Raw genomic sequence first — 288,358 nt, 5'->3', positions numbered from 1 at the left:
TCTCTGGAGTTTTCTGTTTCGTTCCCCCGTTCGGGTGGCAGGGCTGCGGTACTTTCCTCCTGTGCCCCTCTCTGCTCTCATTTGCCTCCCTCTGTTTACCCCTCCTCAACCAAAACGAACAAGCCTTCACCGCCCTCTGTCATCCCACCAGCCTGTTCAGTCTCCGCCCCGAGACAGACTTGTCCTTGTTCCCTCCTCTCCTTCTCCACTTATAACGCGGTCCCGAACTTCTTTCGAAACCTCGTTTTACTGACCACCGACCTGGAACGTTTCTCTCTCTGCTGACGCTGCCTGACCACTGAGTGTTTCCAGCAACTGCTGACTTTAGTTCCGATGTCTGGCATCTGCGCTTCTTTGCATTTTGATCTCTTTATGTACCAATCTCAGCTCAGTAGCATTGCTGCACTAAAGGCACTGCTCAGAGGGGACAACAGAGCCAGACAGCATGGAAACAGGCCCTTCAGCCCATCGATGCATGCTGACCATCAAGCACCTATCTATTCTCCCCACATTCCCATCAACCCCATTCCTCTCACCTCAAGATTCGGCCGCGCAGCTACACTTATGGGGCAATTTACAGCGGCCATTCACGTCCCCGGGAGACCGGAGCCCCCGGGGGAAACGCACGCGGTCTCGGGGCTGCGATCAGGTGAGTGATCCCGTCAGTCCTGGTCTCTCCCTGCACCCCTTTTGACTCCCCTTTGGTTCCTTTTTGCCATTAACCTACACCAAGGGGTAACTTACAGCGGACAATCCACCTCCCAGCACGTCTTTGGAAGGCGGGAGGAAACCCTCATAGTCACGGGGAGAACGTGCAAACTCCACACAGACAGTGGCCGAGGTCAGGATCGAACCCGGGTCTCTGGCGCCGAGAGGCAGCAGCTCTACCCGCTACGCCACCACTGCTGTCAGTGGGAAACCTGAGCTGGCAGGACGGATCAGTGGAGGCTTTGTCCGTGGTAACCGGGGCTTCACTGTAGATCAGGAACTGAACTCACAGCGGCCCTGATGCCAGTAATTAAGGACTGAGGTTTACGCGATATCCACAGGTTCACACTCTCCTCCTGACGGCTGCAAGGGGGGGGGCACAGAGGGCACAGTGTGCTCAATCTTTATTGTTCAAATTGATATACAGCAATCTACAGCAATCATCATAGTCCATGCAATGATCAAAGTCCATCAGTATCAACGGCAATGTTCGGTCTTCGGGACTGCCGTGAGACTCTCGGTTCTGAGCCTTCAGGGTGAACCTCATCTGTCCTTCGTTGACGTCTTCGCCCCCAACGGAGTCTTCGGATCCCCACCCGTCATCAATGTCTTGGTCGGTCGGACGCGTCTCATCTTCCTTCAGGTTGCCACTTCAACCTGAAATACTAAGAACACATCCGTTAGTATACATCATATCCACCTCGTAGATCTTGGGGAGGTGGACTTATTCATCAGTGCTGGCTGGGCACCGGAACAGGTGCAACTATGCTTTTTCTCGAAGGCCGCCGCTGCAAACGACCGACGAGGCAGTTCTTTCCCCAGTTACCTGCCCATCCAGGAGCAGACAAAATATACAACAAGCCGGATTTACCGATAACGAACCAGTGTTACGTATACCAAATGTCTACTTCAAGCCGAAGCTCTTTGATTATGTTTTTTTTTGTAAGAAGGGTGTGGCCAACACTGCCTTCGTCGGGGTTCATTAAAAGTCGCTTCGGCCACCAGTCAGGTGTTAGCAGCGGGACCAGCAGGGACGCGCCACTCACCGTGATGCAGAGACCCAGAAGAACACCACAGCTACCGTGTAATCAGACTAAACCTCAACGGGTCCTGAAGATGTTATATCAGGTCCTGGCGGTGGGAACCAGGTCTTAAACCCAAGAGAGTCATAGTTACTCATTAAACGCCATTAATTGTGTCCTATATTGACAGTGTTTGTCCATTTTATAGAACGTGTCTGTACTAGAGGGCATGCATTTGAGGTGAGGGGGGAAAGTTCAATGGAGATGTGCGGGGCAAGTTTTTTACACAGAGAGCAGTGGGTGCCTGGAATGTGCTGCCTGGAGTAGGGGTTGAGGCAGATACGATACAGGGGTTTAAGAGGCTGTCAGATAGTCACATAAATACGCAGAGAACGGAGGGATGTAGAGGCAGAGGAGATTTAGTTTAATTCCACATGTACGGCACAGACATTATGGGCCGAAGGGCCTGTTCGTGTGCTGTTCTATGTTCTAACGCGAATAATGCCTCACGTTAACCTGACAAGGCAGAACGTGGCTTCAGAGACGAAGCGTAATGATCCTCGTGGCATTACCAGTGAGTGGTCATTGGAGACACACCCCAATCCCAATCAGGGTGAGGGTCGTCGATATGGACCTCCCTCCCTCCCTCCGTCTCCCTGCTCCAGCCTCCTAGCTTGGCTGAAGTCTTCAGATGCCAGCTCACCCTTCAGGATCTGTAGCAGAGTGTCCCAGTTGTCAGCTCAGCCTGACTCCTGACGTGTCACGAGTTTGACCAACAACTGGACCCACCACTGAACCCAAACACCAGGTACCTCACTCCCTGCTCTGTCTCCCAATGCAGGGCCCATAATGAATAAGGCAGACAGCTTGAGGTCACTGATGGACACATAGCAAAATTATATTAGATCGAGTATGGAATTGGGGCTTATGGAGAGGCAGCCGAACATTCCTGGTTATAGGGCTTCCAACAAGATGGAGAAGGGGGCTTGAAAGGTCACCACACAACAGGAAAGATGTGACTGCACTGAAGATGGAGCAGAGGAGATTCACAAAATATTGCCTGGGATGGAGGGTGTGAGGAGAGACGAGGGAGGGTCTGTTCTCCCTGGAGGTTAGGACTGGATGTGATTGAGGTGGACAAAATTATGAGGGGTAGAGATAAGATATCTTTATTAGTCACATGTACATCGAAACACACAGTGAAATGAATCTTTTGCGTAGAGTGTTCTGGGGTCAGCCCGCAAGTGTCGCCACGCTTCCGGCGCCAACACAGCGTGCCCACAACTTCCTAACCCGTACGTCTTTGGAATGTGGGAGGAAACCAGAGCACCCAGAGGAAACCCACGCAGACACGGGGAGAACGTACAAACTCCTTACAGACAGCGGCCGGAATTGAACCCGGGTCGCTGGCGCTGTAATAGCGTTACGCTAACTGCTCTGCAGGAACCTTTTCCCCAAATCAGAGGTAGATAAAACTAGAGGACACAGATTTAGGGTAAAGGAGGAAAAATTTAGAGGGGACATGAGGGAAACCTTCTTCACCCAGAGAGTGCCGAGTACCTGGACCCCACTGCCTGAGAGAGCTCTTGAAGCTGGGTCACTGACAGCATTTAAGAAGTGTCCAGATGAACTCTTGAATCACTGAAGCATGGACGGCAATGGCTAGGAGCTGGGAGATGGGGAACAGCATGGAAGGGTGCCCACTGGTCAGTGTGTTGGGCCGAATGGCCTGTTTTCATGCTATAAATTCGAGGATTTCTATAAAATCGTTGTCAGAAGGGACAATGAAACAGAAGTATCATCAGTGGAGAATGAATTGAACCAATAATTATGGGACAGTCCCACAGCTGGGAGTGTACGCACACCTCGAAACAGTCCAAGGGAGATTGAAGGTCAAATCTGCAAGCAAATTTCTGACATGCCAAAGTACCAGAGCAATAAGATTGGGAGATTTCAATTACCCACCTCTGTAGTGGGACACAGTGTAAACAGTGCAGAGGGCACAGAATTCCAAAGTTCCCTTCAGAGGGAAGTTTTCAGCCGGGATGTATCTTCGGCCAACGATAGCAACAGTGGAATTCTTGTTTTAGTTTCAGTGAATGATGCCGAGCGGCAGGGAACAGTGTCCGTGGGAGAGCAGTTTGTGCAAGAACACGGCTGAGTCGGATCTAGTGTGGTCATGGAAACGAACAAAGATAAAAAAGGAGGAAAGATTCTAAATTGGGGTAAGGCCAATTTGACCACACTCGGCAGTGATTCAGCGAAAATGGGGGGGCAAACAGCGAACTGATGGTGAATCAGCACAGAAGCAGGTGGGAGGAGCTGCAGAGAGAAGTTCAAGGGTGGGAGGCGAAACGTGTTCCCAAAGAGAATGGGACTGCCCGATCCAGACACCCCGGAGTGACCGGGAGATCCCAGGGTCGGAGATGGCAAAAATAGAGAAGTTTACATGGATCAGCAAGAAGCTGCCACGGCAGAAATCCTGGGAGAGCAGAGGCCGGAGTGAAGTTGAGTGTGGAATCAGGAAAGGAAAGGGAGGTCGTGGGCGACCATCGTCAGGCAAAGTCAAAGGGAAGCCACAGGGGCATGCTGAGCAAGGGAATAGTGGGGAGGAGGCAGAGGGGAATGCGGGGGGCACAGTGCACTGGGGGACGGGAAATGTGGGAGACACAGCACTGGGTGACAGAGGGGAATGTGGGGGGGGGACAGTGCACTGGGGGGGACAGAGGGGAATGTGGGGGGGGGGACAGTGCACTGGGGGGGACAGAGGGGAATGTGGGGGGCACAGTGCACTGGGCGGGATGAGGGGGGGCAGAGGGGAATGTGGGAACAACAAAACAATGTTAGCCGTTCATGGGGTTCTGTGGGCTCACTGTAACGAGAAGCCATCAGGCCACATTGCAGGACGTAGGGCAGGGTGACTGAGCTCAGCACCACGCACGGCTGCACAGGACAATGTGAGGGGCACAGGGAGACATCAGAGAACTGCACCGAGAGGGAGCACAGGTCGGGCGGCAGGAGAGGCCACAGGACGACGTGAAGGCCCGCAGTGCGAGAGGGCACGGGGCAATGTGGTAGAGCAGTTGGCAGAGGGTAGTGTGAGGGTCATGGTTCGGTGTGAGGGTCATGGGGTAGTGTGGGGCCATGGGTCAGTGTGAGGGTCAGCGCGCAGCGTGGGGTCATGGGTCAGTGTGAGGGTCATCGGACGGTGTGGGATCATGGGTCATTGTGTGGTTCATGGGGCAGTGTGGGGTCATACGTCAAGGTGGATTTCAGGGTAGGGGAGTCTAAAACAAGAGGCCATAGGTTTAAGGTGAGAGGGGAAAGATTTAAAGGGGATGAGGGGCAAATTTTTCACACATAGGGTGTATGGAATGAGCCACAAAACATTTGGCAGAGGCAGATGCATTTACAATGTTTAAAAGACATTTGGACAGGTACGCGGATAGGATATGGGCCAAACGTCGGCAAATGGCGCTAGCTCACAAAGGCACCTTGGCTGGCATGGATGAGTTGGGCCGAAGGGCCTGTGTCCATGCTTAATATCTCTTGAGTCTATGACTTCAGATAAAATTTGGATGATTGAGTCCAATCTGAATTCAGGATCTTAAATCTGAATAAGACAAACAACGGAAGTCTGAGGCGTGAGGTGACTAGATTGGGAAACTACATTAAAAGATCAGACAGTAAACTGCAGAGGATAATCTTTAAAGAATTAATTCATACTTACAAGTAAAATATTTCCTATTAGGGGAAAAATAACCTAATGGGAAATGTGGTGAAGTTGTGGCTTTCAAAGGGTTAAAGATAACGTTAGATCAAAGGAAATGTGAACAAGAACACCATGAGCCTGGGGGTTGGAAAATGTTCGGAATTCTGCTAATGAGGACCAAGGCATTGATCAGGACAGGGAAACAGAATGCAAGAGGAGACTGGCAGGGAATGTGGAAACAGACTGCAAGAGCTTCTATTGATCTGCAAAATGGAAAAGATTAGCAGCCCTTACTGAGGGTCTCTCCCAGCCCGAGACAGGAGAAATGAGATTCAAAATAGCAGAGAAATTAGACAAATATCTGGGGTGTTATGGAAGAACACACACGTGCCCTCTCAGAAATAGCAGAGAAGAATGAAAAGCTCCAAGGAATTAGCATCAGTAAAAAGTTTGCTTTCAAGAAATGAATAGGCCTGAAAGGTAACGAATCCTGGGATGTGATGACTTCCATTCTAGGGTTTTGAAGGAGGTGGGTTCGGAGATTGTGGATACTCTGGCAATCACTTTCTGAAGTCCCTTGGATTCCAGAATGGTTCCCACAGACTGGAAGCGAAAACAGGGGACTAACGGGAAACGGGATAGTCCGACATTAAGACTAGGGAAAATGCTGCAATCTAATCTTTGGGAAGTAGTAAGAAGGTGCTGACAATATAACAACAGGATTGAGCAAAGTCAACATAGACTAAAAAAGGGAAGGAATGTTTGAAAAACTGATTGTACCGTTTTGAGGTTGTAACTAACAGAATAGATCAGGGGAAACAGTTGAAGTGATGTATTCGGACTTTCAGACCTTCATTAAGATACCACAGAGAAGATTATTAAGCAACATAACTACACGTGGTAGGGATATCTCAGTCTGAGGATTGGCTAATGAGATGAGAGGTATCTTTATTAGTCACATGTACATTGAAAAACACAGCGAAATGCATCTTTTTGCGTCATGTTCTGCGGGCAGCCTACAAAATGAGTGAGAACAAATGAATTGTTTTTGGGTTCGGAGGCTGTGACCAATGGGGATCCAGAGGGATCGGTGCTGGGCCCCAGTTGTTGACACCTACACCAATGATTGGAATGTGAACCTCCGTACCACAGTGAAGGTTGCCGAAGATACAAAGCTAGGTGGCAGTGTGGGCTGTGTGCTGAGAGGCTGCAGAGGAAGTGGCAACGGTATGGCAGGGGGAATATAATGTGGAAATGTGTCAGATCATCCAAGTTAGGCAGAGGATCTGAATGGTGGGAGATGGAGAAACGTTGGTTATATGAGAAACCCGGATCTCCATGTGCACAACTTTACGAAAACATTGATTAGTCCTCACTTGGAGCACTGCGTGCAGTTCTGGTCGCCACACTACAGGAAGGAGGTGGTTGCTCTGGAGAGGGGATTCACTAGGAATGGAGCGTTTCACTTGTAAGGAGAGAGTGGACAAGCTGGGCTTGTTTTGCCTGAAGTGAAGGAGGTTGAAGGGTCACCTGACAGAGGCATGTAACATTATGAGAGGCATAGATAGGGTAGTCATTCTCCCCACGGTAGGGTATTGAGAACAAGAGGGCGAAGGTTTAAGGTGAGAAGTAGAACATTTGACGGGGATCTGAGGGGTAAGTATTTTACACAGAGAGTGGTTGACATCTAGCACTCACTGCCAGAGGAGGTGATGAAAATAGATATGTTCAAGAGGCATTTAGACAGACACTTCAAATAGTCAAGGCATAGAAGGATACAGCCCTAACGCGAGCCAATGCGATTAGTGTAGGTGTGCAGAGTTGGGCTGAAGGGCCTGTAAGTATGCTGTACAACTCGATAACTCTTTGACAAGTCGCTGAAGGTTAACATGAAGGTACGTCAAGCTACTTGGAAGGCAAATGTCAACTTGGCACTGTTGCAAGACGATTTGGGTGCAAAAGAGACATCTTGCTCCAATTATATAAAACTCCAGTGAGACCACACCTTGGAATACTGTGAACAGATCTGGCCTCCCTGCTGAAGGAAAGATATAAAACTAGAGAATGCTGGAAACACTCAGCATCTGTGGAGAGAGGAACGGTTAACGTTTCAGATTCAGGACCCTTCAACAGAACTGGGAAAGAGGAAAAAACAAGTTAGCTTTAAGTTGCAGAGAGGGTGTGTAGAAGGAGGGGAAATGGGACGTGGATGTCTCTGACAGGGATGATATCCCCTTCGTCCTATCTGCTCCCCCCTTCTCTGCAACTTAAAATAACTTTTATCTCTCTGTCCCAATTCCAACAAAGGGACTTCAGCCTGAAACATTAACTGTGTGTGTGCCCGACCTGCTGAGTGTTTCCAGCATTTTCTAGTTTTATTTCAGATTTCCAACATCTGGGTAAAGATACACTTGCGATGGAGGGAGGTGCAGCGAAGGTTTGCACCGTTGATTCCTCGGATGGTAGATTTGCTCAAGAGGCAAGATTTAGCAGACCAGCCCTATTCTCTCTAGAGTTTAGAAGAATAGGAGGTAATCTTATTGATACGTACAAAATTCGTACAGGCCTCAACAGGGTGGATGTGGGGAGTGTTTCGCCCGGCTGGGGTGATTGGAGACATGGGTCACAGTCCCAGTATAAGGATTCGGACATTCAAGGCCAGGGAGAAATTCCTTCAGCCAGAGGGTGCTAAATCTTTGGAATTCTTTCCCCAGGGGCTGCGGAGGCTCAGCTGATGATCACGTTCAGGACAAATCAATCGTCTATTGTTAGGGATATGGGGTGATTGCAGGAAAGTATCTCAAATAGCGATGAGTCGGAGTACAGGAAGGAAATAGAGAGCTTAATGACAGCAAAACAAAAGAGCTGGTCATCGACTTCAGGAAAGGGGGCGGTGTACATGCACCTGTCTACATCAATGGTGCTGAGGTCGAGAGGGTTGAGAGCTTCAAGTTCCTAGGAGTGAACATCACCAATAGCCTGTCCTGGTCCAACCACGTAGACGCCACAGCCAAGAAAGCTCACCAGCACCTCTACTTCCTCAGGAGGCTAAAGAAATTTGGCATGTCCCCTTTGACACTCACCAACTTTTACCAATGCACCATAGAAAGCATCCTATCTGGATGTATCACGGCTTGGTACGGCAACTGCTCTGTCCAGGACCGCAAGAAGCTGCAGTGAGTTGTGGATACAGCCCAGCGCATCACGGAAACCAGCCTCCCCTCCTTGGACTCTGTCTTTACCTCTCGCTGCCTTGGCGAAGCAGCCAGCATAATCAAAGACCCCACCCACCCGGGTCATTCTGTCTCCTCCGCTCTCCCATCAGGCAGAAGATACAGGAGCCTGAGGACACATACCATCAGGCTCAAGGACAGCTCCTACCCCACTGTGTTAAGACTATTGAACGGTTCCCTTATACAATAAGATGCATTCTTGACCTCACAATCTACCTTGTGGTGACCTTGCACCTTATTGTCTACCTGCACTGCACTTTCTCTGTAACTGTAGCACTTTACTCTGCATTGTTTTACCCTGTACTACCTCAGTGGAGTGTGTAATGAATTGATCTGTACGAACGGTATGCAAGACCTCGGTACAAATGACAATAATAAAACCAATTCCAATTCCAAAGCGTTGCTGGTGTAAAAGAGCAGCCGTGCTATCATTGATGGGCTGAATGGCCTGCTCCTGCTTCTGTTTCACTGGCTCCAATGTTTTTCGAGGGAACAAAGTTGCAGCAAGTTTAAAGTGAGTGTGGGAGACAAAGCCTTGTTGAGTAAGGAGAGTTCAAAAGTGTGGAGAAAGGAGTACCAGAGGGTCCAAAAGGAAGAGGGGAAGCCGAACCCTTGGGATTGAAAGGGGAGTGGGAAGCCGATTCCTGCTGACGACTCCTAACTTCATTAGTCGTTCAGGGAGATTTGGTATGTCACCAAATTTCTACAGATGTGCGGTGGAGAGCATTCTGACTGGTTGTATCGCCGCCTGGTATGGAGGCTCCAACGCACAGGATCGCAAGAGGCTGCAGAGGGTTGTAGACTCAGCCAGCTCCATCATGGGCAGTGCCTCAAGAAGGCGACCCTCACCACCCGGGATGTGCCCTCTTCTCGTTACTACCATCGGGGAGGAGGTACAGGAGCCTGAAGACCCACACTCAACGATTCAGGAAAAGCTTCTTCCCCTCCGCCGTCAGATTTCTGAATGGTCCATGAACCCATGACCACCACCTCGTTATTCCTTCCTTTGCACTATTTATTTATTTGGTAATTTACAGTAATTTTATGTCTTTGCACTGTACTGCTGCCGCAAAACAACACATTTCACGTCATTTAAAACAGAGACTACAAACTTTGCTCTGATTCTCATTCTGAAAATGGCAGAGGTTGTGGTCATGATCTTCCAAACGTCAGTAGGCTCAATGGTGGCGTCTGAGCACCAGTGAATATCAAAATTCACACCCTTAGCAACGCCCAAGAATTTGACCTTGTAGTGGGAAAAGAACAATAAGGGACAGAATTATTGGGCAATTAGACCCAAAGCACAGGAGTTACTGATTCAGCACCTATGGCAGAATAAGGGAGAGGGTTAGCGCCCCAGGGAGAGGTTAGGAGAGTGTCAGCATGCAAGGGTAACGGGAGGGAGTTAGCACCCAGGGGAGGGGAGCTGAGCATGTCACCCCCCCCGCCCCTTCCCAAGAGAGATGAAGGGTGTCAGATTATAGAGAGAGGAGACCCGGGAATGGGCACCTGAGGGAGAGAAGTAAGGGGGGTTAAGTAGAAAAGAAACTAGGAGGGCGAAGGTGAAGGAAGTGTCACTGGCGGACAAGATGAAGTAAAATCCCAAAGCATTTTATAAGTGTTTCAGAGGGTCACAGGGTTTGTCTTCCTTGGAGCAGAGGGGACGGAGGGGGACCTGATATGTGTACAAAACGATGATAGGGTAGATAGTGGGAAAGGTTTGCCCATAACAGAGGTATCTATAACTCATCCACAGGGAAAGAGTGGGCTCCAGTCGGGGCCAATCTGTACGTCGGGCCAGAGCACGTGGTTGAGGTTGGAGTCATAGAGTCGTAGAGAGATACAGAAGGGAACAGGCCCTTCGGCGCATCGAGTCCACACTGACCGTCAACCACCCATTTACACCAACCCTACACCAATTCCATTTTCTATTCCCTAAGGTTCTACCCCTCACCCACACCCTGGGGCCAATTTACAGTGTCCAATAAACGCACGCGCTTCTGGAATGCGGGACGGAACCAGAGCATCTGAGGGAAACCCACGCGGTCACAGGGAGAACGTGCAAACTCCACACACACAGCACCGGAGGTCAGGATTGAACCGGGGTCACTGGAGCTGTGAGGCAGCGGCTCTGCCGGCTGCGTCTCTGCGCCACCTCAGTCGTATACAAATACTGTATTCACTAAGGAGAAGGGCGTTGTGGTTGGAGAATTCAGGGAAGAGGATGGTGAAATTCTAGAACAAACTGTCATCGGAAAGGAAGAGGCATTAGAGGACCCACGGGGATCAAAGGCAGGTAAATGCCCAGGCCTGATGTGTGTGCCAGGATGCTGCGGGAAGCAAGGCAGGAGATAGCTGGGGCTCTGACAGAGATTTAAATCCTTGCTGGCCACAGACGGGGTACCAGATGACTGGAGGACGGCAAATGTGCTTCCTTTATTCAAGAAACGCAGCAGGGATAAGCTGAGTATTTACAGGCCAGTAGGTCTAACATCAGTGTCAGGGAAATTATTGGAAAAAGTTCTGAGGGAGATGATTAAGCTGAATTTAGAAAGGCAGGGATTAATCAAAGATAGTCAGTATGGATTTGTTCAGGGACATCCTGTCTGACCTATTTGACTGAATTTTCAAAGAGATAACAAGGTATATTGATAAGGGCAGTGGGGTTGATGTTGTCTACACGGACTTTAGTGATGCCTTTGACAAGGTCCCACATGGAAGGTTGGTCTAAAAATATAGAGCCCACGGGATCCAAGGCAAGTTGGTAAATTGGATCCAAAATTGGCTTGGTAATAGGAGATACAGGGCGATGGTAGAGTTTGTTTTTGTGAATGGAGCCCTGTGACCGGTGGTGTAACCACAGGGAATGATGCTGTGACCCCCGCTGTTTCTTACATGAGGTATGATTAGCAAGTTCACAGATTACACCGACATTTGTGGAGTTGTTGGTAGCAAGGATAGTCTCAAGCTACGGAATGATATCGATCAGCTGGTAGGTTGGGCAGATCGACGACAGATGGAATTTAATCCTGGTTAAGTGTCAGTAAGCTGGAAGGAGCACAAGGAAGCTTTAAAAGAAGATTTCTGGGACTCGAGGGCCTGACTTATAGGGAGAGGTTGGGCAGGCTAGGACTTTACTCCTTGGAGCGTAGGAGACTGAGGGGTGATCTTGTCGGGTTGTATACAACCATGAGGTGCGTGGATAGGGTAAACGCACACAGTCTTTTCCTCAGGGAAAGAGAACTAAAAACTGGAAGGCAGAGGTTTAAGGTGAGAGGGGAAAGGTTGAAGAGGGACCTGAGGGGCAACTTCTTCACTCAGAGGGCGGTGAGTGTATGGAATGAGCTGCCGGAAAGATTAGTAGAGGCAGGTACAATAACAACATTTAGATGGGAGATGAGATAGGATATCTTTATTAGTCACATGTACATCGAATCACACAATGAAATGCATCTTTTGCGTAGAGTGTTCTGGGGGCAGCCCGCAAGTGTCGCCACGCTTCCGGCGCCAACATAGCACGCCCACAACTTCCTAACCCGTACGTCTTTGGAATGTGGGAGGAAACCGGAGCACCCGGAGGAAACCTACGTGGACACGAGGAGAATGTACAAACTCCTTACAGACAGCGGCTGGAATTGAACCCGGGTCGCTGGCGCTGTAAAGTGTTAGGTTAACCGCTACACTACTGAGCCTGATGAGTATAACAGACGGGGAAGGTTTAGAGGGACACGAGACAAATGGGACGAGCATAGGCAGGCACATTGGTGGCACGGACCTGTGCGGATGAAGGACTCTGTGACTCTGTGACTCTCGGTGAGAAGTGATGTATCTCGGGAGGACTGCGAAGGTGAGAACGTACACGATGAACAGCAGGGCCGTTGAGGAACAGAGGGACTGTGGTGTAAGTCCAAACGTCCCTGAAGTTGGCAGCACAGATAGATAAGGTGGTAAAGAAGCCGGAGCGGTCCCTTGCCTTCATTGCTGAGGCAGATGAAAGCGGGGTGGTCTCAGCACAACTTTATAGAACACTGGTTAGACCACACTTGGAGTATTGTGTATAGAAGGATGTGACTGCACTGGAGAGGGTGCGGAGGGTGTTTTCTGGGATGGTGTGTTTCAGTTATGTGGAGAGACTGAAGAGGCTGGGTTTGTTTTCCTTGGGGCAGAAAAGGCTGAGAGAAGACCTGTACAAAATGACGACAGCCATATTGGGCTTCCCCTTTTCCTATCTTCAGTCCTGAAGAAGGGTCCCGACCAGAAACGTTGACCGTCTGCTTTTCTCCACGGATGCTGCCTGGCCTGCTGAGTTCCTCCAGCATCATAGTGTTTTTCATCTAGATAAGGTAGATAGTGGGAAATGTTTGCCCAGAACTGAGATATCTGTAACTAGAGGGCATCGGTTTAAGGTAAGGAGCAGCAGTCAAGGGATTTAAGGGCAACAGAGGAAGAATTTTTTCATCCAGAGGGAACGCACTGGTGGAAATAGGGACTCACAACAGTTAAGTACCATCTACATGAGCAGTTGAATCGCCAAGGCAGGGAAAACTATGGACCAAGTTCTGGTCAATGGGATTTGTATAGCAAGGATGCAATGGGCCAAAGGGTCTGTTTCTGTGCTCCACGACTCTATGGTTCCGTGAGAGGAGAGATTTAGCACCCAAAGGAGATGAGGGGACGGTGAGCACCCAAGGGCGACCAGAGAGAGTTGGCACCCAAGGGAGATGAAAGAGAGAGGGTGAACACCCAAAAGAGGGCAGTCAGCATCTCGGGGTGCTGAGGGCAAAGAGCCAGCAGCTGAGGCAGGGGGAGGGAGGGAGTGGGCAGCATTTGCCCTCCCACACCCACACTGACGGCGCCACGCAGGCACCGGAGGATGGTCCTGGTTCTCCAGAGCTCGCACCAGATGACCGGGGAGAGAAGTGCTGCGGGCGGAGAGATCCCCCCGTGGGAAGGGGTTAACTCCTCTGCAGACAGTGACCCTGCCTGTGGGAAGGGGTTAACCCCTCTGCAGACAGTGACCCTGCCCGTGGGAAGGGGTTAACCCCTCTGCAGACAGTGACCCTGCCCGTGGGAAGGGGTTAACCCCTCTGCAGACAGTGACCCTGCCCGTGGGAAGGGGTTAACTCCTCTGCAGACAGTGACCCTGCCCGTGGGAAGGGGTTAACCCCTCTGCAGACAGTGACCCTGCCCGTGGGAAGGGGTTAACTCCTCTGCAGACAGTGACCCTGCCCGTGAGAAGGGGTTAACCCCTCTGCAGACAGTGACCCTGCCCGTGGGAAGGGGTTAACCCCTCTGTAGACAGTGACCCTGCCCGTGGGAAGAGGTTAACCCCTCTGTAGACAGACCCTGCCCATGGGAAGGGGTTAACCCCTCTGTAGACAGTGACCCTGCCCATGGGAAGGGGTTAACGCCTCTGTAGACAGACCCTGCCCATGGGAAGGAGTTAACCCCACTGGAGAAGAAGCTCCATCTGGTGTGTGCTGAGCCCCAGTCACCCCGAACTCATTGTTAATCCCATGGGTGCATTTACTTCAGCATTCCACAGCCTCACCCATCACAGGAGGGAATCCCAGCTGGAGGGAACGCCACTGTGGAGAGAGGTTGGACGTACAGAGTTACTGTCAACGAGAAACGCCTTTGAAAGTCGATAGGAAAGGACATCCAGCCATACGTGTGGTTGCAGTGATGGGGACTACATATATCTCACCACATGTACTTGCCAAGAGACCCCTACACAAAGGAAACGTTCATGCATTGTAACATCTCACAGCCTGCACCAGGCATCGAGTAGGACACATTTATGTGCCTAATGTGTATTCATCACTGCTCATCAGCAGACCAAGCTCCACGTCATTGCTAGCAGTTCCACTGAAGCATACGACAAAATTCGCCTGACTCTCAACATTCATAAAGCTTACATTTAGCGTAACACTATTACAGCACCAGCGACCCAGGTTCAATTCCGGCCGCTGTCTGTAAGGAGTCTGTACCTTCTCCCCGTGTCTGCGTGGGTTTCCTCTGGGTGCTCCGGTTTCCTCCCACATTCCAAAGACGTACGGGTTAGGAAGTTGTGGGCGTGCTATGTTGGCACCGGAAGCGTGGCGACACTTGCGGGCTGCCCCCAGAACACTCTACACAAAAGATACATTTCACTGTGTGTTTCGATGTACACGTGACTAATAAAGATAACTTATCATATCCTCTGTACAACAATGCCTTTCACAAGCAAGGTTCCACGACAAGGCTCTGTAAAAAGGGGAACCACGACCCATCTTCCTCTCAGTTAAGGCAGACATGATGATGAGATTCACTCTCTTATTTAATAGGTCAGCATGGCCTTTGGACACCTGAGGAAACCCTCATATCTGACAGATAGCCCGTAGTCCACAGGGCAGCAGTGACCTGTGCACTCCGGTCTGCTTTGGTATCGTGGGACCACATGCAAACGGGTACCTTAAAGTACTGGGAAAGCTACCACCAACCCTGTCTCTGCCAAATCCTCTAAATCCACCAGAGAAACGAAGGACTACGGATGCTGGAAACTGTATAGAAAACACAATGATGCTGGAGGAACTCAGCAGGCCAGGCAGCATCCGTGGAGAAAAGCAGGTGGTTATCATGGGAGACTTCAACTTCCCAAATATTGATTGGCACCTGCTTAGTGGCAAAGGTTTAAACGGGGCAGAGTTTGTTAAGTGTGTCCAGGACGGATTCCTGTCACAGTATGTTGACAGGCCGACTAGAGGAAATGCAATATTAGATCTAGTTTTAGGTAATGAACCGGGTCAGGTGACAGATCTATCGGTGGGTGAGCATCTGGGGGACAGTGACCACTGCTCATAACCTTTAGCATTGTCATGGACAGGGATAGGAGCAGAGAGGACAAGAAGATATTTAATTGGGGAAAGGCGAATTATGAGGCTATAAGGCGAGAACATGAGAGTGTAAATTGGGATGACATTTTTGAAGGGAAATGTACTGTGGAGATGTGGTCGATGTTCAGGGATCTTTTGCAGGATGTTAGGGATAAATTTGTCCCGGTGAGGCTGAGAAGGAGTGGCAGGGTGAAGGAACCGTGGGTGACAAGAGAGGTGGAACAACTAGTTAGGAAGAAGAAGGCAGCAGACATAAGGTGCAGGCAGCAAGGATCAGATAGGGCTCATGAGGAATATAGAGTAGCAAGGAAGGAATTTAAGAAGGGGCTGAGGAGAGCGAGAAGGGGACATGAAAAGGCTTTGGCAAGTAGGGTTAAGGAGAATCCCAAGGCTTTTTTCTCGTACGTAAAGAGCAGAAGGATGGCTAGAGTAAAGGCAGGTCCAATTAAAGCCAAAGGTGGGAAGATGTGCCTGGAAGCTGTGGAAGTGGGCGAGGTTCTCAATGAATACTCCTCTTCAGTATTCACCAAGGAGAGGGGTCTTGACGGCGCTGAGGACAGTGTTGGTGAAGGTAATGTTCCAGAGTATGTAGATATCAAGAGAGAGGATGTGTTGGAGCTGTTAGAAAATATTAGGACAGATAAGTTCCCAGGGCCTAATGTAATATTCCGCAGGCTGCTTCGCAAGGCGAGGGAGGAGATTGCTGAACCGTTGGCTAGGATCTTTGAGTCCTCGTTGTCCACGGGAATGGTACTGGAGGATTGGAGGGTGTCGAATGTTGTCCCCTTATTCGAAAAAGGTAGTAGGGATAGTCCAGGGAATTACAGACCAGTGAGCCTTACATCTGTGGTGGGTAAGCTGTTAGAAAGGATTTTGAGAGATAGGATCGATGAGCATTTTGGAGAATCGTGGACTGATTAGGGACAGCCAGCATGGATTTGTGAAGGGAAGATCTTGCCTCACAAGCCTGATAGAGTTCTTTGAGGAGGTGACCAGGAAGATTGATGAGGGTAGTGCAGTAGACGTGGTCTACATGGATTTTAGTAAGGCGTTTGACAAGGTTCCGCATGGTAGGCTTCTTCAGAAGGTCAGAGGCCAAGGGATCCGGGGAGGCTCAGCCGTGTGAATTCAGAATTGGCTAGCCCGTAGAAAGCAGAGGGTTGTGGTGGAGGGAGTGCATTCGGATTGGAGGGTTGTGACTAGTGGTGTCCCACAGGGATCAGTTCTGGGACCTCTGCTTTTTGTGATATTTATTAATGACTTAGATGAGGGGGTGGAAGGGTGGGTTAGCAAGTTTGCAGATGACACAAAGGTCAGTGGTGTTGTGGATAGTGTGGAGGGCTGTCGAAGCTTGCAGAGAGATATTGATAGGATGCAGAGCTGGGCTGAGAAGTGGCAGATGGAGTTCAATCCAGAGAAGTGTGAGGTGGTACACTTTGGAAGGACAAACTCCAAGGCAGAGTACAAGGTAAATGGCAGGATTCTGGGCAGTGTGGAGGAGCAGAGGGATCTGGGGGTTCATATCCACAGATCACTGAAAGTTGCCTCATAAATTAAGAAAGCTTATGGGATGTTGGCTTTCATAAGACGTGGGATCGAGTTTAAGAGCCGCGAGGTAATGATGCAGCTCTACAAAACTCTGGTTAGACCACACTTAGAGTACTGTGTCCAGTTCTGGTCGCCTCATTATAGGAAGGATGTGGAGGTGTTGGAGAGGGTGCAGAGGAGATTTACCAGGATGCTGCCCGGATTGGAGATTATGAGGAGAGACTGAAGGAGCTAGGGCTTTACTCACTGGGGAGAAGGAGGATGAGGGGAGACATGATAGAGGTATACAAAATATTAAGAGGAATAGGTAGAGTGGACGGCCAGCGCCTCTTTCCCAGGGCACCAATGCTCAATACAAGAGGGCATGGCTTTAAGGTGATGGGTGGGAAGTTCAAGGGAGATATCAGAGGGAGGTTTTTTTACCCAGAGAGTGGTTGGGGCATGGAATGTGCTGCCTGGGGTGGTGGTGGAGGCAGGTACATTGGTCAAGTTCAAGAGATTGCTAGATAAGCACATGGAGGAATTTAAAATAGAGGGATATGTGGGAGGAAGGGGTTAGATAGTCTTAGGCATGGTTTAAAGGTCAGTACAACATGGTGGACCGAAGGGCCTGTATTGTGCTGTATTGTTCCATGGTTTTATGGTTTCTCCACGGATGCTGCCTGGCCTGCTGAGTTCCTCCAGCGTCATTGTGTTTTTCCTCGAAGTCCACTGGAAGGGTAAAAGAACAGGGTCAGTGTCCTCAGCCCAGCACTGAGGGTCCAATCACACCCAGCCGGCAGGTCACGTCGCTGACAAGCGTGATATGAGACTCACAAAGTGCACCGGAGCTCTGTCACAAGAAGGCATGACCAGGTAGAGAAAGGAAAAGTTTCAAGGATGTTCCCCCGGCCTCGTGTAACAGCCCCACTTACCTGTGGGAATCTCAGGGAAGAAACATTCAGAATGGCCCAGAGAACTTTGGATGCACACAGAAGTCTTCCAATCAGCAGTGGAAGGAGTGCACCACCTCGTAATCTGTTCCCTCCACCACCAACAACCCCCTCCCTTGCCCCCCAGCCCATCCCATCACATACCCCTGCCCTGTCTGTGGTTTCAACATTTCTCATCAGGCTCCTCAGAAACCACAGAACTGGAGTGGAAGAAAATCACCCTCGGTCCCGGGGAGCTGCCTAAGAAGTGAAGAAAGCTTTTAGATACATTAAATGGAATAATTTCATATTTAACACTGACAGCAGCACTTGGGTACCTTTCCAATCCAGCGACCGTTAGGGAGCTATCAGAAAGGATGCTTGTTCCAGGAGAGAGCAAGTCAAAGCTCCTTCCTTTGGACAAGTATTGCCACAATGTGACCTGCAAACGTGAGAGCCTGACATATATGATTTCAGCCTCCATTGCAACCTGCAACCCAGGGGGAAGGTACCAGGGAGTCGGGCACCATTCAAGACAACTATCTTCCACTGTTCCAAATCAAGACTAATTCTTAAGGGAGACGTCTAGGATGACATGGGCTTGGTACTCCTTAGGGTTCAGTCTGTGAATCCACGAAGGAACCGTGCATCAACTGGATGGGTTGCGGCTCCCTGCACAGCGACCTGCCTGGATGGGTCAGGAAACACTGGCAGATTTCTCATGCCTCTTATGGGGCTTTCAGCATTGACGTCACAGTGGGAGTTAAAGCAGGCATACGGGTGGAGCAGTGTTATTCCTTGGATGGGCCCGTACTTCCACTATGTGCTTACCCCCTCCCTCACATTAAACCATATTTCTTTCGGCAGTATTTCCCCCCACGGATGCTGCCTGACCTGCTGAGTTCCTCCAGAACTCATTGCGCATTGCTCCAGATTCCAGCATGTGCAGAATTTCTTGTATCTGTTTTTCTTGCAGAGATAGTTTTCAAGTGGGCAGCCGTGACCGATTGGTGTGGACACAGGGAGCCACACCTCTGGCTCTTGGTTTCAGGGCGTGTCAGTCGACAGACTGCCCGCGGTGGTTCAGGATCGTTGACGGCAGAGGTTTAACATTCAGGTCAGGACTGAGTGTGCGTTCTCCACGTTCGGCAGCAGCCCCCTCCTCTCTGCGTCAGACAGAGGTTCGCGTCACCTTTCACTGAAAGTAATTTCTCGCACCAGCGGGGTAGCTGTACCTGAAACCACTGTAGGGCGGCCATCTCTAAGGCCGTGTTATCCACGCACCAGTCATAGATAACAGGCGATGTTTCACGAGCGACTGAAGGAAGCCGTGCTTAGAGCTTCTCCGACCTTGTGTGCGAGGCACTGCAGTTTGGGGAATTACATGAGATTTTCAGATATCTTTGGGTTAAATGTGCTCACCTTGCAGCTTCTGTCAAACTCCGCTGCAGGTGGAGAGAGAGTGTGGGTGTTAGAGTGGATCCAAGGCAGAATCGTGGCGACGTCCGTGGCGGATCGATGGCTTGAACCCGGATACGGAGGTGACACGACTTGGTGACAAGCTGGAGGGAGGCCCTCGTTGTTGCTGGTCTCCCTGTCCCATGATTACAAACGGATAACAGGGGTGCTGGAGGAAGCAGGTGCCCTCTAGGGCACACAAGCAGAACGACCCCTGGCCGAGCGATCATGAGGGAGCTTAAATGCACCCAGAACTCGACCCTCAGAAATACGCTGGGCATTGACAAACCGACTTCTAGCATGCACCGTCTTCAACTCATTTCCAAATAATTCGTAATTGATTCATTACTGTTGTATGTATCGAGATACAGTGAAAAGCTTCTGTTTGTGTGCCATCCAGACAGATCATTCCGTACATAACTACACCGGGGTAATACAAAAGGGGAAAAAACAATAACAGAATGCAGAATAAAGTGTTACAGTTACAGAGAAAGTGCAGTGCAGGCAGAAAATAAGGTGCAAGGTAGGTTGAGAGATTAAGGGTTCACCTTTATTGTACAAGAGGTCCATTCAAGAGTCTTATAACAGTGTGTTAGAAGCTGTCCTTGAGCCTGGTGGTACGTTTACAAGCTTTTGTATTTTCCGCCGGTGGAACGGGGAAGAAGAGAGAATGTCTGGGGCGGGTGGGGTCTTTGATTATGCCGGCTGCTTTACCGAGGCAGCGAGAGGTGTAGACAGAGTCCATGGAGGGGAGGCTGGTTTCCGCAATGCGCTGGGCTGTGTCCACAACTCTCTGCAGTTTCTTGCGGTCCCGGGCAGAGCAGTTGCCGTACCAAGCTGTGATGCATCCAGATAGGATGCTTTCTATGGTGCATCGATAAAAATTGGTGAGGATCAAAGGGGACATGCCAAATTTCCTTAGCCTCCTGAGGAAGTCGAGGTGCTGGTGAGCTTTCTTGCTAATGACGTTTTAGAATCAGAGACAGGTTTATTATCACTGACGTATGTCATAAAATGTGTTGTTTTGCGGCAGCAGTACAGTGCAAGACATAAAGACATAAAAATTACTATGTTATAAAAATCTATAAATAGTGCAAACGAGGAATAACGAGGTCCTGTTCATGGGTTCATGGACCGTTCAGAACTCTAATGACAGAGGGGAAGAAGCTGTTCCTGAAACATTGAGTGCGGGTCTTCAGGCTCCTGTACCTCCTCCCCGATAGTAGTAACGAGAAGAGGGCATGTCCCGGATGGTGAGGGTCCTTAATGATGGATGCCGCCTTCTTGAGGCACCGCCTCTTGAAGATGTCCTCGATGGTGGGGAGGGTTGTGCCCGTGGTGGAGCTGGCTGAGTCTACAACCCTCCGCAACCTCTTTCAATCCTGCATGTTGGAGCATCCAGACCAGGTGGTGATGCAACCATCCAGAATTCTCTCCACCGTACATCTGTAGAAATTTGGAAGAGTCTTTAGTGAAGTCCCGAATTTCCTCAAACTTCTAAGGAAGTAGAACCGCTGGCATGCCGTCTTCATGATTGCATCAATGTGTTGGGCCCAGGACAGATCCCCTGAGATGCTGATGCTCAGGAACTTGAAGCTGCTCACCCTTTCCACCGCTGAGACCTCAACGAGGACTGGCGTGTGTTCTCCCGACTTCACCTTCCTGAAGTCCACAATCAGTTCCTTGGTCTTGCTGACGTTGAGTGCGAGGTTGTTGTGACACTACTCAACCAGCCGATCTATCTCACTCCTGTACGCCTCCTCATCACCGACTGAGATTCTGCCAACAGCAGTGGCATCATCGGCAAATTTATAGATGGTGTTTGAGCTGTGCCTAGTCAGACAGTCATGAGTGTAGAGAGAGTAGATCAGTGGGCTAAGCACGCATCCTTGAGGTGTGCCTGTGTTGACTGTCAGCGAGGAGGAAATGTTATCCTCAATGGAAGTCGAGGATCCAGTTGCAGAGGGAGGTCCAGAGGCCCAGGTTTTGAAGCTTGTTGATTAGTATTGAGGGGACGATGGTGTTGAACGCTGAGCTGTAATCGATGAACAGCAGCCTGACATATGTTTTGCTGTTGTCTAGGTGCTCCATAGCAGAGTGGAGAGCCAGTGAGATTGTGTCCGCTGTAGACCTGTTGTGGTGGTAGGCAAACTGCAGCGGGTCCAGGTCCTTGCTCAGGCAGGAGTTAACTCTAGTCATGACCAACCTCACAAAGCACTTCATCACAGTAGATGTGAGTACTACCAGGCGATAGTCGCTGAGGCAGCTCACCCTGCTCTCTTTGGGCACCAGTATGATTGACGCCCTTTTGAAGCAGGTGGGAGCCTCAGACTGGTTGAAAATGTCCTCGAACACTTCAGTCAGTTGGTCGGCACAGGCTTTTAGTACCCGGCCAGGTACACCATCGGGGCCTGACGCCTTCACTGGCTCCCCACTGTCTTGAAGAATTTTCTGACGTCGGTCTCCGAGAGAGAGATCACAGGGTCGCCAGATGCTGTGGGGATTTGCACAGGTGTAGTGTTATTCTCCCTTTCAAAGTGTGCATAAAAGGCGTTGAGCTCATCAGGGAGTGAAGCATCACTGCCATTTATGCTGTTAGGTTTCGCCTTAGAGGAAGCAATGGCATGCAAGCTGTCGTGCATCTGATTGTGTCTCTAACTTCACACGGAATTGCCTTTTCCCTCTCACGATGTGATCATCAGCAGATTATTTACCTATCTTTTTTGAATTGCTTGCATACCTGATGCACAGAATCCTCCACTTCTTTAAGGCAGGTCGAGACAGGAGTATCTGAATTAACTGTGTGTTGTGCAGAACTGGAACTATGCAGCTGAAAGGTGCAGAGGGGTGTAGTCCAAATATTGAAAGGCCTGGATAGAGTGGACGTGGAGAGGATGTTTCCAGTAGTGGGAGAGCCTAGGACCAGAGGGCACAGCCTCAGAATAGAAGGACGTCCCTTTAGAACAGAGATGAGGAGGAATTTCTTTAGCCAGAGGGTGGTGAATCTGTGGAATTCGTTGCCACAGACGGCTGTGGAGGCCAAGTCATTGGGTGAATTTAAAGCGGAGGTTGATAGGTTCTTGATTAGTAAGGGTGTCGAAGGTTACGGGGAGAAGGCCGGAGAATGGGGTTGAGAGGGAAAAATAAATCAGCCATGATAGAATGGTGGAGCGGACTCGATGGGCTGAATGGCCTAATTCTGCTCCTATGTCTTACGGTCTTATGGACCTGCGCTCCAGAACTAGCTGCTCCTCTGGACAGCCGGTTACAAGACTGGCATCTACCCAGCAATCCGGACAGTTGGCCCGGTACATCCCACTCACAATCATCGGAGAACGAATGGAAGATGTCATCAGGACTTCCTCTTCATCGTCACTGGATCTGAATCCTGGAACTCCCTCCCCAACAGCACGACGGGAACACCAGGAGGACTGCAGTGGTCCAAGAAGGCATCTCACCATCACCTACCCAAGGGATGGGCAATAAATGCTGCCATTGCCAGTGATGCCCAGATCCTTAATGATGAATTAAGACAAACAAGAGTTAGGCCTTATCTTTACAGACCTCCCCATAGAGGGAGATGGTCTATTCGAACCACAGCCCAGGAGCAGAGGAGCTTCGGCCTCCGAGATCAGGAATTCCTGTCAGTAAAGCATCAACAAGAGTGGACAGAGCAGTGTTACACAAGAGTACAAGAGCACAACATCCACAGATCCCTCAAGGTTGCCGCGCAGGTCAATAGGGTTGCTAAGATGGTGTATGGTGTGTTGGCCTTCATTAGTCGGCGTACTGAGTTCAGGAGCCGTGAAGTGAGGTTACAGCTCTATAGAACTCTGGTCAGACCACACTTGGAGTATTGTGTTCAGTTCTGTTCACCTCATTATAGGAAGGATGTGGAAGCTTTAGAGAGGGTGCAGAGGAGATTTACGAGGATGCTGCCTGGATTGGAGAGCATGTCTTATGAGGATAGGTTGAGGGAGCTCGGGCTTTTCTCTTTGGAGAGAAGGAGGATAAGAGGAGACTTGACAGAGGTGTACAAGATGATAAGAGGCATAGATCGAGTGGACAGTCAGAGACTTTTTCCCAGGGCGAAAATGGCTCACACGAGGGGGCATAATTTTAAGGTGACTGGAGGAAGGTATAAGGGGGATGACAGGGGTAAGTTTTTTACACAGAGAGTGGTGGGTGCGTGGAACGCACTGCCGGCAGAGGTTGTGGGGGCAGATACATTAGGGAGATTTAAGAGACTCTTAGATAAACACATGAATGATAGAGAAATGATAGGGGCTATGTGGGAGGGAAGGGTTAGATAGATCTTAGAGCAGGATAAAATGTCAGCACAACATCGTGGGCCAAAGGGCCTGTACTGTGCTGAAAAAAAGAATTGAAGCATGAGCAAGCCATTCGGCCCTTATTCCTGCTCTCCCATTCAATAATATCTTGGCCCATCTTTCACCTCAGCGGCATTCTCCTGTACTAATCCCATATCCCTGTTACTGGCACCACCAGAACTGCCCCAGAGATTTACAAAAATGGTTCCTGGGGCGAGGGACCACAGTTATAGGTCAGATGAGAGAGGCTGTGACTGTTTTCTGTGGAGAAGGCTGAGGGGAGATGTGAGAGAAGTATGAGGGGTGTGGTCAGTGGAGAGTATAGGAGGCTGTTTCCTTAGGTAGAGGGATCAAGGACTGGAGGTCTCAGTATGAAGTACAGGGGGGGAGAGAATTAATGGTGACATGGTTGGAATCTGGAATACCGGGCCTGCAGATGTGGTGGAGGCAGCTTCCACTATGGCCTTCAAGAGAGCAAAGAACATAGATCAGTACAGGACAGGCCCTTCAGTGCACGATGTTGCGCCAAACTAGTTACACTAGATATTAAACACCTAACTAAACTAATCCCTTCTGCCTACACAATGTCCATCTCCCTCCATTCTCTGCACATTCATGTGCCTATCTAAGAGCCTCTTAAATGCCCCTATCGTATCTGCCTCCACCACCCCCCCCCACCCCGGCAGCGCATTCCAGGCACCCACCACTCTCTGTGTGAAAAAATTTGCCCCGCACATCTCCTTCAAACTTACTCCCTCTCACTTTAAATACATGCCCTCTGGTATTAGACGTTTCGACCCTGGGGAAAAAGATACCGGCTGTCTACTTTATCTATGCCTCTCATAATCTTATAAAGTCCCATCAGGTCTCCCCTCAACCTCTGCCGCTCCAGAGAAAACAACCCAAGTTTGTCAACTTCTCCTTACAGCACATGTCCTCTAACCCAGGCAGCACCCTGGTGAACCTCTTCTGCACCCTCTCCAAAACCTCCACATCCTCCCTGTAATGAGGCGACCGGAAATGAATGCAGTACTCCAGGTGTGGCCTAAACAGAGTTTTATAAAGCTGCAACATAATTTCCTGACTCTTGAACTCAAGTGCCTCGACTAATGAAGGCAAGCACGTCATATGCCTTGTTTACCTTCCTATCAACCTGTGCAGCCACTTTCAGGGAGCTATGGACTTGGACCCCCTGATTCCTCTGTACATCAACACTGTTAAGGGTCTTGTCGTTAACTGTGTACCCTCCCTTTACATTTGATCTCCCAAAGTGCAACACCTCATACTTGGCTGGATTAAACTCCATCTGTCCATTTCTGCAACTGATCTATATTCTGCTGTAGCCTCTGGCAACTTTCTACACTATCCACAGGGCTACCAATCTTTGATTGCACTTTCCTCTTCCTTTACTGGCTTTCTGTGAGGGGGAAAGTTTCAGGGAGATGCGTGGGGCAAGTTTTCTTTTACACCGAGAGAGTTGGCGGCCTGCACTGAGCTGGAGGAAACTGGATAAATATTTGGAGGGGAAAGGTTTGTGGAAGGGGTTGGAACTAGCTCTGGTGGAGAGCTGGCATGAAGGCAATGGGCTGAATGGCCTCCTTCTGCGCTGTAATCATTCTCTGGTCAGTGTAAGGGTTGTAGCTCGGATGAGGAGATGCTGGCAGGCTCCCTTCCCCCGGATCACACACCGAACTGTTACAGTGCTGTCTCTTGGCCCGGGCTTCTTGCAGCCTCCCGAAATGGATCCGTTCTCACATTCACCCACCTGCTCCCGGTGCCCGGCAAACCTTTTGTCCTTAGACACTAATTCAATCCGACCTTGAGCGTCGGCCCTGGAGACGGATTCCACAGGATCCAAAATCACGCAGAGCAGAATAGCCTCTTCTGCTCAGCGTGTTTCTGCCCCACTCCCCTGCTCTCTCCCTCTCAGTGGATGAATTGCCGACATTTCGCCTCAAAGCCCTGCGTCAGGACTGAGAGGGACATCCCTCTCCAACCGCCCCCCCCCCCCCCCCCCACAGATGCTGCCCGACCTGTTGAGCAGGCCGTGTGTTGCTCCAGATTCCAGTCTGTTGTGTCCCTCTTTCAATGTTTCCTTTTTGTTCAATTCCCTGTTGGAAGTTAACAATAAACTTGCTCACCCCACCATTTAAGATAAGATCTCTTTATTGGTCACATGTACATTGAAACACACAGTGAAATGCAGCTTTTGTGTAGAGTGTTCTGGGGGCAGCCCGCAAGTGTCGCCACGCTTCCGGCACCAACACAGCATGCCCACAACTTCCTAACCCGTACGTCTTTGGAATGTGGGAGGAAACCGGAGCACCCGGAGGAAACCCATGCAGACACGGGGAGAACATACAAACTCCTTACAGGCAGCGGCCGGAATTGAACCCGGGTCGCTGGCGCTGTAAAGTGTTACACTAGCCGCTACACTACCGTGCCGCGTATTCCAACTGTCGAACGTAACAATCCCATGTGCTGCGATGGGACAAGCTCCCAGTTCGGTGGGTCACACCTCCACCATCCAATGGGACTTGGATCTCCGCAGACCCAGACACTGCCCAGCCAGATGCTCAGAGACTATTTGTTTGCGTTTGTAGCAGAGCTTACATCTGGGCTAATACACCGAAGGTGCTGGAGGAACTCAGCAGGTCAGGCAGCATCCATGGAGGGGAATAATGCCTGACCTGATGAGTTCCTCCAGCACATTTTGTGTATTGCTCCAGATTCCAGCATATGTAGAATCTCTTGCATCTCTGCTTACATCTGGGCTGTGTGGAAACGTTAATCACCCACAAGCTCAGCCCCACCTTCAACCTGACTCACTGCATCTTGCTGCGCACGTTCCTATTGCAGCTGCCAGCTCTGACCTGCACTTTCCTCTCCATTTGCTGACTTTCTGAGAGGGGGAATGTTGTAGGGAGATGTGCGGGGGCGCAAGTTTTTTTTTACACAGGGTGTAAAAACCTGGAACGTGCTGCCAGGGGTGGTGGAGGAGGCAGATAGGATAGCGACATTCCAGAGGCTTTTAGACAGACACATGAATGTGCAGGGAACAGAGGGATATGGACCACGTGCAGGCAGAAGGGATTTAGTTCAGTTTGGCATCATGTTGGGCACAGACATTGTGGGCCGAGGGGTCTGTGCTGAACTGTTCTATGTTCTATATTCGATTCTCTCTCTCACTGTGTACGATTGGTTTGCAAGACAAGTTTTTCACTGTACCTTGGTACAAGTGACAATAATAAACCAATTCCAATTCCAGTTCTCTTTCTCACCCTCCCACATTTGCTTCCCGGTATCTATCTATCTATCTATCTATCTATCTATCTATCTATCTATCTATCTATCTCTCTCTCTCTCTCTCTCTCTCTCTCCTCTCTCTCTCTCTCTCTCTCTCTCTCTCTCTCTCTCTCTCTCTCTCTCTCTCTCTCTCTCTCTCTCTCTCTCTCTCATTTAAATGCTTTATTCTTCTGCTGCATCGGAGCAGATTTGTCGGACTGCTGCCTTGCGTCTTGAAATGTGCCAAGAGTCCGTGGATTTGATCCACCAGCCAATGTATTTTCACTCTGCTTTTTAAGGACAAGGAGAAATTCAGCACCTGTTTGGATCAGTAATTCGGAACAATGGGTTTGGGAGGGGGCTGGCCGTGCTGGAGTCGAGAGCTGGGGTGAGGTGCCTGTGTGGAGAGGTGCAGTGTGGTGCAGATCCTGCCCCGTTCAGCGGCGTGCAGAGCAGGGAGAGTGATTGGTCAGTTACACCTCTCATTTTGCAGCGCTGGGACGGAGCCAGATCGTGCTGCGGAGCTTTTGTGGCTGTTTCAGCAGATCGGTGAGATCAGCAGAGGCTTCCACCCCTCCTGTCTCCGATCATCAAAGGTGGGGGAGGGTCGCCTGTACCTAGGCCAACCACAGCCGGCTGACAGTGCTGGAGAGCCTCTGTGAAGTGGAACTCTCTTTCTGCAGCTCCTCAGTCAGACATCAGGACAAACCAGCTGCCTGATCGTCAAACACGCTGACGTTTGATCAAGTGAACCTGACAAAATAGCGCCTGGGGAGGAAAAAAAGACATTTAAAAAAAAAATCCTCTTCTGTGCTGTTAGGTTTTTAATCTATTTTCATCAGCTGCAGGAGATTGAGATCCGGAGCTAACGTGGCTGGCAGGATTCCCCAGTTGGTGGCACTGATACAAACCGGATTGATTCTAATTAGAAAGCAAGGTCTGTTCTTAGCAGCAGAAAGGTAGCACCTTCGCAGGCATTCTGAAGGTGGATCTATAAATGAAAATTGACCCAGCCAACATACTGGGGCAGATGGTCGAGAGATTTTTAAGGTTTTTGAGGCAGGAGAGAGATTGAAAGGCTTGAAGAGGGCACACAGGAGCTGTCAGGATTAGAGGCGTGCAGGGCTGCTAGAGGATGTAAAAGGGACAGGGAACAAGGAAGTTTACTTCGAAATTATGTGACGCATACTAGGCACTGTGAAAATCCCTTTATGTAAGAGAGTAATATGATGCTTTTTAAAATATTGAGATTGTACTGCAACAGTTCATGCAGAAGTATGTGAATTCCACTTTCATAAATTTATGAAGGTCCCTGCATCGTGAACCTTTACTCCTGGCACTAGGCCACGTTTGTCCCTCTGCGTGAACAGGGAAATTGTTACAGTGGAGAGACAGTGTTAAAGGAAGAATTCACAACAGAGACCAAATAGAGAAGTGAATGGAGACGTTAATCCAAGAACACATCATTTCAGTGGGCACTTGCATTGTCCGCGACCAGCCGGGCAGTTACGAGGTGCAACAGAACAAGTGCACAGCTGAACGTTTTGCCCCTGCCTGGATTCTCATGTTTCTGTTTGAGAGGCAGTGGCCCTCCCCTCAGTTCTCCTCCCAAGTTCTGGGCTGGTGGGTCTTCAACAGCAGCAGTGAATCCTGGGCACGAGCAAAACCAGCCCCCTCCCTCCTGGTGACCCATAGGCTGGACACTAGGTGTGTGGCCCTGCAGGTCACAGCCAAGCAGTGTCTGAAAGCTTCGACCTTCCCCACCCCCCCCCCCCAGACTGGGAGTCCCAGACTCCGATCATCTCTCCCCATTTCTACACCAGTTACCTAGAACCCATGCCCTGCTTTTTTGACCCCCCAGCTAAGCCAAGAGCAAAAGCTTTACAATTTAACAAACCAGGTGATGTAACTTGAGGTGTGGAATGATGTGCAGCGATTAATCATTCTACAGGAAGAGAGACCAATCTGGTTATCAGATTGAACAGAATTCTTGACTTTGAACTGTGTACATCAAGTAAGGAGAGGCTTATTTCGAACCTATAGCTTATCAGTGTGCTGAGACACTGCATTAATACAGAATGACTCAGCACCACACAGTCTCCGTGAAGTCAGGTCCTGACCAACTGCAAACCCTTTCAGAAGGAAGAGGTTACGTTTATAGAAAGCTGCTCTCTGGCCGATAATGTCTCAAAGTGCTTCACCGACAAGTGTAGTCATGGCTACAATGTAGGAAATGCGCCAGCCGATTTGCATATAGCAAGTTCCAACTGTCAACATTATGATAATGACCAGGTAGTTCTACTTCAGTGAGATTAAAGGCAAAAAAGATATGGGGAAACTTTCTCAGAAGCAGAGAGAGGAGCAGGCCGATCAGCCCATCGAGTCTGTGCTGGTCACAAAGCAACAATCTGGTTCTGATGTAGTATCATGAACTCTGTTTCTCTCTCCACAGATGCTGCCTGACCTGCTGAGTGTTTTGGGCACTTGCTGTTCTCACCCAGCCTAATCCCACCAGCCGGGTCTGTAGCCAGTTACTCTTTAAATGTGCTAAGGGTTCAAAACCCCCACCACCCTCTGGGTGAAAACATCTTCTTCACCTCCAAACCAATTACTTTAAATCCTGGTCTCCTTGGTTTTGACCCCACTGCTAAGGAGAAAAGGTCCTTCCTATTCACACTACTTTATTGCACCGTGTAATGAACTGACCTGTACGATCGGTATGCAAGACAAGTTTTTCACTGTACCTCGGTACAAGTGACAATAATAAACCAATTCCAATACCAATATAATTTTAAGACTCTCCTCAGCTTCATCTTCATAAATGGTAACATCTTCGTATACCTCCTCTGCACCCTCTTCTGCATAGTCACATCTTCCTAGTAATGTGGTGACCAGAACTGTACGCTGTGGTCTAACAGACGATGTGTATAGTTCTAGTCTAACCTCCTGGCTCTTATGTTCAATTCCTCAACTAAGATAAGAGATAAGGTTTCTTTATTAGTCACATGTACATCGAAACACACAGTGAAATGCACCTTTTGCGTAGAGTGTTCTGGGGGCAGCCCGCAAGTGTCGCCACGCTTCCGGTGCCAACGTAGCATGCCCACAACTTCCTAACCCGTACGTCTTTGGAATGTGGGAGGAAACCGGAGCACCCGGAGGAAACCCACGCAGACACGGGGAGAACGTACAAACTCCTTACAGACAGTGGCCGGAGTTGAACCCAGGTCGCTGGTGCTGTAATAGCGTTACGTTAACTGCTACACTACCGTGCCTGCAAAAGAAAAACATCCCTTTTGTCTTTATAACCACCTTATTGAGCTGTCCTGCCATCATTATGGATCTGTGCACAATGTCCCCCTTTCAAGGTTGAAGTCAAAGTCGAGTTTATTGTCATATTCACAAGTGCATGTGTGCAATGAAAAACTTACTTGCAGTAGCTCCACAGGCACATAGTATTAGATACACAACATTCAGAAGAAAAACATAAATTATACAGAATTATACAAGAAAGAACACAATTAGAACTAAATAAAAGAAAACCAAGTCCATTGTAGTGCAAAGGGGTCATAGTGTTGCTGTACTGAGGTAGTGATTAGGGTTGTGCAGGTTGGTTCAAGAACCGAATGGTTGAAGGGAAGTAGCTGTTCCTGAACCTGGCGGTGTGGGGACTTCAGGCTTCTGTACCTCCTGCCCGATGGGAGCTGCAAGAAGACAGCATGGCCCGGATGGTGGGGGGATCTTTGATGATGGATGTTGCCTCCTTGAGGCAGCACCTCCTGTAGACACTACCGATGGTGGGGAGGGATGTGCCCGTGATGTATTGGGCAGAGTCCACTACACTCTGCACTACTCTCTGTACTTTCCCTCCACATCTCTCAACATCCACCTATTAATTATACATTCTCTTACCTCATTACATCTCCACCAACACATCAGCTCACACTGTTCCCAGTTAAATTCCATTTCCAACTTCCCTGCCCCACTGACCAGACCATGTATCTCCTCCCGCTGTCTCAACATTTCCTCCTTCTCTGTCAACTCCCTGACCAACTGTCGTAACACATACAAACGTCTTTATTGTGATCCCCTACATTTAAGTCTAAAGCTTTTATAAAGGTATTACACAAAGCAAGGGAGTGGGTACCGAGCCCTGGGCAATCCCATTGGGTACAAACTTCCAGTCATCCTGTTACCTCTGCCTCCTGCTGCTGAGCAAATTTGGATCCAGTTTTCTGCTCTTCTTGGATCCCATGCGCTCTGACTTTTTTTTGACTGCCTTGCTGTGTGTGGGACTTGCTCAAAAGCCGCCCAAAATCCATTAATCATATCAAGCACTTCAATCCTTCTTGCTTCCTCCTCAAAAAATCCAATTGTCAGACACAACGTTCCCGTAACAAAATCCATGCTGACTGTCCCTGATTAATCTGTGCCTTTCTAAATGTACTGTCCCTTCTAATGGATTCTACTAATTTGCCCAGGTTGGAAGTTGAATTATTTGCCCTGTAATTACTCAGTTTATCCATTCCTCTCTTTGTCTCATGTTTCTTTACAACATAGAAGGAGGCCATTAGGCCCATCAGGGTTATGCTGGTTCTAAGACCATTCCTATCTGTCGCATTCCGCACGTTCCCTGTAACCTGTTCCCTTTCCCATGTCCGTCAACTCCTCCATGATTCCCTTACCACTCACCTAAATTAAACACGTCTTTGGGGTGTGGGAGGAAACTGGAGCACCCGAGGGTGGGGGGGGGGAGCCCACACAGTCACAGGGAGAGCATGCAAACTCCACACAGACAGCACCGGAGGTCGGGGTTGAACCGGGGTCGCTGGAGCTGTGAGGCAGCAGCACTACCTGCAGCGTCACCATGCCATACTGTTTTTAGACAAGGGCACAACATCGACAGTCCCTCAATCCTCCGTCAGCAATCCCGCAGTCAGGAGGAACCACCCTGCTGCTTTTGACAACTCGGGACGTATCCCATCGGGGTTGGCAGTTCATCCACTTTCAAGGCAGCTAAACCTTTTTACCATGTTTACCTCATTCAATACTTCACACCCGTCTGCTTTAACTACAACGGCAGCATCACCCCCTCCCTTCTAACTGGTGAAGACAGCTGCCTGGTCTTGCACACACTCTCCACTCCATGTCTGGGTTACCTATGGTCTCTTCTGGGCCATTCTCTTCGCTTCGTTATCCTCTTGCTCTTTAGGTACTGATAAAACATCTTTCAGTCTGCTTTGATTTTACGTGCGAGTGAATTTTTTATTTCCTCTCGTTCTTTTCCTAATTTTCCTTTCAACTTTCCTTTCATTGTCAGCAAAACAGAAGAGCTGGTCGTTGACTTCGGGAAGCAGGACAGAGCACATGCCCCCTGTATGTATCAATGGTGTTGACGTCGAGAGGGTTGAGAGCTTCAAGTTCCTGGGAGTGAACATCACCGATAGCCTGTCCTGGTCCAACCACGTAGACGCCACGGCCAAGAAAGCTCACCAGCGCCTCTACATCCTCAGGAGGCTAAGGAAATTTGGTACATCCCCTTTGACCCTCACCAGTTTCCATACATCATAGAAAGCATCCTATCCGGATGCATCACGGCTTGGTATGGCAACTGCTCTGCCCAGGACCGCAAGAAACTGCAGAGAGTTATGGACACAGCCCAGCGCATCACGGAAACCAGCCTCCCCTCCATGGACTCTGTGTCTACACTTGTCGCTGCCTCGGGAAAGCCACCAACATAATCAAAGACCCCAGACATTCTCTCTCCTCCCCTCTCCCATCGGGCAGAAGATACAAAAGCTTGAAAACATGTACCACCAGGCTCAAGGACGGCTTCTACTCTGCTGTTATAAGACTCCTGAGCAGATCTCTTGTACAATAAAGATGACCTCTTCACCTCCCGATCTACCTCGTCATGGCCCTTGCACCTTATTTGTCTATCTGCTCTGAACCTTCTCTGTAACTGTAACACTATATTCTGTATCCTTTGTACTACCACAATATACTTATGTTTGGAATGATCTGTACGGACAGCATGCAAAACAAAGCTTTTCACTGTATCTCGGTACATGTGACAATAATAAACCAATTTACCAATTACCATTTACTAATTTACTCCTTTAGTTTCACATAAGCTTCCCTTTTTTTGCCAATATCCTACCCTCTGTGCACCTTGTCATCTAGCTGGGTCTGAGATTTGGCAGCCCCATGTGGGAGCATGTTTATCCTGAATCCCTTGAACTTCCTTCCCCAATACCTCCTGTAGCCTCGCCACTGATTCGCCCTCGAGCAGTTGTTTCCAATCCTCTTCCCAGCCTAGTAAACAAAAAGCAAAAAACTGCAGATGCTGCAAATCTGAAATAAATATAGAAAATGCTGAAAAAACTCAGCAGGTCAGGCAGCATCCGTGGAGAGAGAAGAGTCAATGTTTCAGGCCAATGACTTACATTAAAATGTGGAAAACAGGGATGTTTTAAGTGGCAGAGAAGAAGTAGTAGAAAAGATGAAGGAATGTCGGTGGCAGGGAGGAGACCCAGAGAGACTGACCTTGGCGTCAATGAGAGACGGTGCTAAAGGCTTGTTACTGGCAGCTAGTCTGCCTGGAGGAGGTGTAACTAGACAGAGAACAAAGGATGCAGAGACAAATAAAAAGTAAATCGATACCGGCACTGTGGGATACAGGAGGCTGCAGTCACTAGAATCCTGAAATACAGGAGAATGCTCAGAAAGGCCGGCAGGTCAGGCAGCATCTGTGGAGCAAGAGACAGACTTACGTAAGAACTTGCCGGGGATTGAAAATCAAAATACTGCAGATCCTGGAAATCCGAGACAAAAGCAGAAAGTGCCGAAAACACTCAGCAGGTTAGACGGCGTTCACAGAGAAGCAGAGCCAATGTCCTCGGTCAACAAGGACGTTGCCTGGATTGGAGAGCATGTCTTATGAGGATAGGTTGAGTGAGCTTGGGCTTTTCTCTTTGGAGAGAAGGAGGATGAGAGGTGACTTGATAGAGGTGTACAAGATGATAAGAGGCATCGATCGAGTGGACCGTCAGAGACTTTTTCCCAATGGCTCACACGAGGGGACGTAATTTTAAGGTGATTGGAGGAAGGTATAAGGGGGATGTCAGGGGTAAGTTTTTTACACAGAGAGTGGTGGGTGTGTGGAACGCACTGCCGGTAGAGGTTGTGGGGGCAGATACATTAGGGACATTTAAGAGACTCTTAGATAGCCACATGAATGATAGAGAAATGAAGGGAAGGGTTAGATAGATCTTAGAGCAGGATAAAATGTCGGCACTACATGGTGGGCCAAAGGGCCTGTTCTGTGCTGTAGTATTCTGTGTTCTATGTTCTAACAACCTCCCACTAAGAGAGGTGATGGATCCAAATGTCAACGCTGCCCCCTTCCCTACATTTTCCTGGCCCAATGAGTATTTCCAGCATTTTTTGGTTTTGTTTGAGTCTATAAAGTGGCACTCACTCATCAAGGACCTGCGCAAGAAACCTTGAGGACATATGGGTAGAATTTAGGAATAAGAAAGGGGTTGTTTGATGGGGTCATATTACTGGCCTCCCAATTGGGGCAGCATGGTAGTGCAGTGGTTAGCATAACGCTATTACAATGCCAGCAATTGGGGTTCAATTCCCTCCGCTGTCCGTAAGGAGTTTTTACGTTCTCCCCGTGTCTGCGTGGGTTTCCTCCAGGTGCTCCGGTTTCCTCCCACATTCCAAAGACGTACAGGTTAGTAGGTTAACATGGGTGTAATTGGGCAGTGCGGGCTCGTTGGGCCGGAAGGGCCTGTTACCGTGCTGTATAAATAAAGTTTTAAAGTTTTAGTCAGTGAGAATTAGAAGAACAGATATGTAGACTGGTCGAAGAAGGGTGTAGGTGTAGGGGATTTTATCTTCCCCAATATTGACGGGGATTGTGTTAGTTCAGGAGGCTTAGATGGGGAGGAATTTGTAGAGTGTATTCAAGAGGGTTTTCTGAAGCAGTGGAAAGAGAGTGCCACTGGGGAGGGGCCTTATCTTGGGGAATGAGGACGAGCAAGTGACTGAAGTGTCTCTGGAGGAACCCCTTTGGGAACAGTGACCATAGATCGGTCAGCTTCAAGGTCGTCATGGAAAAAGATAAGGTTGGTCCTCAAGTTAAGGCTCTAAACTGGGGGAAGATAGATCTTGATGGCGTAAGACAGGAGCTGGGAGAAGTAGATTGGGAGAGAGTTCAGAGTCAGCGTGTCCCTCTAAGGGTAAGAGGCAAAGGTGGTAAGTTTAGGAAACCCTGGTTAACGAAGGATATTGAAAGTTTGATCAGGGAAAAGAAAGAAGCATATCTCAGGTATTGGAAATTGGTATCGAACGAGTCACTTGAGATTCCTAGGGGATAAAGGAGAAACTTTAAGAAAGAAATTAGGATGGCAAAAAAGGGGCCATGAAATGACCTTGGCCTAAAACCTTTGATAAGTATATCAGAAGCAAGAGGGTATCTAGGAAGGAACAGTTCCCCTCAGGGTCCAGAGGTGTACTCTATGTGTGGAGCCATGGATGTGAGCAAGATCTGAAATGAACACTTCTCATTGGTATTCACCAGAGAGAAGGATGTGGAGTTGGAGGGTTAAGGGAGGGGTGCACTGATATTCTGGAGCACAGCTGTATCAGGAAGGAGAAATATTGGAACACATTAGGGTGGATAAATCCAGATGGGATCTTTGTCAGGAGGCTAAGAGAAGCAAGGGAAGAGATCGCTGGGGCTCTGACAGAGATTCCTGCATCTTCGTTAGCCGCAGATGAGGTACCAGAATACTGGAGAATGAACAACGTTGTTCCAGTGTTTCAAAAGGGCTGTAAGGATAAACCTGGAAACTACAGGCTGATGAGCCTTACTTCAGTGGTGGGGGAGTTGTTGGAGGAGATTCCGAGGGACAGGATTTATGTTCACTTGGAAAGGCGAGGACTGATTAGGAGGAGTCAGCGTGGTTTTGCATAGGGGAGATCATGTCTCACAAGTCTGAGTGATTTTTTTTGAGGAGGTACCCAAGGAGATTGATGATGGCAGGGTGGTAGACGTTGTGTATCTGGACTTTGAATAGCATGTTAGTGAACCTACAAGGGAAAATGGTACCTTAGATCTGGTCCTGTGAAATGAGACAGGTAAAATCTTGTAGTTAGGGATCCTCTTGGAAAGAGTGATCATAGTAGGATTGAATTTCTCATACAAATGGAGGGTGGTATAGTCGATCTAAAACCAGTGTATTATGCCTAAACAAGAAAGACTACTACAGGATGAGGGAAGAGTTGGCTAGCATAGACCGGGAACACAGGCTATATGGTGGGACCACTGAGGACCAATGGAAGACTTTCAAAGAGATTTTTCACGGTGCTCAACAGAAGTATATTCCAGTTAAAAGCAAGGACAGTAAGAGTGGGGAGAGCCAGCCTTGAATAACAAAGGAAATAAAAGAAGGCATCAAACTAAAGGCTCATGCCTACAAAGTCGCCAAGAGTAGTGGGAAACTGGAAGATTGGGAAACCTTTAAAAAGCAACAAAGAACCACTAAGCAAGCAATAAGGAAAGGGAAGATAGATTATGGAAGTAAAATGGCACAAAATATAAGAACAGATAGTAAAAGATTTTATAATTATATAAAGAGGGAGCGGATGGCTAAAGTGAACGTAGGTCCCTTGGAAGATGAGAAGGGGGATTTAATATTGGGTAACGTGGAAATGGCCGAGGCCTTGAACTCTCTTGTGTTGGTCTTCACAGTGGAGGACACGCCAAAGAGAGATGTTATGGATGTGATGGGAGGTGAAGACCTCGATACAATCACTGTCACTAAAGAGGTAGTGATGAGCAAACTAGAGGCCCTAAAGGTAGACAAGTCCCCTGGTCCTGATGGGATGCATCCCAGGGTACAGAAAGAAGTGGTGGAAGTTATAGTAGAGGCGTTTGTTATAATTTACCAAAATTCTCTGGACTCTGGGCAGGTCCTGGTGGATTAGAAGACAGCGAATGTCACGCCACTGGTTAAAAGAGGATGTAGGCAAAAGGCAGGTAACTATAGCTTAGCTTAACTATACGTCACTTAGCTTAGTCTGTAGTCAGGAAAATGCTTGAAGCTATCATTAAGGAAGAGATGGCGAGACATCTGGATAGAAGGGGTTCCATCAGGCAGACACAGCATGGATTCAGGAAGGGCAGGTCCTGTCTGACAAACTTACTGGAGTTTTTTGAGGATATAATGAGCACAGTGGATAGAGGGGAACAGGTGGATGTTGTATACTTGGATTTCCAGAAGGTGTTCGACAAGGTGCTGCATGAAAGACTTGTTCCATAAGATAAGGATGCATGGAGTTGGGGGTAATGTATTAGCATGGATAGAGGATTGGTTAACCAATAGAAGGCAGAGAGTTGGGATAAGTGGGCGTTTCTCTGGTTGACAATCAGTGGTGGGTGGGGTGCCGCAGGGGTCGGTGCTGGGCTCGCGACTGTTCATGATATACATCAATGATTTGGAAGATGGGACTGAGTGTAGATTATCTAAGTTTGCTGATGACACTAAATTGAGCGGAAAAGCAAATTGTGCAGAGGATGCGGAGAGTCTGCAGAGAGATATAGATCGGTTAAGTGAGTGGGCAAGGGTCTGGCAGATGGAGCACAACGTTGGTAAATGCGAGGTCATCCACTTTGGAATAAAAAATAGAAGATCAGATTATTATTTAAATGGTGAAAGGTTGCAGCATGCTGTCGTGCAGAGGGACTTGGGAGGGCTTGTGCATGAATCGCAAAAGGTCGGTTTGCAGGTACAACAGGTTACCAAGGCAAATGGAATGTTGGCCTTCATTGTTCGAGGGATTGAATTTAAGAGCAGGGAGGTTATGCTGCAGCTGTACAGGGTACTGGTGAGGCCGCACCTGGAGTACTGCGTGCAGTTCTGGTCTCCTTACTTGAGGAAGGATATACCGGCTTTGGAGGCGGTGCAGAGGAGGTTCACCAGGTTGACTCCGGAGATGAGGGGGTTAGCCTATGAGGAGAGATTGAGTCACCTGGGACTAAACTCGCTGGAATTCAGAAGAATGAGAGGGGATCTTATAGAAACATATAAAATTATGAAAGGGACAGACAAGATAGAGGCAGGAAGGTTGTTTCCACTGGAAGGTGAGGTGAGAACAAGAGGACTTAGCCTCAAGATTCGGGGGAATAGATTTAGGATGGAGATGAGGAGAAACCGCTTTTCCCAGAGACTGGTGAATCTGTGGAATTCTCTGCCCAGGGAAGCAGTAGAGGCTGCCTCATTAAATATATTTAAGACACAGTTAGATAGATTTTTGCATAGTAGAGAAATTAAGGGTTATGGGGAAAAGGCAGGTAGGTGGACCTGAGTCCACAGCCAGATCAGCCACGATCTTATTGAATGGCGGAGCAGGCTCGACGGGCCAGATGGCCTCCTCCTGCTCCTATTTCTTATATTCTTTAGTAAGGATTTTGGCAAGGTCCTGCATGGTAGGCTGGTCCACGAGGTTAAGACACAAGGGATCTGAGGTGTGTTGGCAAACTGGATCCAAAATTGGCTTGGTGATAGGAGGCAGAGGGGGGTAGATTCATAAGAGTTGCCGCTCAGCTCCCTTTAAATCTCTCCCTTCTCACCTTAAACCTATGCCCTCTAGCTCTTGATTCCCTTTCTCTGGGAAAAGGGCAGTGCGCATTCACCTTATTTTTGCATTTGGTGATTGTCAACCAACCATTGCAGGCCAGAGGAATAACTCCTCATATTCTGCTTCGGGAGTCTCCAACCTGACGGCCTCACTGTCGATTTCTCTAACTTCGGGTAACCCGTCCCCTCTTCCCCCCCCCTCACCTTTTTTTCCCCTCCTTCTCCCCCTCGCTTTGTCTATTCCCCACCTCCTTCCCTTTATTCCGTGGTCCACTGCCCTCTCCGACCGGATTCCTCCTCCTTCAGCCCCTCGCCTCATCTTCCCATCACCTCTCAGCTTCTTACATCTCAGCCCTCCCCCACCCTCCTACCTTCCCCCCCTCTCACCTGGACTCACGTCTCACCTGAACTCACCTATCACCTGATCTTGCCTATCACCTACCTGTGTGTGCTCCTCCCCCTCTCCCCACCTTCTTATTCTGGCTTCTGCCCTCTTCCTTTCTGGTCCTGATGAAGAGTCTCAGCCCGAAACGTTGACTGTTTATATTTCCCTCCACTGATGCTGCCTGACCTGCTGAGTTGTGTGTGTTGCTCCAAACAACAGGCTATCGTCTCCCAGATAGTCAAAGACCTCATTTCCTCAAAGGAGATCTTCCCTCCGTTCCTTCCAGCCTCATAGTTCCCCCACCTGCCTCCATATTCAACAGATCGTCCACTGGACCCATCTTCCCTCCCCCCTACTCCCCTTCTGCATTCTGAAAGGACCACTCCCTGGTCCCTTTCTCCATTTTCTCTTCCCCTATTTTCACCAGCCAATCCCCCTCCTACCCCTCAAAATTCTCACTCTCCTCATTATAAGGGGTAATTTACCTGAAACATTAACTCTGCTTCTCCCTCCACAGCTGCTGCCTGTCCAGCTGAGTATCCCCCAGCATCACCTACCCTCAAAACGCCATCGCCAAGCCCCCGTCATCGACACCCCGGGGGTCGCCTTTGACCAGAAACTCATCTGGACCGGACACATAAATCCCGAGGCTACGAGAGCAGGTCAGAGGTTGGGAATCCTGTTGCAAGTGACTCACTAAGGCCTCTCCAACATCTCTCACTCTACGCGGCGCAAGTCTCAACGAGACACAAGCCAGGAGCATGACGAGACACTCTCCACTTGCCTGGGTGAGTGCAGGTCCAACAGCGCTCAAGAAGCTCGACACCGTGCAGGACAAACCAGCCCATCTACCACCTGAAACGTTCACTTCCTCTGGCAGCTGAAACCACTGGAGGTACAACACCTGACCTCTCACCTCTTCCTTTCCCGTCATCCAAGGATCCTAACAGTCTTTCCGGGTGAAGCAGCAGTTCACTTCTAGTCTAGTGTCCTGCATTCAGTGCTCACAATGGGGCAGCACGGTAGCGTAGCGGTTAGCGTAACGCTATTACAGCGCCAATGACCCGGGTTCAATTCCTGCCGCTGTCTGTAAGGAGTTTGTATGTTCTCCCCGTGTCTGCGTGGGTTTCCTCCGGGTGCTCCGGTCTCCTCCCACGTTCCAAAGACGTACGGGTTAGGAAGTTGTGGACATGCTATGCTGGCGCCGGAAGCGTGACGACACTTGCGGGCTGCCCCCAGCACATTCTCAGTAATGCAAAAAGACACATTTCACTGTGTGTTTTGATGTACATGTGACTAATAAATAAATATCTTATATCTTATCTTACAATGCGGTCTGCTCAGCAATGGAGAAACCAAATGTACATTGGGTGATCGGTTCAGTCCACAAGGACCCTGAACATGCAGTCACCCGTCACTTTAATTGTCTGCCACATTCCTTCTCTGAGGTCTCTGTCTCTGTTCTCCTGCACTGTTACAAAGCAGCTCTGTGTGAACTCGAGAAACAGCACCTCACCTGCTATCCAGCTACCATCCAGGCCTCAGACTCAATACTGAATAACCAGCTTGTCTTCCTTGTATCAGAAATGACGCAAGGTCATCGACCTGTAAAGTTAACTCAATCTGACAATGACACAAACTGACCTGCCGTGTATTTTCAGCATTCTCTTTAATTTCAGATTTCTAGCACTTGTGTGTTCTGCATCTCACAGAGTCAGCACTGTATTTTGTACCTGCTCCGCCCCAATCATTTCCTTAAATTTATACCTACTCCATTTAAGTCAGCTTTGATTAACAAACTTTCACCATGCTTCCCAAAGTGCCCCAACAGCATTCATATCACCTGAGTAACTTTGGTCTACACCCTATCACAGACATCTCCTCTGTTCTCTCCAACCCTCTCCCTTCTCTGCAACTTAAATCATGTGTGTTTTCTCACTCTCCTCATTATAAGGGGTAATTTACCTGAAACATTAACTCTGCTTCTCCCTCCACAGCTGCTGCCTGTCCAGCTGAGTATCCCCCAGCATCATCTACCCTCAAAATGCCATCGCCAAGCCCCCGTCATCGACACCCCGGGGGTCGCCTTTGACCAGAGACTCATCTGGACCGGCCACGTAAATCCCGGGGCTTCGAGAGCAGGTCAGAGGTTGGGAATCCTGTTGCAAGTGACTCACCAAGGCCTCTCCAACATCTCCCATTCTACGTGACGCAAGTCCCAACGAGACACAAGCCAGGAGCATGACGAGGCACTCTCCACTTGCCTGGGTGAGTGCAGGTCCCATGAGAAGCTCGACACCGTGCAGGACGAAGCAGCCCATCCACCCGAAATATTCACTTCCTCTGGCACCTGAGCACAGTGGCTGCAGTGTGTACCGTCTACAGTTACACACCCAGGCTACTAATGACAGCATCTCCATCCCTAACCATCAGGAAGGACAAGGGCTGCAGGTCCCCCCCCACCACCCCACCCCAAGTCACACACCATCCTGATTTGGAAATATATCGCCGTGTCCTTCGCCGCTGGATCTGAACCCTGGAACTCCCTCCTCAGCAGCACCGTGGGAGCACCTCCGCCAGAAGGTCCGCAGTGGTTCAGGAAGATAGGTCACCGCCACCTTCTTGAGGACAACTTGGGATGGGCGATAAGTGCTGGCCTTATTAATTAAAATTGAATTCAATAAAAATATACACTAATATTAGAGTGATGTGACGGTGCAGCTGGTCGAGCCATAGCCTCACCGCTTCGCTGACCCGGGGTTGGTCCCGACCACGGGTGCCGTCCTTGTGGAGCTCCCACGTTCTTCCTGTGACCACATGGGTTTCCTCCGGGTGCTCCCGTTTCCTCCCACGGTCCAAAGTAGTGGGTTAGTAGATTAATTGGTCGCTCCTAGTGTGTGGGTGAGTGGTAGAGTCTGGGGGGGGGGGGGGAGTTGATGGGGATGTGGGGAGAATAAGATGGGATTAATGTTACTGGGTCAGCACAGACCTGGTGGACTGAAGAGTCTGCTCCCATGTTGTATGATTCTGTATAGATACACAAACGCACACAGAGATTTAGATACACACTGACAGGTATGGATGAGCACACACACAGACATAGATACACATCCACATAGATACACACTTATAGATATGGATGCACACACAGATATGGATCTACACTCAAAGATATAGATATACACACATAGGTACACACAAACACAGATAGCAACACAAGAGACCGCAGACGCAGGAATCTGGAGCAACAAACAATCTGCTGGAGGAACTCAGCGGGTCGAGCAGCATCTGTGGAGAGGGAAGGAACTGTCGGTGTTTCGCGTCGAAACCCTCCATCAAGACCTGGATACAGATACAGGTACATATACGGGTATGGGTATACACACAGACAGATATGGATTCTCTCTCTCTCTCTCTCTCACACACTCACACACATAGGTTTACATACGGATGTACTCACGCACGTACCTAGATACACACACGCACACAGATATGGGACAGTGAGCCAGACCCTACCAGGCCATCCTTTGTCTTATTTAGCCTGAGCCTGAAGATTATGAAGATAATTGGCTTAAAACCAACACTTGGATCTTTATTTATCAGAGATTAAACACAGGTTGCTTGTACAAAGACAGTATTATTCACAAGAAATGCCCCAACATGTCAATGAAAAGTATTGATAATATTTTCTATTGTGACCAAGATAGGAAAGATTCTGCAGAAGATTTTAATGAATAAAGCAATGACCGTGCCCTTGGAGTCATAGATTCATAGAATTATACAGCATGGAAACAGGCCCTTCGGCCCAACTCATCCATGCCGACTAAGGTGCCTTCCTGAGCTAGTTCCATATGCCTGCATTTGGCCCGTATCCCTCTAATCCTTTCCTATCCGTGAACCTGTCCAAGTGTTTCTTAAACGTTGCAATTATACCCACGGCGACCATTTCCTTTGGCAGCTCATTCCATATACCCACCACCCTCTGTGAAAAACTTGCCCCTCAGGTTCCCTTTAAATCTTTCCCCTCTCACCTTAAACCGATCCCTCCAGTTTTAAGACTCCCCTACACTGAAATCCGCCTTATCCGTACCCCTCATGATTTTATAAACCTCTATAAGGTCACCCCTCATCCTCCTCCGCTCCAGGGAAATCAGTCCCAGCCTATTCCATCTCTAAGAAGCCCTCCAGTCCAGGCAACATCCTTGTGAATCCTTCCAGCACCTTCTCTAGCTTAATCACTTCCTTCCTATAGTACGGCGATCAGAACTGCACACATATTCCAGGTGCAATCTCACCAACATCTTATGCAGCTATAATATGACATCCCAGCCCTTGTACTCAAAGCCCCATCTGATGAAGGCCAGCGTGCCAAACGCCTTCTTCACCACCCTGTCTACCTGTGTGACCACTTTCAGGGAACCATGTACTTGTACCCTTGGTCTCTCTGTTCTGCAACACTCCACAGGATCCTGCATTTGCCGTGTAAGTCCTGCCCTGGTTTAACTTTCTGTACATACAACCTCCATCACTGGTTGGTCTGGCTCAGTTGGGTCTCTGGTCGCAGAAATTTGCTAGCAAGTGGTCAGGTTGCCCTGATCAAGGAGTCCCTGCTGTGAAAGGTTGGTGAAGGCTTCTTCATCGCGATGGCTTGTCTGGAGAGGATGGAGAGGGAAGGCTTAAAACCAACACTTGGATCTTTATCTGTCAGAGAATTAACACAGGTTGCTTGTATAAAGACAGTAATAGCAACGAGAAATGCCCCAACATGTCAATGAAAAGTATTGATAATATTTTCTATTTTGACCAAGATAGGAAAGATTCTGCAGAAGATTTTAATGAATAAAGCAATGACCATGCCCTTGGAGTCATAGATTCATAGAGTTATACAGCACAGAAACAGGCCCTTCGGCCCAACTCATCCATGCTGACCAAGGTACTTTCCTGAGCTAGTCCCATTTGCCTGCATTTGGCCCGTATCCCTCTAATCCTTTCCTATCCGTGTACCTGTCCAAGGGTCTGTTAACCATTGTAATTGTATCCACCGCGACCATTTCCTCTGGCAGCTCATTCCCTATACCCACCACCCTCTGTGTGAAAAACTTGCCCCTTTAAATCTTTCCCTTCTCACCTTAAACCTATGCCCTCCAGTTTTAGACTCCCCTACCATGAAATCCACCTTATCTATGCCCCTCATGATTTTATATACCTCTCTAAGGTCACCCCTCAGCCTCCTACGCTCCAGGGAAAACAGCCCCAGCCTGTCCAGTCTCTCCTCATAAGTCAAGCCCTCCAGTCCCAGCAACGTCCTTGTGAACATGAGCACCACCTCGTTATTCGTCCTTTGCACTATCTATTTTTGTGACCTATAGTAATTTTTATGTCTTTATGTCTTGCACTGTACTGTTACCGCAAAACAACAAATTTCACGACATACGTCAGTGATAATTAACCTGATTCTGAATCTGAATCTCAGGAGTCCCTGCTGTAAAAGGTTGGTGAAGGCTTCTTCATTGTGGATGGCCTGTCTGGAGAGGAAACAAAGTGGATACAAACTGCAACAGCCTTTGCTCTGATTCAACATCCTCAGACATTGCCATGTAAAATTCGGTTGCTGTACCTAGGACCAAAAGTTTCCATGTATTTGATGGTGGGGTAAGTTAAGAGGTCCCAGGGACCATCTCCTTGTGGACTGTGCATTTGCAAAGAAGCTCTGGGAAAGGATGCAAAGGTCCTTGTCGAGGTTGGTCCCGAGCAGCTGCCTAACAGAGGACCCTCTGATCTGCGGGCTACACACGTACAGTCCTGCTGGAGGGTCATCAACTCAGTGAAAGACTCGCTTTGGTCTACCCGAAACTTGTTGGTCTGCCTTCACGGCGAGATGTCCGTAAGGGAATGCTGCTGACTGGCACATTTCAGGCTGCAGGAGTACGTGCGGAGGGACGCAGTGAAGCTGGGTGCAGCCAATGCAAGGATTTGGTGGGAAAGGATTGTAGTCTAAGGACCTGCCGCCACTGGACACTGAGGAGCCGGGTCCTGTGTAACAGCCCTGCAAACACTTGAAGGGGGTATTGCCCAAAGAGGCCACATGAGAGGCATTGGTGCTTTGTACATGGAATGTATTAGCTTGATGATACTACCAACGTATAGACATCACTATGAAAGATAAAAAGAAGGTTTTAGGAATAAAGTTTATTTTTGAAATAAAAAGGTTTGCATGTTGTATAGAACTCTTTGCCAAATCCATGGTCATCAGGTGTGAGGTGCTTATGGTGTCGCTGAACGAGGTGTAGGTGTGGCCCATACCCTGCCTCTCCACCACGGCAGTCACCTTCCACTTTGTCTGGGGATCCGAGACAGAGCTGGTCCCACAGGTCTCCAGACAACGGGGGAAAGTGTACCCAGCATTGCCCTCATCCCGATGGCCAACTTCGTGTGTGGCTGCGTCAAGCTGTGCACAGAACTGAAGAACACCACGTGCTGAGGGTCTCCCCGTCCCTGGTGTTGCGAAGGATGGGCCTGGCCTCGTTGCCACGCAAGGTTCCATTCAGTTGGACTTTGCTGCACTACCTGCCCTTCATGGAAAAGTTTCTGCAGTAAAACACCTTCGTCCGCAAGTCCATCAGGCAGTGGTCAGCGCGGAGCTTGCTGCAGGCCCTGGGGGAGAGGAACATGACAGATCCTGTGGGATGGTGCCCTGAGCAGCCTGTCAAAGCCATTTGGCAGAAGGCCTCATTGCCAGAGCTCACCAACGAGCACCAAGACCTCGCGTGGCAGGCAGCGAGAGAGGCCTCAGCATGAAATTCCCGCAAGGTTGGAGTACAATGAGAAGTCCTTAAGGGAATGTGGCTGAGTGGCACATTCCAGGCTGCAGGAGTAAGTGCTGAGGGATGCACTAAAGCTCGGTACAGCCAACGCAAAGGTTTTGTGGGGGAAGGAATGCAATTCAAAGTCCTGCCACCGCTGAGGGGCTGGGTCTTGTGCAAAAGCCCCGCAAACACTTGAAGGGTGTATTTTTCATGGAGGCCACGTGAATTATGAAAAACAAGATGATGCTGGAGGAACTCAGCAGGCCAGGCAGCAGCCGTGGAGAAAAGCAGGCGGTCAACGTTTCGGGTCGGGACCCTTCTTCAGGACTGAAGATAGGAAAAGGGGGAAGCCCAATATATAGGAGGGAAAAACAGAGCAGTGATAGGTGGACAAAAGAGGGAAGGCGGGGTGGGCGCAGGGTGGTGATAGGTAGATGCAGGTAAGAGATGGTGATGGGCAGGTGCGGGGGAGGAGGGGAGAGCAGATCCACCGGGGGATGGGTCAAAGGGAAGGAGAGGGGAAAAAGGGCTAGGAAAGGGAAGAGAAGCATGTTGGGGGGGGTGGTGTTGTGGGGAAGGGGGGTGGGGATCACCTAAAGTGGGGGAATTCAATGTTCATGCCATTAGGCTGCAAGGTTCCAAGATGGAAAATGAGGCGCTGTTCCTCCAGTTTGCGCTTGGAATTCTCCCGGCAGTGGAGGAGGCCGAGGACAGACGTATCAGTGATAGTGTGGGAGGGGGAGTTGAAGTGACCGGCCACGGGAGATGCAGATCACGGTTCCGGACGGAGCGTAGGTTTTCTGCGGAACGGTCACCTAGTCTGCGTTTGGTCTCACCGATGTAGAGGAGGCCACACTTGGAGCGCCGAATACAGTTGATGATATTAAGGGAGGTGCAGGTGAATGTCTGTCTCACCTGAAAGGACAGTTTGGGTCCCTGGATGGAGGTGGTGTAGGGGCAGGTGTTGCACCTATGGCGGGGGCAGTAGTATGTTCCTGGGGTAGGAGCGGGCTGGGTGCAACACCTGTATATATAGAATAGATAGGTGGGTGGGTGGATAATAAGAAAGGTTCAGAGGGATCTTGGCCAAATGCAGGCAAATGGGACTAGCTCCAGTCGGCAGCTTGGTGGGCATGGATGAGTTGGGCTGAAGGGCCTGTTCTGTGCTGTAGAACTCTATGAAAGCTGACAAGGAATTCAGAAGTAACTTCTTCACAGAGTAGTGAGGGTGTGGAACTTGCAGGAAGTAGTCGGAGTGGATAAGATAAGATCTCTTTGTTAGTCAAATGTACATCGAAACACACAGTGAAGTTCATCGTTTGCGTAGAGTGCTCTGGGGGCAGCCCGCAAGTGTCGCCACGCTTCCGGCGCCAACATAGCACGCCCACAACTTCCGAACCCGTACGTCTTTGGAATGTGGGAGGAAACCGGAGCACCCGGAGGAAACCCACGCAGACACGGGGAGAACGTACAAACTTTTTACAGACAGCGGCCGGAATTGAACCCGGGTCGCTGGCTCTGTAAAGCGTTACACTAACCGCTACACTACCGTGCCTGCAATAGTATGGATAATTAAGGGGAAACACACCAACGCTGGAGGAACTCAGCAGGTCAGGCAGCATCTATGGAGGGAAATAGCTGACATTTCGGGGTCAAGAGCCTTCACCTGGACTGGAAAGAGGGGAGATGCTAGGTCACCACCAAATGCAAATGAGAGGAACAGCACCTCATATTCCGCCTGGGCAGTCTCCAACCTGACGGCATCAACATCGAATTCTCAAACTTCTGGTGACCGGTCCCTGTGTCCTTTTGTCCCGATTTTTCTTTTTTCTCTCTCCTCCTGATCCAACTGGCCCCAATCGCTCTACGGTCCCCCTCCCCTACACCTGCCCATCACCCACACCCTCCTCCCACTGGTTCCCCTCCCCACCTCCCTCCCTTTATTCCAGGCCCCACCATCCTCTCCTATCAGATTCCATCGTCTTCAGCCCTTTGTCACTTCCACCTATCACCTCCCAGCTTCTGACATTATTCCCACTCTCCTCCCCCCCCCCAACCCCCTCCTGGATCCACCCATCACCTGCCGGCTCTTGCTCCACCCCGTCCCCCCACCGTTTTATACCGGCTGTCTCCCTTCTTTCTTTCAGTCCCGAAGGGTCTCGACCCGAAACGTCGATTGTCCATTTCCCTCCACAGATGCTGCCTGACCCACTGAGTTCCTCCGGCATTTTGTGTGTAGCTCCAGATTCCAGTGTCTGCAGTCTCTTGTGTCTCGAGAAGCTGGATGAGCCCGATAGGGAGACGGGAATGGATTGGATTAGGAGAGACAAGAAAGAGCTTAAATCCTGGCATGGACTGACTGGTCTGAGTCCCCATCTCTTCCATGTTCCTGTAGGTAAAAGTATCTGGAGTTCTTCTTCCCATTCATTCTTAGTTTTCTCAAGTATCTCTGGACGTATTTTCATAATTAGCTCATAAATTATTGCTATCAAGCCCTTCTGATAGGGATTAAAACCTAAAATTTTTTCCGTAATTTCAATTTTATATGGAGTCGGAAAAGAAGGTATAGCAACTTTTAAAAAAATTTCTAATCTGTAAATATCAAAAAAAGTGTGATCTAGGCAAATTGTATTTATTAGACAACTGTTCAAAAGATAAAAAACAGTTATCAATGAATAAATCGCGGAAGCATGTTATTCCCTTCATTTTCCATAAGAAAAACTAAGTCGATTCTGGATGGTGGAAAGAAAAAATTAGATTGAATGGGACTTGACAAGTTAAATTTATTCAATCCAAAAAATTTACAAAATTGAAACCATATTCGTATTGTATGTTTAACTATTGGGTTAGTCATATGTTTACTCAATTTAGTAAGTGCAAAAGGGAGTGAGGCTCCTAAAATAGAAACTAATGAAAATTCTTGCACTGATTCATGCTCAAGGTGTACCCATTTGGGACATTGAATTACATCTAAATCTTGTGCCCAGAAAATTAAATATCTGATATTAATTGCCCAGTAGTATAATCTAAAGTTAGGCAAAGCCATACCACCATCCTTTTTTAGTTTTTGTAAATATTTCTTACTTAACCTTGGGTTTTTATTCTGCCATATATATGAAAGAATTTTAGAATCAATAGTGTCAAAAAAAAATTTCAGGATGAAAGTTGGAATCACCTGAAATAGATATACAAATTTTGGTAAAATATTCATCTTAACCGCATTAATTTGGCCTACCAATGGTAGAGATAATGGGGACCATTTAGTAAATAATAGTTTAAAGTGATCGATTAAAGGTAACAGGTTAACTTTAAACAGGTCCTTGTGCTTCTCGGTAATTTTAACACCCAAATACATAAAATAGTCAGTTACTAATCTAAATGGTAATTGCTTATAAATTGGGGTTTGCACATTTAATAGAAAAAAGTTCACTCTTATTAAGATTTAATCTATAACCAGAAAAAACACTAAACTCAGCAAGCAGTGATAATACTGCGGGGATAGATTCCTCCGGGTTAGAAATATAAAGTAAGAGGTCATCTGCATATAGAGATATCTTATGAATCCCCTGTCCACAAGTGATACCAAATATGTTAGAAGAATCCCGAAGGGCAATTGCCAAGGGTTCCAAAGCAATGTCAAATAATAAAGGACTTAGGGGGCAGCCCTGTCTAGTACCTCGAAAAAGCCTGAACAAAGGGGATCTCTGATTATTAGTAAGTATGGAAGCCATAGGTGTGTGAGGAATCAATTTGATTGCAGATATAAAATTGGGACTAAAATTAAATTTCTCAAGTGTATTAAATAAATATTCCCATTCAACTCTGTCAAATGCCTTTTCAGCATCTAATGAAATAACACATTCTGGAATTTTAGATGAGGGGGTATATATAATATTCATTAACCTCCTAATATTAAAATGCAAATAACAATTCTGAATGAATCCTGTCTGGTCATCAGAAATAATTTGTGGAAGAACCTTTTCCAATTTAAAGGCCAATATTTTGGAAAATATTTTGGAATCCACATTTAATAAAGAAATGGGTCTATAAGATGCACATTCAGTGGGAGCTTTATCCTTTTTAAGAATTAAAGAGATAGTTGCTTCATAAAATGATTGTGGTAATTAACCCACTGATAGGGCATCTTTAAAAATGTTTCCTAACCAGGCAGAAAGAAGATCAGAAAAGAATTTTTTAAAAATTCAACTGTATACCCATCAGGACCAGGTGTTTTACCCGAATTCATTGAAAAAATTGCTTTTTTTATTTCTTCCTCCGAAATGAGTGCATCTGATATTGAACATTCATTCAAAGATAATTTCGGAGTCTTCAACTCCCTTAAAAATTCATGCATTAAATGTAGGATCTTCAAGGGATTCTGATTGGTATAAAGAAGTATAAAGTTCTTGAAAAGATTTATTAATTTGATCATGGTCCACTGTGTAATTACCATCTCGTTTACGAATTTTAATAATCTGAATTTTAGTTGAAACAGCTTTCAGTTGGTTGGCCAGCAATTTACCAGATTTGTCACCATGTATATAAAACTGACTTCTGGTTTTAAGTAATTGATCTTCAATTGGAGATGTTAATAATAAACTGTGTTGTAATTGAAGTTCTGTTCTTTTTTTATAGAGCTCCAAATTAGGAGCATCAGAGTATTTTTATCGATTTACCAGCTAATATACGTATTTCATTATTAGTTCGTTTTTTCAATCCAGCAGAATATGAAATAATTTGACCATGGATATATGCTTTAAAAGTATATCCCATATTATCCCACTGGAAGTTTCTTCAGTAAAATTAGTTAAAAAGAAAAATGAAATCCGTTCTTTAATAAAATGGACAAAGTCTAAATCTTGCTATAGAGAAGGATTGAATCGCCATTGTCTAATGCCAGAGGGTACATCTGCTAATATAATTGATAACTTCAATGGCGCATGATCAGAAATGGCAATTGCATCATATTTACAGTCAATAATAAATGGAGCTCATCTAGCATCGGTAAAAAAATAATCAATCCTCGGGTAATTATGATAAACATGAGAAAAAAATGAAGATTCACCATTCACCAAGACACCACTTTGCTCTGCTTGCACCTTCTTCAGTTGAAGCAGAGAAATACTCAGGTCAGAAATTCTTTCACACAGCACAATGTTCCTGTGTGCCACAGAAGGAATGTAACCTAAAACCTAATCACCGGACACTGTTGGCTCCTTTGTGCCTGGGCTACATACCTTCCAAACATTGTTCTGGACCATCCATGCAGATGGCACAAATACACAGGGCTGCCAGCCACACAGTGACCTGAGTGTCATGCTGCCCAGCCATTCACCTTCTTCACACCTGAGGCTTGCAAATGGCTGGAGCTGGACATAGCCCTGCATTGGAAAGTTTAGTTACAAGGGACCAGACTTCTCTGGCTCTCTGCCTATCAGATTGTGGTGTCTGACTCCCAGCAGTTCCGCCCTCAGTATGTGGTTTTTACAATGTCCGTGCCTGTCTTCTTGTTGACAATGTCAAGAAGATCTCCGATCCCATCTGGAACAGCCCACCCACTACCACCATTTTGCGTGTCCCAAACATCAGTGTTGCCCCTTCTCTTCCGCAATAGCTGATGTAACGGAGGAAAGGCGGGTGTTTTCCCAGGTAAAGCCGATTCCATCATGGGTGACACCTCGGACGTGACATGCAATGGATTTAGCTACCATCTGGGGACGTTGCACTGTGCAGCCTCAGTCTGCCTTTTCAGGCCATGAAGAATTTATCGACCTCAAGTTCATTCAGAAACAAGAATCCTGACAAATTACAACATACCAGGGAAACTACACAGCAGTTTAACAAAACAGGTGGCATTGTGCTTGGGTTATAACTGAGTCACACATTATCTGCTGTGCCATTAGAATAAGCCTGACATCATTCTCTCCACTTGGGCAGATCTTCAAGTCCCAACATCAACTACTGACCTATTTGGAGTTTCCGTCCAAGAATTCCACTGGTGCAACCGGATTTTCAGAATGCCTTGCCAAATTCCTCGAGTTAGATCTGTAGCTTTGTTTACACAGACTGGCGTATGTGGTAGTCGGGAGTGGGACACTTCCCATGTGATACCCTCACCAGTTTGAATGTCAATTGCACCCGGGTCAAGTTTAGCGTTTGTGTGGGTCTTTTTGTTACGTACCAGCAACAAAAGAAACACACCAAGTTACGTATGAATGTTAGAAACTATTTTATTAATAACTACTTGTAATAAGAAGAAAAGCAAAAATGTTAGATGTTAAACATTAACCCCGAAACTAAACTCGAAGTGTGTGTGTGGCAAATTCCCAAACCCCAAGTCTAGGAATAGTTCTCAAAGTTCAGTTCAGCAAGTCATAAGGTGAAACGTGAGCAAAGGCTTTTGCAAAACCACCGTTGACTGAAGAGAAAATGTAGAGAGAGAATGTAGAGAGAAATTACGAAATCCACATGTTCCACATTGGAAGCCATACCACACCTCAATCTGCAAAGATCTCCACTGCTTTGTTCTGAAGTGTCTGCCACCCCCAAGGCATTCGGTACGTGGCCGCCCACAGAAATACCTGTTTTCCAGTACAGGTTAACGACAAAGTGGACTCCACTTGTTTGCTCCAAAAATCCATACATGGATTGTAGTGACAGACACAGATATTGTTCTTCATCCATTGATACGGAGACCAGCAGTGTCTCTCTCTCTCTCTTCTCGACTCACTGAGCAAAACCACCAGCACGTTGTTATAGTCTTGCTGTCTTGATAACACCACACACACACACACACTACTACTCTACTGTCCAGGTGTCTTAAAGGGACATTTGCCAAATAGCAACCTGGCCCGTAACATTTTCCAATACGTATATAACAGCACTGCCTCAGAGAGAGTGTTAATGTGCAACTTAGTGCTAGTTTATCACAACCCCAAGACTGCAGCAGACATTCTTGCAAAGTGCAGTTCCTCTTTGAAGGTCGGAGGCATGCTGAGTCAATGCGTCGGAGCACGTTTCCATAAACGATATTGTGACAATGACCAAATTGTTCCCTTTGCTTGTTGAGGGATATATGTTGAAAATGGTGAATTTCCTCAGCTGCTTCCAAAGGGCACCCAGGGTCCGATGGCAAGAAGGTCTAAGATGATGGGAGACCAGACTCAGCACGGACACACAAGCATGGATACTAACAGACCTTTTCGCCCACATCCTTTCCCTTGACTTCCCCATACTTGCGTCACCTCCGCACGTTGATCGCCGCCCTCCTTCAATCTCACCCTCTTTGGTCTCTTTCCTTCTGACACCCTCCCTTAACCATCTCTGCCTAAGAAGAATGAGAAGAAGAAGAAGATATGTGGCATCTTTTAAGTCGTTTGCCAAGAGGAGTTGAGTAGACTGGGCTTATATTCTGTAGGGTTTAGAAAAACGGGAAGTGATCTCCTTGAAACATAAAATTCTTTTAGGGCTTGATCGGTGGACAATGAGAGGCTGTTACATAGAACATAGACCAGTACAGCCCAGAACAGGCCCTTCGGCCCACAATGTTGTGCCGACATAGCTATTCCCTCCCATCTACAGAATGCCCACGTCCCTCCATTTTCCTCTCGTTCGTGTGCCCATCCAAGCCCCTATTAAAAGCCCCCAATGAATTTGCCTCCACCACCCCATCCAGGCAACGCATTCCAGGCATCCACCACTCCCTCAGGGAAAAAAAAACTTACCCCTCACGTCTCTTCTGAACCTACCCCCCTCACCTTAAATGCATGCCCTCCGGTATTGGGTCGCTCAATAATGGGGGAGAAAGATATTGCTTGTCCACCCTATCTATGCCCCTCACAATTTTATACACTTCCAACAGATCACCCCTCGGCTTCCGCCACTCCAGAGCCCTGTTGTCCCTGGCCTGGGAAGTCCAGAACCTCAGATCACAGGGACTAAGATGAGGAAGGATTTCTTCCCTCAAAGTGTTTTCTCAACCCCAAATGATTATGAGTGTTGACAGAGTCAAATGTGAAAGGAATCAAGGGATATGGGGACATTGCAGATGGGGGATCGGTAGTAATCTTGTCAAACCCAAAGGGCTGTCATCAATCTCTATCGCTGCTCCTTGCGTTCTGGGTCTGTAGGACGTGGTTTATCATCTCACAAGAAGGTACTGTTACAAACCTGACTTCTGCGTGACTCTTCGGAATGTGTCTTGAACCCACAGCCTTCTGACTCTGGGCAAAGAGCACCACCGGTGCCTAGCTGCTGACACCTGGCGTGTCGACGGCCTCATGTTTAAATTCAACTCAGACATTGCCAAACCCAACGAATAGCCACAGAGTGAGCGACTGACCAGGCTCACCAGGAGAACTCCCAATTTGCCCCAAACAAGTCAAATGAATTGACAAAGAGTCTACAATTGACGTCATATCCAAAACACAAAACCCACAACCATGTTCCCACTATTGTTGAGTTTAAAAGTCATAGAGTCACACAACACAGAAACAGGCCATTCGGCCCATTATTAAGTACCCATCTATATTAAGCTCATTTACCAGCACTTGGCGTATTCCTTGGCCAATGATTCATTTAGATACCTTTTAAATGTTGGGAGAGGCTCTGCCTCTACCATCCCCTCAGGCAGTGTGCTCCAGATTCCAAACGCCCTCTGGGGGTAAAAATTATTCCGTAGATCTCCTCCGACCATAACCCGGATTACCGGTCCAACCGACCCTGCAGCTTTAACACCGCACAGGAACGGCCATCGCATTTTTGTGTCAGTGAGATTTCCAGATCGCACATTGCACTGCCCAGTCCCAGGAATGCAAAGCCGGTACATAAACTCTTGCATAGTGTGTAACATTTTAATCCAGCAGCAACAGGATTTTCAAGATCTACAATTTTGGCACAAGCAAGCAGTCACCAGAGCAACCAGCAGGTGGGTAGGTGATCAAACTGAAGACACTGGCAAAAAGGTACAATCGCCAGATCAGGCATCCCAATGTGTGTGATGTGAGGGCTGGTGAGTGGGAGTTCAGCTGAGGATATTTGATCTGATGGACCTGACTTCCATTGAGGCTCTGGTCAGGAAAAAGGAGGCGTGGGTCAGGTACAGGCAGCTGGGATCAAGTGAATCACTGGAAGAGTATAAGGGATACAGGAGTGTACTTAAGAAGGAAATCAGAATAATAAAAAGGGTGCATGAGATAGCTTTGGCAGAGAATCCAAAAGAGATTTTATAAGTATAGAGTCATAGAGCATGGATACAGGCCCTTCGGCCCAACCAGTCTATGCTAACCATGGTGACCACCCATCGTCCCAATTTCCTGTGTTAAGCCCATTTCCCTCCAAGCCCCACCCCTCCATGCACCTATCCAAGTGCTTCTTAAATGATACTGTCGTACCTGCCTCACCCACTTCCTCTGGCAGCTCGTTCCACATGCTCACCACCCTCTGTGTGAAAAAGTTGCCCCTCAGGTCCCTTCTAAATCTTTCCCCTCTCATACCTTAAACCTATGCCCCCTAGTCCTGGACTCCCCTACCCTGGGGAAAAAGACTGTTACTGCCCACCTTATCTATGCCTCTCATAATTTTAAACATTTCTGTAAGGTTGCCCCTCATTCTCCTACATTCCAAGGAATAAGGGGAAAAAAAAGAGTATCTAGGGAGAGAATAGGGCCCCTCGAAGACCAAAGTGGACATCTATGTGTTGAGCTGCAGGAAATTGGAGAGGCCCTCAATTAACAGTTCTCCTCTGTTTTTACTGTGGAGAAAGAAATGAAGATTTCGGAACTTGGGAAAGTTAATAGGATGTCTTGAGGACAGTCCATCTTACAGTAGAGGTGCTGGACATCTTGAAACTTATAAAGGCCCTGATTAGGTTTAGGCTAGAACACGGTGGGAAGCTAGAGAAGGAATTGCAGGAGTCCTGGCTGAGATATATGTATCATCGTTAGCAAAGGAAGACTGGAGAGTGGCTATTGTTGTGCTTTTATTTAAGGGCTGCAAAGAAAAACCTGGGAACTATTGACCTGTAAGCCTAATATCTGTTGTAGGCAACTTATTGGAGGGGATTCTAAGGAATAATATATACACATATTTGGAAGACAGGTTGATTAGGGATAGAGAGCATGGCTTTGTGTGTGGGGGATCGTCTCACGAATTTGATTATTTTGAAGTAACCAAGGTGGTTAATGAGGGCAACGTGATAGACAGTCTAGGTGGACTTCAGTAAGGCCTTTGATAAGGGTAATAACAATATTCAAAAGACAATTGGACAGGTGCATGGATAGGAAAGGTTTAGAGGCATGTGTGTCAAATGCAGGCAAATAGGACTAGATTAGATGGGCAACTTGGTTGGTACAAATGAGTTGGGCCAGAGGGCCTGTCTCTGTGCTGTCTGACTTTATAACAGCTGCTGGTCTGGTTTAACAACATGAAGCAGTTTTACTCAGGGCTCAATCCCAAGGTGTGAGCAGGGAACAGACCACAGAGATGGGAATGGCAACCCAGTCCACCTCATGGCCAGAACAAGGTGGGTGTGGTGGGAACTGGAAGATTATGTGATGCAAGCAGCAAGAGGTCTCATCATGGTTGCTACAGGAACCTTAACCACCTGCCCTCAGGATGCACATCCAACGTGGTGCTGTACTACATCAGTGGCAGGGTACACCACTCTGCAAGTTCCTGAAGAAAGCAGCTGCCAATGAAGATGATTCCCAATGGTCTTGACAACAAGTGGGCAAGTTTATGGAAGAGTCCCACAGGGCTCCTAGACAGAGTCCAGATAATGAGGGGAAGGAAACAGCAACACTGACCAACATCTTTTCGGCATCCAAGGAGGGTGTTAAGGCCCGTCATTTAAGGCCAATGATGGCTGAAAAAGCAACAATAAAGGCTGGAACCGTAGGAAGGTGAAAGGCCAGTATACAAAAGCCCTGTACTGCCCAGGCATGGGGATGAAAGGTCAACATAGAAAGCTCTACATAGAAAGCTCTGTACTGGCCAAGCCAAGACTGAAAGGTCAACTTCCAAAGTCCTGTACTACAGTTCCAGAGGTGAAAGATTAGTGTATAAAGCTCTGTACTGCCCAAACCCAAGTATGGAAGGTCAGTGTATAGAGACCTGTTCTGCACGACTCCTGTGCCTTGAGTCAGAGAGAGTCAATGGAAATGTCCAAAAGGTGAAAGGTCAATGTGTAAAGCCCTGTACTGGGCAGCATATAAAGCTCTACACTGCCCAGTCCTGAGGTATGGTCTCCTTTCCATGGGTGATCACTTTGCCACACACCTATGCTCAATCTGCAGAGGTGACCCTGAGCTTCTGGTTGCCTGTCACTTTAAATCACCATCTCACTCCCTCAGTCAGTGGCCTCCTGCACTGTTACAATGAGGCCCAATATAAGCTCAAGGAACAGCACCTTATCTTGCATCTGGGCGGATTGCAGTCTGTGGGACTTCATCCCGAGTTCTCCACCTGTAGATATCTGGCTCCCTGTTTTTTTTTTTTAAAATCAGGGCTGGTTATTTTTACCTGACATCTCCCATTTCCTTCATTTGTATATCCCAGCCTTCTGGACATGTCCCAATAGACCAGACTGTACATCACCCAGACTTTACAACATTGGTAACACATTACACAAAGGATCCTAACCGCTCAACAGTCACATTATTTCAATGTGTCAGAGAAATTCCACCTCCCTGCCTCACCTTCTCAGCTAACTTGCTTTCTCAGTTCTGAAGGATCTTCAGCCTGAAACATTAATTCCTTCACCTTCAGTGGATGCAGCTTGACCTGCTGAGTTATTCCAGCATTTCCTGCTTTTATACAGGGGTCAGTGTACAGAGCCTTATACTGCCCAGTCCTGGGGTGAAGGGTCAGTGTACAGAGCTCCTGTACTGCCCAGGTCCAGACCCAGGGATGAAGGCTAGTTTCATTTCTAATATACCTGATCTAAAAGCTTCTTACACATGTTCTGATATTAAAACAGTTGCCAGGGAAACAGGAGGCAGGCAGCAGATGGTGACCTGCAGCTCCCACACTGGTTCAGTGCCAGGGTGACAGATCTCTCAGGATGAATGGTGTCACACTTGTGTTTCTTTCCCAGCTGATCATTGGATCATGGTTTCAGCCTGCAGTGTGTACTGCAAGGGTGATAACCAGTCTGTAGGAGAGAGGATTATGATTTAAGTTCGCAGTCAATCCATGGCTGAGTGTGATGTCAAGGTGTTTTGTACAAAGTGGGCAAGTGACAGAAAGGAAGTAAACTGGGCAAATATCAGAGACCACCTTTAGCAGGTCAGAGTACTACTGCCTCAGGGGTGGGGGTGAAGTTTAGCCTTCTCACCCTAACCAGTTAACACATTCACAGGAGGAGAGAGAGCAGGGAAACAGACTCCGGCCCCAGTCCACACCAACCATTTACAATTCTACATCAAACTCATTTCTACCCCCCCCCCCCCCCCCCCCCACCCAAGCTGTTGCAGTCCTGCCCTTGGTGCTGATGCCCATGTATATAGTCTACCTTCCCTGATTAGCTGTCCTTTCCTCTCCTTAACCCACCACAATAACCTGCATTTATGTAGTGCCTTTAACATTAAGCAGTTAGGAAAATCCTGACAAAGCTTTAAGGGGCAAAACAACTAAAGGTTTGACTGGTGAGAAGTGCCTGAAGAGGTGGACATGTTTACCGAATCAGATCTTGGAGCCTAGACAATGATGGTGCAAAAGATATCAGAATTGGACGCAAGCAAAGAGGCAGAGTGATCCAACATACCATGAGCAATTCTCCAACAGATAAGTACAGTATTAGCATTACCTGCATTCACAGCAAGTGTAGGGTTCTATAGAGAAAAATCCTTACATTCCTTCAGTTTTGCAATGTTTTACTGCACCTAGCTGCCTACATCAGGTCACCCAATAAAAGTGCCTTACTACCTCACCATAGCAATTATGCAGCTTCAAAATTTATTACACAAACCCAATTGGTTGCATACTTCACCCAAGACACATCTATAGGTTCAAGTCACCAGTCAGCACTGTAGCGTAGCAGTTAGTGTGACACTATTACAGCACCAGTGACCCAGGTTCAATTCCTGCCGCTGTCTGTAAGGAATTTGTACATTCTCCATGTCTGCGTGGGTTTCCTCCGGGTGCTCTGGTTTCCTCCCACATTCCAAAGACATACAGGTTAGGAGCTGTGGGCGTGCTATGTTGGTGCTGGAAGAGTGATGACACTTGGGAGCTGCCCCCAGCACATTCTCAGTAACACAATAAGATATTTCAGTGTTTTGATGTAAATGTGACTAATAAATATCTTAGCCTTAAGACACTAAGAACTCAAACCTAGCCAAATGGTCTAACAGGCCACAAGGCCCAAGTCTGTGCTGGTTGAAAGAGCTACCCCACCCGAGTTCAAACCTCCTGCAATAATAGGCCCTGCAGGTAGTGCTCTTCAACTACACACTCAAAGATGGTGATGGTTTCTGCCTCCAACGCCCTGGCAACAAGTCCCAGAATCCCATCACTCTGGGTGAAATTTCACTTTAAACTTTTGCAATTCTTAGCCCATCTGCCAAACAAAGTCAATTCTTGTCTAGGCACCTGTTAAGTTTTAACACCCAAGTCTCCTCTCAACCAGTTTCAGTGACCACTCAAGTATGTCCAGTTTTTATGGCTACAATTTTCCAGGCCTGATAGCTTCAAACCACCTCTGTACCTTCTCCAGCGAAGTCAGATTCTCCCTCTAAGAGGATGACCAGACCTGTAGGCGGTGCTCATGCTGTGGTCTAACTAGGGTTGTATGCAGTTCTAGCAAAACCTCACCTCAAGTAATAAAAGGAAAGCATCTTGTGCTATTTTAACCATATTATCTATCTGCCCTAATACCTATAAGGATTTTTGGACATGTCCTCCAAGATCACTTTCTCCAGCCTTCCATTTATTGCATTTTCTCTTGCACACAGGATACAAAAGGAATGACCAAATGGGTGATCATTTCCCAGTGTTGATCAAGGAATGCATTGACCAAGACTCCTACAGAACTACCCTGCTCCCCTTTCCACATAATTTTAAAAATCTGTTCAAAAGATTAAATTTGTTTTCCAATGTAATATTGCACTGGTATTCAAGGCATCAAGTGAAAATGGAAAGAGGGTCAGGACTCAAAGTAACTGTAGTGAAAAGTGTTCTGCATAGCATGTCCTAGTAACCTTGCATGCACTGCCTAAAATGGCAAGAGCAGCAACAGGTTTCTTTCAAGGGAATTAGATACAAGCTATGGAAAGACATTTGCAGAGCTGTGGGACTAATTAGACTGCTGTCAAAGAGCTGGCAAATAAAAGTGGGACAAATAACTGTTCCATACTGCAAATCAGACAGGAAGTTCAGTGTTAAGTGCACTGTATCGATCAGTTTGGAATACCAATATCATACTTCCTGCCCAGGCACTTCCATTAATTCATTAGAGCCCAGATCGAGTTTAATACCCTTCTGGGTTACAACTGCTGCACCAAAGGTTTAATCACCAGGCTTGGAGTCTAGGAAACAAACACCAACGAATCACACCAGTATGTGAAAGGGAAACATCAACACAAGTTATATTTTGCATTTGGAATCGGTGAATATTTACTACAAGTGATAGATTCACCTTTAATCCACATCTTGTCTGGTTATTAAGGGAACATTTGCAAAATTGGCTTCCCCAGTTTATTCACCCTTTTAAAAGCAGAAATAGCACGATATCAGAAGGGACTGAGGACTCAAGCAGATCAGTCAGAAGCTTAAGACATGGCTCCCTACCCACCTACTCTACACAAATGTACTAATACTCAATAAAATAACAGGGGAGGGAAGACCATAAAACAGCATTGTGCACCTGGCAGCTTTTAGCCTGGGATTTTCTTCGAGGTCCCTGAAATCAAACATTTACAAATTGAATTCACACCAGCAATCACTCAATGACTTTCCTTTGACCAGAGGTCAAACACAGCTAACCAACAGAAGACAATGAGGCCAAATCCATGTTATAGCTGAGGCAGCATTTATTGTCATCCATTTAACTCAACATTGAATTAAAGTTTGGCATTCCATCAGATATCATTTATTTTCCCCAATGCTTTCTCTGACAATCCTCCAAGCTTAATGAAACCAGCTTGAGAACTGATTGGTAAAGCTGATGTTTTACAGAAGAATTTAATTAGGTACAAACAGACATCTGACAAAAGTATCAAAAAATATTTAAGCAGATGCAATGCATTACCCAAGATCCGTGTTCATCATAGGGCACCATAAATTAAAATAGCCAAATATGAATATTCAGCAACAGAAAAGCCAATCCTCCTAGCTTTATACAAATTTAGCACAAGGATGAAATATTTATTGGCTAAAATGAGCAACCTATAATGTAAACAGTACAATACAGTCAATTCCAGGAAAGGTCAAATTGACAAGGTGCTGGAGTTAAAATGACCAACAGGGATACTGTAATTTCCACATGCAAGGGATGATTGGTCATGAGGAGAGACGTCATGATGTCTGGGTCATCACTGATGTAAATTAGTGATTAAACCACTAAGCATTGTTTTTTTGGAACTAGCAGTGGGGGCTGCTAGTTCCAAAAACCACCCAGACTTGTTAAAAAACCAAAAACTTTAATGATTTGTGGGAAAATAGATCCAAGAACTTTTTGCATGATTCTGAAGTGCAAACTACAGCAAATGGGCTTAAATACCAATACAGCCAGAGACTTCATGTAGTCTTTCCTTCTCTGATGAGCATACAGCAGACTTAGGGGAGTGTGTACAGTAGATATATCAGCACTAGGGTATATAGCGCATATGGTGGGTGGGCAAGGCAGGGAAGGAGGAGATGGAAGGGCAGGTGAGGGGTGGGTGGGGAAGAACATCAGTTGTTGCCTTCTCCCGCTTCATCATCCTGCTGGTCAGTTGTCCAGAGGGTGAGGTTGTCCCGTAGTAACTGCATGATGAGTGTCGAGTCCTGGTAGGAACCCTCATTTAGAGTGTCCAGTTCAGCGATGGCATCATCAAAAGCTGCCTTGGCCAGCTGACAAGCCTGCTCAGGGGCATTCTGGATTTCATAATAGAAGACAGAGAAGTTGAGGGCCAAGCCCAGGCGGATGGGATGGGTAGGCTGCATCTGATCCTTGCTGACCTCAAAGGCCTCTTTGTAAGCAGCCTCAGACAATTCCACCACACTGGCCCTCTTCTCGCCAGTGGCCACCTCAGCCAGATAGCGGTAGTAGTCGCCCTTCATTTTCAAGTAAAAGACTTTGCTCTCTACCTGGGACTCGTTGCAGTTCTTAATGAGGAATTTGTCAAGCAGGGCCAGCACATCGCTACACACCACCTCCAGCTCCTTCTCCACCTTCTCCCGGTAGGCACGCACCATCTCCAGCTTCTTCTCATTGCTGTCAGCAGACGTCTTCTGCTCGATGCTGCTGATCACCCGCCAGGAAGACCTGCGGGCCCCCACCACATTCTTATAGGCCACAGAAAGCAGGTTGCGATCTTCATTGGACAGTGCCTCATTCAGCTCTGTTACCTGCAAGTGAGATAAACAGGAGAGACCAACAGGTGTAAGCCAACAAGTGCCTCCTGGGTTTGAGAAAAGGAATCACATCCCCTTTCAAACAACTCAATGAACAGCCACTTTCCACAATAAATGGTAGGCAAATATCCAAGCCACACATACCACAAAAAGGTCTTCAATTCCAATGTAGCTGCAGGTGAAGCAGTTCAGAAAATTTATTACACAGGAGGCCATTTGAACCACTACCCATGCTGTTTGAGAAGTCCCCAGCTTAAACCCACCTATCACCACCTTGTCTTTAACACTACAAGTCACAACTCTTCAGGTCCACAATGCACTGAGGGTTTATGCCCCATCACCTTTTCAGGCAGCAAGTCCCAGACCACCAAGACTGTCTTGGGATATTCCCCCCCCCCCCCTCATCTTTCTAATGCTACCAGTTATTTGAAATCTGCACTTCCTGGTCATTGAGCATCCCCATGGGAAATGGAGTAAATGGGAAGTATTTACCTCAATTTTACACACTGCAATCAAGTCTCCTCTCAGCTTCCTGCTCCAAAGAAGTTTAGGTCACCCAAACCTTCCTCTGCTTTGAGCTGTCAAACTATCCAAGGGAGGTCAGCTTCAGTATGAGTGCTAAAGAACAGCACACTATGCAGTACAGCAGGGACAAATACTGCTTCAAAGCATTTTCTGGTCAAAAAAGCCACCATCTGGGCTTGTACACTGAATGGATACTTGCATAACTGGTAGTCACCCAGCTACCCTAGAATGTACTCTCCAATAGAGAGAACACCATTAGAATAAATTGTTAAATAGCCAAAATATTCAGACCTTATTTGCAGATTAGGCTCAATACAGCCTGTCCCAGAGCACAATCATGTACGAGGACACACTGGCACTTTGTACTAAGCTCCTAGACAATAGGTTGATAATAGTCACAGTAACAAAGCAGGAGGACAATCATGTGTGATCCCCATCTCTAGACCATGCTCAAAACAGCTTTACAAATCCATTTGGTTGCTTGCTTGCTGATAAACTTCAAACTTATGAAAATGAATTACTACATCGATAGATTCATTGACCAAAAGCACTCTGCCTTATTTATAACTGCACCAGATCTCCAGCATCATCTAGGAGCGGGTAGACTACACAGAACCTCGCATGGTTTCAGTAATACTGTTGAAAGCAACCAACTACCCTCATGTTCATAAGTGATCTTGCTGAAGACCTCACTGGAGAGAAGCCACAATGCTCAAGCTACCTTTCCAAGAGGCTTCCAGCTCTAGCTTTCTTCCTTTAAGCCAGAAAACAGATCAGCTAAGCACATTAGCTAAAGTGCCACTGAGGCCAGACACCACTCAGCCAAGAGGAGCAGGAACTCTCTGCAGCTAAAGGCAATGTGGGAAAATGTGGTAAACCTAGCCTTACATCATGTGATGTAGACCTCTGTACAATCAGGTCAAATTACCTCATTATTCCTGGATAAGGTCTTTTTCTTAAAATATACAGCAAACAAAAAGAGGGAGGTAGTGGGGAGAATGTTTTATCTTCCACAGGCTAGCTGTGAACTCCAGTTAAAGTGTAAAACAGTGCTGCTTTCCATGGAATGAGGATTAAAGTGGAACTCAGGCAGGGACAATCAGCTTTCTCACTGCAGACCTGTACAAACCATCCAAAACAGTTTCCCCTCCCTCCTCGGACTGTCTTTACCTCTCGTTGTCTTGGTGAAGCAGCCAGCATAATCAAAGACCCCACCCACCCAAGACATTCTCTCCTCTCCCATCGGGCAGAAGATACAGGAGCCTGAGGGCACGTACCACTAGACTTAAGAACAACTTCTACCCCACTGTGACAAGACTATTGAACAGTTCCCTTATACAATGAGATGGACTATGACCTCACGATCTACCTTGTTGTGACCTTGCACCTTATTGCACTGCATTGTCTCTGTAGCTGTGACACTTTGTACTGTTACTGTTTTTACCTGTACTATATCAATGCACTTTGTACTAACTCAATGTAACTACACTAATGAATTGACCTGTACGATCAGTTTGTAAGACAAGTTTTTCCACTGTACCTCAGTGCAAGTGACAATAAACCAATACCAGTTTAAACCAAATGGTGGGAAGAATTAAATAACTCTCCCCTCATGATCAGTTTTGCAGATAAAACAGGAAAATGACCCAGGTATACTTGTACAGATATATCTGAAGTCACAGATGGGTGGAATCTCAGCACCAAGGAGGAATTATGTCCAATCCCCAATGGGGGCACAGATGATGTGTGGCCTCATCTTAGAAGGGTGGAGGGGGGTGCAGTTTGGGGGGTGGAGAACACGACTCATCACCATTCACCAACCCATGCCACAAGTACTGTCATGGATATCAGGCAAGGACAGGGCAACTCCATGGCAAAAGAGCCCAAAGCATCAAACTCCAAATGACAAAATAGGAGTCACCCAATGCCAATGAAACTGTGGCCAACAGGGTTGTGGTTTCAAAGGGAGATAACATACAGAAAAGCAGCATCTAAAGATAGGTCTATGCAGCGTGTCAGGAAAGACATGGTCCATTCTGCAGTGAATAGACACTGCAGGCAAGTGGCTCCAAAAGCTGTAGATTAAGTGTGTAGGGAAGGGCAGCAGGCAAGGCCAGGACATTTGAGTAGCTGCTAAAGAATTGGCTGAGGTGGGGAGGGGAGGGAAAGAAGGGGTCTCATCATCCAGATCAATGCACAATTTAAAATATGTTGACATAATTTTCTTCTACTAGCCCAATCTACAAATAGCTGCAACACCCTTGCAACTGGAACAGTCGGAGTGGGGATGAGAGGGAGTGTTAGCTAATGAGACACAAGTAACTTGCTGTTTAACTGCCAAGCAAATTCAACTCCCGAGCTGGAAGATGGAGGTCTCACTACTCTATGCAAGCTGTTGAGGTGCTGCAGCACTGTCATTACAACACAGATACTGCAGCCCTATCAACCACAAAAGCTTATGGCCCCAAGTACAAGAATTGTTTCCAGAGCATCCCACCATCTAATTACTCTTGTACTAAACACCATCCTACTGCAGTCCCCACCCTCCCCAAACCACCTCCCAGCTCACAACATTAAGCACCATGTTAATCCAGTAAAATGTCAATAACTTTCAGCAGTCTCAAGGCAGCCCAAAGTGACTGATTCTAACTACTCTGCAGCCCAGTAACAGTCTAATTTTGAGGCATCCCATTCATGGATGAAGCCAAGAAACTCTCCTGCACAATGGGGATGCAGTGATTTCTGCAAATGCTAAATGAATTATTTTTAATTGAAATTGCTGAACAAAGATTTATTAGCTGTCTGAGAAAGGCAAGTAGGTGGCATTGGCTCACAGATTAGTCATGATCTATTGCATGGTGGAACAGGGTCAAAGCACAAATGGCCCCCTCCTACATGATCATATTTGACCTTTCTAGTTGCCGGAGTTTTTAAGTTCTACTTTAGACTGGAAATTTCCAAATGCAAAAGGTGATAAAAGATGGCTGTCAGCAGAAGCTTTCCAGCATTGAGATTTACAAGGTACAGGCATTCGGTTCCATTAACCCACTCAAATCTTCCTTTCACCTTTAGATCAGACTGCACATTTTCTATTTCCATGAAGACACAGCTGTGAAGATTGTGCCTAGTGATCAATATTAGAAGCATGCAGCACAGTGGAGACCATTCACCTCATTGTCCCTGCTCTTTGAAAGGAGTTATCCAATTAGCCCTGCTCTGCTGCAACTCCCATTTGTTTCAAGTACATAATGCAATCGGAGAACAAAGACTTTTACATCATCCAGCCCACCAACCAATTTACACAACCGGAACAGGCCGGTCACTCGTGCCTGCTCCATTTAACAAGATCATGGCCGATCTTTTACATCAGCACAGCTTTCTGACATTAACCCATTTGTCTCGATTCCCTCAACACCCAAAAATTCAGTCAACAACCGAACCTGAGTATTCCAAAGGTTCTCTAGCCTCTGGATGAAGAAATTTCTCCCGTCCCTAGAGACTGCAACACCTGAATCTAGACAAAACCAACCCAGGGAAACATACCTGCCTCTACCTTGTCAAGTCTCTTAAGAATTTTGTACATTTCAATCAGATCACCTCATACTACTAAACTTGAGTAACTGGTCTAGGCTCAGTATCTCTTCATTGGGATATCCCCTCATCCCAGAAAACAATCTGGCAAACTTTTGTTGTTTAAGGATATCAGACCCATTTACAATATTGCAGTTAGTCTCACTAGAGCTCGAAACAATAGCAGTCAGACATCTTTTTTCTTGCACTGTTGCAGTAACGGGAGAAAACAAGCAGGATCTAGACTACTGATGCGATGAAATAAAAAACGCTTCTAGATTTCCCGAGCAAGGAATCCCAGCTAGTTCAGACGGGGTGTAAACCATTTAAGCACACGCCTCTGTCCAATTCTCAAATACTGGATCCTGCTTAAACAACTGCATGAAATCTATTGCCAGCTTTGACTCGAACGCACAATTCTGCCGTACAATCCCTAGTTACTGCATATTCCTAGTGGAAGCTGTTTAAAAAAATACTGCCGGACATCGCTGAATGCCACCTACACGGACCTGCCCTGCCACAGAAGCCTGCAGTGAACAGCGGTCTGCGTCATGCATCCTCCTGTTGGCAGGATGCCGAGCGTTGGAAGAGGCTGGTTAAACTGGATCCACCTATAGTGGTCACACAAGGCGCCAACAACGCCCACAACTGCATTCACGGGAAGCAACGAGATGTAATTAAGAATAAACGGCCAGGAGCAAGTTGGCAAGACGCTGTCTGCTGGCTCCACTCTCGGCTTCTTCTGCCTCTCCCCACACAACAGCTTCAACCCACTGGCCACCGGCACGGTCGATGTTTCGGAATCCCGCCCCGCCCAACCTCGCAGGGCAGCCACCCTGGGCTGGGAAGTGTGCACGCAGTGCCAGGGGCGTACACCTCTCGGGAGGGTACACCCCTGGACCCACAGGGATGCGCCAGCAGATTGCACTGTCCACTACAGTGATGGGAGCCCATCCCATTCCCGTGTACAGGATTCAATCCCTCACTGCGGGCGGGTTATTCAGCCACTGAGGAATTATTTAACCCAGACGGCTGGGTCGAGAGGGGAGGGTCCCTGTGGTCAACACCCAGCCCCGGGTTCACTCAGCATCACCTCCTCCTCTCCCCGCGGGCACCGCCCTCCCACTCACACACCCCACCCATCGCCGTGTCCCGCCCCAGGGGCCGGGGGAAGAGGAGCGGCCAGTTGCCCGGGCCGGAGGGTAGGGCAGGGTGGGGACACCCCCCCTACCCCGACGCGCACACACACACACACACACACGGTGAGGGGTGGGGAATGCCCCGCTCACCCACCCCCGGGGAGCTGGGGCCCGGCTACCGCGGCGGGGAAGGGATGGAGCGGGCCCGGGAGGTGAGGGGGAGGGAGCCCGCTCGGTCCCACACCCGCCGCGGGCCGAGGCACCGCCGCCCCCGGGACCACTCACCGACTTCATAGCCGCCGCCATGTCATCGTAGCGCTCGGCCTGCTCGGCCAGCCGGGCCCGCTGCACCAGCTGCTCTCGGTCTGCCATCGCCGGAGCCGCCGCCCGCCCGCCCTGCCGCCGGCCGCCGCTGCACTCGGTCCGGGCCCCGCCCCCGCCGCCGCTCTCATACACACCGCGCCTACCCACAAGGCCCCGCACTGCCGCAGTCGGGCATGCGCAGTGCGGCCCGCGCCCCGGCCGCGCTATTTAACGGTGACGTCACCTGCTAATTTTAGAACCCTGCGGAATTTTTTTCCGAGGGCGGGAGCGCGCGCGCCCCCCCCCCCACCGCGTGCCCGAGCGCGCGCTCCCGCGGCGCCCGCGCGCGCACCGCCTGCTACGGGACCACAAGGGCGAGGACCTACTTGGTTACCATGGCAGCGGTGTAAGGGCGGGGCTTGCGGGGGGGGGGACTGCGCGTGCGTCAATGAGCGGGACCAACGCGCGCCCCCGGGGCAGGCAGTGAGTGCGCAGGCGTGTTGCTGCCGGCCGGCCGCCCAGATGGCGGGCTGGACATGGGACGAATCTGATTGGTGTAGCTCTACGCGGCGGCGGGGAGAGCCGCGACTCTGATTGGTGTGGAGTAGCGCCGCTGAGACGGCAATGATTGTGATTGGCGCGGCTGTGAGAGTAGTGATTGGCGCGGAGCGGCCGTTTGTGGGAAAAGAGATTGTGATTGGCGCGGCGTGGCGGCTGGGTGAAGAGCGTAATTGGCGGAGAGTGGCGCTACGGCCGGGAACGGGTGGAAGAGTGATTATGATTGGCGCGTCGTCAGGCGGAGAGAAGATTGTGATTGGCGCGTTGTCAGGCGGAGAGGCGATTGTGATTGGTGTGCTGTCAGAGAGGCGATTGTGATTGGCGCGTTGTCAGGCGGAGAGGCGATTGTGATTGGTGTGCTGTCAGGCGGAGAGACGATTGTGATTGGCGCGTTGTCAGGCGGCGAGATGATTGTGATTGGCGCGTTGTCAGGCGGAGAGGCGATTGTGATTGGTGTGCTGTCAGAAAGGCGATTGTGATTGGCGCGTTGTCAGGCGGAGAGGCGATTGTGATTGGCGCGTTGTCAGGCGGAGAGGCGTGGGGGAGGGCGATTGTGATTGGCGAGGCGATTGGTGCGGCGGCGGAGGGAGGCGATTGTGATTGGCGCGGAGCGGCGGCCGCCGCCTGAGACCGCTCATGAGCCGTGCTGGCGGCAGCGGCCCTGTCGCCCGGCTGTGGAGGCTTCCGAGCCTCCCGGGACCGAGCCGGACCGGCAGCCGGGAGCCCCGCACTGGGCGAGGGGCCGCCGGCAGTGCGAGAGGCTGCGGCTGCATGTGGAGGATCCCGCGGCGGGGTACGTACCTCCCCCTGCGTTACCCGCTGGGGTGTGAAGCTGGCTGCCTTTCCATCGGTGGCTGCCACGCATCACTGGTTTTCAAGGTGGCAATATTGTATTTATGCTGCAAATGTAACACCTTCATGGATATATTCCTCTTTAAAGGTGTGCTGTCAACCGTAATAGTTCCCAGTGAACTCTGTTCCAAGCTGCTCCTATGTCTTTAGAGCTTATGCAATGCACACATTATATCTTCCACTGCTGGGGACGGCGTTGTGATTATGTGGTTTTCCATATAGTTAGCAAGATAAGCGAAACAGCAATATCACACGCGTCTGGTGCATTGGTGCAGTTTAAAAAGAATAAGCATCAAATCCAAGGTGGTCAAAGACAGCCAATTTCTCATGCAGCATTACAGCTTGCGTCTCTTTACAATTATCACTCTGTGAGTGACATAATTGGGTTTATTTTGTCAAATAGGCAACCACCGTGGTCGGATGTAACTCTGGCTTATTTGCCACTGCCATGCTGGCTGTAAAACCACCACTCCGTGACGTGTGGGTTCAGGTTAAAATTGGTCCAATGAATTCACATATCAAAGTGGACTGATTTAACAACATCAGTTTTATTGCAGGTGGGTGTGCGGTGACAGTAATTGGTGCAGTAAATTATCAAAATAAAATGTTAACTTGCAGCTTTATTCTGAATGTCCATTCTTAATCACCGCACATTTTTCTCACAGCAAGAACTGGACTGGTGCAGTTTCACAGTGAGAAACTTCTAAAGGGTGGGGCTATGGCCCCTGTCCAACTGTCATCTTAAAGGATTGTGCAGTTATGAGCACACATGCACATCTAGAGTTAAGAATGCCCCTCCAAAAGCAGCAAATATAGCAGCCAGGAACCCGCGAGGGAAGCAACCAGCCCGTTGTTCCCCAGCTCTGGGAAGCTGGCGGCAGTGCAGCATGTGATGCACCCCAGCTCCAGGAGACTGGGTGCAGTGTCTATTGAACCTCAGCTGCAGGAAACTGAGTGTAGCGCCCAATGCACCAGGGGCAGCACTGCATCTGATGCACCCAGCTCCAGGAGACCCGGGTATAGTGCGGCGTCTGTCGCACCCCAGCTCCAGGAGACTGGGAGCAGTACGGTGCCCGTTGCACCCCAGCACTGGGAGATCAAGAGTACAGCCTCTGACCAGATACAGCTGAAGACAAAAATAACAGGAAAACAGGCTGATTTTCCCCTCAGCAACACCACCAACTTCACCACAGATGAACCCACCCTCAGGGGAGATCTGAGCCTGAAACCAGTGCAGCAGCTTTGCAGGCACGGGACAATTGACTCTAACCATGAATTTTAAAACACTGAACTATTTGTCAATTGCATCATCCAATGCATGCAGTGTGAAAAGCACTGTGATATGTTGCCTCTTTGGAATATCTGGCCAAGTTAAAGGCTGGTGTGATGTTTCTGCAGGAGTGTGGCCTACCACACTCAACAACTGTTGGAGGTGGTTGTGATGGAGTTAGAACATAAAACATAGAACAGTACAGCACAGGAACAGGCCCTAATTAAGCTAATGACGTCTAATCTCTCCTGCCTGCACGTGCTCCATATCCCTCCATTCTCTGCATATTCATGTATCTGTCTAAGAGCCTCTTAAATGCCTCTGTGGTATCTGCCTCTACCACCACCCCTGGCAGCGCATTCCAGGCACCCAATACTCTCTGTGTAAAAAAAACTTGCCCCCTCTCACTTTAAATGCATGTTCTCTAGTATTAGGTATTTCGACCCTGGGAAAAAAAGAGAATGGCTGTCTATTTACACCTCTCATAATTTTATAAACTTCTATCAGGTCTCCCCTCAGCCTCTGCCGCTCCAGAGAAAGCAACCCAAGTCAGTCCAACCTCTACTTATAGAATATGCCCTCTAATCCAGACAGCATCCCGGTAAACCTCTTCTGCACCCTCTCCAAAGCCTCCGCGTCCTTCCAATAATGGGGCGACCAGAACCGAATGCAATACTCCAGATGCGGCCTAACCAGATTTTTATCAAGCAGCAAAGTGATTTCCTGACTCTCGAACTCAGGGCCTCGACGAGTGAAGGCAAGTATGCCGTGCGCCTTCTTTACCGCCCTATCGACTCGTGTGGCCTCTTTCAGGGAGCTGTGGATTTAGACCCCGAGATCCCTCTGTACATTAAGGGTCCTGCCATTAACTGTGTACTGCCTCTTTACATTTGATCTCCCAAAGTGCAACAGCTCACACTTGCCTGGATTAAACTCCATCTGCCATTTCCCTGCCCATATCTGATCTATATTCCGCTGTATCCTTTATCAACCTTCTACACTATCCACAACGCCACCAATCTTTGTGTCATCTGCAAACTTGCGAACCCGCCCATTCACGTTTTCATCCAAGCCATTTACATACATCGCAAACAGCAGAGATCCCAGTACAGATCTCTGTAGAACACCACAAATCGGGGACCTCCAGCCAGAATAAGTCCCATCGACCACTACCCTCTGTCTTCTATGGGCAAACCAATTCTGAATCCAAACGGCCAAGTTGCCATGAATCTTCTGGATGAGCTTCCCATTGTCAATATAATGAAGGACAACCGTGGTCGTGCTTGCGGCCTGGGCCCCCCTGCTACAAGGAGGCAACTTCTCGATCACTGAAGTCGGAGAGGTGGTTGGTGGGCGCCTCCATCAGGATCAGGTTCATTATCACTGACGTATGACGTGAAATGTGTTTTGCTGCAGCAGTACAGTGCAAGACATAGAAGTTACAAAATAAATAGTGCAAAAGAGGAATAACGAGGGAGTGTTCATAGACCATTCAGAAACCTGATGGCAGAGGGGAAAAAGCTGCTCCTAAATCATTGAGTGAGGGTCTTCAGGTTCCTGTACCTCCTCCCCGATGGTAGTAACAAGAAGTAGCCATGTCCCGGGTGGTGAGGGTCCTTAACGATGGATGCCGCCTTCTTGAGGCACTGCCTCTTGAAGATCGCCTTGATGGGGGGGAGGGTTGTGCCCATGATGGAGCTGGCCGAGTCTACAACCCTCTGCAGCCTCTTTCGATCCTGTACATTGGAGCCTCCATACCAGGCGGTGATGCAACCAGTCAGAATGCTCTCCGCCGTACATCTGTAGAAACTTGTAAGTATCTTTGGTGACATACCAAATCTCCTCAAACTTAACAAAGTAGAACCGCTGGTGTGCTTTCTTCGTGATTGCATCAATGTGTTGGGCCCGGGATAGATCCTCTGAGATTGTGATGATATTGAGCATACCCGTTCGAGAGCACTAAGCTTAAGTCAAGACTTTAAACCCTATCTGGTGTAAGTATCTACACGTACCCTCACCTTTGGGAGATTATACTGTATCAACCTATACTTCAAGGACTAATTTACTTCACTGCTTTAGTCTCTTCCTGAAGGGGTCTAGCTGTCAATAATCATTATTTCAAGCGGTGGGTCCTCCCAACCAACAAGGAAGAGATACTTCCAGTTTAAGCACAGTTTATTTTTAAGTGAAGCATGTTTAATTGTGAGTAATTCTTGACAGAGGTTTATAACTTACAAAGGGTTTCCAAAACACAAGTACAATTCCTACGAATGAGAAAAACATCCCAATAGGTTGCAGATGAACAAATTGTCCGTCGCAGAAACTGAGGCTGAGGAATGGATTCTGTGTCTTCCTTCTGTCACTCCTTCCAACCCTGACTGCCTTCTAACATTTATACTGTTTTTCTACTAGTTGGCATCATCGGTATGTGATGTTTCCCAACCATGTTCATCAGGCCAGGTGGATGGAGTGTTTAATTAGGCCAACGTGGACTCTCTTGCTTCTCTTGATTAAGTCAAGAGGGTGAGCAAAGTGTACCGGTTAACTTACTGAACAACTAACATCCTGAACCTGGGACAATTTCTGCTGATGTGTGAATAAGCTGAGGTTAGCAATAAACCTTTTGAGCCTGGAAAGTGAATATCCATCACAAAATGCGGACGCCCAGGAACTTGAAGCTGCTCACCCCTTCCACCGCTGACCCCTCAGTGAGGACTTGTGTGTGTTCTCCCGACTTCCCCTTCCTGAAGTCCACAATCAATTCCTTGGTCTTGCTGACGTTGAGTGCGAGGTTGTTGTGACACTACTCAACCGGCCGATCTATCTCACTCCTGTACGCCTCCTCGTCGCCATCTGAGATTTTACCAACAACAGTGGTGTCATTGGCAAATTTATAGATGGCGTTTGAGCTCTGCCTAGCCACACAGTCATGAGTGTAGAGAGAGTACAGCAGTGGGCTAAGCACGCATCCCTGAGGTGTGCCTGTGTTGATTGTCAGCGAGGAAGAGGTGTTACTACCGATCCACACAGACTGTGGTTGCCCCATAAGGAAGTCGAGGATCTACTTGCAGAGGGAGGTACAGAGGCCCTGGTTTTGAAGCTTGTTAATTAGTACTGAGGGGATGATGGTGTTGAACGCCGAGCTGTAATCGATAAGCAGCAGCCTGACGTATGTCTTGCGGTTATCTAGGTGCTCCAAAGCCGAGTGATGAGCCAGTGAGATTGCATCCGCTGTAGACCTGTTGTGGCAGTAGGCAAATTGCAGCAGGTCCAGGTCCTTGCTCGGGCTGGAGCTAATTCCAGCCATGACCAACCTTCGGGCAGATGTAACGTACAGTAATTCCCTGCTCCCGCTGATCAATGTGTATGCCTGACCCCTGCAGAACAAGCAGCTGGCCGTCCTCCAGCAGCTCCCACCGCTGCTGGTGACACCCCAGTTGGTCGGTCTGGCCAGCGTCGCTGCAGCTGGACGATCCGACAGCACCTCCAGACTCCTGACGGAAGCGGCTAAAGATGCAGAGTTGCGCGACACCTTCAGCACCCCTGCGGCTGGAGCACAGCCGCAGCCCACCTGGTCGAGACCGGATGGCTCAGCTCAGTCCTCGACAGACTTCCTCTTTGTGTCCAAGGCAGCCATGGACAGATTCACCAACGTCATGCCAGTGTTATTCTCTGACCACTGTCCCCTACAGGCTTCCTGTCACCTACGGGAGGACCAGAAGGCAGGCAGGGGGACGTGGTGGTTGAATGTCAAGCTGCTGACATCAGAGACTATTAAGGAACTAAAGAGAGACTACACAGGTAGGAGAACCGTGAAGCCTTTCCTTTCTTTCCCGTTGAAACAGTGGGAAGCATCTAATGAGAACATCATGAGATATATCGGCTTCAAAGGTGTTGAGAAAGCAGGACGAGAGTCAGAGGGAATTGCGCCAACTCCAGATGAACTTGCAGAACTTTCTCCTGCAGTCGAGGGGTGAATGTGAGGGAGGGACTCTGAGAGGTAAAGAGCTGGCAAACTGTGTTCCTGGCCTTAGAATCCTCCAAGATTATCTTCCAATCCAGAGTCTGTTCTGTGGAGCAGGATGAGACGTGCTCACACTTCTTCTTCCAGAAAGTTCATGGGGGGGTGGGGGGGAGGGCTCTGTGATTCACAGCCTTTAAGGGAGAGGACAGTGAGAGGCAGAGAGAAGGAGAGTCAGTGGATGTCGTTTACTTGGGGATTTTCCCAAGGCCTTTGACAAGGTGCCACACATGAGGCTGCTAAAAGTAGCCCTGCTAAAAAGGTACTAGCGTGCCTCTCACACCATGGCTTTACCAACACCCAAGATTGCCTGACAGATTTTGGAGTTGAAGGGGTCCTTTTCAGGATGGCTGCCAATGACCAGTGGAGTTCCGCAGGGGTCAGTGTTGGGACCACAACTTTTCGCTTTATACATTAATGATTTGGATAAAGGAACTGACGGCCAAGTGTGCAGACGATACCAAGACAGGTGGAGGAATGGATAGTGTTAGAGCCAGGGAGTCTGCAGAAGGATTTAGACAGGTTGGGAGAGTGGGCCAAGAAGTGTCAGATGGAATACAGTGTAGGGAAGTGTGGGGCTGTGCACTTTGGAAGAATAAAGGTGTAGACTTTTCCAAATGAGGAGAAAATTCAGAAATCAGAGGTGCAAAGGGACTTGGAAGTCCTAGTTCAGGATTCCCTGAAGGTTAACTTGCAGGTTGAGTCGGTAGTAAGGAAGGCAAATGCAATGTGAGCATTCATTTCAAGAGGACTAGAAAATAAAATTACGTACCAGCAACAATAGAAACACACCGAGTCATGTATAAGTGTTAGGAACTATTTTAGTAATAACTACTTGTGATAATAAGAAAAGCAAGAATGTTAGATGTTAAACATTAACCCCAAATCTAATAAACTCAAAGTATGTGTGTGGCAAACTCCCAAACCCCAAGTCCACGAATAGTTCTCAAAGTTCAGTTCAGCAAGTCATAAGGTGAAACATGAGCAAAGGCTTTTGCAAAACCACCGTTGACTGAAGAGAGAATGTAGAGAGAAATTATGAGATCCACATGTTCCACGATAGAACCCATACAACACCTCAAGCTCCGATGATCTCCACTGCTTTGTTCCGAAGTCAGACCACATTTGGAATATTGTGAGCAATTTTGGGCCCCATATCTAAGGAAGGATGTGCGGGCCTGGAGAGGATCCAGAGGTGGTTCACAAAAATGATCCCAGGGAATGCTTAACATATGAGGAGCATTTGATGTCTCTGGGCCTGTACTCGAGGGAGTTCAGAAGGATGAGGGGGGATCTCATTGAAACCTACCAGATACTGAAAGGCCTGGATAGAGTGGATGTGGAGAGGATGTTTCCAGTAGTGGGAGAGTCTTGGATCCAGGGGCTCAGCCTCAGAATAAAGGAACGTCCCTTTAGAGCTGAGATGAGAAGGAAGAGGGTGGTGAATCTGTGGAATTCGTTGCCACAGAGGGCTGTGAAGGCCAAGTCACTGGGTGTATTTAAAGCAGAGATTGGTAGGTTGTTGATCAGTAAGGGGGTTAAGGGTTACAGGGAGAAAGCGGGAGAATGGGGTTGAATGGCGGAGTGAACTCTTTGGCCTAATTCTACTCCTGTATCTTACGGTAACATCCTCACAGATGGACATATTGAGGATCTGTAGATTCTTCTATGTCAGTCTGTATAGCAGAAAAACCACAGACAGCACAGCCTCCCAGAACTTCCTGTCCTTTATTTCGGAGGGTCTCAGACAACAACAAGTGGGAGACCCTGGACCAGCCACTGACCCTGGAGGAGCTGACAAGCTCTATCGGTGCCCTGGAGATGAATTAAACTCCCGGAGGTGATGGCTCCCATCAGATCCCTCCCTCACAGTCTCACCCCCAACACCTACCGCCCACGGGACGGCTGCGATGAGGATGAGACGAGCACCCACCTCCTTGTGGACTGTGCATTTGCAAAGATGGTCTGAGAAAAGATGCAAGGGTCCTTGTCAAGGTTCATAGAACCATAGAACAATACAGCACAATACAGGCCCTTCGGCCCACCATGTTGTGCTGACCTTCAAACCACACCTAAGACTAACCCCTTCCTCCCACATATCCCTCTATCTTAAATTCCATATGCTTATCTAACAATCTTTCGAACTCGTCCAACGTATCAGCCTCCTCCACCAGCCCAGGCAGCGCATTCCATGCACAACCACTCTCTGGGTGAAAAACCTCCCTCTGACGTCTCCCTTGAACTTCCCACCCATTACCTTAAAGCCTTTCCCTCTTGTGTTGAGCACTGGTGCCCGGGAAAGAGGCGCTGGCTGTCCACTCTACATATTCCTCTCAATATTTTGTACACCTCTATCATGTCTCCCCTCATCCTCCTCCTCTCCAATGAGTAAAGCCCTAGCTCCTTTAGTCTCTCCTCATAATCCATACCCTCCAATCCAGGCAACATCCTGGTAAATCTCCTCTGCACCCTCTCCAACGCCTCCACATCCTTCCTATAGTGAGGCGCCCAGAACTGGACACAGTACTCTAAGTGTGGCCTAACCAGAGTTTTGTGCAACACAGGACCCTCTGATCTACGGCCTGTTCCCAGGGACACACACCAAGACAAACATCAAGTTCTGCTGGAAGATCATAATCCCGTGAATGTAAATAAAGCCGTGCACTGGTTTGTATTTCATTTATGTATTTTTTAAGGTTATTATTGAAATTAAAAAATAGTGGCATCCTGTGCACACGGCTACTTTCCCGATCAACCGTCCTAATTTTCTCCCTACATTTAAGATCTCTTTATTAGTCACATGTACGTCGAAACACACAGTGAAACGCACCTTTTGCGTAGAGTGTTCTGGGGGCAGCCCGCAAGTGTCGCCACGCTTCCGGCGCCAACATAGCACGTCCAACCGGCGCCAACATACGTCTGCCTCTCCTTTGACTTTCCCTGCCTTATCGTTCTATCCACTTCTCCAAGTCTTCACACCAAAGGCTGCATGTGGTCCCCTTAGGGTCAAGTGGTGCAGAAGATCAATAAGCAGAATATTCAATATCTCATGTCTGCACTAACTCTTTCCACCATAATCTCTATGGTAAAATGTCATGCTGTGACTGAGACTCCTGCCAGGCACTGCAGTGCTACCAAGGACACATGGATATAATTGTAGCAGGATAATTAGCAGAACCAGTATCTACTGGGGCAGATCTTGCAGGCAAATGCTGGCACTTTGTGCAGAACTGCTAGGATGTCTCCGTGTGGTGTGTCAGCACATTCAGGAATCCAGTTCAACATTACTAGAATGTTGCCGGGTCTTCAGGAGTTGAGTTACAGGGAAAGATTGAACAGGTTAGGACTTTACTCCTTAGAGCGTAGAAGAATGAGGGGAGATTTGATAGAGGTTTACAAAATTATGAGGGGTATCGACAGAGTTAATTCCAGTAGGCTCTTTCCACCTAGATTAGGAGAGATAAGTACGAGAGGACATGGCTTTAGGGTGAAAGGGAAAAGGTTTAGGGGGAACTTCTTCACTCAGAGAGTGGGGGGAGTGTGGAACGGGCTGCCATCTGACGTGGTAAATGTGGGCTCACTCTTAGGTTTTAAGAATAAATTGTATAGCTACATGGATGGGAGAGGTCTGGAGGGTTATGGACTGGGTGCAGGTCAATGGGACTAGCGGAATAAAGTTTCGGCACAGACTAGAAGAGCTGAATGGCCTGTTTTCTGTGCTGTAGTGTTCTATGGTTCTATGCAGTCCCAAAACTGCCAGCCATTATTCCCCAGCGATCTCCTGACTCTTCAGTGACAGTGTGCAACGTTTCAGCGATTCGTCAGCTGTCATTCAGAAACGTTCAAAAATGTTTAGCAGATTGGCCAGCCGGCTAAGCCCTGCTGTGCCAGCTGTCGATGTTCTTCGTTCCCAGCTGCCTGTGGGCCGGGCCTGTCCTGGCTGCCATTTCAACGTGAGGGGGGCTCTCACGAAGCCATGCATCTACACGAAGCCCCACGTTCAGGATCTGCCAGCGCTGAGAAGCAAGTCGTCAGTGGGAAAGGTGGACATTTTACATCAATCAACGCAAGAGCAGGGGGATAGTTGATGGCAAGAAATTCTTACCTGTTATCAATTGGGACATGAGCACAAGTGATAGCAATATATTAACAAAGATAGAAAATAGACTTCCAAAGTAGCAGCAGAATCAGATTTACAACACTAGGCCATTCAGCCCATCAATTATATGCAGGCTGAACATGAGCTCTCCGGACTAATTCTACATTACAGCTCTTGGTCTCAGCCCTGCTAGTCACAGCTCTTCAAGCACACATCCAACAACTGCTTCAATGAGGTGAGGATTCCTACATCCACTACCGTTTAAGGCAGTGAGTTCCAGACCCCCACCCCCTGGGTGAAAATTATCTCTGCTCCAATCCTTCCACCAATCACTTTAAATCTCTACTCCTTGGTTTTTCACCCCCCTGAAATAAGTCCTTACTATTTATGCTGTCTAAGCACCTCAACATGTTATACCCCTCAATTAAGTCTCCCCTCAGCCTCCTCAGTTCCAATAAGCCGCTCCTTATCCAATCTTTCCAAAGCAGTCCTGGCTTCATCTTCATAAAGCTCCTCTGCACCATCACCAGTGCACCCTTCCCAGTAGTACCTGCAATACTCAGGCTGCGGCTGAACTAATGTTGCATATAGTTCTAGCATAACTTCCTGTTCTTATGTTCTTAAAGATCCTTGACTTGAAATATTAACTCCTTTGCTCTCTCCACAGATGTTGCCCGAACTGCTGAGCGTTTCCAGCATTTTCAGTTGCTTTTACATCCTGTGTCTTGACTAATGAAGGAAAGAGTCCCATGTGCCTTTTTGACCACCCATTAACTCGTCCTGCCTTTAGGGATCTGTGGTCATACACATCAGCATCCCTCTGTTCCTCCATACCTCCCAATGTCCTCACATTGCATTAACTCTTCCTTCTCGTCAATGACTTCATCACATTAAATTCTATTTACCACTTTTCTGCCCAACTTATATCTATATCACCCTGTAGTCTAAAACTTTCCTCCTTACTGTCTGTCAACCACATGCTACTCTCTGTATCACCTGCAAACTTCTTTATCACGCTCCCGAATGCAGTTCTAAATCTTTAATACATATTACACAACGCAAGGGGTCAAATACTGAGCTCTGCAGAACCCCACTGGAAACAGCTTTCCAGTCACAGAAACACCATTACCTGTTGTTTCCTGTCACGGGGCCAATGTTGCCTCCAATTTGCAGTTCTCCTTTCAATTTCGATTGGCCTTTACTTGTTTGACCCGCCTGTTGTGTAAGAGACACAAGAAACTGCAGATGCTGGAATCTGAAGCAAAAATCAAACTGCTGGAGGAGCTCAGTGGGTCAGGCAGCATCTGTAGAGGCAGACGGATGGTCAATATTTCAGTTTGAGACCCTGCTTCAGGACTGATGTCAGACCTTGTTACAAAGCCTCACTGGTAGCTATGTAGAATACATCAAATGCACTGCGCTCACCAACTCCCCTTGTTACCTTCGAAAACTTCAATTGCATTAGTTAGACATGACATTCCCTTAACAAATCCATGCTGACTGTTCCCGATTAAACTGTGTCTTTCTAAATGAAGACTTATACTGGGCCTCAGAACTGACTCCAATAATTTGCCTCCCATTGAAGTTAAAATGACTGTCCTGTAATGACTTGGTTATCCCTACTCTCTTCCTAAACAGTCGTTAGTAAAAAGCAAGTTACCTTACGTTGTAGAAATCTCTGGGAGCAGAGGACATGCCCACCCTGACCCGCCGGACATGTCCTCCTGCTCTGCGTTCCATGACTGCTACATTCTGTTGTCTATGTTCTCACTCTCTAACTGCTCCCATTCACTTATGGAACAGGTAACCTTGTTTACAACTTCCCCCCATGGTCCCCCCAGTTTTACCCTATCAGAGACTTCCCCCCCTCCCCCTCCCTGCAGCTCAACCAGCTTCTCTTCTCAACCTCCCAGTTCTGACAAAGGGTCTTTGACTTAACTCTGTTTCTCTTCCGACGGATGCGGCCTGACCTGCTGAGTATTCCCAGCGTCTTCTGTTTTTATTTCATCATGGCCTGGTGGTTTATCCACTTTCAAAGATACTGAAGACCTTCCCCTTTCACCATGTTCAATCCCTGCAATAGTTGGAATTGGATTATTATTGTCACTTCTACTGAGGTACAGTGAAAAACTCATCTTGCATACTATTCATACAGATCAATTCATTACACAGTGCATTGAGGTAGTACAAGGGAAAACAATAAGAATGCAGAATAAAGTGTCACAGTTACAGAGAAAGTGCAGTGCAGGCAGACAATAAGGAGCAAGGTCATAACGAGGTAGATTGTGAGGTCAAGAGTCCATCTCATCGTACTAGGGAACCGTTCAATAGTCTTATAACAGCGGGATAGAAGCTGTCCTTGAGCCTGGTGATAGTGCTTTCAGGCTTTTGTATCTTCTGCCCGAGGGGGGGAGAAGAGAGAATGTGCGGGGTGATTGGGTTCTTTGATTATGCTGGCTGCTTTACTGAGGCAACGAAAAGTATAGACAGAGTCCATGGAGGGGAGGCTGGTTTCTGTGATGTGCTGGGCTGTGTCCACAATGCTCTGCAGTTTCTTGCCGTCCTGGGCAGAGCAGTTGCCGTACCAAGCCATGATGCATCCAGATAGGATGCCTTCCATGGTGCATCGATAAAAGTTGGTGAGTGTCCAAGGGGACATGCCAAATTTCTTTAGCCTCCTAAAAAACTAGAGGCACTTGTGAGCTTTCTTGGCCGTGGCGTCTACGTGGTTGGACCAGGACAGGCTGTTGGTGATGTTCACTCCTAGGAACTTGAAGCTTTCAACCCTCTTGACCTCAGCACCATTGAGGCAGACAGGAGCATGTACACCGCCCCCTTTCCTGAAGTCAATGACCAGCTCTTTTGTTTTGCTGACATTGAGGGAAAGGTTGTTGTCATGACACCATGTCACTAAGCTCTCTATCTCCTTCCTGTACTCCAACTCATCGTTATTTGAGATACGGCCTACAACGGTGGTATCATCTGCAGACTTGTAGATGGAGTTAGAGCAGAATCTGGTCACACAGTCTTGAGTGTATAGGGAGTAGAGCAGAGGGCTGAGAACACAGCCTTGTGGGGCACCAGTGTTGAGAATAATCGTGCTGGAAGTGTTACTGCCTGTCCTCACTGATTGCGGTCTGTTGGTCAGGAAGTCAAGGGTCCAGTTGCAGAGGGAGGTGTTGAGTCCCAGGTCTCAGAGTTTGGTGATGAGTTTGCTTGGAATCACAGTATTGAAAGCAGAGCTGTGGTCTTTACTGTCCAGATGCTTCAGAGCTGAGTGTAGGGCTAGGGAGATGGCATCTGCTGTAGATCTATGGTATTGGTATTGGTTTATTATTGTCACTTGTACCGAGGTACAGTGAAAACCTTGTCTTGCTTACCGTGCATACAGGTCAATTCATTACACAGTGCAGTTACATAGAGTTAGTACAGGATGCATTGATGTAGTACAGGTAAAAACAAAACAGTACAGAGTAAAGTGTCGCAGCTACAGAGAAAGTGCAGTGCAATAAGGTGCAAGGTCACAACAAGGTAGATCATGAGGTCAGAGTCCATCTCATCGTATTTCGGACTCACTTCAGACTCATCCTTCTTAGCTACAATATCAGCAGTGCCTGTGACCTTACCACTCTTCAGTAACTTGTTTGTTCATTGTTTATTCTTTACTTGTCATTGCACTGTTGCAACAACAACACAACGAGATTACGATGGCACTCCCTTTTGCCTAATAAAAACCAAAACAGTAAATTGATAAGAGCAATAATAACTATAAAATAAAACAAACATACTGACACAAATATAAAGTATATATAAAAAATATAAAACGGTACTGTGCAAATGAACCGTGATAGTAATAACAATGATATCAGTAGCATATTAATATATTAAATAACACCGTGATGAGTCCAGCCGGTAAAGAGGGGAAGACATAGTATGTGTGTGTATGTATGTATAGGAGGTGTCAGTCCATGTTCAACAATTTAACAGCTTTGGGGAAAAAAGCTGTGTTTCAGTCTTGTAGTGTGTGCATGTATTGTCCTGTATCGCCTACCAGAGGGGAGTAGTTTAAAAAGGTAGTGAGCAGGGTGAGCTGGTTCGCGAATGATGTTTAAAGCCCTGCTCCGACATCGAGCCTGATAGATGTCCTCCCTCGCTGGTAACTGAGTCCCAATGATGTTTTGGGCCGTCTTGATGACCCTCTGCAGAGCCTTCTGCTCCTTCCTAGTGCAGCTGGCATACCAAGCAGTAATGCTGTATGTCAGGATGCTCTCCACTGCACACTGGTAGAATGTTCTGAGACGTTCTGGCTCTCCTCAATTTCCTCAAAAAATAGAGGCATTGCTGTGCCTTCCTAATGACAGCTGAGGTGTGTATTGCCCAGGAAAAGTCCTCGGTGATGTATGCCCTCAGGAATTTAAAACTGGAGACTCTCTCCACAGCCTCACCACCAATGAACACTGGACCAACATCTATCTTCCTTGACTTCCTGAAATCCACCACAATCTCTTTAGTCTTTTGGGTGTTGAGAATGAGATTGTTGTTGGAACACCAGGCTGTCAGGTTTTGTACCTCATCCCTGTATGCTGTTCTTCATGTAGATAAAACATATTTTGATTTTGTTTGATTTCACTTGCCAGTAGTTTTCATATTTTATTGACTTTTCCAATATTGGTATTGGAAAACTAATACATATTCCAATGTTCCTTTCAATTTCACTTCCACACTTCCTATACTCTCCTGAGTTTTGTACTGTGTTAAGCTCTTGGTGTCTGACATAAGCTTCCCTCAATAATCCTACCCTCTATGCACCTTGTTGTACAGGGGACTCCAGATCTGACAGTGCCACTCTTTATCTTTGTAACTGTGCTTACCCTGAATACCACTTGAATTTTCTTTGTCAATGCGCTGGAGTGTTGTAGAACAGAGAGACCAAGGACATAGTTCCCTGAAAGTGGCGACACAGGTAGTCAGGGTGGTGCAGAAGGCGTATTGGCACACTTGCCTTCATTGGTCAGGGCATTGAGTACAGGAGTTGGGACATCATGTTACAACTGTACAAGACCTTAGTAGACAGCACTTGTATTTTGTACAGTTCTAGTCTCCCAGCTATAGGAGGGATGTTGTAGGATGCTGAGGGATGACCTTACAGAGATAAATAAAATCATGAGGGACATAGTAAGGTGGATGGTCGCAGTTGTTCCCCAGGGTAGGGGAGTCTATAACTACAGGGCACAGGTTTAAGGTGAGAGGGGAAAGCTTTAAAACAGACCTGAAGGGCAGCTTTTTCACACAGAGGGTGGTGGGTAGAGGGAACGAGCTGCCAGAGGAAGTGGTAGAGGTAGGTACTTTAAAACATTTAAAGGACATTTAGGCAGGTACGTGGATGGGAAAGGTTTGGAAGGATATGGACCAAACGCAGGCAAATGGGACTGACTGATGAAGGCACCTTGGTCAGCATGGACATGTTGGGCCGAAGGGCCTGTTTCCGTGCTGTATATACTCTATGACTCTAATGCCTCCCGTTGCTCAGAGGCTGATTTGCCTTCAGGCTGCTTTTCCCAGTATATTTTTGCTAAATCAATATCCAGCATAATAAAATTGCAGTTTAGAACTCGCACTCCTGTTATCTCTGTCATTTTTCATAACTACACCAAATCTCAACCTTGTCACCACCCTGTGCTCCCCACCCCCCCCCCCGCCTCCCCTCTCCTGTCCACCTATCACTGCTCTGCTTTTCCCCTCCTATATATCGGGCTTCCCCCTTTTCCTATCTTCAGTCCCGAAGAAGGGTCCCGACCCGAAACATTGACCGCCTGCTTTTCCCCACGGATGCTGCCCGGCCTGCTGAGTTCCTCCAGCATCGTCGTGTTTTTCATCTCGATTCCAGCATCTGCGGTCCTTTGTTTCTCCTAAATCCCAATTACAATCGCTATGACAAAGCTGCCGTTCCACTGATGTGCCACCCACCTGCCTAGCTTCATTGCCTAAAACTAAATCTAGAACTGCACCTGCTCTTGTTGCACTGGCTACACGTTGGTTAAAGAGGTTCTCCCGAACATAACTTAGGGATTCTTAACTTAGTTAAGAGGAGGGTAAGTGAAGTCTCTCACTATTACTGCCAACAGCTTTTGCAGTGGACAGAAACACGCTGACGGACAGACTGTTTTGTCCGGAGTACTCTCCCAAGAATGCCACGTTCTTCCTTGTTCAACTGTGCAGTCTCGTTTAAACAACAGTTCATCCCCTCTCTCCGCTGTCACTGCTTCTTAAAACTCTCCTTGCCTCCCGCTTCTTTTTATCCCCCTCTGTATCTCAGCTGAAAAAAAACGCACCCACACTGTCCTCATCAGAAATATTAGCCCTGGTTTTAATCCCTTTTTCCCAGCGAATTTGGAGCAAGTCTGTGGAGTCATTCAGCACCGAAACAGGCCCTTTAGCCCACTGAGTCCGTGCCGATCGCCAACCGCCCCCCTGCACTAATCCCAATTTATTCCCCCACATTCCTAGATTTGGGAATGAGGGGTGGGGGTGTTATATCCTTGCATGCCTATTCAGTGGCTTTGTGAGATTTTAATATCGGATAGACAGTGAGGGTCGTATCAGGCAGGTGGGAGCCTTACTGAACTTCAGGAGTTTGAGTGTGAGGGCTGCTGTGTCATTTTGGCCCAGTGTCTGTGTTTGTGCCCAATACTCTCCTGGTCAGGAATGCCAGGATCAGGGGCCCAGCAGACGAGAAAGGGAAATACCCTATGTTTTGGAGTGTCCCATTTGGCTCCATAGTCTTCCCCCCTCCGACACCTTTCTATCCCGGCCATTTCGGTACCCTCTGACCACACCGAAGGAGTTATGGAGCCAAGTGTGGTGGGTTCCAACTAGCTTTGATGCTGCATTCAGGCAGAAGTCGGACCTGATACTTAAAATAACCCGGACTCGGAGAAAGTCTGACCCTTGCCCACAGGCACCAAGCGCGCCAGTCGCTGCCAGTCAGTTGGGGACATTGCATTGTGATGAGTGTTCCTTTAAAACGTTCCTCCACCAGCAGTTCCCCCTCGCTCTGCCCTTAGCCCTCCTGAAGCAGCACTGTTCCTAGTTCCAGTTCCTGGTTTCTGCTGGTTACTTGGGGCCCACTGTGACATTGTCACATTGGACAGAAGTGACATGACTCCCACAACAAAAATGCATTTATGTTGTTACTGATAGGATTAGACGTGACAATCTCTCAAGCATGCCGAGTTTTAATTGCCGCACCATTGCCCAGGTTAGTGATTCTCTCCCTAAACCTTTCCATCTCCCTGTTCTCCTTAAAGCCTCTTTTGTTTAGTCCCCTAGAATCATAGGATCAATAACACAGGAAGGGTCCTCTCTACCGGCCATGGACCCGGCCTAATATGTCCTTCAAAAGAGTCAGATGGCAGAAGGGTGTAAGAGCAATGGGGTAGTAGGAGTAGGGGATTTTAACTTCCCCAGCATCAACTGGGATTCCCTCAGTGTGTGGGGCTTAGTTGGGAGGAATTTGTAAAATGCATTCAAGGTTTTCTGAAGCAGTGTGCAGAGTCCCACTAGGGAGAGGGCTTTATATTAGGGAATGAGGGCGGTTGAGTGACTGAAGTGTCTGTGGAGGATCCTTTGGGAACAGTGACCGTAGTTCAGTAAGCTTCAAGGTAGTCACGGACACATATGGTTCTCGGATTAGGGCCCTAAACCAGGGAAGGCAGATTTCAATTCTGTAAGACAGGACCCGGGAGAGGTAAGTTGGGAGCAGCGCTGGAGGTGAAAACAACACCCAATGAGTAGGAGACTTTTAAAAGTGAGACACTAAGAGTTCAGAGTCAACATGTCCCTGTAAGGGTAAGAGGCAAAGATGGTAAGTTCAGGAAACCCTAGTTAGTGAAGTACAGTGACACGGTGGTGTAGCGGTTAGCGTAATGCTATTACAGCGCCAGCGACCCGGGTTCAATTCCCGCCGCTGTCTGTAAGGAGTTTGTATGTTCTCCCCATGTCTGTGTGGGTTTCCTCCGGGTGCTCTGGTTTCATCGCACATTCCAAAGACGTACGGGTTAGGAAGTTGTGGGCATGCTAAATTGGTGCCGGAAGTGTGGCGACACTTGCGGGCTGCCCCCAGCACATTCTACGCAAAAGATGCATTTCACTGTGTGTTTCGATGTACATGTGAAATCCTAACAAAGAAATCCTAATCTATCTTATTGATCAGAAAAATGCAGGAAGTTTGTGCCAGGTGTAGGAAATTGGTATCGAACAGGTCACCCTTCAATGACTCAAACAGGAGAAGGAATTAGACGGGCAAAACAGGCCACAAAATAACTTTAGCAAGTAGGACATGAGTGAGATTCTAAGTGAACGCTTCTCATGGATACTCACTGGGGAGAAGGACGTGGAGGTTGGAGAGTTAAGGGAGGGGCGCACTCGTATTCTGGAGCACATCTGTATCAGGAAGGATGAAGTGTCAGAAATATTGGAGCACATTAGGGTGGATAAACCCCCAGGGCTGGACGGGATCTATCCCAGGAGACCAAGAGAAGCAAGGGAGGAGACAGCTGGGGCTCTGACAGAGATTTTTGCATCTACTTTAGCCGGAGATGAGGTACCAGAAAACTGGAGGATATCTAATGTTGTCCCCTTGTTCAAAAAGGGCAGTAGGGCTAATCCTGGCCGGTGTACTGTTGGAGGAGATTCCGAGGGAGAGGATTGACTTTCACTTGGAAAGGCGGGGACTGATTAGGAGGAGTCAGCATGGCTTTGTGCGGGGGAGATCCTGCCTCACAAATCAGACTGAGCTCCTGGCGAGTGGGAAAATAGATGAGGGCAGAGTGGGAGACAAGGTTTGTGTGGAGTTCAACAAGGCATTTGACAAGGTCCCGTGTGGCAGGCTGGTCCACAATGTTAAGACACGTGGGAGCTGAGGCATGTTGGTGAACTGGATCCAAACTTGGCTGGGTGATAGAGGCAGAGGGTCGTGGTGGAGGGTTGTTTATCTGACTGGAACCGGTGGCGCACTGCGTTTGTCGTCTGCAACAGGTGTAGATGATTTAGATGTCAAGGGTTTGATTAGTGAGTTTGCAGACAAAACGAAAACCGCTGAAGTTGTGGATAGAGGAGAGAGTTGTCTACAGATACACTGTGACGTAGATCAGCTGGGAATCGGGTGAAACAGTGGCAGATGGAACGTAATCCAGGTAAGTGCAAGGTACGGCACTTCGGGAGGTTAGATTGTATCAGGACATACAGAGTAAGTGGCAGGGGCCGTGGGGGCATTGATGTACAGTGAGACCTTAGGGCGCAAGTCCACAGCTCCCTGAAAGTAGCGACACAGGTGGACAGAGTCGCCAGAAGGTATTTGGTTTGCTTGCCTTCATAGGCCCAGCTACTGAGTGTGAGAGTTGGGACATCATAGATCACACAACATGGAATCAGGCCCTTCAACCCATCTTGTCCAAGATATCAATCTGAGCTAGTCCCATTTGCCTGTGCGTGGCCCATGCCCCACTAGACCCTCTCTATCCATGTATTAAATGCCCTTTAAACATTGCAATTGTACCCGCCCCTACCACTTCCTCTGGCAGCTCGTTCCATACACCCACCACCCTCTGTGTGGAAAAACTTACCCCTCAGGTCCCCTTTAAATCTTTCCCCTCTCGCCCTAAACCTGTGCCCTCTAGTTGTAGACTCCCCTACCCTGAGGAAAAGACTGTTACCGTCCACCTTATCTCTACCCCTAACGATTTCTCTAAGGTCACCCCTCAGCCTCCTTTGCTCCAGGGGAAACAGTCCCAACCCCTCCAGTCTCTCCTTCGTTACTCAGGCCACTTTAGACTGTCCCTTTGGTTTCTGGGGCAGTAGATCTTCAGATGGTAAACCTGGCTTTTTATTGCCCTTCCTGCTCCCGCTCTTGTGTTTAGTTACTCCAACAGTCACGCAAGCAAGATTTATCATTCACCAGTGTCATCAAAGTGACTAACGACTGAGTGCTTGTACGCACATTTGGATGGGTCACTGAGCTATGTAAAGTTCCTGCTTTATTTTTCTGTCTGCCTTCAACCAGGATCGATGGTGGGCATGCATTCATGTGTTCCAGCATTTTCTTTGTTAGTGGAGAGATGATAGAGGTATACAAGATATCGAGAGGAATAGATAGAGTGGACAGCCAGCGCCTCTTTCCCAGGGCACCAATGCACAAAGCAAGAGGGCATGGCTTTAAGGTAATGGGTGGGAAGTTCAAGGGAGATGTCAGAGGGAGGTTTTTCACCCAGAGAGTGGTTGGTGCATGGAATGCGCTGCCTGGGGTGGTGGTGGAGGCTGATGAGCAAGTTCAAGAGATTGTTAGATAAGCATATGGAGGAATTTAAGTTAGAGGGATATGTGGGAGGAAGGGGTTAGGTAATCTTAGCTGTGGTTTGAAGGTCGGCACAATATGGTGGGCCGAAGGGCCTGTATTGTGCTGTATTTTTCCGTGGTTCTATGGTTCTATGGAGAGGAGAATTTCAAAGAAAATAGGGTCTGCTTGCAGTCACGATTCCGCATCTTCAGATTTGCAAGTCAAATAATATAAAGTGTATCGTTTGAACATTTGAGGAACAGCCTTGGTCAAAGTTGGTTTATCGACCAACATACCTTTAAAAAGATTATCTGGTCATTTACTTTATTACTGTCTGTAGGATCTTCCTGTGTGTACGTTGACTGCTGCATCTCCCGCATGACACCACTGTCTGCACTTTAAAAATACATTACTAGATGTGATGCACCCTGAGGTTGTGAAATTGGGCTGTACAAGTGCAAAGTGTGATCTTGCTGCCTGGTGATACAGTGGGCCAGATTATCCAATCCACTGACCAGAGGTATGGGGATTGGATAATATGGGGAGTAATCACCACTACTTACCTCTGTATAGAATGGCTGGATAAGATAAGATATGATATCTTTTATTAGTCACATGTACATCGAAACACACAGTGAAATGCATCTTTTGCACAGAGTGTTCTGGGGGCAGCCCGCAAGTGTCACCACACTTCCAGCGCCAACATAGCACGCCCACAACTTCCTAACCTGTACATCTTTGGAATGTGGGAGGAAACCGGAGCACCCGGAGGAAACCCACGCAGACACGAGGAGAACGTACAAACTCCTCACAGATGGCGGCCAGAATCGAACCTGGGTCGCTGGCGCTGTAATAGCGTCACGCTAACTGCTACACTACCAGAGAGGAAGCAAGTCATCCTCGATCCCCAGGGATAGCCCAAGAAGAAGAAATGACAGGTTGAAGATAGAGAGGGAGCTCGATCTAGTGAAGGAAATGTACGCACTCATCAATACGGATCAATGAGGTTAATTAGAAGTTCTGGAGATGAACTTCCTGTAAACATATCTCCATTAAATATCATGTATCATGTTCAACCACTTCATTGACGGGTTCATATCTCCAGTGTACACTGACGTCTCTATCAGTAACAGTCAAGGCCACACCAGGCACTCCCGTGTAATGAGAAACATTGCTTAACCTCTTCTGGAAAGCTGCATTATCTGTGCAAAAGCTGCCAGGTGAATGGGACGGAGGGGTTGGAGACTAAAACAGGAGGTTGTACAGAGTCCATGGCTAGTCATCATTTAAAGCCTGCAGTGTTCACACTGCATGCCTGCAGATACACGTGACACAAGATCATAAGATCAGGAGCAGAATTAGGCCTTTCGGCCCATCGAGTCTGCTCCGCCATTCAATCATGGCTGATTTTTTTTTACCTTTCCTCAACCCATTCCCCCACCTTCTCCCCATAACCCTCAACCCCCTCACCAATCAAGAACGTATCAGTCTCTGCCTTGAATACACCCAATGACTTGGCCTCCACAGCCGTCTGTGGCAACGAATCCCACAGATTCACCACCCTCCGGCTGAAGAAATTCCTCCTCGTCTCAGTTCTAAAGGGACGTCCCTTTATTCTGAGGCTGTGCCCTCGGATCCTGGACTCTCCCACTGATGGAAACATCCTCTCCACGTCCGCTCTGTCCATATGCAGTACACGTGGGTGTGTGTACTGTGTAGAAGATACCATCAGCACCAAGCTCACGGTTAAACCACGTTTCTGATTCTCTTGCCTCCAGTTTTTTTGATCACATCTCGTTCTCCCACCCACCCTTCTCCCCTTTGCTCCTGAGGTGTTGACTTACGCTATCAACATGTTTAAGTTCATCAGGCAAGGACACTCTTGGAGGATGGTTGGACGGTGAGTGACAGAAGCCTGCACAACTGTGCCCAGTCCACACTCTGATCTGATCTCCCCACTCGACTGGAGGCAACGGATTCCAGACGGGTGTGTAAGGCCAGAGTCACATTTCTGTCGTGAGCCCAGGATCCTGAGGACAATAAAACTTGAACCATTCCCTCCAACAAGTCAGCTGAGATATTCTGTGTGTTGTTAAGAACATGTGTAGGAGGGCAAGGCCTAACACAGGCCTGTAACTGTTCTTCCCTTCTGCCACCCTCTTACTAACTAAAATCGAGAAAATCACCCTTCTTCGGCAAACGGAGAGGATGTTTTTATGTGGAGGCAAATGGACAGTCAACGCTTCAGGTTGAGACCCTTTGTCTGGTCTGGGTGCAGGGTCTCGACATGAAACACCGACTGTTTCCCACCACAGATGCTGCCTGACCCAATGAGTTCCTCCAGCAATTTGCTTTCTACTCCGGACTCCAGCATCTGCAGGCACGGTAGTGCAACACTATTACAGCGCCAGCGACCCGGGTTCGATTCCGGCCGCTGTATGTGTTTGTACTTTCTCCCCGTGTCTGCGTGGGTTTCCTCCGGGTGCTCCGGTTTCCTCCCACATTCCAAAGACGTACGGGTCAGGAAGTTGTTGGCACCAGAAGCGTGGCAACACTTGCGGGCTGCCCCCAGAACACTCTACGCCAAAGGTGCATTTCACTGAGTTTCGATGGACATGTGACTAATAAAATAATATTGTGCCTCCAAGGATTTTTTTGTATATGATATGAATGTGTTTTGAAAGGCAGGAAACAGATTGAGAGTCAGCAACGTAGGAGGTCTTTCACTCAGCGAGGTAGTGGGACCCCACACTAATCCTCGACCAAGCTGCCCTCACTGTACAATGCAGCCCTCCCAAACAATGAAGGCCCAGGACCCGACTCTGTAAAATGTAAACGCTTACCTCAATACCCGGAGCTGCCCCTCACTGAGGCTAAACATTGGCGACGACACTTGCCTTTGGCCAACTGAGGAAAAAAGTTTTTTTTTGAAGATCAAGACCTCAAACCTGGCACCACTGACCCCTGGCCCGCCGTATGCTTGGACACTTGGACTACCTAAAGTAGGTACCGCCAACACCAGCTCAAAAAATCCTTCCCCACTGACAGAACAAGCAAAGCAACACCAGCATCCTCTCCCAGACCAACATCCCCGCACTGAGGCCCGAATTACATGCAGTAGGTTCCAAATGATGGACCCTGTCAAGAGGCAGTACACTCTTAAGGGCAAGACACTTAACAGTGTTGAAGGACAGAGAGACCTTGGGGTGCAAGTCCATGACTCATTGAAAGTGGCTACACAGGTAGATTGGGTGGTTAAGGCAGCTTATGGAATGCTTGCTTTCATTAATCGAGGTATTGAGAACAGGAGTCAAGAAGTTATGATGTATCTCTATAGAGCTCTGGTTAGGCTGCACTTAGAGTATTGCATGCAATTCTGGTCACCTCACTACAGGAAGGATGTCGAGGCTTTAGAGAGGGTGCAGAGGAGGTTCACTAGGATGCTGCCTGGATTAGAGGGCATGTGCTAGCAGGAGAGGCTGGACAAACTTGGGCTCTTTTCTCTGAAGCAGCGGAGGCTGAGGGGTGATCTGTTGGAAGTGTATAAAATTATGAGGGGCATAGATAGGGTGGACAAGTAGTATCTTTTTCCCATTACTGAGTGATCCAATACCAGAGGGCATGCACTTAAGGTGAGAGGGGAGTAGGTTCAGAGGAGATGTGAGGGATAAGTTCTTTTTCACTCAGAGAGTGGTGGATGCCTGGAACGTGTTGCCTGATGGGGTGGTGGAGGCAAATTCATTGGGGGCTTTTAAGAGGGGCTTGGATGGGCACATGAATGAGAGGAAAATTCTGTAGGTAGGAGGGATTAGCTATGTCAGCACAACATGGTGGGCCGAAGGGCCTGTTCTGTGCTGTACTGTTCTATGTTCTATGTTCCATGCCCAATGGCAGGATCCTGGAACAAGCACTCCAGGCTCTGTCATAGCAAAAGAATTCCTGGAAGACCAAGAAGACATGTTCTCAAAGCCTTCTTGAAAACAACGTAGCATCCATAGCAACTGGCGGGAGTCCTTGGGCCCCGGGTGCTGAAAATAAAGGAGAACTGGAGTGTGTGCAGATCACAAGACAACGGTGGAGGCAACACACCACCTTCCAAAGTACCCACCCGTCTTCACTGTCGGCTTCCTCCACCCCCACCCGTGGATGCGACGACGGGTCCCACATCGGCACAGGACACGACGCTGGAAGAACTCTGTGGCTCAAGCAGCACCTGTGGAGGCACACGGTGTAAGTCAACACCTCAGGTCAAGACCCTGCATCAGTCTCAACCTGAAACATCGGCTTCAGGTTGCCTCCACGGATGCTGCTCGACCCACCGAGTTCTTCCAGCGTTCTGTTTGTTGTTGTTTCCAGCATGGGGGGAATAGCAAGGTGTATGAATCATTGCCTTACACCGTGTGCTGTTTAGATCAGAAGGTTTAAGTCTCAGTTGGATGCAACTGGCTGCAAATTTCTTCAAAGGTGTTCAACAAACTCAAATGTGTTCATAACGCTTTACATGGTCCGGTTTCCTCCCACATTCCAAAGACGTACGGGTTAGGAAGTTGTGAGCATGCTATGTTGGCTGCCCCCAGAATACCCTACGCAAAAGATGTATTTCACTGTGTTTTGGTGTACATGTGACTAATTAAGATATCTTATCTACTTACAAAGTTCTGGGCACTTGCAGCCTTCCAGACTCAATGTTATATTCTCCAACCTTTGCTAACTCTCTTGGTCTGTATCAGAACTGGCCATTTCTGCTGGACTTTCTCTCTGTTGGGCATGTCCCCCAGCCCTGCTATTGGCAACACATTACCCATCTTGGTCCGCTGTTACCACTGTCTAACTGCCCCCATTAACCTACTTGACTAGATGATCCACGCAACCCATCCCAAGGCAACACTTGCTTCATCCTACAACAGATATTCCCTGTGTCCCATTCCTTGCTCCCACCACCTCCCCTGCAACTTAAAACTACCTCCTCTCTTGCCCAGATCTGATAAAGTGTCTTCGACCTGAAACACTAACTCTGTGTCCCTCTGCGCAGATGCTGCCTGCCCTGCTGAGCTTTTCCAACATTTTCTGCTTATTTCAGATTTTCCGCGTCTGCAGTTTTTAGTTTTTATTTCAAGTGTTGCGCAAGGAATGCCACCAGTCTGTGTGCTCCACGCGTAAACCATCTGCTCGTGTGCAACATGGCTGGAAGTGTGGGGTCAATCCGGGCGGCACGGTAGTGTAGCGGTTAGCGTAACGCTATTACTGCGCCAGTGATGGTGGTTCAATTCCGGCTGCTGTCTATAAGGAGTTTGTACGTTCTCCCCGTGTCTGCGTGGGTTTCCTCCGGGTGCTCTGGTTTCCTCCCACATTCAAAAGACGTGCGGGTTAGTAGGTGTAATTAGGCGGTGCGGGCTCACTGGGCCAGAAGGGCCTGTTACCGCGCTGTGTAAATAAAGTAAAGTAATCCCCTTGAGCTGAGCAATTCTTTTAGCCATGTTATTGACTCTGAACATCACCGATCTTCCACTGCATGAGATCGGGTCAACACGCTTCCTTTGTCTGCATCAGTTGTTGTAGGGAGCAGAATCACAGGGTGACACACGCTGGGGCTTGGGATCTGTCAGACGGAATTCTTCGTTCTGAGTCACAGCCCAAGCCCCCCCCCCCCGCCGGATATTGGACAATCTCCAGACTTGAGGCACAAGGAGTCAAAGAATGGGGGTGGGGGGGGGGGCGGCGGGTGATGATTGGGTTGTCGGCAGGAGGGAATTAGAAACAAAAGCTGAGACAAAACATTATTCACATCCATCAGCCAAAGTTTCCATGATTGTATCGTCTCCATGGACTGAGAATCAGGATTAGTATCACTGACTTATATGACATGAAATGTATTTTGCGGGCAGTACAGAGCAAGACATAAAAATCTATAAATTACAAAAATAAATAAATAGTGCAAAGTAAAAGGAATAACGAGGTAGTGTTCATGGGTTCATAGACCGTTCAGAAATCTGATGGCGGAGGGGAAGAAGCTGTTCCTGCCAATCACCCACTGTGTCTGTTCTAGCCCAATGGAGCTTTTTAGGATAATTTCAGTGCCCAGCTCCTGATCCACAGCCCCGTTCACCTATGCACACTTCCAATGTGGGGGTGTCTCTGCTGCCACCACCCTGACAGCCAGGGTTCCTGATCGATGAAATCCTTCGATCAGTTAAGTACAGTTTGTCAGTGTCCTCTCATTACTGAACCCTGCCTGATACCCTGCCTGGGCCTCTCACTGTTTTATGCTCCTGAATCAAACCCTTCAATCCACGACAAGTCCCAGCCAAGGCCGTCTCTCTTCATTACTACTCCTCCAGCCCTAGTAACAGTTTCCGAAATCCCGGCCCCGATGTGGTGTGACCTGACTGCTACCCAACAGATCCAGCACGACTGCCTTGCTTTTATATTCTATGCTTGACTAATAAAGGCCAATTTTTCCTACACTGTCTCGACCACATTATCTCCCAGTCCTGCTACGTACGGGGAGTGTATCCTCTCCTCTCACATCCCCCTCTTCCTCTCTATTTATTACATTCTCCAGTCTATTATCATGTGCACCAGTACGGTGAGGTACAGGTACAATGAAAAACTTGCTTGCAGTAGCATCACAGACACATATTCCTCTTTGCCCTCCGCATATGCAGCATGCAGTGTTGTCTGGAGGGAGGTTGATGCAGTTAAAAGAATTTCTCATTTAAAATTATGAAAATTTTCTCTGCAGTGTCGTTTCACTGTGTAGCCATGAATAAAGATTCCTCACATTATTAAAATGAGTGAATTCATTCTCTTTTTTTCACCCTTTGTCGAACACTGTGTTGACTCATCCCCAGCCTGTCAGTTCCTGCCAGCCTTTGCTGCACTTTGATGAATATTTCAAGCACCTATTGATTTGCAGGTCCTTGTCTGGGAGCAGTGCAATCGATTCATCTGTTCCTGCAGTGCAGACTCTGTCAGGGGCAGTTGTCCAAGAGCTGTATCCCCACTGGTAGCCACTCCCGAGCAGCCGTTCGCCGTGCAGGAGACTTCACATCACGCAGCACAGAAACAGGCCCTTCGGCCCACCGGGTCTCTGCTGACCGTCAAACTCCCATTTACTCCCAATCTCATGTTATTCTCCCCACATTCCCAAATTCTACTAACCACCCCCCCCCCTCACAACACATTGGGAGCAATTTACAGTGGCCAATTAACCTACCGACCCCCATGTCGTTGGGATGTGGGAGGGAACCGGAGCACCTGGGGTAACATGCAAACTCCACACAGACAGCGGCAGAGGTCAGGATCGAACCCAGGTCTCCGGTGCCCTGAGGCAGTGGCTCTACCCGCTGTGCTGCCCTGTTATTTCACGGTGGGTTGCTGATCCGGACTCTACATCCCCACGCTGTTTGACAGGGATTGGGACATCCTGGGTCAGTGTGGGCCAAAGGGCCTGTTTCCGTGTGTATGAGCCAGTGACACCAAACCTTGCAGCCAACTGAGGAAAACAGACAGCAAACAATCACACACGAGCAAAGGAATTAGGAGCAGGAGGCCACTTGGCTCCTCAAGCCTGCTCTTGTCATGTAGTAAGGCCAAGGCTGACCTGCTTGTAACCTCAACTCTACATTCCTATTTGCCTTTCACCTCCTTGCTTATCAAACATCTCTCTACCTCTGCCTCTAGAGAGTTCCAAACACTTGTGACCCACTAAAAGACAAACATTTCACCTTATCTCTGTCATAATGTGGGACCCCCTCATTTTTAAACAGTAACCACTAGTTCTAGATTCCTCCCACAAGAGGAAACATCCTCTCCGTGCACACCCTGTTCAGATCCCTCAGCATTTTATACATGTCCCCTCTCACGCTTCGAAATTCTAGTAGATGTGGGTCCAGCCTCTCCAACCCCTCCTCATAAGGCAACCGGCCCACTCCAGGAATCAGTTTAACATCCCTTGTCAGAATTCCTTCCGAGTCATTAATATCTATCCTTAAATAAATGACTTAATTGATCCTTGCTCTTTAGCTGCTTAAGTACATACATAAATGAATGGAGATACTTGTAAGGAACATTTATGAGAGGAAATGTAAAATGTACACACTGTGATGCTGGGAAGCCCATTAGTAAACGATTCAGATGTAATTACTGAGTATTTTTTGAAAGTAACTAATCAATATAAACTGTATTTGGTATGGTCCAGAGAACCTCTGGCCAATTAAAATTACAACACAAAAGTTGCTGCAAATGGACCCAGAATTAGTCAGAATTTGGGGACAGAACCTGCGAGTTTACCTGACATCAAAGAGGGGGTGACATCACTTCCTGTGCGACGTTCCTTCTGGAGCACTGCAGGGAAACGCTGTCCCGGGAGTAACCTTCACTGGGATAACCTGGTCTTCCCAGCAACGGTCTGCACTTTCCTCATTGGGTAGGTCATCTATTGGGTCCCCCCCTATCGCTGCGTCATCCCCACACAACACGCCCATCTTCCCCAGCCCCAGGGATCCAGAGTCCAAGGGCTTGTAGCTGAATGCGCCCCCGGCAAACCCCAAGGCTGAAGACATCCCAAGAAACCAGTGTCCCGCTCTCCAAAAACCATCTGTCATGCACATCCTCCCCCAGTGTTGGTCACCCTGGCCACAACCAGCTACACTGCTGGCAAACCCCACCCTCCCTGACCTGTCTCTACTGTTGGCAACACCAGCCCCAATGAATCCCCGTTGCTGGGAACCCCGTGAGAGGCAAACACGCTGCCCCAGGGGGCAACAAGGTATGGGGAATAAATGCTGGCCTTGCAAACATCCCACACAATGAATCAATATAAGCAATCCCACCAATCCTGCCAGCTCTCACCCACCCCTCTCCCCTCCCCAGCCATTGTAAAGCTGGCCTTAGGTCTCACTACCAGGTGGCTCAAGTGTGATGCAGAGAATGTGCTTGGATCTCAGGTTTAACGCAAGTCGGCACCTGGGAGCCTGCAAGAGGCTTCTGTGTAGACAGGCCTGCCTCTGACGTCTCCCCTGAACTTTTCTCCACCCACCTTAAATTGGGTGACCTCTAGTATTGGCCATTTGCCACCCTGGGAAGGGATGCTGGCTGTCTACTCTGACTATGCCTCTCATGATCTTGTGTGCCTCTATCAGGTCTCCTCTCATCCTCCGTCGCTCCAAAGAGAAAAGCCCTAACTCACTCACTTTAGCATAATGCTATTACAGCGCCAGCGACCCGGGTTCAATTCCCGCCGCTGTCTGTAAGGAGTTTGTACGTTCTCCCCGTGTCTGTGTGGGTTTCCTCCGGGTGCTCCGGTTTCCTCCCACATTCCAAAGACGTACGGGTTAGGAAGTTGCGGGCGTGCTATGTTGGCGCCAGAAGCGTGGCGACACTTGCGGGCTGCCCCCAGAACACTCTACGCAAAAGATGCATTTCACTGTGTGTTTTGATGTACATGTGACTACTAAAGAAATCTTATCCTCTCATCAAGAGGAATAGTCGGTGCTCAGTCTGTCTAACCTGGATTGTGATTGCACCAACTTAGCTATAAAAGATGCTAAGTCACCATGGCCCACATGGCTATGGTGACTTAGCATCTTTTATAGCTAAGCTCACTGTGTAGGAAAAGCTATCTCATTGGTGACAAATATAAAGATGGAACGATAGAAATTTGGCACGTTTCCAAACACAGATGCACTGTTTAAAGTATCCTGACTGGTTGCATCACAGCCTGGTACAGCAGTTCCAACGAGCAGCAACGCAAGAGGCCGCAGAGAGCAGTGGACACAGCCCGGTCCGTCACGGGCATAGCCCTCCCCACCGCTGACAGCACCTACAGGAGGCGCTGCCTCAAGAAGGCAGCATCTGTCATCAAGGATCCCCACCATCCGGGTCATTCTCACTGCTACCATCGGGCGGGAGGTACAGAAGCCTGAAGTCCCCACACCACCAGGTTCAGGGACAGCTACTTCCCTTCAACCATCGTGTCCTTGAACTGACCTGCACAGCCCTAACCCTCAGCAATGGAATACTGCAGACCACCTGTTGCACTACTATGGCCTTGTCTCTGATTGTGTCTTTTTTGCACCAATGTCTTGCACACTTTTTTTTCACTGTCTTGTATAACATATTCTGTGTGTTGTCCTGTACCTACGTGCCTGTGATGCTGCCGCAAGCAAGTTTTTCATTGTACATTTACCTCACCGTACTTGTGCACAGGACAACAAACTCAACTTGAGCTGCCAGATGAAGAGGCAGGTACAATTGCAATGCTTAAAAGACATTGGACAGGTTCATGGATAGGAAAGGTTCCGAGGGATATGTGCCAAATGTAAGCAAAAGGGACCTGCTGAGGTAGGCACCTTGGTCAGCATGGACAAGCTGGGCCGAAGGGCCTGTATGACTCTAGATAATGAAGAAGTGTGACCATGGAAATGCATCAAGAAGGCACAGTGCACAACGTCGAAATGAGAGACAAGGACAGAATTGGGTGCTCTGACCGAAACGTCACAAGGGGCGGGGTGAATCCACATAACCTCTCAGCAATTGTGGAGCTCTGGGCTGGTTCCGCGATCAGGCTGCCCGTGTTGTGCGGAGGGAATGGAGAGAACGGGGCAAATCAGTCCACGTTTTCCTGCGCGTTATGCCCACGGTTAATCTCCAGGTGAAGTGTGAAGCATTTCAAAAACCACAGAGAGATCCTTTAGTAACTTTATTAACATCAGCTTCAATTAAGATTTTCAAAAACACTTATAAACACAACGTTATTTTGGAACATTCCTCAAAAATATTTTCTGCCATCCTTCAATAATTGCTGTTTGCTCCCCTCGGTAACAAGCCGTCCTGAGATAGGTGAGTGGACCTATTAGTGTAGAGCCTTCACTTTATGGGGCGTTACCATCTAGAGAGCCCGGCTCGCCCTCAGCACACCGCACCACCAACTACTTCTGCAATCGAAGAATTAAACCACAAACCACAACTGCTTCACTTGCCAAAGAGACACTCCAACTATCGGTCAAGGAAAATGTACCTTAAAGTTGAGTAGCAACATTAAATGAACATACTTAAAAACATTAGTTAACTTGTTTGATAACATGTAAAACTAACAATCCAAACCCACTTAGTCCTATCAAATCTGAAACTAGTCACAGAAATAATGTCACACCATAAATCCAAGCTCCCTGATGGGATAAATTTGTGGTAATGTATGGTAGACCAAAGCACAAAATCACAAGAAGTCATGGCTTGGACAAAGTGAAGAGGCAGCACTGTGCCAGCCGTATTTCAACGCGAGTTCCATTCTTATTTTGGACTAGAAAGATGACAGATTGGGGAATTATTCCAAAGGATGAAAAGCTAAGAATCTTGGAAGTCCAAAAAAACATCTGGGACCTATGTAGACTGACCGTTAAAAAGTAATGTACAGAGAAAGGATAAAAACCAAACAGGACCAGAATAACAAAAGTTTTGTTGAAATACACTCAGCCCTGGTTAGTCATTACTGGAATACTGCGTACAGTTCTGGGCACCACACCTCGATCAAGGTATATTGGTTCTGAAAGCACAGCAGCACAAATCCACCGATATGTTACCAGGACTCCTAGGGAAAATACCATGAATTATACCCGTATTCTCCGTAATACAGAAGGTAAAGGGGATTTGACAGGGGAATTTTAAGATTTGGTGGGCTGGGTGAGGTAGACTTGGATGCAGAATCCAAAATCATAGCAGCCTTACTATTCAAGAAATGAGGATAAGTTGGAGATGCAAGAAATTCTGCAGATGCTGGAATCTGGAGGAATAGACAAAGGGATAAGTTGCCGTCTCTGAACCAAGCTGGTGAAATGTGGACCAACCTCAGTGATGGAGAAAGAGGAAAATAAGGTCCAGGTCAAAGCAATTCTTGTGACCAACAGAGTGCTCTGTCTGATGGCCCCCACAATGTAGGGTGAACGTGAGGAGTAGCCCCAGGGGCAATGGGAGTACAAGCGGGTGTGGACAGGGATCTGTGTGTCAGCTCATTGTTGCATCAGCTCACTGTGAAAGTGCACAAGGTGTAATGGGGAGTATACCAATGTGTCAGGAAGCTAGCCCCAGATGTTTAGTGGTAAACCAAATGAAGCAGGAAAGGTGAGAGGTTTATTTCCCACAAGGATCGAGTTGTCATGTTTGGGGACGCCCTGCCTGACATAGAGTGATGGAAGCAGATTCGATGGTAACTGTCCAAAAACAGAAAAAGATCGCAGGACCACGGAGAGGAAGAAACAGGAATGTGACCGTGCTTTAAAGAGTCCACTCAAGGACAACGGGCCATATAGCCTGGGGAACGCCATCCCGACTAGGGTGCGAGTGACTGGGTAACTCTGCTGTCAATCAAGCCCAGTGATCACATGGCTGAGCTGCTGAGATTGCTTTCCTGCACAGAACTTGTAGATAACTGTTCTCACTTGTTTGTTTCTGACTGGAGGAAGTTTCCGTAATCCCCGTCATAGGTTCTGGCTCCTCCATTCTCTAAATGACTCTGTTTTTTCCGAGTAAATTGAAGTCTGTTTGCTGTACAATTAACCATTGATAGCGAGGCCAGACGTACGGCCTGCCCCCACTTCCCACGCCCTCAATGACATGGGGCTGTCAATGGACACACTGGGTTCCTCAAATCTCACAGCACCAGCCTGCCGTCTCCCACCGGGGAGGGGCAGGTCCTGATGGGGGTCGCCCCCCCCCACCCCCCCGCGGATAAAACTCTCCTGTCTCCCAGTGAAACTGAGATAAAGGTGCCGGGTTAGTTCGTTCTTATGACTCCCATGGTTTCTGACAGGCTGTTGAGGCAGTGACGTCTTGTCCTGAAGGGCCCCCAGTGGGTCTCTGGGAGAGCTGGATCAGGGCCTGTGCTGCCATGTCCAGTTTAGTATCCCGCTGGACCTGCAAGACACAAACAGGAACGTGTTTCTTGTGGTTTGCGTTCATTCTGTCAAGCCTCCTCTCCTCATACCACGGACACACGCCAATCCTCGCTGGGGGTCGGCTCCACCCACGCAGAGCTGCACAGTGGGAATCAACAGGGATCCCGAACCAGTGCACCCAATGTCATAGAGTCATACAGCTTGCCCTTCGGCCCTTTGAGTCCATGCCAACCCGTTTACGCCAACCCAATGATCCCATATCATTGGAACAGTCCAGCACAGGAACAGGCCCTTCGGCCCACCATGTTGTGCTGAACTAATTAAGCTAATGGCACCCAATTCCTTCTGCCTGCACGTGGTCCATCTCCCTCCATTCTCTGCACATCCATGAGCCTATCTAAGAGCCTCTTAAATGCCTCTATCGTATCGTCCTCCTCCACTACCCCAGGCAGCGCATTCCAGGCACCCACCACTCTCTGTGAAAAAAACTTGCCCTGCACGTCTCCTTTGGACTTACCCCCTCTCACCTTAAATGCATGCCCTCTGGTATTAGATATTTCGACCCTGGGGAAAAAGATACCTGCTGTCTACTCTATCTATGCCTCTCATAATCTTATAAACCTCTATCAGGTCTCCCCTCAGCCTTCACCGCTCCAGAGAAAACAACCCAAGTTTGTCCAACCTCTCCTTATAGCACATGCCCTCTAATCCAGGCAGCACCCTGGTAAACCTCTTTTGCACCCTCTCCAAAGCCTCCACATCCTCCCTGTAACGAGGGGACCAGAATTGAATGCAATACTCCAGATGTGGCCTAACTAGAGTTTTATAAAGCTGTAACACAACTTCCTGACTCTAGAACTCAGTGCCTCGACTAATGAAGGCAAGCACGCCACACACCTCCTTTACCGCCCTATCAACCTGCGTGGCCACTTTCAGCGAGCTATGGACTTTGATCCCAAGATCCCTTGGATTTTATTCTGCTCACATTCTCATAAACTCCCCGCAGAATCTACCACCCAGCCCACACACACTGACCAATTAACCTACCGATCTGCACAATTGTGGAAGGAAACGGGAGCACCCTAAGGAAATCCACACGGTCTCAGGGAGAACATGCAAACTCCCCATTCCAGCCGAAACATCAACTGTTTATTTCCCTCCATAGATGCTGCCTGACCCGCTGAGTTCCTCCAGCATTTCATGTGTGTTGCGTCAGAGATAGGCAGTTAGATTCAACCAGGCAATGCTTCCACTCGGGAGAGGCTCAATTTCCAAGCCGGGGTTCTGGGAAAACACTACTGGGTGCCTGAATTTTTAGCTCAGTCTGCTTTAGTGATCCGGTCGACAGGGAAGTATTGGCCAGAGTGACAAGCAAACTCTACCACTCTTCGAAGGGAGTCGCAGGTAACTGAGAGAGCACTTAGGGCTTTGCTTTGTGCTCTCATCTGACAGACCCTCAGTGCTGACTGGAGTGGGTGAACGTTCTGTGCTCGAGTCTTTGGAGTGATTCAGGAGCAGGCATGCCAACCCAACCACAATCAGTACAATCATTTACAGTGGGGACTCGCATCAGGAGAGAGAAGTCAAACCAAGAATGCTCCGCAGGGACTGACCTCATTGGTACGGCGACTGCTCTGCCCAGGACCACCAGAAACGGCAGAGAGTTGTGGACGCGGCTCAGCGCATCACGGAAACCAGCCTCCCCTCCATGGACTCTGTCTACACTTCCCGCTGCCTCGGTAAAGCAGCCGGCATAATCAAAGACCCCACCCACCCTGGACATTCTCTCTTCTCCCCCCTCCCATCGGGCAGAAGATACAAAAGCCTGAAAGCACATACCACCAGGCTCAAGGACAGCTTCTATCCCACTGTTGGCCCCCTTGTACAATAAGATAGACTCTTGACCTCACAATCTACCTTGTTATGACCTTGCACCTTATTGTCTGCCTGCACTGCACTTTCTCTGTAACTGTAACACTTTATTCTGCATTCTGTTATTGCCTTTCCCTTGTACTACCTCAATGCACCGTGTAATGAAATGATCTGTATGGGTGGCATGCAAAACAAAGTTTTTCACTGTACCTCAGTACATGTGACAATAATAAACCAATTTACAATATACATTGGTGAAGGAAATGGAACAGACAGGGCAGAGAGGTTGTTCGGTGAAGAGCTGGTGGGAATAGGGTTGGGACAGAGCAGGAGGTGGCTCATGTGGTGAAAGGGAACTCGGAGCATGAGATGGTGAGAGAGAGACTAGAAGAGTTCATGTAGAGGGCAACAGGTAGATCGGGCTTGGGGTGGGGCAAAGCACGAAGGCAGCCGAACAGACAGTTCTGAACTTTGTGACAAAAAAGTCCCAAGAGTTCCTTGCACTTGTTTGGATGCGGGGAGGGACGAGGCAGGGGCGGGGGATTTACGACGACAGAGGTTGGGGATTCGTTTGGAATAATGAGGAGTTTCAGCAATGGACTGCAGGATCCGGTGGTGCTTCATGTGGGAAGAGCTCCGCTCGGTGTCCAGCTTGCTCTGTGGGCTGAAGGGACAGCATTTGGTTTTCCACATGAGGGGAGAGCCTCGGCTTATCCACGGACCTGGCTGCGTGCGGGAGGGCACCACGCTTCCGCCTCAACCTTCACGTACGTCAGCCTGTGAACACAAAAGGAAAACAAGGCGAATGGCTACCGGCCTGTGAAACTTCGCCCGCTCTCCGCAAAACGGGTCTGAGGCGACACCGTGTCACTTGCCGAGCTGGCTGGCTACCTTAAACACCAATTGAAACGGACAAGAGGGGTCTCTCTTAAGGAAGCAGGATGGGTTTAGAAGAAGGTGTTGGTATAAAGAGAGTGAAGAGGGTGAATGAATTAATGGTGTCAGGCAACCTGGCAGAGACAGAGTTAAAGCCACCTGATTGCATGGGTTTTGTTAAATGACAATACAGGATGAATGGGAAAGAGATCAGCTGTATAATGTAAAGGGAATTCTGCCAATTACAGTAAGGAGGCTGGCTCCTTTTGGGAACATCATTTAAACGTCAGCAATTCAGTCAGCACCCCTAAGCAGCAGAGAAATATAATTGCGAATACTTTCACTGCTCTGTGATTTAAACGTTGTACCTCAGTGCTCTGTCCCTGGAGAATGTGACGCAGACTACTGTGAAAATGACAGCGGGCAACGCTCGGAGTGGCTAGGGGTCAGCTTACACGCTGCTACAGACTGCTGACGTCTGATTCACATGGCGCAGCTGGGAGAGCTGGCATCTCAGAGCTCCAGAGACCCGGGCTCAATCCTGGCCACTGCCCGTGTGGAGTTTGCGCCTTCTCCCTGTGACCGCGTGGGATTCCTCCGGGTGCTCCGGTTTCCTCCCACATCCCAAAACGTTTAGGTTGGTGGGCTAATTGGCCACTGTAAATGGCCCCTAGTGTGTGTGTGAGGGGTGGAATCTGGGGTAGTTAATGGGAATGTGGGGAGAACGAAATGGGCCAGAGGGCCTGTGTCCGTACTGTATCCCTCTGTGACTGTGAATCTATGGAATGTGTACATGGCATCCCCAACGGGAACATAGAGTCCTGATGATTCCAACACTGAGAAACTAGATTTCATCATAGAACATCGAACAGTACAGCACAGGAACAGGGCCTGTGGCCCACCATGTTGTGCCCAACTAATTAAACTAATGACACCCAACTCCTTCTGCCTGCACGAGGTCCATCTCCCTCCATTCCCTGCACATTCATGTGCCTGTCTAAGAGCCTCTTAAACACCTCTATCGTATCTGCCTCCACCACCACTCCTGGCAGCACATTCCAGGCACCCACCAACTCTCTGTGTAAAAAACTTGCCCCACACATCTCCTTTGAACTTACCCTTCTCTTAAATGCATGCCCTCCAGCATTAGACATTTTGACCCTGATAAAAAGATACCGGCTGTCTACTCTATCTATGCCTCTCAGAATTTTATATCAGGTCTCCCCTCAGCCTCTGCCGCTCCGGAGAAAACAACACAAGTCTGTCCAACCTTTCCTGATAGCATTGCCGTGTTTTATCAGTGCCAACCACCCTGTTACAATTTTGCCTGGAGTAAATTGCACTATTTTTTTCTGGGTGAAACCTCACCAGCCGTGGAACTGGACTGAGAGCTCCTGGTCACAGTACACCAGTGTGTCTGATCTGTTTGCGGTGTCTGACACAAAACAAATGATCATCTTGTCGTAACCTGGGGCTCCACACTATGAATGTCATGCCACAGTCACACTGGAACGGTGCTCACCTGTTGATAGACTCTGCTGACGTCGGGAAAACTGACTGAGCAGACTCTGACCTTACCCCTTCAAAGTCTGTAGTGTGTGCCTCAACGACAGTGTTCACTCCCACACTGAGCGCTGCTTCAGTGGGACCCTCAGTGGTGACACCTCCGGCAGGACTCCATTACTGCAGCCATCGGTACAGCAGTGACAGACCACTTGGGTGGGTTGGGGACTTGGAGCAGGAGACAAAGGCATTCCCGTCAATGACGAGCCTACCCCAGGCCTCAACTCCTCATCTGTGCCAGATCCCCACTCTCCTCAATACTCCGATCCTTAAGCACTTCTATTGAGCTAACTACCACAACTTGCTGGGTCAGAAGCGAAAGCAAGACAGAGGAAGGGGAAGGAGGGTGAACGTGCACCAGTCTAGGGATCGGTGGTCGAGGTGGTCAGCAGCTTTAAATTCCTGGGCGTCAACATATCAGGTGACCTGTCCTGGGCCCTGCACACAGATGCAATCACAAGGAAGGTGTGCCAGTGTCTTTACTTTCTGAGAAGGTTAAGGAGGTTCTTCTTGTCACCGAACGCTCTCACAAACTTCTACAGATGTACTGTTGAAAGTATCCTGACCGGTTGCATCACGGTCTGGGACGGAAATTCGAATGCGCTGGAATGTAAGAAGCTGCAGAGAGTAGTGGACTCAGCCCAATACATCACGGGCACATCCCTCCCCACCATCGGTAGTGTCTACAGGAGGCGCTGCCTCAAGGAGGCAACATCCATCATCAAAGATCCCCCCCACCATCCGGGCCGTGCCGTCTTCTCACAGCTCCCATCGGGCAGGAGGTACAGAAGCCTGAAGTCCTCACACCACCAGGTTCAGGAACAGCTACTTCCCTTCAACCATTCGGTTCTTGAACCAACCGGCACAACCCTAATCACTGCCTCAGTACAGCAACACTATGAGCACTTTGATCACTAAAGTGGACTTTGTTTTTTTGTTCTAATTGTGTTCTTGTAAAATTTTGTATAATTTATGTTTTTCTTGTGAATGTTGTGTCTCTGATCCTCTGTGCCTGTGACGCTGCTGCAAGTAAGTTTTTCATTGCACCTGTGCACACATGGACTTGTGCAGGTGACAATAAACTCGATTTTGACATTGGAACAGTGTATCCACAGGCCCTGGTTTGCTGTGGTGGCCTTCACTGAGATACGTGATGACGTGTGGGATGACCTCCAGCTATGCACTCGTTCCCCCACTGGTCTCTCCCTGGAGATGAGTTACGTCGACTCTCAGCTTCCCAAGCCACAGGTTCTTTCCAAGCCGATGCCACAGATTCTTTCCAAGCCGATGCCACAGATCTCTGCCCTGTCTCCGAATACGTAGCATCAGTGAGTTACCCAGGCACTGTACTCACAGAGGAATGATTCCAGTGAGGAACAGGTGGCATTCCAGGCACTGGGAATTGCCAGAAATGCTGGCTTCCACAAATACAGGCAGCCAATGACAGTACTCGTGCCCATGGAGGCTTTCCTTTAATAACCTGGACACTATGCCATGTTGCCTGCGATGCTGCTGCAAGTTTTTCACCGCACCTGTGCAGACATGGACTTGTGCATCTGACAATGAACTTGACTTTGACAAATCACGGCACATGAATGAGAGGAAAACGGAGGGATATGGGTATTCTGCAGGTAGGAGGGATTAGCTATGTTGGCACAACATTGTGGGCCGAAGGGCCTGTTCTGTGCTGTACTGTTCTATGTAACTCCTAAAATCCCCTCACATCCACCGTGCAGGTCCGCCAACACTCAGTATAACATGTTAATGGGCCCCAGCTTGTTACAAAGCTCCGCATTTCCTCACAGGTGGCTTCTTGCTTAAACCATCACCTCTGCACAAAATACCCGTTCCTTGGATCACCTCCAAACATGGGTTGGGATGCCAAATGCTTTGTCTTGCTGCTCAGCACTAATGGTGCTTGGTCAACAGGGCAGCTCACACACCAAACCACACACTGGTCAGGCTGGTGTTCACAGGGTAAGGTGATGCCCTGGGGAGTGCTGTAGAACAGAGAGACCAGTTCATCGAAAGTGCCAACACAGGTAGACAGGGTGGTGAAGGAGGTGTTTGGCACGCCGGCCTTCACTGGTCAGAGTACTGAGCACAGGAGTTGGGAAGCCATGTTACGAGACGTTGGTAAGTCTACATGTGGAGCACTGTGTACAGTTCTGGTCATCCTTGCTATGGGAAGGATGTCACTAAACTGGAGAGGGTGCAACAAAGATTTATGAGGACGTTACCGGATCTGGAGGGGTTCAGCTATAAGGAGAGGCTGGACTAGCTTGGACTTTTTTCCCTGGAGCGCAGGAAGGGGTGACCTTATAGAGGTTTATAAAATTCTGAGGGGGCATAAATAAGGTGAATAGCCATAGTCTTTTCCCCAGGGTAGGGGAGTCTAAAACCAGAGGACAGAGGTTTAAAGTGAGAGGGGAGAGATTAGAAGGGACCTGAGGGTCAACTTTTCACACGGAGGGTGGTGCGTATATGGAATAAGCTGTCTGTGGAAGTGGTAGAGACGAGTACAATTAGGACATTTACAAAGCACTTGGACAGGTACATGGATAGGAAAGGTTTAGAGGGATATGGGCCAACTGCAGGCAAATGGGACTAGCTCATTGAGGCAACTTGGTTGGCAGGGATGAGTTGGGCTGAAGGGTCTGCTTCCGTGCTGTATAACTCGACGACTCTAGATCCCTCAATAGATCCAACCGAGGTTTTTACGCCATTGAATCAATTGACCATTCCAAGCACGACGGTTGACCTATCAGTGAAAGTTTCAGTCAGCCCAGAACAGCGGGATCTGGTCACGTAGTGTCACACTTCCTGCACAAGCAAACACCCATTCCTGCCACGTCCAATCCCCTGCATAAAGAAGGGGGCAACTTGGATGAGGTGGTTCATTGCATCGGGCCACCTCCTTCATATCTATCTGCCTTAAACAGAAGTTGCTCCCTCAGAGGTGGCCAGACTGAGAATCAGAAGAGCAGAATGAAGACGGACAAGGATCGCGAGGCAGCACCAACTCTGCACTGGGAGTCATACCCACTTATTGCCACGGTAATGGTATGTCGAACTGTTCCACACAGGGTCCACTGCGGAATGGTTATAAACTGGACAGGGGAGAAGTCACACGGTGTCCAGCTACAATCAAGGTTTACCTCGAGTGTGTTCCCATGACAAGCACAGCATCAGCAACCTTTCCAGGTGAGCAATGTAGGATATACAGCATTGCCAGCAGCTGCCACACCAGTGTGAGTTACCTCTGTTATCTAAGCTGTGCTTTTGTCTTAAGAATTATTTATAACAAAGCCACATCAAACGATAGAAACTCATAACTTTTATCCGTAAAATACTAGTGCCCGGAGATTGCAGATGCCGGAGCGCACAAGATGCTGGAGGAACTCAGTGGGTCAGACAGCGTCTATGGAGGGAAATGGATGGTCCATGTTTCCGGTTGAGACCCTTCATCCAGACTGAAAGATCTGGGGGGGTGGGGGGGGAGAGCCGGTATATAGAGGTGGAGGGAAGGGGTGGAGGAAGAGCTGGCAGGTGACAGGTCGATTCAGGTGAGGGGAGATAGTGCTAGGTGATAGGTGGGGGCGATAAAGGGCTGAAGATAGAATCTGATAGGAGAGGAACGAAGTGAAGAATGTGGGGTGGATGGGAACAGGGGGAGAGGGGGACCAGGGGGAGGTGATGGTCAGATGGAGAGGGTAAATGCTGGTGCCCTTCTGGTTTGGCGATGCTATCGGTGGGATTTGATGTCCCAGAGTTCTCCCTGTGGTCGTACCCTGAGTGCCGGGAGGCTGCTGGCTGGGTGACGTCTCAGGGGGGCTGGGGAGGCAACGGTGCCGTGATCTGTCGTCACTCGGACCTAGGGCGGAGTCGGCAAACCCACACAGGTCCCCGCCGTCCTCTCCTCGGAGTGCAGCGGTCCGAGCAGGACTCTGCTCACGGCGCGCAGGTGTCAGTGCGCGGTGTGGGAGTAGGGGCAGGGTGGGGTGGGCCACTGTTCCTGTAACACTAGGAGCCAGATCTGCTAGCACGTGGGCACCTCTGTGCTTGAGTGGGCCGAGCTCTCTCTTGGGCAGCACCCCCCCTCCCGCCCACTGAGAGCAGCTGTTTGATCCCAAGTGGCGTCTCTCTGCTCAGTGAGGACCAAGCCCCTCCCTGGTGACCCCTGTGGATCCTTTGGAGCTTCGAGCTGCTCCTGCCCGGCGGAGACCAGGCCCCTTGGTCAGATCTGGGGGAGACTGATGGAAGCAAGAAGGCCATGCTTGGCTTCAGTCTATGTCTCCACTGCAATGATCACCTGGACCAGCAGCTGCTATGTTACGGGACTGTCACTGAGCCCCTGGATAGAAGTGTGGGTGATCTCCACAATGACAGCACAGAGATGGATCCTCAAAGGGCTCACTCCCCATCCAACTTATGATGAAAGCATCCAACTGTCTTCCTCTGGGACAGCCCCCACTGTTAGGCAGTGATCTTGGCAACACCTTGTGGCATTTGGCTGATGTATGGTCACTACCCTGTGCCCTCCAGCAAACCCCCCCGGTGCCAGACTGCAATATGCTCACTCCACTGAATGGGGGTCCTCACACCTCCCGTTCACAACTCTCGCCACCCTCCTGGTTAGTGGGAGAGAGGGAACCTACGACACCCTCCTCCCTATTGTGTACAGTTTTGGTCACCCTGTTTTAGGAGAGATGTCACTCAGCTGGAGAGAGCGCAAAGACTTTGGAGAATGTTGCCGGGATTCGAGGGCCTGGGTTACAGGGAGAGGTTGGGCAGGCTTTCCTTCGGGCCTGAGGGGCGACCTTATACAAGAGTATAAAATCATGAGGGGCATAGATAGGGTGAAGAGATCGTCTTTTTCCCAGGGAAAGCGAATCAAAAACTAGAGGGCATAGGTTTAAGGTGAGAAGGGAAAGATTTAAAGGGATCCGAGAGGCAATGTCTGGAATATGGAACGAGCTACCAGAGGAAATGGTCGAGGCAGGGACAATAACGACATTTGGAGAGGTACATGGATAGGGCAGGTTCAGAGGGATATGGGCCAAATGCAGGCAAATGGGACTAGCTTAGATGGGCACCTTGGTCAGCATGGACGAGTTGGGCTGAAGGGCCTGTTTCCGTGCTGTATGACTCTGTGACTCCCACACAGTCTGGCTGCACATGTCCCCCCCCCCCCCCCCCCCCCCGTCTGCTATGTATCCCGTGCACCAGTCTCTCTAAGTCCCAACCTGTAAATCAGGGAGCTCGCTCTCTCTCTTCACCCTCTCTCCTCCAAGGCAGCCATAACGTGTGTTGCTGCTGTGTGTCTGACATGGGAGGGTGCCCCATCTCTGCATGTGATGCTAAGTCTGCGCTGGATTGAGTGACGTCCCATTGGTTCCACTTTGAAGCTTCATTCCTGGTGTAAACCTCTCCAGCGCCGTTTTAAACGTCTTTGTGACTCGTTTATTTTTTGAGGGGGAACTGACTTGTTGCTGGTGCTAAACCCAACATGTCTTAGTGCAGCAAAATAGGTGATGTTTGGCATCTATGAGATATGGAGAGACACTGTGGACTGGACAGAACCAGCAGGCAGGGCAGGGCATTGAAGAAACCTTGTCCCAACAGTTTGTTTCCTGGAGTCATAGAGTTACAGCATGGAAACAGGCCCTTCAGCCCAACTGGTCCATGCCGACCGAGATTCCCATCTAAGCCAGTCCCAATTGCCCGTGTTTGGCCCGTATCCCTCTGAACCTTTCCTATCCATGTATCTGTCCAAATCCTTTTAAGTGTTGTTAATGTACCCGCCTCAACCACTTCCTCTGGCAGCTCGTTCCGTACACTGACCACCCTCTGGGTGAAAATGTTGCCCCTCAGGTTCCTATTAAATCTCTCCCCTCCCACCTTAAACCTCTGCCCCCTCCTTCTCGATTCCCCAACCCCGGGAAAAAGACTGTGTGCATTCACCCTGTCTACACACCTCTAAAAGATCACCCCTCATTCTCCTACGCTCCAATGGAAAAAGTCCCAGCCTGCTCAACCTCTCTCCATAACTCAGTCCCTCAAGTCCCGGCAACATCCTCGTAAATCTCTGTTCTCAATATTTGATCCTGCTGAATCGAATCCTTCAGTCACGGTACTGCAGTCCACAACAGTGAATTAGTTAAAATGAATAAGAGCAACACAGTGGCACAGCGAGTAGAGCCGCTGCCTCACAGCGCCAGCGACCCGGGTTCAATCCTAACCTCCACCGCTGTCTGTGTGGGGTTTGCACCTTCTCCCTGTGACTGAGGGGGTTTCCCGCCGGGTGCTCCAGTTTCCTCCCACGTCCCAAAGATGTGCAGGTCGGTAGGCTAATTGGCTGCTGTAAATTGCCCCCAGTGTGTGGGTGAGGGGTAGAATCTTGGGGGGGGGGGGAGAAGTTGATGGGATTATGGGGAAAATACAAAGGGAATAAGGAGAGACGGGTGTAAGTGGATGGTTGGTACGGACTTGGTGGGCCGAAGGGCCTGTTTCTGTGCTGTATCTCTCTACGAACTGTTCAACTACCAACTGTTGAACGATCCAACTACCAACTGTTGAACGATCCAACTACCAGAGTGTCCACTCTTCCCTCCACTTGTTCGACTTCACAGGCATCTCGTTTCTGTAGCCGAGCCACAATTTTCAAATAATGGACTGGAGGGTCTCGACTCGAAATGTCAGCTGTCCGTTCCCCACCCACAGATGCTGCCTGACCCGCTGAACCCCTCCAGTGCTTCGTGTGTTGTGGAGGAAATGTGAGGTGGCCCATTTTGGTAAGAAGAATAGACAAGGAGAATATTGTTTAAGTGGAGAGAGATCACTGAATGCTGTGTACAGAGGGATCTGGGTCTCATTGCACACAAGACTAGGAAGCTGGCCTGTGAGTACAGCAATCAATTAAGAAGGCATGTTGGAATGTTGGCCTTCAGGGCACAGTGTTAAAGTAGGGATGTTTTACTCCAACTGTTTTACAGCACTGCTGAGACCACACCTGCGTTGTCCCCCTTACTTAAGGAGGGTTTTTTTGAGATGGTGCAGAGAAAGTTCACTGGATTGATTCCTTGAGTTGAGGGGTTGACTTATAAGGGGAGGGTGAAGGGTGGGCCTGGGAGAGTGAGAAGTACTCCTACCGAAATATATGACTTTGAGGGGGACTGACAGATTGCTGAGGGGATGGCCTCCCCTGTAGGGCTATCTAGAACTAGGGGCATAGTTTCAGAATAAGAGGTAGCCCATTTAACATGGAGATGAGAAGAAATTTCTTCTCTCGTGTACCTATGGGATCCTCTGTGGAGAACGTGGCACTGAATATACTCAAGGGAGAGATGGGCAGATTTTTGGGCTTGACCGGTACCTCACCAGACATTCAAGATGTGTTCCTAGGAACAAGAGCACAAGTGGACACCGTACTGGAAGTGGTCACTGTGGCACAGCATAGAGGTGTGCTACTGACGGTGCCAGGAACCTGCCACACATCCCTGACGCTCCATGGCAATGAAATGGTTAACGTGATCTCGCCGTCACAAGGCTGGGGGGGGGGGGGGGGCGCGAGACACTGGGGCAAGGTGGAGAGGCTGCCTGCGTGGGCTGGCATTGGGTGCTCTGGGGTGGGCGGTAGGACCACTCGGTGCTGTACCCCGGGGACGGGGAGCACCTGCTCCATGTGCGGACAGTCTGCCCGGATCCTACAGTCTCCCTCGTCACCTCCTGTTGGAGGTGACGGAATCCACTGTCTGCACCACCCCCCCCCCCCCCTTTGTCTGGCTGCACTGCTCCCCCCTGCCCAGAGGCTCCTCTGAGGTAACAAGCTCAATGGCCAATGGATAAGAATTATTCATTGAAGACCTCGCCTACATACACTGGCTCCGTGCTCAGGTTGTCCCCTTATGAACCAAAGGGGACCCACTCTTTCCCTGGTTACCATTTTGTTCCTAATGTACTTATAAAATGCCTTGGGATTCTCCCTAATCCTGTCAACCAGTGAGATTTGATGGCCCCTCTTTGCCCCGCTGGGTCTCCCATTTTTTCAGTCACCGTATGTTCAAATCCTTGATACCACTCGTTATCCAGGGTTCCCTAATCTTGCCACCCTTACAGGAACACGTTGGCCCTGAATTACTATCTCACTTTTAAAAGACTCCCACTTGTTAGATGTCGTTTTACACACAAGCAGCTACTTGCGCCAGGTCCTGTCCTGTGTCATTGAAATCGGCCTTCCTCAGTTTAGGACCTTAGCTTCTGGATCATCTAAATCCCTTTCTATAACTACCTTGAAACTTACAGAATTATGATCACTGTTGCCAAATTGCTCCCCCACTGACACTATCCAAAGATTAGGCAGAGTCCAGCCCCATTATGGGGGACAAGCAGGAAAACGATCTCACTGAATGGCAGAGCAGGGTCAGGGAGGCATGCCTGAGAGACGGATGTGGTAAGTATAGACTGACTAATGGCCTCGCCTCTTAATTTGTTTTAAAATATTCTTGTTTGAGGATGAGAAAGATTAATTTATTATAGTCTAATTGTACTTTTCACTTCAAAAATTAATTCACAGAAAAATAAATTCGATGCCCAAGCCTTCCTGAGTCCACAAACTTTCCTTACCTCCTGTAATCTATCTTTACACCTTCAACATTGCTCTGTGGACTGCTGTCTTCAGAGTGTGGTCCAAGCGTCCATGGTGATGGCTGATTTAAACCTGCGTGAAGAGTTAGTTTAGGAGTTAACTCCCACATACAGGAAGGCATGCCCTACAGAAGAACTACACAGCCTTGCAGAATAAGCCCTCTACTCCAGATGTTACCTTAGTTTATGTTTTATTCAGCTCTCATGAAACACCAGTTAGTAAAAGCCGTTTCTGCCTCATTTGGTAAAAGACTCACTGAGTCATACTGACCACAGAACACAGGTTTCCATTCTCACCCTGCAATGACCATAGAACCATAGAACCATACAGCACAAAACAGGCCCTTCGGCCCACCGTGTTGTGCCGTCCATCGGACCACCCTCACACTACCTAACCCCTTCCTCCCGCATATCCCTCTATCTCACGTTCCTCCATATGCCTATCCAACAAGCTCTTGAACCTATTCAATGTATCTACCTCCACCACCACCCCAGGCAGTGCATTCCATGCACCAACCACTCTCTGGGTGAAAAACCTCCCTCTGACATCTCCCCTGAACCTCCCACCCATTACCTTAAAGCCATGACCTCTGGTCTTGAGCATTGGTGCCCTGGGAAGGAGGCGCTGTCTATTCCTCTCAATATTTTATATACCTCTATCATGTCTCCTCTCATCCTCCTCCTTTCCAGTGAATAAAGCCCTAGCACCTTAAGCCTCTCCTCATATTCAATACTCTCCAATCCAGGCAGCATCCTGGTAAATCTCCTCTGCACCCTCTCCAACGCCTCCACATCCTTCCTATAATGAGGCGACCAGAACTGAACACAGTACTCTAAGTGTGGCCTAACTAGAGTTTTGTAAAGCTGCATCATAACCTCGCGGCTCTTAAACTCAATCCCGCGATTTACGAAAGCCAACATCCCATTGGCCTTCTTAACTGCTCTTTCTACCTGTGAGGCAACTTTCAGTGAACTGTGAATATGAACCCCCAGATCCCTCTGCTCCTCCACACTGCCAAGTACCTTGCCGTTTACCCTGTACCCTGCCCTGGAGTTTGTCCTTCCAAAGTGTACCACCTCACACTTCTCCGGATTGAACTCCATCTGCCACTTGTCAGCCCAGCTCTGCATCCTATCAATATCCCTCTGTAAGCTCCGACAGCCCTCCACACTATCCACAACGCCGCCTATCTTAGTGTCGTCCGCAAACTTACTAACCCAGCCCTCCACCCCCTCATCTAAGTCATCTATAAATATCACAAAAAGTAGAGGTCCCAGAACCGATCCCTGTGGGACACCACTAGTCACTGCCTTCCAATCCGAGGGCACTCCTTCCACCACAACCCTCTGCTTTCTACATGCAAGCCAATTCCTAATCCACACAGCCAAGCTTCCTTGGATCCCTTGGCCTCTGACCTTCTGAAGAAGCCTACCATGAGGAACCTTGTCAAATGCCTTACTAAAATCCATGTAAACCACATCCACCACACTGCCCTCATCAATCTTCCTGGTCAGCTCCTCAAAGAACTCTATCAGGCTTGTGAGGTAAGATCTTCCCTTCACAAAGCCATGCTGGCTGTCCCTAATCAGTCCATGACGTAGCTGGTCTCAGCTGGGCTTGTGCTTTAGCTTCCACAATTAGCGTCAGTGCCCCTGAACTAGAAGAGCGCATTCACCATTGCAGGTGGCATCGGATGACCTTTGCATAAAGGGTCCGCCAGGACGAGCAGGAGGAAGGGTTAGTTCTGACGCTCACCAAAGTCTGAAGAGCTTGCTCACACATCAGGATCGACTTGGTGAGGAACTGCAGACCAACCCAGCTCTGAGGAGACCAACTGAAGGGTAGGGTACCCACCTCCGAGCCTCTGTCACTATCTCCACTTCCCCCTGCCTATGACCCCTCCTCACCTGGATCCACCCATCGCTTGCCAGCCCTTGCTCCATCCCTTCCCCTCATCTCCCTGCACTGGCTATCTCCCGTCCACTCTCTCAGTCCAAATGAAGGGTCTTGACCCGAAACATTGACTGTCCACTTCCCTCCACAGATGCTGCCTGACCCGCTGAGTTTTTCCAGCAGTTTGTCTTTTGCTTCAGATTCCAGCATCTGCGGTCTCCTGTGTCTCCATGTTCTCTTTCTCAGCTCCGATGGAGTGCCCCAGACCTGAAACATTAACCGTTTCTCTTTCCATCTCATCTGGGATATGGTCAATGTGAACGGATTTGAGGGCACGGTGTTCATAAACTGCATTCGGGGAACTTCTTTAGCCAGCATGCAGCAAGGTCAACGAGATCAGGTGCAGTTCTAAATTTAATTATGAGAATGAAGCTGGGCTGATGGGGAGCACTTTGTGATAGCGATCATAATTTAGTCAGCTTTAAAAGGGCAAAAACAAAACAGCAGTCAAGATTCAAAACTTGGGTAAGGCCATTTTTAGTAATCTGACTGAACACAAATGGAGCGGAAACAGCTGCTTGGTAAATCAGACTCGGAGCAATGGGAGGCAGTTCAATGGGTTTAGGATAAACATGTTTCCAAGGAGGAAGAAAGGGAGGATTGTGAAATGCAGAGACCCCTGGACGACAAGGGTCAGATGTGGCTAAAAAAAAAGAAACTGATGTTTGATGAGAACCTTAAACAGCAGAAAGCCAGGGAAAATCCAAATATGTGTCTCATATGTCCAGAAGGAGAAAAAGGATGGTTGGGGCGTGGAATGCGCTACCTGGGGTGGTGGTAGGTCCAATTCAAGACATTACCAGGTAAGCATATGGAGGAATTTAAAAAAGAGGGACATGCAGGAGGAAGGGGTTAGATAGTCTTAGGCGAGGTTTAAAGGTCGGCACGACATGGTGGGCCGAAGGGCCTGTATTGTGCTGTACTGTTCTACGATAACAGAGGGGTCCAAGAAGGTAACTAGTGTGTGTGGAGGCAAAAGATCTGTGTAAGGTTTGTAATTAATATTTTGCAACAGCATTCTGGGCAGTGTAGAGGAGCAGAGGGATCTGCGGGTTCATATCCACAGATCACTGAAAGTTGCCTCACAGGTGAATAGGGTAGTTAAGAAAGCTTATGGGATGTTAGCTTTCATAAGTCGTGGGATCGAGTTTAAGAGCTGCGAAGTAATGATGCAGCTTTACAAAATGCTGGTTAGACCACACTTAGAGTACTGTGTCCAGTTCTGGTCGCCTCGTTATAGGAAGGATGTGGAGGCGTTGGAGAGGGTGAAGAGGAGATTTACCAGGATGCTGCCTGGATTGGAGAGTATGGATTATGAGGACAGACTAAAGGAGCTAGGGCTTTACTCATTGGAGAGAAGGAGGATGAGGGGAGACATGATAGAGGTATACAAAATATGAAGAGGAATAGACATAGTGGACAGCCAGCGCCTCTTTCCCAGGGCACCAATGCTCAATACAAGAGGGCATGGCTTTAAGGTAATGAGTGGGAAGTTCATGGGAGATGTCAGAGGGAGGTTTTTCACCCAGAGAGTGGTTGGTGCATGGAATGCGCTGCCTGGGGTGGTGGTGGAGGCTGATACGTTGGTCAAGTTCAAGAGATTGCTAGATAAGCATATGGAGGAATTTAAAATAGAGGGATATGTGGGAGGAACGGGTTAGATAGTTTTAGGTGTGATTTGAAGGTCGGCACAACGTGGTGGGCCGAAGGGCCTGTATTGTGCTGTATTGTTCTATGGTTCTACGGTCTTCACAAATGAGGGAGCTGATGCCAGCGCTGCGAGTGTGAAATATTGGATGGGATAATCAAAGGGAATGAGGAAACATTAAAGTCTTCACCACCTTTGAAAATGGATAATTCTCCAGGCCCAGATGAAATATATCCCAGGAAGGAAAGTACAGAGACTCCGACCATCATTTTTCAAACCTCCCTGGCTACAGGAGTGGTGCCAGAGGATTGGAGGATTGCTAGTGTTTCTCTGTTAATTAAATAAGGAAGGAAGGATTAAACCAAGGAATTATAGAGCAATTAGCTTAACCTGGAGTGGGAAAATTATTGGAATTCATTCTTAAGGGACATTAGAATGGTGCAGAATAACGAAGGACAATTAGCATGGATTTGTTAAGGGAAAGTCCGATTGGACAAACAGTTTTTCGAGGAGATGATAGAAGGGTCGATGAGGTCAGTGTACTTGATGTATCTACATGCATTGCAGTGTGGCTTTGACAAGGTCCCAACGGCAGTCCGCTCAAAAAGGTAACAGCCCACACGATCCAGGGGAGAGTGGCAAATTGGATCCAAAATCGCACAGTGACAGGAATCATAGGGTAATGGCTGAGAATGTTTGTGAGGGGAACCTGTGATCCCTCAGTTTTGGTAAGACAGACCAACAGTTTAGACTTAAAGATGGTAAGGAAATTTGCAGATGATACAAAAATTGGCTGTGTTGTTGAGAGTGGGGAGGAAAGAATCAGGAAGATGCAGAGGGTCTGGTCAGTTGAGGAGAAGGAATGGCAAATGGGGAAGTCATAGAGTAGTACAGGACGGAAACCTTGGCTCAACTCGTCCATGCTGATTAAGGTGCCCACCTAAGCCAGTCCCACCTGCCCACGTTTGGCCCATATCCCTCTAAACCTTTCCTATCCATGTACTTATCCAAATGTCTTTTAAGTGTTCATCCACCTCCTCTGGCAGCTCGTTCCATCTACGTACCACCCCGTGTGAAAAAGTTGGCCCTCAGGTTCCTATTAAATCTCTCCCCTCTCACCTTAAACCTGTGCTTTCGAGTTTTTGGTTCCCTTTCTCTTGGAAAAAGACTGTGCGCATTCACCCTATCTATGCCCCTCATGATTTATGCGCCTCTATTAGGTCATCCCTCTGCCTCCAATGCTCCAAGGAATAAAGTCCTAGCCTGCACAACCTCTTTCTATAATTCGGGCCCTCGAATCCAGGCATCATCCTCATAAATCTCCTCTGCGCTCTTTCCAGCTTGATGACGTCTTTCCTATAACAGGGTGACCAAAACTGTACACAGTACTCTAGATGTGGCCTCTTGTACAACTGCAACATAACGTCCCAACTTCTATACTCAATGCCCTGACTGATGAAGGCCAGCGTGACAAACACCTTCTGTCTACCCTGTCTACCTGCGACACCACTTCCAGTGAACTATGTACCTGTACTCCACTGTGCAATAAGTTATTGAATGGTGTGGAGGGACAAAGGGACTTTGGATTGTGTCCGCAGATCCTTGAAGATAACAGGATAGGTCTATGCATGCATAAGGGATGTTTCCTTTTATTAGCTGAGGCACAGAATATAAGAACAGTGCATTTATGCTGGAACCACTTTCAACACCAGCACTGTGTACAGTTCTGGTCACGGTCTAGGAAGGAGGTGATTCCACTGAGGAGGGCGCAGAGGAGATTTACAAGGGTGTTAGTGGGACTGGAAAATTGCAGGATGATTGAAATTTCCGACTAGCTCTGCCCTGGTGTTTTTACATTTGTCATAATTTTGTTCACAAATTTTCATACAGCTTTGCTCATCTACCTCCCTTGGAACACGATTGTCCTTACTGTATTCTTTATGTAGCCTTGTTTGACGATTCTTCTAACACATCATCCCTTCTCCCGGCCACCACTGATTCTTTAACTGGTATTACCACATCCTTCTCTTTTATATAATCACCCTCCCTGTCTCAGCTGTAAACTCTGTAACCAGGGACATAAAACGTCCTGAACTCCTATGATCCACATTCCTGTAATAACACATTCTATCGGTGCCCTCAACCCATCTGCCTTCTCCCCTACACTGCTTGCACTAAGGTAACCAGCATCTAGCACACCCTGACTCCTTTTTTGTCTATTTTCTAACCTTTGTTTTCTCCAACCTTCATTAATTTTCTGTCTTCCATTTTAAATTCTACGTGTCTGCCCAGCTTCCCATCCCACTGCCAGGATAAACCCTCCCCAACTGGGCAGGCAAACCTTCTCAGGAGGACTTTGTCGTGTTCTGTGAACAGAGGAGACTTAATTGAAGTGTGTATATGACAAGGGGCCTAGGTGAACTAGGAAAGGCCTACTTCCCCGAGCAAAGAGGTCTAAGACCAAGGGGCGGAGATTTATTTTGTTGAAAGATTAGAAAGAAGGGGAAGAAATATTTCCACGCAGAGGGTGGTGAGATCTGGAATTTACCACCTGAAGAGGCAGCAAAGGCAGGAACCCTCCCTATGTTCACCTGGATGAGTACGTGAAGTACCGTGACCTGCAGGGATATGGGCCCAGTGTTGGAGGGTGGGACTGGACCGAGAGCTCTCGCAAAAGATACAGATGTGATGGGTCAAATGGCCTCCTGCTGTGTGGCAGATTTTTTACAATTCTACCACAGATTGCCCAACAGTGACGTACAGATCCCTCGCCAGTCACCTTGTGGTACATTGCAACAGAAAATTCTAGAAATACTCAGAAGGTCAGGCAGCATCTGGGGACAGAGAAAGACTTCATGTTTAGGTCGATGACCTTTGATCAGAGAAGGGCCCAAGCTTGGAATCAGAAACACTGCCAGTCTTCCTATAGTACACTGGCCAAGCTGGGGTATGAACCTTCACCCCTGTAGTACCTTACCCGCAGCCTGAGTGACGAATCTGTCCTGTGTTACCATGTTACACTGGGTAGGGGAGCATCACGTCATCTGGCAGGACTTTACCCTCACTGCGGTATGGATCCCACACTGACCCCTCTGACAGTACATCACCCTCACTGGGGTACGGATCCCACACTGACCCCTCTGACAGTACATCACCCTCACTGGGGTATGGATCCCACACTGACCCCTCTGACAGTACATCACCCTCACTGGGGTATGGATCCCACACTGACCCCTCTGACAGTACATCACCTTCACTGGGGTATGGATCTAACATCTGTCACCAACGTTGACATCTACCTGACAACGTTGACAATTGTTCAGCTGTTCTCTGTCCACAGGAAGCTAGACAAATCCATACAAGCAATTACCACCCCTTTGGTCTACGATTAGCAAAGTGCATCAGCACGGCCTTTGGCCCCATGAGAAATGGAGGGATTGATGCTGGCGTACGTGAATGAAGGTGGTAATTTGATAACACGGAAGTGTTGGGGACAGCGAGGAAGGTTGTCTAAGGCTACAGCAGGATGTAGATCACTTGGAGAGTTGGGCGGAGAGTTGGTAGATGGAATTTAAACCCGACAAGTGCATAGTGATGCAGTTTGAAAGGTCAAATACATTTAGGACATACACAGCTGCTTTCAGGTAGAACAACATCCAACAAGTTGGAGTCTTTTAAATGTGAGATAGTAAAATTCAAGGTCAACGTGTTCCTGTAAGGGTGAAAGGCAAGGATGGCAGGATTAGGGAACCCTGGGTGACAAGGGATGTCGAGAGTTTGCTGAAGTTGAACGAGGAATGCATGTGGCAGGTGTAGGTGACTGAAGGTGGGAGAGACCCTCGAGGAGTACCAGGAGAGTAATTAAAAGAGAAATCAGGAGGGCAAAGAGGGGCCATGAAATCTCACTGGCAGACAGGATTAAGGAGAATCCCAAGGCAGTTTATAAGTACATTAGGAGCATGAAGGTAACCAGGGAAGAGTGGGTCCCTTTAGGCACCAAAGGGTCAACCTTAGCATGGAGCCAGGGAATGTGGGTGAGATCTTAAATCAATACTTCTTATCTGTATTCACGAAGGTGAAAGACATGGTAGGTGGAGAGTTCAGGGAGAGAGGTGGTGATATTCCAAAACATGTTAGCATTAAGGAGGAGGTGTTAGATGCCTTGGAGCAAATAAAGATGGATAAATCCCCAGGGGTCCCTGAGAAGTATCTCAGACTGCTATAGGAGGCAAGGGAAGAGGTTGCTGGGGCCCTGATGGAGATTTTTGCATCTTCCCTGGCCACAGGTGAGATACCAGGTGACTGGAGGACAGCAAATGTGGTTCTTTCATTCAAGAAGGGCAGCAGGGATAAGCCAAGTATTTACAGACCAGTTGGTCTAAAGTCAGTGGTAGGGAAATTATTGGAAAAAATTCTAAAGGGGCAGGACTTATTTACACTTGGAAAGGTAGGGATTGACTAGGGAATGTCAGCAAGACTTTGTTTGTGGGAAATCCCGTTTCAATAATTTGAACACATTTTTTGAAGAGGTAACTAAGTATATTGATGAGTACAGTGAATGTTGCATATGGACTTTGGTAAAATTTTTGACAAGGTCCAGCGTGGTAGGCTGCTCTAAAAGGCAAATTGGATCCAAAATTGGCTTGGTATTAGGAGGAGATGGATGGATATTTTGATTGGAAGTCTGTGATCATTGGTGTATCACAAGGATTGGTGTTGGGTCCCTCGATGTATTAGCAACTTGGATGCAAATGTAGGAGGTATAATCCGTAAGTTTGTAGATGACACAGAAATTTGTGGTGTTGTAGACCGTGAGGAGGATTGTCTCAGGCCACAGCATGGTATTGAGCAGCTGAAAGGTTGGCTGGAACAACGGCAGGTGGAACTTAATCCCGACATGTGTGATGATGCATTTTGGAAGGTCAAATTAGGGTAGAACATACACAGTAGATGATGGGGCCCAAGGGATGAACAGAGAGATGTTGGGATCCCTGGAAGTGGCAGTGCAGGTGAAGAAGGCATATGCAAACTAAGGGCTATGGGGACCAGGCACAAAGGAAGAGTCGAGGCCAGTGTAGATCAGCCACGATCATATTGATTGCAGGGTGGGCTTGAGGGGCCAAGTGGCCTACTCCTGCTCCTATTCCCTCGTGTTCCTGCTTTCTCCGCCACGGCCGATGAGGGCAAGAGCCGGGACGTCATGTTATAACTTTATAAAACACCAGTTAGTCCGCCCCTGGGGTATCGTGTGCTGTTCTGGTTGTCACACAATAGGAAGGCTGTCATTGTGCTGGACAGGGTGCAGAGGAGGTTCACCAGGACGTTACCTGGATTGGAGCATTTCACTTTATAAGGAGAGACTGCATAGGCTGGGTCTGTTTTCCCTGGAACAGAGGGGGCTCAGGGGGACCTGACAGAGGTGCACACAATTATGAGTGGCCCAGATAGGGTAGTTAGTAAGAACCCTTTTCCCTTGTTTGAGTGTGTCTGAAGGTATAAAGGTGAGAGGCAGGAGGTTTAGGGGGATCAGAGGAGGGATTTCTGACTATGCTGACCACTGTACTTATCTATAGTGGTCCCACTTGCCCACAGTTCGTTCATGGCCTTTGACGCCTTGGAGATTTAAGGGCTTGTCTAGATGATTGTTGTTATGTTGTAAGAGAACCTGCCCCCACTACCTCTGCAGTCTGTACGTTCCAAATCCCACAATCAGCCGCCTCAGAGTACAGGAGTGGAAGCAAGTTGTCCCTGATCCCGAGAGACCGCCGGGGAAGGGGTTGGTCCTGTGTGGACCCGGACAACCAATGCGGATTATCACAGGAAGGTCGAACCTTGTGCAGCAGGGGTCAGTGGGACAATGACTGGGGTGTACACTTTGGCTGAGCTCTGGGGCATTACCACCGACGACAGCACCACACTGCTGCTCTGGCTGAGCAAGTGAAAGGTGCCTTCATCATCTGTGAGGCTTAGTACCAGACCAGGCAGTGCGCCATCCACTGAACTAAACCTATTGGCTCTTGGGATCCTACAACAACACCAAAGTGCCGCTCTGTTCCTCCTGCTCCGTGTTCACGTGGAAACGTCTCCGAAAAGTAAAATGCAGCTGTCAGGACAGAAGGACACTCGTACCCTTACCTCCCCTGCAGCTCCCGGCTTCATCTCCGGCCACAGCAAGCGGCGTGTGCCCGGTCACGGCCACACCCTCCTCTGGTTCTCCAACCCCTCCAGGCACAAGGAATCTCCCATCCAGGAGAGGAGCTGATGGAATAAATACACAGAACTACTGTCAGCCTCACGCAAGTATCACAGGGATGGTGGTCCAAGGCTACATTCATATTGCTGGGGTATAAGGATGCTCGGGCTAGAGGTGGGGTACAATTAACAAAGATATTTCCTACGGCATGGGTGAGGTGTTACTGAGCCAAAGAGATCACTTCTCACAGTGGGAAGGTTCCAACACACACTGCTCTGTCAGTGCCACAGTGGGGCAGGCGTGCCGCTGTTACGTCGAGGTTCCTTCTCCTGATCACCAAATGAGGGGGTGAATGGCCTCCTCCTGCCCCATTACAGTGGGTTCCTGCCGCAGAATGCTCCATTTCTGGGTTCAGTCTTGAAATGGAACATGATCCGAGGGTTCGACATTCACTGTGACAGCAAGACCTGATCTATCCCCTAACCCCATCGATCTGCCTGCACACCATCTGCCTTCATACCACTGACTTTCTCCTCCTCTAGAACCATTTGTTTCTTTATTTGCCACATGACCACTCCATATTTGATTTGCACCTCCATCCCCTCTCTGAATTACTCCGGCTTTTCAATTCTTGACAGATGATCTTCTCCTCTCACCCAACGTATCGTAAAACTGGCCGGTGTCTAACTGGGGAAAGGTCACTGACCTGAAACAAACTGTTCCCTCTCTACAGGAGCTGCTTCAACTGCTGAGTATTTCTAGCATTGTCTGTTTTCTATTCCTCATCCTTTTGCCCCAATACTTTAGTTACTTCAGTGAAGGTTTGCCAGACTGAGTCCTGGGATGGTGGTTCTGTCTTAGGGAGCAGAGATTAGGCAGACTGCATCTGCACTCTCGAGAAGGAGAGGCAATCTCATGGAACAGAAAATTCTTACGGGATACATGGGGCATTCATGAATTTGGAATTATGTGACCATTTTGATCACTTTGCACTAAAATGAACATCTTTTTGTTCTAATTGTGTTTATTCTTGTAAAAGTTGTGTGTGATTTATGTTTAATTTATGTTTTTCTTGTGAGTGCTGCTTACATGATGCTATGGGCCTGTGATGCTGCTGCAGGTAAGATTTTCATTGCACCTGTGCACACATGGACTTGTGGATATGACAATAAACTCGACCTTGACCTTGCAGGCGTGTCCAGAACCAGCTTCAAACTAAAGGATCAGCAATTTGAGACTAAGGTTGGTGAATCGTTGGAATTCTCTATCCAAGAGGGCTGTGGCGGCTCACTCACTGGGGATGTTCTCGGGAGAGACTGACAGATATTGAGGGAATGGATGGGTATGGCGTCAGCGCGGGAGAGTGATGCTCAGGTGAAGGGTCAGCCGAGATCCCACTGAGCGCAGAGGAGGTGGTGATGGATGAAGCAACCTTCTCCTTTATTGTAGTTGATATTCCCGAGAAAGTTCAGTTCGACCTTTCTCGACGGTGATGCCACCTCTAAATTAGGTTCTCAGAAAGGAGAGGCAGGTGAGATGTTGGAGAGAGCAGCAAGAAGGTTCAACCCCTCTCCTGTGCAAGGTAAAGCTTGCCACTGCGCTCCATTGACTTAAGACTACATAAGCCCAGTACCGAGAGGGGTGGTTCACCTTTGCATCAAAGAGTTTATTAGACCAACGCCTATGCTAACATTACCGAGGCAACAGCTGGCGACATTTGGCAACACCCTTGTCCAGCTGGAATCCCTCTCAATGCTCCACTCCAGCTGCATCTGACTGACATCAGCAACATCTGGGTACATCATGCATAGATATCCGTCATTAACCACTTCTTCCCTGAGGTGTTCTCCGGTATCCATCTGTTGTCTGTTTGTGAGGAAGAGGTTACTGAATGAGTGCAAGGGGCTGGTATTATCTGGCGACATTTGAGCATTGTTGCCCCGAGGGAGAAGCTCTTCAGTCGAGTAGACGTGCTCGAGGGTGGCCACTCTCTCAAACCTGCCGCTGCCCCAGAAAGCCTTCCTGAAGAGTGCGTTGGGAAAGCTTGGCTGGGAAGTCACCATCAGCAGAGGGGTCTGGGCAAGATTCACAGCCATCGACAGGCAGGGGCAGAGGGCCACGCTCGGCTGGGGGAGGGTGCTGGCTGCTTCTGTCGGCCTGTAGCAGGAACTTGAGGCTGCATTCAGCAAGGCGGCAGGGCGTGTCTCAGGAAGGGGATGGTGGTGGAAGGGAGGTCCCAAACAACGGCACCTGCTTGACAACAAGACATTCACATCAGTCTCAGCAACAAGCAGAATATTCCTCCTCACCCAGTCTCCCCCTCGCCCCAAAACTTCACACAAAGGGGAGCAGAAATCCACAACTCCCTCTCCCCAAGAGGCTGGAGAGTGTAGAAGTGTCAAGACAGATTTTTCTTGGGTTTAGTGTTATGGATCATCAACTGAAAGCAGGAAATTCAAGTTCCCACTGCCTCTCGATCTCTCCACTGCTCCCTGCCACAGTCATAGGTTCACAGAGAGAGATACAGCACAGAGACAGACCCTTTGGCCCACTGAGTCTATGCTGACCATCAGCCATTCACTTACACTAATCCTACATTTTAAAAAATTATTTTAATTTCTTTCTTTATTCTCCCTACATTATTATCCACACTGCCCAGATTCTACCCCTCACCTGTGTCAAAGTAACTGGAAATGTAAGGGTTAATGTACAGCTGTTATTGCTTCAACCATGGCGTGACTATAGTTATGTCTGCAAGACATGCAGGTGCTTGGGTGAAACAAAGAAGTGCTTAAGGCATATCTTGTTTTGCTAAAAGTTTGCTGTAAGCAACTGCCCAAGTACATGCAACTCCGCACATAGGCATCTTTAGATTAAGTATAAAAGGAGGGACACAAACATGTAAATCTCTGGGTGGGGATCAGTACCGAGCTCGGGTTACACTGTTTCCTCTTTCTCTGTATCCCTCACTCCTGCTAGCGTTAAACTAATAAAGCATTGATTGTACGCTCCTTGGTTCTGCTGTTGTCTACTTTTTTACAGCGCGGACTGACTTCCACACCTGCACACTAGGGGCAATTAACCCACTGACCCGTTGTGAATTGCCCCTAGCGTGTAGGTGAGGGGTAGAACCTTGGCAGTGTGGACGATAGCGTAAATGGGTGGTCGTCTTTGGGATGTGGGAGGGACCCGGAGCACCCGGAAGAAACCCACGCGGTCGCGGGGAGAATGTGCAAACTCCACACAGACAGCGGCCGGGGCCAGGATTGAACCCGGGTCTCCCGCACAGTGAGGCAGCGGCTCTACCTGCTGTGCCACTGTGTCACCGCTGAGGAAGGGGAGCAAACAGATGGCGGGAGGCAACCGGTCGAGGGTGAGGAAGGTGGTCAGACAGAGTCGGGGCTCGGGGGAGACGGGGGTTAGTGGGGAACTGCCCAAAGCTGCCCACAGAAAAAAAAGGCGAGGAAAGCCTTTTTAAACGACCAATCTTGGGACATTAGAATTCTTGGGCGGTGATTACACATCTCACCCTAATCACTCCCTTCAACTGGAATAAAGATCAGCCATGGCCTTTAGCAGCAGGCTGGTTCGACGTGGTCTGTTCAAAGGGAAAGTGACCCCAACGAATGTGACCCCCCACCCAACAGGAGCAACTAGGAGTCTCTCCCATCCACTGACTGACAGTTTCTAGCCTTCCCCGCTCAATCATTGATGGCTAGACTGTTCACAGAGGTCTGGCTTACAGTGGATTGGACGGTCCAGGTCTTGTGGCATCAGTGCAGTCGGCGACAATAGTTTGTTGGCTGGATGCCTGTTCGCCTTTAATCCATTCAGAATCCGCAGCAGTATTGTTCCCTGGGAAAAGAGCAGAGCCTCGAAGGTGACAGTTTACAGAAATAAACCAATGTCGAACACTAGAGGACATGTAGTTAAAGTGAGAGGGGGTAAATTCAAAGATGTGCAGAGCAAGATTTTTTTTAAACACAGAGGGTGGGTGCCTGGAATGTGCTGCCAGGGTGGGGGGGGGGGAGTGGGGGGGTGGTGGAGGCAGATAGGATAGAGGCATTTATGAGGCTCTTAGATAGGCACATGAATGTGCAGAGAATGGAGGCACATGGACACTGTGTAGAAGGGATGGCACGTTCTTGTGGGAGCCTGCCCAGGGTAAACTGGCTGTTTCCTAAGTGACTACACAGCCAGGAGCAGTTCAGTGAGCCTGTGGAAGTGCCTGGTTTGGAGAGATACCTAGCATGCAGGGATAGCTCGGACTCCTGTGAATCTTGTAGAGCACGATGCAGTGAGCTCCACCAACTGTTTCAGTGCAGGAGTTTCAGACTGGACTCAGCTTGACATGAAAGGCAGCTGAGAACTTCATGAGCTGATCGAGTTCTCCTCTCAAGTAACACAGAGGGTTGATCAAGGCAGTGTAGCAGCTGTACAGATGGACTTTCAAAAGACTTCCGTTAAAATCAACATAACAGAAGTGTTAAGAAAATAGAATCTAATCCGGAATGGATTGATGGCGATTCAGGGAAGTCACCGACTAAGTGATGGGGACAGGGAGAAATGGTGAATAGAAGGTGGCCCCTCAGCCCACGATGTTGTGCTGAACTACATAGACACCTACTCCATGACCAATCTAACCCTTCCCTCCTACACCGCCCACATGTGTGGTCCTCAGACTGGTCCAGGTGAAGGGTCTTGACCTGAAACACCGCCTGTCCGTTTCCCCCCACAGATGCTGCCTGTCCCACTGAGTTCCTCCAGCAGCTTGTTTTTTGCTCCAGCTTCCGGCATCTGCAGTCTCCTGTGTCCCCCTCCGGACAAGTGTCCTTCCTTGCTATCTAAGAAGAATCTAAGAAGAACTTTCTTTGCAGGGTCCCTGAGACTTTTAACACTGATCTTCGAGGACTGTTTCTGCTGTGGTTGTTTCGGGACCGGGCTGATGCAGATGACAGAGTTGACTAGGCGGTGGTGTCCGACAGTCCTCGATATCCCACACGGTGTGGGTGATGCAGACATCCTTGCTGTCTCTTGTTGGACAATGGTGTCATCGAATAGGTGACAACGCCTGGATCAGGGGTGGGGGAGGGGAGTCCCGTGCTCACCTCTGAGGGAACGGGATGTTGGTTGCTCTAAGCATTTTGTCAAGAGGCCTCCTGTGTTGATAGTTGGTTTATTATTGTCACAGGTACCGAGATACTGTGAAAAGCTTTTGTTTACTTGCCATCCAGACAGATCAGCCCATACATAATTACATCGAGGTAGTTAAAAGAAAACAGAATTCAGAATATAGTGTCGCAGATACAGAGAAAGTGCAGTGGAAGAAGACAAATGCAAGGGCCACAACAAGGTAGATTGGGACATCAAGAGTTCATCTTTATCGTTCAAGAGCCTAATAACTCGAGGATAGAAGCTGTCCTCAAGTCTGGAGGAGTTAGCTCTCCCTATTCCTTTACCAATCCCACACACACTGGTATCCCTTCCCTATCCAGCTGCTAGGGGCTCCTCCTGCAGCCTTACCCAGACCCCCAAACCCTCACCGGTGGGTCAGGCTGAGTCAGCTGATGGTGCACGTCTTGGGTCAGTAGGTGGGTAACTAACCAACTTGGTCCAAGCTCATTCCCTCACTCTACTCATTCAGCAGCTCACAGACAACCTGACCACCCCCAACTTATAGGGGCCACAGTGTGTGCACAGCATCTGGACTACCCTGAAGTCCACCATAATTAGCACCTGCGGAGCAACCCTTAACTTCTCAGGATTGGTTTGATAAGAATGACCAGGAGATAACAGTCACAAACACCAGGCGTTGAAAGTATCCTGACAGGTTGCATCACGGTCTGGGACGGCAATTCGAATGCGCAGGAACGTAAGAAGCTGCAGAGAGTAGTGGACTCAGCCCAACACATCACGGGCACATCCCTCCCCACCATCGGTAGTGTCTACAGGAGGTGCTGCCTCAAGAAGGCAACATCTATCATCAAGGATCCCCACCATTCAGACTATGCCATCTTCTCGCAGCTACCATCGGGCAGGAGGTACAGAAGCCTGAAGTCCCACACCACCAGGTTCAAGAACAGCTACTTCCCTTCAACCATTCTGGTCTTGAACCAATCTCATATAGCAAATCTATGGCCTCTTTGCACTAAAATGGACTTTTTTTGTTTTAATTGTTCTTTCTTGTAAAAACTGTATATAATTTATGTTTTTCTTGTGAATGCTGCTTATCTGATGCTGTGTGCCTGTGGTGCTGCGTGCCTGTGATGCTGCTGCAAGTAACTTTTTCATTGCGCCTGTGCACACACGTACTTGTGCATGTGACAATAAACTCGACTTTGACTTTGATCAGAAGCTCCAGTGCACCTCAAGGATAAAGAAACAGCCCTACAGACACGTGAAAGGAGAGGTCCAGCAGTAAACCAGGACCTAACACAGAGGCAGTGGATGGTATTGGTATATTGTCACTTGTACCGAGGTACAGTGAAAAACTTGTCTTACAAACCGATCGTAGAGGTCAATTCATTACACAGTGCAGTTACATTGAGTTAGTACAGAGTGCATTGAGGTAGTACAGGTAAAAACACTAACAGTACAGAGTAAAGTGTCACAGCTACAGAGAAAGTGCAGTGCAATAAGGTGCAAGGTCACAACAAGGTAGATTGTGAGGTCAGAGTCCATCTCATTGTATAAGGGAACCGTTCAATAGTCTTATCACCGTGGGTTAGAAGCTGTCCTTAAGTCTGGTGGTACGTGCCCTCAGGCACCTGTATCTTTTACCAATGGAAAGGGAGAGAAGAGAGAATATCCCGGGTGGGTGGGTTCTTTGATTATGCTGGCTGCTTCACCAGGACAACGAGAGGTAAAGACAGAGTCCAAGGAGGGGAGGCTGGTGTCCATGATGCACTGGGCTGTGACCACAACTCTCTGCCATTTCTTGCGGTCCTGGGCAGAGCAATTGCCATACCAAGCTGTGATACATCCAGATAGGATGCTTTCTATGGTGCATCGATAAAAGTTGGTGAGAGTCAAAGGGGCCAAACCAAATTTCTTTAGCCTCCTGAGGAAGTAGAGGCGCTGGTGAGCTTTCTTGGCCGTGATATCTACGTGATTTGACCAGGACAGGCTGTTGGTGATGCTCACTCCCAGGAACTTGAAGCTCTCAACCCTCTTGACCTCAGCACCATTGATGTAGACAGGTGCATGTACACCACCCCCTTTCCTGAAGTCAATGACCAGCTCTTTTGTTTTGTTGACATTGAGGGAAAGATTGTTGTCATGACACCATTCCACTAAGCTCTCTATCTCCTTCCTGTACTCTGACTCATCGTTATTTGAGATACGGCCTACAACTGTGGTATCATCTGCAAACTTGTAGATGGAGTTAGAGTAGAATCTGGCCATACATTCATGAGTGTATAGGGAGTACAGTAGAGGGCTGAGGACGCAGCGTTGTGGGGCACCAGTGTTGGGAACAGCACAAAGGCCCAGCAACTCACTGACAGCCATGATGTGTGTACATTCACAGCCCAAACACCAAAACCCCATCCCACCGAGAGCCAGTAACAGTGGACAGTTTATCAAGTGCAGGCGGGCGGTCAGTGGCCCCTGGAAGGTGCACCTCAAAGAAGTCCTCAACCATGACTCTGTCCCTGATGTGACCGTCCTTGGCTCCCAGTGGACCGTGACCTCTCCGGTCCAGCCTCACTGCTAAACCGACCCGGCAGGTTGTCGAAAAGGCTGTATGGTGACCAAACAAGGTCTCAGGAGCAGAACAGTGCCCCCTCCGAAGTCCTAAAACTTGAAGGGGGGGGGCGAGGGAGGAAGTTCAGTCACAAATTCACAAACTCATCTCCCATATCTGTGAAGAGGGGGACTTGCTGGTGGACCTCAAAGATGCCATAGCTGTGACCACATCAGACTGTGGAAACGACAGAGGTCTCCTTGGTTTTCACCACAGGGAAAGTCTTCACCCAGGTTCTCCTCCATTGCCCTCACAGTGGCCAAAGTGGCTCCCAGTGGCCACGATCTTCACCGTGCAATGACTCCAAGAGAGACGCACCAGTTACTATACACGGCCTTTCCTAGCTCACCAAAGGCCTCCACTCAATAAATTGTGAGTGGCCCTGGAGTATCCTTCTCAAATCTGGCTGCCTGCAGAATTTTGTTCCTATCTTACTCCTGCTACATGTCAGGCAAGCCGCGATCTTAACCAACAGGTCCACACCAGTCCCAAGCATAGCACTGACTGCTGAAAAGTTATGTGTGTCATCACATTCCTCGAACGTTCTCATCACAATACTACATCTCAGATGCATCGGGCCTCTCACTGGGGGTGGAGGTAATCCACAGGACTAAAGAGGAGTTGTTCAACCTACTGCAGCCGCACTCCAGGAGCAGTCAGCCCAGCCTCAGTAACTGGGCTACAGGAGACAGATGATGGTTGTGTGTCCACACATTCCCTGCATACAAACAGAAGCTGAAACGGGAGGATCCAGTACAGAGCGTCGTGCAGTGCTGGTCTGAGGAAATAGATGAGCTTCTACGCGACTGCTTTGAGTCAGCAGACTCAATGATCAAAGAGACAGCTGCCAGCCTAGATGAGCATGTCATCACCATCACAGACTTTATCAGCAAGTGTGTGGAGGACTATGTACCAAAGAGGACAATCCCGGTGTTCCCAAACCGGAGACCATGGATGAACCGGGAGATCCACTCCCTGCTGAAGTCTAGGACTACAGCATTCCAATCAGGTGACCCTGACCTTTAGAAGAAATCGAGATATGACCTCTGTAACGCTATCAAAGCTTCTTGATGAGCTTACTGCATTCTACGCGCATTTTGAACAGGAGGGAAGTGGATTGTCACCATCCACCCTGACAGCCTCCAACGCAGCTGAACCTGTGATCACAGTGGAGGACGTAAGATCAGTCTTCCAGAGAGTGAACACGAGGAAAGCACCTGGCCCAGATGGTGTCCCGGGCCGCGTGCTCAGATCTTGTGCTGATCAGCTGGCAGAAGTATTTGTGGACATATTTAACCTCTCCCTGCTTCAATCTCAGGTTCCCTCCTGTTTTAAGAAGACCACTATTGTCCCGGTACCAAAGAAAAACAAGGTAATATGCCTCAATGACTACCGACCAGTGGCTCTGACATCCACCATCATGAAGTGCTTTGAGAGGTTGGTCATGGCAGTCATCAACTCCAGCCTCCCAGACAACCTGGACCCACTGCAATTCGCCTATCGGCGAAACAGGTCTACAGCGGATGCTATCTCCCTGGCCCTACACTCAGCTCTGGAGCATCTGGACAGTAAAGACACCTACGTTAGACTATTGTTTATTGACTACAGCTCCACCTTCAATACAATAATACCAAGCAAGCTTGTCACCAAACTCTGAGACCTAGGACTCAACACCTCCCTCTGTAATTGGATCCTTGACTTTCTAACAAACAGACCGCAATCAGTGAGGATAGGCAGCAATACCTCCGACACGATTATTCTCAACACTGGTGCCCCACAAGACTGCGTCCTCAGCCCTCTACTCTACTCCCTATACACTCATGACTGTGTGGCCAGATTCTGCTCTAACTCCATCTACAAGTTTGCAGATGATACCACCGTTGTAGGCCGTATCTCAAACAGCAATGAGTCAGAGTACAGGAAGGAGATAGAGAGCTTAGTGGAATGGTGTCATGACAACAACCTTTCCCTCAGTGTCAACAAAAGAGCTGGTCATTGACTTCAGGAGAGGGGGTGGTGTACATGCACCTGTCTACATCAATGGTGCTGAGGTCAAGAGGGTTGAGAGCTTCAAGTTCCTGGGAGTGAACATCACCAACAGCCTGTCCTGGTCAAATCACATAGTTGCCACAGCCAAGAAAGCTCACCAGCGCCCCTGCTTCCTCAGGAGGCTAAAGAAATTTGGTCTGTCCCCATTGACTCTCACCAACTTTTACCGATGTACCACAGAAAGCATCCTATCTGGATGTATCACAGCTTGGTATGGCAACTGCCCTGCCCAGGACCGCAAGAAACTGCAGAGAGTTGTGGACACAGCCCAGCGCATCACGGACACCAGCCTCCCCTCCTTGGACTCTGGCTTTATCTCTCGTTGTCTTGGCGAAGCAGCCAGCATAATCAAAGACCCCACCCACCCGGGATATTCACTCTTCTCTCCTCTTCAATTGGGTAGAAGATACAAGAGCTTGAGGGCACGTACCACCAGACTTAAGGACAGCTTCTACCCCACTGTGATAAGACTATTGAATGGTTCCCTTATACGATGAGATGGACTATGACCTCACGATCTACCTTGTTGTGATCTTGCACCTTATTGCACTGCACTTTCTCTGTAGCCGTGACACTTTACTCTGTACTGTTACTGTTTTTACCTGTACTACATCAATGCACACTGTACTGACTCAATATAACCGCAGTGTGTAATGAATTGACCTGTACGATCGGTTTGTAAGACAAGTTTTTCACTGTACCTCGATACAAGTGACAATAATAAACCAATACCAATACCAGACCAAAATCGAGTCCCAGACCAGCCGTCAGTTGTGGCAGGGTGTACACGCTATAACGGGCTACAGAACAAAGTCAGGCAGCATCGCCAACAACAGTGCATCCCTTCCTGATGAGCTTAACGCATTCTATGCAGGTTTTGAGAAGGGGAGTGGATTGTCACCACCCACCCCGACAGCCTCCAATACACCTGAACCCGTGGTCACCATTGAGGATGTAAGATCAGTCTTCCGGAGAGTGAACACGAGGAAAGCACCTGGCCCAGATGGTGTCCCTGGACGTGTGCTCAGATATTGTGCTGATCAGCTGGCGGGGGTATTTGCAGACATATTTAACCTCTCCCTGCTTCAATCTCAGGTTCCCCCCTGTTTTAAGAAGACCACTATCATCCCGGTACCGAAGAAAAACAAGGTAACATGCCTCAATGACTACCAACCAGTGGCTCTGACATCCACCATCATGAAGTGCTTTGAGACGCTGGTCATGGCACACATCAACTCCAGCCTCCCAGACAATCTCGACGCATTGCAATTCGCCGACCGCCGTAACAGGTCTACAGTGGACGCCATCTCCCTGGCCCTACACTCATCTCTGGAGCATCTGGACAGTAAAGACACCTACGTTAGACTATTGTTTATTGACTACAGCTCCACCTTCAATACTATAATTCCAAGCAAACTCATCACCAGACTCCGAGACCTGGGACTCAACACCTCCCTCTGCAACTGGATCCTTGACTTCCTGACCAACAGACCGCAATCAGTGAGGATAGGCAGCAACACCTACAGCACGATTATTCTCAACACTGGTGCCCCACAAGGCTGCGTCCTCAGCCCTCTACTCTACTCCCTATATATTCCTGACTGCATGGCCAGCTTCTGCTCTAACTCCATCTACAAGATTGCAGATGATACCACTGTAGTGGGCCATATCTCAAATAACGATGAGTCAGAGTACAGGAAGGAGATAGAGAGCTTAGTGACATGGTGTCATGACAACCTTTCCCTCAATGTCAGCAAAACAAAAGAGCTGGTCATTGACTTCAGGAAGGGGGGCGGTGTACATGCACCTGTCTAAATCAATGGTACTGAGGTCGAGAGGGTTGAGAGCTTCAAGTTCCTAGGAGCGAACATCACCAACAGCCCGTCCTGGTCCAACCACATAGACGCCATAGTCAAGGAAGTTCACCAGCGCCTCTACTTCCTCAGGAGGCTAAAGAAATTTGGCGTGTCCCCTTTGACTCTCACCAACTTTTATTGATGCATCATAGAAAGCATCCTATCTGGATGCATCACAGCTTGGTACGGCAACTGCTCTGCCCGGGACCGCAAGAAACTGCAGAGAGTTGTAGACACAGTTCAGCACATCACGGAAACCAGCCTCCCCTCCAATGACTCTGTCTATACTTCTCGCTGCCTTGGGAAAGCAGCCAGCATAATCAAAGACCCCACCCACCCTGCACATTCTCTCTTCTCCCCTTTCCCATCAGGCAGAAGATACAAAAGCCTGATGAAAGCACGTGCCACCAGGCTCAAGGACAGCTTCTATCCCACTGTTATGACTATTGAACGGTTCCCTAGTACGATAAGATGGACTCTTGACCTCACAATCTGCCTCGTTATGACTTTGCACCTTATTGTCTGCCTGCACTGCACTTTCTCTGTAGCTGTGACACTTTACTCTGCATTGCTTTACCTTATACTACCTCAATGCACTGTGTAATGAATTGATCTGTATGAACAGTATGTAAAACAAGTTTTTCACTGTATCTTGGTACAAGTGACAATAATAAACCAATACCAATTCCATTCCGAAGCAAAGATCCAAGTCATCATTGGTTCATTCACTAAAGGAAACAGGCCTTACACTCAGCATCCACAGTAGGAAACAGGCCTTATACTCAGCATCCACAGTACAAAGGACCCCTACCAATCTTGTCCGCACTGTACAACGTTTGCAGTGAGACCCTGAAAAATGTGCCCTACTTCCTGCATATGTGTCAGGAAACACCTCTGCCTTTGCCCAGAGATGTTTCCTGACACATGGGAAATGGGGCACATCAGTGATGAACACCAACACCACCTCGAGCTGTATTTCTTTTATCTCCCTCTCTCTCAACTTGCACTAATATCGTTATGTTTATCTTGTTGTGTAAGTTATGTACAATTTATGTTAATTTAAGTTTATGTTAACTTATTAAAATTAAAATTTTATTTACAGCATGGTAACAGGCCCTTCCAGCCCAACGAGTCCGCGCCGCCCATTTTAAACCCCAAATTAACCTACCCATACGTCTTTTAGAATGTGGGAGGAAACCGGAGCACCTGGAGGAAACCCACGCAGACACGGGAGAACGTACAAACTCCTTACAGACAGTGACGGGAATCGAACCCCGTTCGCTGGCACTGTAATAGTGTCATGGTTGTAATGTACTGTGCTGCAAAAAGCTAATTTTCATGGCATTTATATCCTGGGTACGTATGCCCATAGCTATAAGCTTGAACTTGAAATTCACCATCTCCCTCAGTGTGGCTTTGATTACTGAGCCATGGGATGTTTGAAGATCCAAGACCTCAAACCTTCCTCTAAACTCATGGTCCACAGGCAGTGGTGATCCGTGCCCTCCCGGACCACCTACAGCAGGCACCTCAAGGCACTGGAGAGATACCACCAACTTTGTCTCTGCAAAATCCTCCCAATCCACTGTGGTATCGACATCAGCACCCTCTCCCAGACCAACGTCTCATTACACTCAGTCAGATCTGAGAGGAAGACCATGCCTGACACCAGATGTCCAAAACGGAATTCTGTTCCATCCTGGGTGATTGGGGCAAAGGTTCAAAGATGTAAAGATGTTCTCAGAGTCGCTGCCTCACAGCGCCGGAGACCCGGGTTCAATCCTGACCTCAGGTGCTGTCTGTGTGGAGTTCGCACACTCTCCCTGTGAATGCGTGGTGCTCTGGGTTCCTCCCATGGCCCCAAAAGACATGTGGGTTGGTAGGTTAATTGGCTGCTGTAAATTGTCCCTAGTGTGCAAGTCAGTGGTAGAATCTGTTGTCTGAGAATGTGGGGAGAGTAAAAAGAAATGATTAGTATAGGATTATTGTCTGCAGTTCTGGTCACCGAACTACAGGAAGGATATCAGTAAGATTGAAAGAGTGCAGAGGAGATTTACTAGAATGTTGCCAGGTCTTCAGGAGTTGAGTTACAGGGAAAGATTGAACAGGTTAGGACTTTATTCCTTGGAGCGTAGAATGAGGGGAGATTTGATAGAGGTTTACAAAATTATGAGGGGTATAGACAGGGTAAATGCGAGTAGGCTCTTTCCACCTAGATTAGGAGAGATAAGTACAAGAGGACATGGCTTTAGGGTGAAAGGGAAAAGGTTTAGGGTGAACATTAGGGGGAGCTTCTTCACTCAGAGAGTGGTGGGAGTGTGGAACGGGCTGCCATCTGATGTGGTAAATGCAGTCTTACTCTTAAGTTTTAGGAATAAATTGGATAGATACATGGACGGGAGAGGTCTGGAGGGATACGGACTGAGTGCAGGTCAATGGGACTAGCGGAATAAAGTTTCGGCACAGACTAGAAGGGCCGAATTATGTGTTTTCTGTGCTGTATCTCTCTATAACCCTACCCACCTACCCACAGAGTGAGTGAGTGGCAGTGTCTGATGGTCTCCCTTCAGCCACCTCATAACCCAGAGAACTGAAGCGGAAATAAGTCATCCTTGACCCCAAGAGACTGCCTAAGTGATACACACTGGGGCCCCGTTCCCACGCTCCCTTTAAACTCACCGGGTTTACTAAACCACACTGAGGTGGCTCATTCAAAGTTTGTCAATAATACAAAGTAGACAGTCAGCAGGAGGAGAACAGGTACCACCAGGACCCCACTGGACAAGCAAGAGAAACAAGAGACTGTAGATGCTGGAATCTAGAGCAACTCACAAAGCGCTGGAGGAACTCAGTAGGTCAGGCAGCATCTTTGGACGGAAATGGACAGTCTCGTCTCGGGTTGAGACCTCTCGTCTGAGTACAGACGAAGGGTCTTGACCCGAATCGTCAACTCTCCATTCCCCTCCATAGATGCTGCCTGACCTGCTGAGTTCCTCCAGCAGTTTATGTGTTACACTGCAAATTAATGTGGACATGCACCTTGGATAAATTGGGGAAGTTAGAGTGGCTTACATGGAACACAGCAAACTGAGATGAAATTGGATGGAGACGTTAAAACTCAATCACCGAGCTTCAATGCAGGAAAAGAGAATTCTTCTGCGGTCAATAAGTGACAAATTAAAGTCAAAAGCCAAAGAACCAGAAGTGACCCAAAGAAGAAGGTTTTATGCAACGTCTGGTTAGGATTTGGAGTGGATAGCCTAACAGGGCAGTGGATACAAATTCAAGCTTCCAAGCTTTTTTCAAAGCCTCATTGAAAACATCCAGGTACAGCCAAACAATTCAGAAGTCAAACAGTTTGTCGGTCTTTACTGCAAGAGAATTTTATTTCAAGAGTAAAGACATCTTGCTCCAATTACATAGATCCTGGTGACATCACAGCTGGAACACTGCATACAAGTCGGATCTCCCTCAGGGAATATATACAGTAAAACTCTGATAATCCAGGAGCCTTGGCACTGATGGTGCCAGAGTGGCAGGTTCTCTAGACTCTTGGATTTTACTCCCACTGATACCTCACTTTGAATTTGCTTTTTTTAAAATATGTTACACTGTGGTATAATAAATTTCCTCGGGCACCAAGTGAGTTTAAAGAGAGTACGGGAAACTAAACTGGTGACTTTTATGGGAGTGTGTGAATGAGACCCCAATGAGTCGAAAGTGAATGTGGGAATGAGGTCCCAGTGAGGTTAAAGGGAGTGTTTCAACAGGGTCCCAGTGAGGTTAAAGGGAGTGTTTAAACAGGGTCCCAGTGAGGTTAAAGGGAGTGTTTAAACAGGGTCCCAGTGAGGTTAAAGGGAGTGTTTAAACAGGGTCCCAGTGAGGTTAAAGGGAGTGTTTAAACAGGGTCCCAGTGAGATTAAAGGGAGTGTTTAAACAGGGTCCCAGTGAGGTTAAAGGGAGTGTTTAAACAGGGTCCCAGTGAGATTAAAGGGAGTGTTTAAACAGGGTCCCAGTGAGGTTAAAGGGAGTGTTTAAACAGGGTCCCAGTGAGGTTAAAGGGAGTGTTTAAACAGGGTCCCAGTGAGGTTAAAGGGAGTGTTTAAACAGGGTCCCAGTGAGGTTAAAGGGAGTGTTTAAACAGGGTCCCAGTGAGGTTAAAGGGAGTGTTTAAACAGGGTCCCAGTGAGGTTAAAGGGAGTGTTTAAACAGGGTCCCAGTGAGGTTAAAGGGAGTGTTTAAACAGGGTCCCAGTGAGGTTAAAGGGAGTGTTTAAACAGGGTCCCAGTGAGGTTAAAGGGAGTGTTTAAACAGGGTCCCAGTGAGGTTAAAGGGAGTGTTTAAACAGGGTCCCAGTGAGGTTAAAGGGAGTGTTTAAACAGGGTCCCAGTGAGGTTAAAGGAAGTGTTTAAACAGGGTCCCAGTGAGGTTAAAGGGAGTGTTTAAACAGGGTCCCAGTGAGGTTAAAGGGAGTGTGGGAATGGGAATCCAGGGAGGTTAAGGTGAGCACAGGAAACAACCAGATGAGCCAGGTGCCCAAACATCAGGATAGAGAACAATCGGAGAGCAGGTTATCGGAGTTTTGCTGAACTTGCAACAGAGGGAGAGCAGAGCGGGTTCCCCGGAGGAATTCCCAGGATGGCAGGTTTGTGAAGAGTGGAGGATGACCTCACTGAAACACAGAATCCTCGGGCAGATACAGGAACGATCTTCCTCTGACCAGGGTGTCTAGAGCCAGGGATCACAGTCTCAGGACACAGAGGCAGGAGACAAGTCATCCTCCAGAGGATGCTGAATACTTGGAATTTCTTATCCCAGACGCTGTGGACACTCAGCCACTGAGTACGCACTCGGGAGGTATCGATAGATTTTCAGAAATTGAGGGAACAAAGGGGTTTGCTCTGGAGAGTGAAGCAGAGGTAACAGATCAGTCATGATCTCATTGAATGGGAGAAGGGGTGTGTGGGTCTGACTGGCCCACTCCCGCTCCTGTTTTATACATGATTGCGTAGGGGGAAACGGGAAGAACATTTTCCACACACAGGGGTGCTGGGATCCGCACACTCCAGTGGCGTGGAGCCCCTCTGCATTACGGGGCAAAGGCTGGGTTGGTGGTACCTCAGACCACTGCAGAGTCACGGCCTGCCCCATCACTGTGATGGTTCAGGGGCTGACAGCGGTCACTTCAGGAGAGGTGGTGTGGTGGGGGGGAGGGAGGGGGCTCTTAGTCTCCTAGTCGCTCAGGCTCCTAGTCTACCAGGAATTTGGTTGGTGCGACCCTGGCTGCTCCCCAGCCAGTCCGGAAGGGATGGGGAAAGCAGGAGCTGCTGCTCCTGGTCTCCGCCCACTGACTTCTGCTGGAGAAGCTCGGGGGCAAGGTCCAAGATCGGGAGAAGCATCCCATGGTGGAATAGTCCACCATCACACACCACCAAGGCTGCCCGCAAAGGACGATCACAGAGGTGTGGCAGAGCAAACTGTTCGCACTTCGGTCAGAAAGCAGGTTCACATTGGTTTCCAAGGTGACTATTTGCCTGGTTCTGTTCTTAAGGTGGGACATGCTCCAAGCTCAAAAGAGGGGACATGATAAGAACATAGAACGTAGAACAGTACGGCACAGGAACAGGCCCTTCAGCCCACCTCAATGCACTCTGTACTAACCCAATGTAACTGCACTGTGTAAAGAATTGACCTGTACAATCGGTTTGCAAGGCAAGTTTTTCACTGTACCTCAGTACAAGTGACAATAATAAACCAATACCAATACCATGTTGTGCTGAACTAATTAAGCTAATGACACCTAATCCCTTCTGCCTGCACACGGTCCATGTCCCTCCATTTTCTGCACATCCATGTGCCCGTCTAAGAGCCTCCCAAACACCACTATCGTATCTGCCTCCACCACCGCTCCTGGCAGCACATTCCAGGCACCCACCGCTCTTTGTGTAAAAAAACTTGCCCCACACATCTCCTTCAAACTTTCCCCCTCTCACCTTAAATGCATGCCCTCTGGTATTAGACATTTCAACCCTGGGATAAAGATACCAGCTGTCCACTCTATCTACACCTCTCATAATTTAATAAACTTCTATCAGATCTCCCCTCAGCCTTCGCCGCTCCAGAGAAGGGGGTGGTCACCTAAAACTGAGGTGTGTATGAACTTCTCATGGAGGTTGGGGAATCTCTGGAATTCATTACCCCTTAGGTTGTGGAGGCTGGATCACTGTGGAGGAAGATAAATCTTTGGAAGATCAGGGAATTGAGAGCCATGGGGAACTGGGACAGAGGAGGAGAGGAGGCCTGGGGCAGAGCGGCCATGATCACATTGAATGGTGGGGTAGGTTTGAGGGGCCAAAGGGCCTACTCCTGCCCCTACTTCCTCACGTTCTCCTTTCAAGGACCACGTTAACTCCTGCTATTTAATCCTGGGGTCAGGTAAAGGTTTGGAGAAGCAGAGTACAGGCTATAAAAGTAGTAAGGTGGATGGGCTAAAGTGCATTTACTTAAATGCAAGAAGCATCAGGAATAAGGGAGACGAACTGAGATCTTGGATAAGTACATGGGACTATGATATTGTGGCTCTTGCAGAGACTTGGCTGTCAACAGGGCAGGAAAGGATACTGAATATTCCTGGATTTCAGTGTTTTAAAAGGGATAGGGAGGGGAGGGAGAAGAGGAGGAGGGGTGGCGATACTGGTCAGGGACACTATTGCAGCTGCAGAAAGGGTGGATAATGTAGAAGGATCCTCTCTAGAGTCAATATGGGTGGAAGTTAGGAACAAGAAAGAAGCAGTTACTCTACTGGGAGTATTCTATAGGCCCCCTGGTAGCAGCAGGGATACTGAGGAGCAGATTGGGAGGCAGATTTTGGAAAGGTGCAAGAATAACAGGGTTGTTATCGTGGGAGACTTCAACCCAAATATTGATTGGCACCTGCTTAGTGCCAAAGGTTTGGACGGGGCAGAGTTTGTTAAGGGTGTCCAGGACGGATTCCTGTCGCAGTATGTTGACAGGCCGACTAGGGGGGATGCCATATTAGATCTAGTATTAGGTTACGGACTGGGTCAAGTGACAGATCTCTCAGTGGGTGAGCATTTGGGTGACAGTGACCTTTAGCATTGTCATGGACAGGGATAGGAGTAAAGAGGACAGGAAGATATTTAATTGGGGAAGGGCAAATTATGAGGCCATAAGGCTAGAACTTGCGAGTGTAAATTGGGATGACATTTTTGAAGGGAAATGTACTATGGAGATGTGGTCATTGTTCAGGGATCTCTTGCAGGAAGTTAGGGATAAATTTGTCCCAGTGAGGCTGAGAAAGAATGGCAGGGTGAAGGAACCGTGGGTGACAAGAGAGATGGAACATCTAGTTAGGAGGAAGAAGGCAGCATACATAAGGTGTAGGCAGCAAGGATCAGATAGGGCAAGGAAGGAACTTAAGGAGGGACTGAGGAGAGCGAGAAGGGGACATGAAAAGGCCTTGGCGAGTAGGGTTAAGGAGAATCCCAAGGCTTTTTTCACGTACGTGAAGAGCAGAAGGATGACGAGAGTAAAGGTAGGACCGATTAGAGACAAAGGTGGGAGGATGTGCCCGGAAGCTGTGGAAGTGGGTGAGGTTCTCAATGAATACTTCTCTTCAGTATTCACCAGAGGGGCCTTGATGACGCTGAGAACAGTGTTGGTAAGGGTAATGTTCTGGAGCATGTAGATATCAAGAGGGAGGATGTCTTGGAGCTGTTAGAAAATATTAGGACAGATAGGTTCCTGGGGCCTGACGGAATATTCCCCAGGCTGCTTCGCAAGGCGAGAGAGGAGATTGCTGAACTGTTGGCTAGGATCTTTGAGTCCTTGTTGTCTACGGGAATGGTACTGGAGGATTGGAGGGTGGCGAATGTTGTCCCCTTATTCAAAAAAGGTAGTAGGGATAGTCCAGGGAATTACAGACCAGTGAGCCTTATGTCTGTGGTGGGTAAGCTGTTGGAAAGGAGTCTAAGAGATAGGATCTATGAGGACTTAGAGAATCATGGACTGATTAGGGACAGCCAGTATGGCTTTGTGAAGGGAAGATCATGTCTCAGAAGCCTGAAAGGGTTCTTTGAGGTGACCGGGAAGATTGATGAGGGTAGTGCAGTAGATGTGGTCTACATGGATTTTAGTAAGGCGTTTGACAAGGTTCCGCATGGTAGGTTTCTTCAGAAGGTCGGAGGGCATGGGATCCAGGGAGGCTTGGCCGTGTGGATTCAGAAATGGCTTGCCTGTAGAAAGCAGAGGGTTGTGGTGGAGGGAGTGCATTCAGATTGGAGGGCTGTGACTAGTGGTGTCCCACAGGGATCTGTCCTGGGACCTCTACTCTTCGTGATTATTTATTAATGACTTGGATGAGGGGGTAGAAAGGTGGGTTGGCAAGTTTGCAGATGACACAAAGGTTGGTGGTGTTGTGGATAGTGTGGAGGACTGTCGAAGATTGCAGAGGGATATTGATAGGATGCAGAGCTGGGCTGAGAAGTGGCAGATGGAGTTCAATCCAGAGAAGTGTGAGGTGGTACACTTTGGAAGGACAAACTCCAAGGCGGAGTACAAGGTAAATGGCAGGATTCTGGGCAGTGTGGAGGAGCAGAGGGATCTGGGGGTTCATATACACAGATCACTGAAAGTTGTCTCACAGGTGGATAGGGTGGTTAAGAAAGGTTATGGGATGTTAGCTTTCATAAGTCGTGGGATCGAGTTTAAGAGCTGTGACGTAATGATGCAGCTCTACAAAACTCTGGTGCGACCACACTTGGAGTACTGGGTCCAGTTCTGGTTGCCTCATTATAGGAAGGATGTGGAAGCATTGGAAAGAATGCAGAGGAGATTTACCAGGATGCTGCCTGGATTGGAGAGCATGTCTTATGAGGAAAGGTTGAGTGAGCTTGGGATTTTCTCTTTAGAGAGGAGGAAGATGAGGGGAGACATGATAGAGGTATACAAAATATTAAGAGGAATAGATAGAGTGGACAGCCAGCGCCTCTTTCCCAGGGCACCAATGCTCAATACAAGAGGGCATGGCTTTAAAGTAATGGGTGGGAAGTTCAAGGGAGATATCAGAGGAAGGTTTTTCACCCAGAGAGTGGTTGGTGCATGGAATGCGCTGCCTGGGGCGGTGGTGGAGGCTGATACATTGGACAAGTTCAAGAGATTGTTAGATAAGCACATGGAGGAATTTAAAATAGAGGGATATGTGGGAGGAAGGGGTTAGATAGTACTAGGTGTGGTTTAAAGGTCGGCACAACATGGTGGGCCGAAGGGCCTGTATTGTGCTGTATTGTTCTATGGTTACCTCCACGCGAGGGTTAACTTACACTGATCCTGACTCATACCCAATGAGTCAACAACCGTAGAAATAAATACCCAGGCCTTCAGAATTCACAGGCGGCAAAACAGCTCAGTATTGTAACCCTGGTGAGAATGGACTGGGGTCAGTATCAAGGGCTGAAGACCAAGCAAGGATCCCATGATCAATATACTCAGTGGGGCAGGAATTCTGAGGGATCTCTGAACCCACCGGGATTCAGCACAGATCTGAGAGTGGTGAGCTGACCAGAAGGTCGGGACTGGGGAATCCACTGGGAGAGAGGGAAGGTCAGGACTGGGGAATCCTCCAGGAGAGAGGACGGAGACACTAGAAACTGCAGATGCTGGAATCTGGAGCAACACACAAAAGGTTGGAGGAACTCAAGAGGGTCAGGCAGCGTCTACAGAGGGCAGTGGACAGTCAACGTTTCAGGTCAAGACCCTTCATCTGGACTGAAAGATAGAGGGGAGATAGCCCGATTAAAGAGGTGAGGGGAAGGGGTGGGCAATCAGCAGAAAACGCAGAAGGGGGCGGCAGTGAGAGATGGTCTCACAGAGAGGGCAGGTCGGGAACGGGGAATGAAGCGGGAGAGAGGACCTACTTGTTGCAGACGTTGCAGACACACAGATACCGGAGCCATGCAGCCTCCTGCTGCCCCGGACAGTTGTCTGTGGACTTCCTGCCGAACCTCGGGGAGATGTCCGGGTCTGGTTTAACTCTCCAACACACTCTTGCTGCCTGCTGGCTTTCTTTAGTTTCCTCCGGTAGTTGGCAAACCAGTTGCAGATCTGCTGCTTACTCAGACCAGTCTCCTTGGCCAGCTCTTCCTACACAGGAACACAAGCTCAGGGTTTTACTCAGTACGTCACTGACATGCTGCTCCAGAGAGAGGGAGCTCACAGGAGACACTCCGCACTCATCCACCGTACACCCGAAGGCTCAGTCCACCCAGCCAGAGTACACGCAGAGCCCCACCCGACCACTCACCCAGTGTACAACAAGAGCGACTCACAGAAAATAAGAGTGAGAGTGGGTCACCCAGCCCCTCCAGCCTGCCGCACCACTCAATGGGACCTACGCCGGCCTCAATTCCAGTTTACCTTAAACTTAGGTCCTGTGGTTATAGATCCTTCTCCTAAGGGGAACAGTTGACTGCCCTGTCTATGCCCCGCATAATTGTGTACACCTCCATCAGGTCCCCCTCAGCCTCTGCTCCAAGGAAAACAGACCCAGCCTTTCCAGTCTCTCCTCACAACTGAAACACTCCATCCCAGGCAACACCCTGGTGAATCTCCTCTGCACCCTCTGCAGTGTAGTCACATCCTTCCTGTTGTGTGGTGACCAGAACTGTGCACTGTACTCCCGCTCCTAACCAACGTCTTTTGAAAGTTGTACCATAACTTCCCTGCTCATGTATTCTTTTCCCTGTCGACTGAAAGCTAACATCCCCATGTGCCTCCTTCACCACCCTATCTAACAGGACTGCCACCTTCAGGGATCTGTGGACTTGTTACATGGTGGAGGGTCGTGGCTGTCACGTAACAACACTGCCCCTACTTGGTCGGATGACAGCACTGCCCATCACCTGGTCGAAAGACACACCACTGTCAATCAAGGTTTGGCTCCACCCCACCCATCAGTGCACACTGACCATTGGTCCCTCTAAGCACCTTTGCACTTGGCCTTGGGCCATTGGCCCTTTTGAACTAACTGGGCCGGACCCCCCAGCCCTCCAGCACTATAAAGAGTGCCACATGTGCCTGGTTCTCTCACTTTTGTCTCCGAGGTAAGCTGTGCACTGTTTAAGAGAAATTAGTTAGGATTCCCAGTGGCGTAGAGCTGTGCTTGCACTGAATCAAGGGGTGGCAGGTATTGTATTGACTGTTCCTTGAGTGTATGTACCCGGTTAGTTGTGTGTGTGTGTATTTTACCCCTGTTGCAATTTTCCTGTGCTCGCTGTAAACTGTGTGTGTGCGCGCGTATGTAGGTTATTCCAGGCTTCCAATCACAAAAGACCATTTTCCCTGGTCTGTCCTTGTAAATAAAATCCTTTCTCGCCAGACTGTGTTCAGAGTCCTTCACTTTTGAGACCTCGAATTTGTTTCCTTTCACTCATAACACTTGTACACCACGGTCCTGCTGTTGCTCAATACTCCCTCAGTCCCCACCATTCATGGTGTAGTCCTACAATTACCAGCTTCTCAAAATTCATCACTTTGCACTTATCAGCATTAAATTCTGTCTGGCATAGCACTGCCTCTCTCGCCAACTGATTAATATCTCTCTGTAGCCTGAGATATTGGCAGAAAGATACTCACTATCCACAACACCATTTCTTGTGTCATCTGCAAACTTACTAATTATACAGCAAACAGTGAGGGTCCCAGTACTGATCCCTATGGTACGCCACTGGTCACAGGCTTCCAATCACAAAAGCAGATCTCCATCTCCTATCACCAAGCCAGTTTTGGATCCAATCTGCCTTGGATCCCCTGGGCCCCAACCTTTTGGACCGGGCTCCCATGAGGGATCTTGATCAAAGGCATTGCTAAAGTCAATGTCGACTGCCCCGGCCTCATCTAAATCCGCAAAACAACTTCTTCAAGTTGGTCCCACCAACAAAGCCATGTTGACTGTCCCTGATCAACCCCTGCCTTTTCAAAGTGTGGGTTGATCCTGTGCCTCAGAATTTCTTCCCTAAGACAGACGTAAAACACACTGGTCTGTAAGTACCTGGCTCCTCCCTGCTACACTTCTTGAATAAAGAAACCACGTTTGCTGTCCTTCAGTCTTCTGGTACCTCACCAACGGCCTGCGAAGTTGTTCTATAACCTGCCTGCTCTAATATTGTGTGCAGCCAGCTAATGAATATAAATATTTCATGTGCTTTCCTCTCCACCTTAACTACCTGAGCTGCCACCTTCACAGATCCTTGGACTTGTCCACCAAGGAACAGAGGGATCTTAACGCTCCATAGAGTACAGGTTTTTTATGGCAGGGGTGGGCAATCTGGGGAAGAGGGACAATAACGAACAGCCCATAGTGTTCCAGGTAGCAGCACTTCCATCAAATACCTGCCACGGGTGTCAGGAAGCCATTTATCAAGAGCCATCCTCTTCTCCACTGAGTTAAAACACAGTGTGGGGCAGGCTCGGTAGTGTAGCAGTTAGCATAACACTATTACAGAGCCAGCGACTCGGGTTCAATTCCGGCCGCTGTCTGTAAGGAGTCTGTACGTTCTCCCCGTGTCTGCGTGGGTTTCCTCCGGGCGCTCCGGTTTCCTCCCACATTCCAAAGACGTACGGGTTCGGGAGTTGCGGGCATGCTATGTTGGCGCCGGAAGCGTGGCGACACTTGCGGGCTGCCCCCAGAAAACTCTACGCAAAAGATACATTTCACGGTGTTTCGATGTACATGTGACTAATAAAGATATCTTATCTTAAGAACTCATCTGCCTTGCGAGGAGGATGTAAAATATCCTGGGGCACTGTTTCAGAAAACAACAAGGGAGTTCTTTCTAATTTCCTGGCCGGTATTTACCCTTCTACCAACACCATTTAAAATACAATCTGGTTCTGTGGCTGCTTGCTGGATGCAAACTGGTTGCCATGGTCACTATACATCACTGATTCCTCATCAGCACGAATTTGCGTGCTAGGGTGTCCTGACTTGGTGACTGTGCTGGATAGGTGCAGGTCTCGCTTTACCCTCTCCGCCACACTGGGGTTGGCACTGTTTCCTCTGGCCCAGGCTTTTAGGTGCTGTCTGGCCTCCGGAGGGAGTGTCCTGGTCTTGGATTCCTCCGGGCGTAGAGAGCGGGGTGGTGGGTTCCTGGAAGGGGTACGAAGCACTGTTGTCAGACCTGTTGGGTGCTCAGAGACGCCCTGCGTCGAGTACTCACTTGCCACACACTACTGAGGGTGAGAACCTACAGATGCAGACCGATCCTCGACGATTCCTCCCCAATCCCATATAACAGCCCTCCCAAACTCTCCAGGGCCGTGCACTCCGACACTTGGTTTCTGCTCCCCGCTACCTCAGCTGGGATAACCCATGGAAGTACAGTGGATGGCAGTCACCGGGAGCAGGGCTGGTGACTGGGATGGTTGGAGAACCCAATTACGTCAGCTCACGTGTGGATGAGTGAGCGCTTGGGACTGGTTTTCCGAGAGCTGCAGCACCCAAGGGTGTCTTCCTCAGGAGAGGAAAATGTTGAAGATCTGTTAATGAGCCTGGACCTCACTCTGTTGTGCAACATTGTAAAATGGGGGACAACAAATCAGAAAACCACTCCACATGTCCTGATTCTTTCTCTGCATCTCACACATTGGCACAACGTTAAAATTATCTCACTGCCTCAGGAGAGAGACAAATGGAAAGTTTCTCTCCACAAACGAGTCAGGACCTCTTCTCTCACCTCCTGTCCAAAAAGCTGAGCGAGAGGCCGTCAGCTCCAAACTGAGGCAACACAGGACGGAATGGACAGGGGGCGGGGGAGGATGAGGTGAATCGGGATTGAGAAGTCTGCGCACTGCAGGAGCGACGGGTGAGGCTAGCAGTGTATCCACAGCTCAGAGAGCTCTAGAAGGGGTCGTTGCTGGGGACCGGACCTAGTTGTGTCACCAGAATGTTTCCACGTGGAGAGGTGCTGAGAGAGAGAGAGAGAGACGGATCAGGAAGATCAAAGGAGGAACCTTCTGACAGGCACAAACACTGGCAGAGCAGGGAGAGGTGCAAACCTATTCCCATCTCCTTTCCGGCAATGTCAGATTAGAAACCTCCACACTAGGGCAGCAAGATTTCCCGGGAAACTTCCAGTGAGTTAAAAGTTGTTAAAGTGAAGTGGATTTCATATGGAAACTTCTTAACAAACATCTACACAAATTCAGAGATGGCCTACAGTCAATATACAGCAGGAAATGTGTCCTTCAGATGACTAAAAACTGGATTTAAGACGTGGATCCTGCTACCACATAGACCGGTTGAGGTGAAGAGGAGAACTCGGATGAACACAACGGGAACAGTAATGGAAGGTAAGGTTACTGAGGTGGGAGTAAAGTCAACCCTGGGTCGGTCTAGGCTGGTTTCTGTGCGTTAGGTGTGGCAGACACAGGGGTCAACACCAGAGAAACAGAGGACCGCAGATGCTGGAATCTAGATGGAAAAACACGATGGTGCTGGGGGAACTCAGCAGGCCAGGCAGCATCCGTGGAGAAAAGCAGGAGGTCAACTTTTCGGGTCGGGACCCTTCTCCAGGACTGAAGATAGGAAAAGGGGAAGCCTGATATATAGGAGGGAAAAGCAGAGCAGTGATAGGTGGACAAGAGGGGAAGTGGGTTGGGCACAAGGCGGTGATAGGTAGATACAGGTAAGGGATAGTGATAGGCAGGTGCGGGGGAGGTGGGGAGAGCAGGTCCGCCGGGGGATGGGTCAAAGGTAAGGAGAGAGAGGAGAAAAAGGTAGAAAAAAAAGAGGCTGGGAAAGGGAAGAGGAGAAGAAGCACGGTGGGGGGGGGGGGGGGGGGGTGGGGGGGGGGAAGTGGGGGGATGGAATTACCTAAAGTGGGAGAATTCTGTTAGGCTACAAGGTTCCAAGACGGAAAATGAGGTGCTGTTCCTCCAGTTTGCGCTTGGAATTCTCCCGGCAGTGGAGGAGGCCGAGGACAGACATATCAGTGATGGTGCAGGAGGGGGAGTTGAAGTGACCGGCAACAGGGAGACGCAGGTCGCAATCAGGAGCCAGGACCTTGCTGTGTGGGAGGTGGGCCAGGGAGATGAGTGAGGACTGGTACGTTGCTGATGCAGGGAGCAGAACGTGTTGTTGAGAGGGATGAGGCAGAGCAGGGAGGGAGTCGGGGTGGGGTCAGTCAGTTGCTTGATGATTGTGGAGCACTGGGGGTCGTTTTAATGCTGCCCTTCCCTGAGATGTTGCTACCTCAGGAAACTTCGGTTATCCAAGGATAACTGCAAACTCAGGGAATCCAGGTCATTCCGGGACTCTTCCCATAGTCCTGGGAAATCCTGGTTATCCCAGGACTATCGCCCTGCGACCCCAGGGAATCCTGGTTATTCCAGGTTTGGCTTCCCATGGTCCCAGGAAATGGTGGTTATCCCGGGATTGTCTTCCTCAGGACAACGTGGTCCAGGTTCGATTACAATGCTCCCAAGGGAACGCTGTGCGGTGACACATGAGCGCAGTGAGAGCGAGACAGGACTGGTAGCACATGGCGTGATCTTCTACCTGTTGGGAACTGCCTGGTGTGGGTGAACCACTCATGGAAAAAGTGGATTTTAGTGCGTGGTGTTGGAAAACACAAACGATGGCAATGAATTTCCAGCCACGTGTGTCCGTGCCCACGTGGTGAAGCAGCATCTGTGTCACAGCAGTGCTATACCAGAGCACCCAGCACATCTGCCTATCTATCACTGTAGTCCCGGCAGGGCTGGGCAGGTTAAAGTCTCACAGCCTACCTCTTTCTGCAGCGGAAACGTTGCACTGCGGTCAGCTTGTTCTTTCCTAGCTGCTCCTTCAGCTTCATGTACTGGACTTCATACCACAGAGACCTGACCTCCTCCTTTGCTCCAACCCTGCAGGTCTAATGGGAAACAAAGTCAAAGTTGAGTTTATTGTCACTTGTTACTTGCAGCAACATCACTGGCACGTAGCATTAGATACACAACATTAAAAAAACATAAAATAACAACATAAATCATACAAAAAAACACAATTAGAACGAAAAAATCAAAGTCTATTGTAGTGGTCAAAGCGGTCACTGCATTGCTGTACTGAGGTAGTGATGAGGGTTTTGCTGGTCGGTTCCAAATGGTTGAAGGGAAGGAGCTGTTCCTGAACCTGGTGGTGTGGGACTTCGGACTTCTGTACCTCCTGCTCGATGGGAGCTGCGAGAAGATGGCATGGCCCGGATGCTGGGGATATTTGATGATGGATGTTTCCTTCTTGAGGCAGCGCCTCCTGTAGATACTCCCGATGGTGGGGAGGGACGTGCCCGTGATGTATTGGGCTGAATCCATTACACCCTGCAGCTTCTTGTGGTCCTGCACATTCAAAGTGCTGTACCAGACTGTAATACAACCAGTCAGGATACTTTCAGCAGTACACTGAACTGTACTGAAACAACTGCCTGCTGCTGTATAGAATGACTTGCACACCTCCTCACCACCAGCTCAGGTTGCTCTGGAAGTTATCTACAATGCAACATCTATCATCAGCCATTCTGCAGGGATCTCTCCACTCACTTCCAGTCCCAAACATTATCTTGGTGTGCAGAGTCTGACAGTGATCCTCAGAACAAGAATGCGTAACAGCAAAATAATTCAATCTAATGCGAGTGGGATGATTCAGTTGAGACTGACCAGGACACAGGTCAGTGGCTACATTGTTAAGAGATTGTGGCTTGTGGTGATGTTGGTGGATAATTGGCAGACGTGTGTAGAGATTTCACTGTGTCTGGGGGGGGGGGTTGTCCTTCTCAGAGATGATGCATCCCGCCATCCTCCACAGCCCACCATCCTCTGCACCTCACCCTCCGCAGCAGCAGTGCAGTGCACCTTGAGTAGCCCAGAGCAGATCTGTTATTTGAATAGTCGCAGTGCTTTCTCCTACACTTCGACCAACCCAGACACAGGCAGACAACACAATGACCTCAAAGGGAACATTTCTGACTCGATGGGGGAATTACACTGTACCTTAATCATTTGTGGGCACCTGAGGTATCTTCTCCAACTCACACTTCCAACCACAAACATCACAGAGGGAAGGTGGGGACTTTTTCTCTCTCTCCCCCTCTCTCCCCGTCTCCCTCTCCCTCTCTCGCCTCAATGAGAGGGGCCCACCAGTAGCAGTTGAGTAAAGGGGCTTCAGTCCATCTTATCTAGTGAAAAATAGCCCCAGCCACCCTGCATTCAGTAGACTTGGTTATAAGCAACTGAATGGATAACAGTGTCGTAGTGTCGTAGTGTCGTAGAGTGAATGGACACTCATGTATAGCTTACTTCCCCTGAAAACCTTAACCTCAATTTTTCCGTTGTTGCTAGTCCAGAACCTGCATTGCTCAGTTCTTGTTCTCCGACTGAAACCTGCTCCAGCAGCACCATGTATTTCTCCCACTGAAGCCCCTGTCCCCATACTAGAACACCTCTCTCCATTACTTTTACCTCCAATTGACAACTTTCCCTCCAGTTTTTTAACACGAGACACCTCCAAAACTGAGCTTCCCACTGAAATCACCCCTCCCAGTTCTATAACTCAACAATCAGGCACAGCCTTCCGCCACTTCATCCCTCCCAATAAACGTCCACCCTCCAAAGATACAGCATCTGAAAACTCCAAACTCAGTCTCGTGTGCTTTCTACCAAGCTGGTAATCCCACTCTCCAATAACGATGATTAACCAGGGACTCTCCTACTGAAGCTATTCTATCTGCCATCCCTGCTCTTCTACCAGAGAATCAGCTGTGTTTTGAAGATTTTGTTTATAATTTTATAATTTTATCCCCAAGAGTCTTTACTTTCCCCAGATAATAATCTAATGTCCCACTCCCTGAGATTACATCACAGTGATATCGCAGGTTACATTCCCTGGATCCCGTTTCTGATTTCACACACCTTCCAGCCGATCACCCTCAGTGCCCTTCCCCTCAGGAGGAGACCCGCCGCTGTCCCTCACAGCCTCTCCGCTCATTGTAAGTTTATGATGTGAGGAAGAAGAGACGTCCATTTTAGGCCTGGCCGTGTACCACAAGTTTTTGGCAGTCTCCAAGGCAACATTTTGCTTTAACTGCACCATTCAGGGCTGCGTAAGTGATGTGCCCGTCATTACTTTCCACACAGACTGTGGGTGAGGGTCAAATGCTGTAATTTAGCCTCTGTGTTTGAGGACAGAGGACTTTAGCTAAACCTCTCCCACTTCGTCACAGTCGAGTGCCTCCACAGCACTGCGGGTTTTGGGTGAGATCCGGACTAGGCTTCAGTCAAAGTACCAGCAGAGAGAGAAAACACTACACCAGAATTTTTTTAAAAAACTCTGTAGAAGTCTTGAACCTGAAATGCAAGCAGAAAACACTGGAAATACTCAGCAGGTGAGGCAGCATCTGTGGAGAGAAAAACTCTGTGTATACAGGATCGTAAGAATTGCTCATCCACAAACCGTGAGCTCCAACATCTGCATTCCTGATTCCCAGCAGATGCTGTCTGACCCGCTAAGTATTTCCAACGTTTTCTGTTTTAATTGGGGAACTACCGATGCTTTGGCTATTTCTCCCTTGACATAGAGAATCAGATGTGGAGTGGGGCGTGTGTGGTGGGTTGGGGGGGGAGCACACTGGGGGGAGGTGGAGGGAGGAGTCATAAAGTACTACAGCACAGAAAACAGGCCCTTCAGCCAACTTGTCCATGCCCACCCAGTTAGTTCCCATTTGCCCGCGTTTGGCCCGTTTCCCTCTAAACCTTTCGTATCCATGGACCTGTCTAAATGTCTTTTTAAAGTTGCCTCAACTACTTCCTGTAGCAGCTCGTTCCATACACCCACCACCCCTCAGGTTCCTACTCAATCTCTCCCCTCTCAGCGTAAGCCCGTGCCCTCCAGTTCTTGATTCCCCAGCCCTGGGAAACAGACTGTGTGCATTCAGGTTTGTCTGCTCTCTCTGAATCACTGCTTTATGCCATTTATCCAAATAAAACAGTCTCGACCGATCGTTCTACAACTGACAAACTTCCAAAGAAGAGCTTGATGTCTATTTGAAAAGAGGACGTGCAGATCTGTGGGGAAAGACTGAGATGACAGAAGTGCTGTTCAGTGCTCGCAGGTGTGAGATGCTACACTAGGTGATTAACCCAGCACCATGACAAGCGCCGATCAATAGTGTCTGTTGATCCAGTGAAATGTCTCACACATGCAAGCACTTGGCCTCAATGAACAACTGTTTCACGAAACCACGTTGACCTTGCCTGGTTACCTCGAACCTGCTGGTGTGGGTGGACAGTGCGGAGCGCTGTGGTCAGTGACGGCAATGTCAGGGGTCAGTACAGGGGGTGAGAATCTGTGGTCAGTGCGAGGGGGGTCAGTGGGAGGGGCCAGTGGTCAGTGCGAGGGAGGGGGCAGGGTCAGTCCAGGTGGTTTACCTCCAGCAGGGTAGCGGCTCTCCCGTACTCTCTGTCCCTCAGCAGCTCCCAGACCACCGCCCGCAGCTGCTCAGCGGTGTCCGGAGATCCCCGCCAGCTCCAGCACCCCTCCATCCTCCTGCACCCCCACCTCACGGCTCCAGCCACTCCTGCAACCACAGGACGAGAGACAGTGAGCTCCGGGCAGCCCTCTCCCCACACCGTGAGGGTGGCCAGCAGAGGAGGGCTAGGGGGAGGGGAACGAGAATGGAGAGGAGGGTGAGGGAAGGGGGGAGGGAGGGCGGGGCAGATGGAGGGAAGGCGGGGGGTGGGAGGGAGGATAGGGTGGGGAGGGGTGGGGGGAGGGGAGTGAGGGGAGAGGGGGAAGGGGAAGGGGGAGGGGGGAAGGGGAGGGGTGGGGAGGGGGGTGAGGAAGGAGGGGGGAGGGGGGCTAGGGGGAGGGGTGGGGGTGAGGATGGAGGGGGAGGGGAGGGGTGGGGAGGGGGGAGGGAAGGGGGGAGGGGAGGGGGGAGGGGGGAAGGGGAGGGGAAGGGGAATGAGGGGGGAGGGGCGAGGAGGAAGGTGGTAGGGCAGGGGAAGGGGGTGGGGATGGCGGGAGGGGATGGGAGGGGAGGAGATGGGGAGGAGAGGGGAGGGGGAGGGAGGCGCCGTGAGGGAGGAGGGCAGGGGGATGGAGGGAGAACGACAACGTGGAGGGAGGGGGGGAAGGTGGGTGCGGCTGAGGGAGGGAGAGGGAACGTGTGCGATGGTGGACGGGAGTGGAGTGACCGAGGGAAGTGGGTGTGAGGGAGGGAGGGAGGGAGGGGGGTGGGTTGTGAGGAGGGAGGGAGGGGGGTGGGTGTGAGGGAGGCGGAGGGAGGAGGGAGGTGGTGTGAGTGAGGGAGGGAGGGAGGGGGGTCGGGTGTGAGGGAGGGAGGGAGGGAGGGAGGTGGCTGTGAGTGAGGGAGGGAGGGAGGGGGGTGGGTGTGAGGGAGGGAGGGAGGGAGGGGGGTGGGTTTGAGGGAGGGAGGAGGGAGGTGGGTGTGAGGGAGGGAGGGAGGGAGGTGGGTGTGAGGGAGGGAGGGAGGGAGGTGGTCTTGATGGAGTAGGGAGGGAGGGAGGGAGGGGGTGGGTGTGAGGGAGGGAGGGAGGGGGTGGGTGTGAGGGAGGGAGGGAGGGAGGTGGGTGTGAGGGAGGGAGGGAGGTAGGGAGGTGGGATGGAGGGAGGGAGGGAGGGGGGTGGGTGTGAGGGAGGGAGGGAGGGAGGTGGCAGTGAGGGAGGGAGGGAGGGAGGGAGGTGGGTGTGAGGGAGGGAGGGAGGGAGGGAGGTGGCTGTGAGTGAGGGAGGGAGGGAGGGAGGGGGGTGTGTGTGAGGGAGGGAGGGAGGGAGGGGGGTGTGTGTGAGGGAGGGAGGGAGGGGGTGGGTGTGAGGGAGGGAGGAGGGAGGGGGGAGGGTGTGAGGGAGGAGGGAGGGAGGGGAGGGGGGGGGTGTGAGGGAGGGAGGGAGGGGGGTGGGTGTGAGGGAGGGAGGGAGGGAGGGGGGGAGTGGGTGTGAGGGAGGGAGGGAGGGAGGGAGGGAGAGGGGTGGGTGTGAGGGAGGGAGGGAGGGGGGTGTGAGGGAGGGAGGGGGAGGGAGGGGGGGGTGGGGGAGGGAGGGAGGGAGGGAGGGGGGTGGGTGTGAGGGAGGGAGGGAGGGGGGTGGGTGTGAGGGAGGGAGGGAGGGGGGTGGGTGTGAGGGAGGGAGGGAGGGGGTGGGTGTGAGGGAGGGAGGGAGGGAGGGGGGGGTGGGTGTGAGGGAGGGAGGGAGGGAGGGGGGTGGGTGTGAGGGAGGGAGGGAGGAGGGAGGGGGGTGGGTGTGAGGGAGGGAGGGAGGGGGGTGTGAGGGAGGGAGGGAGGGAGGGGGTGGGTGTGAGGGAGGGAGGGAGGGAGGGAGGTGGGTGTGAGGGAGGGAGGGAGGCCTCCGCCGGCCCCGCCCAGGCGCTGCCCACACTCCCGCCTCGCTGCCGGTTCGCCCCCCTCCCCGGGTCACCGACTCACTGGGGGTTCGCGGCCGGACACCGGCTGAGCTCCGACCCCGGGAACCCCCAAACCCCACCCCGGCCCCGGCCGTCAGCGCGTCGCACCGGCCCGACCTCCGCCCCACAGCCGCCGAGTGACGGGCGCCCCCGCCAGCCTGAACTCCCCCCACCCGGACCCTCGCCCCCACCCCGGTCTCCTCCCCCACCCCCGGACACCCCTTCCCCCACCCCTCGGACTCCCCCTCCCCACCCCACCAACATTCCCGCTGCTGAGATCTGCCAGGAACTGTGCCCACCGCCGGGGAGAGGGGTCGGCGGCCCGGGGGTGGGTGACGGACCCGCCCCGGGGTGAGCCCGGGGGGGGGGGGGCAACACTTCAGCTGCAGGTCACCTTGTCGGTGTCAGCACCTCCCGGGCCAGGACCGGTCGGAGTGACGCCCCCTCCTCACCGCTCTTCCCCCGGGTGAGCTGCTTCTCTCCCCGCAGACGCTGCCCGACCGCCGAGTGTTCCCACAGTCAACATTTATATTACGACTTAACACCCCTGTTACCTCATCCCGGGTGTAGAAACAATGTAATACTCAGTCTAGACTGGCTGTTTCCAGCAGGGATACACAGTAACCCTTCCTCTGCACGGATTATTCTTGGGCCACAGTTGCAACAGGGGTGAGATATCGGTCACCCTCCATCTACGCTGATCCCCGGTACAGATACAGCAGAGGTAACTGCAGAGTAACAATCCTCCCAAACTGCTCCCAGGTGTGGGGACGAGGAAGTGCTCCAGTACACTGCTTATTCCCAAGTGCAGGTGAAGCTGGCGTTAGGTATGGGGGTAAGACTATTCACACTGCCTATTCCCAGGTGATGTACAAAGGGGTTAGACACAGTGTAACACTACACTGTCTATTCCCACATCAGGTTTCAGCACAGTTTAATGAACACCATACACTGCCAGTTCCCAGGTACGTGTACAGCAAGGGCTGAATACATGCAATGATGCTCCATCCACACACTCGACTCCCAGTTACAGGTGCTGAAAGTCTGAGATACAGAGCAACACGCCCTCCGCACATCCTGTTCCCAGGTACAGGCGATACACAGCAACATCAGCCGGTGTGGCCTTAGTGGCAGCACCCGTGGAGATTAATCACCGTTGTCCCAGAACTGAACAAGATTACAGATGGAACAAGTTAATCAATAATGGGGGCAGGAGAGGTGTGAGGCTGACTGTATTCCCAGCAGCTTCTGTTTGTGATTCTGCATAATTTTCCATTAAATACTCCCAGGCAAGTTCAGACCAGGTTAGATCTGCTGTGCTGACTGGTTATGTGCTCCCACTATACGTACAGTATTGGTGAGGTAGACCTTGGGGCTGTAGTGTGATTGACCCAGTTCCATTTAACCCGGGGCAGGCTGTGCACAAAACCCCGTCCAGCTGTTTTGGTCATCAGTGTCTAGGCAGCATCACAGGGTCCACTGTTGCAAGTTGATAGAACAAGTTTAAGTTAGCTTGCATTGATTAAACCCAGCCTATTATAACCGATTAACAAACTGCAGATGATGTAAGCGTGCAGCTTAAAGAGTAGAGGGAGCAAGGAACAAAACAATCACCATCAACAGGGAAAATGTACCAGGCAAACCAACAGGGCTAAAGGCCAACAAGCCCCTGGACTTGATGGTCTGTATCCTTGGTCTTAAAGGAGGTGGCTGCAGAGACAGTGGATGCATTGCAGAGGTCGCAGAGGACTGGAAAACTACAAGTGCAATGCTTGTATTCAAGGAGGGAGACAGAAAGTTAGCCTGACACACGGATATCTGGCATTGGAAAAATGCTGGAATCCATTATTGAGGAGACAGTGGCAGGACATTTAGAAAATCAAAACGCGTCAACAAAGGAACTGACAAATTTGTGAGGGTGGATAAGGGGAACCAGTAGATGTAATGTATTTGGATTTCTAGAAGGCATTCAGAAAAATGACACATAGGAAGTTATTGCACAAGAAGACTCAAGGTTAGCAATATACTGGCACGGATAGGGGAGTGGTGAATAGACAACATCACGCCACGGCCGTGAAAGCTCACCAGTGCCTCTACTTCCTCAGAGGAGGCTAAAGAAATTTGGCATGTCCCTTTTGACACTCACCAATTTTTATTGATGCACCATAGAAAGCATCCTATCTGGATGTATCATGGCTTGGTATGGCAACTGCTCTGCCCAGGACCGCAAGAAACTGCAGAGAGTTGTGGACACAGCCCAGCGCATCACGGAAACCAGCCTCCCCTCTATGGACTCTGTCTATACCTCTCGCTGCCTTGGTGAAGCAGCCAGCATAATCAAAGACCCCACCCACCTGGGTCATTCTCTCTTCTCTCCTCTCCATCAGGCAGAAGATACAGGAGCCTGAAAGCACGTACCACCAGGCTCAAGGACAGTTTCTATCCCACTGTGATAAGACTATTGAATGGTTCCCTTATACGATGAGATGGACTCTTGACCTCACAATCTACCTTGTTTGACCTTGCACCTATTGTCTACCTGCAATGCACTTCCCTGTAGCTGTGACACTACTCTGTATTCTGTTATTGTTTTACCCTGTACTACCTCAATGCACTGTGTAATGAATTGACCTGTAGGATTGGTATGCAAGACAAGTTTTCACTGTACCTTGGTACAAGTGACAATAATAAACCAATACCAATACCAATACATAGAATTGGATAAATGGGCCTTCCTTGGACTGGCAATCAGTAACCAGAGGGGTACCCCAGGGATCAGTGCTGGGGCCTCAGCCATTCACAATGTATGGTAATGACTTGAATGAAGGAGCCAAGCGCACTGTAGCCGCTGTGGGTTGGCAAGTTATGAGGAGGATAAGAGAAGCCCAGAAAGAAACACAGAGAGGTTAGAAAAGTGAGAAAGAAGTTGGCAGATGGAGTTTAAGTGAAGATTTGGAAGGCAAAGGAAAAAGAAACAATATTTAAGTGGAGCCAGAATACAAAATGTTGTGGTGTAAAGAGAACTGGGCGCTCTAACGCATGAAGCACTGCTGGTTGGCGTGCAGGTACAGATGTGATGAGGAAGGCTAGAATGTTGGGGTGTGGGCTGTAAAGGTCGGATACAACTTTACAGGGTGTACTGTGCACAGCTTTGGTGTCGTAAGGAAGGAGAAAGATTAGGATGAGGACAGGGGTGAATCTTAAGGGGATTTAGTCTGGCGGTCTGTGGGGAAGGAGGGAAGTGGCAGGCACAGCCAAACAGCTGGCCTCAGAATCAGGAGGATCAGGTTTAGTATCACTGACATATGTTGTGAAATGTGTTGTTTTGCAGCAGCTGTACAGTACAAGACATAAACATTACTATAAGGTACAAAAATAAATAAATAGTGCAAAAGGGGAATAACGAGGTGGTGTTCATGGTTCAGAAATCTGATGGCGGAGGGGAAGAAGCTGTTTCTGAATCTTGTGTGGGTCTTCAGGCTCCTGTACCTCCTCCCCGATGGTAGTAACGAGAAGAGGGCATGTCCCAGGTGGTGAGGGTCCTTAATGATAGATGCCGCCTTCTTGAGGCACCGCTTCTTGAAGATGTCCTCGATGGTGGGGAGGGTTGTGCCCATGATGGAGATGGCTGAGTCTACAACCCTCTGCAGCCTCTTGCGATTCTGTGCATTGGAGCCTCCATACCAGGCTGTGATGCAACCAGTCAGAATGCTCTCCACCGTACACCTGTAGAAATTTGCAAAGTTCTTTGGTGACATACCAAATCACCTCAAATTCCTAATGCAGTAAAGCCACTGGCGTGCCTTCTTCATGATTGCATCAATGTGTTGGGGCCCAAGATAGATCCTCTGAGATGTCGACGTCCAGGAACTTGAAGCTGCTCACCCTTTCCACCGCTGACCCCTCAACGAGGACTGGTGTGTGTTCTCCTGACTTCCCCTTCCTGAAGTCCACAATCAGTTCCTTGGTCTTGCTGACGTTGAGTGTGAGGCTGTTGTTGTGACACCACTCAGTCAGGGTGATAAAGAGGTTGACGAGTTCCTCACATGATTGGCCACATCATCACCGAGCAGGGTGTGACTGCACTTACCTGGGTCTGTCCTCTCCTAAGGTGCCCACTCTTCCTGCACCATTATCCTTGGAATCCTCAGATCAGCCCCATTTCCCTTCTAGGCCCAACCATTCAGCAACGTCACCTGGAAACACTGTTCCACATGTAAAATAAGATAAAGATAAGATTTCTTTATTAGTCACAGGTACATCGAAACACACAGTGAAATACATCTTTTACGTGGAGTGTTCTGGGGGCAGCCCGCAAGTGTCGCCACGCTTCCGGTGCCAACATAGCACGCCCGCAACTTCCTAACCCGTACGTCTTTGGAATGTGGGAGGAAGCCGGAGCACCCGGAGAGAATGTAGACAGGGGGAGAACGTACAAGCTCCTTACAGACAGTGGCCAGATTTGAACCACTGAAGATGCCAGTTCTACACCATCACCAGCTCCACCATCACTAATGTGGAAGGGTGTGCCCAACACCTGGACCTGGACAAGCAGAACTTCCTTCATTGGGATGACCAAAGATATTGGCTTCTGTCTCCACAGCAGTCCAAGGGTGATCCTATCACTTCCCAACCCTACATAAGATGAGCTTCCGAGCCCATCTCTACCCCATCCCCGTGAAACCCCTGGGCTCCACCTCCGCACATCTGCTGCTGGAAGTCCCATCCATCCTTTTGTTAGCTGTAGACCTGCCTGGCTGGTCTCCCACCTTCCACCACCTAGAAACTTGGAACATCCAAACTTTGCTGGCTGTATCCTGTTCCATTTATCCATAAACCGGTGCTCACCGAACCCATGGGCTGCCACTTACGCAACGCCAAGAATTTAATATGTCCATCCTTGTTTTCCAATCCCTCCCCGGCTTTCTCCACTCCCTCTCCCTCCAGCCCTGGAGTACTCTCTGTTCTCCTCCAGTTCTGGTCTCCTGTGCATCGTAATCGCTCCACCTTTGCCTTCAGATCTCTCGGACATGGACTTCCCACTGTAGCTGCCATCCCCATCGCCTCTCTTGTTGCCTCGCAATGTGAGAGACACCACGTGGTGACCTTCCGTTGTACTGGGCCACCAAGGTGCGGGTGACTGGTAGACACATAATGTGGTGGGAGAGAGAGCTCCTCAGAGAAGCCATTTTTTGCTGCATGAGCCACAAGATACATTGTGCCTGTAAGAGGTTACAAACTTGAACATTTGAAGTGGGATTTTGTGAGATTACCATCACATCCAGGAACATTTTGCATTTACCACCAACTCCAAGGCTACTTGAGTGAGTGATGCAGATGGAAAAGAATTCCATCATCACGTGGCTGGAAGACCCAGAGCCCTGACTCTGGTTACCATGGGTTATACTGTGCTGGTACCCCCTCCGCACTGGTGAACTGGGAGACAGCTGGAGGGCCACTCGCGCTCCTGCAGGGTGGAAAACCTACCGAATATTGAAAGGCCTGGATAGAGTGGACGTTGAGAGGATGTTTCCAGTAGTGGGAGAGTCTAGGACCAGAGGGCACAGCCTCAGAATAGAAGGATGTCCCTTTAGAACAGAGATGAGGAGGAATTTCTTTAGCCAGAGGGTGGTGAATCTGTGGAATTCACTGCCACAGACGGCTGTGGAGGCCAAGCCATTGGGCGTATTTAAAGTGGAAGTTGATAGGTTCTTGATTAGTGAGGGCGTCAAAGGTTATGGGGAGAAGGCAGGAGAATGGGGTTGAGAGGGAAAAATAAATCAGCCATGATCGAATGGCAGAGCAGACTCGATGGACCGAATGGCCTAATTCTGCTCCGATGTCTTATGGAATCGCAGAAATCCTGTGTGAGGGTAATTGTGTGCATTGAACAGAAAGCTGGAAATCACTTGTTAAAGATGTCATTGAACGAGAGGCAATACCAGGTAAAGATTAGCTTGAGTGTCAGCACTGGCTGGAGAGGTGGCGAGGTCAGAACATGGATACAATGAGAGAGATGTGTGTATGTAAGGGAATCAAGGTTGGTGAACTCGAGCAGATTTGGAGGGGTACAAGGCTGGAGGAAGATGAAGATCGGGAGGCAGAGTGATCTATGATCAGCTTTCCTGTCCTGATGAGGTCATTAAACCAGTTGCAGCACTGAGCTCAGGAGCAGGGCCCCACTTTGCTGTGGCTTCCTTCTGTTGGCACCTTCCCCTGGAGTGCCTGGCAGGCTTCCTCCTCCCATCGGCAAGGGATGGGCTGTCCCTTTGGACCCCACCCCTCACTGTGACATTCAATAAGGAGTCACAGTATACGGGCAAAGGCTTGGCAAAGACTACAGTCCACCTTCTGCTTCCTGTGCAGCCAATTCCACAACCTATCGATGTGCATTCAAGTCACGGATCTGAAACAGTTTTTTTTTAAATTTTGTTATCATTCCTGCATAGCATTGATCGTCAAATGGTTGTAAGGCAGCAAATGGAAGGTGGGTCTTATAAAAGGGGTTTCACTCCACCCACCACTCACCCCGCCCCACCCCATTAGGGATCATTGGGCAACTTTGATCAGGAGTTATATGGGTAGTGCACAGTAATATAAATGAGAACCAGTCTTCGAACTGGTCCATTGTAATTGCAAGGCATGGGACATCGTGAGGTTTGCACCATTGTAAATCATACAGGGATAGAGAAAAGTCTGCGTTAATCAGATCAGGGAGGGGTTCAGACCAGTTATCTTCCCACTTCTTACAGGGTCACAGCCACATTTGTTCTGCCGATCAATATTCATGGTGCGTGTGTATCCACAGAGCCATCCCTCAACACAATGGTAAAAGGAGGCTGTTTTGGGCGCCTGGATTCCCAACAAAGGTGGTTGAATATTCAGAAATGATCTTGAGTTGTTCTCTCATTGTAAATTTTCTAATTCTACAGAACCACTTGCCCACACCCAAAAATATTGAAGTAAACTGTGTGATTGTAACTATTGGCACTGTATTAAATCACCTGTCATCATTGCACTTAAACAGGATGAAACCCGGTGTGCTTTGAGTTCAGGGAGATTTTCCTGAGAGATTCTTCTGCGTGTCTACATGTTGTGCTGGAGAAAGTCCGTTCACATTTCCAGCTCTGTATCTGCGTAGCTCAGTCACGGTCACTACACCCCCTCAGTCAGTGTTACGCAAGGGCCTGGTGACTGATCTGCCCCCCCCCCCCCCCCCCCCCCCCCCCCCGTGGCAGTGAAGGGGTCCTCACAGGCTCTAAAGCCCAGAGGATGTGAAGCAGGAAGCTCGTGGAGGGAGCCTCAGGGAGCGCACCATTAGAACTAAAGAACAGCACTGGCTGCCTTAAACCACATCAGCCGTTGTTAACTTTCTGCTGCGTAGCCACAGATACAAACAATCGTCTGTAGCAGTTATGTGAGGTGCTCAGCAATAGGACAGGAAGACTCTGGCTTAACTAACCATGGGGTTCAGACAGGGCAGGACTCTCTAATGATGGAAAGGATAGACATCAACTGCAACCCAACTGAACTTGTCCATGTGCCCTGTGTAGCAAGGGGGTACTGACCCTCCAGCTGGCACATCAGAGGATCCATTCTAGATACCTCAGCAGCTGTGTCCGAGGAGTTCTTCCAGAGGATCAGGAACCGAACATGGTTTTGCAGCAGTCCAGCTGCATTGCACAGCAGGTAAACAGTTGATGTGTCAAGGCCTTCCTTGGTCGACAGCCTTGTTGGAGCTGAGGTTGAATTTTCACTGAGTCACCCCTGACTCCCCAGGAAGCAGCCCTTACCTGGCTTGGATGATTGAACGGATTGGTGAGGATGGGTTGCTCCAGGGATGAAGGAAATGTGGCAGTTTCCCAACTGTCTTGCACGTGCATACTGTGGTTCCAGACCGGCTGCTGGTTTGCAGGATAGAACCCCTTCTGATGGGTGAAAACCAGGCTGGTCAGGGATCTGAAGTGTAGTCTTCCTCCACACTGTGGGAATCTCACTAGAACCACCAGTACAGATGTCCTCCCTTGCTGACTGGCCTCATTCTTGCCAAAATTGATGTACGTAGCAGCTTTTTCAAACAGGAGATCCCCCAGCTACCTGATACATCTAGTAAGGATTGGCCATTAACAATGCTGGAATGATCCTGAAATGTAGAATTTGAGGGTGCGGTCACTCTGGTTCATATCCTTCCATTCTCTGAATATTCATGTGTCTATCTAAAAGCCTCTTAAACACCACTATCACACCTGATTGCACTACCAAGTGTGGCCTCCTCTACATTGGTGAGACCAAACGCAGACGAGGTGCCCGTTTCGCAGAACACCTGCGCTCTGTCCGGAACCGCGATCTGCATCTCCCCGTTGCCGGTCACTTCAACTCCCCCTCCCACACTATCACTGATACGTCAGTCCTCGGCCTCCTCCACTGCCAGGAGAATTCCAAGCGCAAATGGAGGAACAGCACCTCATTTTCCGTCTTAGAACCTTGCAGCCTAATGGCATGAACATTGAATTCTCCCACTTTAGGTCATCCCCACCCCCCTTCCCCACAACCCCCCCCATGTTTCTTCTTTTTCCCAGCCTTTTTTTCCTCCTTACCTTTGACCATCCCCCAGTGGATCTGCTCTCCCCTCCTCCCCTACATCTGCCTATCACTATCTCTTACCTGCATCTATCAACACCCTGTGCCCACCCACCTCTTTTGTCCACCTATCACTGCTCTGCTTTTCCCTCCAAAATATTGGGCTTCTCCTTTTCCTATCTTCAGTCCAGAAGAGGGGTCCTGACCCGAAACATTGCCCGCCTGCTTATCTCCACAGATGCTGCCTGGCCTGCTGAGTTCCTCCCCAGCAGTTGTGTTTTTCACCCACTGCTCTCCATGTGAAAAAAATTGCCCTGCACGTCTTCTTTAAACTCTTCCTCCTTAAATGCACGTTCTCTAGTATTTGACACTTCTACTCTTGGAAAAAGATACCGGCTGTCTGCTCTATCTGTGCCTCTCATAATCTTACAAACCTCTATCAGGTCTCCCCTCAGCCACTGCTGCTCCAGAGAAGACAACCCAAGTTTGTCCAACCTCTCCTCATAGCTGATATTCCTGTAATCCAGGCAGCACCCTGGTAAACCTCATCTGCACCTTTTCCAAAGCCTCGACATCCTTCCTGTAATGGGGCGACCAGAAACGCATACAATACTCCAAGTGCGGCCTAACCAACATTTTATACAGCTGCAATATGACTTTCTGACTCTTATACTCAACTCCCCAACCAATGAAGGCAAGCAAGCTGTACGCCTTCTTTACCACCCTATCTACTTGCATGGCCACTTTCAGAGAGCTATGGACTTGGAACCCAATATCCCTCTGTACATCAATGCTATTAAGGGTGCTACCATTAACTGTGTAGCAGCCAGAGCGATGTCAAGTATCCCATTATGTTTTGGGAAGATACTTGACTGCCTTGGAAGAAATGTTGGAAAACACAGAAGGGGTACAGTGAAAGAAGTTCACATAATCGATAACTGGTCAGCCTCAAGTGAGAAGATAGCTGAGGCAACTTTACAGCCCTGTGGACATTGTAAACATCCCACTGTGAATTATCTGGAAGACAGGACAAGCAGCTGGGGGTGTCTGGGACCTGACATCTTGTGCAGAAGTAGGAGGTGATAGATTACAAATCTCAAACACTCTGGCGATTTAGGAAACAAATAAGTAGTTGTAGGGTGGCACCAGCAGCAATTTCATCTCGCTAAGGATTGGAATTAAGGCTGTGTAAAGAGAATAAAGCACTAAGCAATGATTGGGAGGTATGTGCAGAAATGTACAAAAGGATCCTTACAAGATGACCGGCAGCAGTGGCCCTGGAGACCAACACTGAAGTTGCCCCTGAATCAGGAACTCATAAGAACTGGCCAAGTTCGAACCCCAGGGCAGGTTCATCAAGAGTGGGGAATATCTGAATGAGCTTGGGAAGTTGTGAAAGTAAACCAAGAAGTTGTGCAAGTAACTAAAAGGGTGTGAAACTAAAGAGTCAAGTGATTGTTTGAAACCACATGGTGAATCTTAGAGTTGTTCGAATCAGTCATCATTAATGAGATACAGTTGTTAGGCAAAGTCTGGTGTGTTTGTTTTTATCATGTGCTGTATTTAATTGGTACTTTTCCCCATACACTTGACCTCCCGACGTGCAACATCTCACACTTGCTCGGATTAAACTCCATCTGCCATTTCTCCACCATGGACGTGGCGACTATTCCTGTCGTATTCACACGGTGCCTTTAATGCAGTGAAACACACAAGGTCAGCACAGGAGGAGAGCTGGACAGTGATTGACAATGAGCCGCTCGAGGAGATCGAGATACGAGAAGTTTGGTCAAAGGGTGAAGTGCCAAGGATGAAGGAAGAGTTCCCACCAGCCCCACATCTTCAGCCATCAGTGGCTTTGGGATCAGCATTTCAACGTAGGGAAGAGACATACTGAAAATCTACCGAGACTGCAAATCCACTAGTGAGACACTTTAATCTTGCTCTAATGATTTAACATTGCACAGCCCAACAACTTGCTCTTCAGAATTACAAAGATTGTAAAAAAAACCTACCATTTTTTCCTCTTTTTATTTGTAAATATAAATTATCAAGATAAAGTTGAGGAACAGTCAAAGATGCAGGTTTCTCTTTGCAAGAGTATTGGAGAAAATGGGCACTTTCATGGAGCCCAAATCACTCACCAACTGTCCCACAGTCACACAACAGCGGGGGTCCACCGGCTGTGGTAATAATTAAAGGAGAGGATTTAAAATGTCTTGCGCAAGTGCATTGGCCTAACAAATATTCCATATTATCCTCATATTTAGTGACTACACTGAGATAATGTGGAGTGTCAAAAGTGGCAGGTTTTTCCCCTTCATGGTTCAATGTAAGTCCTGGTTCGTACTGGCAGCACAGGTCAGTGTGAAACACCACTCAGAAGTCCATGCAGGAGGGAGCAGGCACACCAACTGCCCTGGTTTTCTGATTTTCCCATCTCAGCTGATCCACGAGTGCAGACAAATGTTGTTTCATTTTCTATAAATCATGTAAGGTAATAACTGCCCCGAAGGAAGTTGAGCTTGGTTCTGGCATTCATTCAACAGAAGACACTGGGATATTTTCAGCACAGCACAGTCTACAAATGGATTTCCATTCTCAGGACCAACATCGGTACTGCCCTTGGGGAGGGTGTCACTATGTTAGAGGGAAAGGAGAACACTATGGAAGGTAACCCTGAAATAAAAGAAACGGGAAATGGTGTAGATCACGTTACAAGTTGGATGGGTCACACATGTTATTAGCAGGACCGTGCCTGCAGCAGTGTTCAACTCTGCATGTTGTCAAGTCTTTCCACTTCTTAACGAGAGGGAAATATCTCAATAACACAAAGGCTCAACAGGAGTGTGATGCCAGCCAGTACCAGGACTTCACAATGTAACACAGTTTAAGGCAAAGGCACGTGGCAACAAAGTGTGGGGACCTGGTCATTTAGGCTTGGAGTGAGCAGGAACCACAGAAGCTAAATCGCTAGTTGTTGGGGAAGGAGATGCTTGTTAACAAAGGGGATCGACTGCACGATGCATTCACCGATGAAGCCAATTTCCCTCAGAGTTTCTGGACTCACTTCCAAAACCTCTCTATTTTGAATCCCAGGAAGCCACCCCCTCTTCTGCCCAACAGGATTCATCAAGTATTCCAGGCTTTTGAAGGACTGGTTGGACTTGAGATAATACCTGCATTTAAAGTCAGTGTGATCAAACGTATCGCTAGGGTCAACCTTGGAGAGTGGAAGTGGGATGTTAAAGGAATAGCCATCAGGAAATCTCAGCTGAGACAGCAAGAAACTGAATGTGCAGGGCAGTGTGCCCTGGTGTTGTTGTAGCTCAACTAACACGTAGAGTTTTCAATGTGCTTCTGATGGGAAGCGATTGGATGCATGTGCCGGAAGACATTGGGTGCATGTGCCAGACCTTCCATCAGGTGAAGGGTAGATGCACATGCCACAACTGGCCGTACGTGGATATGGCTTTGCCCATGTCAGGGTGCACTGGAATGCATCTTGTCCAGGCAGCTTTCCCAGAAGTTCAGCAAGCGGTTATCCTTATTGGAGCAAAAGTCATTAAAGTCTTTGAGCAGACGATCGGCGAACTTCTCATCGCCGGTGGCGCTAGAGCGCCAGGTTTTGGTCAGCATGGTGTTGTAGGCCCAGTTGTAGCCGATTTTCTCCTCGCCGAACAGACTCTGGGTGCTGGAGCTGGTGGAGTTCCTCCGCCGTCTCTGCTGGCCACTCGTGAACTTGCGCTTGGAATACGGCAACTGAAGGAACACGGTACCTGGGGCAACCAGCGAAACACGTCAGGATCAACCCCGTCCGCGCCACAGAACTAATCTTGTATCTGGGTTTTTAGCATTATCATTTTCACCAGAATAACAACACTTTCCCCTCCTTGGTTACTTCTCAAACCTTTCCCCAGTTGGCAGTCCTGAGCACTCTCACACGTAGATTGCCCAGTGAATAACCGTGCATTACTGGCTGACGTCAATTACCCTGTTACAGAGGGGGGCTCTCTGACACCATTCCAGCAGCCTCCTGGTGGGACAGCTGGGAATCCCTGACCCAGTCCATGCAGGAGGCTCCATTGGCCCGTGGTGACTGACCACACTATTTCCCAGCCTCCTCACCTGCTGCTGGCTCACCAACCATCGCTCTGGGCTCTGGTGAACACGGCTCCCCAGGATCCCCGGCAGTGCTCACCTGTGACGTGAATGTACTGTGGCTTGTTCTCTGCAGGGAAGTTAAAGGCCGAGGCTGAGTACTTGTCTTGAACAAATCCAAACCTGCAGCAGGGAGGAGAGGAGGAGGAGCGTGAGCCCACAGCAGAAACCCTGGCGTCCTCAGTCAGCAGGCTGACACCGAGGAGGCCGATCTGTCCCTCAACTGCTCATCATCGGCTGGTTGTTCAGTAGAGGTACTGCCACCGGCCAATACCACTACCCAGTGTTCTGATATAGAGGCAGAGGTGGTCACGGAGATGTGAGAGTGGGAGAGGGTGAAACAAAGGCTGGTGTCTGATGCAGGAGGGAGGGACAGGTGGAAAGATAAGTGGGGGGTGGGATGATACAGGGAGGGAAGGAGTAGTGACGTACCTGGCAAGAATGGCCTCCTGAAGGAGCTGCATCCGATCCCAGTAGGTCTCGGGTTCAAATCCTGGAAGAACACAGTGGACAGATTCAACAGAGACTCAGGAAAAGGGCAGCAGGGATTGTTCCCAGCCTGAGGAAAGAGGCATCGGTCACCAGAACCAAGGGCCAATTCCTTCTGATCACACCCCACATCTCCAATACCCTCCTACACCCCCCCCCCCGTCTCCAACCTGCCCTGTGCATCTCCTAACCTCCTCACTTGCACTGCCCCCATATGCATTTTTAATCTCTGTTATATTATAATCTGTTGCTCCTTAATTACGATAGTCATGCAGCTCAGAAATGGGCCCTTCAACCCACCATGCCCAGGCCAAACCTTTTGCCCATCTCCACCAATCCCATCTGTCTGCATTAGTTCTGTGTCTCTCGATACCTTGACTATTCAAATGCCCATCTAAGTGTCTTGTTAAGTGATTGCATCTGACTCCTCAGTGAGGTCAGCCCTCAGCCTCCTTCCCTCCAGGGAAAACAAGCACAGCCCATCCAGTTTCTCCTATAAGTCCTCCAATCCAGGCAACATTCTGGTGAACCTCCTCTGCACTCTCTCCAGTTCAACTACATCCTTCCGATATACCAAAACTGCACACAGTCCTCCAAGTGCGGTCTAACCAGTGTTTTGTAACGTTGCAACATCCCAACTTTTATATTCTACACCCCGACCTATCTACCTGTGTTACCACTTCCAGGTTCATCAACATTCTTTAGTGGCCGACCATTTACTGCAGATGTCCCACCCCTATTTGACTGGGATTAAAATCCACTTGCCAACGCTCCGCCCAACTTTCAATCTGACCTATATCCACATCCTTAGACACCCTTTCTCACGATCCACACCACCACCAACTTTTGTGTCATCAGCAAACTTACTAATCGCCCCTCCTACAGTCACATCCAAGTCATTAATCTGTATCACAAGTAACAAGGGTCCCAGCAGTTAAGGCTCAAGACACCAGGTCACATTCCTTTACCATGTTATGTCAATAATACAAGTACCCAGAGAGGAGACACGAGAAACTGCAGACACTGGAATCCGGAGCAACACACAAGATGCTGGAGGATCTCAGCGGGTCAGGCAGCATCCATGGAGGGAAATGGACGATCGACGTTTCGGATCGAGATCCTTCATCCGGACTGGAAAGATAGAGGGGAGATAGCCGGTATAAAAGATTGTGGGGGGGGGGGGGGGGGTTCGGGGTGGAGCAAGAGCTGGCAGGTGATAGGTGGATCCAGAAGGGGTGGGGGCGGGGGGGTGTGATAGGCAGATGGGGACAGGAACGACGTCAGAAGTTGGGAGGTGATAGGCAGGTGTGACAAAGAGCTGATGATGATGGATTCTGATAGGAGAGGAAGGTGGGGCATGGAATAAAAGGGAGGGAGGTGGGGAGGGGAACCAGTGGGATGGAGACCAGTGGGATCAGGAGGAGAGAGAAAAGGGACAGAGGGGGAGCAGGTATCGGAAGTTTGAGAATTCAGTGTTCATGCCGGCAGGTTGGAGACTGCCGGTGTGGAATACGAGGTGTTGTTCCTCCCATTTTTGTTTGGCCTTGACCTGGCAGTGGAGGAAGATGTGGCCAGACATGTCGGTGTGGGAATGGGAAGAGGAATTAAAATGGCTGGCCACCGGGAGATCCCGGCGGACGGAGCGGAGGTGCTGGAGGAGTCCCCGAATCTGCGCCAGGCCTCACCAATTAGCCATACAGGTTACAGACTACAACCACGGCAACCATAGTCCAACAAGCCACCCCTCCTGCATCGGACAATGCGCCAGCTCACAGAGCAGAGGGGCTGAAACAGATTCAGATTAATCTAGCCGTTTGGAGTACATGGCAAGCACAGTAGCATAGTGGTTAGCATAACGCTATTACAGCGCCAGAGACCTGGGTTCAAATCCGGCCGCTGTCTGTAAGGAGTTTGTACGTTCTCCCGTGTCTGCGTGGGTTTCCTCCGGGTGCTCTGGTTTCTTCCCACATTCCAAAGATGTATAGGTTAGGAAGCTGTGGGCATGCTATGTTGGCGCCGGAAGCGTGGCGACACTTGTGGGCTGCCCCCCAAAATCACTACGCAAAAGATGTATTTCACTGTGTGTTTCAATGTACATGTGACTAATAAAGATCTTATCTTACAAGCAGCGATCCCTATAGCTGCGTGCAGAGAGAGGCATCCTGTGCTCTGGACCCAACGCAACGTTGCTCACAGCACCGCACATCACCTGCGAGGGTCTCCGACCTGTTCACTAACTGACAGTAAAACACCTTAGGGAAGAGTAACTGGCACAGGACAGTACAAACCCTTGTAATAAACTTACCAATATGAGAAAGTGATCTGGTACCCAGAGTCAGAGAGATACAGAAACAGGCCCTTTGGCCCACCAAGTTCTGCACTAACCACGAACCACCAGTTTTACACTAATCCCAGTTTCTATTCTCCCCGCATTCCCATCAATTCCCCCAGACTCTAACACTCACTACACATCTGCAGCAATTTACAGCGGCCAATTAATCTATCAACCTGGAGACACAAGAGGCTATGCCAGACCTTTGTGTGTTGCTCCAGCCTAATGACCTGTACGTCTTTGGGGTGTGGGAGGAAACCAGAGCACTTCACGCCTGCATAAATCCATGCCCACTCAAATAAAGGCACTCAACCCAATGGTTACCCAAGTGTCAAAAGTCAAAATCAAAAAAACTGCAGGTGCTGGAAATCTAAAATAAAAGGAAACAGAAAAGGCTGGAAACATTTGCATCTGTGGAAAGAAAAACAGAGTTAACGGCCTTGGACCCGAAATGCTAACTTTGTTTCTCTCTCCATAGATACTGCCCAATCCGCTTAATGTTTCTGCCATTTCCTGCCAGCTCAGGTACCTGGAGTGGGATGTGAACCTACAAAGCGCCGACTCAAAGGCAGGGGTGTGACCACGGACACTAAACAAACGCCGTCATTAGCAACAGTGGAGACACCAACTCAGAGCCCTGGCAGAGTTGCTGGTCTATCCTGGCATGGCACAGCACGCAATCCATTGTCCCCAACCCAGCCCAGTCTCCTCTCTACAGTCAGGTAACAAGGTGTTCTCACACACTGAGGAAGGTCACGCACACAAACACAACATTCCCCGGTCGTGCAATAGTGTACAGGGGGCACCAAAGCCCAACTGTAAACACCCCCCACTTCCCAGGAATCACCATCGACTGAGTAGGGCAGACTGTGGGTCTGATAAACAACGTCACTGGCTCATCTCCCGTAACGCTCTGAAACATTTCTAATGCTAACTAACACAAGGATTAGGAGCAGGGGACTAGCAAGAGAGAAGGTGAGAATTCACTGGTTATTGAAGGAGTCAGTATGATCCAAATGTTGCATTTATGTTAATTGATATACTATTTGGGCCCAGACAAGATGAACATTTTGATTCCATTATTTAACATGGTTTTCAGTCGTATGTTAGCAGAAAATATTTGTAAGGAGCTGAAAGCTTCACACATCGGTACAGTTGTTTATGGGAAGGACCAAGGATTCAAATTCATTCAAACAAAAAAAACTGCATGTTTAGTTGACTGAACTCAAATCTGGCATAATTTAGTCCAAACAATTTTAAAGATTTTTTTTCAAAACAGATGTACTATTTGCGATTTGCAAAAAGAGATTAAATCAGTAATTTGGTAGACAGCAAGAGCCCAAGAATATTTTGGCCTAAGATGAGCTGCTATCGATATTTCGCCCCCTCCCACCTAATAAAAACCACCACATGTATGTACACATAGTGCTAATGGCACTATTCACCTATTCCATTACAGTGTGGTGACATCTTACGGCCTTTTGTAGCTAGAAGTAGTCACCTGCAACCAAGACAGAACTAGCTAATGAAATAATTGAATAGAGATCTCTGCTCGTTATCTGGGCACTCTGTGAATGCTCTCTTGATTTTGTTACATCTGAGATGTAGGGAGCTTAGGGGTCACCTACAGAATTAGTCCAATGACAGAGGCATGAAAAATAGATTGGCCCGTTCATAACCAAATACATACATCCACGAAACAGGCCGTACAAAGTGTGCCAGGTTGCCCGAATCCTGCTCCATGGCTACAAACCTCTTGGGATTCAGAAACCTTACCACGCGGACATTCCCTGAACAGAGGAGGCCACTTGGAGATCCAAAGGTTCATAACCCTCAGAATTTTTTTGCCTCATTTCCATCCTAGATGGGCAACCCCTTATCTTTGACCGCCAATTCTAGGTTCTCCCACAAGAAGAAACATCCTCTCCCCATCCACCCCTCCTGTGACCCCTTGGGATACCGTGTATTTCACTCGTCTCCTCTTCTACACTCCAGCGGATACAAGCCCATCTGGTGCAGCCTTTCTTCAGAAGACAACCTGCTCAGATGTGGTGTCAAAATGCCACACATAAATGATGCACAGCCTCGCTTCTGTTCTACTCCATTATCCAACCAATAAATGATAACGTTGTTAACTTCCCTAATTGTGTGCATTACCTGCATGCTAGAGTTTTGCACTGAGACTCAATCCCCTGTGGTCTTTCACCATTTAGGTAACGTACCTGCTGCCACAATAGACCCTTCACATTTCCCACACTATAGTTCATTTCCCACCCATATCCATGTGAAGCCACTTGTACCCTCTTCACAACTTATTTTTCGATCTATCTTTAAGTCATCCACAGATTTAGCACCCGTACATTTGGTGCCTTCATCCGAGCCATTTATATAAATTGGGAGGCCCGTCACTGATTACATTCAGGGAGGAGATGGACATAGGATGAATGAAGGGGTATTGGGCAGAGTTGGAATGTGGTATTGAGAGAGATGACCACTTATGGTCAGGCTGAATGGTGCAGCAGGCTCCAAGCGTCGAATAGCCTATTCCTGCTCCTGTTTTGTTTCGATTTGGAAAATTTAAACTATTGCATCAACCTCATTAGTCACTTCTTAGGATGAAGCCCGTTAGGACCTGGAGACAATCTGTTCCGTACCACTTCCCAGGTGATTCCTCCGTCCCTTCCTATTCCTGATTTACAGCTATTTCTGGAGGCGTTACTCTCTCGTGAAGACACAGTTCCGATCATCTGCCATCTCCTTGCCTTACATATTAATTCCCCAGAGTCTCTCTATCAGCCTAATGCTCAGTTTAACTATTTTCCAACTATCTTTAGAAATATATACTCTTTTTATGTTACTGGCGAGCTTTATCTCATACTCAAATGTTTCCCTTGTTTATTAATCTCTTAAATATTCTTTTTTTTACATTCTGTGCAATCTTCTGACCTGCCACCCCCTTGGCACAATTATACACCTTTACTTTAAGCTGATGGATCTTCAGTTAACCACAGTGAGTCCTCCCCTGGGAGATTTTCTTTTCTGTTGTAACGCATCTATTCTGTGTATTCTGAAAAGATCCCCTCAAATGTCCGCCGCTGTAGCTTGACTGACCAGCCGGTGCAGACGTGCAGTGGGTGGTGCTGCTGCCTCACCGCTCCAGCGATTCAAGATCGACCTCGACCACCGCCTGAGTGGAGTTTGCACATTCTCCCTGTGACCACATGGGTTTCCTCCCACATTCCAAGGACGGGCTGGTGGGCAGGTGGCAGGAGAATCAGCATGGAATCGATGGGAATGCATGCAAGAGGATTACAGGGGAATAACTGGGAATGGGACTGACGGGATCACCGAGAACTGGCATAGACTTGATGGGCTGAATGGCCTCCTTCCATGTTGGGAGGGAATGTGAAAAGACCAACCATGAACCTAATTTGCGAGCTCTGCTTTCAAGCTCTTATAATTGCCCTCAAGTTTCATTCTGTTAGGTGGGAGGGGGGGAGAGGGGGGGGGGGGGAGGGGAGAGAGGGGGGGGGAGAGGGAGAGAGGGGGGGGGGAGAGGGAGAGAGGGGGGGGGAGAGGGAGAGAGGGGGGGGAGAGGGAGAGAGGGGGGGGGAGAGGGAGAGAGGGGGGGAGAGGGAGAGAGGGGGGGGGGAGGGAGAGAGGGGGGGGGGAGGGAGAGAGGGGGGGGGAGGGAGAGAGGGGGGGGGAGGGAGAGAGGGGGGGGAGGGAGAGAGGGGGGGGAGGGAGAGAGGGGGTGGGAGAGAGGGGGGGGGAGGTGGGAGAGAGGGGGTGGGAGAGAGGGGGTGGGAGAGAGGGGGTGGGAGAGAGGGGGTGGGAGAGAGGGGGTGGGAGAGAGGGGGTGGGAGAGAGGGGGTGGGAGAGAGGGGGTGGGAGAGAGGGGGTGGGAGAGAGGGGGTGGGAGAGAGGGGGTGGGAGAGAGGGGGTGGGAGAGAGGGGGTGGGGAGAGGGGGTGGGAGAGAGGGGGGGGGGAGAGGGGGGGGGGAGAGGGGGTGGGGGAGAGGGTGTGGGGGGAGAGGGTGGGGGGAGAGGGTGGGGGGAGAGGGTGTGGGAGGGGGGGGGAGAGGGTGTGGAGAGAGGGTGTGGAGAGAGGGTGTGGAGAGAGGGTGTGGAGAGAGGGTGTGGAGAGAGGGTGTGGAGAGAGGGTGTGGAGAGAGGGTGTGGAGAGAGGGTGTGGAGAGAGGGTGTGGAGAGAGGGTGGGAGAGAGGGTGGGAGGAGGGTGGTAGCGAGGGTGGGTAGCGAGGGTGGGTAGCGAGGGTGGGTAGCGAGGGTGGGTAGCGAGGGTGGGTAGCGAGGGTGGGTAGCGAGGGTGAGGAGAGAGGGTGGGAGAGGGTGAGGGTGGTGGGAGAGGGTGTGGGAGAGGGTGGGGAGAGGGTGGGGGGAGGGGGGGAGAGGGTGGGGGAGAGGGTGGGGGGAGAGGGTGGGGGAGAGGGTGGGGGAGAGAGAGAGGGGGAGAGAGAGGGGGGAGAGAGGGTGGGGGAGAGAGGGTGGGGGAGAGAGGGTGGGGGAGAGGGTGGGGAGAGAGGGTGGGGAGAGAGGGTGGGGAGAGAGGGTGGGGAGAGAGGGTGGGGAGAGAGGGGGGGGAGGGGGGGAGGAGGGGGGGGAGAGAGGGTGGGGGAGGAGGGGGGGGGAGAGAGGGGGGGGGAGGGGGGAGGGAGAGGGGGGAGAGAGGGGGGGGAGAGAGGGGGGGAGAGAGGGGGGGAGAGAGGGGGGAGAGAGGGGGGAGAGAGGGGGGGGAGAGAGGGGGGGGAGAGAGGGGGGGGGAGAGAGGGGGGGGGGAGAGAGGGGGGGGGAGAGAGGGGGGGGGAGAGAGGGGGGGGGAGAGAGGGGGGGGGAGAGAGGGGGGGGGAGAGAGGGGGGGGAGAGAGGGGGGGGGAGAGAGGGGGGGAGAGAGGGGGGGGGAGAGAGGGGGGGGAGAGAGGGGGGGGAGAGAGGGGGGGGAGAGAGGGGGGGAGATCACCCGAGTGGGGAGGGGAGGGCTAATGGAGAGAGCAAGAGAGAACTAGAGACCTCCACCCCCACTCCCTGCACCTCCCCATTCCCTCTTACGTTCCCCACTCAAAAGCAAAGGTTTCCTCGTGCACTGTTCAAAACTATTGGTCTTCCACAGTTGCTGTCTGGTGCTACTTGAACCAAGCTTAGGCTGCAATTAATCATGATTAGCTCATTAGCATTGCATGATTGAACTAATTATAATGTTAAAGATTGTGAGAATGTTCTTTGGTTGTAAGGTTATAATCTTAGATATTTAATATAAAAACAAACAAGTGATTGTACTTTTTACCGACTTCAGTTAATAAACTGGTGAAAATTCTTATATAACAGTTCTTGGTATTTTCAAAATTTGCTCCTGAAGTCACAGCTGAATTAGAATAAGGCGTGGGAGCAGCTGTTGAGGGATTGCAAGCTTCTGTAAACAAGTTGAGCTGACTGTTGGGTAACAGGTCTGACATTTATCCCACGGAGCCTCGGAGCCAGCATCAGCACGTTGCTCCAGTGGGAAACCCTTCAGGCAAGCCTGATCCCGTGCAGAGATCCATGCACACTTCCCAGGGGAAAAAACTAGTCGAACCCTGGTCATTTTACTAATTTTAGTTCCTTAACTTAAGGTCACCAACACCACTTGCTGGAGTAGTTCCAGCAGACTCCTGAGGTACCTGCTTATGACGTGCTTGCCTTTATTAGTCGAGGCACTGAGTTCAAGAGTCGGGAAGTTATGTTGCAGCTTTATAAAACTCTAGTTAGGCCACATCTGGAGTACTGCATTCAGTTCTGGTCGCCCCATTACAGGAAGGATGTGGAGGCTTTGGAGAGGGTGCAAATTAGGAATGGTACTGTTGATCCTTCGCTTAAATTTGAGGAAGTTTGGAGTCTTTTTATTCAATATTTCCATATGATATAAGCTGACCTTTTTCAGATCCCTTTCAATACCCTTGAATGCAGAGGAGTGGAGTTGACGACATAATAATGTTTTTTTTAATTGAAGAAATATCAGTCCTGTTTTATTTTGAAGTTTTTGGTTTGTTTTGGTTTATTAATTTTTTTTGGATTTGGGAGTTCTTTTCTCATATAATTAAATCTCTTTTCAATTTTTCCTTTTGTATTATGTTCATTTAATAAGAGAACGGGAGGTCTTGATTACTTTTTTTTACTCCTTGTGATTATATATATTAACTGTTATGATCGCTATCCTGATCTCTTTGCACTACATGTATAATTACTAATGTTACTTATATTATTTTGTACTAATTTGAAAATTAATAAAAAGATTGAAAAAGATAGAAAGGAGAGGGTACAGAAGAGGTTCACCAGGATGCTGCCTGGATTAGAGGGCATGTGCTATGAGGAGAGGTTGGACAAACTAGGGTTGTTTTCTCTGGAGCGGTGGAGGCTGAGGGGAGACGTGATGGGACTTTAAGATTACGAGAGGCATAGATGAGTAGACAGCCAGTATCTTTTCTCCCCCAGGGTCAAAATGTCTAATACCAGAGGGCACGCACTTAAGGTGAAAGGGGGCAAGTTCAAAGGAGATGTGCGGGGCAAGTTTTTTTTATAAACACAGAGAGTGGTGGGTGCCTGGAATGCGCTGCCAGGGGTGGTGGAGCAGGCAAATACTATAGAGGCGTTTAGGAGGCTCTGATAGGCACATGAATGTGCAGAGAATGGAGGGATATGGACCATATGCAAGCAGAAGGGACTATTTTAGTTAGGCATTAAATTACTAGTTTAATTAGGTTGGCATGATATGGAGGCACGAAGGGCCTGTTCCTGTGCTGTACTGTTCTGTTCTACAAGGCCGGAGAGAGAGGAGAGAGCCTTTCTCAGTGTCCAACTGCATCGGGCTAGTCAGAGGTCGAGCCAAGTTGCCAGCTCCAATTCCCAGCAGCAACAGCCTCAGCCGCCAGGCACAGAACATCTAAAACACATCACAGTGCAAACTATCAAACTCAGCAATATGTAGGTTACTCACTGAACATAAAGCAATGAAAAGTGGAACAGTTGTGAGTTGGTCTAACAATGGCTGTGATCTACTCAGTCTATGATTTTAACAACAAATTCTACAAATTCCTCCACAAACCACAAGATCATAAGACCATGAGATATAGGAGCAGAATTAGGCCATTCAGCCCATTGAGTCTGCTCTGCCATTCAGTCATGTATGACTTTTCAACCCCAGTCTCCCGCCTTCTCCCCATAACTCCTTTACTGATCAAGAACCTATCAGTCTCTGCCTTCAATACACCCAGTGACTTGGCCTCCACAGCCCTCTGTGGCAACAAATCCCAGATTCACCATCCCATCCCCTGGCAAGAAATTCCCCCTCATCTCAGTATTAAAGGGATGTCCCTTTATTCCGAGGCTGTGCCCTCAGTTCCCAGACTCTCCCACTGATGGAAACATCCTCTCCACGTCCACTCTATCCAGGTCTTTCATTATCGGGTAGCTTTCAACGAGATCCCTCTCATCCTTCTGAACTCCATCTAGTACAGGCCCAGAGACATCAAACGCTCATGTTAACCCTTTCATTCTTGGGATCATTTTTTGAACCTCTCCAGAACCAGCACATCCTTCCTTAGATACGGGGCCCAAAAATCAGTTTCCTTTTACCCAGTAAGGATGAAGGATCACCTGCAGCATCAGATAGAAAGGCCTTCACACTGAAAACAAAACTAAACTACTCCAGAACTTTCATAACTGTCTTCATTTTAGTTCATGTGTAACAGCGTCAGGCTGAGTTTCTGAGCCTCCTGTGAGGTAACAAACATCTGATTGTGTGGGGTTATTTGTTCTTTGCAGAACGAGTGGGCTGCTAGCCCCGGTGTGAACCGACTTGCAGAGTTACTGTGGAGGAGAACACAAACATTTCCTCCGGCTTTGACTTTTCTCCATCGGCTGCCACCCTCAGAGCAGAGCAAATAATGAACTGGTTAAAAACAAACAAAAAGGACATTTAAAAGATGCCAAAACTCATCAAAAAACACTTGCCAGATTTACCAGCAATGTACTGCATAAAGAGAGGCTGATCCCATCTCCCTTTAAGGTACAGGGTATGTCAATTCATCAAACCCTTCCAATCAGCACACACAGGCTCAGTCATCACTACTTTCCAAACCCTCTTCAGTCACAACTACAGTTAACACTAACTTCACCACTGGAAGCTTTAGCACAGGTCAAATGGAAAAGATTCCACCTCTTTGTAGGTTAGCTTAACTGGTACCTGTGGTGTCTTTCCAGCTTTAACCTCCGCCCCCAGTACAGGACTGCGAGATACGTACCGTCAAAGAGATGCTCAGCTCCATCCTTCACCAAGCAACTGATGTTGAGGGGGATGAAGAGCTGTGCTCGCAGTGGATCTCCGTAGAGGTAGCTGGGGAGAGCAAACGGGCCTTCCAGGACAGGTACCAGGAGGAAGCCGCAGGAGGTGGCCTTCCTGTGCCAGCCTTGTACCTGCATGTGAGCAAATGAATAAATGGTCGATGAGCTTTCTGTTTAGTCCATTCTTATCCTGAAACCATCCATTAGCTGCCACATGGTGAACAGGAGCAATGCTCCTGGGTGATTTTAACATCGCCCTGACGGAGGTTCCAGCCAAGCACCACAGACCCTGAACTTCCCTGGCCCAGAGTCGGAGAACATCTCCAGTCATCCCCCAGCCAAGGCAGTCAACCCAGCCAGTGCCTTATACTGCCCAGCAGTCGCCCATATCCACCGCTTCCAGAGCTCATCTGCAAACCAGCGGTAACAAGGCTGAGCATTTACCATGTGCCAAGACTTGCTGTCTGCAAGCTCCGTCCTCAGTCCTGATATCCTGGGTGTGAAGTCTCTGGTGAAATCCCTTGAAGCATGCAAGATCACTTGATTTATTAAAAATATTAATCAAAGCTCAAACTTTGCCCTCTCCTACCGGATTCCTCCTCCTTCAGCCCTCAGCCTCTCCTACCTATCACCTCAGCTTATTACTTCTCCCTCGCCCACAACCTTCCCCCTCTCACCTGGACTCGCGTATCACCTGAACTCACCCATCCCCTGCCTGCATGTGCTCCTCCCCCTCCCCTCACCTTCTCATTCTGGCTTCTGCCCTCTTCCTTTCCAGTCCTGATGAAGGGTCTGGGCTCAAAACATCGACTGTTTATTTCCCTCCATAGATGCTGCCTGACCTGCTGAGTTCCTCCAGCACTTTTTGTGCATTGCTCCAGATACATCTGCAGAACTTGTGTCTCGATTTTATTAGAGGTTACTTTCCCTGAAGTCAACAACAAGTTTCTAAGATGTAGGTGATTGCTCATTTAGCAACTGCAACATTGACGTGCTGGAGGTAAATTTTTAGCTCTAATCTTAACTCGGAGGCAGGGATTGTTTGGGGGGCGGTGGGAGCAATTAAGTGTGAAACAATCATTTCTCTCCGCACAGATGTGCCGGACCTGCTGAGCACTTGGGGTCATTCTAGGAATTTCCAATTCAAACCAGTTCTCCTTACCTTCCTGTTCTTGCTGGCTTCCCAAGCTCCGGGGAATCCAGTCAGCATTACGGCTGGAAGAAGGGGGAAAACTGTCGGAGGTACCCCGGCACATTGAAATATTTTAATAAGCAACCCCCTGCAGGAGTAGGATGGCTGGCTTGCTTACTTATTACCACATAGGAGGAAACCATTTGGCCCATCAGTTCCATGTCTGCTCTCAACAAAGTAATCCTTTCAGCCCCGGCTTGCCGAGTCCCTCCAGCATCATGGTGTTTCTCATCCAGTCCCCTGATTGAATTTCCCTGAACTTTCTCTCTTGTATCAACTCTCCTTTGATTCTTTTTGACACTTACCTACACCAGGGGTAGTTTACAGTCGCCAGTTACCCTACCAGCTGTCTACGGGATTTGGGAGGAAACCTAGTCACAGGGAGAACGTGCAAACTCCCAAAAGACAGCACCCGAGGTCAGGATCGAACCCAGGTCTTTGACTGCTGACTGCTACCTGCTGCCACACCCAGCAGTAAAACCAGGAGCAGACCGGCTGGAAAAGGTTTGATTTTGGATTTGAGACTTTTCATTTTTCCTTCCCATCCAATCCTATCCAGCCATCTGTGGGGGATAAAATTCTCCTCTTTGTGAATTGGGTTTTATACATCCATTTTGGAATGTGTTCTGTACGGTTAGAAGAGCTGCTTCTGTTATTTGCATACATTGTATTAAAAACAGCCAAAGGAATGTTTGTTAATCAGGTCTGAAGATAGTTAAAACTTAAGTTAAATAGCTAAAACTTAAGCAGAAACATTTTATATCAAGCACAGAGCAACAGATATCTAATTATAGAAAGAAAGATGCTAACTGGTTGAGTCTTTATTTTACTAAAAACAGTATTAAATTTGAACCCTAAACACAATCTATCTGATATTATATATGATAAGTACTTTTGTAAGCATTTATATTTTGTAATTTTTTTGTATTTGGAATGTTGTCTCCAAATCAGCCATAAATGAGGTTAGTGAGCAACATGAACATGAACAGCAGCATCCAACTGCTCTCTCCTCTCACTCACGCACACAGAATTTGTTTGAAGTTAGTGATAAGATGGGTTGTAAACTAATGGTAAAGCATTTATCAATTTGTACTTTATAACATAAACTATCAATTGCAGCTTGCGGGCCTAAAGTTGTTGGCCAGCAGCCATTTCAATCTCTTACAGTAATCACACTAACAAATCACATTCTGTTGCATTAGAGAACGTGGACCTGGTTTGCCACTATCGTTACCCATGTACATACAACACCACCTGTGCTGTTGGTGCTGGCTCTGAATTGTTGGCTACAACCCAGCAGCAAGATCTGCTGTGTCAGTGAATGGGAAGGCACACGAGGGCAAGACCATCCACACTAAAGCAATCAGCTTGACTGGCAACTTACAGACCATCCCAAACATCCTTCCCCTCCACCGCTGTACATGTTTGCTCCATCCACCGCAGAGGTGACATGGCTGAACTGTGCACCATTTTCTGGCCATCGTAGGGGATCCTTTATTTGGCACCATGACCTCTAACATAGAAACACAGAAAACCTACAGCACAATTCAGGCCCTTCGGCTCACAAAGCTGTGCTGAACATGTCCCTACCTTAGAGAACCATAGCCCTCTAAATTTCTCAGCTCCATGTACCTATCCAACAGTCTCTTAGAAGACCCTATCGTATCAGCCTCCACCACCGTTGCCGGCAGCCTATTCCACTCACTCACCATTATGAGTTAAAAAAACTTACCCCTGACATCTCCTCTGTACCTACTCCCCAGCACCTTAAACCTGTGTCCTCTTGTGGCAACCATTTCAGCCCTGGGAGAAAACCTCTGACTATCCACATGATCAATGCCTCCCATCATCTTATACCCCTCTATCAGGTCCCCCCTCATCCTCGTGGCTCCAAGGAAAAAAGGCCAAGTTCCCTCAACCTGCTTTCATAAGACATGCTCCACAATCCAGGCAGCATCCTTGTAAATCTCCTCTGCAGCCTTTCTATGGCTTCCACATCCTTCCTGTAGTGAGGTGACCAGAACTTGAGCACAATACTCCAAGTGGAGTCTGACCAGGGTCCTATATAGCTGCAACATTACCTCTCGGCTCCTAAAATCAATTCCATGGTTGATGAAGGACAATACACCATATGCCTTCTTAACCACAGAAGGTGTAGTTTGCAGCTGCTTTGAGCGTCCTATGGAATCAGACCCCAAGATCCCTCTGATCCTCCACACTGCCTAGAGTCCTACCATTAATACTATACTCTGCCATCATATCTGACCTACCAAAATGAATCACTTCACACTTATCTGGGTTGAACTCCATCTGCCACTTCTCAGCCCAGCTTTGCATCGTATCTATGTCCCGCTGTAACCTCCGGCAGCCCTCCACACTATCCACAACACCTCCAAACCTTTGTGTCATTTGCAAACTTACTAACCCATCCCCCCACTTCCTCATCCAGGTCGTTTATAAAAATCACAAAGAGTAAGGGTCCCAGAACAGATCCCTGAGGTACACCACTGGTCACCGATCTCCATACAGAATACGACCCTTCAACAACCACTCCTTGCCTTCTGTGGGCCAGCCAGTTCTGGATCCACAATGCAATGTCCCCTTGGATCCCATGCCTCCTTACTTTCTCAATAAGCCTTGCATGGCTTATTGAGATCTAGATATATAAACATCTAGAAGCTCAAGGGCAGTGGGTGCATGGGGCCACACCTGCAATGCCCCAACCCCCATCTGACTTGAATTCTGGCCGGGTTAACATCTCAGAACACCCCACCTAATGACCACTTCCGGGCTGGCACAGCCCACTGCCTCACAGCTCTAGTGATCCCGGTTCGATCCTGATCTCCGGCGTTGTGTGAGGTTTGGTCACTTTCTGTAACCACACGGATTTCCTCCAGAGGCTCCAGTTTCCTCCCACGCCTCAAAGACGTACCAGTAATTGGTCACTTTTTGCCCCTAAAGTGTGGGTGAGTGATAAAGACCTGGGAGCCATTAATGGGAAATGTGGGGAGAATAAAATGGAATCAGTGTAGGATTATTGTAAATGGGTGCTTGATAGTTAGCATGGACTCAGAGGACCAAAGGGTCTATTTCTGGGCTGTATTCCTCTACACCACACAGACAGCATCATCTTCTGAAGGGCCTTGTTACCAATAATCAAATGCCAAAACTGAATTTAAAGAATGGGATTTGAGTGCCAATCTGAATGGATTCTGGCAGGTTTATGGTTAGGTTACTACCTGTGTTTCAGGAAATGGTGCTGATTGGAAGTAGTTGCCCTTAAGCGGCAGTCCACAGTTGTACCACAGCACAGACCAGTTTCCGGGCCTTAAAGGCACAACTTATCTGGCTGATGCACCTACCATTTCAAAGAGCACAGCTGATGTTACTGCCATCCAGTGCAACTTGACTTCAAACGCAGCATTCAGCGAGTAGTTCCCGTGGTAATAGCAACTGCACCACTCTACGCGGTCCGAACGGTTATTGACATCCACGTCCAGTGTCACTGTCTTCTGCTCAGGGACCGTGGCAGCTTCAGAGGGAGGAGATTACAAGGAAGCAGACAGAAGCAAATTAAAACGAGAGAAATTTCTTGCTCCTTTCTCACTGCAGAAGGCAGTACTAGGAGGCCAAGCTCAGATTTCAAGATTACACTCACTTGCTTGGATCTGACAATTAAAGGAAAATACACCCTCTAAAATCTGCTCCACTGAATCCCTCATGGGTGTACGCTTCTAACGTGGAGCCTAAACATTTTGATTTGTTCGCAAGTCTGGATGTTTTGAGAGACACCTGACCTTTTGAACTCAGCTGGAGTGCAAGAGGGCACACTGACAGAAGGAAGATGGGTTTGTTGCGACAGGAGACAGGTTATTTTGCTTTAATAAGACATGATGGAGCAGGATCGACTTCATTTGTTCTTTTAACATTTGAACTATAATTCAGATAATAGATCCAAATCAAAGAGTGTCTCATATTGCAGCTGTACAAAACTTAGGTTAGGCTGCACTTGGAGTATTGTGTGCTGTTTCTGGTGGCCCCCATTACAGCAAGGATGTGAAGGCTTTGGAAAGGGTGCAGAAGAGGAGGTTTACCAGATTGCTGCCTGGATTAGCTGGTAGGACCTAATAAGGAGAGGTTGGTCAAACTTGTTTTTGTTTTCTCTGGAGCGTCGGAGACTGACAGGAAACCTGATGGAAGTTTATAAGATTATGAGGGGCACAGATAGGGTAGAGAGTCAGAATCTTTTTCCCAGGGTAGAAATGTCAAATACTCGAGGGACATGCATTTAAGGTGAGGGGGAAGTTTGAAGGAGATGTATGGGGCAAGATATTTTTTGTTTTGAAAAGAGTGGTGCGTGCCTGGAACAGGCTACAGGGGAAGTGGTGGAAGCAGATACGATAGTGGTGTTCAAGAGGCTTTTACACAGGGAATGGAGGGATACGGATCATGTACAGGCAGAAGGGACCTAGTTTAATTTGGCATTGTGCTCAGCAGAGACATCGTGGGGTGAAGGGCCTGTTCCTGTGCTGTACTGTTTCATGTTCTACATTAAGCATTAGCTGGCTTTGGAGTAACTGAAGAAACAAAAAAACAAAAAAGAAAACCAAGCATCCTGATCAGGGCAAGAGGACATAGCATGATACTCCTGAGTTACATTACAAATCGATACAGGGCTCTGGGAGTCAACTCTGTGCAGAGCAAGAGCACTTCCAAGAAAGGATCTAGACTTTAAGCAGGACGGAACGTGTAATAGAAATCAACTCCAAAGATTTATAAAACATCTTTAACATGGGGAAATATCACAAGGTGCCTCTTGTGGTGCTCTGTGGGAGAGCGTCAGGAGAAAGGAAGAAATGGAAGAAATGGAAGAAAACGGTTCACGAGATGAAGCAAGAAACAGAGGAACAGCATCATGTGAAACACTGTCAGTCAGCAAGGTGCAGCTAATTACTGTGTGCAGCACATACTAGAGAGGAGATAATGGATGGTATCGATTATCTCTCCAATGTGCACGTGTCTGTGAGAAGCTCCTTTTTGTTTAATACTAGCTGAAAACTCTAAGTGCTTTATGCCGAGGATTCTGCTTCACTCGGTAATTGCCCACCAACCCTGGGCCCAAACATCCAGCACTGCTCCCAGCAGTGATCATCGAGACTACTTTTCCCTTTCTTTGGCTCAGCCCTTCTGGTGATAGCTTGTTTGGGTTAAGCTCCATTACTCCATAAGCAATAACCAGTCTTCACCCTGTGTTGTCCCAGAGGGCGAGGAGCTGTTCCCCAAATCATTCCATCTAGAGGCACCGACTTTACAGAGAAAAATGCAAACAGCACCAGCCACAATACAGGGCCGTTCTCAATCCTCCCAAAGCCTTTTATTCCATCAGTCAGGAGAGACCAGGTCCTTCCCTTCAAATTCGGTTGCCCAGAGAAATTCAACCCCATTTTACGCTTGCTTCGAGACAGCATGCAAGCCATGGTACTAACCGTCAGGTCTGCAGCAGAGCCAACCTCAGCAAACGCCAGCGTGTCACTACCCCAACACCTTCCTCGCATCTCTCTCGCTGCAACGTCACACCTCATCTCCAACAAACCCTGCAGGAGGGGAGCTAATCTTCAGAACTAACGGGTAAATGTTCACCCTACGGCGACTATTCTCCAGGACCAAGGTCACTCCAACCTCGGTGGCCAAGCTGCCTAATGCAGACAACGCCTGCACTTGTGAGTGCTCAGTGCCTGAGCTCCAAGCCATCATTGACTTGTTCACTGAAGCACAAGCATGGGCTTTACACTGAACATCCACAGGACAAAGGGCCGCTACTAACCTGTCCCGGCTATCCAACAACAAAGGTTCACGATGAGGCCCTGGTAAATGTTGACCATTTCTGAATCTCGGGAGTCACCCCCTGCCCACCTCGCCCCGCCCCCCCCCCCCCCCCACCCAAACAAGGGAGACGTTGATGATGAAATTCACTATGGCCTCCAACGCCCCAGCACAGATTGAAGAATAGGACATTTGTAGATCAGGACCCCAGACCTGGTACATGGTCTACAGGGCAGCAGTGATCCCTGCCCTCTGACATGCTTCAAAGAGCTGGACTACCTACAGCAGATATCTTGAGGCACTGGAAAACAGAACCAAAGATGTCTCCACAAAACCCTCCAAATCCACTGCAAGGACAAGTGCACCAACATCAGCAACCTCTCCCAAGCCACCATCCACAGCACCGGGGCTCTGGTCACACTCAGCTGACTCCGCTGGGCAGGCCACATCACTCACACTCCCAGGATCAGGCCCCTTTAATCCGAGCTCTGGCACCAGAAGAGACTCCAGGTGGGGAGAGGAAAGTGGTTCAAGGGAGTGTTCAAAGAACTGGAAACACCCCTACTCCTGGAATCCCTGGCCCATGACCACTCCAAGTTGAGAAGAAGCTTTCAGGGCAACCTCAAGTCCAGGCACAAGGAGCTCAAAGAAGCCCTGTAATAATCAGCGGAAGGAATGCACCACCTCACAAACCACCCACCCCATCTGTAACCTGATGCCCCACCTGTGAGAGAGCCTAGGATCCCCACATTGACATTATCAGCCACTTCACAACCTAAAGAGTGGAACTAAGTCATCTCTAATCCTGAGGGACTAAGAGTCCTAGAATTTGGGCCTCATGTTAGTCTCCCATTTTGGGTGGGGAGTGGTGGTCTTGGTTGATACTGCCCTCCCCCAGTGCCCACACTTGCTCCTCCTTTGGTAGCGATGGTCACGTGCAGAGATATTGGTTGACGTACCCTCACCTACAGCAACCATTCACCATTCAGCACTGTGTGTTGCGTTTCCTAAGCCCTGATGAAACTACAATATTTACATTACAGAGCGCTTCTAGTCTACATGACCTGCCAGAGCACACAGCCTGCAATAGGCCAGCCTCTTGGTCCCAGCGTTTCAGGGCAGAGATCCAGAGGGGTCACAACCTGCGGAATTCTGCACAATCCACCAAGAACGGTGTTACGTAGGGCAGAGGCAGGCAGGGCAGTGCTCAGACATCGCCTTCACCCTGCTCCATCCCAACGCCTTGCCACCATCCACAAAGCAGCAGTCAGGAGCATGATAGAATGCTCTCCATGACGAGTTCGGTGTCAACACAAGAAACTCAACCCCGCCCAGGACAAAGCAGCCCACCTGCCTGGTGCTTCATCCACCTCCCCAGTACAATGTCTGCAGTGTGTACCGTCTACAAGCTGCACTGTGCCTTGCGCCCGGGCTTCTCCTCCCAAACCCACGACCTCTACCGACAAGAAGGACAAGGGCAGCAGGGCAGGGGAACACCGCAGCCCCCAGGTCCCCCACCATCCTGACGTGAAAATGTATCACCAGTCCTTTATGGTCACTGGGTCTAAATCCTGGAACTCCCTCCTCAACAGTACTGTGGGAGAACCTCCACCAGCAGTTCAAGAAGGCAGTTCATCCACCACCTTCTCAAGAGCAATTATGGATGGGCAATAAATGCTGGGCAAGCCAGTTTCACCTAGATCCCAAAATAATTAAAATTATGGATAGAGTGACTACATATTTATGGACCACTGGGTGTTGGGAAAAGAAGCCTACTGGTCAGCAGTACAGGCCTGAGTCATTTAATGTGACGTGGTTCCACCTGGAACTGGTGTGAAGATGGTGAACGGGGAGAAGGAAGCAACATAAAATGGAGAGGAAGAAAGATCCAACAACAGCACATTCAACAAATCAAAGTGTGCTGATGAACATGAAAACACTAACCAAGTAACACTGCAATAGCAGCCACGGAACACATTGCTACCTTTAATTCATTGCCCCTTTCCTGGAAAGCAATTCATAGTGACCAGCAGCTGAACAAGTGCCACGGTTCTTCGTGCTTTTTGCCATGTGGCCCTTCTTGTGGGAGTCTAAGCCGTTGGCATTGATGGAAGTTTGACTGAAAGGCATTGCAAATCAACCTCCCCTTATTTCCAGGAAGGGACTGGCTGGGGATCAGTAATGGAAAATGCACGATACTTTCTCCAACCAAGCACAATTGTTCCCAATGCCCATCCCTGGTGAAATCAACAACTCATCCAAGACAGATTATAGGATCATCCTTGGCCCACACGATTTAGCAGCAAATCAGGAGACCGTCTCACTCAAGAAAGGCAATTTACAATTGTTCCAAATACATTGCAACATTATGTACCCAAATTTACCATATCAAAAGGGAGGAGGAAGCATGCAGGATAATTTAAAGGACAGATTATCGGGGTGGTTATAGAGCACGGGGAGTTTGAGCTTGTTCCTGAGCTCTATTATACACACAATTCCACATCACAGGCTTTGCTTAGGGAATCAGCCAATGATATCCAAGTGGGGAACCAATGAGGTCATGTGGACAGTTTAGATTTAGTAAAAGCTTAATGGACAATAGCTACTAACCAGAAGCCAGAAAAGAAGTAGTTACATCAACTTAACAGCTTGATTTCAATAGCCGTAGGCTACATCTGCTCGAAAACAATAGTGTTTTGTCACAATAAGCATTTGAGCACACATGGTTAGTAAAGCTTACTGGTCAAAAATAGGTTGAAGCAATTTGTCAATTCTGTTTCAACAGGCAGTCCCCACTTCTGACTACAAGCCCTGTTAGACACCTCACTGTGTGGAGTACAAGGGCCGGTCATTTATTCTTAGCCAACTTCAAGTTAAATCCTGGCTTCTTGTCGTAACGACACGGTGGCAACAACAATACAGCTGGAATGGACGTGACTGGGTGATTTCCCACTACAATAAAACCCCGATAATCCGGCACGTTTGGGACTTCAGTAGTGCTGGTCTGGCAGATTTCCCAGACTCCTAATAATACCCCAACACGCTCTCTATTCACGTTTTGTCTTTAGATAAGGTGTTGTACAATAGGACAATTTTTTCCAGAGAACTAGGTGAATTAATATGGGATTAGGCGAAATGGGGCTCCAGTGAGTTTATAGTAAGTGCAGGAACAAGGGCTCTGGAGGATTTAAAGGGGGCACAGGAAATGGGGGCGCAGTGATCCCAATGCTGAGCCATCTGGACTTCCAAACAATTGGATAGCAGGTTATCATGGAAGTGGTACCACATTTTGTTGACGGGTTTCTTTATCTTTGTACACACATGATGTGAAACAATTCTCCACTCAGAATCAGGGTGGCCACAGCACAGGAGGCCATTCAACCCATCGAATCCTGCTGGCTCTATGCAAGAACAACCTGATTAGCCCCCACTCCCCTCTCCTCTCCCTACAGCCCTGCAAATTCTTAGGTACTCAGCCAGCTCCCTTTGGAGCACCGCAGTTGAAGCTCCCTCCACTAATCCAACACAGTGACACAGCAGGTAGTGCTGCTGCCTCACAGCTCCAGCGAACTGGGGCTTGACCCTGAACTCTGGTGCTGTCTGTGTGGAGTTTGCACGTTCTCCCTGTGACCATGTGGGTTTTCCCCAGGTGCTCCTGTTCCCTCCCACATCCCATAGACACGCCGGCTGTTAGGTTAATTGGGCCTTGTAAATTTGTCACTGCTATACTTGGAAATATGTTGGGGGGGGGGGGGAGGGAGGGGAGGGAGGTGGGGAAAATGGGATTGAAGTGATCATTCAAGAGCTGGCATAGACTCAAAGGGCCAAATGGTCTTCTCCTCTCTTGCAAGGAAATATGAGAAAAATAATAACTACTACCCTAAGTGGAGGAGTACAAATCCTAACCCCTCACTGTGTAAAAATCAAAGCCTTTTCCTCAATCACCTTCATTCTGTCTCCCAGTCCTCGACTACCAACCTACCCCTTTATTAAATGGGAACAGTTTCTCTCCATCTACTCTACGGATACCGTTCAAGATTTTAAATCCCTCTGTCAGATCCTCTTTAACCTTCTCTGGACTGAGGAGAACAGCCCCAGCTTCTCCAGTGTATTCTCATAACTGAGGTCCCTCATCCCTGGAATCCTTTGGTGAATCTCTTCTGCATCCTCTCCCTTTATACCCCTTCAAGCTGCTAATTCTGTCCTTGATTATCGTTTCCAGAAATGATCTGCAGCCACTGGCTTTAACCCTCCAGCTATTTTTGAACAAGGGTGTAACATTTGTAATTTGCCAACCTCAAGCACTACCTTCTATTCATAGGCGCTTGGAAGGATTATGACCAGGGTCTCTGGAATTTCCTCCCACAATTAGGAACACTTAAGTTGAAGTTACGCTGATGTTGGATACAAGATGCTTGGCTCCTTTCAATGTGAAGCAAGTCTTGGGGAGAGTTGGGGACTCTCTGTTCAAAGCACCTCCTTCCTCGACACTGCAGCCAGGTAAAGCATTGGGAGGCAGAAGCTGCATTTGCTTTCAATGCAAGCCAGAACACTGGACTCATTTAGGAGCAGACATGGTCTCACTTGGCACTGAAAGCACTGCCGCACACCAGCCAAAGATGCAGAAGAGAGGGGAAGGTAACACAAGAGCTCGCTTTTGCCAGATAAACGACAGTCTCCGACGTCTTTGAGAAACTGCAGAAGTAAAGGAAGGTACAATTTGAACAGAAAGTATAACACTCCCAAGTCTTGGTCCTTCAGTAAACAAACCAGGCATCTTATGTATTCCAAATGAGGTGATTTTGAGTATTAGAAAGACACACAAGCAGTGAGGAATCTGGATGCAGTAAGCTCTGATCAAAGCAGGGATCTCTGCCTTCTGAAACAGATTTAATAGACAGATACAAATAAATAGTCTGAGCAGCCAATGTGCAGAATGGGAGGAGGCAAGTTGTCCACATGAGCTCATTCCCTTGGAGACCATTCCCTGCTGCCTGTGGTGTGCATCTACCTAGTAAGGCAGCGGCTTGACTTCGTCCTCCAAAACTGCGGCTGAAGGAACTGTGCCTACTTGCATAGGATGCTGGCCTACTGGGTAACCACGGTAACAGGAAGGCAGGGATGTCGACGTGAAGTCGCTCTTCTGTGAGGAAAGCCACCTCAAACCACTTGCGCTGGAAGGCAGCCAGGTCGTCCATTGTGGAAGTGTACCAGATAGTGGAAGGCTGCATAGTCCCTGCAGAGAGGAGAGAGGGAGAAGAGAGTCACTCTGATGAAGTTTGATGAGCACACACAGAAGTCAGTCATTCTCCCAATCCAGCGGTGGTCATAAACATCTCTGAAATACGATGGGTGTTCAAGTGAAAAGAAGGATTTGCATTGATAAAGCCTCTCTCCACATCCTTAGAGCACCCAAAGCACTTCACAGCCAATCATGTACATTTTAAACTGAAGCCAAGCAACTTACTGTAGGAAATGTCACAAACATTTTTTTTACACAAACGTCATAACAATGTGGTAAGGAATTTATTTCCTGAATGGCAGAGTCCAGTCAGTAGAGCTGTTGCCTTATACAGAGACCCGAGTTCTATCAAAAGTGCTGCTTGTGTGGAGTTTGCACGTTCTCGCCCCATGATCACGTGGGTTTCCCCCGGGTGGTTTCCTTCCACCTCCCAAAGATGCTGATCAATTTGGCGATGTAAATCCTTCCCAGTGTGGGTGGGTGGTAGGAAAGCCAAGGGAGAGTTGCTGGGCACGTGAAGAATAGGTTGCAAGGAAACAAATGGGGAATTGGGATTGCGCCCAGGGCTGGCACGGTCCTGATGGGCTGAATGGCCTCCGTTACATCATCAGAAAATATGAGAGTACCGAAAAACAAATATTGGGCAGGATGTGGCAGACACCTCGCCATTTCTAAAACACAGTCTCTTACATTTGCTCAAAGGACAGGTTTAACATGTCCTCCTCCTGCGCAGCCCTCGTCCAGTCCCGCACTGGAGGCCGAGCCTGGACTGTTGTGCTCCTCCCCAGGGTGGACTGTGGCTCAGAGATGGCAGTTCCATCACCAAGTCACGCGTGAAGGCATTGCACCAAGTTTCATCACCAAAAAGTGACAATGGCAATCAGAGTGAAGAGCAGTCCGATGTTAACAGCTGCCAAATGCATCATTAAAAAATCTGTTTGAAGAATAGGGTAAGGCACTTCCGTCTCCTGACAGACGTCCAGCACTCAGCCAATATCATCAAACAGGCCATGTGGTCTTTCTGTTAATGCGAGTGCTCTGTGCACGGATTCTCTATCATCAAATCGGCAGCAAGCACACCACCACCAAAAACTGCTTTGATGAGAAGCACTTATGGTGAGGATCCATTGGTACTGAAGAGAAGCTCTATTGTTCCTTAAGCAGAAGAAGTCACATCAAGACACCAGTTACAGAATGGCCTTACTGAAGTACACCTTTACCTTTCTCTGTGTCCTTGTCTGAGAGGAGCCTGTACAGGTAGAAACCGTACACAAAGGTCCGCATGGATTCCCCAAAGGCGTGAACGATGAGCTGCTCGTCCAGCATCTTCTGCACAAAGAGTCACACAAAGCAAAGGTCAGTCCACAGCACTGCAGCAAGCCTCCATTAGAAGCTGCACATTTAACCAGGCCCAGGGATGCAAGTGCCTCACATTTTCATATGACGTGGAAGACAGGCGTTCAGTTTATCGCGTGTGTGCCAGCTCTGAGCACTCACAATCTCATTCCCATAACCCATCAACAGCCCAATCCTTCTGTCACCCTCCACACTGGGGGCAATTTACTTACCATCCCACACGTCTTTGGGATGTGGAAGGAAAACCACTTGTTCGCAGGGAAACATTCAAACTCCAAACAGACAGTACCCAAAATCAGGATCAAAACTGGGTGGCTGGAGCTGTGCAAAACTACTTGCTGTACTACTGTGTTGCCCAAGATTTGATGATATCTAACTTTTATTTATTCCAATTACCATTGGAATTATTTGGTGATAGAAACTGGTACAGTGCTGTTGGCTGTGACTATTTGGTAGTACTTGTCTCTGAATAAGCAGTTCCTATATCAACATGGTGTGTCACAGGTAGGAGATCACCAGCTGTAGGACCACCCACACTGTAAGCGTCACACCTCAGCCAGGTCCACAGGGGGAGGATGTTCCTCACCACACACGGAAAACAAGCTGAGCTTGGCTCAATTCATCCCACCTCCCTTTTAATTCACAAGAGGCTGCAGATGCTGGAACCTGGAGCAACAAAACAAAATCAAACTGCCGGAGGAACTCAGTGGGTCAGGCAGCATCTGTGGAGGGGAAGTAGTTGGCGACATTTTGGGTCAAGACCATGCATCAGGCCAGCAGGGCCTTGGGAACCAGATTTCAAAACAGATGTACAAGGAAATCGAAGGAAAAAAGGCTGCTTGAAAACTAAGGTGTTTTGTTTTAAAAAAAGAGAACACAAAATGGATGGGTTGAAAATACAAAAGTACCTTCAAGAAGATGTGGCAGCACAGGTAGATAACATGGTTAAGAAGGTATATGGGACACTGTCCTTCATTAGTCAGGGCACTGAATACCAGAGCATTTATACTCCAACATTAAAAAACATTGTTCAGACCTCAGTTAGAGCACTGCGCGCAGTTCTGGTCACCATGCTACATGTAGGATGTGGTTGTGCTGGAGAGGGTGCAGAGGAGATTCACTAGGATATTGCCCTGTTTGGTGGACTTCAGCTACGGAGAGAGATTGGACAGGCTGGGCTCATTTTCCCTGGAGTGAAGGAGGCTGAGGGGTGACCTGATAGAGGTGTATAAAACTATAAGAGGCACAGGTAGGGTAGATGGTCAAAATCATTTTCCCCACAGTAGGGGTATCAAAAACAAGAGGGCAGAGGTTTAAAGTGAGAGAAAGGGGACTTAAAGGTGATCTGAGGGGTAAGTTTACTTTTTAAACACAGTGGTCGATATCTGGAACTTGCTGCCGGAGGTGGTGGTGATGGAATCAAATACAATCACTACACTTAGACAGACACTTAATAGTTGAGGCATAGAAAGATATGGTCCTAATACGGCAAATTGGATTCGTGTACATGCACGAAAAGGCCAGCATGGATGTGACGTGCTGAAGGGCCTGTTTCTGTGCTGTACAATTCTATGACTCAATAAGATCCTGACTTCCCTTGGCGTGAGGATGTTCCGTGTGGAATTTCCTATGACCGCATGGGTTTCCTTCCACATTCCAAAGCTGTGCTGGTGGGCTAATCGGTCACAGTAAATTGCCCCTTGTGTATGGGGGTGACGGGAAAATTCAGGGTGGAGCTGATGAGCTTGTGAAGAAAGTAGGGAAATAAGTGAGGGAATGGGATGGGATTACTCCGATAGCCAGCACGGACTCAATGGGCCAAATGGCCTCCTTAACCATTGTAACAAGTATTGGCTAGGATATGGCAGGAACTGCTCATCATTTCTGAAACACAGTCGGGGATCGACTTGTGCTGGAGCAGCGTTTGATGTCTCTGGGCCTGTACTCGGGGGGAGTGGTATCTCACTGAAACCCACTGAATACTGAAAGGCCTGGATAGAGTGGACGCAGAGAGGATGTTTCCATTAGTAGAAGAATCTAGGATCCAATAGCACTGCCACAGAATAAAAGGGACCACCAGGGGGTGGGAAGCCTGTGGAATTTGTTGCCACAGAGAGCTGCAGAGGCCAAGTCATTGGGTGTATTTAAGGCAGAGATTGATAGGTTCTTGATTGGTGAGGGGGTTAGGGGCCAAGGGGAGAAGGCAGGAAAATGTGGTTGAAAAAGAAATCAGCCACGATTGAATAGTAGAGGAGACTCAATGGGCTGAATGGCCTAATTCTGCTCCTATATTTTATGCTTTGTCTAAAAGGACAGGTTTAATGCTTCATCCTTCAGTGCAGCACTCGCCCAGTCCTGCACTGGGTTATGGTAGAACCAGGGTGATAGGATTGCTCCAAGAGCTGGCAGAGACTGAATGGGCCAAATGGCCTCCTGAAATATAGTAAGGAAATATGAAAATGTGAAATACGGGATTTCAATGGGTGCCACATGCCCTGTGGCATTTCACCCAGTGACCATTCTCACTGCACGGACCGGACCAAGGGCGACAGGGGCAGGCACGATCCAGGCTGACGCCCAAGTGAATAGTGATCATGCCCATGGGACCTTGCCTGATCTCTCCCTTCTCGGTCTGGAGTGGGGTGGTGATGAGGACGATTGTAGGGCCATACGTCAGCATAGCTAGGTCAACAGAAACTGGGGCTCTCGTGGGCGCCCCCAGTGAATTTCTGGTAGGAGGGGGGGTGAGACAGCGATGCTGCGTGCGTGCTCGCTCTACCTGCATGATGTCGATGGCCATGGACTGCGTCTGGACACCTTCAACATTGCTGATGAGCCAGTGGACCACTTCCGCGCTGATGAAGCAATTGGGGTGCAGCCCTCTCTGTTCAGGAAGCAGCTGAATACCAGTACTGGGGGTGAAGAGTGAGCAGAGACTGAGGTTCGAATCCCACAGGATCACAAAACATTGACAAATCTACCTTTACCATCTGTTTGTATCGGTCTCCTTGACCACTGGTCCAATCCCAAGCTCAGACACACTCCCAACAAACCCCCCCACGTCCCCATTTATCCCCCACATTCCCATCAAGGCAATGGAGTACGTTCTTTTAAAGCAACCTTTCCACTTGCCTCGGCCCGATCCCGAGTAAGTTTGCAGTCTTATGGAGCTGTTGTGCTGTTCCCGCTTCCCTTAAAGGAATTTGTTCCTTATCACCTTTGGCCTCTTTCCAAGGAACCTGTGAGCAGTGCTGGAAAATCCCAGAGCACCACAACTGTCTTGTCATCACCTTCTGCCACACACAAAGAGCTGGTGATCTGCGTCAGATACTAGTCATTCAACAATGAAAGAGTAAGTATATTTCCCATACAAATAAGAACATTAACCCTATGCTACACAATTCCCTTCCCAATCAGTGGTACTTATTTCATACTTGTTTTTCTCTGGAACCCTTGCATTCACCAACTTTAAATGTACAACCAAATATGTTCTATAAGCTACTGGTAAAATAAAAATCCATAGAATTTAACATACAGTGTTACTGGACAACAGTCCTGCCTTCACGGGCACACAACCCACAGTTGGAGATCTAATACTCACGTGGGGTGCTTCATTGTCTCCAGGATCTCTGCGAGAGACGAGGAGGAAGTCAATGCGTTTGCGATCCCAGAGGACAGCTGGCTGCTGCAATGCAACAAGACACTAAGTATTTTACACAGAGTCAAACATTGTACTCTGTCACGTTAAACAAAGTGTTGAGAGGGCTTGTGATGGAAGGGTACCTCTCGCCTCCCCTGCTTGTTACATTTTGGAGACAGGGACCAGGTCCAACACTGATGTTCACACTCCACAGGAATCTCCTTCCACTACATTCCCTCCCATCACTTTCATATTATTTCTTTGAAAAGACCCGAGAAGATCTTTGCTTGAGATAACAAGTTCCATCACTCTGAGTAAAGAACTTTTTCTGTTATGTGCTTGATCCATTCACTAATAACCATCTTATATTAATGAGTCCTAGTTTTCCACATTTCATACAACATGGAAATGGACCCTTCAGCTCACCAACCCCTCACTGACCCGTGGGCACCCATCTGATTTAATCCCATCTTCCAGAGCTTGGCCCACAGCTTTCAGAGCCTGGGTGAGAACAGTACTCACTTAGATACCCTTTAAATGGTGCCAGCGACTCTGCTTCCACCACTCTCAGGCAGTGCATTCCAGGTACTCACCACCCTCTGGGTGAAAGTGTTCCCCCTCAGATCCCTTCTAATTCTCTTACTGACGTTAAACCGATGTCCTCTAGTTTTATCTACCTCTGATAAGGGGAAAAGATTCCAGCAGTCTACCTTATTTATACCCCTTACAATTTTATATACCCCAATCATGTCCTCTCTCAAACTCCTCCACTCCGGGGAAAAGAAGACCAGGTCTCCCCACATAACTGAAACACTCCGACCCAGACAACACCCTGGTGAATCTCCTCTGCACCCTCTCCAGTGCAATCACATCCTTCCTCTTGCGTGTGACCAGAACTGCACGCAGTACTCCAGCTGTGGTCTGACCGACGTTTTACAAGGTTGGAGCATAACCTCCTTGCTCTTGTATTCCATGCCTGGACTGACGAAGGCCAGGATCCATATGCCTTCTAAACCATGTTATTTACCTGAACTGCCATCTGGATTAAACTCAATCTGCCATTTCTCCATCACACTGATGTCATCCTGTAGCCCAAGACTACCTCCCACACCGTCAACAACTTCACCGATCTTATGATCATTTGCAAATTTACTAATCACGTCTCCTACATCCACATCATACATATTATGAACGGCAAGACTCCCAGCACCGATCCCTGCATCCAATCACAACAACAACCCTCTACCATCACCCTCTATCTCCTATTGCCAAGCCAATTTTGGATCCAACTTGCCAACTTGCACTGGATCCCATGAGTCCTAACCTTTTGCACAGGTCTCCCATGTGGAACCTTGAAGGCCTTACTGAAGTCCATGTAAACCACACCTACTGCACTTCCCTCATTAATACACTGTTACCTCCTCAAAAAATTCATCCAGATTGCTCAGACAAGATATGCCCTTGACAAAGCTACGTTGGCTATCTCGGATTAGTTCCTGCTTTTCCAACCGATCACTGATCCTGTCCCTCAGAACTTTTTCCAATAACTTCCCCATTATGACGTTAAGCTCACAAGTCATGAATTACCGGGCTTTTCCCTGCTGCTCATGAAAAAGGAGGGGTGGTGGGGGGGGGGGGGGTGGGCACATTTGCCATCCTCCAGTCACCCAGTACCTCACTTGTGGCCAATGAAAATGTAAAATCTCAGACAAAGCCCTGGCAATCTCTTCCTTCGCCTCCTATAGCAGCCTGGAATAAATCTCATCTGGCCCTGGGGATTTATCCACCTTTAAGCCCTGCTATGTCATCAAGTACTTTCTCTTTATTTATGGAGATTTGCACCAGACTTTCGTAATTTTATTTAGAAATTGATATAGTCAAAGGAATACAAGCTCAGTACAAAGAGCCGGATCCTGAAAAGGTGGGGAACAGTGATGGGGGAAGCAACCCTGCTCAGGACAGGCCTGTCTGCTGCCTTTCACCTCTTCCGATTCCACTCTGTCCGGACCCACCCTGACTCCTGGGAACCTGTGAGTCAACCTGTATCACTGTGTTCACAGGCTGCACTGTACAATCACTGCCGAGCTGCAGACACTGATGCTTCTTCGAGTGTTTCCCAGATAGAACTCCCCTCCGCCCAGTGCTCACACCATGCCCACGAGGTGATTCTGGCTCAGATCCCGGGCACAGGCACGGGCACCACTGGGGGCAGCACTTACCCCCTCCCAGGATGCCCACAGCTGCCGGGTCGCTCGTGCGAATGGGAATGGTCGCGGTTCTCTCCCCATTGCAAGTTCCAGATTTCATCGTCGTGGAGTCACGTAGCATGGTAACTGGCCCTTCGGTCCAGCAGGTCTGTGCTGACCATCATGCATCCATCCACACAAATCCCATTTTCCCTCTTGCTTTGCATTCCCACCCGCCCCCTCCCCACCAATTCTTCTGCCACCCACATCCACCTGGGGTAATTTACAGCAGCCAATTAACCCCGACCAGCACCTATCTGGGTGAGAGGGGGAAACTCATCCAACCACAGGGAGAACGTGCAAACTGCACACAGACAGCAGCCGAGGTTGCTGGGGCTGAGAGGCGTCGGTGCATAACTTTTTAATGGAATGTTTCTTTTGCACTCTCACTATGGAGAGAGTGGAAACATGCTGAGTCACGACGACTCGTGCCTTGGAAAGGATGGATTTTGAACTACCATCAACTCTCCTGTACTCAGTGATGGGACCAGTGTAGCCTCACTGACAGCAGGCATACTTACAGTCTGTCAAGTTCAGAGCATTTTCCATTATAAACACGGAAACTTTACTGTGAAACATATTATTAGGACGGTGTTTAATTCCAGAATGGAATGCAATTATATCTTTCTACCTAGGTCCCTTAAAACATTTCATGGGGCTCCATCTGATAATAGTCCTGTCTGATCATGCATTTCCTGGAAAAGGTTAAACAGCAAGGCTTCTGGGATGGTCACACCATCCACCCTGCAGGAGGACGTGTCCGGGACCGCTGGCGCCCCAGATCAGAAACGCTTACCGTACAGTGCAGTTTCAAATGGGCAACGCAGGTCGGTTCAACTGGTGCAGACTGCAGTCGTGAAGGGGCTGGAAGGTGCGGTGAGAGAGGACAGAACTTCTTTGGACAGGTTTTCAGCTCAGCTCCCAACCAGAGCATTCTCCACCCTGATTCAGGGACTGCAATCTGAGCCTCAGTCCCGCGCAGCCAGTTATCAGGAGAAAATACTTTCCTGTGACTTTGAAGGGCAAAATGCTAAATCTTTTGAAACCCAAATGTTTTTTTTCCTGAAGTTCACTTCAACACTGCGTAATTTAAATTGGAGACTTTGTTATTTAGGGTAATCTGTGCTCCAGTTACGATGTTTAAAAAAAGACATTTGGACAGGTACATGGACATGGAGGGATGATATGGGGGATTTAGAGGGATATCGGCCAAATGCAGGCAAATAGGACTAGCTTGGATAGACATCTTGGTCAGCATGGATGAGGTGGACTGAAGGGCCTGCTTCTGTGCTGTATAACTCTAGGACTCTAAAAACGCCAGGGACCTCCCTACATTGTAACAATCCTCAACTGGTTTTTAAATAAGGTCTCACGAACAAGTGTCTGCCTTTCCAGGGTGGAGAGTGATGGCTTAAAGTGAATGTGAATTAATTCAGTACTTGGATGATGACACAAGCCCAACATGGTAACATGGTGGTCACGTGGTAATGCAACAAGGTTCAAGACTGGTATTATTCCCAATAAATACCACTGCGTATACTTGTATCAGGAAAGGAACAACAGAACAGAAAAAACTGCAGAGAGTTGTGGACACAGCCCAGCACATCACGGAAACCAGCCTCCCCTCCGTGGACTCTGTCTATACCTCTCGCTGCCTTGGTGAAGCAGCCAGCATAATCAAAGACCACACCCACCCGGGACATTCTCTCTTCTCCCCTCTGCCATCAGGCAGAAGATACAGGAGCCTGAGGGCACGTACCACCAGGCTCAAGGACAGCTTCTATCCCACGGTGATAAGGCTATTGAACGGTTCCCTGATATGATGAGATGGACTCTTGACCTCACAATCTACCTTGTTATGACCTTGCACCTTATTGTCTACCTGCACTGCACTTCCCTGTAGCTGTGACACTTTACTCTGTATCCTGTTATTGTTTTTACCCTGTACTACCTCAATGCACTGTGTAATGAATTGACCTGTACGAACGGTGTGCAAGACAAGTTTTTCCACAGTACCTCGGTACAAGTGACAATAATAAACCAACACCATATTTGTGCAGGAGTATTTCTCACACTGTGGACGATGCTGGCTAGATCAACGACCTTACCTTCCCTCTCCTGTGGTGGCGACCAAACACTGGTCCCCCACAGCCTGAGCGACTCCCATGGCAGAGGTCTGCAAGTTGCCTGATCTGTCCCCAGATGCAGCAGTGGTTGCCAAAGCTGGGCTGTAATCTGAATGGTCGGTGCCAATCAACATCTGGTCTCCTTGAACCTGCGTGCGTGTTAAATAAATCAGAAATATAAACAAACACCCATCTTCCGAGCCGTAGTTGGGCCCTAATTCCAGTTCTTGACCATGAAACTCTCTCCGGTATCGTAAATGCAACCAGCAGAAACCGCACAAATGATAGTTGTCAGTTTGTTCACATGACATAGGTGGGGTGAATGAGACAGAGGGAGAGAGGGAGAGAGGGAGAGAGGGAGAGAGGGAGAGAGGGAGAGAGGGAGAGAGGGAGAGAGGGAGAGAGGGAGAGAGGGAGAGAGGGAGAGAGGGAGAGAGGGAGAGAGGGAGAGAGGGAGAGAGGGAGAGAGGGAGAGAGGGAGAGAGGGAGAGAGGGAGAGAGGGAGAGAGAGAGAGACAGACACCGAGAGAGAGAGAGAGAGAGAGACAGAGAGACAGAGAGAGAGAGAGAGAATGTGATAGATGCAGACCTTCACCTTAATTTGCTCAGCTTAGTTTTAAGACACCGCCTTTTAAATTTGACAACTCAGAATATGCAATTGCATTTTCTTCTTCCAGATCTCCCTCCCTTGCACTTTCCTAACAAGCTGGTGGAATCATGGTCTGTAGGACTGCAGAGAAAATGCAACTGAATAAAGCCCAGAAAGAAAAAAAAGAGACAGGTTCAAAACAAAAGTGATTCAACTCCACACAGCTTGTTAGTGAGAGCTGTCAGATGGATGTAGAATATCTAATCACCTCACACAGGAAGAGATCATTCAGCCCATTAACCTACCAACACGTCTTTGGGATGTGGGAGGAAACTGGAGCACCCGGGGAAACCCACACAGTCACAGGGAGAATGTGCAAACTCCACACAGACAGCACCGGAGGTCAGGATGGAACCCGGGTCTCTGGAGCTGTGAGGCAGCAACAACTGCAGAACTATTGAAGGGAGAGAATTAGGAACTTGTTCTCAAACTGTTTCCTGAAAACAGATTCAAATAATTTATCCCATTTGCAGATTCCAGGATCTTGCTGAGCCCAATGACTGCAAAACAATAAGTGCCCAATGTACATGTGAACCTTGACCAAGATCAAGACCGGCTAGTGCTGTGAAGCACCCAGAGTCTCAACATCTCGCTCGGTCATAAGGGGCCACCTGAGTGGTGTGTTGAAGGAATGGAATCCAAGGAGTCAAGAGTTATACAACATGGAAACAGGCCCTGGGGACCACTGAACTTCATTCCATCAGGAGTCCAGGACCTTAGGAAGAGAAGGAGAGAAGGGAATTATGGGGGTAAAGAAACTTAGCTAACTGAATAAATCAGAGCTGTCAAATTTTTGGCTGTCAAACTAATTTCACAAGATCATTCAAAGCAAGGATTTCCATCAGCGGAATCTGAACTCTTCAATCAACACATAAAACAGGGCTCAGGGTAACAGGGAATGGATAAGGGGTTAAGGTTTGAGTTCTGGGGGTGGGGCTGGGGGTAAGTACAGAGAGAGGGCAAGGCCAGGACTGTTGTAGGAAATTCCTGCTCTACAATAGACAGCGGTCAAGACGGCTGACAACTCTGTGGCAATGTCAGGAGACATAACACGCTGAGCTGGAACTCTGGATCAAATTTCAGATCATATGTCCAGGGGGCAGCATTTACAGTGGTAAAAGGAAAAGTCCAAGGATGTTTTCCTGCGTTCCAGAGACACTGGTGGAGGAGCAGGAGGAAAAGTCGTGCTGGAAGGCTCTCTAGCTGCCAGTGGAGAGGCAAGTCCGGAACTTGGGAGCAAAGTCCCACTCACCTCAGGCAATATTCCGCCAGCTCTGATCCAATGGTTAGTGTGGAGTTCTCCTTCAATTGGGACAGCATATTCTCCTAACCAATCAAAGGACTTGGTGTCGAGGCATTTCAGAGAGCTGGCGAAACTCGGCACTGAAACTAACCCAAGAAGTAATCCAAATCGAACAGGAAGCCAAACTCTGCCAGCACAAATACAAAGGGACCCTGTGCCAATGCCGGTATTGAAAGGCATTGTAGATGTTAGAAGGAGTCAAAAGCCTCTTTTCTCCAACACTACCACAGTGACTAAGCTTCAAAAGACCATGAAGAATAAGTTATATACAAGCTTTTCTTTATCCTCTGGTCCCATTCTGGTAGCTGCACTAGTTGACTTAATACGCCCAATTCTACCAGTGTGTCAATACCTGCAAGTATCTTGTCTCAGGGGATGGTAGCATCCATGGAGAGGTCTGGGTCAGACACCCCTGCTCCCTCACCTGAGACAGCCGACTGACACCCACTCAACAACGCAATGAATGGCATGTAAGCAAGGATGTAATGCTGAGGTTTATAAGGCGTCGGTCAGACCGCAGTTGGTGTATTGTGAGCAATTTTGGGCTCCATATCTAAGGATGGATGTGCTGGTGTCAGAGAGGGTCCAGAAGAGGTTTACAAGAATGATCCCGAGGGTGAAAGGGTTAATGCATGAGGAGTGTTTGATGGCTCTGGGTCTGTACTTGCTGGAGTTTAGAAGAATGAGGGGGGATCTCATTGAAAGCTACCGAATATTGAAAGGCCTGGATAGAGTGGACGTTGAGAGGATGTTTCCAGTAGTGGGAGAGTCTAGGACCAGAGGGCACAACCTCAGAATAGAAGGACGTCCCTTTAGAACAGAGATGAGGAGGAATTTCTTTAGCCAGAGGGTGGAGAATCTGTGGAATTCATTGCCACAGACAGCTGTGGAGGCCACGTCATTGGGTGTAGTTAAAGCGGAGGTTGATAGATTCTTGATTAGTAAGGGCATCAAAGGTTATGGGGAGAAGGCAGGAGAATGGGGTTGAGAGGGAAAAATAAATCAGCCCTGATCGAATGGCAGAGCAGACTCGATGGACCGAATGGCCTAATTCTGCTCCTATGTCTTATGTTCAGCTCTTAAAATTGCAAAGCAAAGCCTTAAATCAATCACAATAAACCAGAATGAAGATCTTGCCCTTCAGTGCAAGGACGGAGCTCGCCTCTCCATCCAATGGATTAAACATTAAGAGGCCATGGCAGCAAATCTGAAATGAAGAACTCGGAGGATACAGTCCTGTCTACACGTCCTATAGTAACGGTACCCTGTCAGTGGTAAACTCCCTTCAATAAGCAGCATGAAGCCTAGATTTTGTGTACAATTAATGTGGTGATTCTATATTGAGTCCTGTTGAGTCTATTGGAAAAATATTCAACCAGTTACTGGTGAATGAGCTGGGCTGTAATTATGCAATGGCCCCCACGTTTTAACTTGGTGCAAATTTCTTGCTACCTCTTGCATTGCAGGATGCCAACAAAACTGCCCTACAACAGCAGCCATCACTCCAGCATCACATTGCTGAGGCCTTAACTCGTCGCAGTTTGTAAAGGTGGAGAGATACAGAAACAACTCCGCATGCACCCCGGAAAATTTCAGCGTCACGGCAGGTTGCACGCCGGTTGTTTTACCTTCCTCGGACTGTCCACATGCGTGGGAGTGATGACGACATTTGCCCCTGAATGGGGAGTGCTCTCCGAGGACGAGGCAGCTCCCTTCCCAGAGTGTACCGCTGCCTGCTGCTCCTCAAAGCTCCTGAAGAAATTAGAAGGGAAATCTTTTTAAAAATCTGGTGTTAAACAAAACTGGTAGCTGGGACTCAGTCTGAGGCACTTAGACCCACTTCTAACTAGGACCTCCGAGGACACGGATTTCAAACTCTCCCCAGTGTGCAGAGTTTAATTGTCTGTAATCTGTAACGTCACTGTAATGGATTACACAATCCTTTTAAATGCAAAATCTCACGGTGCTGCTTTGGGACCAGACATCTTTGCCCCTAAACAGCAAAGTTCTTTCTGGAATCTCCATTGAAAGGGTCAGTTCCACACAAAGCCATCAGTGTAGCTGCTCCCTCCTCCCCAATCCCAACACAGGCAAAAATGTATATGTACATCCACACCAAAGGCAAGCTTTTAGCAGAGATTATGACAGCATTTGATCTTAAAATTCTGTCAAACTAAAAGGCAGTGCCTCTCATCCATAGGATTTGCACCGACACCCCTCAGTTCCAAGGGGACTTGCACCGACACCCCTCAGGTCCCAGGGAATACATGTTCCTCACATCAGGTAGCGCTAACTGGGCTGATATCTAGGAATTAATTTGGGTGTTTTTTTTTTAAACATTAGGATTAATCCAAGTAGAATTAAATGTGAAAAATGAATTTACCTCATACATTCATTATGGCACAGTGTAATATTTATGTACAAGGCACATCACCCATATCTAATTCTAATCTGCAAGTGAATGGAGCTCAAAAACTCTCAACACTCAGTGGAAACTGAATGGAGCCAAGGACAGGACCACCTCCTCCACCCTCAGCTTCCAACCTGAGCCACAAGACTCCAAGCAAAGGCTGCAGCCCCTCCTTCACTGGAGGGGGCAGACACAGATGGGACAGGGCTGACTGGAACCATTCAGTAACTACGAACCAGTTGCTCCATCAGCTCACCTCTGGTTGGCCTCCATCTCCAGCAAGGCAGACAGAGCTGAAGTTCCTTTCTTCCCCAGTGGGGGTCCTGCTGGTTCAGTGGGATAGCTTGACAGGGAGCCGGACATCTGCAGGCCTTTAATGGGAGCTGCCTTCTGAAATGGAGAGGGTATACCTGTGTTAGTTAAACAATGTGAAGTGTCACATGTGGGGAAGCACGAGTTACACTGAACGACAAGCTGGGCAAAACCCAGTGAGAATCAGTCCCAATTCTTGTGCCTCCAAGAATGACTAAACTTCATTCAGGAGAGTTTTCTCAGCCAGGATGAAGCAAGTCCAACTAGAGCAGTGGGATGGGGCTGCAATTCCGGATTTCCTGATGGGAATAAAGCTGGGCAGGTGAAAGCAGTGTCAGTGGCGATCATATCCCACTGCACTTGGGTAAGTTATGGAAACCATGTGAGGAAGAACAGCAGTGAATGCACAATGCTCCTGTTTTTGTTGCAAGCTGCTCAACTGAAGCTTCAAAGTAAAGAGAATATGTTGGCCAGGAAACCAGCCTGTGGAAGGGGTCTCTTGAAGACTGAACTTTTAAAATACTTGCTGAATTGAAAAAAAGAAACACAAAAGGGAATGGAAGAATAAAAACAACGTAAGCACATTTGTGCCACTGCCTCATCGCTCCAGTGACCCAGGTTCAATCCTGACTTCAGGTGCTGTCTGTTCGCATGTTCTCCCTATGACGGTGTGGGTTTCCCCAGGGTGCTCCGGTTTCCTCTCACATGCTGCTTGGTAGGTTAATAAATTGCCCCTAGTGTAGGTGGGTGGCGGGAGAGCCAGAAGTCAATGGGCACGTAGAGAGAATAGGGGAATGGGATTGCTCGGAGTATGAACTAACACAGGATGAACGACAAGCAGCCATCAAGCACAACCTCGGATGCCTGCTAATCGATTGTCTACTCTCCTGCTTGAGTCAGCAGCTGCCGGCTACTGGTGCTCCGGTGAAGTGCAATGGGACAGCCTCACCCTTATGATTCTGTCAGAGCGATGCCTTCTCCGAATCCTATTCAAACCCTCCACGAATCGAATGAAGCCGTCCAGCAGCTGCCACTCCTCCTGGTCTGAACGCAGCTTCTCCCCGTAAACGTCACAGTGACTCTCACCCTCCATGATACGTTTCGTGGCCGTTACGCAGGCTGGCAGCAGCAGGAACCTAGTTCGCCAGAACTTCAGGGACTCGATCAAACTGTGGAGCACAAGATCGTAAGAGAGGAGAGGCAATGCAGCCCTCTCCACCATTCATTGACATAGCTCGTCCTTCACTTTGTGCAAGCTTCATCCAATCTCCTAATGCCCAAGGATTTATCACCATGCCTTTGATGTACTCACCCACAGCTCGAGGGTAGCAAGTTCCAAAGACTCATATCCCTCGGAATAAAGGCATTTCCCATCTCAGTTCAAACTGGTGGACTCCTTTTCCTGAGACTATCTCCCTGGCGCTGGATTCTTCGCCCCAATCTACCCCAAGATGGGGCCCTTCCTCACAGCTTCAAGCTCCCTCAGAATCCTACAGGTTTTAGTGAGATCACCTCTCATCCTTCCAACCTCCCATTCTTTCTTCTCATTTTTTCCTCAGACCAGGAGTCCAACCAGTTTGGCACTGCTGCCAACATAAGGAGGCCAACACCAAAATGTTGGACTTGCAACAAGACTTCCTTGAGCCTATACACCAATCCCCTTGGAACAAAGGCCAATGTATCACCTGCCTCCCAATTTTTCTTTGTTGTACCTTCATGCCACCAGGTGTTCCAAGTACCAACATACCAAGATCCTTCAAGACACCAACATTTACTACAATCTCACCATTTACAAAATGCACTTGTTTTCTTACTCTTCCTTCCAAAACAAATAATCTCAATCTCCTACATTATAATTTAGTGCCGCGTTCTTGCCTGCTGGTAAATCTGTCACTATCCCTTGGCAGTGCAAGGTCCCAGGATACCGCATGGGGGGGGGGGCTATCAGATGATAGTTGGCATCAGCCCATACAAGGAAATGAGCGCACGTGACCAGAAGGCAAGCATTTTAAGGAATATCTCAGAGGAGGATGGAACGATAGAGACGCTGGGGTGAGGGAAGGGAATTCTAGGGTCAGCACCCACTGGACTGAAGCTTTGAACTTTGCAGCAAAGGAACTTTGGGTTTGCAAGAAACCAAAACTGGAGGAGAGGCAAAACAATGGGAGGGTTATAGGCCTGGAGGAGATCAAAGATAAGGGGCGGCACACAATGTGCTGGAGGAACTCAGCAGGTCAGGCAGCATCTATGGAGGGAAAAGGTTTTTATACTGGCCATCTCCCCTCTCTCTATCGGACCAGATGAAGGGTCTCGACCCAAAATGTCGATTGTCCATTTCCCTCCACAGATGCTGCCTGACCTGCTGAGTTCCTCCAGCACTTTGTGTGTTGCTCCAGGTTCCAGCATCTGCTGTCTGGTGTCTCAAAGGGGTGTGTGGATATGGAGTACTGGACGTGCTCAAGTTTGCAGAGAACGCCAAGGTCTGAACAGCCAAGACAACAGGGAGGTGGGGTTTTGATGTACCAGAGACCAAGGCAGCAGAGATCACCACATCACCATCTCATTGCCCAATATCATGCTTCCTGCCCACCGATTTGGACACTGCATATCGCTCTTCAAACCTGGCCACTATAAATCCGCAATATCAGTCTACACTATACCCCAGTGCCCCCTTCTCCAACTGTACATCCACACTGGACACTACCTCATCTGATCATGAGTAAAAACATAGAAAAACTACAGCACAATTCAGGCCCTTCAGCCCACAAAGCTGTGCCGAACATGTCCCTACCTTAGAAATTACTAGGCTTACCCATAGCCCCCTATTTTTCTCAGCTCCATGTACCTATCCAAAAGTCTCTTAAAAGACCCTATCGTGTCCACCTCCACCACCGTTGCCGGCAGCCCATTCCACACACTCACCACTCTCTGAGTAAAAAAAACACTTACCCCTGACATCTCCTCTGTACCTACTCCCCAGCACCTTAAACCTGTGTCTTCTTGTGGAACCCATTTCAGCCCTGGGGACAAAGTCTCTGACTATCCATATGATCAACGCCTCCCATCATCTTATACACCTCAGTCAGGTCCCCCAGTCTTCTGTCGCTCCAAGGAGAAAAGGGTTAAAAAATTAGATCTATATTCTTTGGAGTGTAGAAGGATGAGGGGTGGTCCTATTTAAACAAACCAGATCAGGGGGCAGAGTAGATGGAGGTGTTTCCATTGGTGGAGAACCTTGAACGAGGAGACATGGTTACAAGATCAGGTCGTTTAAAACTGTGGGGACTGCACCTATTTGTTCAAGTTCTACCAGGAATTTCACCAGCTTGAACACTTAGGAGCAGGGATCAGCTGATGCTTTTGCTGGGGTAAGGGAGATACCTGGTAGCCTCACCCCGACTGGGAGACTGGGGATGGGATGGCGATCGAGGCGGTTTCCTCCCTCAGAACGCAGAGCTGGAGAGCAGCCCGCGAGGACACAAACCTGAAATCCTCGGAGCCTGACGAGCAGATGTACTGATCCAGATAATTCCATTTGTACTCCTCCAGACGCTCGTGAGAGAATTCCACCCAACATGACACAAACTCTGTGCTTGAATGTGGTGGGCAGAGGCTGTAGATGTACTGGATCTGAGCAGATTCATAGGGATACCTGAAGGAGACGGCAACAGCCATAATCAGAGCACAGAGGATCCACCCGCCCAGCTTTTCCAAACCCTACTCTCCAATTCCCCTCTAAATATTCCCAGATTAGGCAACAAAACAGCAATGGGATTTGATAGATTACACACAAACACATTTTTTGACCCTCCTTCACATCACTTTTCTAACTCTTCTCCATCCCTAACATAAAATATACGACACCTCAGGCTACAATTAACTCAAGTCCCAGTAGTTCCCAGGGTGATGTAATGCTCTCAAGCTTCATGGGGAACCATTAGGAGCTGCCTGCCCCTGTTCCCCTCTGTGCACTTCCATTGAGCCACATCTCCCACTTCCACAAAACTCTCCAGATCTCCAGTCAATTTTTCCAAATCAACATCTCTTATAGACGCACTTAACTGCCCTAATCACACCCACTAACAATGTCCCCAATGCTTCATGAAGAGTTCCCATGAAATTATTGGTTTATTATTGTCACTTGTACCGAGGTGTAGAGAAAAGCTTGTCTTACAAACTGATCGTACAGGTCAATTCATTACACAGTGCAGTTACATTGGGTCAGTACAGAGTGCATTGAAGTAGTACAGGTAAAAACAATAACAGTACAGAGTAAAGTGTCACAGCTACAGAGAAAGTGCAGTGCAATAAGGTGCAAGGTAGATCGTGAGGTCAGAGTCCACCTCATTGTATAATGGGACCGTTCAATAGTCTTATCACAGTGGGGTAGAAGCTGTCCTTGAGCCTGGTGGTACGTGCCCTCAGGCTCCTGTATCTTCTACCCGATGGAAGAGGAGAGAAGAGAGAATGACCTGGGTGGGTGGGGTCTTTGACTATGCTGGCTGCTACACCCAGACAACGAGAGGTAAAGACAGAGTTAAGATAAATTCCACAGTGGCATTGCAAAGAAGCAAGACCCCAGTAGGAATCAATAGGCAGAGGGTCTGTTTTGGAGTTGACCAAGGGATTACTGACACCAGGGGAGCTCCACCCTCCACACACAACAATCAGGGATCACTTACACCCATCTAAAGTACAGGGGGAGGGGAGAAAGGGTTTCAGTCTAACATCTGATTTGGAAGATGACACCTGATGAGAAACACTCCCTCAGCTCTGCACTGGAGCATCAGCTTGGATTATGCCTTCCAGTGCTGAGAGGGACTTGAGATGTTATCTAGGCAGGGTGAGAGCACATAACACGAGGCTCACACTGAAATACAAGAGTGTGGCGACTCACCGTCTAGTCGGGCGAACCGGCTCGGCAGTCGGGTTGCGCGGCGTCGGAGCAACGAGGCCCAAGATGGCGGCGGGCCTCGTCTTTCCGAGCGACGGGGAGAACCCGCGTGCGGGAAAGTCCTGATGACGTAGGACTTACGTCATTGCCGGTTTTTTGGGCGGGAGTTTTTCTCCCTTAAAGGGCCCGCACAAGGCGGGAAAATAAACCAGTTCTGTTTGGCAATCCTCCGAGTAGAGTCTTGTTTTATTCCGCGGTAGCAACCGCTACAAGAGACTGATAAACCACAGTTCAGACATGCTTTTTTGGTTACAAAGTGCTTTGGAATGTCCTAAAAGGTTCCATTTAAATGCAAGTTATTGTGCTCTTCATCTTTTTAGAAACACAACACAATTACTTTACATCGAGGGCAGCAATCAGCTTGTGCAAACACAACCTTATAGACCCACGCCTAGCTCTGTTATTACTTTTACTCTGTACTACCTCAATGCACTGTGTAATGAATTGATCTGTATTAACAGTGTGCAAGACAAGTTTTTCACTGTACCTCGGTACAAGCGACAATAATAAACCAATACCAATAGCTAAGCTTCTTGCTGCTAAAGCGATAATCCTTGCTTCATTTTACCAGGTTCACACTGAGACAAATCCTCTCCCACATACTAAGAATGCCATAATGTTGTGACCTGGGACACGGTAAAAGCTTGAGATCGGCTCTTCTTCCCAATTCCAGGTCATCTTCTCACTTTACTTTGCCAAAGTGATTGCAGTATCTTGATCAAACCACTCAGACACCAGGTGGGTAAACGTTTGGCTGGAACAGTTACGTCCCACTTACTTGGGTAGGTAACGAGTGACAGTTATCATCTTGTCCTTCAAGCAGACCTTATGAAAGGTGCGTCCCATGCTCAGCCAGTACGAGATCTCCTCCTCTTCCAGCTTGTTCCTGGACACCAGACCTGCAGATACAGGGAGTAAACCAGTGACTGAACATTACCACTGAAGACAGCCAGCAGCTGAACCCGCAAAGTGTTGGTATTAATTAATGCCTTTCCAGTCGGCAGTGGTGACCAAGCAGAGCCATCTACCACATCGGTACCAGAGATACGTCTGATCCCAGAGAGGTGTGGTGTCTCCAGTAGATGTGAATGTTGGACTCTCTCTCCTTGGTTTTGCTGCTAGTGTCCTCACTTCAGTTTCCATCTCAGCTTTGCACTCACACCCACTCTTCCACCACGAGTGGGTCATAAACATTTTAAGCTCTGGGTCGCTGCTGATGTATCAAAGGCCACCTCTGCCTGGCACCTTTCAGTGCCCAGACATACTTGAGACTTTTTCCAGGAATGAGCACAGAGCCTCAAGGGGTACTGGTGGGGAACTGGAAGTGCTGCCTCGGCACACCTTGGGTTACAGTGTGCTAGCTTGTCCCCTAGAGGGAAGGGCTTGATTTTCACCCTGTGTGGCTGAAGAGAGAAGTTACTCTTCTCCACATTATCTGGAATCAGGTGAGGAGTTTAAGTCATTACAGTAGCAACGCTGTGAGACCAGGACACTGATCAGCGTGGGGAGAGGTAACCTGGCTGCTGCAAGGAAGTGCTGTTGGTTTTGGGTGCTCGAGTTCCGGGAGATGGGTCAGTGGGATCCTCAGAGCAGGGAGCGCCATCCTACTGGTGGATGAACTAGTCTGTGAATTTGCTGACGGCATCCACAGGACAGGACATATCAGCATTCCAGTCCTGGACCAGAGGCTGACCAATGGTGGGGATCACCCTTCAACATCTTTACCTTATGCACAAAACAGGGGAAGGCAGTGGCCACTTGGCCCCTCGAGCTTGTGCCACCAAAGACTGTTGCTGATCTGATTTTAGTCCTAATTCCTGTCTACACAGTAACCATTCACTATCAAGAATCTCGCTGCCTGCCTGAAAAATATTCAAAGACAGTTTCCACAGCCCTCTGAGGAAGGGAATTCCAAACACTCATGACCTTCAGTGGGAAAAATTTACCTCACATCTGTCTTAAAAGGGCAACTCCTTGTTTTTAAATGATGGTCCCTAGTTCGAGATTGTCCCACAACAGGAAACATCACCCCACGCTCACCCTGTCAAGGCCCCACAGGATCAACTACACTTCACTTCAAGAAGTTCTCTCTCCCACATTCTCCTCTCGTACCAAACACTTCCACAGAGGCACAGCGAACAGAGCCACTGCCCCACAGCTCCAGAGACCCAGGTTCGATCCCGTGAGTGGATTCTACATGTTCTCCCCATGACCCGTGTGGGTTTCCCCCAGTGATCTGGTTTCCTCCCACATCCAAAGACCTGCGGGTCGGTAGGTTAATTGGCCGCTGTAAATTGTACCTTGTGTGGGTGAGAATTGGGGGCAGTTGATAAGAATAAAGTGGAATTAGTGTAAATGGGTGATTTAGATAGTGTAGATGTGTGTAGATAGTATAAAGGGCTGACGGTCGGCACAGACTCAGAGGGCCGAAGGGCCTGTTTCTGTGCGCGCGCGCTCTCTCTCTCTCTCTCCAATCCAGGAGGCTTCCTTGCAGAAACAAGAGACTGCAGACGCTGGAATCTGGAGCAACGCTCAATCTGCTGGAGGAACCCAGCGGGTGGGGCAGCATCTGTGGGAGGAAAGGAATTGTCGATGTTTCGGGTCGAAACCCTGCATCAGCACTCAAAGTCGAGTCGAGTCCTGACCCACTAAGCTCCCCCAGGTGATTGTTGGTCCGAGGGTCTTCCTTTCCTGGCGGAGACAGGATAGGGTAGGATTGCAAGCCAACCCCTGCACCCTAACCAAAGGGCAATCCTTTGCCTGTTCGGTTAAACAATGACCGTCAGCAGGCGACTTAGCAGTGGGGTCAGTGGAGCCTGATCCCACACTAGATCATGGTCATTTGCCTGCCCCCAGGGAACCATGGGCAACTCCAGTGACGTAAGAAAATGCGCCAAAGATTAACTGTCCGACAGCGACCAAGACTGAATTCTTGCCGCTCTGCCTCAGTGACATGGACAAGGTGAACGACCGGCACACGGACCTGGGAGGCTCCTTACCTCGTGTGTAGAGGGGGCTGCTGCTGAGGGGGGCCGGGGCTGCAGTGCTGGCCAGCTTGTTCTTGGGCTGCACAATAATCTGGTAGCCCTGCATGAGCCGCTGGCAAATGAACTCCTCAAACACCTGCTGGGCTGACGTGATAGGCCCGTCCTCTTCTCTCCTGCAACAACCAGAGCAAGCAGGTCAGTCAACGCTTCGTCTCCTCCCCAAGCCCGAGACGCGGGGTCCGCCGACTGCCACAAAGTAGAGGGTTCACAGCCCGGCAAGGAGACTGATCCCTCACGAGCACAGGTCATTGGACAGCAATTGGTGTTGGTTTATTATTGTCACTTGTACCGAGGTGCAGTGAAAAACTTGTCTTGCATACCGATCGTACAGGTCAATTCATTACACAGTGCCGTTACATTGAGTTAGTACAGGGTGCATTGAGGTAGTACAGGTAAAAACAGTAACAGTACAGAGTAAAGTGTCACAGCTACAGAGAAAGTGCAGTGCAATAAGGTGCAAGGTCACAACAAGGTAGATCGTGAGGTCATAGTCCATCTCATCGTATAAGGGAACCGTTCAATAGTCTTATCACAGTGGGGTAGAAGCTGTCCTTAAGCCTGGTGGTACGTGCCCTCAGGCTCCTGCATCTTCTACCCGATGGAAGAGGAGAGGAGAGAGAATGACCCAGGTGGGTGGGGTCTTTGATTATGCTGGCTGCTACACCAAGACAGTGGGAGGTAAAGACCAAGGAAGGGAGGCTAGTGTCCGTGACATGCTGGGCTGTGTCCACAACTTCCTGCAGTTGCTGTACAAAGCCGTGATGCCCTGTGACCACCAGCCTCTGCGGGGGCAGCTGAAAGCAGAGGCTGGCATTTATGTGGAACCCTCCACCACGTGACAAGGACACCACCCCAGGCCTCCCCGAACTGCCCGAATCCAGCTTCCCGCCCGTTCTCTCCTCTACCGGGACCCCGACGGGTTCTGTCACTGATTTTGTTCCACGTTTGCGACCGACCCTCCTGTGCGCTGTGGGAAGATATTTCATCCTTCACTGCCCCCTGCGGTCTGAGCTTGGGCAACAAACGAGGTCCTCCAGAAGTTCCCATTAAACTGTCCACCAACCTTCAGTCGTCGGTCCCAAGTCCGCTGGCTGGACTTTTCCCCCGGCGGACAGGCACTGACTTGCCTCTCTCGGGTTCTCCCACGCGGTGGGTGACCCCGCTGAAGCGTTGTACAGTGCGCCGAGCTCGGGGCACCGCCGTCACCTCTCACAGAGCAATTCTGCTTGTCAGTCTCCCTACTCACCTCCTCCCCAACCTCAGGGAAATTGGAAACCCTCAGCCACATGGGTAACTCCACATCCTCGACCCACGTGGATGCGGCCTGGGTTTTGGCCCCTGCACCACCTCACTCCGCCCAGATGCTGGCACCCTGACACAAAGAGCAGGCACTGTCACGCCCCTCACACAGTCAGCAATCGGAGTCGTTAACGAACAGAAGTGCAACAAGCTACAGACACCCCCTGAGTTAACGAAACATGGCCAGGTGCAAATCCAGAGAGAATTGGTTATCCTCCTTTGCTTGGAGCAGGTGCACTGGAGGGAGTCTCCGCAGGGGTGGAATACACCACAAGGACCACGGCTTGGGCACCCGGGTAACAGGTCCATGCAGTGCTGGGACTGAGGTGGCTCTCCCTCCCTCCCTCTCTGGGGCCGTCTCAGTCCAGCAGAGCAGAGGCAGAGGAAGAGATTGAAGCACAGTTGGCTCAGACTGGGTGGGTCTGCTGGTTGTACCAGTGCAGGGGCAGAGAGTGCAGGACAGGGGTGGGGATGCAGCTGCCCCAGGGACCGGGGGCAGAGGGGGATGGTATTACCTTACAGACTGGGATTGGGGGAGGGGAGGGTATGGTGTTGTCATACGGTGGGGGGGGGGGGGGGGTTGTGGGCAGAAACAGTGTTACCATACGGACTGGGGTGGGGCTCTGGTACGTGTGCTGAGGTGGGCTTGCTGTGGGCTGCCGTTGAACCACTGTGGGCCGCCGTTGAACCACTGTGGGCCAGAGCCGAGTCCGGCCATTCTACGAACACAAGGAGGGAAGATGTTCACCAAATACAACAGCAGAAAGCAAGCTGAGGCCCCAGGGACCTGCCAGACCCACGTTACTGATTGTCCTTTTACCTACGGCCGGTGGATTCCTTCACCCTACCTCCATCTTCGATTTTACATTTGTTTTTCGATCAGATGTAAAGTTTGGTCGGACGTTGGCAGATGGACTATAATCCTGACAAGTGCGAGACGAAAGAAATGAGTCCAACGGAAATAGGACGCATACAATAAAGGGTAGGGTGCCAAGGAATGTTGAGGAACAGAGAGACCTTGGGGTTCAAACCCATAGTTCCCTGAAAGTGGCAACACTGGTAGATGGGGTGGTGAAGGACGAATATGGCACACTTGCCTTCATAGTCAGGGTACAGAAGACAAAAGTTGGGACGTAGTGTTGGAACTTTACAAAACACTAGTTAGACCACACTTGGAGTGTTGCGTGCAGTTCTGGTCTCCACAACAGCAAGGATGTGGTGCACTGGAGAGGGTGCAGATGAGATTCACCAGGGTGATGCCTGGATTGGAGGACTTTAGTTATGGGGAGGGATTGGACAGGCTGGGCTTGTTTTCCCTGGAACAAGGGAGACCTGATAGGAGTACAGAAGATCATGAGGCGCAGAGACAGGGTAGATAGTCAGCATCATTTTCCTGTGGTGGGGATATCGACAACAAGAGGGCATGTTTGTGAGAGGAGGGAGTTTCATAAGGGGATCTGAGGGGCAAGTTTTTTTTCCTTAAACACAGGGAGTGGTTGATATCTGGAACTTGCTGCCACAGGGGGCAGTGGAATCAGATACCATCACTGTTTTAGGAGACGTTTAGACAGAGGCAAGGCATGGAAGGATATGGTGGGCAAGTGGGATGCGTGTAGATGGGCAAACAAGTTGGCATGGGTCCAGTGGACTAAGCGGCCTGTTTCTCTGCCATGCAGCTCGAGGACTCCTTTCCATTTCACCATAAAACACGAGTTCACCCTCTGCCAACGTGTCAGCAGATATTCCCCTCAACAGACAGGGCCACGGACTGCTCTCAGTGTGAAGCTGCTGAAGTGGGACAAACTGTAGTAACTGCTGAACCAGCGTCTGTCACTCTGCCGTGGCCGTTCCCGTGAGTCATCCCTCCCCTGCAAGAATGAGAAGGAAGAAAATGAACCCTGGCAACCTGGGGGCGTCGGCCTCTGCCTCGAATCCATGCTTCCCAGGAGGGGCTGGCCCCACGGCAGTGTGCACAGGGAGTACACCAGCTGTACTGCGATTGGTTGCTTCACGACGGTGACCAATCTTCCAGACCCTTGTTAGCCGTGAGGGTGTGAACTGTGCACGAGAGGTCACAAACTCACCCACACTTCTCAGTTCCAGAGACTGCAGCGCATTATAAAGGCTGACAACCGGTGTGCAGTGACGTGGTGCCCAACTGCCCTCTCAGAAGCACCGGGAAGACCCATCAACGTGAGAGACAGACCGTCAGCCCGAGGTTCTGGTAAATCTGACCAATGTATTGGGAGACGAGTGCTGGATGGACCCGATGCTACCTGCATAGTGTGCCCTCGTTAGGAAACTTCATGCAGGCTGCAGAACTTTAGAGCACAGAAAAACCTACAGCACAATTCAAGCCCTTCGGCCCACAAAGCTGTGCTGAACACGTCCCTACCTTAGAAATTACTAGGCTTACCCATAGCCCTCTATTTTTCCAAGCACCATGTACCTATCCAAAAGTTTCTTAAAATACCCTATCGTATCTGCCTCCACCAAGGTTGCCGGCAGCCCATTCCACGCACTCACCGCTCTGAGTAAAAAAAACTTACCCCTGACATCTCCTCTATACCTACTCCCCAGCACCTTAAACCTATGTCCTCTTGTGGCCACCATTTCAGCCCTGGGAAAAAGCCTCTTGACTATCCACACGATCAATGCCTCTCATCATCTTATACACCTCTATCAGGTCACCCCTCATCCTCCGTCGCTCCAAGGAGAATCTTACTGGAGGTGGCGGTTGACAGGAATGTGCGGAGGGCAACAGACTAAAAATCCAGGTGAAGTGTGGAGCTGAGACACACGCCCACAGCACAGGTGAGATTTCTCGGTCTGGAGGCAGGGGTGTGAACAGTGCATGCAGTAAACCACAGGATCAGATATCAGAACGGATGTCATGTCAAATTCTTCAACCAAACACCACATTCGCATTTTTAAAGTGAAGCCTCAGAATGGCTTTCCCCGTCCCTTGCTGCCAGAGGCTGACAGCAAAACACTGCCACCTGCTGGAATAAACTGCAGGTCCTGGTTTGTCATCGCCTGCCATTCAAAACACAAGGACTCCGGTCTCAGACAGTTTTCAGCGTCAAGAACCGCTCCCCAGATTGTGAACACATCCGGCAGGTCAGCTCATTTGTCTTCAGTCTACTGAAAGCAGCAGCTTCAGTGGTGTTTTTTTTTAAGCAGAAAGCAGGCCATTCACTGGAATGAGATGCTGATTGAAACTGGAATCCAAGCCACAGTGTGGAATTACTGCATTTGTGAAATTCATCACATACTCATCCTCAGGAGCTGATAAAAACAAAATTCTCCATTCCATACCCCACCCTACAAATCGTCAGCACGCACCCACCTTCAGTGCAAGGTCTGCTATCTTGTCCCAATACCCCGTACTATTTTCACAATTGCATTCCCGCGTTTTACTGTTAGGCTCTGTTTAAAGCCATACCTCTCCTGGGCAAGGGGCTCACATCACACGAGGCTTCCACACAAAGTCGCCAACCAATTAAATAACATGTTAAACTGATCCATTTGAGTGGAGCAGTTACATTTCAATGTAGAGCCATACAAGACAGAAACAGGCCCTTCGGCCCACCAAGTCTATGCGGACCATCAAATCTGAACACAAATGGGTGCTGCTTGTAAAAGATAAATTGGAGATGAGGAAGAGGGCTATGGGTAAGCCTAGTAATTTCTAAGACAGGGACATGTTCAGCACAGCTTTGTGGGCTGAAGGGCCTGAATTGTGCTGTCGGTTTTCTATATTTCTATAACTGGAAATGTAAGGGTTAACCACTGGGAACGTAAAGGTTAATGGTGTGCAGCTATTCTTCCCATGGCGTGATATTGCTTCAACAATGGGGTGACTATAGTTATGGCTACAAGTTTGCAAGTGCTGGTGAGAAACAGAAATGTTTAAGGCATATCTTGCTTTGCTACAAGTTTGCTGTAAGCAACTGCCTTTAGTAAGTGCTACTTTCCACGAAGTGGGTATAAAAGTAGGGACACTGGGTGGGGATCAGTACCGAGCTCGGGTTACACTATTTCCTCTTTCTCTGTATCCCTCACTCCCGCTAGCGTTAAACTAATAAAGCATTGATTGTACGCTCCTTGGTTCTGCTGTTGTCTGCTTTATTACAGTGCAGGTTGACTTTCACACACTCAATCCACGGAGGAACTTGGTGGGTCAGGCAGCATCAGATGAGCTGCTGAGTGCCTCCTGCAGTTTGTTTTTTGCTCCAGATTCCAGCATCTGCAGTCTCTGTGTTGCCACACAATCCATGTTCTTTTTCCTGGCCCGGGCTTTGAACATTGTACTCTGCTGATTATGCTCCAAGCTCTTTTGCTGTCAAACCAATTAGACTTCTGAGACGGAGATGCAAGAGAATGCAGATGCTGGAATCTGGAGCAAGAAACAAACCACTGGAGGAACGCTCCAACTTCGAGGTCAAGGTGTCCCCTCCCACCCTATTGACAATGGGACAAACGGGTGGTTTCTGTTCTGTATGTTTCTCAGTCTGAGATCAAAGCTCCGATATATCAACCTGAAGCTAGAAGGCAGACACTCACTGCATATTTAGTACCTGACATCAGGAATCAGTAGTTATGGAGTAATACAGCTTAGAAACAGGCCCTTTGGCCCAACAGGACCATGTTAACCATGTACACTAATCCTACACTGAACCCATTTAATTCCCCCACATTCCCATCAACCCCTTCTACCACTCACCTACATAATAGGATCAATTTATGATGGCCAATTAATCTACTAACCCGCACGTCTCTGTGATGTGGAGGAAACTGTAACACCCAGGGAACACCCAAAGAGTACGTGCGAATTCCACAGACAGCACCAGAGGCTGGGATCAAACCTGGGACTGGATTTTGCTTTCTATTCTCAGATTAAGCAGACATGTGATGCAGGAATTAAGAGGAATAGATAGAGTGGACTCTTTCCCAGGGCACCAATGCTCAATACAAGAGGGCATGGCTTTAAAGTAATGGGTGGGAAGTTCAAGGGAGATGTCAGAGGAAGGTTTTTTTACCCAGAGAGTGGTTGGGGCATGGAATGTGCTGCCTGGGGTGGTGGTGGAGGCAGGTACATTGGTCAAGTTCAAGAGATTGCTAGATAAACACAAGGAGGAATTTAAAATAGAGGGATATGTGGGAGGAAGGGGTTAGATAGTCTTAGCCAAGGTTTAAAAGTCGGCACAACATTGTGGGCCGAGGGTCCTGTATTGTGCTGTACTGTTCTATGATTCTATGAATTGTAATTACCAACAGTAACTGCTCCATTATGTCAAAACTCAGGCAATAGTCTCATCCCCGCCTTGACCATCCCGTCCACCAATGCTGTCTGGATCACCACACCCCCACCCAACATCCCTCCAGTTTCCACCTCCCAACTGTGGCAACTCCCAAAGCCAAGACTAAATAAGGGAAAGAACGTAATGCGTACCTGTCAACAGCAGTCTCTGGGAGGAGGTCATAACAGCCTTCCGTGTAGTCATTCTGCAAGCTCTGCCGGTCGGGGAAGTAATCTGTAGTGAGTGGCAAGCAGGCGGGTGTGGTAAGAGATTTCCAGTCAACACCCACTGTGCAACAGAAACTGGGCACTACAGGAGGAGCAGACAGCATCAGAACTTCAGCGCGTCAGAAAATCATTTGGACACCAAATTCCAGGAGGGTGGGGGTTGGGGGGGGGGGGGTGAGGAGGTGGAGAAAAAGTAAAGCCATTGATTGAGCAGAAAAGGAGTGGAAAGAGAAAAATAACAAATCAGTTGTTAAAAAAAATCCTTGTATCCAGATTTAACATGCATTTATATTGTGCAAAATTTGACAGCAATATCACAACACAAAACTAACACATTAGTAACTGTTAAGCACATAAATTAAATGGGTAGTTTGCAAAACGTGGGATCATTTGCTTGCTGATCACATTTTTTTTAATCTATTGTTAAAAATTAGCAATGATTGGAGTCACTAGGTAAAGTGAGCTTTCACTGTGTATGGTACATTCAACACATACATAACACAGACAAAGGAGCTGAATCACGTACCATGCCACTAAGTCTCAGAGCAGGAACACAGGAACAAAACAAAAAGAGCAGAAATCAAAGTAGGAAGTGAAATAAAACCAGCACGAGATCCTGTAACGTCTAACACTACTGTCGGCAAACGTCTCCTGCTGCACCAGGAGTCACACGGAAGCTTTTCTCGTTTGTTCTCGTCAGAGTGGCTTCCTAACTGCAGCAGGCAAACAGTATCAGGCGTACAAATGTTTAAAGTGTTCGTCAAAATAGTCACACCAAATACCTGCCCTTCCCTCCCCACCAGGTGACCGTTACATTGTCGTTACACAGAGTGCTGCTCAAGTCAGGCAACAAAGAGGTTACGCAGGAGTTAAGACATAGTCCATACACCAGCTCTTTGTTACAGTGAGTGTGGTTTTGTAAGTTTTTAAATGTTTAGACCACGTACGCTTTGTTCATCCTTTACATCCCTCTTTCTCAAGGTGCTCTCTCACTGGGCTTTTGTTCCATAGGCACGGTCCGCACTCCTGTCCAGTGAGTCTACACCACCCGTGGTCAGCAAAGCACTTCAAGAAAACTACCTAGAACTCTTGTTCATAAGAGGGTGCAGGGATAAACCCAGTAACTACCAGTCAGCTTAAACTCAACGGTGGGGAATAATCCAGAAATCAGGGACAGAATTAGCAGTCACTTGGACTAGTTTGAATTGACTGGAAAAAGCCCGCGTGGAATTTTTAAAGGGCAAATCAGGTCCAGCTAACTTTTCTGATGTATTAACAGTGGAGGTTAATGAGGGAACTGTGGTTGATGTAATATACATGGACTTCCAACAGATATGTTTGTTATCTGCCACATAACAAAGTTTAATTAAACTTAAAAACCGTAGAAGGGGCTGTGGCAGAAGAGAGCAATGGACATTTAGTTATCAAGGGAATCAAGACATAAAGGTAAAAAAAATCCGCCACAATCTTATTGAGTGGCGGAGCAGGCGACAGGAACTGAGGGACCAACTCCCGCAGCTATTTCCGATGCGTGGACGTAACAGGAACAACAGCAAATGAAAGCTTTTCTTCCCCCCACCCCCACGCCCCCCAAATAGGAGGGTACACTACAGTGGAGTTCTAAAGGAGCGAGTACTCGAATCACTGCTTTTCCTTTGGACTTGTGTTTGGGTACAATTTCCTAATTTGCAGATGACACAAAGGTTGGAGGCAAAGTGAGCCATGAGGATGTTAATTGACTTCGAGGAGATACAGGCGGGCTGGGGAAATGGGTGGACAGGTGGCAGATGAAATTTAACACCGAGAACGTGACGTGCTATGTTTTGATAGGAAAAATAAGAAGAGATAACATAAGCTTCTAAACAGGGAACAGCAGAGTGATCAGAGGGGTACAGGGGAATAGTTCATTGGAAATGGCAAGGTGGGTTGAGAAAGTGGTTTAAGAGCAGACAGGATCCCGGGCTTTATAAACAGAGGCAAGGAGCAAGGAAGTTGCATTACAAAATACCAGATTGACCTCGGTGGGAGCATTGTGTTGAATTTTAGGTGCCACACTTTAGGAGAGGGTTCAGAAGAGATTCATTAAAATGGCCCAGGGCTGAGGGACTTCAGACATGGAGAGGGGTCTTGATGACGCTGAGGACAGTGTTGGTAAGGGTTCTTAATGTTCTAGAGTATGTAGATATCAAGAGAGAGGATGTGTTGGAGCTATTAGAAAATATTAGGACAGATAAGTCCCGGGGGCCTGACGGAATGTTCCCCAGGCTGCTTCGTGAGGCGAGGGAGGAGATTGCTGAACCGTTGGTTAGGATCTTTGAGTCCTCGTTGTCCACAGGGATGGTACCGGAGGATTGGAGGGTAGCGAATGTTGTCCCCTTGTTCAAAAAAGGTAGTAGGGATAGTCCAGGGAATTACAGACCAGTGAGCCTTATGTCTGTGGTGGGTAAGCTGCTAGAAAGGATTCTAAGAGATAGGATCTATGATCATTTAGCGAATCATGGACTGATTAGGGACAGCCAGCATGGATTTGTGAAGGGAAGATCTTGCCTCACTAGCCTGATAGGGTTCTTTGAGGAGGTGACCAGGAAGATTGATGAGGGTAGTGCAGTAGATGTGGTCTACGTGGATTTTAGTAAGGCGTTTGACAAGGTTCCGCATGGTAGGCTTCTTCAGAAGGTCAGAGGCCAAGGGATCTGGGGATGCTTGGCCGTGTGGATTCAGAATTGGCTTGCCTGTAGAAAGCAGAGGGTTGTGGTGGAGGGAGTGCATTCAGATTGGAGGGCTGTGACTAGTGGTGTCCCGCAGGGATCGGTTCTGGGACCTCTGCTTTTTGTGATATTTATTAATGACTTAGATGAGGGGGTGGAAGGGTGGGTTAGCAAGTTTGCAGATGACACAAAGATCGGTGGTGTTGTGGATAGTGTGGAGGGCTGTCGGAGCTTACAGAGGGATATTGATAGGATGCAGAGCTGGGCTGACAAGTGGCAGATGGTGTTCAATCCGGAGAAGTGTGAGGTGGTACACTTTGGAAGGACAAAGTCCAAGGTGGAATACAAGGTAAGTGGCAGGATTCTGGGCAGTGTAGAGGAGCAGAGGGATCTGGGGGTTCATATCCACAGATCACTGAAAGTTGCCACACAGGTGGATAAGGTAGTTAAGAAAGCTTATGCGGTGTTGGCTTTCATAAATCGTGGGATTGAGTTTAAGAGCTGCAAAGTAATGATGCAGCTTTACAAAACTCTGGTTAGACCACACTTGGAGTACTGTGTACGGTTCTGGTCGCCTCATTATAGGAAGGATGTGGAGGCGTTGGAAAGGATGCAGAGGAGATTTACCAGGATGTTGCCTGGATTAGAGAGTATGGATTATGAGGAGAGACTAAAGGATCTAGGGCTTTACTCATTGGAGAGAAGGATGAGGGGAGACATGATAGAGGTATACAAAATATTAAGAGGAATAGATAGAGTGGACAGCCAGCGCCTCTTTCCCAGGGCACCAATGCTCAATACAAGAGGGCATGGCTTTAATGGGGGGGAGAATGGGGGTGGGCAGGTGAATTCAAGGGAGACATCAGAGGGAGGTTTTTCACCCAGAGAGTGGTTGGGCGTGGAATGCGCTGCCTGGGGTGGTGGTGGAGACTGATATGTTGGTCAAGTTCAAGAGATTGTTAGATAAGCACATAGAGAAATTTAAGATAGAGGGATATGTGGGAGGAAGGGGTTAGATAGTCTTAGGAGTGGTTTGATGGTCAGCACAACATGGTGGGCCGAAGGGCCTGTATTGTGCTGTATTGTTCTATGGTTCATTAAAACGGCCCAGGGCTGAGGGACTTCAGACAGACAGATTGGACAAGCTGGTGTTACTCCCCTTGGAACAAGCATTGCAGGGGAATCTGACTGAGGAATTTACAACCATGAAGGGTATGGACAGAGTAGATAGAGACTTCCCACTGGCGGAAGTGTCAACCAGCAGGAATATAGAATGAAGGCGATCGTCGAAAGAGCCAAGGAACACGCCTTGATCAATACAGAGAGTGGTGTGGTGTTGGATTGCTTTACCACGCACAGGCAGATCCAATTCTCAAAAAGAAGCTGGAGAAACAGCTAATAGCGAAAGGTTCAGAGGACTCTGGGGAGAGGTGGGGGAATGGATTATGGCGCCAGTACCAAATGGTCCCTTCCACGCTGCTAACATTCTGTGGCCAAGTCTGACTGCGCCCGGCCCAATACACCCACAGATTCACAGCCCAAATGGACACACGGGGCAGCTGTCAGAGGCTGATCTCCTTGCTGCACAGCCTCTCGCCCATCCCCAGCAAACACCCACAACCTACCCCAAGCTGCCAGCCTATCCCTGTTGCAGCACCCTCTGGAAATGAGATCTAGGACCACTAGAGTCATACAGCACAGAAACAGGCCCTTCGGCTCGACTCTTCTATGCCGACCAAGATTCCCATCTAAGCTGATCCCATTTTCCTGCATTTGGCCCATATCCCCCTAAACCTTTCCTATCCAGATACCTGTCCAAATGCCTTTAAGTGTTGTTAATGTACCCTGCCTCAACCACTTCCTCTGGCTGCTCGTTCCATTTACAGATCGCCCTCAGGTTTCTTATTAAATCTCTCCCCTCTCACTCTAAACCCATGTCCTCTAGTTCTCGATTCCCCGACAGTGTAATTAAACCTTCCTCTACCACCTCTAGCAGCTTGTTCCACTGTGTGGAAAAAGTTGCCCCTCAGATCTCCTTTAAATCTTTCCCCTCTCATCTTGAATCTGTGCCCTGTAGTTCTAGACTCCCCTACCCTGGGGAAAGGACTGTGACTATCTACCCTGTCTATGCTCATCATAATGTTATAAACTTCCATAAGGTCAGCCCTCAGCCTCCTACATTCGGGTGAGAACAAACCCGGCCTCTCTAACCTCTCCTTATAACCACAGCCCTCCATTCCAGGCATCGTCCTGTTGAATCTCTTCCGCACTCTCTCCAGAACCACCACATCCTTCCTGCATCACACCAGGCAGTGCCTGGAGGCAGACCACCAGTCAGAGGACTCTGCTGTGCCACACGTGCAGCACCAGAAGTTAGAAATAGCAAACGCACCGTACACAGTGATATTAGGAAACTACTCCAAAAAAAATCTATAAATAAGATACAAAGTGTAATCTGACCAGACATAACACCCTGAAGCCAACATGGAGGGAAAATAAAACTCCTTTAGAAATTTGAGACAAGAAATTCTGCAGATGCTGGAGGAACAACACCTCATATTCTGCCTTGGGCGCCTCCAATCTGATGGCCTCAACATCAATTTCTCTAACTGCCGGTTACCCCTCCCCTTCTTTTTCTCTTCCCCCCCAAATCCTTCATCTTCCCTTATTCCGATGGCTCCCTTCCCCTGCCTTGATGACCTGTCCATCTCCTCCTGTCCCCCATCCTTTATTCCCACGGTCCACTGCCCTCTCCTCGGCTTATTCTCCCTCACCTACTACCTTCCCCCTCTCACCTGAACTCACCTATCCCCTGCCTGCGTGTGCTCCTCCCCCTCCCCCCCACCTTCCTATTCTGGCTTCTGCCCTCTTCCTTTCCAGTCCCGATGAAGGGTCTCGGCCCGAAACGTCGACTGTCTATTTCCCTCCATAGATGCTGCCTGACCTGCTGAGTTCCTCCAGCACTTTTTGTGTGTTGGTCCTTTAGAAGTTTTCCACTTGGGCCATCCATATTTGTTTCCCAGTTCCCTCCTTTCTTGGAGCTGAATATCCCATACTTGTACTTCCCAGTGGGAAGTGTGGCTTCAGCTCCAAGCTGAGCTATTACATGGTTGGCTCCAAGGTTCCTGCTACGAGCTCAGCCAACCCATCCTCTGCCAGCCTTCAGGCTGACCACTTGGCTGCATGGTGCCTTCATTCACCAGCTCACGGCGAAAGCCTTCGGATCAGAATTGATTTACAGTGGGAGTGAATGGGACTGGCACATTGGACTTCAAGGTTGAGATCAGGCCACACTCTCTCACCACCGGTCACTGGCTGGACAGCTCATGCCTGGCTTTGGATAAGTGGAAGTAGAATTGATATGTGAAGAGCAGCTGGATAAACAGACCCAAGTGTACGGGAGGCAGGTGGACCTCAGAACAATTAGTGTAGGCCCAGTAAGGTGTGGAGCCAAAGGGGCTGAGATTGTTGGGGAGACCATGCACGAGAGACACTATCAATGGTGTGGGTCCTATCAGTGAGGTATTGGAAACCCCATCAACCAGAGCAGACATTCGCACACCGCATTGCAATGGTCTGTGATGCTATTCCTACAGTGCCCAGGTTGAGCCATGTGGTATCATGGCCATGGTTACAAGACAGAGGTTCTGGCAAGAGCCAAGGCTTCCCAGGGGAGCAGAATGACCGTGCATTGCTAAAACATACACCCACTGTCAGCTGAAGCAGAGCAGCAGGTCACCGACAGCTGAAAACGAGCAAAACAGAGCTCACAGGCAGGGACACAACCGAAACAAAGAGACTTGCAACAGCACACGACCGGACACGTTTCACCAGAATACAAAATAAAAACAATGTTGGAAACACTTAACAGGTCAGGCCACATCTGTGGGAAAAGAAACAGTATCATTACAGGTCAGAGAGACCCTTGTGTTAACTGTTTCTCTTTCCACAGACGTGGCCTGATCTGCTGAGGTTTTCCAGTATTTTCTGGTTTTATTTTAGGTTTTCAGCATCTGCACTTTTTTTTGATCCTTCACTTATCAAAATAGAAGTTCAGTGAAAAGACTTCTTCTCCAGGATGAAGCACATGGATGAGTGTGCAGCAGAGCGCTGGGGGCAAGGATAAGGGCCCAATGGGTTAATGGGCAGAACGTCTCCACTTTGAATTCTCCAGCTGCGATGCTCACTCATTGCGTGGATCCAAGGCTGAGGGAGATTCTGGGTACAAAGGGAAGGGATAACGGGATTGGGCGGGAACAAGGACGAGGCAGCCAAGGCCTTACTGAAGGCTGGAGCAGGCTCGAGACACTAGGCTAACTCCTGCTCGTTTTCCATGCTCTCTGCCTTGCCCTGCCACTGGGTGGGGGGGAGGGGGGGGGGGAAAAGAGGGGTGCAAAATGCTACTAATTTGGCCCTAGGTTGGTCGGGAATTGGAGGAGAAAGAGGAGGGGATGGAAGTGCAAATGTGAAACTAAATGCATAATATCTATAAATAGACAAAATACAACATTGTCCCCAGGTCCCTCGACATTTCTCCAACCACCAGTTCTCTCTGCCATTTCCTTATTTCCTTCCCTTCACTCCCCCCCGACCCCCACATTTCCAACGTCTGTCCCTGCACTCTTGGCTCTGGCTCATCCCCGACTCACTTGGATCACGGCCAGTCGAGGAGTTCTCTTGGGATGACGCCTGGTTCAGAGGGGTCCCTGCAACAAGAACAGTGATCTTGTGATAAGCCATTCTCCGATGAGAGGTGCAGAGTTTTCAAGCACAAAGCAAGGCGTACAATGAAGTGCAAGGAACCCTGCAACTAACCACTTCTCAGTCATCTGACTCACGGCCAAAGCAAGGACCAAAGAATTTGCACAAATCCTTAACTTCCAAAACACTCACTTTACATTGCTGGAATCTAAATGAAAAACACTATGATGTTGGAGAAACTCAACAGGCCAGGCAGCATCCGTGGAGAAGGGTTCTGACCCGAAACATTGACCGCCTGTTTTTCACTTTATATTGCAGTCTGTTTTCTTTCTACTACCTCTATGTACAAACATATGGCATTGTGTGTAGCAGTTAGTGTAACGCTATTACAGCACCAGCAACCCAGGTTCAATTCCAGCCACTGTCTGGAAGGAGTTTGTACGTTTTCCCTCGTGTCTCCACGGGTTTCCTCCGAGTGCTCCAGTTTCCCTCCCACATCCAAAGACGTACGGGTTAGGAAGTTGTGGGTAGGCTATGTTGGCGCCGGAAGCGTGGCAACACTTGCGAGCTGCCCCCAGAACACTCTATGCAAAAAGATGCATCTCACTTTGTGTTTTGATCTACACATGACTAATAAAGATATCTTATCTGTCTGTCTGGTTGGTATGCAAACAAGAGGTTCTGTTTTAAACTGTATCTCAATACATGTGACAGTAATAAGCCAATATCCTGACCTGTGTATCACTGTATAAATGCTGTTCTGACCTAAATACTACTGCATAAATGCACATTGTTTTCACCTGTATATTACACCGTAAATGCATGCTGTTTGACCTGCATAGACATCTACTACTTTAATGTGTGTTTTACTGTACAAATGCACAGTTTTGCTCTGTGTTCTACAGTATTGATGCATGCTGTTCTGACCTGTCTATTCCATGATTTAGTGCAAGGACTGCCGAGCGGGCAGTTAACACACAACTGGGCACATCCGTGCTCCGAGCTGAACCCTCGACATCAGCTCGTGAAGAAGTCAACGGTGAAAGTTCTCGTTGGACAACTGGAGTGACGGTGAGAGCGAGCACGCACCCTGTGCATCCTCACCTGCACTGTGACTGCTGGCTGGGCTGCTGGCAAATTCGTCCGTTCCCGTACAACCAAGGAAGGACAGGTTATCGGCAGCCTGTCGGGCTGTGCCCCGCCTGGAAGCGAGAGAAAGCAGAATCACATGGGGATAAGCAGCAGGGTGTTCGACACCACTCGGTGGTACGTTCGGAGCCAGCACTCCACCAACACTCTTCCAGTTCAATCTCTAACACGGTTTACAGTCAGAACTGATTATGTTTATCTGGAACGCAGGAGATTGAGGGGTGACCTGATAGAGACAAGAAGAACATGAGGGGCATAGACAGGGTGAAAGCACATGGTCTTTTTCCCAGGGAGTGGGTGCTAAGAACAAGAGAGCATAGGTTTAAGATCAGAGGCGAGAGATTTGAAAGGGACATCAGGGGGCAGCTTCTTCACGCAAAGGACGGTGCGTATTTGGAATGAGCTGTCAGAAATAGTGGTTGAGGGTGGACACATTAGCAACATTTAAAAGCCATCTGGATAAGTACACGGACAGGAGGGGTTTAGAGGGCTATGGGCCAAATGCGGGCAGACGGGCAAGACAGTCGGCATGGACGAGTTGGGCCGAAGGGCCTGTTTCCGTGCTGTATGACTATGACTCACTGGAGAGTGGACGGACCAAACTGAGGAGACAGCACCTACTCACTAATGTCCACGCTGGGCGCTGGATGTTCACACTGCACCAATGGGAGAAGGGGAAAGAGGGGGTCACTCCACTCCGTAACAGTGATGCTCTGCAAGGCTTGGGATGGGCGGGAGTGGGGGAGAGGGGCTGTGGGAAGTGGGAAAACATTTTCTCAGCATCACAGATGCCTATAAATTCAGGTGGTGACGGGGGGAGGGGGGGGGTGAGAAGAAAGAATAATCAAAGGTGGAGATTTGCAAGGACGTAGAGGTATGAAGGGGAGGGAGGGGAGCAGTGGGGAAGGGGGTTGGAGCAGGAAGGGGGGGGTGGAGTGGGCAAGATGGGCAGAGGGAGGGGGAGAGGAGGTGTTGCAATATCCACTATCATAGTTATAAAGTAAAGCTGCTCACAGTACAGAGTAAATGAGAGATTAGAAGGCTGCAGCTTAGGGTGCTGGAAAGGAGGGAGCAGTCTGAACAACAGACCCACAGGGGGAGATCCTTGTTCTGGCTTTGCATCTGCCACAGCCCTTGTTTCCCCAAGCCTGCAGGGTACCACCCGGCTGAGATGGTGGGATTCTACTCCAAGGGCAGAAGAGGATCGTGATGCTCATACACCAGGGTCCTGCTGTGTAACACACCAGCAGGTTGGGACCCTGCCACGTGCCCGCAGCCTCTGGTGCCCCACCTGCCCGTGGCCTCGTGGTAGGCCAGCTCCAGCAGTTCCGCCGAGGAGTGCGTGGCGTCGCGGGCGCCACTGCCCTGAAGCTCAGCCATGTGCTGCCGGGTCTGGTGGTGGATCTGGATGGCTTCCCCAGAGGGACCTGCAAAGGAAACACAGGCGAGAACAATCACATCCCGGCTCTACCGCAACCCGGGAGATCCGAAAGGACCTCGTACACACAGCAAGGGTGAGGAGGGTCGATCCAGCTTCGAGTTACAAGCCTGCCTTAGGTCAGTGTTAAGCTCATTTGCCTCAGAGTTTGAAGACTGTATCTCCAACAATAAAAATAGAAAATGCTGGGAAAATCTCAGCAGGTCGAGCAGCATCTGTCAAAGGAGAAATAGTTAACGATGACCCTTCATCAGAAGCGAGAAAGAGGGAAAACACGTTAGTCTAGGTTGTGGAGCAGATGGGGGGAGGACAACGGGTGGAATGAAGGGAACTTCTGTGAAGTTCGAGGGTGGTAGGTCAGTGAGCGAGGGGAGTGGAATAATCAAGGCACTTAAATCATCCACTGCCCTCTCCCAGCTTCTCCGCTATCTTGACTCATGTATTTTCCCTCTTAGTTCTAATGAAGGACCTTCAACCCAAAACATTAACTCTGTTTCTCTTTCCACGGATGCTGCCTGACCTGCTGAGTGTTTCCAGCATTTTCTGTTTTTATTTCAGATTTGCGCCAACTGCAGTTTTTAAATTAGATTTTCACTCAGTTATATTTCTAAGTCCCATTCCATGTTAGTGCTGATTTTAGCACAATATTGAGGGTCAGCTGGAGTAAGGATTCATGACACCTTGCAGATGAGAAACCATGCATCTGTCTCTTTGTTCCAATGGACATTAAAGATCTTGTTATACTAGTCAATAGGAATTGCAAATTTTTTCCCCCGTTTAGTAAAAACAGAAAACGCTGGAAATATTCAACAGGTCAGGCAGCATCTGTAGAGATAGAAACTACATTCTAGGCTGATGACATTTGGTTTGTTCCATTCTAAGGCCATTGATCAGAAACATCAACTCTGTTTTTCTCTCCACAGATGCTGCCTGACCAGCTGACTAGTTCCAATATTTTTTCATTTTTATTTCACATTTCAAGTATCTGCTTTTTAGTGTTCTTGCAGAATCCTGACCAGCATTCAGCCCTCAAACACTGACCACCAAACAGGGAAGGTTTAGACCATTCTGGATATAAAGCCACATTGTTAAAAATCTAACGCAGAGTTTCAATTAAGATTTTGGTGGACAAGTCCCAAATAAATAAGAAAGTTGCAAACAGCCAAATCTGAAGACACTGCAAAACAACATTGGTTGCAGGGTGCCAGATAATCACTGGAGCCCTCATTACCACCCGCCCTTAGCGAACTGTGGATGTTCAAATGCCTGCTCTCTGTTACTGTGACATAAACTCTTTTTAGACTTGGTTTAAAATCCTTGGAACAGTCTTCAAAGCAATAGCAGAAACAACCCAGTGAACACAGAACACGTCCTGAGATGCTTTGGTCAGACAGTTGGTGCATCAGACCTGCGGAATGAGTGCCAACAGCCAGCGGGTGGAGGGAGGGGGTGACTGGAGAACATCTGAACAAAAAGCAAGGAGTCTCCTGAGTACAAGTCTGTTTCTGCAGCAAAATGCGGAGTGGAAAGTAGTCACATTAACTATGCAACATCAATCCCACTCACTTATCGTCTCCAAGAGTGAATGACGGGGGAAGTTATGCAATTTCTTTCCATTCCAGTGAGACTTTCGGTGTTACGCTGAACTGCGTACTGAAGTGAGACATCAGGCTTCAAACTTTGACTTTAGTAAAAGGCTGATCTCTCAACCTTCCTTATGATTTCTTATGATGATGCAAGAGGAGGCTGTTTGGTCAACTTCCAGCACAGCAATGTAGCCCTGTGACTTATGTTCTCCATCACATACCCATTAACTCCTTTGATTCTTTTTTACCACTTATTACACTCAGGAACAATTTACACTGGTCAGTTTTTTTTTAAGATTTTTAATTAACCTATTGGCAGGTCTTGGGATGTGGGAGGTCGCAGGGAGAACATGCAAACTCCACACAGGTCAGGATCAAACCTGGGTCCCTGGAGCTGTGAGGCAGTGCTGCTAACTGTGTCACTGTGCCCTCAGGTTTATCTTGAACACAGCCAAGTGGTGGCCTCCCGTTAGAGTGATTACACGGGACAGCACAGAAGCAGGCCCTTTGGCCCATCACGTCCATACTGACCATTGACCACCCTTCTCCCCCGTCCATGGGATTTCCCATCTACCTGCAACACAATTATGGGAGTCTGTTGGTGTCTGAACGGGAGTTGTTTTGTCTGATCTACAGCACCCATGATCACTCGCCCACCAGACATTTCACAATTTTGCTTTGTTCACTAATGATTCCCCAACCCCAAGAAATTCTTGGTACTGAAGACTGGTGCATGAACAGGCCGGGAATGGAGGGATACAGACCATGTGTGGGCAGATGGGATTAGGCTAAATTGGCATCATGGCTGGCACAGACATCTGGGGCTGAAGGGCCTGGTCCTGTGCTGTACTGTGTTCTGTGAAGCAAGCAGAGCAGAAAGACCATCTGAGCTGGCAGTCCTTGCCGACGATGGGAATGGGACGGAAAACGGGATCAGGAGGAGAGGGAAAAGACGAACATGCTCAGGTCTGGTCAGGTGAGTAAAAGCTGCAGCTTTAGAGAGAGATGGATGCTAATAGAGAGATGGCTTTCCCAGCACTGCCTCAAGAAGGCAACATCCATCAAAGATCCCCACCATCCGGGCCACGCAGCTCCCATCGGGCAGGAGGTACAGAAGCCTGAAGTCCCACACCACCAGGTTCAGGAACAGCTACTTCCCTTCAACCATTCGGTTCTTGAACCAACCGGCACAGCCCTAATCACTACAGTTTAGCAACACTATGACCACTCTGATCACTTTGCACTAAAATGAATGTTGTTTGTTTTGTTCTAATTGTGTTCTTTCTTGTAAAACAAAATGTGTATAATTCAAGTTTTAATTTATGTTTTTCTTGTGAATGCTGCTTATCTGATGCTATGTGCCTGTGATGCTGCTGAGAGCAAGTTTGTCATTGCACCTGTGCACATATGACAATAACCTCTGACTCATCCTTTGATTCTTCTCGTTATCCGATCTAATATGCAGGATATGAGCTCCAGCCAGGAGTGACTGCACTGACACCGTCCATGTGGCCCAGACTGAGGGCCAGAAGGGTCTCTGACTGAGCATCACAGCGAACGTGCTCTAGTCCCTCCCTCCTGTGCTGTTGGTGTGAGAGCTTTGGATCACACTGGTCTCTGCAGCTCACAGCCTGAGCCAGGAGGAGAGCCAGCGGGAACCTTCGCTGTTCAGTGCCCCGCCGCCAGCCCGGCTCACGTACCGACGGGGAACGTGTGCATCCACCTCCTCCTGTTAGACGTCAGCTTCATCGGCATGCGGGAAGGAGCGAACGGATTGATGAGCGCCCGCTGCGGGGTGTAGCCTCCCGGCCGGACGTGGAGCATGGACTCGGCGCTGCCCACGTGGAACCGCCCCGGAGCACTGGAATCCCGCTGCTGTGAGTCAATCATTCGCTCCAGGATATCTGCAACATCAAGGCCGCAAACAGCAGAACGGTTAGGTTTCCCACAGTTAGTTCAACCAATCCCTGTTGTCGGAAATCTCCCGGAGTGCTGGTTTTACACCCCTCCCGACGTTACAGCCAATTCAACAGGAGGTACTCGAGGACAGCTCCTACCCTGCGGCTTTCAGACTCTTGAACAGACCTCTCACCTACTCAAGGTGGATTCTTGATATCCCAATCTAGCTCGCCATGGCTCTTGTACTTTAATTGTTTTCCTATACTATACTATATCCTGCATTCTGCTTTCTTTTTGCTACCTTAATGTACTTAAAAGGCACTGTAGTGTAGCGGTTAGCGTAACGCTATTACAGCGCCAGCCACCCAGGTTCAATTCCAGCCGCGGTCTGTAAGGAGTTTGTACGTTCTCCCCGTGTCTGCGTGGGTTTCCTCCAGGTGCTCTGGTTTCCTTCCACATTCCGAAGACGTACGGGTTAGGAAGTTGTGGGCATGCTATGTTGGTGCTGGAAGCGTGGCGACACTTGTGGGCTGCCCCCAGAACACTCTACGCAAAAGATGCATTTCACTGTGTGTTTTGATGTACATGTGACTAATAGATATTTTATCTTACAGCGCGATCTGCCTGGAAGACACGCTAACAAAAGTTTTTAAACTGTATCTTGGTACATGTGAAAATAACAAGTCAATTCAATACTATTATATGGGTTCCCAAAGTCAGCAATCTCATGGGGTTCCCCATCTTACGAGTTAGTTTAAAACTAAGCCCTTAGATCTGCGTGTTTGAGGCCTGAGTGTCAAAGCACAGGTCCATGGACAACAGTCAACAGGTCTGTCGTACTATCCCTGGTCCTCGGGACCAGAAGGTATATACCAACCAAGGCACAGTCTATAGTGTACAGACAGGCCAGTCCCCCCCACACAAGCATCCACCCCAGCTACTAATGAAGCTCAGGGTGTAGAATTCCAAACCAAGCTGTCCTTTCAACAATATCCCAACATTTACCAGGGCTAGGAGGCAGCAGAAGGGCTCCAGCGCAGTCCTGGGCCTTGTTTAGTTTAATAACATTCACCAGGACGTTTTGCAATGTTAAAGGCACTACACGAATGAGAATGGTTGCTGTTATTGGGAGATATACCAGGATGGTCTGGGACCCACAACCTGATGACAGGCACAAGATGACCAAAGCTGTCACCTTCCTCCTCAGCCGGAGCCCAAGAGCATGGAGGAAAGCCGCACTTCGAATAACATTGAAGAAATCCAAGCCTGCTCCTTACCCCTGGTGCTGGTGTAGCCCAGAGAGCTGCTGACTTCGTACTGGTGAAGGTGGGGCCGTGGGATCAGGAGGATATTTGAAATCTTTCCCAGGGAGCTGTCGTCAGAGGCCTGGCTCCGGACTTCTTCCAGGGGCAGGGTCCCTCGGTGGTGGGGCGGGCTGTTGGAAACGTCAAAGGAGCTGGAACTCTTTCTGGTGTGATTCTCCCGAACAGGCCTGGGATCAGAGACACAAGATGCTGGTCACTCTGCAATACTGCCACACGGTGCTCATTAGTTTTATCAAGAGGAGGAGGGCAAGTTACTGTGGCCATCTTCTTCTCCAGTATGGTAGAAGATCCCAATGGTCACTGGTACACGTTTATGTATGGGTGGTGGGGAGGATTAGACAGTGTTACATACAACCTACCAAAGCAATAAAAGAACTCAGAACTGGTCATTTATTAACAGAATAATAGTCAGAACACAATGTAACAACGGGGTGATGGAACATGGCCTTGTGTCTGCATGTTGGACTTAGCTGCTGGAGCCCTTTGAGGATATGACAACTAGGACAGATAATGTTCCTGTTATCAGATTAAGCAGAGAATGGGAATAAATGGATCTTCCTTAAGTTGGCAGGCTGTGACTAGGAGGGTACCACAGCATTAGTGTTGGGTCCCAGCTATTCAGGAGTTGACTGAGGGCAAACCAAATGTCATTTTTCCCCCCCAAGTTTGCTGATGGGTGGGATTGCACAGAGGGAGGAAGTGGTAAGGAGGTTTCGGGGATATGGATCACCTGTTTGAGAGGGTAAGAACATACGGATCTTGTGGGAAATGTGACGTCAACTATTTTGGTGCACCAAAGAGAAAGACTTAGTATTTTTCAAATGGTGAGGGAGTGATTCACATTGGAATTCAAAGGGGCCTAGGTGTCCTTGTACACGAGTCATCGAAAGCCAACATGCAGTTACAGGGAGAGATTAGAAAGGTAAATCGTACGTTTGTCTCTATTACAGGAGGATTTTGAATCATAGCGTGCAGATACAGGCCCTTTGGCCCAACAAGTCCATGCCGACCACTGTGCCCACCCAGCTGGTCCCAATTTCCTGCATTCGGCCCATATCCCTCCAAGCCCCGCCCCTCCATGTGCCTATCCAAGTGCTTCTTAAATGATACTATTGTACCTGCCTCAACCACTTCCTCTGGCAGCTCGTTCCATATACTCACCTCCCTCTGCATGGAAAAGTTGCTCCTCGGGTCCCTTTTAAATCTTTCCCCTCTCACCTTAAACCTATGTCCCCTTGTTCTGGGCTCCCCTACTCTGGGGAAAAGACTGTTACTGTCCATTTGAGCGCAGATGTTTTACCACAATTATAAACGGCCTCAGTGAGACTACATCTGGAGAATGGTCCAACAGCTTTGGACTTCCTAACTAAAAAAAAAGTACTTAGCATGGATGGAATTCCAGGGATGGTGGGTTTGCCTTACGAGGAGAATTGGCAAGGCCTGTGTTAGAACATAGAAAACCTACAGCACAATTCAGGCCCTTTGGCCCACAAAGCTGTGCCAAACATGTCCCTACCTCAGAAATTACTAGGCTTACCCATAGCCCTCTACTTTTCTCAGCTCCATGTACCTATCAAGAGTCTCTTAAAAGACCCTATCGTATCCGCCTCCACCACCGTTGCCGGCAGCCCATTCCACACACTCAACACTCTGAGTAAAAAAAAAACTTACCCCTGACATCTCCTCTGTACCTACTCCCCAGCACCTTAAATCTGTGTCCTCTTGTGGCCACCATTTCAGCCCTGGGGAAAAGTCTCTGACTATCCACGCGATCAATGTCTCTCATCATCTTATACACCTCTATCAGGTCCCCTCTCATCCTCCATCGCTCCAAGGAGAAAAGGCAGAGTTCACTCATGTTCTCATGAATTTAGAATAAAAGGAGATTACACTGATTGAAACTTGCAAAATTCTTACAGGGCTCAACAAGCCGGACACAGAAGGATGTTTCCCCTGGCTGAGAAGTCTGGAACCAGGGGCCACAGTCTCAGAATGAGTCAGGAATTGTACAGCAGGGAAACAGGCCCTTCAGCCCAACTGGTCCATGCCGACCAAGATGTGTAAATCTTTCCCCTCTCAGCTTAAACCTCTGCCCTCTAGTTCTTGATTCCCCAACCCTGGGAAAAAGATTAATTGCATTCACCATCTATGCCCCTCATGATCTTACACACCTCTATAAGATCACCTCTCAGACTCCTACGCTCTAAGGAACAAAGTCCCAGCCTATCCAACCTCTCCCAATAACTCACGCCCTCAAGTCCTGGCAGCATCCTTGTAAATCTTTTCTGTACTCTTGCCAGTTTAATAACATTTTTCCTATAGCAGGGCGACCAAAACTGAACACAGTCCTCCAAATGCGTGGGACAGTTAGGACTGAGATGAGGAGAAATTTCTTGGCACAGTGGTTGGTGAACCTGTACACGTTCAGTCATCCTGTTCATTCAAAACAGAGAGATGGATTTCTGGATGTTGAGGGAATCAAGTGATACAAGAACGGTGCAGAAAATAGCACCGCAGGAGAAGATCGGCCATGACCTCAGTACGTGACAGAGCAGGCTGGAAGGGCAAGTGGCCAACACTTGTTGGCGACCTTATAAATGTGAGGTGCTGCACTTTGGTAGGACTAATGTCAAGAGGCAGTCCACTCTTCAGGGCAAGACCCTTAACAGTGTTGAAGGGCAGAGAGACCTTGGGGTGCAAGTCCATGACTCATTGGAAGTGGCTACACAGGTAGATCAGGCAGTTAAGGCAGCTTATGGAATGCTTGCTTTCATTAATTGAGGTATTGAGGACAGGAGTCAAGAAGTTATGATGCATCTCTATAGAGCTCTGGTTAGGCTGCACTTAAAGTATTGCATGCAATTCTGGTCACCTCACTACAGGAAGGATGTCAAGGCTTTAGAGAGGGTGCAGAGGAGGTTCACTAGGATGCTGCCTGGATTAGAGGGCATGTGCTATCAGGAGAGGCTGGACAAACTTGGGCTCTTTTCTCTGGAGCAGCGGAGGCCGAGGAGTGATATGTTGGAAGTGTATAAAATTATGAGGGGCATAGATAGGGTGGACAAGCAATATCTTTTTCCCATTATTGAGCGATCCAATACCAGAGGGCATGCATTTGAGGTGAGAGGGGGTAGGTTCAGAGGAGACGTGAGGGCTAAGTTTTTTACTCAGAGAGTGGTGGATGCCTGGACTGCATTGCCTGATAGAGTGGTGGAGGCAAATTCACTGGGGGCTTTTAAGAGGGGCTTGGATGGGCACATGAATGAGAGGAAAATGGAGGGATATGGGCATTCTGTAGGTAGTAGGTACTAGCAAAAACAGTAAGGTTCACAAAAGGGAAACAGGGTAGCTCAGAATTAATTTTTTGACTCCCAAGGTCTCGAGCAACAATCGCACAACTCACCTGAAGGAGGTGGGCCTCTGGGCACGAGAAGGTCCTGGTAATCGGAATACCTGACCATCGTAGGCATCATAATCCACCTGGATTGGGAGGCTGTTCTCAGATTCCTTCGGGCCGCTGGCGCCAATGGCTGAAGGTGAAGCAAGGCAGAATGAGCAAACGTTCACCGTTCTCTCCTTCAATGCCTGTAGGACCTCTCCGTCACCCCCATCCCAGACAGGTCTTTGACCCAACGACACCACCACAGAACTGGAAAGAAGTTCCAGCTCCACAGTGCTTCAAAATATTCTTGGTCAAATTATCGACAGAGACACAGAATGACTTAATGAATTCAACTGTGAATCCATTAACACTGTATTACACTTCCAAGTGGATGAGATTTAAGGAAATTCAAAGCCAACACCCACCTGAAGGTTGAGATTTTCACCGATTCCTCTGCTGGGACAGACAAGATGGCTGTCATTAGCAGAGAATGGCTCATCTAATCAAGGGCTTCGAAGCACCTTTCCCATTCATGGAGCATGGAGCAGACTCAATGGGCCGAATGGCCTACTTCTGCTCCTTTGTCTTGTGATCTTCTGATTCTTGATTGACAACAGATGGCTTTAAACTTTCCTTCCCTTACTTCCCCATTTCTCTCTCCTGCTTTGTTTCCGGACACACTGAGGGGGAAATCGGTCACTCCCCCCCAGCTCCCGGTAGTGAATGCTCCACGGTTCATGTTTATAATTCAGTCATCACCCAGGCCCCTCGATACATTCACAGGTATGTAGACTGGAGGTCGGGCATCAGTTGGACGGGACGCATGTTCTAAGTGCTGCTCTCAGACACCCAACACTGACACAACAGGATGTTGTGTCGAGGAGGGAGAAGGTTGCAGACACTCAGCTGGTCGGGCAGCAGCTGTGGGGAGGAGAAGGCAGGGCTGTCAGAACCCACCTGATAGGTTGGCCCAAACCTTCCTCCCTCAACAAACTCTGCCTGACCCACAAAACATTTCTACCTCGACTGATTATTTATCTTGGGTTTCCAGAACCTGCAGCATTTGGTTTTCTCACAGGGTCTGTGTGGCGAGGATTTACTTCCCTTCGAGTGAATCCTGGCAAGATGACTGGGCTTATGCCAGCTCCTCGGAACAGAAGTGCAGGGCTGACGCCACTGGTGCGGGCGCACAACAGAAGCTACCCTCATTGGCAGCTATTCACTGCTAGCGGACATTCCGGTTTGAGACCCAGATGGAGTGCAGTGTCTCACGTATGTCCACTCGGATTGCACTGTTTCATGACAAGAGTTGGGATGTCACGTTATTGTTGCGTAGGATGTTGGTGAGACCGCACCTAGAATATTGTGTCCATAATATAGGAAGGATATGATCAAGCCAGAGACAGTGCAGAAAACATTCACGGGGATGTTGCTGGGATGAGGGCTTGGAGTTCCAAGGAGAGACTGGGACTGTTTTCCCTGGAGCAAAGGGTGACCTTGTAGAAGTTCATAAAAATCATGAGGGTAACAGTCTTTATCCCAGGGTAGGGTTTAAAGGGGACCCGAAGAGAGAATTTTTCACGCGGTGTGATGTGTATATGGAACAAACTGCCAGAGGAAGTGTTCGAGGTGGTTTAGAAGACATTTAGGCAGGTTTGTGGATAGAAAAGGTTTAAGGGATGTGGGTCAAATGCAGGCAAATGGGGCCAACTCAGGTAGCACTTTGATCAGCACGGACAAGTTGGACCGAAGGGCCTGTTTCCATGTGGTTTAATTCTATGATCAGACCACCATCTCCAGCCCTGGAGACTCAGCGCATACCGATATGACAAACCCTTACAGTGACACATTAACGGGGAAAGGAGCCACAAGCCAATGCCTGTATCACTATGCATCAATAATATCGAGTCATACAGCAATGGAAACAGGCCCTTCGGCCCAACATCCCTGCTGACCAAGGTGCCTAACTGAGCTGGTCCCACTTGCACAGACGCAGCAAACAAATTAAAAAGTAACAGTGGTGCAGCCAGAATTGCTGCCTCACAGCTCCAGTGACCCAGACTCAATCCTGACCTCTGGTGCTGTCTGTGTGGAGTTTGCACACTCTCCGTGTGACCGTGTGGGTTTCCCCCGGGTGCTCTAGTTTCATCCCACATCCCAAAGACATACAGGTTGGTAGGTTAATTGGCCACTGTAAGTTGCCGCTAGAGTGTAGGTGAGTGGTAGAATCAGTGGGGGGGGGGGGGGGGGGGGAAAGAGGTTGATGGGAATGTGGCTAGAATGGGTTACAGGGAAAGTAAGGAATTGAGTTGTTCCATGAACCGAGATATATACGGACATATGAAAACACATTCCCACAACTGAATTGCATAGCGTACACCAGAAAATAAGAAAGCAAATTTAATTTTAGTCTTAAACTGACTTTCTAGACTGTTTTTAATCTGTAACTAAGGACATTCCCTGAAGCAAACAGAACTTTAACCTCTTCCCAGGTCAATCCACATACCTCATGAAGCAGGAAAAGACAAAGCTCTGAGCATTTCCAGCATGGCCATTAGATGGCAGTGTTGACCAGCACACACACTCACCATCACTTCACCCAGCTGGCTGCAAACACTGCCAGGACAGTGCGTGGGCAGTGGGTGCACACTGTTTATTTGGGAGTGACCACTCACTACACGCTGCAAGTCCTGAACATCTAGAGTGGTTCCTGCCACTGCACTCTGATGGGGGACTCAGAGTTGAGTGACTGAGTGCCAACATACTGCAGTTTCCCAGCAGTTACAAGGGGGCCCTAAACCAGTGCTTCAGCATCTCCATTCATTTCAATGGGGGGGGGGGGGGGGGGGGGGGAAAGAGAGAAAGAAACTGGTGAGGAGTAGCGAGTTATAGAGCCATACAGCATGGAAACAGGTCCTTCCACCCACCGAGACCCACCATTTCTGCACTAATCCTACCCCAACCCACTTTATTCTCCCCACATTCCCATCAACTGCTCCATAGATTCTACAATTCACTACAAAGCAGGGGCAATTTACAGCAGCTGATTAACTTATCAACCAGAACATTTTTTGGGATATGGGATGAGACCAAAGCATCTGGTGGAAACCCAAACGGTCACAGGGAGAGGGTACAAACTCCACACAGACAGCGCCCGAGCTCAGGATCGAACCTGAGGCAGCAGCTCTACCACTGTTTCCCACGTTCTTCCGATCACATTATAATAAATATATTTAATATTTGTGAATGAGGGACATGCAATGTTTTGGGAGTTCTGATCACCTTTTAGTCTGGAACTGTAGCAGTCCAAGAATTTTCCATCCATCATTAAGGACCCCCACCATCCGGGCCATGCCCTCTTCTCGATGCTGCCATCAGGTGAGAGGGTACAGGAGCCTGAAGACCCACGCCTCAAGGTTCAACAACAGCTTCTTCCCCACTGCCCTCAGGTTCTCTTGACCTCACAATCTACTTCATTATGACCTTGTGCCTTATTGTCTGCCTGCACTTTCTCTGCAGCTGTTACAATTTACTCTGCATTCTGTTATTGTTTTTACCCCGTACTACCTCTATGCACTGTGTAATGAATTGATCTGTACAAGTTTTTCCACTGTACCTCAGTACAAGTGACAATAATAAACCAATTCTAATCCTTGAACCAACCTGAAAAAACCCAGTTCTACCTCGGAGTATATTTCCCTCAAAATGCATTAATGTCGTTATGTTTATCATGCAGTTATGAGAAATTTATGTTAATTCACTTTTACATTAGCTTATGTTTGTCATGTTTGCGATGTACTGTGCTGCAAAAAGTTGATTTACACAGCATTTATACCCTGGGTATGTTTGCTTATGACAATAAACTTGAACTTGTTAAAGCAGAGCTTGCCCTTTATGGTAAGAAAACTGTGTCCCCAGAGCCTCACCCATCAGCAGACCAGACGGCTACTGCAGGTGATTAGGGATCAGAAGTGGGGAAAGTGAGCAGTTGTGTGTGTGCTGAGGTCGTTGTACAGACCAGCCCTGAGGTCGGGTGTGGTCTGTGGGCTGTGTGTCACTGGTCTGGACATCAATCCAACTCCCAGAGGTACAGACTCGCATGACCCACATAGTGTCTATGACAACTAGTATCGAGGATGTACAGAAGGTGAAGTTAGAAGGGAAGCAGAGGAGGCAGGAGATATGTTGGTGGGCAAAGCAATGAGCTTCAGTAAGTACATGAGGAATAACCACAGAAAGGGTTTGGCCCAGGAGGGACAAAAGGGTGTGTGTCTGGAGGTGGGAGACAGGGTCTGACCCCTCCCCTCTCCCCCCATCCCACACCGGGACAGGGTCTGACCCCCCTCCCTCTCCCCTGCAGCCCCCCACCCCACCCCCCACACCTGCCACCCGAGGGACTAACACGGGTTCCGACGTTTACAAGGCGAGAGAAGGAAAGTCGGAACAATTCTGGCCGGTCTGCCCAACAGCGCGGCTGGGAAATGAATGGGAGACATTCCGAGGGACAGCGTGGTCCGTCTGTGGGGGGGGGGGGGGGGGGGGGGGATGCATGACCACCAGGGAGGTGTCGGACACCGGGAGGTGTGTCAGACACCGGGCCCCGGCTAGTGTGATTGTGGCTGATCGCATCTGACCTCCCCCTCTGTGCCTGTGTGTCCCCGTGTAATGGGTGGACCAGGCTTTCCGATACCAATGGCAGGGCTCAGACCCTGGAGCTTGTGGTGATCACTGCCTCAGACCTTAGCGTGATGGCCTCCATTACAGGGGCTGCAGGTACCTTGTATTGGCCTGGGATAGCGTGGAAGAGAGCTGCAGACTGCGGGAAGGAGTGGATGGACGGGTCAGGGGGCAGACAGACAGTGGTGAATGGAACTCAGTCCGGAGAAGAGAGAGTTCAGAGGGGCGAAGGGAGGTGGGAAACACCCAATAAACATCTGCAAAAGGGAGACAGGACTGGTGGCCTCGGGACCTGAAGGTAGAAATACACGTGGATAAATGGGTTAAGGGGGCGATCAGGATACTTGCCTTTATCGGCCAAGCAAAGAGCAGGGAGTGGAGGCGGTAGGTCTGGCTCTTGGACAATGGAGACTGAGGGAAGGGTGGCTGTGTACAGTAGTGAGGGACTGAAGCAGTGAACAGCCAGCAGGTCAGCACCTGGAGAGGACAAATTTCAGATAATGGGTGGGAGGGTGAGAGGGGAGTTGGAGGGATTTTAATTCACACCCAGAGGGAGCTGGGGTTCTGCATCTCTCCGTCTGGAAGAGCGATGGAAGCTGAAACCCCCGCCCCATTTTGAGAATCCTTTAGTGGAGCACTTGATGCTCAGTAAAGGTTACAGACCAAGACTGGAAAGTGGGGTCAGGTTCGACATGAGGGGCCCAATGGCCTCCTCCTGTGCTCCCAGGCGCTGAGGTCAAACAGGACCCTCACCAACCTCCCAGCTGTCGGCAGACTCAGCATGTGGCCACCTGGTCTGTCCTCTTCCATCCCAGCCCTGGAGCGGGTCTGTAAGCCATCAGACTAGGGAGACAGGGCTCTCCCTCAACTTTCTGTAACCACACAGACCCGCCCGGAGTCACCAGGGACTGGAGAATAACCCACGAGCCCTGCCGTGAACGACCCTGGGGACAACCCACGGGGAATCATCGATACGCTCTACAATTATCGGTGGTCAGTACAGAGATCGATTTCACCAAGGGTCGAGATTAATCCAAAGTTCTGAAGAGAGTAACCCTGAAACATGAACTCTGTCTCTCTCCCAACAGATGCTGCCTGACCTGCTGAATGTTTCCAGCATTTTCTGTTTTAAATCAGAATAAATGCAAATGGGCAGAAATGGTCTGCTCCCCTTCCAGCTAGTGTGAGGGGGTAGATGGTCAGGGTGCTTTAGCATGTGATGTAATCTCCAGGAACACAACCATCCAGATTCAGGAGCCCTGGTCTCAGCTGGTGGTGTGAAGCTGAACATTCCAGCTGTTAGTAAATCTCTCCAGTGTTACTCAATACCTTTTCGTTTAAGGCAGCAGGTACCTGATTGCCAGAAGCAGACCTAAAGGAACAAAACCAGCAGGTTCCCCTGCAGGAAGCTGATCAGTCTCCAGTTTAACAACTGGCCCATTTTGACGAGTACATCACTGACAGTGCCCAACAGACGAGTGAGAGACATTGCAAGTACTTACTGTTATCTCGACTAGTCTTGCCTTTCTCTGCAGGTGTCTGGAGAAACAGAGCAGATGTGAGATGAAGCTGTTTGCAGCTTTCAGTAAAATAATTTCAATGCAAGAGGTTTAAATCCAACAACCGTGCAAACTGGAAGTGAAATTCATATTCTGAAATGTCCTCTTTTAAAACAAAAGACAGCAAAAGAAAAACACTAACACAGAGGAAGGAAAAGTCAAGTCAGGGAAGTCCCACCAACAAAACATTGAGGGGAGTGGGAAGAGTGAGACTGGGGGAGGAGGAGGAGGAGGAGGAGGAGGAGGAGGAGGAGGAGGAGGAGGAGGAGGAGGAGGAGGAGGAGGAGGAGGAGAAGCCTATCAGGAAGGTAATGACTCCATGGCACACATAGATTTTAGAATGCCAAAAGAGTAAGGTTGGACGACCCTTCCTATGACCCAGAGAAGGGCAAAGTTTTAGGTTGCAGGGAGTCTAAACCAATGGACCCTTCACACTCATGGGATACCTAGAACCACCGACACTGGTAGTACCCCTACAGTGGCCACTGAGTGAACTCAGTCACACCCCTACAACAATACATTCCAGAAGGGTCTACAGCAGTCAGGGAACCCGGCTGAAACTGCTTCTTCACTTAGCAAAGGGACAAAGGCCACAAACTGGTGCCTGGCTCAGCTCAGCTGATCCAGACCAGGCCTGGCATCGAACCTGCTGCACACTGTCCATAGGTCATACGAAACTGAAATAGGCTGTTTGGCCCAACCAGCCCATACTAGCCCTTCCTCATCCAAACCTCAGTATGGCTATTTATTCCCGATACTCCACTGTTGTATTGAACAACGAATCCCCCTGAAGAGCTCTCTGACACCAAATTGAATTCTTCGAGCACTTTAAAACAAGCGCAGCCACCTGTTACTATGGATGAATCATGGAAGTTCTTGTGTTAAATTTTAAAACCCGATGCCTCATATTTTGAGGAAGCTTTAGTGTTCCAGCCTCAACCCAATCCACAACTCACCTTCCTTGCCGCCAGTTTGATGCGAGGAGTGAAGCCGTTACAATATAACTGACTCTGGGAGGTGTAAAAGCTGCAAACAAACGGAAGAGACCAAGTCAGTCTAACAGGAATCTGCCAACAAGGTAAACTTTCTTGATCAAAAACACCAATAAATCTGAAATCTTTACACTATAAATGGCAACTGGTCTCAATCTCCTCACTGCAGAGTTTGGTTGGATTTGACAGAGAACCACCCCACTCCTCGCCTGGCTTTTGTCTCTGCCCTTCCACAAGCCCCCTCTCCTCATACTTTTGTGTTTCATCTCTCGCAAGCCCGCCCCTCCTCCTACTCCACCTCACCCTGCCCCTCCACACCACCAGTTAAAACCCAGCAGCAATAATGGGCCAAAATGCACGGCACAAGCAGTTAATACCCAGTCTGGGGGAGAAGCAAGTCCCATAGAACACTACAGCACAGAAAGCAGGCTATTCGGCCCTTCTAGTCTGTGCCGAAACTTTATTCCGCTAGTCCCATTGACCTGCACCCAGTCCATAACCCTCCATACCTCTCCCCTCCATGGAGTAGAGGGAGGGTCTGCTGGAACACGAGCATTTACATGGAATTGTGGCGTGTTTAGCAAAAATAAACAGGGGTCTGAGCCAGGTGGGAGTGGATTGCCGAGTCTTGGTCCAACCTGGGATAGACTGGTGACTCTGAAGCAGATGGGCTCCAGGGCCATTATACCTGCCCACTCTCCATCCCCATTTAACCACTCGCCCTTGCTGGCGGGGCTCCAGACCCACATACCCCTCCCATTCCCCGTCTAACAATCACCTTTCACCTTTAGTTGGGTGGGCTCCAGTCCTGTGTACCACCCGATGGGACAATCACCTTTGATGCAGCTGAGTCGAGTGGTGGGAGCCGGTGACCCCTCTCCCTTTATGTTGACACTGGGTGGGTCAGATCAGCACCCAAAGTTGCCTCGGGTGTGGAGGGGAAGGAGCCTTCGGGGAACACTGCCACCAGGAGGGAGACTCCCTGATCTCACCCGAGTGGCTCAGAGAAAGAGGGTCAGTAAAGAACAGGGCTGCTTTTGTTTAGAAGCTGACGTTCAGTGCACGAAATAAATTCAAAGTTTGCTCACTGTAGTAATACAAGATTTACAGGAACCTATTCACATACAGCAAAGTCCCACCAATATCAATGTGCCAGATAATCCAAGTGCCATTGGTTGAAGGCTAAATATTGGCACAACATTGGTGGTATGTAGATAGTGTGGAAGGTTGCTGTAGATTACAACAGGACATTGTTAGGATGCAGGCCTGGGCTGGGAAGTGGCAGATGGAGTTCAACCCGGAAAAGTGTGAAGTGATACACTTTGGAAGATCGAATTTGAAGGCAGAACATAAGGTTAATGGCAGGTGTGGAGGAACAGATGGATCTTAGGTTCCACATCCATAGATCCCTCAAGGTTGCCGCGCAGGTCGATAGGGTTGTTAAGAAGGCGTACGGTGTGTTGGCCTTCATTAGTCGGGGTATTTAGTTCAAGAGCCACAAGGTAATGTTGCAGCTCTAAAGAACTCTGGTTAGACCACACTTGGAGTATTGTGTTCAGTTCTGGTCACCTCATTGTGGGAAGGATGTGGAAGCTTTAGAGAGGGTGCAGAGGAGGTTTACCAGGATGCTGCCTGGATTGGAGAGGATAGGTTGACTGAGCTGAGGCTTTTCTCTTTGGAGAGGAGGATGAGAGGTGATTTGACAGAGGTCCACAAGATGATAAGAGGCATAGATCGACTTTTTCCCACGGCGAAAATGGCTAACATGAGGGGGCATAATTTTAAGGTGATTGGAGGAAGGTATAAGGGGGATGTCAGAGGTTTTTGTTTTACAGAGTGGTGGGTGCATGGAACGCACTGCCGGCAGAGGTTGTGGGGGCAGATACATTAGGGACATTTAAGAGTCTCTTAGATAGACACATGAATGATAGAGAAATGGGGGGCTATGTGCGAGGGAAGGGTTAGATAGATCTTAGAGCAGGATAAAATGTCGGCACAACATTGTGGGCCAAAGGGCCTGTACTGTGCTGTAGTGTTCTATGTAACATCAGGGAGGACGCCTACTTTCATCTGAATTGCGATAAGGTTTTTTTTTAAAGATACCTTCCCAAGGTAGAAATTGTCTTGGTTGATCATCTCATCTGAAGATGGCACCCCTGAGAGGGTAGCACCCAGTATTGTACTGAGTGCTGGCCTGGGTCAAAGGCTCCTTCTCTCCAGAACTCAGACCCACAGCCTTCAACCACTGCCCTTCTAACCGAGGAGGAGCTCACACAGAGCCCTGGTGCTGACGGTGTTGGCTTCATTGCCGAGTTTGCTAAAGTCACAGCCACGTCCACTCCTGCCGATCACTGAGTGAGGAAAGTACATTTGCAAAGACCACCCACCTGTGGTTTATCCAGTGGGGAATGTTGTAGTCGTCACCCAGACGAGAATCTCCAGGGATACTTTGATTGTGCAGCTGTTAAAAGGAGAGAAGTTAAAATATTTCACACCAACAAAACTCATAAAACAAAATTCAGAGGATAGCGTCAACCTAACTGGGCAGGAAGGTCAAGGTTTATGTAGAACAGCAGCTTCACGTGCTACCAAATACTTCCACCCGTTCACTTCCAATGGGAAACAAAGATCTGGGTCCCTCCTGACCCAGTCAGTTTCTCAGCAGGCTGGTTGGGTTAACACTGACCCAGGGACCAGGCACACTTCTGGTGTCCATTAATACTTCAGCTGGGTATTTCAGCATCAAAGAAAGCCTTTCTTCATCGAGTCCTCTGCAGCACCAGCATTTATTAATTAAGACTGAAACATGATCTCTCTGAACATCCAAACTATGAAGTAATATAATAAAACAATGAAGTCAGTCTTCATGTGGACCTCACCACAGCTTCTGTTTTTTGTAGTTAATAGTCCAGCATTTCATAACCATATTTAAAAATCACAAAAACTTGATTTTCAAAATAAGTGGGCATCATGGACTTAATGAACTGGCCCCTACTGCACAGAGATGAGCAGATTTCTTAGTGGTCAGTCACACGTGAAGCACTGGGAAAGGTTTGAGAACTTGCACAGTGTGAACATCACCTTGCTACTGTATGTAATACCGAGGAACTTAGAGAACTTGAAACGCTGGAGCAAAGGTTTAAAGTTCTAACACCGGACAGGAAGGAAGGCAGCACTAGAGGCCTACAACCAAGGCCATTTCCACTGTAACCAGCTTACTTTCCACATCATTCAACAGATTTTCCAGGGTGGTTTGCCTTTGTACTTGACACTTGGTCTTCCTGCGGAACCCAGAATCCTCAGGCCTCGCGTTTGACCTAAGATGGTAACCGTGCCAGGAGTCCAGTGGCGCTTACTGTGGGTGTGGCCGTTCTTGTGTCAGGTGTGTCACAGGGAAAATTTTAAAGTTCCCATAGCAGTGGCAAATTTAGAAATCTTTGAAGCACAAAAATTAAGCGTGTGTTGCCAGACTAACTTCCAAGGGGGTGGACTGTTGACAAGCAGTTGGCTGCCAGTTTACACAGAGCAAGCTCCCACAAACAGCAATGTGATAGTATCCGGACAACAAGCAAGCATAGGACAGTACAGCACAGGAACAGGCTCTTCAGCCCACAATGTTGTGCCAAACTAAGCTAATGATGCCTAGTTAAACTAATCCCTTATGCCTGTACATAGTCCATATCCCTCTATTCTCTGTAATAGAATGTGCCTAAGAGCCTCTTAAACACCTCTATCACATCTGCCTCCACCACCACCCCTGGCAGCACATTCCAGGTACCCACCACTCTGTAAAAAAAAACTTGCCCTGCATATCTCTGTTGAACTTTCCCCCTCTCACTTTAAATGCATGCCCCCTAGTATTAGACATTTCAACCCTGGGAAAAAGATACCGGCTGTCTACTCTCTCTATGCCTCTCATTAAGATTATGAGACCTAAGCTTTAGGTCTCCCCTCAGCCTCCACCGCTGAAGAGAAAACAACTCAGGTGTGTAAACCTCTCCTTATAGCACATGCCCTTGAATCCAGGCAGCATCCTGGTGAACCTCTTCTGCACCCTCTCCAAATCCAGCACATCCTTCCTGTAATGGGGCAACCAGAATTGAATGCAATACTCCAGATGTGGCCTAACCAGAGTTTTATAAAGCTGCAACATAACTTCCTGACTCTTGAACTCAGTGCCTCGATCAGTAAAAGGCAAGCATACTGTACGCCTTCTTTACCTCCCTGTTGACTTGTGCAGCCACTTTCAGGAAGCTATGGACTTGGACCCCAAGATCCCCCTTCTCGAAGGATAACTGATCAGGACATGAGGATTAGTTGCACAGACTAGGCTTGTATCAGAAGCTGCTGGTGGAGGTCATGCGAGAACTTCAGCCCCAAGACCGAGAGGTTTTATGAGGTAAGGCTATGTAGCTGGGGCAACTGAGAGTGTGCAACAAAAAGGAGGTAATAAGTGAGCAAGTCGGACACATTCCAAGGACTCTCCACACAAGTAGTGTTCATTATCCATCGATAACAGACCACACACCCCGTCCCAGTGAAAGAGTCTCATTTACCCAATCCCCAAAACAGATGCCTGCCGACGAGACCAAGGCTTGGGGGAGAACAGGCTGCCTCGAGCCAGATTCCTCACAGCAGAAAGCACCGGTCTGGCCAAACGCACACACCCAGCTCGCGAGGACCTCGAGGTGCGGAACTAGTGAAAAGAGTGAGAGGGGTCTCCAGGGCAGGTCAGCCACTTGGGCCTCAGTAGTGAGCAGGGCTGGCGGCTCTGTCAGCAGAAACTAATCACTTCCTCCCCGACATTGGAGACAGTGATGAATTCTGGGTTTGTTTCGTCACACGATCCACAACTTCGGTTGAAAGGTTAATATAAAATCTCCGATTGCTGAGCTGTTCCAATCATATGCAGCACTTGAAACACTTCCCAATCTGTGCCCACGGGGGAACCTAACACAGTCCATGACAGGCACACAGATTCACTCACCTTAAACAAGGGCACAGCGTGAAGAGGCTGCTCACCCATACACACCAGGTCAACACCAATACCTGTGCAACAGAAATAAAAACTGTTAGGAAAAAGTACTAGGCATCAAAAAGGAAAAACACAAAAGATTCCCCATCAGCAGACTAACACAGCTCTCCCCAAAACATGGGGCATAATGAGAGGGTTTGGGTGGCAGGAAGCACTGGGCGATCAACCCTGCAATGGTTGGCTGTGGGACTGTGCTCCGGTGCCCCACACTCCAATCACACACAAACAGGCCCAAGTAACACCAGTGCTCAGTTCCTTCAGGTACAGAGGCCGAAGCTTCACTTAGTTTGCAGACTGTAGCATTCAGTCAGAAAACCAAGGGTGGAAAATTGGACCCAAACTTGGCTCAATGGTAACGGTGACGGGTAATGGTGGGTGGGCGTTTGAGTGACTGGAAGATTGTTCCCAGTGGGTTCCACAAGGCTCAGTACTTGGCCCCTTGCTAGTTGTAATGTACATTAATGGTTCAGACTTAAATATAGGGAGTGTGATTAAAAGAAAAACACTTTGAAGCTGATACAACAATTGGTAGTGTAATTCACAGCAAGGAGGAAAGCTTTAAATGGCAGTAAGATATGGAGGGTCTGCAGAGGAGTGCAAATAGAATGTAATCCAGAACAGCATGAGGTGACATATTTGTAAAGGTGCAACTTTGTAAATTTGTAAAGGAATACACAACTAATGGGAGGATACAGGGAGGTGTGGAGAGGCAGGGAGGAACTTGGAGTGTTTGCCCACAGATCCAGAAAAGGTTTTAAAAAAGGTTTGCATTTGTTAACCAAGGTTTTGAACATATGAGCAGGGAGGTAACATTCGACCTGGAGACAACACCAGTTAGACCAAAGCTTGAGCACTGTGTGCAGTTCTGCTCACTGCCATTGCAGGCAAGCTGTGGCTTCAATGGAACAGTTGTAGAGGAAATTTACAGGATGTTATCAGGACTGGAAAATTGTATTGCATGGAAAGATTGGATGGGTTATTTCTTTTGGAAGAAAAGAAGTTGAGGGGAAAACTAGTTTTGGTGTATAAAATTATGGGGAGCCTAGGTGGAGTAAATAGGAAGGACATGTTTCCCTTAGCAGGGGCGTGGATTTAACAAAAGGATTAGAGGTGAGATGAGGAATCCACTGCCTGAAACGTTAGTAGACTCAGGAACCCATTGAAAATGTACTTGGATGCGTGTCTGAAGAGTCATGAGCCGAGTGCTGCAGGCTGGGATTAGGGGAATAGCTTTCTTTCCCCCACCGGCACATGCGTGATGGGCCAAATGGCCTCCTTCTGTGCCAAAGATTTTTTCTACTTCTATAGCTCAATAAACACCGGCAGGTGATGAAACATCCTGGGATCAGCTTTTACATAAGCCCCTGTGGTACAGTAGATCAAATGGCTAATTCCTCCGTATATCGAACATGAACCAAACTGTTTCTGCTTAAAATGCAAAACATAGATCAAAACATTTTCTAATGTCCCATTATTTGGCCCCGTTATAAGATACGCCACCGTCAAAGGCAACAGAAACTTTCACAAATACTCACCATTGTCGATCATCCGCTGTTTGGTGAGAATCATCAGCAGCCGGTCAACTTCAAACACTCCTACCCCTGGCGTGATAACGACAGACATTTGTCCAGTGCGGTCAAAGTTTCTGTTTATGTAATGCTTGTCAAACACTAAATGAGAAGAGGAAAGATTTTAATAAAAACCCGAGAACATGAATCAGGGACAAATATATGACAACACATTAAATCAATTGCTTGGATGTTGTTTTCTGCAGAGGTGGCAGTTCACTGGGTTACTGCAGTGTGCTGCAATACCCTGGATAGAGCACATCCTGGGGCCATGGAAACACCTTGTGCCCAGTGGAAAGGGTGTGGGTAACCTCACCCATATTCTGCACATCCAGAAGAGGCACGCAAATTAATGGGGCAGTATTCAAGGACAACAGACGTGCCGATCTCCAGCACTGACACTTTACACAACTAAGGTGCAAAGCGATTAGGGAAACTCCACTCCTTCAGGGTCAGACCACCTTGCGTAGGATCCAATAAACAGTTGGGCTGTTATAAATAAATCTTCTACCCACAGAAACCTTGGAGTGTTTGTCTACAGATCCTTCAAAAGGGAGCAGTAGTTGACATTCCTCCCACATTTCTGTAACATTGACAGGTCTGATTAAAATACCTCCACACTCCTGGTTCAAATTCAAATTAACTTAATTGTGATGGTGCTTTACAGGAACCATGGACTGCATGGGTTCTCAGTGATGTGGGAAAACCCAAATTAGTGGTGGGTGGGAGCAGATGGGTCCAGGGTGGTGCTAATTAGAAGTGATTGCCTGCAGTGCATTATGATCCCTTCAGATTACACTTTAGCAATGTGGAAATGCTTATTTGTTTCACACCGTTTTCACAGTCACTCTATATTCTTGCCCCATAACACCCCCAATTACAGAACCCCTTTATAGCCAAAATTAATGGTACCACACTTAACTTAAGACCAAGCAAATCTGTGCATTGTGAATTACACCTGAGCCCAGGTACACCCAGTAGCTTAGTGGTCTAGGTGCCTGACTCAAGAGCTTGTAATTCTTCCCATTGTCTAAGGTTAGTGACTTCTGATCCTTCTGTATAGGTGTGGGTTCAAATCCCACTTCTGACATTACTACTTGGGTGGCAAAGTTGTGCAGAAGTTAGCGCTGCTGCCTGACAGCTCCAAGGATCTGGTTTTGATCCTGACCTCCGGTTCTGGATGTGTGCAGTCGGCACATTTTCTTTGTGACTGTGTGGGTTTCCTCCGGGTGCTCCACTTTCCTACAGCTTGTGGAATGTGTGCTAGTTGATATGCTGCTGTAAATTGCCCCTGGTGTGTGGAGAAATGAGCGAGTTGGTGGGTGAGTGAGGAGAAAGTTAATGGAGATGCAGGACTAAAGTGGGATTAGTGTAGTAATGTAGATGGTGCTTGATGGTAAGCACAAACGCAGTGGGCTGAAGGGCCTGCTTCTGTGATGTATGACTATTACTATAACCTGCTTTACCCAAATTCCCTCCATGATAGCAATCAGGAGATGGGATTACTGGCTCATTTCCTCCTCTCCAATCTAGTGTGGTGTGTAACTGCAGTCCTGACCACCATGCTCAGATCAAGAAATAACTGGCTTGTTCTAACTGGGTTACCATCTCATCTTCTGATGCCTCCGGCATTGACATGCTTAGTCAGGAGACAATTGACTGTGCATCAGAATGACAGTCCTGATGCAGGGTCTCCACCCAAAATGTCGACAATTCCTTTCCCCTTCACAGATGCTGCTCGACCCACTGAATTCCTCCAGCAGATTGTTTGCTGGCCCACTTGATCAGTTCAGTCTCCAACAGACAAAGACCACACAAATACACACCATTAAAGGAGAGGTTGATGGCCTCCAGGTAGTTTCCTTGGGCTGCTGTCGAGTTCTGTCCACGTGGAAAACCATCTGAGGAAAGAAAAGCAGCAGTCCAAATGGTAGAATGACAAAGGTTTTAATATATTACAGCTCCCTCACCAACCACAACAGGTGAATGCACTGACTGTAAACCCTACAAAACTCAGAGACTGGGTAGAAAGCCACTTTTCCATTCAACTGCAATCCTGCAGAGTGCTCACCTTGGCAATATAAAGTGAATAAAACCTTGTGTCTGCTCTGTGTAAACCAAAGCAAACCATGAGCTGTGGACTTCATTGACTACTTCTAATCAAATGTATAGAAAGCATGGAGAAATGCAGAATCCGCTGTACTAACCAGACTCTCGAGGAGAGAGAGAAACCCAACCACCTACGTAGACTGGCATTACAAACCCATTCCCGGAGGGAGATGGTAGGACGGCCAGAAGCTACCCAAACGGGCAGTACCTGTCCAACGCTGCAATGCTGGGAAATTCTGTTTGCTTACCACCACTCAGCCTTCTACAAATACTCATGGGCATCTCCCAGATGGGGTTAATCAGCAGGAGGTCAGCCTGTGGCCCTTTTCCCTCTGTCTGAAGGCTGGGAGTTGACACTTCCCGCTCCAGACACCACAGAACAAAATCTTGACCGACACTACGCGCAGCGTTGAGGAAGAACAGGGCTTATGAGGGAATGAGGCGATGGCTAAATTCCTGCGTGCTTCAGGAGGTACTTCACTGGTTGTAAGACACTTGGAATATTCGAATAAACATTCAGCAAATCTTGCTTTATTTTCTTTCTTCTATGTGAAAAAAGCATAACCCTGCCTTCATGTCATTTTACCACACTTGCACTTCACAGGACACGGCGAGGTACCCAAGTCAAGTTCCACTTCTCATTCCAAAGGCATCACACCAAATGTCAATCTGTGTTCAACATTACAGACACTAACGCTGCATGGTAATTGCCAAGGGGTAAACATATGCCTTCTTTTTATTTTTGAGGCAAATGGCTCCACATTGCAGGGATTCTACCTGAAATAGCTTGAACTGTGTCTTACTCCACTCCCTGGTAGGTGATGATTGACATAAACTGATGGCATTGCTCAGATATTCAGCAAGGTTGATATTATAAAGAAAGCTGGAGCATTTCCTGGCATCAGTGCCCACGTACAGTACATTCCCCTCAGCTGAACTATCACCACTACAAACAAAACAAACACAACAGCACCAAGGTAATGAGGCTCTCTCTTCAAGCTGAGCAAGTAGATGGGGCTATGAACAAAAAGCTTTATTCCTCAGCTATTCTGGTTATGTGTTACTTGGGAATGCTTGATGGCTTTTGGGGGAATGAAGTGATTACATCGCAATATTGAAATCCCTTACTTTGATGAAAAGTCCCTCTCAAAGCTTCAGGACATAAAGGTAAAGTAAGCAAAGACTGCTAAGAAATAGTCAAATTATACACAGTAAACGGAAAAGTGATTCTGAGTTCAGGTCACAGATATTCGACTGGCATGCAGGTTGGAGATTTGACTGCATGGACTGGGTTACTCAGGAAGTGCTCCCACCGCAAGCAGCAATTGTGTAGTTTATGGCCCCCACTTCCAATCGTTACCTGCTTCTTGCAACCGCACCAACACTGGGTACTGGATGAAGAGCTTTTTAATCATTGTAAGTAGTGAAGTCCACTCTTCCCGCCTTTCATTCTGGGCCACGACTCTTGAGAAAATAGAAAAGCAACGGTTAGAAAACAAATAAAGAAACAACATCAAACAAAAATAACCCTGCTGGTTGATGAGATAATTCCCAAATTTGGGTTCATTATTGTAATACTTGAATAAAAAACAAATTTGCAGCATAAAGAATAATCCAGTGAAAAGAAATGAATGGAGAGACGGTGATTAGCCATTCTGTGAACCTCTAGGGTTATCTTCAGCCATCACCTGATGTCTACACACTGTTGGATTCGACTGTTTTAAGTAGTGTTTTTTTTAAAAACATGTATAGTGTTTAATACACCTCAAGTGGCTGTACAAAGTATAACTGCTTTTTAGCTTATTGGTTTGTCCATCAGGTGAATATGTGTTTTCTCATTGGTTGGTTTTGCCACAGGTATCTAGTAAGTTTTCCGATTGGCCTACTGTTAGCTAAGGAGCACCTCTCATCTCAGGTATAAAAGGTGTCATTTTTTGTTAATCTCTCTTGCTTATCTTGCTCTCTCCCCCCGGCCCTAACTCATTAGTTCCTTTGTCTCTGCTCATCTAGTAGTAAAGCTAGTGCCATGTGCTCTGTGACTGTTTCTTTGTTTTAAACTTTTCCTATAAAACCTTGTAAAGCACCAAGTTGTTTTCAACTCATCCTTGGACGCCTGAAAGAACCTGCGGATTTGAAAATAACCGGATCCGACAACACCCAGACCAGCAGCAGTTCAAAACTCCAAATTAAGCTGCGCTCTGCAGTCACCTGTTCATTGTGGATCTCGTATTTATCAGAGTCTTGTGTGTCTCAATGAGATCCACTCTCGCTCTTCTAAGCTTCAGAACAGGCCAATCACCCTCAGCTTCTCCTCACAGGAGAGACCCCAACTCCAGCAACCAATCCAATCGTTGGATGGTGGGGACTTGACCTCGGACTTTGCTGCACTGGTGCTAACAATGGGCAGATCAAACGTAGAAATTAGGAGCAGCAATAGGCCATTCTGCCCACTGAGCCCATGCCATCATTCAATATAATCATGATTCAAATTCAATACCATTCCTGCTTTCTTGCCATATCCCTTGGTCTCTTCAGCTAACAGAACTACGTCAAACTCCTTGTTGAAAATATTCAATGACTCAGCTTCAAGATGTAGAGAAGTCCACAGGTTTACCATTCTTTGGTTGGCGAATGTTCTCCTCATCTCAGTCCTAACTGGATTACCCCACAAGCTCAGACTGCCACACCCGGTGCTGGACTCCCCACCACTGGGAACGCCCTTCCTGCATCTAGTTTGTCCAATCCCATCAAGAGTTTAAAAGTTTCAATAAGGTCCCATTCTTCTGAACTCCAGTGAGAAAAGCCCAATCACCCCACTCTCCCTTCATACATCAGTCCAGACATCCCAAGAATCAGACCAATACACCCATCCCACTTAACCTGTTCAACTCACATTAAATGTGTATTCTTCTTACAGCTCATACTCCCTACCAGCTTCATGTTGTCTGCAAACTTGGAGATATTACATTTAATTCACTTATCTAAATTACTGATATATATTGTGAATAGCTAGAGTGCCAGCGCTGATCCCAGTGTACCACAGTCACTGGCTGCCACTCAGCAAAGGACCCATTTATTCTTGGTCCTGGTTTCCAGTCAGCTCTCTATCCACAGCGGCACATTATCCCCAGGCCCATCTGCTTTCACTGCATCTGGAGATGCTGCTCCTCCCGAAACACATCAGTTTGAGCCATTTATCACATTGCCAGCTGTTTGCAGCTTGGGTCTTCATTCAGAACGGCAGCTGAGGTGAGCTTGATCAACAGACAGGATGGTTGTCAGAACTTCCTCACTTAGAGAGGGGGTTCTAATTCAAAAATTCACAACATCTCTTCGTGCGACCTTATGGAAAGCCTTCTGAATATCCAATTACACAATATCCACTGGTTCGCCTCCACCCACTCGACCAGCTACATCCTCAAAATACGCCTGTAAATTGGTCAGGCACGACCTCCCTTTTTTGTATATCCATGGTGACTTTAACTGACCCAGTCACTGTTTTCCAAATGCTCTGCTATTACATCTTTAATAATGGACTCCTGCATTTTCCCCATTACTGATAACAAGCTATAAATACATTTTCCTTTGACCTTTTTGTTTAAAAAATAGTGGGGTTACATTAGCCACCCTTCAATCTATAGAAACTGCTCCAGAGTCTAAAAAACATTGGCAAGTGAACGACAATGCATCCACTATTCTTGGACTACCTCCTTAACTACTCTGGGATGAAGACTATTGGCCTTGGAGATTTATTGGCCTTCAAATCCATCAATTTCCCCGACACTATTTCTCTACCAATACCGATTTCCTTCGATTTCTCACTCTCAATTGACACTAGGTGCCCTAACATTTCTGGGAGGTTACTTGCATCTCCTTTGTGAAGACAGACCCTAAATATTTGTTCATTTGATCGGTCATTTCTTTGTTCCCCCACTATAAATACCCCAGCTTCTCACTGAAAGAAGCCTGCATTTGTCTTCACATATCTACAGAAGCTTTTACAGTTAGTTTTTATGGATGATCTTTATACTTTAAAAAGAAAACATTATACAAAAAGTTGCACGAATCATCCACTGTACTTATATTGTGCCATCACATTGATCCACAATGGTCCCACTCAAATGCTCATTTCATTGTCTAATCAATTAGATACCCTTTCTGCTCAGCCAGATCTTTTATTGTTCCTGGATAGATTTCAGCCTCCTGTTCCACAGATTACATCTTTATTGGATCTATCTGGATAGTCAGGCAAGGTCACCCTGACACACCCACAGGGAGAGCAAGCTTCGTAAGACAATTAGAAGCCACCAAGAAAAACACATATAGAAACAGACAAATGAAAGGACAGATGGTGGGAAGGGAGGAGTTGTGAGGTCAGTCTAGGATCTATGCTTTCAGGACCTGTTCACGTTCTGAATTCTTGAATTAGAAGCTCCTCCCTAAGTGAGGAAGTTCTGACAACCATCCTGTCTGTTGGTCAAGCCATTCTGAATGAAGACGCAAACTATAAACAGTTGGCAACGTGGGTTTAAAACTGTTCGGTAGAAGCAGCACCTCCAGATGACCGATTCACCGTCTGTTCCAGCTGCTTGTCATAAATAACCTGCCACTAGGCTGCCTCTCTCTGGGATGCTTTACTAAATAATAGCATCAAAGACTAAACCAAAGTACAAATTAGTCAAAAGACAAAATTCTTTCACGAGTCTCACGCAGAGTGGACCAAAGGCAAAAACATAACACTGCTGTTCATTTAGAAGCTAAATGCTCCAATGGAATCGCTTCCCTCTATGACTGACAGCTGAGGGGCGGAACATAGTGGGTCAGGTCTCATTCAGGGAAACGCACGCCCCACAGAGTGGAAGGCAAGGAAAAATAAGTCAATCATATTAAAAACTTACTTATAAAAGTCTTCATAGAACCGTCCCTCGTGGTCCTGCTGAACGGAGGATCGGTGACTCTCAGGAAATTTATCTGTAACCAACACAACAGGTCAGGCCAAGATACAAATCACATTGTGTGAAAGCAGGAGGATGGGGTCACAGAGAGGGGCTGAAGTAGCCAAAGCCGTGAACAACCACACAATACGCTGCTGGTTCAACAGTTCTGCCTTCCAGTGAGAAGAACCCAGTTCAATATTTGTCCCATTGAAGTGGCCAACATTAACGGCAGGGCGGTGCAGATCATCAGAATGGGTTTTGTGCACTAAACATCTCACCAAACAGTGGAAAGAAGGGAGTGGTTGAGAGTTAAGGTTTGAAGAGCTGAACCCCAGAGTTTGTTATCCAGCTCATGTTTATCAGATGATTTGGACTTGGGTAAAGGGAATAGAATGTTGGAATTTACTCTGGAGATGGAAATAGGTTTGAACAAACAGAGAAAAGCATAAAAGATCTTAGGTCAGGTTGGCAGAATCGGTAGGAAGGTGGCAAAATAACTTGATGTGGATCAGCAGGTCATGTAATATTCTTGGAGGGAAAACGTGGAGATACCAAAGAACGTGAATGACAGAACAATCCCAAGAAAATATAAGCGTGGGATGTGAATGACTCAGTTCCATGAGCAGAGGTGGAGGATGCCAGTGACGAGCTGGTGACAAGGTTATACATGGTAATGTCAAGGCCAGAGAACCATGTGCAGCGTGGGCTTTCGTTAAAGAAAAAGTCATTAAAGACAGAGAGCAAATACATGAAGCCACAGATTTTTTTCCTGAAGAAAGATCCTTTAAATGACCCATAATTAGAGCAAAATTGATTACAGAATTAGGCTTTACATGGGACCAGTAATTTTATAGAAATGAAAGCAAGTTAACTTTGGACTTGAGTCAGTGCTAGATTTCTCTGCAGCTAATGTCCAAAATCACAAATTATAAGCAGCAGCAAAATTAGTGTGAATTCCTGGGCTAAACTGGTTTTATAGAGTCCAACGGCAAGAGCATACTGAGATTGGATTTGGCATAGCTGTGGAAAAGGACAAAGATAAAATAGGAGTTGAAGTTCCAAACTGGGGTGAGGCCAATTCCACTCGACCGAGGAGCGATGCAGCGGAAGTGAACTTTAACCAGCTCCCTGATGGTAAATCAGTCTCAAAGCCACTGGAGGCATTCAAGGATCTTCAGGGTAAAGATGTCCCACAAAGGGTGGGACTGTCAATTTAGAGCACCCTGGATGACAAGATGGAGAGAGAGTGGAATCAAACTAGAAAGGGAAGCTTAATACAGCAGAAAGCCTGGGAGGGAATAGAAAAAAGTGTGGGGGTGAAATTAAAGGGGAAAGTAGCAGAGCGAAGAGAGGGCACCAGAGTTCATAATGAGCAAGGGGAAAACTGAGGAAAGAGGAGGGACTATTAGGAACGAGAAAGGTCTCTGCATAGGCAAAGGGTGTGGGTGAATATTTTACAGCTGTCTTCATGAAAGTGGGGGACGATACTGATATTGTAGTCAAGCAGAAGGTGTGTGAACACAGAGATAAACATAGTTAAAGTAGAATTATTAAGGGGTTTAGAATGTTTGAAAGTGGATAAACCACCAGGCCCAGATGGAATGCATCTCAGGCTGCTAAAACTTGTGAAGTCTCTGACCATCATTTATTAATCATCCCAACAAATAAGGGAGAACCTTAGAGTGTATGTTCTTAAGAAGCAGCAGGACAGATCAAAAAGGTCATTAACGAAAGATTTACTTTTATTAACCAAGGTTTTGGTTATGAGCAGGGAGGTTATGCTAGAACTGTGTACAATGAGTTAGACCCAAGTTTGAATACTGCATACAGTTCTGGTCACCAAATCACAGGAAAGATATAATTGTACTAGAGATTTACAAAGATGTTGCAAGGAATGAAAAACGGTGGGCAAGAGGAAAGATCGGATTGCAAACGAGGTTGGGGAGGAGACTTAATTGAGGTGCATTAAATTGTGAGCTGTCTACATAGATTATTGCAAATTGGTTTCTTATTGTCACATGTACCAAGGTACAGTAAAAAAAAAACCTGTTTTGCACGCCATCCATACAGATCATATAATCAAATCAGTACATTGATGTAGTACAAGGGAAAACAATAAGAGAGTGCAGAATAAAGTGTTACAGTTAAAGTGCAGTGCAGGCAGACAATAAGGTGCAAGGTCATAACGAGGTAGATTGTGAGGTCAGGAGTCCACCTTATCATATTAGGGGACAGTTCAATAGTCTTATAACAACAGGATAGAAGCTGTCTTTGAGCCTGGTGATATGCGCTTTCAGGCTTTTGTATCTTCTGCCCAACGGAGCAACATATTTCTCTTAGCTGAGTGGTTAAAAAGAAACAAAGATTAGAGGGGAGAAGGAGAAAAGTGTTTTCTCCCACAGAGTGGTTGGCAGTCTTGAATGCCCTGCCTGAAAAAGGGGGATAGAGACAGAAAGCCTCGACGCATCTAAGAAATGCATGGATGAGTACTTGAAGTGCTGTAACCTGCTGAGCTACAGATCTTGTCCTGGAAGGTGGGATTTACTGGAGAAGCACTTTTCCAACTGAATAGACATGACGGGCTGAATGGCCTCCATTTTCATTTTCTAAGATTCCTACTGAGGTGATCATCAGCCCCACCTGGACAAGGCCGCAGATTAGAGGACAAACTCACCTGCTGACTTGGTATCGTAGAAAGTTCTAGAAAACAAAACCACTGTCACTTCATGGCTACAATTCTTCTCCTAAAATTAAAGGACAGTGAAAAATTAAATTACAATCAATCTTATTTGGTGACAGAAATTTGTATTGCAATATTATGTTTATTTTCCTTTCCATTAGTAATAGATCAAAATTAAGTGTTTTTAGCCAAAGGACAGAAGAAATACAATGAAAATTTGTTTTTATATTTATTCAGTTTTTGAGATCTGGACGTAGTGATAAGACCTAATTACTCCTGAGAAAGCGGTGGTGAACTGCTTTCTTAAACTGCTGTCCGTCTGCTGAAGGTGCTCCCTCAGTGCTGTTGGGGAGAAAGTTCCAGAACTTAGACTCATCGATGATGAAGAACTGGCAATATATTTCCAAGTTTGGGTGGGGTGCAACTTGGAAAAGAACCTATTGTCGGAGCAACCGAGCCAATCAACTGCAGTGTGTTTTATAGATGGTACACACTGTGTGCTGGTGGTGGAGGGGCTGAATGTTTAGTGTGGTGGATAAGCTTTGTGAGTGTTGTCGGAGCATCACTTATCCAGGCAAGTGGAGAGTATTGTGATTTGTAGATGGTGGAAAGGCAGCGGGATGTCAGGGGACGAGAATTCTCAACCTGACCTGCTTTTGTAGTTAGTACAAGGTGAGCCCAGGATGTCGATGGCAAGGAACCCAGCGATAACAATGGCACTGACTAACAAGGGTAGGGGGTTAGTCTGTCTTTTGCTGAAAATCTTGGAAATGTTACTTGCCATTTACTAGCTCATGCCTGAACGTTGACTAGGTCTTGCTGCATGTAGGCACAGAACTACTTCATTTGCTGATGGGTTACAAACGGAATTGAATATTGTGTGGTCATCAGCAAATATTCCTACTTCAGACGTCATTGATGATGACCACACAAGGTTATTGACGAAGCAGCCGAGGATGGCTGGGTCCATGACTCTGCTCTGAGGAACTCCTGCAGTGGTGTCCTGGGATGATTGATCAACAACCACAATCATCTTCCTTCGTGCGAGATGCAACTCCAACCACTGGAGTATTTTACCCTCGATGCCCATGTTTTACCTTCAGTTTTACCAGGGCTCCTTCACGTCATAGATTGTAAACACTGCCTTGACATCAGGGGCTGTCACTCTCAACTGATGAAGTCAGCTCTTTGGTCCCTGTTTGGACCAAGGATGTGACAAGGTCTGGAGCCAAATGATCCTGACAAACCCCAAACTGGGCATCAGAGCAGGTTATTGACCACCAAGCGTTCCTCCTTCTCGCTTTGCTTATGACAGCTTGCACCACTCTGTCACTGATCGAGAGCAGACAGACTGGATGGTGATTGGACTGGATTTGTCCTGCATCTTTGTGAATGGGGCATATCTGGGTAACTGTCCACATTGTTGAGTGGATGTCCGTGTTGTAACTGTTCTGGAACAGCTAGTTCTGGAGCACAAGTCTTCAGTTCTACAGCTGGGATGTTCTCTGGTCCCATGACCTGTACTGCATTCAGTGCTCTCAGCCATTTCTTGATATCATGTGGATTGAATCAAATTGGCAGTAGATTGGATTGTGTGATGACATGAATCTCGGCAAGAAGCCACGGTGGAGCATCCACTCCCCACTTCTGGTCTAACATGACTGCAAGTATCTTAGCCTTGTCTTTAGCACCCACATCCTGTGTCCCACCATTACTGAGGAGGCGCTCTTGAAGCCTTACTCTTCTCTTCGCTGTTTAGTTGCCTGGGACCATTCACAACTATGGTACAGGGCTGCAGAGCTTTGACCTGATCTGGTTGCAAGACCACTCTGCTCAATCTATTACACGCTGCATTTGTTGTTTAGCACAAGGTCCTGCTTTGCAACTTCACCAGGATGACATCTCAGTTTTAGCTCTATCTGTTGCTCCCCACCCCCCCCCCGCTACATTCTTCAATGAACCAGGGTCGATCCCCTGACTCGTTAGTAATAGTAGAGCATGAGAGATGGCAAACATTACACGACGAGGTTACAGACTGTGGTGGTGCACATTAGTGCTGCAGCTGATGGTCCACAGCACCTCACGGGTGCTCACTTTTGAGCCGCCAGATCTGCTGAGTCTATCCCGTTTAGCATGCTTGTTCCACACAACTCAATGGAAAGCGTCCGCAGTGTGAAGACAGGTTTCTCTACACAAGGACTATGCAGTGGTCACCACCAATAATGTTCTTATGGATAGATGCATCTGCCACAGATAGGTTGGCGAACCAAGGTCAAGTATTCCTGTGTTGGTTCGCCCACTACCCACCCCAGATGCAGGCTGGCGTGTCCTTCTGCACTTGGACACAAGTAGTTGGACCAACCCTCTCTTGATGATGGAGCTGAAGTCCCCCACCCAGTGAAGATTCTGTGCCCTTGCTCTTTCAGTGCTTCTTCCAAGTGTTGGAAGTCTATGGTAGGGATTAAACAAATCATAAATGCCACATTGTCAGCTGTAGTCCATTACTGCATTGAAGCCAATATACTACTTTCCAAACTGAACCAGTCTTGCACAATCTGTTGCCGCACTCCCGTCTTTCCCTATTTTATTTACCTTCCACTTGGCAAAGAGGTCAGCAAGGAAACCATTTACAGCCTTCTCAAAGTACAAGTCACCTAAAAGAAGAGAAAACCAACAAAATGGTTAAGAAAGCAAAATGTTGGTATAAACATCTGCAACCCACTCGCTGCGTTTCTCCAGTCAGATCGAGAAGTGCAAAGTTCACCAAGCCCAAGTGAGCTTTCCTTTAAATTAGTCAGTGCCCTATTAGCGTTACTGTTGAAATAGCAATCCAACTCTTGCCCCATTTATTCAGGGACCAGAGGAACACTTCAACAAAGAGGAAATACCACATTACCCAAGTTGAAAACTACAAGAACACGATATATTCCCAGAATTATTTGTCGACTTGAAAAGCATTAGGTTAACTCAGTGTTCTAAATATTTCATTTTCCATGGAACGAGGAAGAGACTGCAGCACCATGCCTTTTCACATCGCGGCAAGTCTTCCCATTTGCACAACACACAAGGATGACAGGACAAATTGCTCAAGCGGAGGAAATCACGAAGGAGTCATGGCTTAGAGACACCACACTAACAAAGGAAACTTTTTATAACAACTGCGCTTTTCAAGAACAGGAGGTCAAAATAGAAGCAATAGATCATAGGATCATGAATTTTAAACAATTGCATTCATCTTCAATTTTCAGTTTCCTGGTTAGGGGTTCCTCTTTCAACTGACCTTACCAGGGCTGTCAGCAAGATTAAAGCACAATGCTACATATATAACATGCTCATATCATGTCCAAGTAAGCTATGAAAATTGGATCAATGAGTATTTCCATGTGAAATAGAAGCAGTGTAGTCCACTTAACCCCTCAATCTGCTCCTCCATTCATGAAGCTTTTGGCTGATATTTCACCTCAGTGCCACATATAGACGTACGGGTTAGGAAGTTGTGGGCAAGCTATGTTGGCACTGGAAGCGTGGCGACACTTGCGGGCTGACCCCAGAACACTCTACGCAAAGAGATGCATTTCACTGAGTGTTTCGATGTACATGTGACTAATAAAGATATCTTATCCTCCACCAATGACTATTCCGATAGTCACTAAAAATCTCCCTCTCAAATAGTCTCAGCAACTGAGCCTCTGCACTTCTCTTGGGTGGAGAATTCCAAAGATTCACTTACTTCTGGGTGAAGATATTTCCCATCTGAATGGTCGACCCCTTATGTATTTCACAACCCTTGGCCTACTTATTACTTTGAAGCAAAATTCACCACACTGCAAGTGCAGTCAGAGAACACGAGTGACTTCAGCCTTTACTGAACCACTATTATTGTGCTAACAAATCATTAAACAAAAATCGTAAACTGTTTCTCCATAGATGCTGCCGAGCATTTCTTTCCCAACTTTAGTGCACATTTTTCTCACCATAAATGTCGAAGTCCCACATCTCACAGCTCATTTGGACGAAAATGTAGACCATGGCAGAGGTAGATCGGAACACCACCTTTAAAATGGATGCCAATAATGTTACAATTGTAATTTAAGCATTTTCCCACAAACACAATCTCCTCAGACTAGCCCTTTCCCCAATCTAACGCATGGATTTTGCAGGGAAATGTTGGTGATACTGCCAGAATTTGCTGACATTACCCCACATAGGTAACACTAAATGCAGCAAGTCCACACATGCAGTCTGGGAGCCGGTGTCGGCAGTTCACCTGGCCCATTTTGGGTACTGGCCATTCCAGCCCAGTCAGAGTGTGCCTTAACGGGCTGTGGCTTTCATTGACTTATTGCATGTCCAAGGCATGCTTAGACCACCTCACGTTACAGAAGATTCAGTCATCATGCAGAGTTCACTCCCAAGGATTTCTCCCAGCAGTTTCCAGTTCTCACTGGGTGGATCACGAAAGCCAAAATTTGTTTCAGAAGTTAACAGTGCATGTTGTTGATCCCAAAGATCAGGGCCAATGTTCACCCTCTTTACATTTCTCGGATACGATTCCTCACCTCCTGCATCAGACAGCTTCTAAAACTTAGCATTATCTCTGATCCTTCCCAAATGTTCTGCCCACTAAAATCTCCCTTCGGTTTGATTGGAAGTTCTGTACTCTGGACCACTCCTCCCAAACGTCAACACTCAATTCCCCCAAGCTACTTTACACACCATTAGCAACAACAGCACCCGGTAACACATCCCACACCAAACCAAATGTGGAAGGACTTGGGGAGGCAAAGTACACTTCAAATCCATCTCTGCAACATCACCTGCTGCAATCTTCCCATAAAAGGCATGCAACCTTAAAAAAAATAAGACTTCTAAAACATCAACCTCTTGGGACAGCAGGTGAAGGCACCATACACGGCAATAACGTTGTACACAGATCGATTGTCTCCGGGTTTAGACCAGCTGACCTGCAACTGGTTTCCCTATGCTCTTTAAGGTAAGAGACCCAATGCCCTTACTTGCTCACCCCTATAGATAAGGCTAATCCCAAAGCAACATGATTGATTCTTAATTGCCTTTTACACAGCCCAGCAAGCCAGCCACTTGTATCGAACATCTCTGAGCAATACAAGGCAGCAGCCCCACATTGGATTAAAATTTTCACAGCCTGATCCCAGTAGTGATGAATGAGGTGGCAGGAGCTTCCACAACCCAGTCCCAAGTTCACCGGAAAGATAATGCACCATGGTCACAGATAAATTCTTACCCTGGTGTCTTCACTTATGTATCCACATGTGACCTTTTCACCTTTGACCCAAAGTTCACTTGCTTGTGCCCTAGGGGAGAAAAATATTCACGGTGTTAGCCAGTGATATTTGCATTATACCAACCGTTGAAAAATTCTCAACAAGTACACAGGAAACAGCGTGTGGTTTCTGCCAGGATGCAGATAAAGGTACACAGGGTTCTGTGCTTTCTCAAACATAATCCTAGAAATCCACCACTCTCCGTGGGCCCATTCGCAGATAAAGTTCTCATCACAGAATTCAGTGGAGAAGGCCATTCATCCCACTGTGCTGGTGCCAGATCTTTGAAAGCACCACCCAGTAAAACCCTCCTTCTTGGCTCTTCCCCCTGCAATTCCCAACCCCCAGTATTCCTTCAATTCCATTTTGGAAGGGATTATTGGAGGGCACACGTGCAGAGTTTCCTGGCATTTACACTGGTAATCCCACCGACGGCTCCTCTGCCAGGTTACACCTCGCACAGGAACAGAGAGCCCATTCCGTGGGACAGAGAATGGCTGCAAGGGTTTAAATATTCCTTGCATTTTTTCTGCATTTTGTTTGCTCATTCTTAAGAATCCAAAACATGTAATCATATATTTAATAGATTTTGAATATTTGTTAACTGAGCCATTTTTTCACTAACAGTTTTAAGAGCTGGTCCAGCCGAGGGGGCGTGGCCCAGCTGCCAATCTTCTTCTTTGGGGAGGGCTTGCTCGTACGACGGCAAGGCCCTACACTGAGTAGGCTGCAGCCAGCTCCCCAGAGGAAGCCCACGTCTGGGGACGGCTCCAGGTTGGAGCAGTTCTCTGGGCAGCTGAGCTTGAAGTCTCAGGCCAATCATTTGGTTCACAAATAAAATCCTTTCAATCTCCCAGTTCCTCTAAAAATTTGCACCCAACTACTGATACAGCTTTGTTTTACTTATGCTATGAAAAGCCTTCACGATCTTCAATCTCTCCATCACCTGCTCTTCTATCAGAGCAAGCCCAGCTTCTGCATGAACTGAAGGCCTTCATCCTTGACTTCGGTTGAGGTAACCTGAACTGCAGCAAAAAAAAACAAACTGCTGGAGGATCTCAGCAGTTCAGGCAGCTTCTGTGGAGGGAAGTGGACAGTCGACGTTTCAGGTCGAGACCCTTCATCTGACTAACAGAGGGGAGATAGCCAGTATGAAGATAAGATCTCTTTATTAGCAACATGTACGTCGAAACACACAGTGAAATGCATCTTTTGCGTAGAGTGTTCTGGGGGCAGCCTGCAAGTGTCGCCACGCTTCCGGCGCCAACATAGCACGCCCACAACTTCCTAACCCGTACGTCTTTGGAATGTGGGAGGAAACCGGAGCACCCGGAGGAAACCCACGCAGACACGGGGAGAACGTACAAACTCCCCACAGACAGTGGCCGGAATTGAACCCGGGTCGCTGGCGCTGTAATAGTGTCACGCTGCTACACTACCGTGCCTATAGTCCGGGTTAGGAGAATCCGAGTTAGGAAGGGGTGATTGGCAGATGGAGCCAGGTGGGGGAGGGAAGGGCGGAGATAGCGACAGAGGCTGGGAGGTGATAGGTAGGAGGCAACAAAGGGCTGCACATGGTGGGATCTGATAGGAGAGGGAGGTGGAGCACAGAACCAAATAAGGGAGGTGGGGTGGGCAGATGGGAACAGTGGGGGCAGGGAACCCAATGGGAGGAGTGCGTCATTGATGGCAGGTGGAGTAGATGGCTGAGGGGAAAGAAACCGGATCATCGGGGGCTGGGGGTGAGAGGATGTGTGTGGGAGGAACTACGCCCTGCACAGAGCCTTGAGGACGTAATATACCAGCTGAAGCTTCACCAGCGATTTCAAAGAGGCCACGGTTTCCTTGATCGGCGTCCCTCTTCCTTAACCCCTTTGACAGTGTTACCATGAGTCAGTAGCGAGGAGATGCAGCAGGGCTGGTGAGCACCATGACCACCTCCCCTCATTGCTCAAAGCTGCACCAGGACATTAGTCTTTCTTTGTCGGGGGTGAGACGTGCAGGAAAGGAAGGGTAAAAACTTATGGAGCAAAACTGCAGAACTGTATGGATAGCATTACACACAAAAACTCCAAGCAAAATAATCATACATACAAATGGAAGAGATGATGCAAGTAGAACTTCAAATCTGACCTTATTCCTGCAAATTCCACTTTCTGTGTAATGTAAGCACAGGTGTTAACCTAGAAGGAATGGACAAGATTTTCAAAGAGCAGTCACAATTGTTCCACTTCAGAAGCAATTACCTCATGTTAACTCTTAAGTTTATCACAAACATCTACACATTTGCCTGCTTCCAATCCACTCAGAATATCACTGCAGTGCGCACACTGCTGTGTGGGTGAACAACAGCAACTACATCCCAACACAGAAGATATTGCTGTATTGGTCCCACACCCAGAGCCTCAGGAATTCACCCGAGGAACATCACTTTGGCTAATTTACAATCCCAGCTGGAAGCCTCTCACTGTTGTGCTTCCAAACTAACAGCACAATCCAATGAACTAAAATCACCAGTATACACAGAGTGAATGATCACAGGTTTCTTACAGGCTACAGTGTTGGTGGTGAGTCACTGAAACAGGACGATAACTGTTTGAAGAAGTGGCCATGGGAGATCCCCTTCCAATTCACCCTTCCTTTTTGAACATGGGACATCCAGCAAAGAGTCCTATGTACAACCACTCCGTCACTACCAACTCCAACAGATCCGCAGAGAGCTTCACCCTCCAAACCATCTGAGGACATGGAAGCAGAGCTCAGTGAAGCAGAGAGCTCAGCAGAACGAAGATGAAGCCCGGCAGCAAGCCTGCACACAGCCACACCCTGGAAAACTGGAATCTCTCCCCCAAAGAGTTGCTGAAGCTGGGGAATCAATTGAAGATTCCAGAGCCCAATTGGAAGTTGTTCCATTAGATGTGGACACTGAAGATTATAGGACCAAAGAGGGTAAAATGTACAAATCAACAGGAGTGAACTGAATGACAGATCAGGTTCGAGGGGCTGAACATACGTCCTCCTCACGTCTCTGTGAAGTTGAGTGTTTGGAACAGGTTGACAGAGCAAGTGCAATAGTGCGACAAAATGGGCGTTCGCTCTGCTCCATTCTACTTGCAAGTCGCTGATCAAATTCCCAACAACCTACCAGGTTTTTCTTCAGCCGCCACATGTCACTGCGCCCAATGTACTGGTCCTTGAAGGTCAACTCCACCAAATCAAGGGTGACATCCTGTTAAATATTCAGACAGAAAGCACAGGGAAATATTAACAGAAAGGGCAAATACAAAAATAAAACACCTTATAAAGGTTCAGTTAATTACATCAGTGTGGGAACACTGTGCAACAGACGGAGGTAATCAATCCCACAACCTAGAGGTAAGATCAAAGCTCTGCAGTCCTGCCACATCTGGTGTGAATGGTTTGGATAATGAAACAGCAGGCAGGAGGTAGTGGCTGCAGTAACATCAATATACTCCACGACAGAGGGCCAAACATCCGAGTGCCAAAGGTAAGACTGAAAACTGCAGTCACTTTCAGCCAAAAGCACAGAGCGATAATCCATCTCAGCTTCCCTTCTATGATGATCCCCATCACAGAAGCCAGTCTCCAGTCAATTTGATTCATTCCATAAGATTTTAAGAATTGGCTGACAGCACAGGGCATGCCAATGCTATGAGACCAGACCACATCCCAGCTGCTGTACTGAGGAACAAGCTGAAATTCTGACCAAGCTGTTCCAGTAAGTTAAAACACTGGCATCCACTCATAAGCAAGGAAAATTGTCCAGGTTTGACTGTTCTCAGATCTAATCTGGCTAATTACCATCCAATCAGTCTATAGTCAATGATCAGCAAAGTTATGAAGCTGTCATCAACTGTGCCATCAAGTGGCATTTACTCATCAACAACCTGCTCACTGATCCTAGTTTGGATTCTGCCAGGAACACTCCACTCCACCCCTCATTACAGCCTTGGTCCCAACATGGAGCAAAGAGCTACGTTCCGGGGATGACGCAAGTGACTGCCCATGACATCGAAGCAGCAGTTGACCAAATGTGTCAAGGAGCCCTGGTAAAACCCAATCATCTTCCGGTGCTTCAGTAGAAGGATTGTTCAATCACCAGTGAACATTCCTCCTAATGAAACAATGTTCAATTCCATTCACAATTCCTCAGCTAATGCAGAAATACCCAAACAACCTTCAGTTATGGGCCAGTACCTGACAAATAACATTCATGTCATAGGAACTCCAGGCACTGACCATCAATGTCATCTACCTTTGACAATTAACAGCATTGCATTATGGAATCTAAGAATCCGAAATCTAACTAGACAGGCCACAATGACGGCAGTTAAAAGAGTCGACCAGAAGTTTGATTTCCAATGGTAAATAACTTGCCTTGTAATTCCCCATTATTTACAATGGTACAAGTATGGGTTATATAAAACATAGAAAACCTACAGCACAGTTCAGGCCCTTTGGCCCACAAAGCTGTGTCGAACATGTCCCTAGCTTAGATATTACTAGGCTTACCCATAGCCCTCTATTTTTCTCAGCTCCATGTACCTATCCAAAAGACCCTATTGTATCCGCCTCCACCACCGTTGCCGGCAGCCCATTCCATGCACTCACCACTCTCGGAGTAAAAAACTTACCCCTGACATCTCCTCTATACCTACTCCCCAGCACCTTAAACCTATGTCCTTCTGTGGCCACCATTTCAGCCCTGGGGAAAAAGCCTCTGACTATCTACACAATCAATGCCTCTCATCATCTTATATACCTCTATCAGGATCCCCTCCCCCCCCCCCCACACCTCCGTCAATCCAAGGAGAAAAGGCCCAGTTCCCTCAACCTATTTTCATAAGACATGCTCCCCAATCCAGGCAGTATCCTTGTAAATCTCCTCTGCATCTTTTCTATGGCTTCCACATCCTTCCTGTAGTGAGGCGACCAGAACTGAGCACAGTACTCCAAGTGGGGTCTGACCAGGGTCCTATATAGCTGCAACATTACCTCTCAGCTCCTAAGTTCAATCCCACAATTGACGAAGGACAATACACCATATGCCTTCCTAACCACAGAGTCAACCTATGCAGTTACTTTGAGCGTCCTATGGACTTGGACCTCAAGATGCCTCTGATCCTCCACACTGCCAAGAGTCTTACCATTAATACTATACTCTGCCATCATATTTGACCTACCAAAATGAACCACTTCACACTTATCTGGGTTGAACTCCATCTGCCACTTCTCAGCCCAGTTTTGCGTCCTATTATGTCCCACTGTAACCTCTGACAGCCCTCCACACTATCCACAACACCTCCAGCCTTTGTGTCATCCGCAAACTTACTAACCCATCCCTCCACTTCCTCATCTGGGTCGTTTATATAAAAAAAAATCACAAATAGTAAGGGTCCCAGAACAGATCCCTGAGGTACACCACTGGTCACCGACCTCCATGCAGAATATGACCCTTCAACAACAGTATAAAGGAATACTCCCCACTTGCCTGGCTAAGTGTGGTTCCACCACACTCAGCAAGCTTGACCAATCTAATACAAAGGAGCCTGCTTGATTAGCATGGCACCTACCACCTTAAACATTCATCCCTTCCACACCAGCACACTGCGACCACAGCTTCTTCCAGCCACAAAAAATACCTGCCCCCAAACCAGCAACCTCAGTCACCCAGAACAAGCATGTGGGAATGGAGTCACCCGCAGATTCCCCTACAAGTCAGTCACTCAGATCCTGACTTGGAAATAAATCTCTGTCCCTTCATCACTGGTTCAACTTCTCAAGGACATAACTTCACAAAAGACAAAAATAAGCCGTTTAACACCATCTTCAACGGCAATTAAACATGGTGTCCTTGCTCGTGGTATCCCCATCCCAAAAACTAAAAATACTGGGTTACAGCAGGAGCCGAAGCAAGTCTATCTCAAGGGACTGCATCAAAAGATGTCTTAAAGGGAATAGTGACTGAATTATAAAATGGAAGGCAAGACAGTCAAGTTGGAGAAAGGTCCATTCTTGTTAGGAACTGGTTAAAGTGAAACGGTGAAAATTGAACTGTACAGAGCAAGAGCTAAAACTCAGGTGGGTCTCTATTGGTTCCAAAGCAAACACAGATCATCCACTTAAAAGCTTGATTTCATCAACTCTTACTCATGTAACTGGATTTGTGTGGGTGTACCGAACGTTCTCGTAGCTAATGGATTACACTTGGGACAAGTGTGCTCTAGCATGGAATCCAGCAGGGAGAACGAAGTTCTGCAGATTTCCCCAAACACAGGAAATTAACCCACGGAAAAAAAGGTTGCGGACAGAAGTATAACTACAACTTCCGTCCATTATTTAGTTGATTTCACTTTTATTGTTTCCTGTTTTACATCTTAATTTAAATTGAAAATGTAGCTGTACTTTTAATGTTACATATTTTCACTATTTTCAAATATTTATGAATGTCAGGATCATTCAATCTCCTTGACAATTTCAAGGGCAGGGCAGGGCTTGACTCAACTCGTTCTCAAAGCATTTCTGCCAGTTTCCACTGGAAAGGTCCTCTGATGCTCAGCTGGTGGCAGGTTCCAGCTTCCAGTAGGAAGATAGGATCCACACTCACTTCAGGAGAGCGCAGTATTCCAGAGGGAAGACAGAATCCATTGCACACTCTTGGGAAAAGCTGGAATCGGGGGCTGACGGTCAGCAACGTGGGTGGCTCATCTGTTCCAGCCCAAGGTGTTTTACCTCCCAGTGTTCATGCCGTTGGCTTCATGTTGATTTTGGGAGCATGAGGGACAAGTGATTGTTGCCTTGATCACCTTTCACTGACAGCACCATCTTCAAAAGCAAAAGTGATGCAAGGTACAATTCTACCACTGCAATCAGCAGCTCTCAATGCGAGCTCCATGGATAGTTGGTGTTTACTCCAAGTACAGTCACTCTTTCCCAGTGAAACACTTTGGGCAGGCATGAGCAGAAGGCATATCTGATTTACTGAGGCCTCTGCAAGAGAGGCTGAACCCAACACTCACTGCACTGCTCAGCTTAATCACAAACAGGGAGAAATTGTACATTTCTCCCCATCTCCGAGCATACATAGCAGGAATTCTGGAGAAGTGGCATAAAGGATTGCTTAAGGATCCTAGAAGCACAATATCAAGCCCCCAGGGATAGGGGTAGAGTTGGAGGAATTAAGGACGGCACAGTTGTGCAGCTAGTATAGATGCTGTCCACAGCTCCAGTGACCCAGGTTCAATCTGTGTGGAGTTTGCACATTTTCCCTGTCACCTGGTGGGTTTCCCCCAGGTGCTCCAGTTTCCTACCACATCCCAAAGGAGTGCAGGTAGGCAAGTTAATCAACCACTGTGTACTGTGCATAGGTGACTTATAGAACTGGGGGAATTGATGGGAATTTGAGAGAGAATAGGTTACAAGGAACGAAGCAGGGAATGGGACTATTGGGAATATTCCGAGAGTCAGCATAGACTTGATTGGTCGCATGGCTTCCTTCTACATTGTAGGAAAAATAAGAAAATATGAAAAATCAAACATGACCCTTACCTTGGGATCCACAATGTTCACATAGACATCCTGGTAAGCTCGGAGTTTAAATACCTGGGCAACAATCTGGTCCACACTGATAGTTTCTGAAGGAAAGAACAAAGGCAAAACGTACAATTAATTTAAATTTAGTTTTACAATTAACAGTAATTAAGTTTAATCTGCCCAAAAAATAGATTTCTGTTTCTCTGACGAACATTGATCAGAAATGACTACCTCAACAACATTTGATGGGAGGATAGGTTTGTATTCAAAATATATCATTCAGTAGCACTGTCCCAAACTACTCCTCACGAGCTAACCTTCTGCATTTAGGCACTGGAATAAGATCAGAGGTAGGAGGGCAAATCAAACCCAATGTCAGGGAGGGAAAAGAAAAGAGCAACAAAAGAGCCTTTTCTGGAAAGGCTGGATTTAGGGAAAGACAAAATACCTCAGGGCAAAAGAAGCAAAGTAATTAATTCAAAATAATTTAGGAGTAACAACCGGGGAGCTGACTGCAGCCTGGTAACATCGCAAGCTAAGTAAACAAGGATATGAAATGTTATTTTTGAAGGACGGGCAACGTGAGAATGAGTGCAAGATTTATAAAATGGCATCATGATAGCAGGAAGGGATCAGCGAGTGGAATCAGCAGGGAAAAAAAGAATCAGTCTGGGCACAACTATGCAACAAGGAAGGATCTAAAACACCAGCTCTGTACTTGGACTGCCTAATAGGACGTCTGTTTCCAGTACTCATGACTCATGCATCACTAAGACTGCAAGAAACATTCTCTATTTTGTAAATGCAAATTGTTGTTTAATTACAAATACATAAATAATACGTTGTTAGGGCAGATTAGTGTGCACCCAAATTGCAGATTACAAGGCTTTGGAGATGGTGACTACCACCCAAGGACAGCAGCACCATCACCTGCAGGTTCCCTTCCATTCACACACCACCCCGGTGGGGAAATACATCACTGGGTCCAAATTCTGGAAGTCAAACCATGCGTATTTAAAGCTAAAGATCAGGCCCTTCAGGGTTATAATCTTGGATTTATTACCTGAAGTGCATGCAAACTAGCACGGGGAGCAGCAGCTTGGGAAAGTGGTCATGTGGTTTAAGGTGTGAGGTAGAGCAGCACTGCCACCAGCTCTGGGGCAGAAGGGACTGCACCCCTGGGATGAGCATTACAACAACCTCAGCCCAAAGAGCACATGAGGTGGTCATTAACTGGTTTACTGCTGATTGGGTGCTTTAAGGGGACGGTATAGAGCCATACAACACAGAAATGGGCCCTTCGGCCCAACTGGTCCATGCCGACCAAGATGCCCATCTAAGCTCGTCCCACTTGTCCACATCCCTCTAAACCGCTCCTGTCCAAGTACCTTTTAAATGCTGTTAATGTACCTGTCTCAACCACTTCCTCTGCCAGCTCATTCCATATACTGACCACCCTCTGGGTGAAAAAGTTGCCCCTCAGGTTCCTCTTAAATCTCTCCCCTCTCACCTTAATCCTATGCCCTCTACTTCTTGATTCCCCAACCCCAGGGGAAAAAAACTCTGCACATTGACTCTATTTATGCCCCTCATGACTTTAAACACCTCGATAAGATCATCCCTCATTCTCCTACGCTCCAATGAAAGAAGTCCCAACCTGCTCAACGTCTCTCCACAACTCAGTCCCTCGAGCCCCAGCAATATCCTCGTAAATCTCCTCTGCATTCCTTCCAGGTTAGTGGCACATTTCCTATACCAGGGAGACTAAAACTGAACACAATATTCCAAATGCAGCCTCACCAACAACTTGTACAACTGGAACATTAAATCCCAACTTCTGTACTCAACGCCCTGACTGGTGAAGGCCAGCGTGCCAAAAGCCGCCTTCACCACCCTGCCTGTGTGCAACACCACTTTCAGGGAACCATGCACTCGTACTCCTAGGTCTCTCTGTTCTACAACACTCCCCAGGGCCCTACTGTTCACTGTGAAAGTCCTACCCTCGTTTGTCTTCCCAAAATGCAACATCTCACACTTACCAGAATTAAACTCCATTTCCCATTCCTCAGTCCACTTACCCAGCTGATCAAGATCCCTCTGTACATCCTGATAATCATCCTTGCTGTCAACACCACCACCTATTTTAGTGTCATCCATAAACTTACTAACCATGCCTTGTAAATTCTCATCTAAATCATTGATACCGATGGCAAATAGCAATGGGCCCAGCACCAACCCCTGGGAAACACCACTAGTCACGGGCCTCCAGTCGAGAAAACAAACTTCCACAATCACACTCTGCTTCATCCCATGAAGTCAATTCTGTATCCAATTAGCCGGCTCTCCCCGAATCCCACACGATCTAACCTTCCATAGCAGCCTACCATGTGGAACCTATCAAAGCCCTTACTGAAGTCCATACAGACCACGTCTACAGCCCTGCCCTCATGGACCTTCTTGGTTACTTCTTCAAAAAAGTCAATCAAATTCGTGAGACGTGATCTCCCCAGCACAAAGCTGTGCTGACTAACCCTAATCAACCCATCTTTCCAAATGCTCGTATACCTTATCTCTCAGAATCCCCTCTCGTAACTTACCTACCACAGATGTTAGGCTCACTGGTCTATAGTTCCCAGGTTTTTCTTTGCAGCCCTTCTTAAATAAAAGCACAACATTAGCCACCCTCCAGTCTTCCAGCACTTCACCGTCACTAACAATGATGCATACATCTCAAACAGGGCTCCCACAATTCCTTCTCTAGCTTCCCACAGTGTTCTTGGACATACCCGATCAGGCCCTGGAGATTTATCAACCTTCATACATTTTAAGATATCCAGTACCTCCTGTAATGCAGACTAGACCCAAGACATCCCCTTTAACTATCTCAAGGTCTTCACATCCTTCTCCATGATAAAAAACAGAGGAGAAATATTTGTTGGGGTCCCTGCCCATCTCCTGCTGTTCCACACAAAGATGTCCACTTTGGTCTTTGAGGGGCCCTATTCTTTCTCTAGTTACTCTTTTTTCCCTTAATATACTTACAAAATCATTTTGGATTCTCCTTACTGCCGAAGCTATCTCACGCCCCCTTTTTGCCCCACTGATTTCCTTCTTGAGTACACTCCTATATTCCCTATACCCCTCCAGGGATTCACTTGATCCCAGCTGCCTGCACCCAACCCATGCCTCTTCCTTTTTCCTGACCAGAGCCTCAATACCCCTAACAGGAATGTGCAGATCTTGAACTCACTTTTAAAAGTCTCCCACTTGCCAGATGTCCCTTTGCCTGCAAACAACCTACTCCAATCAACTTTTGCAAGTTCCTGTCTAATACTGTCAAAATTTGCCTTGCCCCAATATAGAACTTTGACCTGTGGACCAGATTTTTCCCTCTCCATAACTAACTTAACACTAATAGGACTATGGTCACTGGTCCCAAAGTGCTCCCTCACATCTCAGTCACTTGAGCTGCACTATTTCCCAAGAGTATGTCAAGCTCTGCCCTCTCCCTAGTAGGGCCCTCTATGTATTGCCTGAGGAAGCTGTCCTGAACACACTTAACGAATTCCACCCCATCGAAGCCCTTCGCGTTATGGCAGTTCCTGTCGACATCAGGAAAGTTAAAAACCCCTACTACTGTTCTATGTTCTAATCTTGCTGCCTTTGCCCTTTTGTCACATCCTTCCATCCTATTACAGACCTGTTTTTCTTTCCTTCTCTCCCTCTTCTCTCTGCACCTTAAAAGTTGTTTCATTTACTGACTTTCCCCCCAGTTACGATAAAAGGAGATTGACTTGAACTGTTCAATCTACTTCTCTCTCCCCACAGATGCTGCCTGTCCTGCTGCATATTTCCAGCAGCTTTGTTCTTAGTTCTACTTGTACATAGTCAACCACACCACCAAAAACAGACTTCCCTCTCTTGCTGATAAGGCACAATGTAAATGGGGGCGGCGCGGTAGTGTAGCGGTTAGCGCGACTCTATTACAGTGCCAGCGGTCGGGGTTCGATTCCCGTCGCTGTCTGTAAGGAGTTTGTACATTCTCCCGTGTCTGCGTGGGTTTCCTCCGGGTGCTCCGGTTTCCTCCCACATTGCAAAGACATACAGGTAGGTTAATTTGGGTTTAAATGGGCGGCGCGGACTCGTTGGGCCAGAAGGGCCCGTTACCACGCTGTAAATAAAATTTTTTAAAAATATAGAAAATGCTCGCTGTGTAATATTTTAAATCCTCAAGCTATGCCCCTTCAAACAAGTCATTTCAGAGGATTTTTCCTCCCCCGCACAGTTCCTATCTTTGCAAACCAAATCTCCTAAACTTAACAGCAGCTGTGCACAGTGACTGCATTGAGATAACCCAGGAACCAGGGAGGGCTCCCTCCCTTTTACAGTTCAAACCCAGCTCAGACGTCATAATGTCCTTCATTGATTCTTGTTATCACATTCCAAAGACATACAGGTTAGGAAGTTGTGGGTCTGCTATGTTGGCGCCGGAAGCGTGGCAACACTTGCGGGCTGCCCACAGAACACTCTAGGCAAAAAGATGCATATGTGACTAATAAAGATATCTTATCTTATCAGGAGATGGTTGTTAGCACATTAGATGACATCTTACACTCAGTTTTAATACTGACAGTTCACATTATCCCAATATGAACACAGACGCTGTTCACAAACTAAATCCCACTGTTACAACTATGTGAAGTAATTCAAGCTGTTACCTTTCTGCAGATCTTCTTTCAATGACTTCACCTGCAGAAGTAGAGGGCTGCAAAGAGAGTTAATAAAAGTATTGAGCAACAAGCAGACGAGGAGCAAAAAGGGAGTTGAATGAGGGCTCTCCCTAACTTGTGATATTGTGGAAATTGTAGATTCAGTTTCTTTTAACCTCCCCCCCCCCCCCCCCACACACCCCCCAAAAAAACGGTTCCCTGCCTCACCCTCCCGTGGCTGTCTGCTCAATCCAAGGTCACCTGTTCCTGCAGCAGACCCCAAAAACCAAATCAATCCCAACCCCCTAGTGGATGATTGCAACAGACTACAGTGCACCAGGGATGCATACTTTGCAAATTACTTCAATTAATAAAAGTAGGTACAACTTTTCTCCAAGTTTGTCTGTGTCATCGGTAATTCAGGCAATTATTGGAAATTTGTCCTGCAGTCTGAGGGCCAAGTTAAAGGAATTGAATTTGTTCTTTGCCTTTCATGATTTTAGGTCATCTCAATGTTTCTCAGGCAAATATGTGCTTATGAAGTGTAGCTTCTGTTGTAAGGCAGCAAACACAGCAGCTGAGTTGCACACAGCAAGCTCCGACAAAGAAAATGACTCCATAAGCTCCTTCTGGTGATGTTGGCTGAAGGACAAATGTTCACCAGGAGATGACATCAAGGAGCGATGACCCAGCTGCTCTCTCAGAGACAAGCTCTGCTGAGAGAGATTTAGGAGATTTAAATGCAGCCTGACTCCCCTTACAATGGGATTATGAAATCTCCCACTTCAACGACTTTAACAAATGACCCTTGCTGGCATTTTGGAGCAGATTTAAAATTTAAGTTTGTTCCTTGTGGTGAAAAATGGAGCTCGGGCCTTCACCATGAGGGGTGGAAATTAAATCCTAGCTCATTGCTCCTCTGTCACACTGGCAGCATTTTAATACATTCCCACTCAGTGACAAGTTCTCCACCACTTGCTTAAAAAGTTTAAAAATCAGAAAAAAAGGATCATTCAAATAGTTACAAATTTTCCCCACAGTTCATTGACTGGGACGGTCCAGTCCGTGGGTAGAGTGGTTAATTTACCAGTCTAGTTATCTAGAGACTGGAACTAACGATACAGAGATTCAACTTCGCTCCCACCATGGCAGCTGTGGAAATTAAATTTAGTAAGTAATTTGGTAAAAAAAAAACACCAACTAGCCTTAGTAATGATGACCATGAAAGGTACCAGATTATCAGGGGAGGAAATCTGCCATCCTTACCCAAGTTAACTAACATGTGAGTCCAGACCGGTTCTATGTGGTTGACTTTTAAACACCATTAACCAGCCGTTCAGTTGTACCATCAGCACCATGTTCAAACAGAGAAGGAATAAAAGTGGGAGACAGAAGAGACTGCAGATGCTGGGATTCTAGCAAAAAAATAAACTGTTGTATGAACGCTGGGTTAGGCAGCACCTGTGGAGCTGGGAAGCAATAGAGGGATCCAGGCAAGGAGGGGTTGATGGTCAGATGGAGCCAGGAAGAGGGTGTGGTGGGGGGCAGGAGAGGTGGAGGTAGTAACAGAGGATGAGAGGTGCTAGGCAGGGGCAGCAAAGTGCTGCAGATTATGGAATCTAATAAGAGAAGAAGGTGATGAGGAACCAAGTGTGTGGGCGACTGGGCATCCACGAGGTGTTGTGGACGCAGAAATGTACACCATCGCAATCTGTAACCTCATGGCCCAGCGCATTTCTCACTCTACCATTACTAACAAGCCAATTCTTGTGATTGCATAGACCCTTTGATTTTAGCAACTAGTGACAAAAATAATACACCAACAAAACACTGAAGTTCCCGAGGAGCACACGCTCTGCATTTTATGAGACATTGATTACGGATGTGGTTGTTGGAGGAGGCCGATCATCCCAGCCCCGAGAAATCACGGCACAAGTTCCTCAGGACAGTATCCTAGGCCTGACTATCTTCAGCCGCTTCATCGACAACCTTCCTTCCACAAGGAGTTGAGAAGTGGGGATGTTAGTTGATGACTGCACATTGTGCAGTTCCATTCACAACTCCTCAACAAACGAAGTAGTTCATGCCTGCACGTACAAAGATCTGGACAACATTCAGGCATGGGCTGATAAATGGCAAATAACACTTGTGCCGCAAAAGTGCCCAACAATGGGACTAGCGGAATAAAGTTTCGGCACAGACTAAAAGGGCCGAATGGCCTGTTTTCTGTGCTATAGTGTTCTATGGTTCAATAACCATTTTGATCTCCAACTGGAGCGAATGTGATTATCTATCTTTGATATTCAATGCGTTGCCATTGCCAAGGCTCTCGCCATCAACATCCCATCATTGATTAGAAGCTCCACAGGACCACCTACAAGGCACAAGTCGGGAGCGTGATGGAATACTCGCCACTTGTCTGGGTGCGTGCAACCCCAACAATGCTCACAAAGCTCAACACTATCCTGGAGAAAGCAGTCCACTTGATTGGCTTGCCGTACACCATCCCTAAACATTCATTCTCTCTGCCACTAATGCACGGCAGCTGCAGTGCATCCCATCTACTAAATGCACCGCAGCTGGTCAGCCAGGCCACGCCCACAGCATCCCCTGAAGCTGCAATTTCTACCACCAAGGGATGCAGGCACATTAAAACACCACCACCTGCAGACTCCCTTCCAACTCTCACACCATCCTGAGTTGGAAATATTGGTATTGGTTTATTATTGTCACTTGTACCGAGGTACAATGAAAAACTTGTCTTGCATACCGATTGTACAGATGAAATTACACAGTGCAGTTACATTGAGTTAGTACAGAGTGCATTGAGGTAGTACAGGTAAAATAAATAACAGTACAGAGTAAAGTGTCACAGCTACAGAGAAAGTGCAGTGCAATAAGGTGCAAGGTCACAACAAGGTAGATCATAAGGTCATGGTCCATCTTATCGTATAAGGGAACCATTCAATAGTCTTATCACAGTGGGGTAGAAGCTGTCCTTAAGTCTGGTGGTACGTGCCCTCAGGCTCTTGTATCTTCTACCTGATGGATGAGGAGAGAATGACCTGGGTGGGTGGGGTCTCTGATTATCTCCCATGAAAATATCTCTCGTTCCCTCATCATTGCCGAGTCCAAATCCTGGGACTCCTTACTCAACAGCACTGTGGGAGCACATTCACCAATGGTTCAAGAGGCAGTTCACCACCACAGGTAATTGGGGAGGCCAATAAATGCTGGCCTTGCCAGTGATACCCGGATCCCAAAAAACTACTTAAGCCATTTAACAGACATCAATTCTTTAAAATGGTACCAACCTGTACTCATCATTGATGTGTGCAATCTCCACAATATCACCCAGCTTCACCTGAGGGAAGACTTTGGGGTTCACCATCAGTTCATAGTCTAAAGGAAACCAGAAGACAACATGAAACAAACATTCTGTCCAGTTCATCACACTCTTTCCATACAGTGCAAACAATCAGCTCATAGATTCCATTTTTATATTTGTAGGGAAAGAGCTCTGTAAATATCTTCTGACACCAACCCTGCCCAAGAACTACAACAACCCTGTGGTAGCTTTTCTCAACTGCCAAAAGATTAGCAAAATGGCTTTTGATTGCAGTTCAGTGTGATGTTATACAACTCTCAAACTGTGTCCTATTTTCACTCAGCTCCCAGAATGCAAAAAGAGATGAAAAAAATCAAGATCTGCCACTCACTCATCATCTCAGGGGGTAAGAAACAGATAAAGCTGAATGGTGAGGGTCTCCGTGGTAAAACATTCTTGTGGTATTCAGAGAAATACCTAAAGAACAGACCTCTGATGGATGGGTGTCAGTTGTGGCCATGGAGCTATTGCCCAGTGAGAAACCACAGATTCTAAAGCAAGTGGAGGCTAGGAGGGGCAATGAATTCACTGCCAGTTTAAAATGTGCAGGCCAGCAACTGCATTCACACTGTCCTTGGGATTCTATGTCCTGCAAATTTTAGATAATATATTTGATATAATAGAAAGAAAGGCCCAAAGTACTTTAGGGGCACTTAATTTAAGTGGAGCGCAACTTGGTCAAAGAAATAAAGCTGAAGCAATACAGGGAGCAGTGCAGGTGGCTGGTGGTGCTGCCATCAATGCCCAGGTGGATGGTGGCTCTGCCTAGCAGGGTCCACAGAGCCACCTGGCAGGATTGGTGGCACCATCAGGGCAGCCTGGCAGGATTGCTGACAATACACAGGGGGCCGCCCAGTGGGGTCCAAAAGCAAAGCAGAGGTACTGGGGAGGGCTGAACACACCAGTCTCTGGCCCAAGACTGTATCCCTCACCCTCTGCCCGCACTCCACTCGCCTCTCTAACCCCCACCCCCCTCAGTGCCATATCCTTCTCTCATTCTCTCCCCTCCCCACCTGGTCAGCCCCTCACTCCCCTGCCAGCCCCCTGTGTGCCCACCCCACCCCCTCCCCCCTCAGTGCCATGTCATTCTCTCCCCTCCCCCCTGGTCGGTCCCTCCTGCCCACCCCTCACTCCCCTGCCAGCCCCGTGTGCCCACCCCACCCCCTCCCCTCCCCCCTCAGTGCCATGTCATTCTCTCCCCTCCGCGCCCCCCCCGGTCAGCCCCTCCTGCCCCCCCTCACTCCCCCACCAGCCCCCTGTTTGCCCACCCCACCCCCTACTCCCCTCAGTGCCATGTCATCCTCTCCCCTCCCTACCTGGTCAGCCCCTCCTGCCCCCCTCACTCCCCCGCCAGCCCCCTGTGTGCCCACCCCCTCCCCCCTTACCCCTGTGTGCCCACCCCTCCCCTCCCCCTTACCCCCCATGTGCCCACCCCTCCCCTCCCCCCCTTACCCATGTGCCCACCCCCTCCCCCACCCCCGTGCCCACCCCACCCCCTCCCCCTTACCCCCGTGTGCCCACCCCCCCGTGCCCACCCCTCCCCCTCACCCCCGTGTGCCCACCCCTCCCCTCCCCCCCGTGCCCACCCCACCCCCGTGTGCCCACCCCACCCCCTCCCCCCTTACCCCTCGTGTGCCCACCCCTCCCCCCCGTGCCCACCCCCTCCCCTCCCCTCCCCCCCGTGCCCACCCCCTCCCCTCCCCTCCCCCCTTACCCCCGTGTGCCCACCCCACCCCCCCGTGCCCACCCCCGTGTGCCCACCCCTCCCCCTCCCCCCGTGCCCACCCCACCCCCTCCCCTCCCCCCTTACCCCCGTGTGCCCACCCCTCCCCCCCTCCCCCGTGCCCACCCCACCCCTCCCCACCCCCGTGTGCCCACCCCACCCCCTCCCCCCTTACCCCCCGTGTGCCCACCCCGCCCCCTCCCCCTTACCCCCCGTGTGCCCACCCCCCAGCCCGGTGAGGTGAGGTGAGGTGAGGTGAGGTGAGGGGGGTTGGGGGTCAATCTCTTTGCTCGCCTAGCGAGCCCACCCCCTCCGTCCTCACCGCTGCCGCCGAAGCCCTTCTTGTGGATCCACAGCTTGTAAACCCTGTTGGTTCGCATCGCTGACACCCGGCACCGCGGCCGGCGTCACTCCGGAGATGTGTCCGGCGGGGGGGGGGGGGGGGGGGGGGGGGGGGGGGGGGGAGACGCCAGCGGTGCAACAGCCAACAGGGTCCGCGGAGAAAAGTTCCGGCGGCCCCCTCACGTGACCCGGAGCCGGTCCTGCTGCTGGGAGGGGAGGGGAGGGGAGGGGAGGGAGATGTCGAGCTGACAGGAGGAGCCTTTGCACCGTAGGTCGGATTTCCCACAGCCCCTGACGATGGGAGAGTTATCACTGGTGCATTGCGTGGAGGAACCAGTCTGCAGCAGCTTCCCAAGCCCCAGGGCGATGGATGAGGCCGCAGCCCACAGCAGCCTGAATGTCCCTGCAAGTCTCTCCCCAGCCTGGCCCAGGCCGCTTCACTGCTGTGTTATTATGTGGTTATAACAAGGAACTACAGTTCCCAGTAGGCGATGTAAGGGGTCACATGGGGGAACAGGGAGTGGCTGTTAAAAAGAAAGGGAAAGCAAGCCGGTCTGGTGTTGGTTAGTGAAATGTTCAGATATTAAACCCAGGTGAAGTTTGTCTCTTGATGAAGAAGAAACCTAACAACTGCTGGTCGACATTAACCGCTTGTGTT

At 48.5% G+C, this 288,358-nt stretch overlaps 2 protein-coding genes across 7 annotated transcripts; both read right to left on the bottom strand.

Annotated features, from left to right (window-relative positions):
• Positions 1-60,930: 60,930 nt before the first annotated feature.
• On the bottom strand, positions 60,931-68,181 carry LOC127579374 (14-3-3 protein gamma-2-like). Its single transcript, XM_052032126.1, has 2 exons — positions 67,999-68,181; positions 60,931-62,473 (listed from the first exon to the last, which is right to left on the bottom strand). The coding sequence occupies exons 1-2, from the start codon at positions 68,083-68,085 to the stop codon at positions 61,817-61,819; spliced, it is 744 nt and encodes a 247-aa protein (XP_051888086.1). The 5' UTR covers positions 68,086-68,181; the 3' UTR covers positions 60,931-61,816.
• A 99,888-nt stretch (positions 68,182-168,069) lies between these two features.
• Positions 168,070-287,791, bottom strand: depdc5 (DEP domain containing 5, GATOR1 subcomplex subunit). 6 transcript variants are annotated; one of them, XM_052032028.1, is made up of 41 exons: positions 287,681-287,791; positions 285,562-285,649; positions 282,257-282,303; positions 277,554-277,639; positions 273,130-273,213; positions 272,118-272,167; positions 269,945-270,014; positions 268,656-268,734; positions 267,274-267,335; positions 264,676-264,745; positions 261,963-262,035; positions 258,425-258,528; positions 256,782-256,856; positions 254,923-255,057; positions 253,340-253,401; positions 250,740-250,813; positions 248,317-248,386; positions 247,304-247,340; positions 241,146-241,272; positions 237,695-237,909; positions 236,219-236,422; positions 232,786-232,921; positions 231,450-231,547; positions 230,294-230,350; positions 222,862-223,045; positions 216,060-216,220; positions 213,839-213,959; positions 211,591-211,758; positions 209,056-209,275; positions 208,051-208,184; positions 207,013-207,136; positions 203,415-203,581; positions 199,022-199,105; positions 198,200-198,332; positions 195,285-195,393; positions 193,834-194,058; positions 186,362-186,531; positions 181,768-181,939; positions 171,084-171,144; positions 170,692-170,774; positions 168,070-170,269 (listed from the first exon to the last, which is right to left on the bottom strand). In XM_052032028.1, the coding sequence occupies exons 1-41, from the start codon at positions 287,736-287,738 to the stop codon at positions 169,974-169,976; spliced, it is 4,773 nt and encodes a 1,590-aa protein (XP_051887988.1). In that variant the 5' UTR covers positions 287,739-287,791; the 3' UTR covers positions 168,070-169,973. The 6 variants fall into 6 exon arrangements, with proteins under 6 accessions (XP_051887988.1, XP_051887993.1, XP_051887989.1 ...); XM_052032033.1 differs by having other exon boundaries at positions 193,894-194,058; XM_052032029.1 differs by having other exon boundaries at positions 199,022-199,102.
• Between the last annotated feature and the right edge of the window lie 567 nt (positions 287,792-288,358).

Source organism: Pristis pectinata, chromosome 17 (assembly GCF_009764475.1).
Source record: "Pristis pectinata isolate sPriPec2 chromosome 17, sPriPec2.1.pri, whole genome shotgun sequence".
In the NCBI taxonomy this organism is placed as follows: Eukaryota; Metazoa; Chordata; class Chondrichthyes; order Rhinopristiformes; family Pristidae; genus Pristis; species Pristis pectinata.
Note: the sequence above shows the minus strand (reverse complement) of the source record. Positions and strands in the feature narration are given on the sequence as shown.

Coding starts and splice junctions, on each gene's coding strand:
- LOC127579374 (XM_052032126.1), bottom strand. CDS start 68,085: ATGGCAGACCGAGAGCAGCTGGTGCAGCGGGCCCGGCTGGCCGAGCAG. Junction 62,474..67,998: donor TGGCGGCGGCTATGAAGTCG/GTGAGTGGTCCC, acceptor TCTCACTTGCAG/GTAACAGAGCTGAATGAGGC.
- depdc5 (XM_052032028.1), bottom strand. CDS start 287,738: ATGCGAACCAACAGGGTTTACAAGCTGTGGATCCACAAGAAGGGCTTC. Junction 213,960..216,059: donor CAGCCCCCTCTACACACGAG/GTAAGGAGCCTC, acceptor CTGTATCTGCAG/GTCTGGTGTCCAGGAACAAG. Junction 194,059..195,284: donor AGACAAGGACACAGAGAAAG/GTAAAGGTGTAC, acceptor TCCTCTCTGCAG/GGACTATGCAGCCTTCCACT.